Genomic DNA, 288358 nt, shown 5'->3' with positions numbered 1-288358 from the left:
GCTGTGGTGTGTCAGTCACAATAGATGAATAAAGAGAACAAATAACTCACCCAAGGAGGACAGGGCAGCCCAACTGAGCTCAGAACCTGCCCTCTCAGCCAGGAGGCTTTGCTATTTCTAGTTCCTTCCTGGTTTTGTTGCCTGAGGTGGGTGTTTTCAGCTGCTTTCTGCCCAGACCTCTGCTCCCTGAGGCTGTCTGCTAAGTCCCCTCCCCCATCTTGGTCCTCCTTTTCTTCGGGCTTCTGGCAGCTCTATTGCTAATTGCCCTTTCCCCTTGTGTGGCTGGAGGTCTCCTTGTTCCTGCATTTCCTTGAGCTAAAATGGCTGTAATAGCCGATGTCCCTGGAAATAGCGCAGGTGGTGAAGGAGAGCAGGACGGAGTTGGAAAGGGCCCACTGGTGGGGAGCTGGTGCCGGCCACACAGTCAGTTTTGAGCCCCGCCCGTCAGACTTACTTTTCCGTAGATGAGGAGGTGTAAAAATGTGCCTGGCTCGACAGGAAACGTGTTAGACATTTTGAACAAGGTCATTAAAGTATTTCACGCTTTCGGGTGGCAGTGTCATGCTGCATGATGGTGGGCCACAGGTGCAGGCAGCCTCTGATGTACGCACTTGTTACCGATTCCAGGCAGGAGTGTGGCCACACAGCGTGGGAAGGACGAGGTGAGAGGGGGCGGTGCCCCTGCAGCATGGAGATCAGTCTGGTGGGTGCAGGGGTGCAGGTCCCATAAGCTCTAAGCCTTGCTCAGGGTTGGGGACCTGAAATGACCCCATGGCGCGCAGAAAGCCACTGAAGGTTTTAATGTGGAGGGAATGACACGGTCAGGGTTGTGTCTTAGGAAAAGGTCTCTGCAGGATGGAGGAGGGACTGGGCCAGTGGCAAGGCTGGGAGCAAGAAGACTACTTGTTAGAATATGGGTGCTCCGGCTGGGAATGGTGGTTAGACCAGGCCGGTGGCAGTGCGGCTGGGAGGGTGTCTGGAGAGAGATTTGGGAGTTGGTGATTCAGAAGGTGGGAAGTTAAGGACAGGAGAAAAGGAAGACCTGAAGGTTTGGCTTCAGCAGCTGAGTAGATGGTCAGTCATTTATTTGGGTAGGGACGAGGAGGAAGAGGAAGAGGCGGAGGAGGAGGAGCAGAAGGAGGAGAAGAAGGAGGAAGAAGAGGAGATGGTTTCAGTCCTGGGCACCCATGGGGGTTATCTAATAGCACTGGGAACACAGAGCAGGACTCACCAGAGATGCTGGAGTGAAAGTGCACCACCTGGGGGTGATGGGTGGCAGCCGGTGACTTGCGTATCTAAGAGGAGAGAGGCCAGGGCAGAAAGACCACCAGCATCTGGCATTTCATTTGTTCATGTCACAAGTAATGCCACGGCACAGATCTGAGTGCACACCTTTGTCAATTAAATTCTCAGCATAGCTTCCCGAACAGGAATAACTTGATGGGAGGGTGGACATCCCTTGGCTCCTGGTAAGTGTTGCCAAATGGCTTTCAAATCGGCTGCACCAGAGTAGGCATCCCAGCGGAACAGCTCACTGCAGCCGCGTCGCACCGAGAGGGCTCAGCACTGCCGCTAGCTTGATGGACGCTTTCCAGACGCCTTAATAATGAGTTGCAGTTTCTTTTATTGTTTTTCTTAATCTCACTTCTGTTTATATTCTAGTGTTGGGACCCACAGATAGTTCTCTCTCTCTTTTCACAGAAATAGTCACTTTCAACTTGATCTTCATATCCCAGCCGGTTGTACTGCACCTGTGGGCGTCCCAGCTGGCTGTGCTGCACCCATGGGGGTCCCAGCCGGCTGTGCTGCAACTGTGGGTGTCCCAGCTGGCTGTGCTGCACCTGTGGGCATCCCAGCTGGCTGTGCTGCACCTGTGGGCATCCCAGCTGGCTGTGCTGCACCTGTGGGCGTCCCAGCTGGCTGTGCTGCACCTGTGGGCATCCCAGCTGGCTGTGCTGCACCTGTGGGCGTCCCAGCTGGCTGTGCTGCACCTGTGGGCGTCCCAGCTGGCTGTGCTGCACCTGTGGGCGTCCCAGCTGGCTGTGCTGCACCTGTGGGCGTCCCAGCTGGCTGTGCTGCACCTGTGGGCGTCCCAGCTGGCTGTGCTGCACCTGTGGGCGTCCCAGCTGGCTGTGCTGCACCTGTGGGCGTCCCAGCTGGCTGTGCTGCACCTGTGGGCGTCCCAGCTGGCTGTGCTGCACCTGTGGGCGTCACAGCTGGTTGTGCTTTACTTGTGGGTGTCACAGTGGGAAGCAGCTTCTAAACTCAGGAACCTAGGAATGGAATCTGGGGACTGAAGCCCAGACAAGGATCTTGACACTGCATTTCTCTCCCTCCAACCAGTCGAATGTCATGTGGGGAAACGCCTTTAGTTCTCCGGCCCTCAGCTACTCGCACAGGTTTCCTTTCTGTGCTAGAGTGAGGGCCCTTGAATTAGTTAAGCTCCTTACAGAAGTGAAGGACCATCTCTTTTCTAGGCATTCTTTTTATTTTTTTTAAATTTATCTTTATTGTTGAAAGTATTACAGATGTCCCCCTCCGCCTTTTTCCCATTGACCCCCTCCCCTCCCAGGCCTCCACCACACTATTGTCTGTGTCCATGGGCTTTGCATATATGCATATAAGTTCCCCAGTTAATCCCCCCACCCTCCCCTGTCTTCCCTCTGAAATCTGCCAGCCTGTTCCGTGCTTCTGTGTCTCCGGATCTATGTTGTTCATCAGTTTATTTTGTTCATTAGATTCCACACCTGATTGAGCCCATGTGATACTTATTTTTAATGATCTGCTTTGCGTGGATAGGTTTGGCTATGAACCTGCTTCACCTCTAGAGGAAACATTTAAACAAAGTGTTCGTTTTGTGGGTTTGTGACCCCTGAGCCACTTCTCAACTTGCATTCAGTTGGGACCCACTAAAGGCCCTACATGCCTGAGTCCCTCTACCAGAGACTCAGCTCCCAGCTGTCCCTATGGGGGCGGGGAGGGCTGCGGTGGGGGAGAGTTCAGCTCTCTGTGGAGAGAGCCCTCCCAGGCCTGTTTGGCTCCTGGGAGGAGGCTGTAGAGCCCGTCTTGCTCACTGCATTCACTGATGGTTCCCAGCACACTCACCTGCTTCTTTCACCTTCCCCTCTCCCTTGGGGGGTCCGACCAGTGAAAGGAATGCATGTCCGTGGTTGCAGGCAGAAAGGTGCCATTTAGAAGAGAGGCCCTGTTTAACGTAACAGGCCAAGCGGAGCATCCGGAGGGCCCAGGCCAGAACCTGGCCTGCCAATGCCACTCCCGAAACTTTAAGTAGGAATAGTTACTTTACTAGTTCATTTTATTTTATTTTATTAATAGGCTTTCCTTTTAGAGCACCCTGTGTATATGCCCTTGAGGCCCATGCAAGTTGTTATACGTATTAATAGTTTGCTTTTCATTGCTGGGTAGTATTCCATGGTACAGCTGTACTGCAAACTGTTGAGCCATTCACTAGATGAGGGCTTTTGGTTGCTAACAGTTTTTGGTTATTATGAGTCAAACACAAATATTTGTGTTCAGGTTTTTGTGTGGACATGTTTTCATTGCTCTGGGACAGGTGCGGGAGTGGGACTGCTGGGTCATGAGTAAGAGTTGTTAGTTGTTCCGAGTGGCTGCGTCCCACAGCCCTGCCTGAGGCGTCGGTTTCCTTCATCCCCACCGGCGTTCGGCGCCATCTCTTCCCCGCTGTGACGCGGCGGGCAGTGCTGTCGCATCCTCCTGCTACAGTGAGCACCGGTGAGCATCTTCATACGCTTACTTCCAAATGTATCTCTACGTAGCGAAATGTCTCTGTATGCCCTTTCCCCATTAAACTAAAAAAATAACAGAACTTATTCTTTTCAGAGCACATTAAGGGTTATAGCAAAACTAAGTGATAATGGACAGAGGTTTCCCATAGCTCCCCACCCGCCCTTGGGCGCGCCTCCCCCCCACCAGCCTCCCCCATCAGCCTGGGGGATGAACTGCTCCGGCTAATGAGTATCATACAAGGAATTTTCCTGCCCTAAGAACCCTCCCTGCCCCACCTATTCACCCCCTTTCCCCTCAACTACTACTCTTGTAACTGTCTCCACAGTCTTGTCTTTCCAGGAATGTTCTCTAGTAGGAATTATACAGTATGCATCCTCTTTAGATTGGCTTCTTTCACTTAGTGATATGCAAGGAAGTTTCCTCCATGTCTTTTTATGGTTCGATAGTTCATTTCTTCTTAGCACTGAATAATGTTGCCTTTTCTGCATGTACCAAGTTTACTCATCCATTTGCCTACTGCAGGAAACCTTGGTTACTTGCAGGTTTTGGCGATTAGGAATAAAGCTCCCTGGGACATCTGAATGCAGGTTTCTGTGTAGACACACGTTTTCAACTCCCTTGGGTAAATCCCAAGGATTGTAATTGCCGGATCATATGGTGGGAGGATATTTAGTTTTGTAGGAAACCACCAAGCTGTCTTGCAGTGTGGCTGCGCCATGTGGCCTTCCCACCAGCAGTTAATGACAGGTCCCGGCTCCACATCTCTGTCAATGTTTAGCGTCAGTGTTCTGAGCGTTGGCCCTGCAACAGGGGCACATGCTGTCTCCTGCTGCTGTCGCTTGTGCTCCCCTGATGACGTATGACCTCATCTCTTCATGCGCTTCCTTGCCACTTGGATACCTCCTTTGGTGGTGCATCTGTTACAATCATAGTCCTTTATTAAGTTGGGTTGTTTGTTTTCTTATTGTTGATTTTTAAGGGTTCTTTGTATGTTTTGCATGACAATTCTTTATCAGACATGTCTTTTGGAAATATTTTCTACCAGTTTGTGGATTGTCTTCACATTTTCTTCTTTATTTTTTCCTTTTTATTGAATTTATTGGGGTGACACTGGTTAACAAAATTATACAGGCTTCAGGTGCACAATTCCACAACACATCATCTGCACACTCTACTGTGTGTTCATTACCCTAAGTCAGGTCTTTGTCCATCACCATTTACCCCCCTAACCCTCCTCCACCCCAACCCCTCTCTTCGCAGTCACCCCACTGTTGTCAGTGTCTATGACTTTTTCTTTTTTACCTCCCCTTCACCTCCCCTCACTCAACCCTGCCACACCCCAACAGCTGTCAGCCTGCTCTCTATCTATAAATCTGTTTCTATTTTACTTGTTAGTTCATTTTATTCATTAGAATCCATATATCAGTGAAATTGTATGGTACTTGTCAGAAATTCATCAGCATAATGCTCTCCAGGTTCATCTCTGCTGTCCCAAAGGGTTAGATCTCCTTTTATATGGCTGAGTAGTGTTCCATGGTGTAAATGTACCACAGGTTTTTATCCACTCATCTACTGATGGGCACTTGGGCTGCTTCTAAATCTTGGCTATTGTAAGTAACCCTGCAATGAACGCGGAGGTGCATATATTCTTTCAAGTTACTGTTTCAGGATTTTTCAGATAAATTTCCAGAAGTGGAATCATTGGGTCATAAGGCAGTTCTATTTTTAAATTTTTTTGCGGCACCTTCATACTGCTTTCCACGGTGGCTGCACCAGTTCGCATTCCCAGGAAAAGTGCAGCCGGGCTCCCTTTTCTCAACATCCTTGCCAATACTTGTTGTTTGTTGTTTTATTAATAGTGGCCATTCTGACAGGTGTGAGGTGATAGCTCACTGTGGTTTTAATTTGCATTTCTCTGATAATTAGAGCATCTTTTCATATGTCTAAAGGACATTTGTATGTCCTCTTTAGAGAAATGTCTATTCAGGTCCTTCATCCATTCCTTAATTGGATTGTTTGTTATTTTGGTGTTGAGTTATATAAGTTCTTTATAAATTTTGGAAGGTCATGTTGTTTACTGTTCTATTCATAGCACAGAGCTTAAAATATAATAGGTCCTTGATAAGCATTTGTTAAATAAGGGATGGCTGAGGCAAGGGTGTGAGGACAACTTGCCGGATAAGTTCAGGGCCACTGCCCCAGGGCCCACGCCAGGGAGTGGCCCACGCTGGACACTGGGGAGCCTGGGCCCAGGTGGGGCTCCTAGGCCGGGCCAGGCTCGGGGGAAGGGGCTGGGCACTGGAGGCCAACAGAGAGTCCCTGGGAGGCAGGATGCACCACACTGTGGACTCAGGGGAACCTAAGGAGGCTCTGGGATGGGCCATGGGCCTCGGATGGAAAGGCGGCTCTCAGGCAGTAGAGGACCATGGGGGCCTCAGGGAATGAAGTCAGTGCAGAGGACTCCGCCCACGGAGGGTGAGCCCTGGAAAGGCACATGGAGATGCACCCATGGCTGAGGCTCTTCCCGAGCCTCCCTAGGGGAGGGCAGGGCTTACTGTGTGGTGGGACCCGCCCATTCTTCTGCAGTTAATGACCCTGTTTAGTCCACGGTGCAGTGGTACCTCAACCACCAGACTGTTCTACAAACTGGAAGAGAAGCCCAGAGGCATCGCCGTGTGCAGTGAAAGGCTCCCGGTGACAATTTCATAGCCTGAGATGAGCACAGGTGAAGCATTCGGAACAGTGACTGAGCAGCAGGCGCGTAGTAAGTACCTGTTGTCCTAGAGCAGTGGTTCTCAACCTTCCTAATGCTGCGACGCTTTAATACAGTTCCTCATGTTGTGGTGACACCCAACCATAAAATTATTTTCGTTGCTACTTCATAACTGTAATGTTGCTACTGTTATGAATTGTAATGTAAATATCTGATATGCAGGATGTATTTTCATTGTTACAAATTGAACATAATTAAAGCATAGTGATTAATCACAAAACAATATCCTATCTAATAATAGACAAACATGGTAATTGACCGTACCTTCGCTATGCCTCCCATTGGCTAATCAGTGCAATATGCAAATTAACCCAACCAAGATGGCGGCCGGCAGCCACGCAGCTGAAGCAAGCAGGAGGCTTGCTTGCTCCAGTGATGGAGGAAGCCAAGGTTCCCTGCCTGCCGCGGTCCGGCTCTGAGCTCCGAAAGCAATAAAGTTTCAATTATAGAAGCTAAACAAACCCCAGATACCTGCTTTCAGCAGGCGGTGGCCACAGAGCTGGAGCGAGCAGGAGCCCAGCTCTCAGCTCTAGTGACGGAAACAAAGTTTCAGTAATAGAAGGTAAATAAATCCCAGAATAAAAAAAAAGAAAGAAAAAAAGGAGAGGCTGGGAGCTTCAGTCGCCGGCCAGCCTGAAAACGGCCCTCAACCCCTCACCCAGACTGGCCAGGCACCCCAGTGGGGACCCCCACCCTAAAGGGGGTGTGGCCAGCCTGAAAATGGCCCTCAGCCCCTCATCCAGGCTGGCCAGGCACCCCAGCGGGACCCCCACCCTGATCCAGGACACCCTTCAGGGCAAACCAGCCGGCCCCCACCAGAGCACCATGCCTCTATCCTATATAGTAAAAGGGTAATATGCAAACCGACCCTAACACCAGAAAGACTAGGAATGACTGGTCACTATGACACACACTGACCACCAGGGGGCAGACGCTCAATGCAGGAGCTGCCCTCTGGTGGTCAGTGCACTCCCACATGGGGGAGCTCTGCTCAGTCACAAGCCAGTCTGGTGGCTGCCAGTACAGCGGTGGTGGTGGGAGCCTCTCCTGCCACCTCAGCAGTGCTAAAGATGTCCGACTGCAGCTTAGGTCTGCTCCCCCTTGGCAAGTGGACATCCCCCGAGGGCTGCCGGGCTGCCAGAGGGATGTCTGATTGCCAGCTTAGGCCCAATCCTCCGGGGAGCAGGCCTAAACCAGCAGGTGGTCATCCCCCAAGGGGTCCCAGACTGCAAGAAGGCACAGGCCGGGCTGAGGGACCCTCCCCCACCCCCCGAGTGCACAAATTTTTGTGCACTGGGCCTCTAGTGTAATTATATATGTGTTTTCCAATGGTCTTAGGTGACCCCTGTGAAAGGGTCGTTTGACCTCCAAAGGGGTCATGACCCAGAGAGAACCACTGTCCTAGAGGAAGTACCAGTTGGCTGTGAAACGGAATTTTCACTAGGACACAGAGGTAACAATTTTAATGTGAGGGCGGGGGGTTGAGAGAAGTCCCTGGAATGTCCCCAGTACTTTGTCCGCATTGAAGTTGCTAGAGCTACTGGAAAATTCAGAGGCCGGTGGTTCCCAGGCCTCGGTGCCAGCCCACCCCTGGGAGCAGGTCCTGGCACTCAGCTGTGACACTGGGCGTGGGACAGGGGTCTTGTATACAGAACAGTGAAAGGTACACATTTTCTCCTGCAGTAGATCATGCATGTGCTTTGGAACAAGTGGGACAGTTTTGGTTTGTTTTGCTTAATGGGAAGGATAAGGACTACTTTGCTGACACTGACTCCTGGGTGCAAGGTTGCGTTTTCTGTGAAAACTGTTATCCTGACACATCTACAACAAGGGTATGACTGGGGATGGTCAGTTCCACGGATTTCTAGATGTTAAACTCCCGGTCTCCCTATCTCCCCTAGAGGGGGAGAAAACGTCTTGGGCATTTACCTGGTAAGCATTTGTTAGTGAGGTTTCAGGATAATTCTCTTCAGACAAGTTTAACCAGCTGATGAAAGCTGTTGGATTCAATTTTCAAGAAAGGAGGTGAAAATGTGATACGTTCTTTCTTTGGATTTGCTTTAAAATATTTTTATAAGGGCGATACTTGCAATTGTTTTAAGCTTTTATTTGTAAAACTAGAGGCCCAGTGAATGAAATTCATGCATGGGAGGGGCGGGGGGAGTGTCCCTCAGCCCAGCCTGCACCCTCTCCAATCTGGGACCCCTCGGGTGATGTCCGACTGCCAGTTTAGGCCAATCCCACAGGCCTAAACTGGCAGCTGGACACCCCTCTCACAATCCAGGACTGCTGGCTCCTAACTGCTCGCCTGCATGCCTGCCTGATTGCCCCTAACTGCTTCCCTGCTGACCTGATTGACACCTAAATGCTCCCCCGCTGGCCCAATTGCCCTCAACTGCCTTTCCATGCAGTCCTGGTCCCCCCCAACAGCCCTTCTCTGCTGGCCATCTTGTGACAAAGTGGGAGTGGCCATCTTGTGATGATGTGGGGGTGGCCATCCTGTGGCGGCCATCTTGTGATGATGTGGGAGCAGCCATCTTGTGACAATGTGGGCGGCCATCTTGTGACGTGAGGGCGTGAGGGTCAATTTGCATATTACCTCTTTATTATATAGGATAACAGATACAGAGACCCAACAACAAATGTGTTGGGTCATTATAAGGCAAACACCTTTGTAATCATCACGCAGGCCCAGGAATAGGACTTTGCCACCCATTCCAGAAACCCCTCACTACCCTCCATCTCAATCACAGGGCCATTGCTCCCCCAAAAGAGGCTGCTCTCTGGCCATTGCAGTCACCGCTTCCTTTTGTTGCTTATGGTTTTATCCCTCCAAAGTTCATTTCTAGACACTGTTTTTAGTCTTGCTCATTTGAAAAATTGAAATGTCTTTTAATTACACGTTTTCCTCCATCCCTATATTTTCTCATTTTTTTAAAAAAAATTATTGAGATATAGCTCACATACCATAAAATCTACTTTATAAAAGTGTACAACTCAGAAGTTTTTGTATGTTTACAGACTTGCATAACCATCACCACCAATTCCAGAATTTTGCTATCCTCCTCAACAGGAACCCCAGGCACCAGCATCTCCTCCACCCGCCTCAATGAAGAGTTCACATTGTTCTGTGGGTGTCTAATCATAAGGTGCTGTGTCCTTTGGTATTAGGGTCATACTGGCTTCATAGAAGAAGCTGAGGAGTGTCCCCTCCTCATCTAGTTTTTGGAAGACTTGGGAGTGTTGGTGTTTATTCTTCGTTAAATGATCTTTACAACTTCACCAGTGAAGCCACATGGCCCTGAGCCTTCCTTGTGGGAAGGTTTTTGATTAGTAATCAGTCTGTTCACTTGTTCTGTGGGTGCCTAATCAGATTGTCATTCCTTCTTGAGTCACTTGGAGCCATTCGTGTCTTTCTAGGAATTTTCCATTTAATCTATAATTATTTTCTTAAATAAATCTTTATTGCTCAGATTATTACAGTTGTTCCTCTTTTTCCCCCCATAGCTCCCCTCCACCCAGTTCCCACCCCACCCTTTGCCCTTACCCACCCACTGTCCTCATCCATAGTTGTACGATTTTTGTCCAGTCTCTTCCCACACCCCCACACCCCTTTCCCCCTGAGAATTGTCAGTCCATTCCCTTTCTATGCCCCTGATTCTATTATATTCACCAGTTTACTCTGTTCATCAGATTTTTTATTCACTTGATTTTTAGATTCACTTGTTGATAGATATGTATTTGTTGTTCATAATTTTTATCTTTACCTTTTTCTTCTTCCTCTTCTTAAAGAATACCTTTCAGCATTTCATATAATACTGGTTTGGTGGTGATGAACTTCTTTAGCTTTTTCTTATCAGTGAAGCTCTTTATCTGACCTTCAATTCTGAATGATAGCTTTACTGGATAAAGTAATCTTGGTTGTAGGTTCTTGGCATTCATCACTTTGAATATTTCTTGCCACTCCCTTCTGACCTGCAAAGTTTCTGTTGAGAAATCAGCTGACAATCGTATAGGAACTCCCTTGTAGGTAACTGACTTTCTTTCTCTTGCTGCTTTTAAGATTTTCTCTTTGTCTTTTGCCCTTGGCATTTTAATTATGATGTGTCTTGGTGTGGTCCTCTTTGGATTCCTTTTGTTTGGGGTTCTCTGTGCTTCCTGGACTTGTAAGTCTATTTCTTTCACCAGATAGGGGAAGTTTTCTGTCATTATTTCTTCAAATAGGTTTTCAATATCTTGCTCTCTCTCTTCGTCTGGCACCCCTATAATTCAGATGTTGGGACTCTTGAAGTTGTCCCACAGGCTCCTTACACTATCTTGATATTTTTGGATTCTTTTTTCTTTTTGCTTTTCTGGTTGGGTGTTTTTTACTTCTTCGTATTTCAAATCTTTGACTTGATTCTTGGGATCCTCTTGTCTGCTGTTGGATCTCTGTATATTATTCTTTATTTCAGTGAGTGTATGCTTAATTTCCAGTTGGTCCTTTTTCATATCCTCGAGGGTCTCACTAGACTTATTGAGGGTCTTACTAAATTTATCGGCGGTTTCTAGAAAATTCTTGAAAAACCTTATAACTGTGGTTTTGAACTCTATATCCAGTAGTTTGCTTTCCTCCATTTCTGTCATTTGTGACCCGTTTCTTTGTCTCCACATTTTGGCTGCTTCCCTGTGTTGATAGAGTGGCTTTGTGTGCTAGGTGTCCTATAGGGCCCAGTGGCTCAGCCTCCCCAATTACCTGAGGTGGACACTCTTGGTGCACCCCTTTGTGGGCTGTGTACACAGTCTTGTTGTAGCTAAGCCTTGATTGTTGTAGGTATCACTGGGAGGAATTGACCTCCAGGGCAATTGTCTGTGAGAATCAGCTGTGTCTACAGTGGGAGAACTTCTGTACTGACAACACCCTATTGGGCAAGACTTGCTTCAGTGTGGCTTTTGTACTCACTGAGTCTGCCCCCTGAGTGTGTCCCTTATGGATCTGAGGAGTTGTAATCTGTATGGTCCCAATCTGACCACTGGGTACACAGGCCCTTGGATCTCTAAGGAGGTGCTAATTTAGCCTCTTCCTGAGGCTACCCAGCAGGAGCTATGGAGAGATCCACAGGTTCCTCTTCCTTGTTTGGGTTTTGGAGGTGCCCAGATGAGGCCAAGCTGTGAAGCAATGCAAGCTGCTGTGGGGCCTTGGGCCTTCTTTTGGATGTTCTGGGTCTTTCTGACCCAGCTGCAGTTTGTTAGGTAATTTTAGATCTCAAAGGGCCAGTCCATTCATATGCAAAAGCCTCTGCACACAGCTTGGGTGGGGCGGGGTCTCAGGGAATCAACAGGGTGGAGCAAGCAGCTATGGCTGATCCTCAGTCCTGCCCTAAGAGGACCCGCATCTCAGTGTCCCAGTAATCGTTGCAAGCACCTTTGAGAGAAAGCTGCCCTCGAGTTCTGCCTGCTGCCAGACAGTCCAGTTTCTCCTGTATGAGTCTGGGTCCCCAGAGACTCGCCCAGAACTGGAGTCAGGGCCGTCGGGTGCTTGTGCCTCCCTCCTGATTGAAAAAGACATCGGCGTCCTCCGTTGCTAGCCCTTTGCCAGCCCCTTTCCTTGCACGCTCGAGCCTCTGTATCTCTGCACTTTACTTCCTCAGCTCCTCTGAGTCTCAGTGTGCTTTTCTCTTTCCTTCTAGTTGTAGAATTTCCACTCAGCCAACCTTCCTGTGGTTCTGGATGATGTCCGTTTTGTCTTTTAGTTGTATTTTTGAAGTCATTGTGCGAGGCAGCAATTTCAGGTGTTTACCTATGCTGCCATCTTGGTTTCTCCTATAATTATTTTTATTTCTGTGAGATTGGTAGTAATGTCCAGTCTTTCATTATTGATTTTAGTAATTTAAATTTTCTCTATTTTCATCTTGGTCAATCTAGCTAAAGATTTTTCAATTTTATTGATTTTTAAAAATAATCAACTTTTTCTTTGTTCATTTTCTCTATTGTTTTTCTAGTCTGTGTTTAATTCATTTTCACTCCAGGCTTTATTTATTTATTTATTTTTTTGTCCTTTTTGCTTGATTTGGGTTACTTTGCTCTTTTTTGTCTAGTTTCTTAAGGTGGAACATATGGTTACTGATTTGAGGTCTTTCTTATTTTTAAATATAAGCATTTGCACATATAATTTCCTTCCAAGGACTACTTTAGCTGCAACTGGTAAGTTTTGGTATGCCAGATTTTTGTTCTATTATCTCAAAGAATTTTCTAATTTTCCTTGTGTTTTCTTCTTGAGCCACTGATTATTTTGGAGTATCTATTGATATAAAAGCCTAAGTGACTGAACAACTGAATGACCAGTCAACTGGTCACTATGATGTGCACTGACCACCAGGGGACAGATGCTCAATGCACAAGATCGGGCTCCCTCCTGTCTGGATCGGGCCTGTGGGGATTGGGCCGAAACCCACTATCTGACATCCCCTGAGAGGTCCCAGATTGTGAGAGGGCACAGGCCGGGTCGAGGGACCCCCAGTGCACAAATCCATGCACTGGGCCTCTAGTGCTTTATAATTTCCACGTTTGTCAATTTTCCAAATTTTCTCCTCTTATGATTTCTTTTTTTTTTTTTAATGATTTCTGATTTCATTCTATTGTTTGAGTATATAACTTGTATAATTTTGGTCCAGTGGCAGGTTTATAATGCCTCTGGGGTTAGTTGACCTACATTGTTGTTAAATCCTGGCTGGTCTCCTGCACAACTGTTCTATTTCTCCTTTTAGTTCTGTCAGGTTTTGCCTCATGTGCTTTGATGCATGGTTTTCAGGTTCTCATAGATTTACTAGAGGCCTGATGCATGAAAATTCATGCACTGGAGGGGGGGTCCCTCAGCCAAGCCTGCCCCCTCTCACAGTCTGGGAGCCCTCAGGGGTGGGAGGCGACCTGGTGATCAGTGGAAGGCAACGCCCCATCACACCTATGCTTGCCTGTGCCATCTGAGGCTTGCCTGTGCCTCAGGCTGGCCCTAGGTGGCTGCGGTGCTGAGGGGACTGGGAGTCTCTGGAGGCAGGCATGTGGAGCAGCTGGGCCAACCCCCAGGTGGGGCTGAGGGGACTGAGCACCACCATCTGTGGCTGTGGGCACCGCCATCTTTGAAGGCATGACAGTCCATTAGCATATTCCCTCCTTATTGGCTGTGGGTGCCGCCATTTTTGTGACAGCGTGAGGGTCAGTTAGCATATTCCCTCTTTATTAGATAGGATAGTTATTATATATTATAGGTGGGTTGATCTTGTTATCATTGTAAAGTCCAATAGTGAGAATTCTCTGAAAATTGGGGTTTGAAAGACCTGCAACCATGTTTTGACCCTTACAGTGTCTGCTAAGCTTGTTTTATTGTTGCTTTTATGGAGGGAAGATTTTTTAGAGGTTCTGATTCTGGCATTCCCATTACCTCATTCCCCCTTTTCTTTTTATCTATTTATGTTTTATTTATTTTTGTTATTTTTAATAATTTTAATATTTTATTTTTTAATCCTCACCTGAGGATATGTTTTTTACTGATTTTGAGAGAGAAAGAGGGAGAGAGAGAGAGAGAAAGAGAGAGTAGAGAAATGTTTCTCAGACAGAGAAACATTGATGTGAGAGAGATATATCGATTGGCTGCCTCCCATATGTGCCCCTCCTGGGGATTGAACCCACAACCGAGATATGTGCCCTGACTGGGAATTGAACCTGCAATGCTTTGGTGCACAAGACAATGCTCCAGCAATTGAGCTCCCTGGTCAGGGCTCTTAAAAATTTTTTTTTTAACAATCATTCATTTGTTGGAGAATCTGGGCTGTGTGACCTGCAGCTTTCCAGGTTGGATTTTGCAGTGGCACACTCTCTGCATTTCAAAATGTTCTCATGTGAAGCTCACAGCATGGCCGCTGGGTGAAGAGCCCTGGTCTGACGCAGGTTTGGCCCCTTTGTAGGACTTCGGATGGTGCTGTGTCATTCTACGGAGGCACAATGTTTGGACTTTTAGGGTAAATCTACAATGCAGTCAAATTTAATTTCAAGCAGGGAGGCAATGTATATTTTAAATTTTTAAAAAAGGGCAGAAGTTTTGCCCAGCTGGCATGGCTCAGTGGTTGGGCATTGACCTATGAACCAGGAGGTCACGGTTTGATTCCCGGTAGGGCACATGCTCAGGTTTCAGGCTCAATCCCCAGTGGAGGGTGTGCAGGAGGCAGCCAATCAATGATTCTCTCTTATGATTGATGTTTCTATCTCTCTCTCCATCTCCCTTCCTTTCTTAAGTCAATAAAAAATATATTTTTTAGAAGTTTTATTCAGCAAAGGCTAGGTCCTCTTAACTGGCTACTAAATATGAAAATTCAATATGTTGGTTTGTTAAATCTAGATCTTTAGGTCCAAGACCATCTATAACTATAATATCTAATACTATTTCAGTATAGTACATTAACTACCCATGAATGCTGGGTTAGAGTTGACCAGTAATAATCATGAAAGTTAATACTTATGAAGTGCTTATTTTGTTCTAAGTACCATTCCAATCTTTTTTGCGTGTTGTATATATTTTTACTTGCCTCTAGTTGGCCTGTGATAAGTTGCAAGTGTGAGTATACACAGTACATACATTTCCCTTCCTGTTCATGGACTGGAAGTTTATGTCCAACATCTCTAAGTCCCCAAGTTCAGCCTCTTTCTTTTGAAAGTCTGCACAGAAACCTGTGGTGGGCAAAATATTATTTTTCTCCTCAATTGTAGCTCTTCAAGAAGTGAAGAAGCAGGTATGGCAATTGTAACCATTTCACACATATGTGTGCATCCGTGTGCACGCCAGAGGGTGTGTCCACACAGTGCCATCCATGCTCACCTAGTCCAGTGTCACTCCATGGCCCGAGAGTCCATGAACTGAGCAACCCGCCATGTGAGTTTTATTTTTACATGCAGTTGTTCTAATGTATTAGTTCATGCTAATTTATTTTCCAAGGTGGTTGATTGAACCAATTTACATTCTCATCTGCAGTGCATGAGGGTATCACTTTATTTGCCAGCAAGTGGCGCTGGACCTCTTATTTTTCCCATTTAGTAGATGTGAAAATATATCTCATTGTGTTTTTTTTTAATTAAACTTTTAATCTGGAGATAATTATAGATTCACATGCAGTTGTAAGAAATAATACAAAGGATCCATGTACTCTTTACCAAGTTTCCCTCAATGATAACATCTAGCAAAGCTATAGTAAAATATCCCAGCCAGGAGGATGGTGTGGAGGCAAGGCCGGATCTGGTTCTGATTTCCCACCACCTGTACTCACGTGTGGGTGCACGGGAGTGTTAGTTCGAGTAGTTTTATCACACGTGTAGGTTTATGCCTACATCATAAGCTAAGAAGAACAGTTCCATCCCCACAGGACCCCATCTGCTATCTTTATAACCACACCCACTTCCCCTCCATCCTTAAGCTCTGGCAACCACTAATTTGTTCTCTATGTCTATAATTTTTGTCATTTCAAGAATGTTATATGAATGGAATCATACAGTATATAACCATTGAGACTATTTTCCTCAGCATATTTCTCTGGAATTCATCTAAGTTGTATGTGTCTATAGTTCATTCTTTTTAATTGCTAAATAGCATTTTATTTAGTACCTGGTTTGCTTAATCATTTACCTATTGAAGATAATTTGTTTTGCTTCCAGTTTTTGACTATTACAAATAGAGCTGCTACGAACATTCATGTATAGGTTTTTATGTAAACACTAGAGGCTCAGTGCATAAATTTGTGCACAGGTGGGGTCCTGCCGGCCTGACCCCAATTGGCAAATTGGGTCCGGGCCTGTTGGGAGGAGGAGATGGCGGGAGGATGGCCAGCCAGCCTGCCCCAATCGTGGCCAATCAGGGCTGGGCTGGCTGTGGGGAGGGGCTGCAGGCGATTGGCCAGCTGGCCCTGCCCCTGAATGGGGTCGGGGGGGCTGATCAGGGGTCAGTGGCTGGGGTAGGGGCCATGGATGGTTGGCCAGCTGGCCCTGCCCCTGATTGGAGTGTTGGGGGGAGCGATCGGTGGCAGAGCTGACTAGGGGGAGAGGCTGTGGGCTGATTGGGTTGATGGGGGCCCATTGAGGGTGGGGCCAGCTAGGGGAGGGGCTGAGGTGGTTGGCTGGCCAGCCCTGCCCTTGATCAGGGTGGGGGGGCTAATCTGGAGTGGGGCTAGGTGAGGGGAGGGGCTGCAGGAGGTTGGCTGGCTGGTCCCACCCCCTATTGGGATTGGGTGGCAATCAGGGGCGGGTTGGGATGGGCCAGCCGGGGGGAAGGGCCGAGGGGGGTTGGCTAGCTGCCCTGCCATTGATCAGGGTGAGAGAGGTCAATCAGGGGTGGGGCCAGCTGGGGGGAGGGGCTGAGGGAGGTTGGCCGGTGGGCCCCCACCCCCTGATTGGGCAGGTTTGCTGGCTGCAGTGGGCGTCATAGCGACCGGTCATTCTGATCATTATGGTGTTCTGGTCGCTGGCTTTTTATATATAGATGAATTACTATTTCTTTAGGGCAGTGGTTCTCAACCTTCCTAATGCCGCGACCCTTTAATGCAGTTCCTCATGTTGTAGTGACCCCCAACCATAAAATTATTTTCATTGCTGCTTCATAACTGTAATTTTGCTACTGTTATGAATCATAATGTAAATATCTGATATGCAGGATGCATTTTCATTGTTACAAATTGAACATAATTAAAGCACAGCGGTTAATCACAAAAACAATATGTAATTATATATGTGTTTTCCGATGGTCTTAGGTAACCCCTGTGAAAGGGTCGTTCGACCACAAAAGGGGTCGCGACCCACAGGTTCAGAACCGCTGCTTTGGGGTAAATGCGCAAAGTGTGATTGCTGGATTGAATGCTAATTGCATGCTGAGTTTTGTAAGAAACTGCCACAATGCTGTGCAGGTAGCTGCGCCATCGCATGTTCTCATCAGCCAGGCCTGAGGGCCCAGCGTCTTGGCATCCTCCCCTCACTGGTGTCTCAGTTCTTTCTGTTGGTCATTCTGGTAGGTGCGGGGGGGGGGGGGGGGGACATCTTGTCATTCTCTAATGGCTAGTAGTCTTCAACACCTTTTCTCACACTTTTTTATAATTTGCATACTCTCATTGATGCAATATCTGTTCATGTTCTTTGCCCATTTCCTAAATGGATTATTTGTTTTATTATTGATGAGTTTTGAGAGTTTTTAATGTATTCCATTTATGTGTACTTTGTCAGGTATGGGGTTTTCAAATATTTTCTCCCAGTCTATAGCTTTTAACAGTGTCTTTCTCAGAGCAAAAGTTTTTAATTTTGATTAGGTCCAATTTGCCAATTTTTTCTTTTAGAAAGTGTGCTTTCTGTGTCATTTAAGAACAGTTTGCCTAGTCCTAGATCCTGAATTGAGATAATGCTCTGGAGAATGGCGGCTTACATCTGTATTTATACAAAGCAATCAAAGGAAAGGGACGGAGGTGGGTTACATGAAATCCATTGGTGATAGGTTAAGGAGGAGGGATAAAGCAAAGTGAGGAAACCTCTGGGATATGGTAAAAGTGAAATGATGGACATGTGCTTCTCTTACACAGATGGGCCAGGATAGTTTTACATTATTAACAGTTGACAATTAACTTGATAACAATAACAATGAGGGAATGTCCTGGTGCCATTTGTTGTTCCCTGAGGGGTCCAGAAAAAAGGGAAGTTATAAGTTACCCAGTCATTTCACCAATATGTTATCTGAGAGGCAAAAAGACAAATGGGCTCAGTAAAGATCTAAGTTGATCTTTGTCAGGGAAAATACTGGCCTAGGACAGGACTACCCACCATAACCTGTTTGTAGTTAAATATTTAATTTTCAGACCATCTTTTGTGGTTATTTTAGGTTTCTGAGTTTGTACAACTGCCTTGCAAGGCCTTCCCTGAACTCGTCAGGTTAGCATACGGTCCCTTTCGTCTACAAGCTCTTCCCTTGTGTCCAATAAACACACATGCACACACACACACGCATGCATGCAAACAGGCTCCCGCCGAAATACAGCTGTGCGATGATGGGAGGGAAGCCTAGAGCGAGAGGATTCCTTCTGTAGGAATGAAGACTGGTTCTGCTCTACTGTAGAGCTCCCCTATCCCCCCACTGCCCCTGCCTAATTAGTTGCTTTTCCACAATCACCTCTCTGCTCAACCCAGCGTGGGAAGCATTGAGGCAGTAAGGATGTAGTTGAAAGGGCGAGGGCTATGCCCTCCATCTTACCCTGGATCCTCCATGTTGGGGCAGAGGCCATGTGCTCAGAAAAGTGCCTTCTTTCCGAGCCCAGGCCCCTGCTGGCCATGCCCGGGATTTCTTTGAACTAACCAATGACAAACAAGGGATGTGCGCGCCATAGAGATGACCACATCCTGTGTAACAAGACCCGACTTGCACCTGGCCAATTGGCAGGGCCCACAGCCAGCTCCCCTCCCCTCACTATTAAAGCCCTGATTTTCTCACGGGTGGCACTCGGTTTCCAGTCGCTGCGTCGACTGGAGGCCCGGGTCGGGTTAGCTAACTCAATAAAGGACCTTCTGCTTTTGCATCGGACTGGCTCCCTGGCGTGGTTTCTTGGGAATCTTGAATTCTGGGCATAACATTTTGGGGGCTCACCGGGATCCCCAACACCATTGAGGGGACCCCCAGTCCGGAGGGCCTGACTGACTGCGGTAGGTCTTGTTTTGTTTGTGTCGTGTGTTTTGTTTTGTATCTATCCGGTGTGAGCTCACTTCGGAAATCTGTAAATGCCTGTAAATGCCTGTAGTAATGATCTGAGTGGATGCACAGGATCAACAGGCAGGAGGAGCCGGGGGACGCCTCGATCCTCCATCTGAAGGGGTATAGCTTTGCTTCCGCGGAGTTGGAAGGTCTGTAGGAACCCCCTTAATCTGAGACAGGCAGGAGGAGTCGGGGGGCGTCCGATCCTCCATCTGAAGAGGGGAAATTTTGCTTCCGCGGAGTCGGAAGGTCTGTAGGAACCCCTCAATCTGAGAAAAGGCGGGTCGCTCCTGCTGGTTGGCGCGCAGCCATCGTCTAGTTTCGGTTTTTGCTTCCGTGGAGTTGGAAGGCTGTACTTTTTTGGGCCCTTTAGTTGTTTGTGTTTCCGTTTTATTTTGTGGACTTGCTGGATTAATAATTTCAAGGAGATTGGGGGAGGCTTTAGAGCTCCCTCAGGAATGGGGAAGTTGTTAGGAATTGAATGGATTGTTTAAACTCTAAATGAATGTGGAGGGAGGAGGACTGCTCTCACCCCTCCTTTGTGTGGCGGTCGGGCGGCCGCCTGAGTGAGGGTCTGTGGAAACAGGTCACCCTCTCCCCAAGTATTCTAAAATTAAAATCCTTCTTGTAATTGAAAAGCGTTTACAAATTTATAAATGCATCCGGGATTTCTGTGCACATGTAAAGGGAAAAGGCCATTTTAAAAACGAGTGCGCATAGTTTTGAGCTGGACTTGACTTTTTGCTGTGTACAGAATAAAAACCCAAGACTGTTTTGGTCTTAAAAAAGGCGGAGATGAACCTGACAAAGAAATACAGGCAGGTTTCCCAAGGCGATTTAAAGTAGCTTTTGAAATTTCCCACCCTGAGGCAAGTACCACCAGGAAGTTGATAGTCAAGTTTACATGTGAATAGCTATGGTTTTGTTTCTTGACTTCCCCAACAGGAAAATTGTGACCATTTTAGCAGCTATGCCAGGCTTATTGGCTGGAAACTTAAAACTTTTAAGTGCAAATCATCTAAAAGCACTGAAATTTATAATACTGAAATGTTGATCTAAATATGCCTAATATGAGGTCTAAATGATAGAAGTTAATCTGTTAATTGAAAATGCCTTTGCTTATTAATCTGATTGAGAAGAGAGGATTGATTTTGTGACCTCAACTGAAGATTTTTAATACAAAAACCAGTTTAAACTTAATTGATATTAAGATAATTATAAAAAGTATAAACAGCTAATGAGATTTCTGTTTGTCTACAATATAATGTTGGCCATCTACCTTTTAGGGGTTTTGGTTTGCTCTGTCAGAGAACAGTGGACAGCCACAATGTTGAGCTGCCTGACTTGGCAGCCGCCATGTTGGCCGCATGGCCTGCCGCGCGCCTGGGGGCCGCCATCTTGGAACAGCCCCTCCCTCTGACTTAGCCAATCACAAAAGGAGTGTCTGCTCACTGAGGCAGGATGGGATTTCAGGGGTGGAGTTGTAAGGCGGAGTTTTACTGCGGAAATGCGGATGGGGCAAAAAGTGTGCTAGCCTCTCGGATTTATTTAATACTTAATAAATTAGCAATCACGGTCTTAATATAATTTCAGTGGTATGATAGCAGTAGAACCACAGTTATACATAATATCATAAACAAATTAAGAGTAATTGATTCCATGGTCAAGACTAAATCCTATTATGTTAAGAACTGTTTTTAAGTGTTGAAAATGTTTTCCTAAGTTTTACCTAGGTTACCCAAGAAAGATTTTTCTTTTTTCTGTGTCTCTTAAAATGTATTGCTAATCACCTAAGAATTAAGGCTAAGAGTTCTAGCTACCTGGAAAGCATGGCCTTGGTGTGATAGGAGAAAAAGAAAAAAGAAATGTTAAGTGAATAATATACCAGTGAGCTGGGACTGGTTACTAATGATGGATTGTGAGAAGGGCTGAACATGGCCTAATTTCTCCTTCCTTGGTACCCCTGAAACATCAGAGGATCCAATGTGTTTAATCCTCTTGAAGGACATTGAATGGTTCTTTCCTTCCTCTTTAACTTTTAGGGGATTGTATAAATGGATTACTGATGTAGATTATCAAGAATCTCTAAGGGACTTGTCCTGTATCTGGAGGAATGGCTTCTAGATGGTATTCACTGTCTCTGGGACTTCCGGAGGGAAGTCGAAACTCGGACTGGCTAAGGGTTTTAGAAAGATAGAAAAGAAGCATTCCTAGACAGTTTTCTACCGCCTCTGTTCAGGGACTTGTTCTGTATCTTGACACAACTGAAACTGATTTGTTGGTATTTTGTGGTATAAATGTGGCATGCACCTCAAAGTTCTTAATGGGGAATGTATCTAGTTATCATGTCTATTTAGTCTTGATTTCCTTGTTCAATATGAGTACCGTTTCTATCTGGATGAGACATAGGTCAAGAATCCTGTCCTGGGACGTGGGAAAGGGAGGCCCCCACATCTGTTCCTGTCAGGCCCCCATCAGGGGACTTGGGCAGTGTTCCTGTTACCTGCTCAAGATCCCAAGACTGTATTTGTTTATGTAAGTGTGGAAATATATTCTGTGCTAGGTTGGGATTTTGGAATTCTGGGGTAGATTTAAAAGATATTTGTGACTTTTCTAGTCTGATTGGGACATTTAAGGGTGGGGCTCACAGTTCCTCAGGGCAGAGATTCCATGGGCCCTTCCCCCTGCCTGTGCTGAATTAAATAATACAGGCCAGTGTCATTTAGCTTGCTGGTTAAAGGAAAACAATGGACCTTAGAATCTGTAAAGGTGGGCAGGAATGAAGCTGGTCAAATGTACTGAAAGAGTTTGGTACCTGTTGCTGCTAGCAAAGGAGAGGCTGATACCCACTTCTAGCGCACTCCCTTGAAAGAGGCTTGGTTGCTACTTTGCCACAAAGGGAATCGGTAGAAAGACAAAAAAGCAGAGTGCTGTAACTGATAAACAGGGTTACCTAGAAGCCATCAGGACTTTGAAGTTCTCCAAGAGAGGAGGAATCTGACTCAGAGACTGGTGAGGACTGGGTGGCTTTTCTTTAACAATCTCTTTCCTTGAGAGGGTTCCAGAGGGTGCACGAGGACATTTGGCCGCGCCTCCGCGCCATCTACGGGACCAGCCCAACCCCAACTCCTCATCAGCACAGACCAGGAGATTGGGTCTACATCAGAAGGTACTGCTGGGAGACCCTAGAGCCACGTTGGAAGGGTCCCTACACTGTGGTGCTGAAGACCCCCACCGCTCTCAAGGTAGACGGCGTCACGACCTGGGTCCATCCGGAAAGACTTCATCACCAAATGGAGCATCGATCGATCGAGATCAACGCAACCCGCTCAAGCTCGAGCTACGGAGTGCTTGACCTGCCTGATGCCAGTAACATGACTCGCGATTGCTCCTGTCACCAGGAGCCCCCACAATACTGTGCAATACACTTAGATAATGCCTGCATCTTCATGGACATGGCTCCAAAGAGACAAGGACCATTTATAGGATCACATGTTTAGTGGTAGATTTGGCTACCTGAAGCGGCCATGATGCCAATATTATGTTTCATTTATGATATGTTATATTAACCTTTGATTCTTTTGCAGGTTTGAATGTATGTTGGCTGTCCTGGAAGGGAGCTGTGTGGGGTGACCCCCAAAAGTAAAGGGTGTCTAGCTGCCAAGAGGACAAGTGCTGGGCAGGGAAGGGTGCCCATCAGGTTTTGGTCTCTGTTGAGAGACAGCTAACAGTTGACAGCCTGTAATACTGTCTTGCAGGCCTGAGTCACCATGCCCATGTCAGGGGTAGTAAAGCTGGAAAAAGCCTGTTTAGACTAGAAAGTCTGAGGCATGGACCAACAATTACTGTTTTGTTTTAAATCCATGAAAAGAAATTAGCAAGGAAAGTCAGAAAATCTTAGAGTAAATCAGTATGTTTTTCTCCTTATGTAATTCCTCCGAAATCTGGCAATGCTAAGTAAGTACGTTTCTTTGCATAGATTCAGTAAGACTGGCTCCTAATAGTGGTTTTATTAACGGAAAACTTTGACTAGAGTATCATGTTTTAAAGAGCCCTATCTGAGCTCTAAAGACTTGAAGCCGCTAAGAATGCCACGAAGAAAGCCTGGTATCCTGCCTGGGAGCCCTGAAGACAGCTGGCGCTGGAGCGTCAAGCCCATGCCCTACCATCACTGGCGGTTGGTAAGAGTAGAAGGGGAGCAGTAAAGATGCCTCTGCAACCCTGCAGAACCCCCACACACTCTGGGCCGCAACGAGTAGAAGGGCTACTGAGATGGGCCTTAAAGCCTGGAGCATGGGCTCAGGTGGAGTTGCTACAGGTGAGGGATTCACCTAACTCAGCAGATACTGAAGGCAGGCCTGATGGCAGCTGGATGGCTTGGCTTCCTGGCCCTATAGGGCACATTAAGGTTCAACCATGAAATTCCAGCAAAGGTAGTCAGTTACCATTCTTGTTGTGTTTATGCAAACATCAGGACAGTAAATAAATTAATCTTGATTTGGCTTTTTAATAGCCATGGAGGAATTTTAAGAAGAAAAATCCTATTTCAATAGAAGTTGTTAAAGCTAAAATGGTTTCTTTCCCTTCCACCGGACCATTTGTTAAGTGTATAAAATAGTTCAGTTGATAGTTCTGTGTGCTCACTACGGGCCCCTAGCGACGGTGAAATAAAAGTGCAGTCCGTCTCATGATTGAGCCGGAAGTTCCAAGACAAGGGGGGAATGAAAGGGCGAGGGCTATGCCCTCCATCTTACCCTGGATCCTCCATGTTGGGGCAGAGGCCATGTGCTCAGAAAAGTGCCTTCTTCCCGAGCCCAGGCCCCTGCTGGCCACACCCAGGATTTCTTTGAACTAACCAATGACAAGCAAGGGATGTGCGCGCCATAGAGATGACCACATCCTGTGTAACAAGACCCGACTTGTGCCTGGCCAATCGGCAGGGCCCACAGCCAGCTCCCCTCCCCTCACTATTAAAGCCCTGATTTTCTCACGGGTGGCACTCGGTTTCCAGTCGCTGCGTCGACTGGAGGCCCGGGTCGGGTTAGCTAACTCAATAAAGGACCTTCTGCTTTTGCATCGGACTGGCTCCCTGGCGTGGTTTCTTGGGGATCTTGAATTCTGGGCATAACAGTAGTATGCTTTGATATTCTGGAGCCACACACCTCTGACCCAGGACAGTGCTGTTTTAATTCTTCGAGGATTGGCGAGAGTTGGCAATGGGCTAACGAGTTCATTCACCCGTTTTGGAGATGTGTCTTTCTATCTGAGCATGTTTTTCTCTGAGGCTCTGCAGCCATTACAGAGAGATCTAGTTTACAGGGAGCCTAGAGCTGAGGAGGGTCATTTCTGAGAGTCCTAAGGGCTCACATGTATGGAAAAGACACGTGGATCTGAGAAGGCCTCATTCTCCATTCACTCCCCTGGGAATGGCACCTCCCTCCAGCAAAGCAGCCTGGCGCTTCCCTTCGAGTCTGCACCTTTCCAAATACGGCCTCGCTGTTCCTTCTAGTGGCTTTCTCTCTTCAGGCAGGTGCTAGTGACCATTAGAGACAGGACCATCAGGCGGTGCTGGAACCAAATCCAACCTTGCACGTGGCGGCTGGAGAGGAAGAGATCTGGCTCCTGTATCCCAGGCAAGCGGGGGTCCAGTTTCCCAGAGAAGGGAGCCAGCGAGGGGCGCACCTGGCAGAGGCCGCTCTCTGTAGCAGCTCATGCCCAGCCCGCAGGGGCGCCATTCGCATGCTCATTTGTGCAATCATCCATCCATTCACTTAGCCCGTGAATGGGAATTCTCGTATTGATTTATTTCTCACTCGCTGAGAGCCTGTTAGCCAGCCAGCCTCTGATGAGCAGGTCCGGGACGTAGCTCTGCCAGAGGAGGACATCTGGTCGCTCTTGTCCCTGGCTGCGGAGCGGCTCCTGGGGACCCCTGTGAGGGTAAGGGGGTATGTTTGGGACATCATAGTGGCGGGTGTGGGACGCGGGGTGGTGGATATGAAGCTTCCCAAACAAACACATTTCCAGGTGCTGCTTCTTGATCAGCCCGAGAATGACAGTGTTTAGGACCTGCAACCCCCGGCCCCCTTCCTCCACTCCCCACGGAGCTGCACTGGGAGGGCAAGCTGTCTGGGACCCATGGCCCCGGGCAAGTTGGAAGAAAAGCATTGCAGTTTTTCTGAGCACGGTGGCTGGGGAGAGTGGTGGCCTCTTCCACCACTTGGGCATGCGGGCATCACCAGAGACAGGAGGCGGGGCAGCCCCTGCGGGATGCTGTGCAGCTTGTGGCCCATCAGGAGCTGGAACCCACACACTCCTGGTCTAAACAGGGAAGGGTAAGAATGATCCAGCTCCACTAGAACAGTCACTGTAAGGTATGAGGAAACCCTACACAGCCTCCTAGGGCTGAGGGCAGACCCAGTGGGGGAGACACTTTGGGGGAAGTCTGCTTGCCAGGCTGGGACCTGGGTCTGTGCTGCTGTGCCTGGGATAGTTGGCCTGGACAGGCAGGGGCACAGACCATAGCCAATTGGCCTCTGGGTGGCGGTGGGTGCAGGCAAGCTGCAGCTCCGGAGCTGTTGTGGGTGGGAGGCCTGGAGCCGCAGCGTCTGTGTGACTACTTGGCAAGGCCGGCCAGGAGGTGGCAGAGGGACTGGTGTCCTGGGCGATGTTGGTGCAAAGCATCACCAGGTGTCCTCTCACACACACCTCTGACCCTGAGAAACAGCAGTGTCTCTCCAGCGCCCTCTACCGAGAAATCTGCATGTTGCACTCGCTGTAAAGGTGAGATGCTTAAGGGACCCAGCAGGCACTGAAGGATGGATTTTAGTTAAGAGACAAATGGACAACTAGGACAAGCATTGAATTCCCACTCAGAGGTTTGGGGGCTGCAGGCCCGCAGTGGATCGTACCCCATAGGCATGATCACACATGCACAGTCCGGGAGAAGGGTGCCAGCACAGGGAGAGGAAGGGAGGCTGTGCATTTGCATCTAAAGCTCCATCATCTCCCCGAGTCCTCACTCCCTCCGCCCTGCCCTGGAGGTCTGATGCAGGGCTCCGGGACCCCAGAAAACCAGCTGCCTGGCCCCTGGCCTGGCTCCCGGGAAGTCGGGCTTGCCCTCGAGACACTTGGCCACTACGAATTCGGAGGCAGGTTAGTTTCCTGGCCACAGCGGTCGGCATCTCTGTAGCACATGCTGCTGTGCATGCGCGCATCCTGGCCGCATTTGCTCCATTCTGTGTTTGCTGGGGCCAGTCCTCAGCGCATCCCAGCGGGACTGCTGGAAGGCCTCCCCCGGGCACTACCCCGCTGGCCAGCCAGGCAGCGGCCCGGTCTCTACACCCCGCTCTGCCTGGCTTTCAGGCTCTGCGGACTACGTGGTCTGCCCCTGGCCGACCTTGCTTTCTGGGTTTGGAAGTCTTTCTTTCCTTGGCCATGCATCTCACATAGAGGCCGCTCCTTTCAAGGCCCCTGAACTGCTACGGCGACAGAGCAACAGCAAGCAGCCTGATGCCCCTCAGGTAAGGCACATGGTGTCTCCTCTGGGGGAGGCCAGGCCCTGGCCATCCCCAGCTCCCAGCTCCCAGCTCCCAGCTCCCAGCCCCCAGTTCCCAGCTCCCAGCTCCCAGCTCCCAGTTCCCAGCCCCCAGCTCCCAGCTCCCAGCTCCCAGTTCCCAGCCCCCAGCTCCCAGCTCCCAGCTCCCAGTTCCCAGCCCCCAGCTCCCAGCTCCCAGCTCCCAGTTCCCAGCCCCCAGCTCCCAGCTCCCAGTTCCCAGCCCCCAGCCCCCAGCTCCCAGCTCCCAGCTCCCAGCCCCCAGCTCCCAGCTCCCAGTTCCCAGCCCCCAGCTCCCAGCTCCCAGCTCCCAGCTCCCAGCCCCCAGCTCCCAGCTCCCAGCTCCCAGTTCCCAGCCCCCAGCCCCCAGCTCCCAGCTCCCAGCTCCCAGCCCCCAGCTCCCAGCTCCCAGCTCCCAGCCCCCAGCTCCCAGCTCCCAGCTCCCAGCCCCCAGCTCCCAGCTCCCAGCTCAGCTGGAGGAGCTCAGAGGCAGAATGTGTTTAAAGAGTGTTATTCCCAGGCTTTCCTGCCATCAGTTTATTAGCTCTTAGATGAGACTAAGTCAACATCTCTGTGTCTTGATGTCTATATTTGTAAAGTGGGGTTGATGTGACTGAATCCACTCATTTATTACAAATGTTCAAGAAGTGCTGTGCAAGCTGTGGGTGACCGGCCTGCACACTGGAACCACTGCAGCATGTAGCAAACACTAAGAAGGACCCAGCAAGTCCTCAAGGCGGAGCTTATCTAGAGCATGAGTAAAATTGATTTAGCTGTAAGGTTTATTTTGTACTAGAGGCCCAGTGCAAGAAATTCGTGCACTTGGGGGGTGGTGGTTGGGGGGGTGTCCCTCAGCCTGGCCTGTGCCCTCTTGCAGTCCAGGAGCCCTTGGGGGATGTCCGACTGATGGCTTAGGCCTGCAGGGAGTGGGCCTAAGCTGTCATTCGGACATCCTTAGTGTTGCTGCAGAAATGGGAGAGGTTCCCGCCACCACTGCTGTGCTTGCCAGCCCTGAGCCCGGCTTCTGGCTAAATGGTGCTCCCCTTGTGGGAGTGCTGACTACCAGGGGGCAGCTCCTGCATTGAGCGTCTGCCCCCTGGTGGTCAGTGCACATCATTGCAACCAGTTGTTCCACCATTGAGCTGTGATGACCTTTGTCTTGCCCTGGATGCATTTCTGCTTCTGAACAGCCAGAGCTCTCACAGGCATCAGTTTTGATTTAAAAAAGAAGAAAATCTGAGGAGGGCATGATGTGAGGCAGGTGCGCAGCACTGAGCAGGGCACAGTGGGTGTTGAATTGAGGGTTCTGTCCCTTTGTCCTGTCCTTTTGTGGGAAAAGGCAGATCTAGATTCTGCTCTTCTTAGGTGCATTCTGAGGGAGGTGCATTCTGGGATCAGAGAATCAGGCCTTGATGTCTCCCAGGGCTGGCGTCTGGGCCCACATGTCTCCATGTGAGGTCACACAGTGAAAGCATCAGAGTCCCATTGGCAGTGGCCCTGGCTCTGTCACCCACAGGCAGTGCCCAGATTCCATGTCCCTACACCCTTTCCTGTACTGCCAGGATCCCTTGGATGAGTGCCTGGACTCCTGTGTCTATCACAGACGTGGGTGCCTCCCAGATTCCCTCTATTGGGTCTCCTGGGAGATGCTCCACCCACAGCATGCTACCACCTACCCTCTGGACTCGGCTAAGAGGCTGCATCCTGAGCCGCAGAGCTGGTCTCAGCGGCCACTGCAGGGCCTGCTGATGAAACCTGAACATGCATGGAGCTAGTTTTCCACATTGAACCTTCACCAACAGACAGTGAGAGGCGGGCGGGGCTGCGAAGGAGCACGCTCCCTTCCTGCTGCCCTGCTGGACGCTTTGAGCTGGGCAGGTCATGCAGGCCTCCCAGAGGAGCCCTGAGTGCCAGGTGGCTGGCGGGATCGCCCTGCACCTCACATCGGTCTTTGTCTTCCTTTCCCCTTTCTTCCCTTTGCCCTGGGTTACTGCTCCTGAGGGCAATGTCAGCATTTCATCCTTGTCTCAGGCTCTGCTTTCTGCAGCACCTGAGCTAAGACCGATCGTGAGTGCTCCTGGGCCTTCCCTGATGAGGAATAGACAGGACCCCCTGACTGAGTGACTTGTGAAGTCTAGTCACTGCTCAGGGCCTCTTGGAGCTGAGCTGAGCTGGAGAAGAGCTGCCCGCTCCCTCCTGCACATGCTCCTCCAGGCAGGGGGCGAGGGCTCCAACAGTCCCCTTGCTACAGGAGGAGGCCGAGCTAAGACTGGGCCAGTACTGACAGTCAGGCCAGGAAGATGGGGTGTGCTTGAACTGGGGGAGGGTCAGTGTGGGAGGACAGAGTCCTGAATGAACCAAACAGCAATTCTGGTTGGTGGTTTAACTCTCTGGGCTTATGAAACACAACACATGGTAATGTGGCTTAAGGTGGCAGAAGCCACCAGCCCCAAACCCTGTTTATTAGGCCAAGAGGCAGGGTTACCTGGTTGTCTTCTCTCACAGCTTCCCTACCAGTCAGCTCTGTTCTCCACCATTCACCTCAGGTTCCTCTCTTCACCCAGCTTACCTTGGGTCCTGTGTGTGCGCAGAGGGCAGGGTGGGGGGTGGGCAATGAGGACGTTGGTCCCAGGAGATGCTGTGTCCAGAATCCTCCCCAGTCCTGGGCCCCATTCTGAGGTTGGGAGGATGTACCCTGCCTCCTTCTCTCAGCTCTAACCAGCACATTCCCTCACTGCTTGGAGCATTAGTCCCAGGTGCAGGAAGAAGGTGTGGGCAGGTGTCTAACTATAAGTCACTCATGCCACCCTCACCCCATCCCATGCTTGTGGCAGACATCACCAGCTGACCATGGTGCCCTTCCCCAGGACCCAGGACCCTTCAGATCCTCTCCCACCTGCTTCAGGTGGGGTCTACCAGAGGGCTGGGTTTGGGTTTGGGATGAAGTCAGTTGTCATTTGGCCCTAGGCCTTGCCTAGGAAGCTTTAGGCCAGAGCCCCTGGACCCCAGTGAGGTACCGAGGTGGGCGGTGCCAGACGCTGCTCTGGCATCTGTGCTCAGGATCATTTCTCTGGAAATGAGGTGCAGCTTGGGAGCTTCCTGGCAGGTGCTAGTCACACTCATCGGGGGTGTTGGCTGGTGTAAGGGTTTTAAACAAAGTACAGAGCTAATCGGCACATGTGACACTGGACACGTGCCCTTAACCTAGAGGTACCCAAACCCATGCCAAGCCCATTTGTATTTGACTCAGTAGATTGGTCAAGTAACCACACGTTTTACACACCAAGTTTTGTTAATTCAATGTCTCCCTTCCCAGGTCCCAAAAATCACTTCCTTAAAAGAGAGATCTTAGGGGGAATATGCTTTGTCAGTTATACTAGAAGCCTAATAATAATAATAATAATAATAATAATAGGGCACTTATTGAAGACAGTATGATCCAGAAGTGACAAGTCGAGTGGCTCAGGACAGGGACTCTGGTCATTGGCTTTAAGTCTAGGCTTTAGGTCTTACTTGGGCAAGTCCCCTAACTTGCTTTGCTTTAGTTTCCTTCTGTGCAAAACGGGGACAATTAACATACTTACCTCACAGGATTGCGGTGAGAACTAAATACGTCGATGTAAATAAAAGACTTAGAGCAAGTGCTCTCTGCCCAACAATATCAATAATTATTATTGCCATCTCCAGGTACTCTTACTCCTCAGGAGTCCCCGGGCAGAATAATCACTTTAAAGACGAGGAAACTGAGGCCCAGAGGAGTCAGCTGATGCTTTTCACTGAACCACGCTGCTTCTGACAACAAATGATGCTTTGAAATCAGGCTGAGTCCAGTGTGTCCTGTACACATGGCTTTGGCTACAGGAAACAGTGGCTGAAGCTCAGATATGGGTGTTTACTTAATGAGACGCCTGGGGATGGGTCAGCAGCTCAGTGTGTCTTCAGGAGCCCAGGCTGTGTGTTTCCACTCTCTTCTCTGGCTCTCTGTTCTTCTGCTTGTTGCCTCGTGGTCATAAGACGGGGGCGGTGAGTCCATGTATGACACCATCGTCAAGGCAGGAATGCGGAGGAAAGAGTGGGTCAGCCGCTGGTGTTCTATTGTCAGTAAAGCAGAAGGTTTCTCAGAAGCTCTCTAGACTCACCTTTGTCTTTTGTGAGAATTGGGTGTCATGGTCACTATGGCGTTTAGCCACTAGAGCCGGAGCCCACATTTTAAGAGAGTTGCAGGGGGTTGTTGTTTACCCAGTGGAGGTGGAGTTGTTTTTATTGACCTGTGACATGCCGTCTAAGTAAGCCAGTGAGCTTGCTCGGGGGTACACCTGGGCTTCCCCCACTGCCTGCTCCCGGTCAGGTGCTGGCCTAGGACCCTCCCATTCAGACATTTGAGAGCCGTTTACCTGGGGCCTCCTGGGTAAGTCATTCAAAAGTGACCAGTCTGGGGTCTGGATATCAACCCACTTGGGAGGGTTTGCCAGCCACGCTGTAGCCGGGACCTGGCATTCCCTGGGGAAGTGACCCTCAGGGAAGGGTGAGTGGCCATCGGAGTCTGATTCGGCTGCAAAGATATAGGCACGGGGCCCAGATGAGGTTGCTTGAGTTTTTTCAGTTTTAGGTTTTGGCACTTGTGTATTTCTTTACCAAGACCTGGTACTTTTTATTATCAAGAGCCTCTTGTGCCCCCTCTGCTGTGTGGGCAGGAAACGTGGGGACAATTAGTTGGCTTATGCTTTAGGAGGCCATTTCTCACAATCATTATATCGATTCCTGCCTTCCCCCCCCTTTTTTTCTTGAAGTTGTGCTCCCCTACAATGTTTTAAGCACTTAATTTTGCTTTTATATTGTTAATTGTTTTTTATTAAATCAAACAATTAATAAAACATTTTGCTAACCTGGAATTAATATGTTTTATTGAAATCTGACACTGGTGCTGCGTGGTGACGGCTGTTTGAACTTCCACGGACACCTCCTTCCCTCTCCCCAGCGATGTCCTACAGGACTCCTGGTCCAGGCAGCCTGCCAGGAGTTCTCAGCTTAAGGGCGGAGCGTGGAGCAGGCCTGGGCCATCAGCGGGAGGCACTGGGTGAGGGGGAGTGGCAGGGCACCCAGGCCGAGGGGAGGTGCCCGGAGGGAGCAGGGCTGGAGGCAGTGGCGGCTGGTTCCCCTCCCTCCAGAGGGGCTCCAGTGCAGACTCAACAGGAGCTGAAGTCCTGAGCCTTGCCTGATGGAGTTTTCCAGCTGGCATCATTACAGTCAAAAGGCAAATGAGGCTCCACTTATTCCCTCTCAGTCAGCTCAGCTGCTGAAACAAAATACTGTTCACAGGCCTGGACGTCAGATGCTTATTTCTCACAGTTCTGGAGGTGGCGTCCCAGGCCAGGGCCTGACCAGCCCGGGTGGGACCACTTCCTGCCGGCAGCCAGCGGCCTCTCGGTGTGCCCACACACAGCAGAGGGAGCTCTTGTCCTCCCTCTGCTCCTTACATTAAGCCCTCCATGAGGGCCGCCCTCAGGGTCTTTGCTGGGCTCTGGGGGGATGAAGATGAACTAGTTAAGTGTGTGCATTGCAGTGTGGTTCTAATCTAAGGTCCCTCTTAAAAATAGTAATTTACTAATTTACTGAGTTGTCATGATCATCATCAGCAGCAGCAGCAGCCAACCTTTATTAAGAGGCCTTTGTGTACCTGCCACGACCTAGACATTTTCCAATGTTAACTCACCTAAGCATCGAAACAAAATGCACGGTTGATACTCACATTTTCTAGAAGAGACTCATGTGGCAAGAAAGTGGTAAAATCTAAATTTGAGCCCAGGTGCATTTGACTCCAAGGCCAGACCCAGATCCAGGGGGAGGGTGAGTCCCTCTGTCCCTGAGGCTGTGAAATCTTGCCGCTCCGTTGCAGCATTGGTTCTGAAAGGGTCACGGGCCTGCCCTACACCAGTCCCTGTGCACGGAGATGCTATGCACTGATTGGCTGGACTTGAGTGGAGTGGCCACCCTGCAACCAGGGGTAGAGCTTACACTAAGCAAAATGCCTTGCCCTGTGCTGCTGCATTGGGGGCCTTGCCCTGTGCTGCTGCATTGGGGGGCCTTGCCCTGTGCTGCTGCACTGGGGGGCCTTTCCCTGTGCTGCTGCATTGGGGGCCTTTCCCTGTGCTGCTGCACTGGGGGCCTTGGGAGGAGAAGGGCTCTGACAGAGAGGCTCTAAGCCAGGGGCCCAGTGAAGCAGTTGACATCCTTATTGCAGCCTCCGGTCCGATCCAGTGTGTGGCCACGTGGACAGGGGAGGTGGCTTCCAGCCGCTGTGCTAGTCCATCCTTATAGGCTCCACGGAGCAGAATGGGCCGTGTTTTGGAGTCAGACGGAACTGGGTCCCAACCTGCCTGTTTCCGTTAGTCGCTACGTGCGTGACTTTGGGCACGTTATCTCTCTGAGCTTCAGCTTCTCATCTGCAAAATGGAAACAATAGCAGGTCCCTGGAAAGCCCCGTAAAGGCGGCAGTGGTTCTGCATGTATGACCCCCGCATGTAGCAACTGCTATTTGCAAACGTCCTTCGCCCCCGGAGTTAGGAGTGCTCTCTACAAAACCACACAAAGGCCCAGCTTTCAGCCTCGGGATTCGGGTGTGGGATGTAAAACAGACCTTAACTCTGGAGTTGGTGGACACTGTGGGCCAGGTCCCCTGAAGGCAGCTGGGAGCCAGAGTAGACTCAGCCCAGGTCCTTCTGATGGGCTCACTTGTCCCAAAGCTCAGCGGCCCAGACCTGTCTGTGGGTGGCCCATTGGTGCCTCCCTGTGCCTGTCCAGTTTCTGACTAACCTCACCCAGCCCCTACCTTATTGATCTCATCCTCCAGCTCTGTCTCCTCTCCCAGGCCCTGCCCAACCTCAACCTCTCCCACTGCCCTGGGGTCAGAGTCGTTGTGAGAACTTGGATGCTCCCACGTGGCCCCCAAAGGCAGACCTCTTCCCTTGTGTGGTGTGTGGAAAGGCAGAGGGTTACACCAGCATTCATTTGTGCGCCCACTCGCTCATACTGTGTCTATGGGGGCCTGCTCTGTGCCTGGCATCCTCTAAGCCTGTGTCAACCCTGCAGAGCCAGTGCAATTCCCATCTGCAGTTGAGAAACATTCTGCGTGTGAGGGAGGGGAGCTGGTGAGAGCCCCGCGAGGACCCCTTCTCGGCCTGGCTTCCCTGCGCTGCAGCCTCTGTGGTGGGCAGGTCAGAGGGCACTGGGAGACTCAGAGGGAGAGCACCTCCCTGGGAGTGTCAGCGGTGCCTAGACCAGAAGGCTGCCTGTCCAGAGCGCGGCGGGTATTCCCCCGCGGCTGCAGGGGCTGTGGGCTGGCGGCACTGCCCGTGGGCCCAGGAGGACCTAGTGTGCCCTCCTAAGGGGCTTGCATTTTGTTTGATAAATGGTTCTGGTGATTATTTTCAAATAATTTGAAAAAAAAAAAAAAAAAAGAAAATCACTGTAGTGAAAGATTGGGAGCATGGATGAATTCTAAGCAGGGAAGTGACATGATTACATTTGCATTTTAAAAAGAGACAAAGACAATTTGGTATAAAAATAAATCTTGTAAATCACATCATTGCTGCAGAACAGCCTTCCCCTGGGCGCCTCCCCTGCAGCCGTGTCATGTGCGGAGAGGAGCCGGTGTGAACACTGCCAGGCTGCATCCTGCTCTCTCATCCAATGGCCCGTGTCTTCCGCAGCTGCCTGGTGACCATTTGGGACAGCTCTGTGTGACCCTCAGGGCCGGATCCCACTCACTGGCTGGTAAGAATGCTGGGCATCACCTAGAGGTGCCATCGAAGTGGTCACTGCTATCGTGATTCCAGTTTCTGATCTTCCCTCTTAATCAGTGACATAGAAACTCATGCTGCTGCTGGAGCTGTCTCAGTGCACGCGGACGTCTCCTCTTGGACATGTGCCCGCCAATGAGATGCTGGGTTAAAGGTCATAAATGCTTACAAAAAGTTTAATAGTTTTCAGTTCACAGCAATGGAAGGAAGGTACAGAGAGTTCCCAAATACTGCCTATCCCCCTCCCCCAGGCTCCCCGTTTCAGCATCCCCCGCAGAGTGGTACATTTGTTACTCTGATGGGTCTACACAGACACACCATAATCACCCTAAGACCACAGTTTACTGTCGGGTTCCCTGTTGCTGTTGCATGTTCTATGGGCTTGGACAAGTTTATAATGACAGCTATCTAGGGCCACAGGATCCTACAGAGTAGTTTCATGGCCCTAAAAGTCCTCTATGCCCCTCCTATCCGTCCCTCCTCCTCCCACAACCCCTGGTAACCACTGATCTTCTCACGTCTGTATGGTTTTGCCCTTTCCAGAATGCCCTATAGTTGGAGCCCTGCGGTACTTGGCTGCTTTTACTTGCTCATATGCAATTACTGTCCTGCATGTCTTTTCATGGCTGGTGGCTCATTTCCTCCCAGCTGATGGACAGTTTATTCATCCCTCCCCTGAAGGACATCTTTGCTTCAGGTTTTGGCAATTGCGAATAACGTGCTGTACACATCTACATGCAGGTGTCTGTGTGAACAGATGCTGTTACCTCCCGGGGAGCATGATGCTGGATCGTACGGTAAGGGTCTGTTTCGTTTTGTAGAAACCGACACAGTGGTTTGCCCTGCTCGTGCGCTGCAGCCCCAGGTCCGCTGAAGAGCAGCCTTGGTGGGGGCTCACCTGGCACAGGTGGGGTTGTCAGAACCTTGTTCATGGGGCAACTTCTGACCACCTGCTATGGACAGAGTGTCACAGGCAAGAGCTCCCTGTAGGAGGAGGGGACAGTGAGCCGGGAGCACACATGCATAGAAATGCCAGAGGAATAAAAAGAATCAGCGTTTCAGCACCAGGGCTTGCTGTGCCTTGGGGAGTGGTGTGGCGTCATGGCATGTGGGAAGGCTTGGTGACCACATCTTGTTTCTGTCACTTACAAGCGGTGTGACCTTGGCCCCAGTGGGCGACGGCCCTCCTTGGTCATTGTGCTCATCTTGTCAGTGGCAATACTAATGCCGCCCCCGCAGGATCACTGTGAGCGCCAGAAGAGCTGTGAGTGCTGAGGACCCACTGGCATACAGAAGGGCTCACCCACGGGTGTTTCCTCTCTTCTCTCCCTTCTATTCCTGTCATGTGATTGGCCCAGCCTCTAGCATAGAAAAAGGTGTGCCCGGTGGGCACTCTGAAGGGGCATCCTTGCCCTGGGGGCCTCACCTGGGTTTGTTTCTTTTTTATGTTTTTATTGATTTTTAGAGAGAGAGGAAGGGAGAGGGATAGAGAGATAGAGAGATAGAAACATTGACGAGAGAAACAGCACCCATCAGCTGCCTCCTGCACACACTCCTACTGGGGATCGAGCCCACAACCCGGGCATGTGCCCTGACCGGGAATAGAACTGGTGACCTCCTGGTTCCTGGATCGATGCTCAACTGCTGAGCCACACCCGCTGGGCTCTCACTTGGGTTTGACTGCAGCAGACTTCTGTTCCGCCCAGAGTGCCGCAGACGGCGACCTGCCTATGCCCCTTTCCTCAGCATCTTGTTTCCAGCGGGCAGCAGCCAAAGCCGACTTCCACGCTGAAGATTTCATCCCAGCAAGTCTGATCAAGAAGATGACTGCTCACGGGAGCCAGGTCCCAGTCTCAGCGATGTGCCGCCACGCCCCCTGCTGGGGAGAGGTGGCCAGGTTCCTGAGGGTGAGGCCTTGGCTCCCTTGGAAGGGGTGAGAGTGCTCAAGGGCACACAGCAATCCCCTCTAAAGCCACCGCTGAGGGCTCATGTGCTCAGAGCCTTGAGGAGGTACAAGCGAGGCCGGGAGAAGGAAGCTCCAATGCCCCGTGGGGCAAACAGAGGCTCCTGGGAGGAGGTGGCGTTGGAAACGATCCCAAAGGATGGGCAGGATTTAGTGGGCCAGGCTGGGTATGGCAGGGCCTTTCTTCAACCTTAGGTTCATAGTCACTTTTCTGGGAGTGTTTCTCGTAGATGACACGTGGGACAACTGAAGTGCAAGGTTGGGGTGTGAGCCCAAAGCAAAGCCATTGGAAGACCCCAAGTTTGCACTGTGCAGAAAACTGTCCTCAGCACAGCAGATAGTGTGGTCCGTGCATCTGGGCGCCCCTCTGGTCCGCTCTCTCCTCAGTCCTGAGCAACGGGAGCAGCATTTCAGACCCCATGTTGTGGGCACAGAGTCTATAAAGAATAGGCTTTGCTCACTCTGAGACTCATGCCTGCTGGAACCAGGCACTGCGGGCCGTGGAAGTCCACGCGGCCTGCCCCAGGGAGTGCCCAGAGGCCTACACTGCGGTAACTGCCCAGAGACCAATGGCAATAGCGGTTACTCCAGGGAGGAGCGGGTGACTCCTCTGCCCCTGGAGATAGAGCTGGCAGCACGTGGGAGGGTCCCCCAGGCTCCTCCAGGGCAGGGTACGTGGCGGCCTTTAGAGTTGGAAGAGGTTTCAAAAGGAAGCTCCGAAACTTGCACATTTCTCTGTACAAAGTCTCCTGAGAAAGATAGAAATATTCTCTCGTCTTTTGCCTTTGATGGAGACAGGCATCAGGAAGCCAAATGCCGAGGGAGGTCTGGCCTTTCCTTTCTGATGGGTCACTTAGCAGGACTGTTAGTATCACCCAGCATGTGTGACCTGCAGGAGGTCATTTGAGAAGTCCTGCAGAACCCAGCCTTCACGTGCTCCCTGTCAAGAGGGGGTGGCATCCCCTTGGCAGGGGGCAGGTGGGGACTGCCAGAGCCATCAGCACACATCTGGGGGAGAGCGGCCACAGAGCCTGAGCCAGTGGGGAGTCCTGCAGGACCGAGGATCCCTGCCCACCTCTGCTCAGGCCCGGCTTTGTGGCCGGACTCACCGTGTCCCTCCCTGCCCTGGTAGAAGAATGAAAATGATTGGAAAGGAAGCCACCGTCTTATGAGCAAAACCCTGAACAGGCCTGATTTCTTTTGCAGGGATCTTATCAGTTTTAAGGAAGTGGCTTTCCAAGTTCCCTTGGTTGGCTTGATGATACCGTGTATGCCCTTCGGTGCAGAGGCAGGACCCTGAGGGCGGGCAGCCCAGAGCACATGGTGACCCTCCTTGTTGGAGTAAGTGTTAAACAAAGTCCTTCCCCCATGATTGTAAAAACAACCGTTATTCCCGACTATGCCCCCTGTAGATAGCAGTTACTCTGCGGTGTACTGATTCCTCTATGTTCTGGGCATTCACAGGTGTATATGCATATATATTTGAAATTAGGTTTATAAATACCACATATGCAGTTTTCTGTATTTTCATAATCCCATCTTACTAACATTTTGAAACTATTTTAAGTCAACACATTGTGTAACCTAAATTTTTCTCAATACTCTGTTGTTTAGCATATAAATTGCTTTAAACATGGGGCTATTTTAAACAATACTAACGAGATTACTGCTTTTTTTTACATTGGTCGTTAGCTGCACTCTGCTCAGTTCCTTAGGAATAGAAGCTCATGAACAGAATGGCAGGGTGGGGGCTGTGAACATTTTGAACACTTAAACATGCTAAGCCAGCATCTCTGTGCATTTCTCGGTCCCTCGCCTCGGTTGTAAGTGCCAGAGGGCCCTCTGAAGCCCAGATGCTCCGTAAGCCGGCACCGGGTTATTTAGTTACTGCTCCTCGTGGCTCCCTGCTCCATACCGGATGGTGCTGCTGGCCTCTGGCTCCCTGATGACGAATCCTGCCAGTTCATCATCTCGCACGGGGAGGCTTGGCAGCAGTCCGGTTTGAGATGCTGAATAACATACTCTGCCTGGAGGATTCACAGCTACATTAGCATGTCAATCCCAGAACTACCTGCTCAAGGTTAGCTCCAGTGTGTTCCAAGTCCCCCAGCCATGGAGCCATTTCCCACATGACTAGGGGTTCTGATATGCTATTGAAACATCTTTTGTTGTTGAAATCATACTGAACGTATCTTGTATTTTCCTCCACTTACCATTATAACATCTGCATTCGTGGGTCATTGCAAACGCTTTGTAAATATCCTGTGTTAAACTGCCGGGTAATCCCTTTTAAGGCAGTCCTGCCTTTAGGGAGCCACTGAGCTCTGGGTCCTCCCAACCTGATCTTGCAAGTCTACACTGAACATGCTATGAGCAGGCTTGGTACTGATTGTATAGCACATTCTCTTAGGACGGATTCCCAGGGGTGGAGTCACAGGGTCAGAGGATATGAATTAGGAATTTCTTGACAAAAATCTGGAAATAATCCATTTGTTCCAACAGTTTTCAATACAGAGAGTGCTGTGTGGGCCGGGAGCCCCGAGAGTCTGAGTCCAGCCTCGACCTTGCTGCCCCTTTAAGGGAGAAGGGGAGCTAGTGAGATGGTCCTAGGCACATGGAGAGGAAGGGACCTGAGAGGAAGGCCGGGAACAGCACCCCCGGGACCAGAGCGCGGCCACAGACGGTTCCCTTGCAGAGCATGGAGATGTGACTTACATTTTTACGGCTTGAAGATGCCCTTGACCTTACGTATATTCACCATGTTTCCAGACTTTACAGAAATGCTGTGCTTGAGCGGGAAGACTCAGAAGCAAATAGACTCGTATTTTCATTCCTGACTCCCGCTGGGAACCTCGGCAGACTGCTGAACCCTTCTGTGCCCCATTTTTTCAGCTGAAAAGACATAGTACAGCTCTCTCTTACAGGAAATACTTAGATGGTGTTTTACCTTTTTAAGAATTTTGTGGCTCTAAATATTTCAGTGTTCTCTCTCTCTAATTAAAAATAAAATTTATATTAAACAATTAAAAATGTAAGCAAGCCTATTGTTAGGTCGGAGAGAGCCCAGGATCGGATACATGCAGACATGACAAGGTAATGGACTTCCCCTGGAATTTCTCACAGATCAAGGTGCCAGACACAGATACAGGCTTCTTCTCCCTTAATCCACATACCCCTGCCCATCCCCTGCAGCAGAGAATCCCTCAGCTCATGTCTCCGCCCCTCACCCAACCGCAGTATAAAAAAAGCGCCCCCCTCCTTGTTGGCGTGAATCCACGTGCCCTGTCCTGGGGGTACGTGGGTCTTCCGGGGACGCAGAATAAACCTTTTCCTTTCCTTTCTTTTCTAATTCACTGGACTCTATTTCTTGCGCCACCTCCTGAGCCACCTAACCTAACACCTATGAAAGGCATATTTATTGTAATGAAGATGAATTTAATACCTTAGAGTTTTGTTTTATTTTAGAAATATCACATCAGCTACTTTAAAATAATTTACCTACTTGTTTTTGGCTTACTTGTTTTGTCATATCTCAAGCACATGTCTAGTCAGGCCATTGGTTATTTCCACATCAGAGCTCAATAAATATTGTTTGGATGATGGTGACGATGATGATGATGATAACAAGGTCTCTCCAAAGTTAAAAGAAGGAGGCTCAGGGTCCAGAAACAATCATGATTATATGAAGACTGATGGCTCTGCTGGTGGTGGAATTTATCTGTAGAATTTATCTGTAGAGATTACTTATGGAACATGGAACCAAACTGAAATGCGCGGTCTCTTCTGAGCAGGATGCACAGGTGCTTTCTTTCCCGGGTTCTCGTCCAGGTGGATTCCAAGAATGAAGCCACGGACAAACGGTGGTGTGTGGAAAGGTGGACATTTATTGGGAAACAAGCACAGACTCCCCGTAGGGAGGGGGTCCTAAATGGGGTGGCCCACTGAGCCCCTTTTTCCTGAGGTTTATAAGGCGGCAGTTCTTTGGGTCCCAATACTCCCTTCTGATTGGTCCTATAGCAGCTTCAAAGCTCAAGCCCCAGGTGGGCCCCCTCTTTCTCTCCCCTGCAGTGGTAGAATTCCCTGTCCCCTGTGAGCACCTGTCTTCCTCTTTCTCCCTTTTGTCTCTCTACTCCCTGTGGCGTTCCCTGTGTTTTGTGAATGGGTGTCTTCCTCTCCCCTTATCCTGTGGTGCCTTTTGTTCTTTGGGAATGTATGCCTTTTGGCAGCTCCAAGTCCCCAGCCAACTATGCCTCCCCCACCCCCCTGCTGCGCCCCCTAGTTCCTAAAACTCTCTAAACCGGCTTGTTTTACCCCTAAACACGCCTTTCACTTATCAACAGAAGGAGAGAGGAGCCTGAGAGAGGAGCTCTCAAAAGCCATAATTTGCCCCTATTTTTGTGACCCTGCCTGGGCGTGAGAGAGACTGGACAGGACACAGTGTTTCTGCAGGGGCAGGACAGACAGAAACCGGATTTCGCTCCCCAAAACCCTTCTGGGAGGTTGTCAATTACCTGGAGCTAGATGCTGCTGCTAGTCCAGGTGCACCGCCCTCTGATGAGGACGGGAGTGGTCCAGGTGGAGATGCGGGGAGGTGGGGAGCGGCCCACTAGAGACACAACTGAAAGCCTGGCAGGTGCACACACCGGTTCTTAAGGAGGTGGCTGGCCTGATGCAGGCCCAGCTTTGGATGACAGGCCACTGGCAAAATTCAGCTTCCTAACCTGGTAGACTGGTGAACTGAGGACAGACCCTGGGCTGCCACATGGTAAGAAATACCAGTGGTTGGTCATTTTCTCTGCAGATATTCGTGGCTCATCCTGCTTTAATGGTGATGTTAACCATTTGGACCATTGTTTTCTGTACCTGGGCCTTAACTTCTCCATCTGTAAAAGGAAGGGGTTGGACTTGGTGATATTGCAGTTGACTTTGATTGAAGCAATTAAAAAGGAACCCCTTACTGTGAGATTACCCAGAAGAGTCTGCATTCTAAAAATGTGTCCAGAATATTATCATGCTATTTTCATTTTCATAGCAACTGTCTTCCAGGTGTTGTTTTAAAAAAGGAACCCTTGGGTAAAAAAGAAAAAAAGAAAAAAAAGAAAACTGCTATCATATCTGATGTGGAGAGAAACAGTTAAGTAAGAAGATCTGTTTAGCTCAGTGTTTCCTAAACTTGTTTGGCGAGCCTCTTCTTTCCTCCCTTCTCTCTTTTTGAAACATCTATTAAGGTGTTTTCACAGAATGGCTTGAAGCCCTTTGTTTAGACCTGTGTGACTGTCTCTTCTAAACTGGCCTTTTTCTTGCTCCAGGTCACTCGGCAGCTTCCAGAATACGGTGTATTGGTTCACCGAGTTCTCCCAGAGAAGACAAGCTCGGAGGGGAGACGGCCTCGGGGATCTGGGCCAAGGGTCTCATAATATATGAAGTGAAAAACAGTAGCAGAATTGCAACTTTACGATTTCAGTGGAGAGAAATTGGGAAGATTTCAACTTATGTGAGTGCAGCTCAGCTGATAAATGGCCAGTGCTTCATTTTCCTTTGATCTGTTGCCTCTTTAAAGGAGCAATGGGTCACATGATCTCTTGCCCATGTGCGCAGATGCCAGCTGCCCTGTGCTCAGATGCACTGTGGCACAGTGGGAGGGAGTGTACCAGGGGATCTGAGAGTGATCAGGAGGTCCTTTCTTTCTTCCTTTCTTCCTCCCTCCCTCCCTCCCTTCCTCCCTCCCAACAACTATGGGGAAGAAGTACTTGAAATGATAAACCAGTGCTTGGAAACAAATATGCCGTCACGGAAGCACCGATATGTTTGTACTGCGACCATGGGGTGTAAATAAATTCTCCAGGTTTCTGCTGAAAATCCCGAGGGCAGGCTACACATCATCTTGTTTGTTGAGCAGCTAATCCATGAGAAAGTTTACTTGTAGGTGTGATTTCTCATTAAATGATGTTATCAGATGGAAAAGAATTCAAAACACACAGTCAAGACTGTTGTCAGCTTTATGCCAAGAAATGGCATCCGAATCCCATTCTCTGTGGTGTTTAATATGTTAGAGCAGTGATTTCCAACCTTTTTCATCTCATGGCACACATAAATTAATGACTAAAACTCTGCAGCACACCAAAAAATAGGTACAATTTTGATTCATCCACACTGAATGGCTATTGTTGTCATGGCTGTTGTCATTTTTTTATTTGAAAATCTGAGGAAAAAGAGGTCAGTGTGCTGACTAAATAGTCATATTTTGCATATTTTAAAAATTCTTGCAACACACTGGGTAAAAATCGCTGCCCAGAGCATTGACGTCCAAAAGGAGAGTTTTGCTGAGAGTTTATGAAAGAAAGACCGAGGTGTGTGTGTGTGTGTGTGTATGAGAAAATGATTCTTTCTCTCTTTTCAGATTTGTTAAAGAATAGCTCTTAGATTAAAAAAATAACATCTAACAATTTTTTAACACCTGAGTGAACTGAATGTAAAATTGTCAGGACTGTAGGGAAGCATATAAATATGTACTGAAAGCAGATGAGTTGCAGGCAAATATTCCAGCTTGGAAAGTGAGGATAAAATGATCCACTGCTGGAGTTTAGGCATTATTACAATTTGAATATTAAAGAAGAATTCTCAAGGCTAGCAGGACAGCACCTGTAAATATTTGAGAAAATACATTATTTAAAAAATAGCAGACATAATATAGTTCAATTGGATTCAGAATCCATTCACATTAGTGAGGTTCAACATTATGCCTATCAATAAAAGGAAAGATATTAAGAGATTGCTTAATTATCTAAAATTAGGTTAATGGCAAAGCGGAGTTCCTCAGAGAAAATGTGATGACCAGTGATCTGCCTTTGCTAATATCTGATTTGTGTGAATGGGATTCCTTAGAAATGGTGACTCATGAATAAAAGGATCAACAAAAAAGAGGATTGGGAGTTTCAGGGAGCCCTTGGAAGCATAAACCTTACAATTATAAGCTTATCTTTATAGGAGCAACTCAAGGTTCTTATGGAAATATCTAGAATATAGATTTCATTTGGAAGCTACATATAAATTTATATTTAATGTCATCTCTATTACTTTGTATTTTATTATCCTTCTTAGAATTACAAGTTGCAAAAAGTTATGGATTTTTTCCATGAAGCTCCACATAGATAACCCCGTACAGATAATCCTCTGCAGTACATCCTGGTGAGCTGTGCCAAGGTTGTCACTTTGTATGTGGGCCTTGGAGGTATACATGTGGGAAGTGTTTCATGGTGATGGGGCCTGAATTCCTGCTGCATTCTAAGAGCTGCTGGTCTGTTCCCTCACCCGTAGAATAAGGACAATGTTAGGCTGTCCCTCATCGGGAGCCTTAAGGAGGAAGTGAATGAATACCCAGAAAGCACTTAGAACAGAGCATGGCATCTATTTTAAGAATTATGAGGACATATACAGTGCTTTTATCTTTTCTATCACCCTACTAGCTGAGATTTTGTCTGCAACTTCTGGGAGTTTGTACAATGAACACGATGTATATTCAATGGCCTTCAAAATGTGCACTGAGGATCAGTCCTTGCTCAGGGCCAGTTACGTGCACCTGACTCACTTGATATTCTTTTCACCTAGCACACCTTGGCAGGTCACCTGATCAACAAACATTTGATTCATGAATGATGGAAAAATCAAAGGAGGGATTTTTCTTAATCAGAAAGAAAACATTGAGCCGTAGTCAGATGACATGTGCCATACATTTCTTATGCCTAGAACCTTGACATTGAACTGAGGCCCAGCATTAGATTACTCTCTGGGCAGTCATGCTTTAATGGATATGGATGGTCACTATATTAATGTCGGTGTTTGCTTCCTTCAGCGAAAGAAGTTCCCATCACAAGTAGCATCGCTGGGATTCGGCCAAGGCCTATAAACATTGGCTGGGCCTCTGCCCTGCCCAGCATGGCTTTCATGCTCATATGGACGCTCTCTGAGTTGCAACTGGTGAGTAGGCACCATGTTCTCAACCTGGAGAGACTTGGCTTTGAGTGCTGGATATCACATTTGCTGTTGATCTCTAAACATCATTTCTTCTATGGTTATGAAAGGAACAATATGTTGTCCCAAAAGGCAGTACATTCTTTCTTAATTTCTGAACAATATTTCATTGTATATATATAACCACATTTTCCTTTTTCCATTCATCTGTTGATGGACACTTAGTTTGTTTCTATATCTTGGCTATTGTGAGTAAGGCTACAGTGAACATGTGAGTGTAGATATCTCTTCAATAGCCTGTTTTCACTTCCTTCAAGTATATACCCAGAAGTAAAATTGCTGAATCATATGGTAGTTCTATTTATAATTTTTTGAGGAATCTTTATGCTCTTTTCCATGGTGACTCTACCAATTTACATTCCCACCAACAGTGCACAAAGCTCCCTTTTGTCCATATTCTCACAAGTTCTTATTATTTTCTGCCTTTTTGATGATAACCATTCTACCAGGTGTGAGATGGTATCTCATTGTGGTTTTGATTTGCATTTCCCTGATGATTAGTAAAGTTGAGCATGTTTTCATGTACCTGTTGGACATTTGTATGTATTCTTTAGAAAAACTTAAACAATTTTTCTTTGTCTTTTAAAAAATTTCTTGCCGAAACCGGTTTGGCTCGGTGGATGGAGCGTCGGCCTGCAGACTGAGGGGTCCCGGGTTCGATTCCGGTCAAGGGTATGTACCTGGGTTGCACGCATATCCCCAGTAGGAGATGTGCAGGAGGTGGCTGATCGATGTTTCTCTCTCATTGATGTTTCTGGCTCTCTGTCTCTCTCCCTTCCTCTCTGTGGAAAATCAATAAAATATATAAAAGAGAAAAGAAAAACAAAATTTCTTTATATTAGAAACTCTCTACAGACACCATTTTCAATGATTGCATCTTCATCTGATGGCCCCATAGAGTCCTCCAACGCAGCATGTCCACACTTGCCCTCATCCTCCCACACACATTTCCCCACCAGGATCTTTGTCTTGTTCAACTGAGACCACTCATCCACCTTGTAAGAAACTGGGAGGGTCTAAATCTGCACCCTCTCTGCCCACCCATCTGCCACCAAGTGCTGGGAGTCATGACCTCCAAAGACGTCTTGCTCTCAGCCTTCCAAGTGACAAAAGGACCGATCGATCATGTTCCCCCACACTGAACATTTGTCAGCGGCTCTCTGCTAGCTGTAAGGACAAGCCCAGACTTCTTAGACTGGCATGCCAGACTTGGCATTGGCCCAGCCCTGACACAGCCCTCGCTGTGACTCCTTCACTCCGCTTTCTAGCTGCTCTGCTTGCTGCTTGCAGACTGCTGAGCACACAAGGATGGCTCAGGGCTGAGGCCTGTGTGCTCGCATGGCCTCTGCCTGCAGAGCTGTTCTTGCCCTCTCCCAGACTCAGGTCACCACGGTAAGCCCAGTTCTCCAACAATGAGTTCAAGGACAGCCTTTTCTAAAGTTCTGATTGACTGGCCTGTTCTCCCTTACAGGTGTTGCCCACTCCCTCTTTTGTGCAGACTCCATCTTTTCACCTGTTTCTTCTGCCCCTTATATTTGTGGACCTGTCTGCCTCCAGTCTGCAGGGCAGGGACAGTGGCCCACTGCCTGCACAGCTCCAGCATGGAGCAGAGCTATGCAAGTGGGAGGTGGTCATGCAGGGTTTTTTGAATGATTGGATGACTTCTGAGTATGGAAATGTAATCCTTTAATCACTTCCTTATTTTGATTTTAAGTTGCTTTTCATTCTTCAATATTCTAAGTAATATTGCAATAAACATCACTGAAAGACAATTTCTTCTGTACCTTGCAGTACCTTTAAGCGAGGTCTTGGAAGTGTAGTTGTTGGGTACAAAGGCTGGGCATTTTTAAGGCCCTTGCTGTTTCCTGGGTTCCCATGCCCAGTGTCACCCTGCCTGTTGCACTGCATCCTTGCAGAATGGATTTTATCATGTTTACCTTTGTCCATTGATAGGTAAAATGGTTTCTCACTGATAATTTATTTGGCATTTCTTTGATTCTTTAGAAGTTGAATATTTCCCAAATGTTTCTTAGTTGTTCTTAGGTGAATTGTCTCAATGAGCATATTACTTTATAGTTAGTTACACTTGGTTCCCTGGGGAGAGAGAAAAGTCACCATGATTATACTAGTGCATAATTTCATGAGTGCATCACGGAGGCTCTGTCATCTGTCAGCACTGCAGAGCAGGGCCTTGGGCTCTCGCTCTCACAGCTGGTGGCTGTAAAACGCTGCGGCTCTTCTGAGGGCTGCCCAGGATCTGGCCCTGGTTCCCTTTCCATTTTCTTCATGGCCCTTGACCCTGGTGACTCCTGTGCCCTTGAAACACTGTCACCGGCCTGGATCCCAGCACTTGTCATGCAGCCAGTTGGGACATTTGTCAGCTGCTTTCCTGGTGCCACACTCATGCTGTGATCACCGATGGCCAGTGGGCAGAAACCACCCACTCTCCTTGGCAGCCGGTTGGTGCTTTGGAACATTTTGGCATCACTTACTCCCATTCCTGAAGTTATCAACTCTTGGCTCTTTTACCTACCAATCAATTCTTCCTCTGCTGTTTGTCTAGACAATCAAACTCCTAAGCTATAGCCTAGTAATGGTAATATGCTCTCCACCAGCCCCACCAGCCCCGTTCGGTGCTGAGCGGCTGTTGCTAACTGTGTGACATCTGGGCTCCAATTCCCTGACTCTCTGTGGCCTCTGTCCTCCCCAGAGCCCTGAGCTATCGGGCTTGTTGCTGGGGCCAACCCTGCCTGGAGCCCACTGGGGCTCTCCCAGCTACCTTCCATGAGACCCTGCCCCTAGGGGACAGCCCCTTCTTTCTGTAGCCTCAACCTCTATGCAAAGGCTTCCTTCAAACCCACCAAACCTCTCTAGCTGAGACCCCGCCACCACCATCTCTCCCTAGTGTCTCCCTGTGGGCATGAGTATCCATCAGGCTTGGGCCTGTCGGAGGCTGGGCTGTGCACTGTTCTGTCTCTGCATATTCCGCATATCCATTTCCTGGTGGGGGTCAGCCGACTTGAGTGAGAGTTAGCTCTGCCACCCACCAGCCCTGAGCTGGAGGAAATTATGAACTCTCACTGACCTCATGCTTCCTCATCTATAAAATGGGTCTAATATATCTACTCCACAGGGTCATTGTGAGGGTTAAATGGTACAATGCAGACACCGTGCTTGCGCTGTGCCTGGCACATCAGCACAGGTGAGGGGTTCTGTTGAGGTTACCGTTGTGCTATGTACCTGAGCAGGTCCCAGCTCTGGAGTGAGGTGCTATGCAGTTTGTGCAAGAGCTGCAGGTCACACCTGAGTCACTTCTCTTCCTGGGTTCGTCCTGGGTCACTCCATGTGAGTCATGATACCAGTGCCTCATAGGCACAGACAGTTTCCGAACAGCATTTTCTAAAGGCTGCCTGCTTCTGGAGGCAGAGGGCTGGCAATGAGCCAGAGGCCACTGGGGAAGGTGGGGTCTGCCTGAGGAATGAGGGCAAGGACCCCAGTGGAGGCTCTTTCCTTCTGGGCCTTAGCAGGGAGCAGGTGGCCGCAATACAGTCCTTCTCTTACTTTTTTCAAAATACAACTAGGCTTTGTATAAAGGCTAGTGAACTTACAGGTTCTATCTATCAAATCCCAGTTTATTCTGAACAACATGAGTAGTGAAGCGGTGAGAGTCTCCTTCACTGTCTCAGGTTAGGACTTCATTTATTCCATGAGGGCAGAAGGGGTGGCAAAGCTGGGGGCTCAACACATCAGATATGTTTATATATTTTACAAAATCTGACTTTAATTTAGAGATTATTGTATTACCAGGGAACTAAGCTGTGTAGAGTGAAGACTATATTGCACAGGGCAGAGCCTAATTTGGGACCCATTGGTTACAGCAGTGTTTGTGAGGACAGCTCTGTGAAGGCAGCAAGCAGAACGGATGGTGGCAGTGGCGTTTACACAGGGCTCTGCTGGCCCTGTGACATGGCTCCGGGTGCTGCCGGTTCCCACACATCAGACGTTGGGTCAGAGTCCTGTTGGCCACAGGGGGAGGGCGAACATCTCTTCTCACCCTTCCCGTGTCTCCCAGGTTTCTCTCATTAGGGAGACTTGGCATCTCTGGGCCAATAGCAAGAACTCCCCAAGGTCACAGGAGCAAAACCAGCAGGAAAAGAAAACAGAACAGAACGTGGGGCCTGGGAGGAGTTGCTGCCACAGAGCGATGGGGCCAGCGCCATTCTTGTGTTTATGTCTTTTTATCTTTTTCTGCCAAATTTCAGACTATGGTGGGTGTGAGCAAGTGGCCAATTTGAGTCTTGCCCACTGGCCCAGCCTGAGCCTGTCACTTGGATTCAGAAAGTACGCTGGTTGCATCCAGGCAGGAGGACCCTGCAGGAGGCCTGATGGGCACGTCGCTGGACAGCTTCACCGAGGACACTGGCGAGGAGATGGGGGCCACCAGAAATCGGAGGCAGATGGGCTGGACACCCATGTTCCCTGGGCCCAAACCAGCATGCACTCGGTGCTTCAGAGCCACCTGTGCCTAAAGACATTGTTTAAAGGATGTCAGATGTCAAAGGGAAGAATGCATTCACTGGGTAACTATCAAAAGTTCCCTGAAAACTGAGATGGGGAAAGGGTGTGCTCAACACTACAGGGCAGACATCCCGTCTTTCCAGCATGTTGCTCTATCTTTTGGTAGAGAAAGAACTAAGTGACAATACAAAATTGAAGAGGACAAAATAAATAAATTGTAATGAGCCAATTGGGTCTTATCATGAGCTGTTCTAAGCACTTGTATACATCAATGACCCTCACAACCCTCCACAGCAGTTTCCATTGTTCTACTGACTATGTGGGGAAGAAGCAGAATCTGGGATTTGAACCCACACAGCAGCCCTGTTGCTGTTACTCCTAACCTCTGCTCTAGGCACTTTCTCTCTTAATGGATTACTTGTAATTTAATTTGCAAGTAAAAATAATGAGCTTATAAACACAACTTGACATTATAACACCATGATTCATAAATTCAAAAATAGCCTAGAAATTGGATTACACCTACTTGGCAGACTATATAAATAGCGCAGATTCACAGGCAGCACATGACTGGCACAGGTCGCTGAAGGAGCTGTGCTTTTGGATGAGTTACAAGCCTGCTTCAGCAAGAGGGTATGGATGTTGCATTTGAACTTTGACTCTTAAAGTAATTCTTAAAAATTATTGTCTTACATTCTGTTGATGCAAATATGAACCACCATGTACTGCAAACTAAGTCAGTAGTGAAGCAAAACTGTCCATGCGTCTGTCGCTGGTCCCCACGCTACTCCAAGGCCCAGTGGCTGAAAACAAGCCCCGGTTTGCTGCCCTGTCTCATCATTTCCTGGGTTAGAAAACCAAGCATATCCAGGCTGGCTGAGCCTTCCGCTTCATGTGGTGGTGACTGGAGTCTCCTGACTGGAGTTGGCAGGGCTGTCTGGAGGCTTCAGCACAGCTGTGCTCAGGTGCCCGCCCCGTGGTGGGCAGCCTGGGACAGTGAGCTCCCCTCACCCCTCTCCCTCCCCGCAGTCTCAGGCCTTCTCCACGTAGGGCCTCCGGCACAGTAGTCAGGCTCCCACATGGCAGATCAGGGCTCCACGGGCCACTGTGAGGCTACCAGTCTTCTTCAAGGCCAGGGGTGGAGCTGGCACAGCACCCCTCTGCCGTTCTCTTTTGGTCAAGTAGTTGCAGAGCAATGCAGATTCAAGGGTTGCAGGAACACACTGGCCTCTTGATGTAGGAGCGTCAAAAAATTTGTGGCCATTTTTAATCTGTTATTCAAAGTAATAGTACTTTATAGCACTTCATAGTTTAAGAGTCTGAGGAAGCTGCGACTGGCTCAAGGTCATCTTCAGGAGGTGTTGATTGCACAGTATCCTTCCCGAGGATGGTGGGGCTTCTAATGACCTGCCAGTGGGCATGCGCAGTAGGGTCTTTGAGCAGGGCATGGCAGCCAGTCTTCTCAGTAGAAAGCTGGATTAATGTCCTCGTAAACTCTGGTACTACTCTAATTCTAGTTTACAAATGACAGGTTTTCACAACCCTTGCTAACTCACTACAACCTCACATGAAAAGGGGACTCTGGGGCCCTTGGCCCTCTGGAGGGCCCCCAGAGCACAGCCTGAGACAAAGAGCTGGTGCCTGTGGTTTTTGTGCAGATGATTCCAGGAAGTAGGAGTGAGCACAGAGAATGAGGTGGGGAAGGAGGGAAGGTCAAAAATGGGCGGGGACTCAGCGTCATCAAAGTAGTGGTTGTGGGCATCAGGCTTCATTTCAATTAGTGTTCACAGAGGCCTCCGGAATTGTTCAGCTAAAGGACAGAGGGTGGACACTGCTCCCACGCCCTGTGGGCGAAGGTAGTCTGGGAGGTATTAACTCTCCTTTACTTTGGGGCAAGGTGGGAGCAGTGGAGGTGGGGGGCACCCAAGATGTACAAGGAATTCTAGGACAGGAGGACCAAATTTGACACAGGATGTTGTCAGCACGAGCTAAGCCTGAACTCAGTGGAACTGCCCACTGTCACTATGGTCAAAGTCCAGTGGGTCAAGGGCTGACATCCTCCGGCCCCGTTGATCTCTGTGACATGGATAGGACACTCAGCATTTCTGTAGTGGCTGGTATATAGATGGCTTGGCCATGGATCCCCTTCGGACAGAATTCTGGAGTGAGCCCAGTGTTTTGAAATCCATTACCAATACCTGCTCAGCTGTCTACAGCTCCATAATCTTGATCAAATTATTTAACACACCGTGCCTCAGTTTCCTCATTTCTCCAGTGACGATAACCCCTCTGGGTGATTGTGGGAATTAAATGGTGTTCCAAAAGAATGAACATGGGCTGACTTGGCAGTGAGTGTCCTAATATTGGTGCCCTTCTCCTTGTCTCTAGGGGAGAAGGTAGGAACACAGTCCCTCTAAAGGGGGATAGAATGGGGTTAAGGTCTAAGGCAGTGTCATAGCTCCCTTAAGGGTGAAGTTATTTCCAAGCAAGGAGATTCAGGGAGGCATGGGGATGTGACATCAGTAGGATGAGAGGGAGGGAAGATGTGCAGGAACGCCATGAGCTAAGGCTCAAGTAGTCTTGCTAGAAAAATTAGTTGAGCGTCTGCTGTGTGCCTGTCCTGGGCTAGATGCTGAGGAATCATCAGCCCTCAGAACAGACATAGTTCCTGCCCCATGGTGCTCTCAGAAGTGACAAAACAGGGTCTGTGTGGGCAGGTGCAGTTCTTGCTGTTGGTCTGGAGCCCAGAGCATGAGATGGAGTGGTCCAGAGCCAGGACAGGACGGGTGGGACCGCATGCAGGCCTGTACATGGAAGAGGTGGGCTTCATACCCATGGCCATTCCTGAGCAGCTGTTTACTCAGCAACCCATAGAATGGGGGGCAGGGGGGAGAATGGGGGAACATCAATCTGGAGGCCATTAAGGCCCATGAAGTCATTTGGTCTGGCCCTGCCAAGGTTAGGGATGAGTTAATTAAATGTTCGACGAAATAGAGCAGGCTAATTTTTAAGGTGATAATTTTGTATGGCCCACAAAAATGATGTTATAAATATCCAAATGACCCTCGGCAGAAAAAAGGTTCCCCACCCCTGCCTTAGACTAAGGATACCAGGGGGTGCCAATCTGATATACAACCTCCACCCTGCCCTTTTCCACCAAGGAGCTGGCCACCTGCTTCTCATCCCCTTTGCTGTGAAACTCTGGCAAAGGGGTGGCTGCTTGACATCACTGGCTCCCTTTAGAGCAGCACCCCTACCTCCTGCACCCCAACATCCATAAGCATCTATCTATTTGTTGGTTAAAAGTGAACCTCCAGACAGCACAACAGGCCTGTTCCCTCACTCTGGCACCCTGTGGAGGCTTTCGGTAAATGGCTTTTTTAAGGTTTACATTTAAAAATTTACTTTAACTGCAGTAAAACACATGTAACATAAAACGTACCATCTTAACCATTTAAATTTTTTTAATTAAATTTATTAGGGTGATATTGGTTAACAGGAGCATGTAGGCCTCAAGTGTACATTTCTATGATACATTATCTGTATATTGTATTGTGTGTTTCCCACCCAAAGTCACATCTTTCATCACCACATATTTGACCCCTTTACCCATTACTACTTCTCCCCAATCCCTTTCTCCCTGGTAACCACCATACTATTGTCTGTCTATGAGTTGTTGTTTGTTTTGTTTGTTCATTTGTTGCTTTCAGTTTTATATCTCTCATGTGAGTAAAATCATATGGTTCTTGACGTTTTCTGTCTGACTTATTTCACTTATCATGATATTCTCAACAATATTATCCATGTTGTTGCAAATGGCAGTATTTCATCTTTGCTTATGGCTGAGTATTATATATATAACTGGAGGCGTGGTGCACGAAATTTGTGCATGGGAAGGGGGTCCCCTCAGCTGGGCCTGCACCCTCTCCAATCTGGGACCCCTCAGGACCTTTGGCTCCTAACCTGCCTGCCAGCCTGATCCCCCTAACTGCTCTCCCCTGCCTGCCTGATCACCTCTAACCACCTCTGCCATGGCCCCTGTGGTTTTGGGTCTCCAATCTGGCCCCCAGCAGCCCCAGCACCATGATGGCGGGGCTTGGGGCTGCTGGGTCCTGGCCTCCCTGCGTGTTTGTGTCTCTGATCCGGCCCCCAGTAGCCCCAGCACTGAGGTGGTGGGGCTTGGTGCTGCTGGGTGCAAGGCCCCCCTGTGGGTTTGTGTCTCTGATCCAGCCCCCAGCAGCAACAGCACTGCAGTGGCTGGCCTTGGGTCTGCTGGGTGCTGGGGCTGCTGGGTGCCAGTCCTGCGGGTTTGTGTCTCTGATCTTCCCAGCAGCCCCAAGCACCATGGTTGGCGGGGCTTGGGCTTGCTGGGTGCCGGGCTCCCTGCGTGTTTGTGTCTCTGATCAGGCCCCCAGCAGCCCCAGTGCCAGGGTGGTGGGCCTTGTGGCTTCTGGGTGCTGGCCTCCCTGTGTGTTTGTGTCTCTGATCTGGCCCCCAGGATCACCAAGCACTGCCTGGCCGCTATGGCGTCACCAGCTTTGTTGGGTTAATTTGCATACTCATCCTGATTGGCTGGTGGGCGTAGCAGAGTGACGACCAAGTTGAATGTTTCTCTTTTATTAGTGTAGATGAGTGGCCAGATTATTATGACCACCTGACATTTATAGGCAAATTAGCTATAATTTTGCGCTGAAGTTGCTAGAGGGCCAGACCATTATAAATAGGGAAGCAGGTTGTTTACCACGACAGTAGAAGTGATTTTTTTCTGAAGGTATGGGTAAACAACACAATTTAATAGCTTTTGAACGTGGGGTGATTGTTGGCGCTTGGAGCCATGGAGCGAGTACTAGCAAAGCACCCGAAGGCCTGTTCGAACACCTTTGCTGTCTGCAGTTACCAAGATAAAACGTACAGGAACACAAGGATTGGACAGTCGAGCATTGGAAAAAGTCATGTGGTCCAATGAATCACGTTTCCAGTTGCATCATGCAGATGGCAGAGTGAGAATTTGGTGGAAACAGCTTGAAAGCATGCACCCCACGTGCATGAGTACAACCCTTCAAGCTGGTGGGGGCAGTGTTATGGTTTGGGGCATGTTTTTCTGGCATGATTTGGGCCCTTTAATTCATGTGGAACAACGTGTGAATAGCACAACATACCTAAGTATCGTTGCTGATCAAGTTCATCCTATCATGTTGATGGCGTATCCCAATGGAGATGGCTTTTTCCAACAAGACAATGCGCCATGCCACGGTGCTCGTATTGTGCAGGAGTGGTTTCAAGAACATGAGGGAGACTTTACCTTGCTTAGGTGGCCCCCACAATCACCAGATCTCAATCCAATTGAGCATTTGTGGGACGAATTAAAAGAGCCATCAGGCAGCTGGTTCCACAACCATCAAATCTCACAGAACTGGACAGTGCTATCCATCAGGCATGGTGTCAGGTACCCCGCCATCACCTTTCAACATCTCCTGGAGTCGATGCCAAGAAGAATCACTGCAGTATTGAAGGCAAAATGTGGCCCAACAACAGACTGATGGGGTGGTCATAATAATCTGGCCACTCAATATATATATATCCATCCCAACATGCCCCTGTATGGACAACCAGGCACCTCGTTCTTGGCCTCTGGTTGGTCCTCACATGCATGAATTCATGCAACAGGCCTCTAATATATATATATATATATATATATATATATATACACACACATATACACACACACACATATATCTCACATATTCTTTATCCAATTGTCTATTGAAGAACACTTTGGTTGTCTCTGTGTCATGGCCACTATGAATAATGCTGCATGAACATAGGGGTGCATATATCTTTGTGAATAAATGTTTTAAAAATTTTGGGGTAGATATCAAGAAGAGGAATTGTTGGGCCATATAGTCACTTTATTTTTAGTTTTTTTGAGAATCCTCCATACTGTTTCTCATAGTGTTTGTACCAGTTACAGTCGCCAACAGTGTGTGACAGTCACATGGGAGGAAGACAGAGCTTCTCTCAGAGCTGAATGTGTGCAGCAAGCATACTGCTTACTTGGTTAAGACTTGGCATGTTAGAGACTGACAAATAGAGTGGTTTGGTTTTTCAAGATGCTTTTATTCAACGAGAGAGAGAGAGAGAGAGAGAGAGAGAGAGAGAGAGAGAGAGAGAGAGAGAGAGAGAGAGAAATTGCCATAGCAAACAATAATATTATGATGTTTATTTGGGGCAGGTTTGGGGTGTGATGGAGGTAATAGGGGAAGGTTAACATCCCCTTTCCTCCCAGTTGCTTGGGACCACCGCTGCTTTTTGGTTGCATGACACTGTAACTTAACAGGCTGCCTGCAAATCCAGGCTCATGGGTGTCTCTCTCAAAGTCCAGGCTCAGTGTAAGACTTCCCCTTAGTATAGAAATGATTCTCATCATGCCAGCCAGCATTCTCTAGGTGCCCCACCCTTTGAAAACCACACTCTCACTCTTGCACATGAATGCAACGCACCATCACCAGAGGGCTTTCCTGGTCTTGCAGCTGCCTGTGGACCAGAGAGAATGGGAGTTGGCAAAGCTGGACCCGCAGCCATGCGCCTTTCATCCTGTGGTTGGAGCAGACTCAGGGCCTGCACGTGCACTTCCACACAGCAGCCCAGCTCTGTCTGTTGGACTTCCCGACATGTCACAGTTCTTCCCACTGTGTTAGCTCTTCCCCCCACACTTTGCACAGGGATAGGACTAGAAGGAGTAATAAAACTAGCCTTTTTTAAATCAAGAACCATAATGCAGCTGAGCGGGGATCAATTGTGTTGTTCAGGAATGGACTGCTGTGTTAGAGGGTGTCAGTGTGTGGACAACCAGGCACCTCATTCTTGGCCTCTGGTTGGTCCTCACGCTGCAAATTGGCTCTTGACAACCACACAAGGAGGAAGACCAGGCTGACTTTGGTGCAGAGAGAGCCAGATTTCAGTCCCTAGATTCAAGCCACCATCTCAGATTAGAATTTAGACAATGAGTGTTTCACAATGCCTGTGGTTAAATGACCTCTCACCGCAGGTCTGTCACTGGTAGGTAAAACTGCCTCATCACAGCTGAGGTCTCTTACACAGCTTCTCCCACTGGAGGAAGACCTTTCCATGGGGATGCTGGCTGGGTAACTGTGGGCAGAGTCTCGACAGCCATGAATTTCTACTTGGTTAGGCTGCTGTTGGGGCAGGCAGCGTAGACCGGAGGTCAGGGACAAGATAAAACATTCCCTCATGAGTGGCCATCACGGTCTATAATAGATTGAGTTTTAATTACCTGTAGAAGTTCTCCTAGCTTGTATTTCCATTGGGCAGGACACAGGTTATACAGCTCGACTTTTTAATCAGTCATAAGTCCTGTCTTCACTTCTCATGGAGGGAGTAGAAGAAAATGAACAGATGCTTACAACATTGGCAGGAGGGTCAGTGATCTGTGAATGACTGTCCAGAAATAAGGCCTTACAGACAGTGGCCCTCCCATTATCTACTGAGTGCCTCTAGTTTGAATAACTTCAATAAAGTAAGTGAATTCAACATGTGAGTTTGGACACTTCTCTGGGTGCTAATGAGTCTGTATCAAAAGCAGCAAATCTACTTGTATGTTTCTATATCCAGATCTAAAAAAAAATCTAACTTGTATACCTTCCTCCCACATATATTTGTGGAGCAGCTAATATTAACATATTGGCAATCAACATATTTACTGAGGCTCTTCCAGGTACCAAGCTGTAATTTCTCCTCATCTCTCTCTCCATATGTATTTATAACCTCTAAGACTCACCAACCCTATACAGTATCCAATATTATCACTAGTTTAGGTATAAGGAAATTGAGGTCTAGAATAAAGTACCTCCCCCAGGTTTTAACTTTTGATTCTCAACATCATGTTATTTCCTCTGTTCTGTGCCAGATCAAGGGTCAGACATGGGGTAAGTATAAGCCATGGCCCAGCCTTCACCCACAGGGAGCCCACCACATGGTTATTATCAAGTCCCCCAAGAGGACCCGATATTTTGACGTTTGGATCACGCAGTGATTGTCCAGAAGAGGCCAGTGCTATCACCACCACACACTGGTTGTGGGCTCTTGCGAACGCTGCTTAATCTCTCTGACTCTGCCTTTTCATGATTGAACTGGAATAACAACTTCCTGCTGCAAATGATGAGAAACTGGAAAGGGGTGTACGTGTGTGTGTGTGTGTGTGTGTGTGTGTGTGTGTGTGTGTGTGTGTTGCTCATCACACCTGGCACATCAGGAGGGGCTGGCATTATTAACTCTCCGTGGCTCCCATATTTGCACAGTTGTGTCCCAAGGCTCTAAATCGCATCCAGCATCTTCCCTTCCTATATTCTAATGCATCATCCTCACAAGGTACTGACTCACATCATTCCCAGCAGATATAAAGGTCTTTCTGCCATTGGTGAAAACGCTGTGCTCCACACCGAGATGCCACCGAGATGTTAGCTTTTCCAAGCTGTTGACTTCTTTCTTGGCTTGTTTGTGCAGGTGTTGGTGGAAATACCCAAGCTAGGAGAATAGCACAGCCAATTCTGGGGTCTTCTCTCCAGACAGCCTGAGCCCTGGGCACCAGAGCAGTTTTTCATCACACACACAAGACCAGAAGAGAAATATTGAAGAACTAGAAATGGCTGGAACTCAGAGCTTACTGTCCAGGTGGAGGCCTCAGCCATGTGCTCTCCCATTAAAGGTAACTGTACTTGTGGTTCATTCTCTAGATTTTGAAGGAAAGAGAACAGTCTGTGGAGCCCATCAACCCTCGCCTCAAAGTCCCTTTTTGCTCTCTGTTTACTGTGTCAGGTGGAGGGAGGTTATTTAGTTCCTCTGGCCCTCAGCTTTCTCATTTTCAAAAAGGAAATACATACCTGCACTGCATGGTTGTTGAGAAGAATATAAAGGGGAAAGGCAAAGCCTCCAGCACAGTGCCTGGGCCACAGGCTCAGTGTTTCAGCATCCAGTGTCCTCAGTCACAGATGCTTCCGTGTGGTCTGAAGCTGTTAACTGAGTGTGCTGGTTCAGGGGTCTCCTGGGAGGTACAGGCCAAGATCAGCTACCACCTTTGCCCTGCCCAGGTCCATCTGGCATGAGCTACAAAATGTTCTGAAGATGTTTGCTATGTGTGCTGAGCATGGAGGAGCTTAAGAGAGCTCAGGCTGTGAACCAAGGCTGGCTACTGCTAGTGCTGGGTCTGGGGCCACTTAGTGAGAAGTATGGGACACACTGAGGCCAGATGCTGATTGTTTGAGAGATTTTAGGAAAGTTCACAGCTTGAGCCAAGATAGGCTGTTTGTATGGAAAAGCTACTGGGAAGGGCTTGGGTGGGCCCAAAATTTGGGTTAGATGGTGTCTCAGGGAATCACCAGGGCAGGGCTAACAGTGTGAGCCAGATTGTTGGAGACTCAGATATGATGCCCACCTGTCGGCTCTGTGGAGGGAGGGCTCAGCAAAGAAACACTGGTTTCTGCCAGCACTTCTGCCTGAGAGAAAGCTGCCCCTGCAGCCCTCGCCCTGGTGCCAGACAATTCAGTTCCTCCCGTATGTCCCTGTCACCTTTCCAGCATCTGCCCCAATGCTGGAGCTCAGAGCGAGGGAGTCTGAGTAAGTTTGTGTGTAGGCCCTTTAAGAAGAACACCTGGGACTCCAGCTGCCGCCGTGTCACTCAGCCACAATCCCTGCTGGTTTTCATAGCCAGAAGTTATGGGGACTTCTCTTCTTGGCATTGGAACCCTGGGCTGGGGAGCCTGGTGTGGTGGGGCTGGGACCCCTCACTCCTCAGGATGGAACTCCACAGTCAAGATATCCTCCTGATTTATATCCACTACATGTGGGGGTGGGACCAGCCTGTTCCACTCCTTCACCCCTCCTACCTGTCTAGATGTGTCTTCTTCTTTATATCCTTAGTTATAGGGCTTCTATTCAGCTAGATTTCAGGTGGTTCTCAATGATGGCTGTTCTATAGTTTAGTTGTAATTCTGATGTGGTTGTGGCAGGTTCCTAGTACTGTGTTTATCTATGCTACCATCTTGACTGTCAAAACTCCCACGGTCCCTCCCCTTGGACTGAGCGAGACGGCCCTAATCAGCTCTGATGGCCAGCCAGGCTGAGGGACCCCACCTGTGCACGAATTTGTGCACTGGTCCTCTAGTCTCATAAAAGGTTGATGATAAGCCTATGAGATAGTTACTCCTTTTATAGGTGGGGTACCTGAGGCACAGAGAGGAAAGGAACATGCCTATGGTCTCTCAGGGAGTAAATGGCAGAGCTGGGATTTGAATCTGAGAAGGAGACTCCAGAGCAGAAACCTTCACCCTGGGCCATACTTTGGAAGGCTCCTTTTGTAGGAAGTGGGGCATAGAGGGCTTCTGTTGAACTGAGCATTTTTTAGCTTATTTTATCCTGTTTAGTTTCCTATGTGTTAATTGTGTTTTCCAGCATGGTGGACTAACAAGCAGCTAACAAACCAAAGGGGGCAGATAGACAGAAAGCTAGTACTATCTGTGGCCCCATATTCCAGGCACAGTTTAGTAAAAGTCTCTTCCCCACTAGACAGCAGGTTGATATGGGCAGGTCTGTTTGATCACTGACATCTCCCTGGCTACTTGCACAGTGCTTGGCACATAAGTGTTGTTGCATGATTGGACAAATAAATAAACAATCCTACCTGTTATTGTCACAATACCAAGCAAATGCCTGGCATATGGTAGACAATTCTTAACTTCTGTCCAGGATTCATCTGCTGTTAAGTAGAAACCCAGTGCAGCTGCTCTTGCTGGGGATGAGTGGAGGTCCTCCTGAGGTGTTCTTCTGCTCAAGAAGCTGCTGTGATCTGGTATCCAGCATGCCGTCACTTGGCTGGTGTCATACATGAACCTACTGGATGACTTCAGTTCTCATAATGATATTTGCATCTTGAGTAGAGACAGGAGGGGACTTACACTTGTTGAGTCCCTGCTATGTGCTGGGCATCATCTGCTATCCCAGTTAGAAGAGGAGCTCTCATTCCATTTCTGTGGACTGGGAACTAAGAACAGAGGCCAGGGACTGGTCCAGAGTCATGTAGGGAGGAGCTGATAAAGCTGGGAACAAACCACCTGTTGGCCCAACCCTGAAGCTAAAGCCCCTTTTGGTGTGCAATGCTACCAGTTCCTGAGAGGTGAGAGCTAAGAGGGGCCATCTGCTTAGGCAGGGCAACTGACCTCATGCTGTTTTTATTTTTGTTTCTTTGGGGCAGGGTGCCGGTTCTTTTCCTCCATCACTTTCAGAAACCAATGCCAGTGGAATCTACTTTGTGGAACTGGTTAAAGAAGTTGGGTGCTAACTCTGAGGTTATGCTGAGCAAAAGGAGAGGGCAGCAGGGTGGAGCTGGAGAGAAACAAGCCAAAGGTGAGAGGGATAATCCATAGTCATGATAGAACCTGGTGCTCCCAGTCCCAAGCCCAGGATGAAGTTGGGTTGGCAAGACCTCTGTTCAAGATAGATACTTTGCATTTGGTTGGTGAACTCTTTCTGCCGACCCTGGAGGAGAAAGGCGACACCTGGACAGGAATGATGTAACCCCACTGATCTAGGAATCTGTATAGATGTGTGTATGCATACATGAAGTAATTATAAGAAGAAGATAGAGTTGGGTCTTTATCTAGTGACCTGCAAGGATGTTCGGGATCAACTATTAAGTTAAAAAAAGCAAGTTGCAGAATACCATGTAGTTTTGTATCCACAAGCCAAACACAAGCATATAGGACATGCCAGGCACCAGTCAGTGGGTGAGCCAGGTACCAGCCCATCACCCTGTCCACCTATGTTGGTTATTGCTTATGAAGAGACAGTGTGGTACATCAACCAGACTCCGATTTTCCAGCACCTGCCATGGGCCGCTGCTGGGGCTGGGTATGGCTCAGCTCCCCCAAGCAGCTCCTATCTTATGAGCACCTAACCTCACTGCTCACGCATAACATGGGATTGGCAAGCAAGCAAATATATAAGATGGTGTCACATGGAGATGAATAATGGGAGACAGTGGCAGGCAGATGGGGCTCTTTAGTGGTGAGTTTCTCATTGTACTTTCAGGATGGCATTAGCATCACGTGCTATATAGAGGGATCTAAGTGAAATCCATCCTTCCTGGAGGACCAGCTGACAAGGAAGGGCTTATCCTGCAGAGTGAGGCATGGAGCTGTGCTGGGTGCCGGGAGTGCTGCCGCTCCCACTGAGGCTCCAAGCAAATGATGGCTTCAGCAGTCCTGGCTCCCTTGACTGGAAAAGGGATGAGTTAGCCTGGCCCACCACCCGATAGGTTCCTATCACAGCCAGATGTCTATAGGGTCACATTGGGAACCATAAAGTGAGTTAAAAAGGTAGATTTAAAAAGGGGGAGAGATCAACAAAAGGACTTGTATACATGCATATAAGCATAACCAATGTATACAAACACCAGGGGGTGAGGGCATGAGTGGGGGGATGGGGGGTAATGGGGGGATAAGGACACATTTGTAATCTTAATCAATAAAGGAAAAAATAAAAAATAAAATAAACATGCTACTGTTTTGCCTTCATGGGAACAAACAGTGGTCCCTGTGAAGGACAGAGTGCTGGGTGAGGCCCACCTGAGCGTCTGGGAGGTCTCTGCTGAGCCTCCTCTCTGCCCTTCCTCGTGTCCACTCCCTGAAGGAAGGGGATTTACATTGTTCTCCAAAGGCCACAGTGAAGTGAAAAGGGAACTTAGCACCTTACTTCTTCTCCTCTAGAATTCCAGTGTCTCTGGCATCAACCAGGTCTCCCTGACCTTTTTGAAATAAAAATATATATATACATCCTGGAGATAAATATTATTTTAAAAGGGATTTTAAAAACTTTAAAAAACAGTTTGCCAGGGAACTAGGAGAAAGGATGAGGTTGCCCAGAGATGGCTAACCCATCCATCCAAGGATTTCTCTGTCCTGGTCTGCGGGGCGTTCAGAGCTCCTGGCCTGCGGGGCGTTCAGAGCTCCTGGCCTGCAGGGTGTTCAGAGCGGCGCTGGTACTCAGGCTCAGCTGCGCTCCTGCAGGGTGGCTTCCTGCTTCTCGAGGCTGCATGGCTGCACATGGGCAGGGACTCCCAGAGAGTCCTTCCCTTAGCCTCAGGACCCGTGGGCATGGCATCTGTCTCCCCCCAGGTGACAGGCTCCTGCAGGTAGACAGAAAGAGTCTGAGTGGCTTCACCCACAAGCAGGCCGTGCAGTGCCTCAAGGGCTCTGGGCAGGTAAGGGCACCCTCACTCATTCCTGAGAGAGTCCCTTCCTTCCAGAGTTTCTGCACAACATTAGACACTGCAATTTCCCCTGGGTGGGAGGGACAGGTAGGAAGCAAAACAAAACTTCCTTCTTCTCTTGCTTCTTCCTTTAGCACAACTTTTCCACGTGGATGTGAAGGCCAGGAGAAAGTAGACCGATGTCCCAAGCAGAACACTTACTGTCTATAAATAGCCTTGAACAACTTACTTGCCATTTGCCTAGATTCTGGCATGTCACAGCTGGATAGAGCTGATGGAGTGTGGCCACTGCCCCGCCTGGCTCTGGCTGCCTCGCCCTCTGCTCCAGCTCCCACTGACCAGTATTCCACCTGCTCCCAGGCCCTCTCCCTAACCTGCCTTTGCACATGCTGCACCCCACCCAGTTCACACCATTCCCATCCTGCTGTGTGGTTACAAGCCACGTTGTCCTGGGAATCCTGTCATTACAATGAGGTAGGAATTCCAGACCGAGAGCTGGAGGCACTCACCCACTAGGTGCTCTGTATTCTGCGCAGTTCCCAGGTGGCATCTGGGTATTGCCACGTTGTGTTCCACCTTCTGTCCAAGGTGGCAGGCTTTGCTTGCCCCAGGGTCCTAAACTGCAGGGCTAGCATCACTCTCCTGGGAACTGGGGAGCCAGCAGAGACAGAAAGGACTCCTGGGCCCCTTCTGGCAAACGTGGCTTCCTTTCCCAAAGCCATCTCCTGGTGATGGCGATTTACTTATATTGGCAGCCTCAGTTCACATATCTTGGGAACAGAATCATGATTTATTAGGTCTCTGTTCTTTAGACCTTTGCTAATTAACGGGATTACGCAGGCACTGGGCCAGCCTAGCGGTGGTGATGACAGTGGGAACTGTCACTCAGATCTTGGGCTGAGTGCTAAATGATATTGCAGAGGAAGAGTGTTAGTCAGGCCAAGGCCCCTCAATGAAGCTTGGCATTTCTGAAAAGCATCCAGCTGATATCTAGCCACTGGCCCTCAGCCACGCTTTGGGTAATAGGAGTTAGAATGTGTGGGGAAGAGAATGGAAATCGAACCGGAAGGAAGGGGGTCAGGTTGCCATGGGCTTGGTACACCGTGCTAGGGGTGGGACTTTAGCTGATAGGAAACACTGGAGACTCATTATCAGTATGTTTTAAAATAGATTTTAGAGAGAAGCAGAGAGAGAGAGAGGGAGAAAGAGGGAGAGAGAAAGGAAAACATGGGTTTGTTGTTCCATTTATTTCTGCATTCACTGGTTGATTCTTGTATGTGCTCTGATTGGGGATCAAACCTGAAACCTTGGCGTATTAGGACAATGCTCTAGCCAGCTGAGCTATCCAGCCAGGGCTGCATTGGAGATTCTTAACCAAAGTGTTGCCTTTTCAATTTGTGTCTTTGATCAATCCCTGGGTAGCCATGAGGAGGGTGGACCACAGGAGGAGATAGGGACCAGCAAGCCAAGGAGCCGGCCACAGTCCAGCTGGGCTTGGTGGCAGAAGAGGGAATGGACAAGCTCTGAGCGGAAGCTTCTGATGGAGAACATTCAAGATGGGAATTTGGAGGGCAGAGGGGAGAGCGGGACCACTGCAAGCGTGGTCCCTGGGAGATTAGAGGGATGGCTCCACGTTCTGGGGAGCAATTGCACAGGGAGAAATGTTTTAGGCAAAGTGAGGGGGAGGAAGTGAGGGTGGGTGAGAGAATAAGATGAACATGACCTTGAATACCCTAAAATAGAGGCACACACATTGCTTTCAGGAGCATTTGTCCAATATGCAGTGGAAATATGGTTTTGGATTCTATCAAATAGGCTGGCTTGCAGATTTTGATTTGAGATTCAAATGAAGCAGCTACTGAAAGTATCAGAAAATTAAAAAGCATTTTCAGGGTGAAGGGGGAGCCTCCCGGGTGCCATCTGAAGTATAACCGAGTTTGTTCCCTACCCTAGATCGCAAGCCTGGTCTTAGGGAGAAGAAGCCCAGGACTTCACAGCAGTGTCCTTCTGTTAATAGCAGGACGGGAGTTGAATGCACGGCTGTTTCCTTGGCAACAGCCTTGCCTGGCAGGCCTGCAAGCTGTGTCTCAGTGACAGATGGTGAGAGGAGAGAGAATCGAGTGTTACTATTGTCATGTCATCCTGGGTTGCTTTCAAATTGTCGCCTGGAAAGGGGAAGCGGGAAGGCTTCCTCTGGGTTCCCCAAAGATAGTGAGCAGTGGTGGCCGTGCCGTGGCAGCTTTCTGAAGACGATCTAACAAAACCTGTTTCCGGAAGAATAATGCATCGTCCCCAAGTGGTTGCCAGGCATAATTCTGTCCCGAAACCTTCAGTTGTTTCCTGATCAGCTGCTGCTTGAGTATAACATTTGGGGGTGACAGTGAAAGGAAAGGGTCATGCATTTTCTGTCCAAAGCTCCACACTCAAGCCAAGACCTTTGCACCAGGAGCCCGAGGAACGATGAGGCAGGCCAGAGAGAAAGGAGCTCAGAAGCAGCCTTTTGTCAGCAGCCTTTAAAAAGCAGACCCACAGTCAGTGTGCGTGGGCATGGCTGCACATCTGCGGGTGGTCTGCCCCTCTGCACGTCCCTGTGATTTTGTTTCCTGCTGGGAAAAGGTTTATTTCCTGGGATATCATGATCTGGAGCTTACAATTTTCCTTTTTTAAAATATTTTTTATTGACTTCAGAGTGGAAGGGAGAGGAAGAGAGAGATAGAAACATCAATGATGGGAGAGCATCATTTATTGGCTGCCTCCTGCACACCCCACACTGGGGATCAAGCCCTCAACCCAGGCATGTGCCCTTGACCGGAATTGAACCCTGGACCCTTCAGTCCACAGGCCGATGCTCTATCCACAGAGCCAAACTGACTAGTGCCATTTTTGATCCCTTTATAAGGTTTTCTGGAAGGTATAAGACAGGTTGAATGCAGGTAGCCATAGTGAGCGACAGGCTTGGTGGAGGCATACGTGTGCCTGAAACAAGTCTGTCCTCTTTCATTGCTGTTCATAGACTCCAGTGAGGACTTGGGAAACTGACCACGCAATGAGCTGAAGGGGCCAGATGATGGCAAAGGTGAAATTTGTCTCCACACACTTGAACCTAAGAGCTTCTGGGGCTTTTATTCTTGCCCCAAGTCAGAGTTCACAGGTGCTCTGTCCCTCCTCTGACCGGCTGCCAGCTGAGCTAGAGAGAGAAATGAGGGGGTGCTGAGAGGCCCAGTGGCTGCCGGGCCACTCAGGCTCCTGGATTGTGTCCCTCTTGGGTGCCCAGAGGCAGCTGTTTTGTCTTATGATCAGCCCGCATGGTTAAACAAAACAGCAGCTAAAACATTTCCATGGAATTGTCTCCATAGTCTAATTATGCAAAATTTAGTTTCAGGGAAATTAAAAAGTGATTGAGGCTCTAAAGGAGTCCGAGAAGTGTGTGTGATACTAGTTTTAGTAAAGACCACGGGCATACCGTGTCTGTCCCTGAATAGGTCTTTACGGCCAGATTTTGTTGACCATCTGTCTGATAGGATAGCCACTCATCACATGTGGCCATTAAGTACTTGAAATGTGACCAATCCAAATTGATAACACCTACTCACAATTCCTGAGGACTTGGTTTATGAGAGGAGTGTAAAATAGCTCATTAATAATTATTTTGTGTTTATTACAAGGTGAAATGGTAATATTTTTAGATTTATTTAGATATATATCCTATATAATAAAAGCCTAGGTGGCATTGTGCAACATTGTCACAAAATGGCCACTGTGATGTCATCACAAGATGGCTGCCACAAGATGGCTCCCCTCACATCGTTACAAGATGGCCAACACAAGATGGCCGGCAGGGGAGGGCAGTTGGGGGCAACCAGGCCTGCAGGGGAGGGCAGTTGGGGGCAACCAAGCCTGCATGGGAGGGCAGTTGGGGGGGACCAGGCCTGCAGGAGAGGGCAGTTGGGGGCAACCAGGCCTGCATGGGAGGGCAGTTGGGGGCAACCAGGCCTGCAGGAGAGGGCAGTTGGGGGCAACCAGGCCTGCATGGGAGGGCAACTGGGTGCAACCAGGCTGGCAGGGGAGGGCAGTTAGGAGTGACCAGGCCAGCAGGGGAGCAGTGAGGCATCAATCAGGCCAGCAGGGGAGTGGTTAGGAGGCGATCACACGGGCAGAAATGGTTAGAGACAATCAAGCAGGCAGGCAGGTGAGCTGTTAGGAGCCAGTAGTCCCGGATAGTGAGAGGGATGTCCGACTGCTGGTTTAGGTTCAATCCCTGTGAGATTGGGCCTAAACTGGCAGTCAGACATCCCTCAAAGGGTCCCAGATTGGAGAGGGTGCAGGCCAGGCTGAGGGACAACCTCCCTGTGCATGAATTTCATGCACCGGGCCTCTAGTTCATAGATAAAACATATGATTAAGTTTACCTGTTTCATTGTTAAACATGTAGCTATTTGAAAACTTTGACATTACATATGTGGTTTGCATTTGTAGCTCACAGTATATTTCCATTGGACAATACTGATCTACAACATGTATGAGACTCTCATAAAAATTAGCAAAATGAAATCTTTTTATGTAAAACATGGAATCCATCTCCTTGACAGTTTGCCATCTGAGGCTGGTCAATTTATGTGTAATGTGCTGAAGGGCTGACCTCCCACACATCCTACCATACAGGTGTGAAGTTTGAATTCAAACTGAGGAAGACTGCTGGTGGTGTGGGATTCCGTTTTGTGCAGATGGAGAGAGAGCTGCAGCCACCTCAATAATGATCTTGTGAGGAATAAGCGGCTCTTCCCAGGGCAGCAGCTGAGGAGAGCAGCCATCACAGCTGGTGGCATTATCCTGGCTGCAAATGGAAAGCCCACGGACGGCTCCTCTTCCAGGTGGGAGGCCATGAAGGCTGCAGCCTGAGTGCCTGCTGGTGTTGGCCATGCTCTCCCAGGCCCACCCACTGTAAGGGATGCTCTCGGCTCTTGTCAATCAGCCCTGGCGCCTGCACTGTGATCACCTAAAGAGAGCAGTCTGCAGAACATTCTCACATTTAATTTTTCATCTTAGTTTTTAAATATCTGACCTTGACTCAGCCTTGCTTTAATTAGGCTCATAATAAAATGGAGGATAAACCTTGACTTTTGTGTTGTCTAAAGGTGTAACACACTCTGGGAGGTGAGTGTGAGGGCTGAAGGGACTCCAGTGGCTCCCTTTTCTACTCCCCCACTTTTCTACTAAATTTACAGCTTTTGATGCATAGTGTTGCATTGTTTATCCTGTATCATCAAAAATCCTATATAATGAAAGCCTAATATGCTAAGTGTCTGGTTGGCCATTCAACCAATCAAAGTGTAATATGCTAATGATATGTTAAGGATGCTCAACCGCTCACTATGATGTGCACGGACTACCAGGAGGCAGACAACCAGTCAACCAGTTGCTATGATGTACACTGACCACCAGGGGGAAAGATACTCTGACTGGTAGGTGAGCTTGCTGCTGGGGTCCGGCTGATTGGGACTGAGTGAGATGGGCCGGACACTCCCTGGGACCCTGCCCATGGTCCCTCCCTGGCCCTGATCATACACTGGTGGGGTCCCTCGGCCTGGTCTGGGCTCTCTCACAATCCAGTATTCCTTAGAGAATGTTGGAGAGCTGGTTTCTCAGCCCAATCCCACAGGCCAGGCAGAGGGACTCCACTGGTGCATGAATTCATGTACTGGAGCCCTAGTGTAATTTATGAAAGACAGTGAAAAGTGGATGCTTTTCAATGCTTATAGTACAAAATCTCTATGGAATACTGTACATATCAGTCAGGGTCCTGGCAGAAAATTGAGTCATTTGAGGAGAGTTTAATAAAGGTGTGAGCAAGGGAAATAATGGAGCCCTGGGGCTGGGAACCTGGGTGCAGTGATCCACTCCCCCAAGTCCAAAGGGACATGGGAAGGAGCAATTACCATACCCCAGAAGCTGAGAGAGCTGGATGGAGTGAGCTCACTGAAATGAGCTGTGACACGAACTGAGGGACGCAGTCTCCAGTGACTACCCCATGGGGAGGGAGGCAGGCCCACGCACACGCACGCACACACACACACACACACACATGCACTACCCAGCTTCCCTCTCCTCCTACCTTGCAGCCCTAACAGACATGCCCCCAGAGCACAGGGCATGCTGACAAAGCCAGAGGAGGGCCTGGGGTGGGTGAAGAGGGCCCCGGGTAGGTATGGAGGGCGGAGAGTCCCCAGGACAGTGTATGTATGGGTGGGGATGCCTATCTATCGGCTTCGGATCTCAGAAACTGGGGCAATAGCACAGGTGAGAGGTCCGAGGGCCTAGCTGACTGTTGGCTGGTGATGCTGAGAGGGAGGCCTTGGGAGGGAAGGAGGTTGAGACAGCAACAGCCACTTGCTTGAGCCACTGTGTACCTGAAGAGAAGGCATCATCATTGGTGCACTCCCTCGGGGGAACTCAGGCTCTGCCTTGCCTCCGCCCACTCTGGGAAATCAGCCCCAGTGGTCTTCTCCAGTTTTCCGAACTGAGGAGCTTATCCAGGTGGGACGGGAACGGCCCCAGGGCGGTGGTGGAGAGCTCAGAGGAGACCACGGCCATCCAGCCCCTCACCTAGCTGTTTGCTTCCTGTAGGCGGTGCTCCATTTACTGCGAGGGGCCTCTCAGAAGTCACACTCCTGCTTTGCGGACCACTCCGGGGGTCTTGCCTGAGATGGACCAGGGCTGGCAGGCAAGATGTGGTGCCCTTGCCCTCTCCATAGGCCTCACGTCAGGCACCCCGTTTCCTGGCTGGTGCGTTTGAGAAGGCCAGCTTTGCCTTGGGTAGGGTTCGACGCCACCTTCTCACTGGGGCCGGAACATAGCTGGCCCCCAAACCTCCATTGGTTGAAACAAGTTCCTGAGGTCTTATCTCTGCCATTTCCCTCCCCTCCCTGCTTCTGCCTCTCCTGACGTTTGAATCTCCCTGCACATGGTCACATGTGCAGATCTTGGCCATGAATGCGCTAGAGCCAGGCTCCCTGGCAGCCCAGCCTAATTGCGGGGAAACTGGAAACAAGAGGAGTAGATGCGAAACCAGAGTGTCCATGCTGAGGAGTGGAATGGGGAACAGAATGTGCATCCGCCCTCCTAAAGCATGACTTCCACCTGTGGTCCAGGGAAAAGAAAGGCATTGGGATCAGGGAAATTCAGAAGTTTTACCTTGATGCTGTATTAGGTTCTCTAGAGAAACAGAACCATTTAGATGTGTATGTGTGTAGGTATATATGTGTGCCAATAGCAAGTGCACATATATGCATAGAGGAAGGAGGGAGGGAGGGAGAGAGTAGGGAAGGGAGAGGGAAGGGGTGGGAAGGGGAGGAGAGAGGAGTTAGAGAAATTTGAAGGAACTGTCGGGGCTGGCTAGTCTAATTCTGCAGGACATGTGGGCAATCTGGGGGCAGTGTTCATTCTTTCTTGAAGATCTCAGCCTTTTTCTCTTAAAACCTACAACTGATTGATGAGGCCTGAGGGCAATCTGCTTTACTCACAGTCTACTGATTTAAACATTAATCTCACCTGAAAAATACCTTCACAGAAACATCTAGACTAGTGTTTGACCAAATACTGGGTACTGTGGCTTGGTCAAGTTAGCACTTAACATTAACCATCACAGTGCCGCGTGTTGGGTGCCTGGGACATAGACTCCGCAGCAGGGATGTACTGCTCCCGGGAGGATGCGGGAGGCCGGGTGGAGGAGGGGCGGGGAAGGAATGTGGTGCAGCTGCAACAGGGGCCTTGGCTGACCCCACAGAGATGCCTGCAGCTGGGAGGGCCTCTCGGAGCTGTCCTTAAGAGGGGCAAGAGAGCCCGTGCCTTTCATGAGCAGCAACCGGCTCTGGGGCATGGCTGCCCCAAGGGAGGGGCCTGCCTCTGACTTTGGCTGAGGAAGCTCCCTTGAGCGGCAGAAGGCGCTAGCTGAGCGCCATCAGCAGCTGGCACTCCTAGCAGCTGGCGGAGAGGACCTTGGTCCTGGATGGTCTGTGTGGACACCCTGGAATCTCCCGCACCTGCTCTGCACTCGATCACTGCATGGGCCTTGGGCAATTGCCTAACTTCTCTAGGGCCCATGATTCCTCATACAAAACGAGGATTAAAATGATCACTTATCATCATTGAAGGTGACAGTCACTAAAGACAGCAAGCACATGGGACTTGGTGACTCAGATCCTCTTGATGCTCAGACTCCAACAGGTTGTTTGATACTGACTTTGGTGGGAAAAGAGCTATGGAAAGGAAATAAGAAAGTTGCCAATTTAGAAAAAAGCTTAGCGGAAAGCAATTGTATTATACATCTGATGAGGGTGAGAGAGGATCAAGTTTTGCACACACAAAGGTCAGGCCGAGGGGGTTTGTACCATGGGGTTTTGTTGAGATACCTAGGAAGTGCCAGGGGAAAAGTTGTCTTTCTGTCCTTGAGAATAGTTCCCTCCAGGAGAACCCAGTAGAGCGTGGAGGGATGGCTTGGGGTAAGGTATGGTGGGGCATGCTTTCTTTCTCCTGCCTGAGGCCACGTGCAGAGGAATTTTAGTTCATTTGTGTGACTCCAGAGGTCAGATTGAAGATCAAGAAAGGGAACATTGAATTCATAGCTAGACTAAAGTAATTATGAAAAGAGGCAGCTGTAAAACATTTTGAGTAAGGTTATTCCAGGCAGAAAGAATATCAAGTGCAAAGGCTCTGGGACAGGAGTGACCTGGATGTTTGAGGGACAAAAGGCAACAGTTGGTGTCTGGACTGGAGATAATGAAGGGGAGAACGGAAGGAGACGTGTAGAGGCCGTTGGGCCAATTGTAGGTTTTGGAAATGTGCTGAGTCCACACTGTCTGCAATGGACGCCACTGGAGGGGGTGGTGCGAGGATGAGGGTTCAGCAGGAGCCTAGCCTTGTCTGGTCTGTGCTCTAGGAAGACCCCTCAGGTTGCTGGTGGGAATGGACTGCAGGAGGTAAGCCAGCAGTCATTCAGGGAAGATATTACTGTGGCTTGGACTCAGGTTGAAGCCGAATAGTTGGTAAGAAGTAGTGAGGTTTGGAAAAGGTTTGGAGGTAGAGCCCATAGGATTACTTTCCCATTAGATCTCGGTATGAGGAAAGAAAACAAAGTTTGGCTTGAGAAACTGGATGAATGGTGCACACTTTCCAAGACAGGGGTGCTCAGATGGAGCAGTTTACATGAGAAGCAGCAATAGTTGTTGAAAGCACTAAAGGGAAAGGTCTATGGAATAGCCAACTGGACATGTCTATTAGGCAGTTATTTGTGGAGAATTGGCATGAGGTCAGGGCTAGAAAAAGTGGATTTGGGAATTTTCAGCAAACAATACCACTTAAAGCCATGACATGGATGATACCACCTTCGAAAAGATATAGAAAAAGTCAAGAAAAGGGCTGACAAGTAGGCTATGGGCCACTCCATCAGTGAGAGGTCTGGTTCAAAGAAATGAGACAGCAAATGGGACTGAGAGGAGGTGGCCTGGAAGGTGGTAGGAAAGCCAGGTAAAGGATAGAGTTCAGGGTCAACTTGACATTTAACTAGAGTAAATGAGTGAGGGGCCACTTATGTTGACTATTGCTGAGCAGTAGAATGAGATGAGGACAGAGAGTTGTCCTTTAGCTTTAGAAAGAGGTAGTTCAAGAGAGATCCTGATTAGAGCAATTTCAGGTGGGGACTGAATAATGGGGACAGAAACCTGGTTAGTGGGGATGCAAGGGAGAAGGTCCAGAAATAGTGCGTACAGGTACTCACTTGAAGAGCAGAGATTCAAGGTGGCTGGAAGATGAGAAGCAATTTAGAGAACAGAGACTCACCACATTTGCAGATAATTAGTGAGCTGTATGCCCTTCATTGCTAGAAATTCCAACAGAGCAGTCAACAACTGCTCAGACACCAACTAGGCCCAGCACGCCCTCGGCATTTGGAGGGGAGGAAAAATCCAGAGAAGCATAAGATCTGGAGCCACTTTAACCACAGCGTGGGAGCTTTCGGGAAAGCCAGCCTCACCCAGTGGTACCCTGGGGGCTAGAGATGGCAGGCCTGGGGCTCTTTGCAGCTCACAGCTCTGTCCTGCCTCTCTGTGGCCTCTGGAAGCACTGCGGTAAAGAATCCCCCCCTATAGGAATTCCCCCCTATGTGCATCATCATTCCTATGTTAATACGATGCTTCACAATCAACGTTTCTTAAGAAAACAGACCTACATTTTCAATCTGTACTGAAACATTCATTTTAATAGCCCTTTTAAACTTAGTTTTATTTTTGGGCCCATCCACTCCTAGGTATTTCCAGGTTTCAGTCCTGGTCCTGGCCTGATGGATAACATACTATTGCATTCAGTTTGACAGTATTTATTACAGATACCCGAGGTCCACGGAGACCTCTTATGGGCAGAGAGACAGTACAAATACTGAGAAAGGGTGGAGTACTGTGCCTGGGCATGTGAGAGAGAGAAGCATGTGTACAGACAGACAGTAATGAGGAAGGATGGTTTTTGTTGGAACCATGCAAACCCACTGAGATTACATGGCTTGATTTTATTGATCATATTAGAAGACTGACAAGGCAGATCTGTAGGGACTGGTAGGTGACCTGAAGTATGAGGTAGCTGACGTCCTGCATTAGGCACGTGAGATTTGTGACCAACGGGAGCCAGGCATATGTTCCTTGAAAGTATTCAGACACATTTTTTAAAGAATTCTGTGCCAGACTTTGGGAACAAAAACTAATGAGTCTGAAAAGCAGAAGAAGTGGGTAAGCACATTCATCAATGGTATTCTTTTCATTGTCTGAAAATGTACAACACAAGTGTACTCTAGGCTGTAACTGGAATATTTGCCTAAATGATCGAAGAAATAATGTACAGAGATTAATCTAAGGAGAACCATTGATATGATCTTATAGGAAACATACAAGGAACTGTATTTCCCTATACGTGGGGCCTCTCTTGGGTTTTAACGGTGTTACTGCCAGCTAGTTCGGGGTGATGAGACCTTGAGAGCTGGATTAAAAAGAGACTCTGGGTTTAGGTGCAACCCTGGAGTTTGACTGGCCACGTGCCTTTCATCTAACATGGTTATCAGTTAATATTACTACTTTTTTTTCTAATTATTAGTATAGGTGGTCACTGTCCCATTCATTGACTCACAGAAGCTCGGGGTTTTCAGTATAAAAACGATCGAGTCCAACTCCTAGCCCATGCTGGAATCTGCCCTGGACGTCCCTGAAGGAGGGGACTTGCTTTAGCTTAAATATCGCCTGGGGTGCAGGATTCGCTCCTTCTTGAGGTGATCCACTTTATCATCATGTTCCCAAAGTTAGGAACATAGTGGAAATCACACCAAGCCATGTTACCCCTGCGCATCACTGTGGAAGATGCGACGTTCCCCATGGTGTCGGAGCAGGTCAGGTTTTCTCTGGTTGAGCCTCAGATGAGTGTGGTGACTTGCGCTCTGGGCTCTGCAGAATGCGATCTGCGAGTGCTGGCTTGTGGGGAGAAGGTGAAGGTGCGGGAGGTGCACTTTCCACCCACGCTCCCTTCAGGGCTGACTCTCATTGAGTTGGAAGTTGTCACTGCAGAATGTTTAGTTCTCTCTCTCTCTCTCTCTCTCTCTCTCTCTCTCTCTCTCTCTCTCTCTCCCTCCAACCCCCCCAGCACATATGTTTAAGTTCATGCAATTGAAACATGCAGCTTCAGCAACCATCACTTAGTGGAAGAGGTGATGGAAGGCTTCAGAGTCACTTAAGAATGTAAAGTGAGTGCCCTAACTGGTTTGGCTCAGTGGATAGAGTGTCGGCCTGTGGACTGAAGGGTCCCGGGTTTGATTCTAGTCAAGGGCATGTGCCTTGGTTGTGGGCACATACCCAGTGGGGGGTGTGCAGGAGGCAGCTGATCGATGTTTCTCTCTCATTGATGTTTCTGACTCTATCTCTCTCCCTTCTTCTCTGTAAAACAATCAATAAAACATATTTTTTTTAAAAAAGAATGTAAAGTGAGGCCGAGGCCTTGAAATAAACGGAGTGACGGCCTGGCCTCTGGGAGGGAGCACTCTGTCCCTGGAGTAATAAGGAGGCGAAGGGTCTAATGCTGCAGCTGGCATGCAGGTGCGTCATCAGAGCAGCTGGCTGAGCCTCGAATGAGGCTGCCAGGTGAGAGCTGTTGGTCAGACGGGAGGGCTCAGGGGACCCTGTGAGCTGAGGGGAGCTAGTGCGGCAGGTGCCTGGCTAGGGACAGGTGGTCTAACAGCGGAGCAGAGCCCTCAGTAGGCTTGGCTTGGCGCTGCCTTCAGCAGGTTCTTTCCCATACAGGCTCGCAGGGGACCGCCCCTACCACCCGCTCACCCCGATACACACTGTGACCACTCCCAAATCCCGATCTCCAGCTCATGATCATCGTTTGAGCTTCAAGCCCAGCAGTCCACTGCCTTTTCCACTTGCCGTCCTAGAGACCATGCAAATACCAGACTCGCGGGGGTTGGCCCTGAGCTCCCCGCACTAACCAGGGCTGACAGGACGTCGGTGGGGCCTGTCCCTGGAGAACTGGAGAAGGCTCAGCCTCACAGAAAGACACAGGACCTGAGCTTGGCTGTGAGTTTAACCACAGCGATTAGGGCGATTACAAAACTGTGGTATTGCAACCTAGAGATGCCGTCTGCTCATCTGAATTGTCTTCCTGGAAGGGGCCGTGACTTCAGTGAGCGAGTGTCTCAGGAGCCTGTCCAGGGAGCACACACCCTCTACAAGCAAAGGCCTCAAGCGACTGCACTGGCTCGGAGCCTGGCGGGGCGCCTCCTTGGAAGCAGCTCTGAGGAGGGGCTGCATTTGGGTTCCAGGGCCCTGCCAGCTCGTGTGGGGAGGATGGCGGGGCCCGGAGCTCACCCAGGGTCTCCCGGTCCTCCTCTAGGATGTGTCTATAAAAGGCTTCTTTAGTCAGACAGCTGGGGGGGTGGGGTGGGGAGGGCGGGAGTAACTAGGACTAGGTCATTGACTGTACCTGGAAGTCAGCAGAGAGCTCTGGGACCTTGGGCCCCTCAGGCTCCAGGTGGGAGTCCTGCTGCATTATCCCGGGCGCCCTGAGCTGGCTGCGAGCCCTGATGAAGGACTCTGCCTCTTCACCCGCTGGTCACCTGCCCAGACATCTGGCCTTGCTCTGCAGCGATACCACCGTCCTTATTCACTCCCCAAGTCTCCAGGTCTTGCCCTTCCATGAAATGGGCTGTGCCTTGGGGCTCTCACGGGCCCCTTGCTCACCGTTCCCCACACCCATAATCAAACTCCAGGCCACAGCTCCAGGGCAGCCTGGGGGTGTGAGGAAGGGCAGGAGGAAAGGCAGCCGCTCCCTGACTTGTATGGGGTGATGGCCAGCAAGCCGTCTCTGGACACTTGGGCCTCTTGCCCTTGCCTTCCAGGCTGATGCCTCCCTGGCTCTCTCTTCAGGCTGGGCTGGTAGCTGAGCCCCAAATCAAAGCAGTAGAGCAAGCGGTTTGTTAGAAAGGTGGGCGCAGAGTGGTGGCGGCAGTGGACAGTCCCTCACTGCTGTTGCTGATGGACATGCCCGCAGAGCACTGCTGCTGGGGGCCAGGGGGGGGGGGATGCTGGGCAACAGGCTGGCTTTCCCGTTCTTTAACAAACCTCCATGGTTTTCAGCACAATTTCTATACAATTAAGAAACCACATATTCTATACAATCCAGCCAAGTATCTTAAGGTTTAAAACCAATTTTCCCTTGAAGTGCTGAGTGATTTTTAAATGGTTTCCTTTTAAATGAATGTTCCTCTTTAGTCTGTTGCATAGTCGCCTTAGATACACAGGAATGAGTGTATATCTACTCGAAGTGCACATTTATACGCACCCTGCGGCTCTCACGAGCAGAAGTAAGCTCTCCTGACCGCAAAACTGAGGTTGGAGCAGACATTCGACTCTGCTGGGGAGGAAGACGGCCCCGTGGCAGTCGGGGGCTTGTAGCTGTCGGGAGGTGCCAGAGCCGATTTTAAGGGCAAGAGACCTCACACCCCATAATGTAACAAAGCCAGCCCATTGGTTTGGGGGTGGGGAAGGAGGCTGATGAACAAAGAAGAGTGTTTTTAGTGAGAAACTAGATCTGGGTGCATTGTTTTAGATTCTCCTACTCATCATTCCTCACCAGACCTTTGACAGACACTTTCTGAGCACCTTCTCTGCATGTGCAAAATGCTCTGCCGTCTGCAGGGGCTGCTCTTTGCAATGAACAGCAAGCGTGCTGCCTCAGGCAGCCTCTAGGAGCTGCTCTTTCACTGTGTGTCTGTGTCTTTGCTGCCAGACACTGTTCCAGCATTCATCTGCCTCCTGTGTCACACAAGGAGGAAATGTTCTTGTAGTGGCTGCCTCCCAACGGCCACCTCTTCATGCTCAGGAAAGGACCTGATATTCGCACAAAGTGCTTTGCAGGTCACCTGCTCGAGTTGCACCCAACCCTCTGCTTTCTCCTTTTCCACCAAATTCCTCTGTTGAAGTAGTACTTGCAGTCAGTGTAGTAACAGCATCTCCTACTTTCCGAGACCTTGTTTTGTAACAGGAACCATGGAGGGCTGTATCAGAATTATTTAACGTAAGCATCCCAACATCCTATACGTTGCTTGATCTTCCCATTTTTCAGATGAGAAAACTGAGGGTCCAGAGGAGTTAATAAGCTTGGCCGAGGTCTGACTGACTCCCATGTGAAGAGTTACTCCTGGAACTGGGTCATAGCTCTACTTTCAATGCTTTGCCCTTTAGCAATTCCCCATGGTCCCCTGGGATTGGTCGGGGGCTTCCCCTGCACCCATAATGCTTTGTGCTGCCTCTACCATAGCACTCATTACCTGCATTGTGACATTTCCTGCTCACATTCCCATTAAATTGGGGGCTCTTCCAGGGATCATGCCTTACTCAGTTTACCTCATGGTCCCAGAGCAGCTTCTGGTAAGGACTGTTTAAACCCTGGCTGGCTTTCCTGTGATTTGCCATGATGAGAATCCTAAAAAGCAAGGGAAGACAGGGAGAGGCACCTCTGATCAATGCCAGAAGACACTGGGTTTCTGTTTTCTAGTCCTGAACTGGATGGTGCGGCAGCTGACACATGCCATCCACCTGAAGTCCCTTCTCCCTCCGTGAAAGAAGAAGTGAATTTTCCCATCAGCTGTGCGTCCGGAGACTGGCTGCCTGTGGGGAATGTTTGGAGGTGGATTCAGGGAGCTTCCCTTGCCGCAGTTCTGTTCTTGGGGTGCTCTCAGAGTCCTTGCCCCCGGAAGAGTCCCCTGATAGTGAGAGCGAATGGGAGGACGGAGAGGAGCTCACAGACCCAGGTGATGGCGCCCTCAGGTGGGTATCACTTTGGGAAGATGGGGCTGGACCGAGTTCTCCCATGAGGCTCACTGTTTCAGCCACTCTGGCTGCCTGATGGCCTGTGGGCAGCAACGTGCTCCCACCACCGCCCCTCTGGTCAGATGTCACCATGCAGGCGTTTTCACTGAGCACCTACCATGCATGGTCCATGTCCATGACAACCACCCCAAAGGAAAAGGTTATTATTGTTCACATTTTACAGAGGACACACTGGGGACATTCCCAGCATCTTACAGTGAGTAAGTCAGAGTCCCAGTGCCCCCCGGCTCCTACTCTGTGCAGGATGATTCAGTGCTACCCTGCCGCCTCGTGCTCGCTGGTGCGCTGCCTGTGAAGTACTGGCTCCTGCTTCCTCAGCTCCTGCCTGCCTCTGGGTTCGGTATTGAAATTTTCAGAAAGCAAGTCTTGGTCTCATGCAATGTTGTGCTGGGCTGCATATCTGGCGCTTCGGCCAGACAGGTCATGCTGTGCTGTCTATTCCTAAAACACCTAGATAGGAAGGTATTGCTATCAGGCCAGGCCTTGAGATATGGTCTCATGGCCCCTTCCCAGCATGCAGGCCTTCTTTCTCAGAAGGCCCAGAAGTCTCATTCCAAATTTGGGAGACAAAGGACTGGAAAAAGTATAAATAGAGTTTCCTCCATATGGGGGGCCCAGAATTTGAAAGACACATTTTTCTCTGGGCCTCCACAGAATTTAATAATAAAATGTAACTCTTGTAGTCGTCACTGCAGTTCAGCCTCTGCTTCGGCAGGGTGCTGTAACTGTAGTTGCTGGCCAGCTTAATAATAAAGGCTCCTAAATTTAAATTCTGAGTCGGTGGTCTATCTTGCTGTGTGAACTCATAACATTTGGAGGCCCCCAGCGAGATCCCCGGCAGGGGTGAGAGGGACCCCCTATTTAAGGCAGGAGACTCTCCCCCATTTATCGCCGGGCACGCAGCGAGATACCCCACATCCCTGTGGGGAACGACTACCAAGGAGGCTTCCAGTCTCCCTTCCTGGTCCCAGGGAGGTGGAGGAGACTCCACCCAAAACTTTCAATTCGGAAACTGAGCCACCTGGACTCTCGGGAGAGGTAAGGAAGACCGGTCGTTAAACTGGAATTGGGACGTCTCACGGAAGGACCTATACGGAGGGCTGGACACAGCAGTACTCCTGGTCCTGACCCGCGGCCACGACGGTGGCCGGGGTCCCTGGTTTGTGCGGCTTTAGGCTGCACTGTGTTTGTTGTCTGGTGTTTGTTGTCTGGTGTTTGTTGTCTTTGTTCTTTGTTGTCTTTGTCTTTGTCAAAATGGGTTAGGGTCAGTCGCCTTAGTCGACCCCTATCAATCAGGCCCACTCCAAGTGAGTGGAAGGGGAGCTTGATCACCTCCCGGGAAGTCATAGAGTTCCCTTAGGCAATTAGTCAGGAATTGGTTGGATTGCTTAAACTCTGAGTAAACATTTGGTAGAAGTCAAAAACTCGGACTTTCTGGTGTATGAATGTAAGTGTGAGAGTCTGTGTGAAGTGAAAGCTACTTTGTGCTGTCTGGCTGTACACATGAGAGTATTTGTTATCTCTTTCTGTTGTTTGTTTAAAGATAGGGCAAACCCGCTTTAGGGGGAAGAAAGTAGAGAACTTTTAATTGCTTTTCCCTGAGGTATGATTTTGCTGTGTTAGGTTAAAATTTTAGAAGTCTAGGGTTAATTTAAAGGTATAAGGTTGCAACCCAGAGAAGTTTAAACAAAGGCTTGTTAGGTTAAGATTAGTACATTTTCTCATGGCCTGTGTAGGGTGAGGGAGAGGGACTGCTGGCAATGTGGCCCTTCTTGTTGAGCCACCATGGCTCCGCACAGCAAGCTCCTTCTTGATCAAGAAAGCCACGAGAAGCTGGGACTGGGTCACCAGGCTGGGGTCCGATCGTGCTGTTGAGGTCACAGGAGGAGGAAGAACAATGTGAAGCTGGGAGTAGAGTGGGTTGACATCTTGACAGGCTGCTAAAACACCTTCCAGCTGTTAAAGTGCCTCCACATATGTAGTTCTAGTCTTAAAAGAATGCTGAGTGTTCAAGAAACTTCCACATGAGCACACTCTCAGGGTGCACTGAGACGTGCTGGGGCACTGGCTCCCGGATTTGGGCTGTAATTGAAACACACCCGTTCACGCTCATCCTCGGGGCCCAGCACACTCTCGGCACAAATGATGGCACTGGAGGCTTAGAGGACGACGGCAGGCAAGCTGATCACGTGGGTGGGTATTGGAAATTCAAACATGACAAGAGGGTTCGTTCTTCCCTGAAATAGAAAACAAGTGAACAGAGGGGATGACATGGAAGCTCTGAAGACCGCACATGCCATTTATGGGGAAGTCGGACAGCTGACAACGGTGGGAATGAAACATGGATTCACAGAGTGTGCAGCAAGCAGGGAGCGGCTGCCCTGTGGAGGGCAGTCTTGTGGAGAGAGCTCCTCAGGGCTGGGGCTACGGGAAGAGCCAGCACGGCTTTGAGGACTCGGGAGGCACCGTGAGTGCTGGGCGTGTGAAATGCCCAGGAGCTCTCTGTGCCCTGGAGGGAGGCTGTGGAGCACAGAGAGGTGAGAGCGGGGCTTCGAGGCGAGCGGCTCAGGCTCTGAACCTAGCTCCACCCTCACGAGCGGGTGACTTGCAGCAAAATGGCTCTTCAACCATCCAAGACTCAGCTACCGATTGCCAAATGGGGATAACAAATCCCACCGCATGCTCTCATTGCAAGAGTCAGGGGACAATCCGAGCCAGGCATTTGGCACACTGCCTGGCATGTAGTAAGGGCTTAAAAGGTGTTAGCTATTTTTATTATAAATCAAAAAAGAGGAAGAAACATCAGCGAGATGATGCAGCCTTATGAATATCCAATCCTGTTGGATTTTCCCCATGTAGACAAAGGAACTGGCAGTCAGACTTATGCCCTAACATGAGGTGTGGAGTGGGGTGGGGAGAAGTCCTGGTTTATGGAAAGACTGTCAGGGTCTGGGATGGACTGAATAGCCCTCAGCTGTGGACAATGGCTTAGGATGTAATTAGGCTGAGTCTTGTCACCGTCACTCATCCTTTCCTGCAGCTGGAAGGTGGGCGTGCAGGTGGGACTGCTCAAGGCCCGCGGGCTTAGCCTGGGCTCCACGGAGCAGCCCACCGATGCGCTTCAAGGTGTCCATTGACGTCTGCACCTGGAATGTTGATTGTGTAGTTCTTTGGGAAAAAGCGGCTCTTCATATTCTTTAAATTTTCTCAGAGATCTATGACCCAAAAGGCTGAGGACCTACCTCTGTTGTAAATATTTCCACTGTCATCCCAGTGCGGGGAGAAGTCCTGGAGGGCACAGAGGGCTGTGCTTACGGACGGAGCAGTGCATCCTTTGAACCCATATAACGAATTGTTTTCCTTGGTCCTCTCAGACAGGAATAGTGCACAGGGAGTTTCTATCAATGATTTAATTTAACCCTCACATCAATTTTGAATGATATCCTCATTCCTCTTTTATAAATGGGATTTAAAATGTTTATTTAATTATCCCAAGATTGTGCAGCTAGGAGAGGCAGATCCACACTGCATCTCTCTGACTCTACTTTTGGCACATTCTTGCACTTCCCTTGAATGTGTCTTTCGGTGTGAACTTAAGATAACATAGATGCCTTTCCATCACGTGTCACGGGTCCTGCTTTTCCCTTACAGAACATTTCTCTCTAATGAGGCTAAAACAGGCCCTGCTATCCAGTGGGATAGGAGTCAATGCAAATGTTCTGTTTAGAAAAGGCTGCTGGCCCAATGGCAGAGGCCACCCAGGAAGAGCGAGGCATTGTTCAGGCGAGCACAGCCTCCCGAGGGAGAGCCTGAAGTTCCTGTGTGGATGTCTTTTTGACTGTGGCCACATGGAAGAGCCCTCAGATGCCCTTGGTCCAGGGAATGTGCCCACAAGCTCCGCCACCAGGAAAAAGAAGGCGCCTGAGAAGATGACCTGTGATGCAGGGTCTGGCCCAGTTTTTAAGAACTAAGGTTGAAAAGATCATGCCTGTCACTTCCGAGGCTCGTTTGGGTAGTGTCTGTGACCTCTCTTCAGTTCTGGGATGTATGTCATGTGTGTGTGTGTGTGTGTGTGTGTGTGTGTGTACACTTGCACTCATGTCTGGGGGTGGGGACTTCCATCTGTGAAGGATGTTGAGAACCAACTTCCTACATTGAGATAAGCTTGCCCAACCTTGGGACAAGGTGAGGCACTGGTGCCCACTTTCTGGGGCAGATGCAGTGTTCTGGTTTGCACTATCTAGTTCCCCATTAATGGAAGCAGTTTTTGTGGTTTTCAACATGTCCCTAGTTACCGCAAAGGAATTGGCTCAGGGTGTTGGCTCAAAGGCCATGAGAGTCATGTGTTTTGACATCTTTCTGTGTTCTATGCAACTTCCTATGGGTATAAATTCTTTTGAAAGTGTTTTCTTTTGGGATTCAACAACTTGATTCTCAACCTGATTCTAAAGATTATATTAAGGAATTGTAAGATGGGAACATATAACGCAAAAGGAAGAATGGAGAGGTGGATCCAGCATTACCAGGTGTTGGACATACAGCCATGACAAAATCTAAACCAGGTGGGAATAGCAGACGCTCAAAAGAAATAGATCTGGTGGACCCCAGAGTGAGCAGGGGGCACACTTAGCTCTACATGATAGAGACACACGGCAGTCAGCGTCTCTGTGGGGAGGGAGGGCACCTCACAGAGAACAAGGATGGCTGACCCATGATTAGATTCAAAGGTATTTCATCTACTAAAAGTCCGTACAGATAGACTAAATGCACAGGAACACGTCAGTAAAAAGCTGGCAGAAAACAGACTTTCATCATATCAGATCTACAGAGTCATGTGTTTTGATATCTTTTTATTCTGGCTTACAGTAATATATAAATTTAATTCTGGCTTACAGTATACAGTAATATATAAAAAGCATAACAAAAAAGAACTACAAAGTTGAAGATATTAAAATAATGACAAAATTAATGAAAAAATAGCAATGGATTGGAAAATAATTTACATAATTGTGAATAAAGATTGATTTCTATAATGTTTGTAAAGCCCACTATCTATAATAATAAAAGTATAATATGCTAATTAGACTAGACAGCTGAACAACCATCCGGACGTCATTCCGGACATCCTTCTGGATGAAGCTGCGGTGGCGGGGGCCAAGGCAGAGGCAGTTAGGGGTGATAAGGCAGGCAGGCAGAGTGGTTAGGGGTGATGAGGCAAGCAGGTGAGTGGTTAGGGGTGATCAGGCAGCCAGTCAGAGTAGTTAGGGGCGATCAGGCAGACAGGCAGAGTAGTTAGGGGTGATAAGGCAGGTGAGTGGTTAGGGGCAACCAGGCAGGCAGTCAGAGTAGTTAGGGGCGATCAGGCAGACAGGCAGAGTAGTTAGGGGTGATAAGGCAGGCAGAGTGGTTAGGGGCAATCAGGCAAGCAGGCGAGCACTTAGGGGTGATTAGGCAGGCAGGCAGAGGCAGTTAGGGGTGATCAGGCAGGCAGGCAGAGTAGTTAGGGATGACAAGGCAGGCAGAGTGGTTAGGGGCAATCAGGCAAGCAGGTGAGCAGTTAAGGGTGATTAGGCAGGCAGGCAGAGTAGTTAGGGGTGATAAGGCAGGCAAGTGGTTAAGGGTGATCAGGCAGGCAGACAAGTGGTTAGGGGCGATAAGTCAGGCAGGCAGAGTGGTTAGAGGCAATCAATTAGGCAGGCAGGCAAGCAGTTAGGGACCAGCAGTCCCGGATTGCGAGAGGGATATCCAAATGCTGGTATAGGGATGGCTACATGCGGGATCGGGCCTAAACTGGCAGTCGGACATCCCCCGAGGGGTACTGGATTGCAAGAGGATACAGGCCGGGCTGAGGGAATCCCCACCCCCATGCACAAATTTTGTGCACTGAGCCTCTAGTCTATAATAACAAAAGCATAATTTGCAAATCGACCGAATGACCAAACAGCAGAACAACCATCTGGACTACCTTCTGGATGACTGACCATGTTATGACATGCACTGGTGCCAGGCCTGCCAAGGTGGGTGCGATAAAATTGGTTGTGGGGGGCATGCCATCACCCCACAATCACCACGCAGGCCTCCCTCTGCGGGGCAATTGATGGGGGCCTCTGTGATCAATCACCCCAAAGATGGAGGCCCAGGCTGCCCTCTGCAAGGCAGTTGATCACTGAGTCCTGGCCGGGTGGGAAGGGCCTCCTTCTGCTGGGCAATCAATTGCCCCAAAGAGGGAGGCCCAGGCCACCTGGCTGGCAGCTACAGAGGAAGGCCACCTGGCTAGTGATGCTGTGGTGGGTGGGCAGGGCCTCCCTCTACAGGGCAATCAATCTGGGGGTCCCGCAATCAATCACCGCACAGAGGGAGGCCCAGGCCACCAGCTAGTGATGCTGTGGCAGGTGTGCAGGCTGGCCAGTGATTGCCCCACAGAAGGAGGCCCAGGCCGGCCAAGTGATCGTACCCCACGCCTGTCACCCACAGAGGTAGGTGACTGGCTGGTGGGGGAGGGAGGGTAGCGCCGCACAAAGCAGTGCCAACGGTGGGGGCAGGGCCAGCTGCCGGGAGCCAGGGGAAGGAAAGCCCTGATAGGCCCTGATTGCTGGGCAGGCCTCAGGACCCTACCTGAGGGGCCCCAGATTGCGAGAGGGCACAGTTCGGGCTGAGGGACACACCCATTCATGAATTTTGTGCACTGGGCCTCTACTAATTTATAATAGACTAGAGGCCCAGTGCACGAATTTGGGCATGGGTGGCGTCCGGCCAGGCCTGTCAGGAGGAGGAGATGGCAAGAGGCTGGCCAGTCGGCCTGCCCTGATCGGGGCCTGGTCAGGGCTGGGCTGATCAGAGGTGGAGCTGGCTGGGGGGAGGGGCCACGGGCCAATCAGGTTGGTGGTGGCTGATTGGGGGTGGGGCCAGCTGTGGGGAGTGGCTGGAGTCAGTGGGCCAGCCAGCCTGGCCCTGAATGGGATGAGGGGGGCCGATTGGGGGCCAGCTGCCTGGGGGAGGGGCCATGGACTTATCAGGGTGGTGGGGACCCATAGGGGGTGGAGCCGGCTGGGTGGAGGGGCTGCAGGCAGTTGGCCATCCAGCTCTGTCTCTGTTTGGGGTGGAGGGGCCAATCTGGGGTGGGGCTGGTCAGGGGGAGGGGCTGAAGGCCCATCAGGTTGGTGAGGGACCATCATGGGTGGGGCTGGCCTGGGGGAGGGGCTGTGGGCCAATTGGGGTGGGGTGGGCCAATCAAGGGTGGGGCGGGCCCGAGGAGTGGGGAAGGTTCGTGGGGGGTGTTGGCTGGCCAGCCCCATCCCTGATTGGGCTGGGTCGTTGGCTGCAGTGCGCATCATAGTGACCAGTCATTCTGGTCGTTATGGCATTTTGGTTGCTGGATTTTTATATATCCTATCTAATAAAAGAGAAACATGGTGATTAGCCGTAACTTCGCTACACTTCCCATTGGCTAATGGAGGCCGGCAGCCAGGCAGCTGACATGAACATGGAGGCTTGCTTGCTCCAGTGATGGAGGAAACCAGGTTCCCCGCCTGCCGCTGCGGGCCTCTCAGCTGCCCTCTAAGAAACATTGTTACAAATATAGAAGCTAAACAAAACCCCAGAAACCTGCTTTCAGTCAGCCGGGATCTCAGAGCTGGAGTCACAACAAAGTTTCAAATACAGAAGGTAAACAAAGTCCAGAAATCTGCTTTCAGCAGCCGAGGTCTCAGAGCTGGAGCCGAGCCTCAGAGCTAAAGACGGCTCTCAGCAGCAGTGACAGCCATAGAAGGTAAATAAAATCCCAGAAAAAAAAAAGAAAAAAGAAATAAAAGAGAGGTTGGGAGCTTCAGTCACCTGCCAGCCTGAAAACGGCCCTCAGTCCCTCACCCAGACTGGCCAGGCACCCCAGTGGGGACCCCCACCCTGAAGGGGGTGTGACTAGCTGCACACAGCCATCATCCCCTCATCCAGGGTGGCCAGGCACCCAAGCGGGACCCCCACCCTGATCCGGGACCCTTCAGGGCAAACCAGCCGGCCCTCACACATGCACCAGGCCTCTATCCTATATAGTAAAAGGGTAATATGCCTCCCAGCACCGGGATCAGTGGAGCCGCGAGGCCTCCCAGCCTGGGATCAGCTACGAGGCCTCCTGGCACAGGGATCATAGAAGCAGTGAGGTCTCCCAGCACCAGCACCAGGATCAGCGGAGCCGCAAGGCCTCCCAGCACTGGGATCAGCTGAGCAGCGAGGCCTCACTGCCCCGGTATCAAGCGGAGCCATGAGGCCTCCTGGCCTGTGATCAGTGGAGCCACAAGGCCTCCCGAACCCAGGGTCAGTGGAGCCGGGAGGCCTCCTGGCACCGGGATCAGTGGAGCTGCGAGACCTCCCAGCCTGGGATAAGCGGAGCCACGAGGCCTCCCGAACCCGGGATCAGCAGAGCTGTGAGGCCTCCTGGCACCGGAATCAGTGGAGCCGCGACGCCTCACTGCCCCTGTGTCAAGCAGAGCCATGAGGCCTCCCAGCACCGGGATCAGCTGAGCAGAGAGGCCTCACTGCCCTGGTGCCAAGCAGAGCCGCGAGGCCTCCTGGCCCCGGGAGCAGCGTGACAGGGGGCAGCACTCAAACCCCCTGATCGCCCTGCAGCTCTGTGTGTGACAGAGGGCGGGGGACACAACCTCCCTATCCGCCCTGCTCTGTTCGTGACAGGGGAAGGCGCCCCAACCCCCCAATCGGCCCTACCCTGAGCGTGACTTAGGGTGGCATCACAACTTCCTGATCCGCCCTGCTCTGTGCATGGCAGGGGGGATCTCCCCAACCTCCTGATCGGCCCTGCTCTGTGGGTGACAGTGGGGAGCTCCCCAACCCTTTGATCGACCATGCTCTGTGTGTGACAGTGTACGGAGCCCCAACCCCCCTGATGGGCCCTGCTCTGTGCCTGACAAGGGGTGGCGCCGCAATCTCCCCATCGACCCTGCCTTGAGTGTGACAGGGGGCGGCACCCCAACCCCCCAATCGGCCCTACCCTAAGCGTGACTGCGGGTAGTATCGCAACCTCCTGATCCGCCCTGCTCTGTGCATGACAGGGGGCGGCGCCCCAACTCCCCAATCAGCCTTGCTCTGAGCCCGACCAGGGGCTGTGGGGCAGGCAACTAGGGATTGGGCCTGCCCTCTGCCACCCGGGAGCGGGCCTAAGCCAGCAGGTCGTTATCTCCCGAGGGGTCCTAGACTGTGAGCGGGCACAAGTGGGGCTGAGGGACACCCACCCCACCCCCCGCCAGTGCACAAATTTTTGTGCACCGGGCCTCTAGTATCCTATCTAATAAAAGAGAAACATGGTAATTGGCGTATGACCGCTACCCTTCCCATTGGCTAATCAGGGCAATATGCAAATTAACTGCCAGCCAAGATGGCGGCCGGCAGCCAGGCAGCTTGAAACTAACATGAGGCTTGCTTGCTTCAGTGACGGAGGACTCCAACGTTCCCCGCCTGCCTTGCTGGCCTCTGAGCCTGCAGTTTAAGAAACATTGTAACGAATATAGAAGCTAAACAAAACCCCAGAAACCAGCTTTAGTCCGCGGGGCTTCAGCCAGCAGGATTGCAACATTGTAAACAATGGCCAGAAACCATCTTTCAGCAGTGGAGGCCTAAGAGCTGGAGCCAAGCCTCAAAGCTAAAGCTGGCCCAGAATAAAAAAAAGAAAAAAAGAAAAAAGGAGCAGTTGGGAGCTTCAGTCACCCCCAGCCTGAAAACAGCCCTCAGCCCCTCACCCAGACTGGCCAGGCACCCCAGTGGGGACCCCCACCCTGAAGGGTGTGTGACCAGCTGCAAACAGCCATCATCCCCTCACCCAGGCTGGCCAGGCACCCCAGTGGGGACCCCCACCCTGATCCAGGACACCCTTCAGGGCAAACCAGCCGGCCCCAACCCATGCACCAGGCCTCTACCCTATATAGTAAAAGGGTAATATGCCTCCCAGAACCAGGATCAGCGGAGCCGAGAGGCCTCCCAGCACCAGGAACAGTGTGTCAGGGGGCAGCGCCCAAACCTCCTGATTGCCCTATGACTCTGTGTATGACAGGGGGCGGGGCCACAACCTCCCTATCCGCCCTGCTCTGTTCGTGACAGGGGAAGGCGCCCCAACCCCCTGATCGGCCCTGCTCTGTCCCTGATAGGGGGGAGCTCCCCAACCCCCTGATCACCCTGCGGCTCTGTGACAGGGTGCAGCGCCCCAACCCCCAACCCCCACGGGCCCTGCTCTGTGTGTGACGGGGTAGAGCCATAACATCCCCATCGGCCCTGCCCTGAGTGTGAGAGTGGCGGCGCCCCAACTCCCTGATCGGCCCTGCTCTGTGGGTGATAGAGGGTGGCGCCCCAACCCCCTGATGGGCCCTGCTCTGTGCATGATAGGGGACAGTGCCCCAACCCCCTGATTGGCCCTGCTCTGTGAGTGACAGGGGGCTGTGCCCCAACCCCCTGATTGGCCCTGCTCTGTGTGTGACAGGGGGTGGCACTGCAACCTCCCCATCGACACTGCCTTGAGTGTGACAGGGGGCGGTGCCCCAACCCCCCAATTGGCCCTACCCTGAGCGTGACTGAGGGTGGCATCGCAACCTCCCAATCTGCCCTGCTCTGTGCATGACAGGGGGTGGTGCCCCAACTCCCCAATCGGCCCTGCTCTGAGCCCGACCAGGGGCTGCACCTAGGGATTGGGCCTGCCCTCTGCCACCCGGGAGCAGGCCTAAGCCAGCAGGTCGTTATTTCCTGAGGGGTCCCAGACTGTGAGAGGGCAGAGGCCGGGCTGAGGGGACCCCCCCTCCCCCCTGAGTGCACAAATTTTTGTGCACCGGGCCTCTAGTAGTTTAATGAAAGATTTCAATAGGCAAGGTATACAATGAAATACAAATGGTGGATAATCACATATTCCAATCAAATAATGTTAATATATTTATTTTCATTCAACCATATTTGCAAAATTAAAAAAAGTAAAATCCAATTTTGACAAAATTTTGAAGCTGATAGACTCAGAAATATTAAAAGCCATAAATATGCTTATGTCCAATGACTTAACAATGCCATTCCTGCAAATTTATCCCAAAGAAATTTGAAATCAGAAATAAAATCTGTATATTTTAAGATGTTTATTGCAGTGCATTTGGTAAAAACAACAGATTGAAAATGGCTAAAATGCCTTAGAATATGCTAATATTAAAGACAATGATGTCAACATGATAAAAAGAGTAGAAATGGTGATAGAATAAAATGCAGTAATATTAGTGTGATGGGAAAACAAAGAGACAGGGTATAGTAGCATAAAGGAATTTTATGCAGTCAAGAAAACAATAAAATAAATACAAAAAGTGACATCTTAGAAAGGTGTTTGGAATAGTAATGCCAGCTACAGAAAGCATGTACTCACACAGGTGCAGCGAATAGAAGGCACGTGCAGCAGCGAAATCAAAATCACCTAGTGCCTGGGTAATGGAATTATGCGACTGTACTTCATCTTGTTAAACATCCCTTTACTTTTATATATGTATTACTTATGTAATGAAACTTACATTAAAAATAAAGCAAGCAGCAAATAAACCAGAACAAAGGTTTGAAATGGCTGTGCTCTAAACCCTAACTTACGCTCTCTCCTCTGTGAGCTTTTCCTTCTCAGTTCCTTCCAATTGGCTTGTTCTGCTGTCTATGAAAAAGAAGTTTCCAGGCTCTGAAGAGTCCAGTGTGAGAGGCTCCCAGTGTAACTCCCTCAGTGCAGGGTGCTGTCTTCCAGAGTTTGTTGGCCTCATGCCAGGGAGTTGATCAAGCCCACAGAGCAGTGAATGAACAGCATTGCTTGGAACTGTTTGCCCTCTGCTGAACTCGGGCTGCTCAGTTCCTATTTGGAAAAAAAATGGGTGGGTACAGGTTCAAAATGGACCTAGCCTCCCCTTTCCCCAGGCCTTTTCACTCATTTTGAGTCCTAGCTCATAAAGAACTTGTTCATTTGTCTTGTGCAAACTTGATTGCAGTTGCCACTCACTTTGTTTCAGGGCAAATGTCAGAACAGTGCAGTTTCGAGGGATTCATCTCATTGCCTGAAAACTGCTGCTGTGTCTGGCTTCTCCACCGTACATTCTCAAACCCTGCTCACCTGAGAATCAACTCTTGCCAGTTTTAAAAACAATGGGTAAAAGGGGTTCAAATATGGAAACAGATGGAAACTGGACTTTTGATGGTGAGCACACAATAGAATGTACAGATATTGAATTATAATTTTGTATATCTAAAATCTATATAATGTTACTGACCAATGTTATCTCAATTACAAAAATTAATTAAAAAAAGAAAAACAATCAGATTCATGGCATCATCCCTGGGGACTCTGAATCAGCAGGCCTTGGGTAAAACCAGAAATCTGTACTTTGATGAAGGTAAGAAGAGGGTGTGGGCCTGGCCAGGCTTGGGAACCAATGACCCACACACACTTCAAGAATTTGCTTGGCCTTCCCATCCTCCGTCCTGGCCATAAACATTTACTAAGCTTCCATTATGTGCCAGCACACCCTTTGTATAAGGTTGCTCAAACATATGTATGTTTACCACTAAGTTTTAAAGCAAAAGTGGGCTTTTCAATTGAATACTGTAAAGATTAAGTTAGAGGCCTAGTGCAATTCCTATCAAATTCCCAGCAAGGCATTTTGTAAAAAGAGACATGCTTATTCCAAAATTCATTTTATATATTTTATTTTATGTTTTTAACATAATTTACATCATAGAAACAAAACACTATGTCCTGAAATTTATAGGAAAAGGCACAGCCCTAGATTACAAAAATATCTTGAAATCCTATCCAATAAAAGGGTAATATGCAAATTAACTATCACTCTGTCACAAAGATGGTGGTGCCCATAGCCACAAGATGGCGGCGCCCAGTCCCCTCAGCCCTGCTGGAGTCCCCCAGTCCTGGCGGGGGAGGGGCGCAGCTGCTGAGAGCGGGCAGCATGAGCGGCCTGGTGGAATGCTTGCTTCATCGCTGTGGTGATGAAGCAAGCGTCCCGCCCCAGCCGTGGAGGACCTCTGGGCTGTGTGCATGTGCATGGAGCGGCCTCTGGGCCATGGAGAGCCTTTGGGTAGAGGGTGCGGAGCAGCCAGGGCCCGCAGAGATTAGAGAACCATGGGGAGTGGGCCTAAGTCGTCACGGCTCCCTGATTGGAGAGGGCTCCCCTGAGGGCTCCCAGATTGGAGAGGGTGCAGGTCTGGCTGAGGGATCCACCCCCCCATGCAAGAATTTTGTGCACTGGGCCTCTAGTAGTAGAATAAAGTGGGAAGAATCACTGTACCCCATATTGTCTTATTATATAGCAAATGCACTCAAAACATTATAGTATAAGCAGATGGACAGACATATAGATCAATGGGATAGAATAAAAAACAGACCTACACAGATATTTCCTACTGATCTTTGACAAAGGCGCAGAAAAAATTTAATTATTTTAAATTAACAAAAATTTGTCTTTTAACAAATAGTGCTAGAACAATTGGATATCCATAGCAAAAACCAAACAAACAAAAAAGAACATTGACATAAACTTCACATCTTGTACAAAATTGAACTCCAAATGGATCACATATTTAAGGGTCAATGTGAAACTGTAAGATTTTTAGAAAAAATCTTTGGGGTTTAGGGCAAGGCAAAGAGTTCTTAGGCTCAACATCAAAGCATGATCCATTAAAAAAATAAAAGGATAAACAGGTCTTTCCCCATATCCAACAAAGGAACATATAAAGAACTGGAATATATAAAGAACTCTTGAAACTAAATCGTAAAAAACCAAAAAATCCAATTAGAAAATAGGTAATAGGTATTTCACTGTGGATGATAAGCAGATGGCAAATAAGAGTGTGAAAAGATGTTCAACTTCATCAGTTATTAGAGAATTGCAAACTCAAACCTTAATAAGATATCTCTATATATGTATCAGAATGGTCAAATAAAAAAAAATAGCGACAATACCAAATGCTGGTGAGGATGAAGTGGGTCCCTCATTCATTACTGGTGGGAACATAAAATGGTTCAGGCACCCCAGAAAAGGGGTTTGGTGGTTTCTTATAAAAAAAAAGGGAACATGCAATTACCCTAAGACCCAGAAATTAGATATGAGGGTATTTATCTCAGAGAAATGGCAAACATGTTCACACAAAAACCTGTACATAAATGTTCGTAGCAGCTTTATTTGTAGTAGCCAGAAATTGGCAGCAATCTTGATGCCTTCAACCAGATGAATGGTTAAATGAACTGTGGTACATTCATACGAAAAGAAGTGAACTAAAGGGACACACTTGGATGGATGTGTAGAGAATGAGGTTGAAAAAGCCAATTCCACACGTTTGTACAGTATGATTCCATTTGTATGATCTTCTTAAAGTGACAAATTATGGAAATGGAGAGTGGATCTGTGGTTATGATAGGTTCAGGAGGGAGCAGGATGGCAGGGTCGGGTAAGAGGGGAGTGGGTGTGGCTGAAACAGGGCACTGGGAGGGATTCTGGTGTGAGGGACTGTTCTGTGTCTTGACAGTGGTGGTGGATACATAGATCTGTCCAGGTGATAAAATCGCATAGAACTTAATATGCACACACAAACACACACACCCACACACACATGAGTATAAGTAAAACAATAGAAATGGACAAAGGACCTAAACAGACACTTCTCCAAAGTGGACATACAGAAGGCCAAGAGACATATGAAAAAACTAGAGGCCTGGTGCTTGAAAATTCATGCACTGGAGGGGTGGTCCTTCAGCCCGGCCTGCCCTCTCTCACTGTCCGGGAGCCCGCAGGGGCAGGAGACAACCCGGCAATCAGGGGAAGGCGATGCCCCATCATACCTCTGCTGCTGCCACTGCCGGCAGTGCAAGCCTTGGCCGGCCCTGGTTATCTGAACCCCAGGCAGGCCTGGACAGCTGGGCAGCTGCCATCCGAGGCTTGCCTGTGCCTTGGGCCAGCCCTGGGCAGCTGAGGGGCTGTGGGGCCTGGGGGACTCTGGAAGCAGGCGTGTGGAGTGGCTGGGCCTGCCTGGGGGCAGGCCTATCCTTGTTGCACACCTGCCACCCTGGCAGGGTTGAGGGGACTGGACACTGCCATCTTTGAGGGTGGGGCAGTCAATTAGCACATTCCCTCCTGATTGGCTGTGGACACTGCCATCTTTGAGGGTGGGGCAGTAATTAGCATTTTCCCTCTTTATTGGCTGTGGGTGCCACCATCTTTGAGGGTGGGGCAGTCAATTTGCATATTTCCTCCTTATTGGTTGTGGGCACCACCATCTTTGCAATGGCATGAGGGTCAATTAGAATATTCCCTCTTTGATAGGATGCTCAAATTCCCTAATCATCTGAGAGATGCAAATTAAAACGACAATGAGGTATCACCTCACACCTGTCCGAATGGTTATTGTCAACAAGTCAACAAATAACAAGTGCTGGTGAGGATGTGGAGAAAAGGGAACCCTAGTGCACTGCTGGTGGGAATGCAGACTGGTGCAGCCATTATGGAAAACAGTATGGAGTTTCCTCAAAAAATTAAAAATGGAACTCCCATTTGACCCAGTGATCCTACTTTTAAGAATGTATTCCAAGAAACCAGAAACACCAATCAGAAAGGATATATGCCCCTCTATGTTCATAGCAGCAAAATTTCCAATACCTAAGATCCTAAGATATAGAAACAACGCAAGTGTCCATCAGCAGATGAGTGGATGAAAAGCTGTGGTACATCTACACAATGGAATACTATGCAGCTGTAAAAAAGAAAGAACTCTTACCATTTGCAGCAGTATGGACAGACTTGGAGAGTATCATGCTAAGTGAAAGAAGCCAGTCAGAGAAAGAGAAGTATCACATGCTCTCACTCAGATATGGAATCTAATGAACAAAATAAATTGATGAACGAAATAGATCCAGAGGAGTAGAAGCATAGAACAGAGTGCGGAATCTCAGAGGGAAGGTGGGGGAGGGAGGGTGGAGGGTGATTAACCAGGCAACTTATATGCATATGTGGACACAGACTATAGAGTAGTGAAGGCCTTGGAGGGGCGGGTGTGGAGGGGAGGAAGTCAATAGTAAAAACAAACAGATAGGGGACACCTGCATTACTTTCAACAATAAAAGAAAAAAAAAAAAAGAAACAGCAACAAAAAAAGAAACTTGAACAAGAGGGATGGCTTGTCTCAATGGCAATATCCTGGTTGTGATATTGTACTTTAGTTTTGTAAGATATTACTGTTGGGGAAAAGTGGGTAAAGGGTAAAGGGAATCATCTTAATTATTTCTTCTAATTGTGTGATAATCTATAATTATCTCAAAAAAGCTTAATGTAAAGAATGGTCTTCCCCGTCTGCTTTAACTATGGCTACTGATTGGAAGATCCTCAGAATATTGCTTACTAAAGTTCTTAGAAGTCTCCACTTTCACCATAACTTTCTTTTTTTAAAAAAAATATTTTTATTGATGTCAGAAAGAAGAAGGGAGAGAGAGAGAAACATCAATGATGAGAGAGAATCATTGATCGCTGCCTCCTGCACGCCCCCTACTGGGGATCGAGCCCACAACCCGGGCATGTGCCCTGACTAGGAATCAGACTGTGACCTCCTGACTCTTAACCACTGAACCACATTGGCCTGGCCACCATAACTTTCCACACTACACCCAAAGAAAGCATGCTAAGAGGAAAACAAAAACATGTACTATCTCTTTAAATATCCTTTGGTGGCTAATCCCATAGGACATTATTCAAAATTTTTAGACCAGTATGCAAAACACTCCAGGATCTGGTACAACTCAGTTCTCCAAATTTCAGTTCCATCTCCTTGGCCGTCCTCATGGTCTTTCTCATGCGTCATATGGAGCTTGTGGAATATGCTATACTCCCTCCTGTGCTGCTCTGGGCTTGACACACCCACATGGCACACTCGCCCTTCTTTATCCAATTAACAGCTACTCATGCTCTAAAGTCACTGCCTCCAGCAAGCCAGTAGCACTGGGCATCATCCATCCATAGCCTATGAGGGTTTAGAGGGTCTGGAGGCCAGGAATAGAAAAGTTCTCTGAAAAGAGTTGTTGGGACACTATAGCTTTTCCATACCTGTTTCCTCTTTTGGAGGAGGAAAGGAGAGGGAGGGAGAGAGAGATAGAGAGAGAGAGAGAGAGAGAGAGAGAGAGAGAGAGAGAGAGAGAGATATGCTTCCCCTGCCCCTCTGCTTCCATTAGAGCAACTTTAAGAGGGTAATTTGTGAGGCTTGACATGTGCCTCCTGCAATTTGGGGGGAACACAAGGGCTTGGTGTCTGACCCATGCCTGAGCAACCCAAAGGTGAGGCAATGGCTGAAACAACACTCCTGGTGGGAGAGCAAGGAGCAAGAGAACTGGCCCAGGAGTGAACTGCCAACACCCTTGCTAGGGTAGGGATGCACCAGTCCTTTTTATAGCCAAGTGGACCTACAGGCAGGGCCCAGCCTGGAGTAGCTGCAAAATAAGCAGGAGGGATGTGGACCCAAACAGCTCACACAGGCGCTGCCCTGGGGAGAATCACAGAAAAGCACCTCCTGTGGCTGAGGAGCTATGTGGCGTGGCCCTTCCTCCCTTTGAGAGGCCCTCATTGGGACACAAAACCTTTTAGTGTCTTTATTGTGGCACAGACTTTCGTGTCCAGGAGAGAGCCCATATAAGACAGGAGCCTGGGGAGGGCGTTGTGAACAGTGGGCCAGAGGCAGCCTCGCCCAGGCAGAGGAACTGCACTGGGACACATCTCCAGGGGGATTCTTAGGGAAACCACAGATTCGCTCTCAGAACATCGGCCCATTCAAAATAGCTGCCAAGCTCAGAGGGTTAGCTGGGTGCCAGCAGCAGAGATACCAGAAGGGGAGTCTGGAGGGTGTGAAGTGGTGAGAAAAGAGAGACTGACATTCCAGTTTCCCATGCCTGTTTCCAACCCAAAGCAGTCCTGGCTGCAAGGCAGAGAGAACCAAACACCCAGGTCAGAGTCAGAATTTGGCAGTTTGCAGTGCACTTTCTGCCACATCATTGTTTTATGTAGTAAGTAGCTTGAGTGATAGGCATGGGCATTTGCGACTTGACTTCGTGGCAGGCTTGCCTGCCAACGTAGCAGCTCTCCCAGCAAAGCCTAAGGATTATCTCTCCCTGTGGCGTGCGCATGCAGAGCTGTGGACTGGCTCAGCTCTGAAAGTGGGTGAGCAGCCAACTAACGGACCACCCAGTTCATGTATACAAGCGTCTACCATGTCCCAGGCTCAGGTCACAGCAAGGTCAGTGCATGTGCTTCTGCCCTTAAATAAAATAGTTTCCAGGATTTTTATTGGCATTGTAGTCTCCACAGTGGATTTTCATAGTCTCTTATGTGAAGCCCCTCAAAGCTGAGCAGAGAGAGAGAAACACACAGAACATACCCCACAGTTTCTCCACAAATAAACCAGAGGCCCTGGCCAGGTGGCTCAGCTGGCTGGAACATCACCCTGTACACCAAAAAGGTTGTGGGTTCGATTCCTGGTCAGGGCAAACACCTAGGTTGCAGGTTTGATTCCCGGTTGGGGCACATATGGGAGGCAACCAATTGTTTCTCTCTCACATCGATGCCTCTCTCTCTCTTTCTCTATCCCTCCCTCTTTTGCTCTCTCTCTAATATCAATAAACATATCTTTGGGGGAGGATTAAAAAAATAAAATATATAAAAATAAAATGGGCTGCAAAGCTGAGGCCTGTACCGCAGTGAAGCCTGTGGAGATGTATTGTCACCCAAATGATTTGTTTTTCTCTGTCCCTGTTTCTTATCCATAGTTCTCTGCCCTTCTCTGGACCCATGTCAGATTAAAAAACCCTGAACTTGAGCCATGGGCCTTGGAGACTGGGGGCCCTCGAGCATGGGGTCCTCTCTGATTGTGCCCAGAGACCTATGGCTTGGGATGAGGGGTCATTTTGGTAGTAAATTCTCACACTTGACGAGCAAATGGACACTAGCAGAGAGCAGACATTTGCCTGGCCCCCAGGGTCCATCACAGAGGGAGTCTGGATGTCCAGACCAGGGGCGAAGATGAGACAGTGACAGTCTGCAGTCAGTGCAGCCTCTCTGTGCTGGTCACTGCTGCTCCCCAATTTGAGCTTCCCAGGGATCTTCAGTGAGCCCATGGCTGCCGGAAGCCGGTCCATCCTTGCTGCTTGACATAGTGGCTGCAGGGAAGAAACATCTGCACAGCATATGTTTCAAGGGACCTGGCGTATATGGCATACTGTTCTTAATATGTTTGCTCCCCTTCTTAGCACTATGTGTTTTAACCAAGGGCACCTCTCCGAGAAAGGTTGTTTCCCCAGGTGGGGATTTTTCCCTGGAGTTAGGGATTAATAGGACTAAGGAAGGGAATAAATCAGTAAAACCCCTTAACTAAGTGCTAGGCGGGTAGTTAATTACTTTAACTATGAACAATCATGCTTGAGCTACATAATCTTTACTTAGGATATCTCCTTCAGTTACTTCCTTGTAGCTTAACAGAACAATAGAGTAGTGACCTTGGAATGGAGATAACAAACGCCCTAACCTTTGGAATAGAATGGTTAGGATTAAAATCAACTGGTATAAATACAGATGTAACAGGAGAATAAAGGTAGAACATGGCTAGAGAACCTGGCGAGAGAACCTGGCTATGCTGATCATCTGAACGCTGCCTCCATGTTATTCATTCTTCACCGACTCTGTCCACACCTTTGGGAACCCCTGGACCTGCTGGGGCTGGACCCCGGTACAGGGCCACGCAGGACATTCAGAAATGGTATCTGGGGGCAGGGGGCAGCAGAGAGGGCAAAACCAGGAGGCTTCTCAGCCAGGTTAGAAAAGGGACCTGGAGGAAAGGACTGGGAGAGGCAGAGCTGAGGCCTGGGCTGGGACCAGAGTGGGGCCAGGCCTGCACGGAGGACTGAGGGCTGCGGTTGTGCAGTAGAATGTCCTGTGCGATTGAGTCCTGAGCCAAGAGGAAAGGAAGCGTTAGCAATCTGGTCTTCTGGCCTCTGCTTCTTTGTAAAATATGTTTTTACTGATTTCAGAGAGAGGAAGGGAGAGGGAGAGAGAGACAGAAACATCAATGATGAGAATCATCAATGGCTGCCTCCTGCAGTGTGGCCCCCCACCCCCACCCCCCCACCTTGGGGATCAAGCCCACAACCCCAAGCATGTGCCATGACCGGGAATCAAACAGTGACCTCCTGGTCCATAGGTTGACACTCAACCACTGAGCCATGCCGGCCTGGCAGGCTTCTGCTTTTGCAATAACTATCAGATTCAGGAATACATCTGGCCTGATTTGTCAAGGGTATCCAACCTCACCCGCACAGGACAGAGACGTGACTGTGGCGGGTGCCCTGCTTGGAGAAAAACTGAGAGATGGGCACAGTGAGCACAGAGATTGGAGGAGCCACGACTTGGGAACGTGTGGCTCTAACCTCCGGGGCAGGGAAGCAGCACTTAGCGCCAGGCACGGTGCTGGACACCTCACCCCCTGTTTCAGTAAACGCTGGTTACCTGTGTCCCCTTTTTAATAAAGAGAACGTTAGCAGAAGTTGGGAAGTTAACTTGCCCAAGGTCATCAGCTACCCCGCAGCAGAGCAGGGCTCAGTCCAGGCCGGTAGACCCTTGCACTACGGATAACTGGCCGACACAGGGATTTGAAACGGCCTCCAGAGTGGTAGCCACCTGGTGAACGCACTGAACTTTATAGTTCTTTGATTTTTTTCTTTAATAAAAAGTGAAACAGCCACGAAGAATCTTCTGGCGCAGTGGTTTCTGGGAGTACTGTGGGTTAGCAGGACGCTAGGAGGGGAGGAGGAGACTTCAGGGCCCACCCCACCAAATGCTCATTTGCTACCCATTCACCGGGATCCCGATACCGGGCTCGGACATCTCCCGGTCCCACGCCCCCATCCCTGTGGGGACACAGCTGTGTCTGCAACATTCAGATCCCATCATGCTGCTCCGTCTGTGAAGTGGTGACCACCTGCAGTTCTGTAAGACCCACCGAGTACGCCTTTATGCGGAACTCCACGCGGGCACTGGCGCCACTCACGGGAGGGTGCCCGGGGAGGGTGGCTGGGGAGGGTTCATTGGGAGGGTGCCTCGGGAGGGTGGCTGGAGGGGGTTCCTGGGGAGGGTGGCTGGGGAGGGTGCCTGGGGAGGGAGGGCGGGGCCCCAGGTGGAAGGACGCCTCCGCCTCCCGGGACTCAGAGCACGAGGCTGCTCCCTCCAGGCCGGGACAGAGGTGCCTGCAGCTCAGCCCAGTTCAGCTCAAGGACATGGTTCTCTCCTCGGACCCACACTGAATGCCATGGGGTGAGCCAGGCAACCTGGCCAGGCCTTCACCGACACGGCACCGCCAGAGGGCTCTGCTCGGGACCAAACGGAGCGCGGCAGAGTCTGGCTCTGCGTGTCGAGGGATGTCTGCACCTGAATTCCCTCCACTGACCCTCCAGCGGCCACTCTCTACAAACCTGGTAGCCAGGACCTCACCTTTTGGTTCAGACGAGTGACTCCTGCAGTAATCTTCTGCCAAAGCGCCTCAACACCCCACCTGCCCGGCTCCCACACTCCAAGCCGGCCCCGCAGCCTGCCCCCCTGAAGGCCCGCATTGCGCTCAGGACAGGTATGAACACCCCTGGGAAGGAAGAGTGTTCAGTGGTCCAGCCGTGGGCGTTGTAGTGCCCGCGAGGGCCAGCAGGGGGCGCGCTGCGGGCTCTGGCGCGGCCAGGTCAGCGAAGGCCACGGGGGGGGGGGGGGGGGGGGGGAGGCTCTGTGCGCAGGCTCGCGGGCACAGCTCGGATTGGACTGCACCGATCCTGCGGGTTGTGCTCCCGCGAGAACCCAACTGGCTGGGCGTCGTGGAGGCAGGCGGGGCAGTTGGGGCCAGGTGAGCAGAGTTGGCGCGTCAGGTGGGCCGAGGGGAGCCCCACTCCGCGTCAGTAGAGGGCGGAGTCCGGCTACCCAGGGGTCCCGAGTGGGAGCTGCCATTGACGGAGGGGGCTCCCAGACCCCCGGACGCCTTCCTGGGCTGGATTCGGGCGGGCTTAGCCGAGGGGCGGGGTGGGACCGGGCCTGCCCGTGGGGTGTGCAGCGGCCCTGCGACAGCTGTTCTGTGTGCAGGTTGGGACCGGAAACTGGCTGTCCGGTACCGGGAGGCCTGGGCTCTCGCCGAAGAGCATGGAGCTGATGTGACCTGACCGGTAAGAAGCCATAGCCAGGTCTAGGCCGCGGCCTGGCCGGCCGGGGCTGGGCAGTTTTGGAGCCAAAACATTCCCACTACAGGACCGGCTCGAGGGCCGTAGACACAGCGTAATGCGTCAGTTAATTCCACAGCTGTTTGAACACCTTGTATGTGCTGTTCTAGAAGTTGGGAATATTGATGAACAAGATAGTCAAGGTTCCTGATTATTTGGAAGGGATAGAATCAAGAATTACGTTTTCAATATGTTAGGTTTGAGTTGCCTAGTAGGATTTTTCCGACATAAAACATTGAAACAGTATAGGTTGAAAAAATTTTCCAGTGAACTCTTTATACCCACCACCTCCATCCCACCATTAACATTCAGCTACTCTTACTTTTTTCACACATCTATTCTTATCTCCAGCCCTCTCCCATCTGTCAATCATCTGATCGATTTAGTTTTTATTGTGATAAAATATATATAGCAAAATTCACCTAGTAGATACTTAAGTTGAGATGTCACATAAGCCATTGGAAATTTTGAGTTTGAAGTCCTGGGGGAATGTCAGGGCTAGAATTGATCTTTGGAATCATCACCATATACCTGGTATTGAAACTAAGGATGAAACCATCTAGGGCGGTGGAGCATGTGCTCTATCTAGGGAAGCCAAAAACGGGGGAAGGTGATGGTCAACTGGTGAATCCTGTGTAAGATGGCCTTGGCAATTAGGAGGATTTTAATTTAACAAGAACAACTTTGGTGGACTAAAGGGCCTTACAACAAGGGAGATTGTTTTCTTTTTAAGATGGGGAAAAAGAATATGTTTATATGGCAGTGGGCTCAAACTCATAGAGAAGGAAACATGATACATACGAGAGGGTAACATTGCAGGGGGAGCTCCTTGAATACCTGAGAGTGCCTGAGAAATCATAGAGCAGGTGGACAGCTGGCTTTGAAATGAGCAGGAACACATATTTTACACTAACTGGAGGGAGCACCAAGATAACGGGTGCAGATGCAGGTAGTATAGAAGCAAGGTCTGTGAAGGCAGTCATTGGCTGAGAGTAAGGGCAGCAGAAGAGAGGGGAAGAGATGCTGGAACTTGGAGGAGAGAAAAGGGACACAGTCCTTCTGGAGAGTGGGAAAGTGAACTAACCAGGGAAATGGAGTTGGATTGTTAGGCAGTGTTGAGTACCCGTTTGAGATGTGTAGTCATGAATTTAAAGTGAGATTAACCATTGGGGCTTGTGTGGTTTTCTGTGGGAATGTTCCATCCTGGGAGGGTGCTGTGAAGATTAAAAGAGATAATGCATGGGTACCAGTACAGTGAGAAGTATAGGATGAATGTTACATATTTTTGTTTGAATTCTCATTTTTTCTTTAGTTTATATAAATGGGACTGAGGAGGGATGACATTTACAATCTGATGGGATCTTCTGTCACATGTTTTCCAGCCAAACTAGAGACCACTGCAGTTTGCAGCTTCTTGGAGTCTGACTTCTTATTAAGTTGCATTTATATAGCTTGAAAATTGAGGATGTTTGCTAAAAATAAGCAAAATAGAGCTCTCCATTGTCGGACTAATTCATAGTTTGGACTGGATGCACTACAGATTTGTCACAGTGGCAGTGCATAAGTTTTTGTGAAAATCTTTTATTAGGTATTTCATATTGGATCTGATGTACTGGGAGTCTACGGAATCCACAGCTGTAAGATCACTAGGGCGATTTTCATTTTAATAGTTTGTCATTTCTCCCTGACCACTTGGGATGTATTATGATAACTGTACAAATAATGATAGTGGCTGATATTGACAACTTTTAAAAGTGCCAAGCACTGTCTAAGCACATCATATATATAATCTTGGGACCTCGACTCTGTGAGGCGAGTACTATTATTATATCTAAACTTCAGATGCAAAAATAGGTTCAGAGAAGTTAAGTAACTCATCCAAGGTACATATAGCTTGATCTCCATTTTCTGCTGCAGACTTTAATTTTTTGAAAAATGACTGCTTGGCCATCACTTATCTACACTGTGGTGCAGTAAAGGTAATGCTGCCACTTACTAGTTATGTGACTAGGAGCAAATTTAACCTTTGTTTCTTTATCCATGAAATGGGAATAATAATAGTCCTGCCTAAAGGATGACATGACTTAATGCATGTAATAAGCCTTGTTGTTTAAATGCTGCTATTATCATTTGCCTGGTCCTGCAACCATGGTGGTATGTGTGCTGATTGATTGACTTTCTTATAAGTAACTAGTGGCCCAGTGCACGAATTTGTGCACTGGTGGGGTCCAGCTGGCCTGCCCCTGATGGGGTCTGGCAGAGGCAGGCTGGCTGGAGCAAATGGCCCTGGGAGATTTGCCAGGTGGCCCTGCCCCTGATCAGGGAGGGGGGTGATGGGGGCGGGGCTGGGCCAGGCAAGTGGCCACAGGTGTTCTGGTTGTTCTGCCGTTTGGTCTATTTGCATATTACCCTTTTATTATATAGGACTAGAGACCTGGTGCATGAAATTCATGCACTGGGAGGGTGTCCCTCAGCCCAGCCTGCACCCTCTGTAATCCGAGACTGCTGGCTCCCAACCACTCACCTGCCTGCCTGCCTGATTGCCCCTAACCACTTCTGCCTGATCACCCCCTAACCACTCCCCTGCCAGCCTGATCGACGCCTAACTGCTTCCCTGCCAGCCCAATTGCCCCCAACTGCCCTCCCCTGCCAGCCTGGTTGCCTCCAGCTACCCTCCCCTGCTGGTCTGGTCACCCCTAATTGCCCTTCCCTGCTGGCCTGATTGCCCACAACTGCCCTCCCCTGCCAGCCATCTTGTGATTGTGAGTGTTGCCATCTTTGAGGGCGTGGCAGTCAGTTAGCCTATTCCCTCCTTATTGGCTTTCGGTGCCACAATCTTTCGACTGCGTGAGGGTCAATTAGCATATTTCCTCTTTATTAGATAGGATGTGTCCTGTGACTGTGTCTAGAGTGAATTTAAAAATTGCAGGGCATTTGGCTAATGCTCCCAACTCAGGCATCAGCTTTGTTTCCTTTGATTTTATTATCTCTCTGATGGAAGCAAACATAACAATATGCTTATTGGTGCAGTTAACAACTCAGACTTCATTCAGACACATCTGACCAATGATGTTCATTTCATTAGTCTAGGCCAGCCGTGGGCAAACTACGGCCCGCGGGCCGGATCCGGCCCATTTGAAATGAATAAAACTAAAAAAAAGACCGTACCCTTTTATGTAATGATGTTTACTTTGAATTTATATTAGTTCACACAAACACTCCATCCATGCTTTTGTTCCGGCCCTCTGGTCCAGTTTAAGAACCCATTGTGGCCCTCGAGTCAAAAAGTTTGCCCACCCCTGGTCTAGGCATTGGATGTCACTTATAAATAAGGCTTAATGTGATACCATTTTGTGTTTCCCAAATGGGCAGCCTATGGGAGGGATTTTTAGAAAGGCCAATGGACTACACAGCTGGTGCTGGGTACAGCGTATGGTGAATGTTGTCATTGTACTGTATATAAAAGTGTTCTGAAAAGATCTGTAAAATTTAGACTTGCTGTGATGTGTGGCATCAGTTACTGCTTAAAAGTAAGTAGAAAGGCATGGCATGGGAGGCCAGTGAAAACTCGCAAAAAGGAGAGTAAGTGCATGAAATGAAGCAGGGTTCCCAGTGGGTTTGCATCAGAATCACCAGGGAGAGTTTTATGAAGCTTTGCAAAATATAGGCTCTACGTCCACAGATTCTAAATCAGTAAGTCATGACAGGGTTGTGGAATCAATCTACTTTTTAAAAAATATACTTTTGTTGATTTCAGAGAGGAAGGGCAAGGGGGAGAGAAACATGAATGATGAGAGAGAATTATTGGTTGACTGCCTCCTACATGCCCCATACTGGGGATTGAGCCCACAGCCTGGGCATGTGCACTGACCTGGAATTAAACCATGACCTTCTGGTTCATAGGTTGATGCTCAACCACTGAACCATGCAGGCCGGGATCAATCAGCTTTTTAAGAGCGCCCCAAGTGACTCGGATGTGCAGTGAGCATGGTTTATCAGTACAGAGCAACATTTTTCAGCCCTGAAGCTGTTTTAGAATCACTGTTCAATTAGCTTTAAAAAAATAACAGTGATGTTCCAGACTCCCCCCTCCCCACTAGGGATTCTGGTTTACTTGACCTGGATGAGGTTTAAACATTTCATGTTGGCATTTTGAAAAAAAGCTTCTTAGGTAATTCTAACTTGCAGCCAGGTTTGAGAATCATTGGTTTAAATGATTAGCTAGAGTTCCCTCCAGAGTTTAGTCACTCATAGATTTTTTAAAAAAATATATTTTATTGATTTTTTACAGAGAGGAAGGGAGAAGAATAGAGAGTTAGAAACATCAATGAGAGAGAAACATCAATCAGCTGCCTCCTGCACACCTCCCACTGGGGATGTGCCTGCAATCAAGGTACATGCCCTTGACTGGAATCGCACCTGGGACCTTTCAGTCCGCAGGCTGACACTCTATCCACTGAGCCAAACCGGTTCGGGCAGTCACTCATAGATTTAAAATAGAATTAACTTCAGGCAACATATTATCAGAAAAGTGAAAAAAATTAGCATTTCTAAACTTGTCCATGAAAATGTTCAATCTAATAATAAGGTAAACAAGAATGACATGAATTGGTAACTGAATTAGCATTTTTCACACAATAAAGATTTCATCAAGATTACCCTGGAAATGAGATTAACATTTACTGAGAGCTTTATATATAATCTCAGTCTAACAGCAACCAAGACGTGTGCATTATCCTCATTTGTAGATGAGAATTTTAGGGCTGAGGGAAATTAAGTAGCTTGCCCAAGATTTACATCCAGGTGTTTATAGCTCCAAAGCCAAGGTTCCATTTCCTCAGTGCTTCTCAACCTAGACTACACATTTGGATCACCTGGGGAATTTAAATGACTAGTGCTTGGGTTCCATTCTCAGAGATTCTGATTTTATTGGTTTGGTGTGGCCTGAATATGGGATTTTGCGAAGTTCTCTAGTGTGCAGCCCTTGTGGTCTAAATTAGTGGTCGCCAACTGTTGGTACCTGGACCACGGGTGGTTCGTGCGGTCCGAAACGTTGGCAACCACTGGTTTAAGGAAACCAGTGGTCTCCAACGAATGGTCCATAGACCACTGGTAGTCCATGAGGTCTGTAGGGTTGGCGACCACTGATCTAAATTCATTTTCTCTCACACCAGCAGGTTGTTCCTCCTCAGGCTGCTGTGACTGGGCTCCACAGCCCTACACATTTACTTAGCTCAGTGTCCTTTCTTTTTACTCCTTCCTGCTTTTAATGAATATGTATTGAGTGCCCACTTTGTGTGTTGAGGTGACACCGTGGTGACCAGAGACTGAGTCAACAACCTCATTGTACTTATATTGAGGGAGATAGTAAACATGTGATCAGATCCATATGGACTTACATACATAAGTACACTTTAAGCCTTCGGACCTCACGGGCCACCAGTGGTCCGTGGACCACCAGTTGACGACTGGTGTTCCAAAGGTTTCCTTAAACCAGCAGTCGCCAACCTTTCAGACCTCACGGACCACCAGTGATCCGTGGACCAGCAGTTGGCGACCACTGTTTTAAGGCAATTGAAAAGTGTTTTTAAGAAATAAAGCAGGGAAAAAGATCCAAAATGGTGGATGACAGGACGGCAGTGAGAGAGTGTGAGTGAGTGAGAGAGCGAGCGAGCAAAAGGGGATTGTGTGGACATGTGGGGTGTGTGTGTGTGTGTGTGAGTGAGGGACAGTTATATTCTGCAGGTCTGTTGGGGACTGGTGGACCAGGCTCCCTTAGCCTCTACTACTGCTGAAATCTCTCATGGGGCAACCAGCTCTGGCACAGAAACTGTGCCAACTTGGAGGGGAGAGCAGCTGTGTCTGGGAGCCCAGCCGCACCTTTACCCGGGGAGACCTCGGACACAACCCGGGACCCTACAGCAACACTGGCCGTGAACCAGCTGCCTCGGCTGTGAACCCATGAACACCAAGAAACCAACCTCCCTGGCCGCGGGCTCCTAAAATGTTTGTCCAGGGGGAGACAAAATGGTGGCAGAATAGGTGGAGAGGTCCTGTGCCTTCTCATGGAACAGATAGAAACAGCTGAATCAAATAATATCCACCCGGAACTGGTGAATTAAAAACTGCTGGAGAGATAATCCATGGACAGAAAGGTCAGAGGTAGCCTGGAGACCAGTGGGATCGGGGATCTGGGCTGGAGGGAGACATGCACTCAGTTGGGACTACAGTGTCAGAGGGAGATTATGCTGCATGAAGTCTGCGTACATTGGAAACACGTGTAGCGCTCATCTGTGGAAGGGTGTCCACAGGGCTGCTGGCAGCAGGGGACTCTAGGTCTAAGCCCACAGCTGTGAGAGGCTGTGCCCAGAAAGTCAGCCTGAAGTTCTGCACCAGCTGCACAGTGCCTGGTGGGGAGAGAGACGTGGAGTGGCGTGGTTGCTCTGTCTTTATAATTCCCTTGCTTTTACTCGCTAAACCCAGGATCTTTTAATTACAAACACTCACCGAGGCTGCAATGCAGAGGAAGGTGGTTTTGTGGAAGCTGGGGAACAAAATAGGGAGAGGCGATCAGGAAGCCAGCTCTGGAACAGTCCAATCCCTCCAATCCTGAACAGACATTTTTCTCCTGGAGACTAGGCCCCTCCTAGCAGCATAGCCACACCCAGCCTTGAGCTCAGCAGGGAAACAAAGATTCAAAATACCCACAGGGAGCCCTCGGGTTGTGGGGCCATTTGGTCCCAGAAACTAATACAGAAACACTGCCACCTAGAAGCTGTGTCAGAAATATAGAAGCTTGTGTAAATACGACTGAAAACAGGCAGAAAAATGAAGTGGGCAGATTGGTCCTGCCTGACTGAAACCAAGGCTGTGGCATCTGACACAGAAGCAGTGGATTGCTGGGAGCTTCAACATGGTGCTGAATAGCAGGAAGATGAGACGTGGCAGACAGAACAGTGGAGAGGAGTCTTACACCAGCCCCCGTGGGACATTAAGTATTCAGCTGAAGCGAACAAACTTCACTTTTTAAAAAAATCTTTTACATAAGAAATTAAATTGTTTTTCTTTTTTTATTTTTAAAAATTATTATTATTTAGCCTTTTTTTTATTGCTTAAAGTAATACAAAGGGTATTACATATGTGTCCATTTTTCCCCCCCGCCCTAGACAGTCCCCTAGCCTCCCTTATCCCCCAGTGTCTTATGTCCATTGGTGATGTTTACATGCATGCATACAAGTCCTTTGGTTGATCTCTTACCCCCCTACGTCCTGTCCCCCAACCCTCCCCGGCCTTCCCGCTGCAGTTTGACAATCTGTTTGAGGCAGCTCTGCCTCTGTATCTATTATTGCTCAAAAGTTTATAATGGTCTCTATTATCCATGAATGAGTGAGATCATGTGGTATTTTTCCTTCATTGACTGGCTTATTTCACTTAGCATAATGCTCTCCAGTTCCATCCATGCTGTTGCAAATGGTAAGAGTTCCTTCCTTTTTAGAGCAGCATAGTATTCCATCGTGTAGATGTACCACAGTTTTCTAATCCATTCATCCACTGATGGGCACTTAGGCTGTTTACAGATCTTAGCTATGGTGAATTGTGCTGCTATGAACATAGGGGTGCATATATCCTTTCTGATTGGTGTTTTTGGTTTCTTGGGATATATTCCTAGAAGTGGGATCACAGGGTCAAATGGGAGTTCCATTTTCAATTTTTTGAGGAAACTCCATACTGTCTCCCATAGTGGCTGCATTCCCACCAGCAGTGCACAAGTGTTCCTTTTTCTCCACATCCTCTCCAACACTTGTTGTTTGTTGATTTGTTGATGATAGCCAGTCTGACAGGTGTGAGATGGTACCTCATTGTTGTTTTGATTTGCATCTCTCGGATGATTAATGACTTTGAGCATGTTGTCATATGTCTCTTGGCTTTCTGAATGTCCTCTTTTGAAAGGTGTCTATTTAGGTCCTTTGCCCATTTTTTTATTGGATTGTTTATCTTCCTTTTGTTAAGTTGTATGAGTTCCCTATAAATTTTGGAGATTAGGCCCTTATCAGATATGACATTGGCAAATATGTTTTCCCACACAGTGGGTTTTCTCGTTATTTTGTTGATGGTTTCTTTGGCTGTGCAGAAGCTTTTTATTTTGATGTAGTCCCATTTGTTCATTTTCTCTTTAGTTTCAAGTGCCCTAGGAGCTGTATCAGTGAAGAAATTGCTTCGGCATATGTCTGAGATTTTGTTGCCTTTGGATTCTTCTAGAATTTTTATGGTTTCCTGTCGTACATTTAAGTCCTTTATCCATTTTGAGTTTATTTTTGTGTATGGTGTAAGTTGGTGGTCTAGTTTCATTTTCTTGCATATATCTGTCCAATTTTCCCAACACCATTTATTGAAGAGACTATCTTGGCTCCATTGCATGTTCTTGCCTCCTTTGTCAAATATTAATTGAGCATATTGGTTCAGGCCGATTTCTGGGCTCTCTATTCTATTCCATTGATCTATATGCCTATTCTTGTGCCAGTACCAGGCAGTTTTGAGAACAGTGGCTTTGTAATACATCTTGATATCTGGTATTGAGATCCCACCTACTTTGTTCTTTTTCAGGATTGCTGCAGCTATTCGGGGTCTTTTTTTATTCCAGATGAATGTTTGAAGAGTTCGTTCTAGATCTATGAAGTATGCCATTTGTATTTTAATGGGAAGTGCGTTGAATTTATAGATTGCTTTGGGTAGTATGGACATTTTAATGATGTTGATTCTACCAATCCATGAACACGGTATGTTCTTCCATCTGTTTATGTCTTCCTCTATATCTTTTTTCAACATCCTGTAGTTTTCTGAGTAGAGGTCTTTTACCTCTTTAGTTAAGTTTATTCCTAGGTAGCTTAATTTTTTTGGTGCGATGGTAAATGGGATTGTTTTTATAATCTCTCTTTCTGAAAGTTCACTATTGGTGTATAGAAATGCCTCAGATTTCTTGTGGTTAATTTTGTATCCTGCTACATTGCAAAATTCATGTATTAAGTCTAGTAGCTTTTTGATGGAGTCTCTAGGGTTTTGTATGTATAATATCATGTCGTCTGCAAATAAGGACGGTTTTACTTCCTCTTTTCCAATTTGGATGCCTGTTATTTCTTCTTCTTGCCGAATTGCAATGGCTAACACTTCCAGTACTATGTTGAACAGGAGTGGTGAGAGGGGGCATCCCTGTCTTGTTCCTGTTCTTAGGGGAAATGGTGTTAGTTTTTGTCCATTGAGTATGATGTTGGCTGTGGGCCTGTCATATATGGCTTTTATTATGTTGAGGTATGATCCTTCTACTCCCACCTTGCTGAGAGTTTTTATCAGAAATGGGTGTTGGATTTTGTCAAATGCTTTTTCTGCATCAATTGATATGACCATGTGGTTTTTTTCTTTCAATTTGTTTATGTGATGTATCACGTTTATTGATTTGTGGATATTGTACCATCCTTGCATTCCTGGGATAAATCCTACTTGGTCATGGTGTATGATCTTTCTGATGTACTGCTGGATCCGATTTGCTAAGATTTTGTTGAGGATTTTGGCATCTATGTTCATGAGGGATATTGGCCTGTAATTCTCTTTCATTGTGTTGTCTTTACCTGGTTTTGGTATTAGGGTGATGCTGGCTTCATAGAATGAGGTTGGAAGTGTTCCTTCCTCTTGAATTTTTTGTAGTAGTCTGAGGAGGATAGGTTTTAGTTCTTCCTTGAATGTTTGGTAAAACTCCCCTGTGAAGCTGTCTGGTCCTGGGCTTTTGTTTGATGGAAGCTTTTTGATGACTACTTCAATTTCTTCCTTAGTTATTGGCCTGTTGAGATTTTTAGATTCTTCCTGATTGAGTTTTGGAATGTTGTATTTTTCTAGGAATTTGTCCATTTCCTCCAAGTTGTCTAGTTTGTTGGAGTAGAGCTGTCCATAGTATTTTTTAACAATCGTTTGTATTTCTGTGGGGTCTGTTGTTATTTCGCCTCTATCGTTTCTGATTTTATTTGGGTCCTCTCTCTTTGCTTCTTGGTGAGTCTGGTAGAGGTTTGTCAATCTTGTTAATCCTTTCAAAGAACCAGCTCTTGGTTTCATTGATTTTCTGTATTGTTTTTTTGGTCTCTATGTCATTTATTTCTGCTCTAATCTTTATTATCTCCTTCCTTCTGCTCACTCTGGGGTTTTCTCTTTCTAATTCTTTGAGTTGTAGAGTTAGATGATTTACTACCATTTTTTCTTGTTTTTTGAGATAGGCCTGTAGGGCTATAAACTTCCCTCTGAGGACTGCTTTCATTGTGTCCCATAGGTTTTGGATTGTTGTGTTTTCATTGTCATTAGTTTCCAGAATGTTTTGAATTTCTTCTTTGATTTCATTGGTAACCCAATCAATATTTAATAGCATGCTATTCAGCTTCCAGGTGTTTGAGTATTTTGGGTTGTTTTTATTGTAGTTTATTTCTAATATTATGCCATCGTGGTCTGCGAAGATGCTTTTTATGATTTCAATCTTCTTGAATTTGGGGATACTTTGCTTGTGATCCAATATATGGTCTATTTTTGAATATGTCTTATGAGCACATGAGTAGAATGTATATTCCCTGGCTTTGCGGTGAAGTGTTCTGAAGATGTCTATTAAGTCCATCTGATCTAGTGAGTCATTTAGCATTGCTGTATCTTTGCTGATTGTTTGTCTAGAGGACTTATCCAGTGCTGTCAGTGGTGTATTAAAGTCCCCTACTATGACTGTATTGTTGTCGATCTCTCCTTTGTTATCTTCCAGGAGTTTTTTTATGAATTTGGGTGCTCCTGCATTGGGTGCATATATGTTTACCAGGGTTATATCTTCTTGTTGTATTGATCCCTTTAGTATTATGAAGTGGCCTTCCGTATCTCTTGTTATGGCCTTCACTTTGAGGTCTATTTTGTCCGATATAAGTATTGCTACCCCAGCTTTCTTTTCCTTTCCATTTGCCTGAAAGATATTTTTCCATCCCTTCACTTTCAGTCCGTGTGTGTCCGTTCTAATGAGGTGGGTTTCTTGTAGACAGCAGATGTATGGGTCATGTTTTTTTTATCCATTCAGCCACTTGATGTCTTTTGGTTGGAGCATTTAGTCCGTTTACGTTTAAAGTTATTATTGAAAGGTACTTGTTTGTAGCCATTTCTTTTTGTGTGTGGCTGTTTTCTTTCTGAGCTTTTTATTTCTTCTTTTTATACCAGTCCCTTTAGTATTCCTTGCATTGCTGGCTTGGTGGTGATAAACTCCCTTAGCCTTTTTTTGTCTGTGAAGCTTCTTATTTCCCCTTCAAGTTTGAATGATAGCCTTGCTGGATAGAGTATTCTTGGATTCAGTCCTTTGCTTTGCATCACTTTGTAAATTTCCGTCCATTCTTTTCTGGCCTGATGTGTTTCTGTTGAGAAATCATTTGATAATCTAATAGGAGATCCCTTGTATGTAACTTTCCGTCTCTCTCTTGCAGCCTGTAAGATTCTCTCTTTGTCCTGAACATTTGCCATGGTAATTATGATGTGTCTTGGTGTGGGTCTTTTTGGGTTCACCTTGTTTGGGACTCTCTGGGCTTGTGTGACTTTTTTCTTCCCCACCTCAGGGAAGTTTTCTGATATTATTTCTTCGAATAGGTTTTCTAATCCTTGTTCATCTTTCTGTTGTTCTGGCACCCCTATTATTCGTATGTTGTTTCGTTTCATGTTGTCCCAAAGCTCCCTTAGGCTCTCCTCCTGTCTTTTAATTTTTTTCTCCAATTGCATTACATTTTGGGTGTGTTTTGCTTCCTTGTCTTCTAATTCACTAATTCGGTCCTCCGCTTCTCCTAGTCTACTGTTGATACTTTCAATGGTGTTTTTTATTGCAGCTATATCACTCTTCATTTCTTCTTGGGTCTTACTTAAGTTGTTGATTTTTTCATCTGTTTCTTCTTGCTTCTTCCATAGGTAGTTGACTTTTTCATGTTTCTTCTTGCTTCTTGTAGAAGTTGTTGATTTTTTTTCTCCATCTGGTTTATGCACTCTAGGACCCTTATTCTGAATTCTTTTTCTGTCATGTTGCATGCCTCTGTTTTACTTAGCTGCTTTTCTGGAGAGTCCTCCTTCTCTTTCCTTTGGGGGTTTCTTTGTCTACCCATGTTTGATCTCACTGACATATCTAGACGTTGAGTCGTTCAGTGGCTGCTCCCTGGGTGGCAGTGACTCCTTGGTCTGTGGTTGTTCTTCGGGCGGTTCCAGTAGCAGCTGCTCCTCAGTTGGCAGCAGCTCCTCTGGTGGGTGCTATTACAGCTGTGGTGGCTCTTCTGGCTGGTGGGGGGAGGCTTCACGTACAGCTGCTGTACCTCAGCAGAGGGTGTGGTGCTCAGGAGGCTGCTGTTGCTTGGATCTGCTGCATTGATTTAAAGGCACAAAATACAACACAACAAGGTACCACGTACCAGGCACTAAACACAAATATATACACGATATTAATAACCCCAAATAAAGGTGACCACCTGAATTAAGAGAATTAGGGGATAAGGAAGAAGGAAGAGAAAAAGATAAAAGAGAAAAAAGAAAAGAAAAGTAGGGACCAAAAAAAGGAGTGCAAAAATGAAATTGGGAAAAAGGAGGGGGGAAAATAAAAGTGAGAAAAGAAAAGGAAAAAAAAGAGTGAAAAGAGAGAATGAAGTGGAAGAGGGGAGAGACTTTTTATATGAGGAGAATACTCCTATAGAACCGCCACTAATCCCAACAAATTCCAGCAACAGCTCCCTGGAGATGGATGCAAACTAGAAACAACTAATAATATAATGATGAAAATAGAATGGAGGACACTAATCCCAAAATAAAATAAAGAAAAAATAAAATGGCACTTTAAAAAATGGTAAAATGGTAGCAGTAATAATACTGGTTAAAAATAAGAAGGTAGTAATTAAAAGGGTAAAATCAGGTGATGGAAAAAGAAGAAAAAAAAAAAAAAGAAAAAAAAAAGAAAAAAAATTGGTTTCTTAGTTAAAAGGTGAAAAAAGAAAAAAAAAATTGCAGTAGTGAAGGTCCTTCGGTTCTTCTATTCTTCAGTCTGGCTCGCCTTTAGTCCTGCCAGGTATTCAGGAGATTGTTGAGTTTCCCTGTGATACACTGTTCTTCTGTGTTGTAAACCACAGTCCTTATTTTAAAGCAGGTCGTATTTGTTTCCCAGACTGCCTTATTTTGTGTTTAGCAAAGAGTCAGTTTGTGGCTCAGCCTCTGGGTGGCAGTGTTCTGGGGTTGGTCTCTGAGGCTATACGGCTTCTCTATCGCATTTAAAACTGATTTGGAGAGGTCAACTATCCAGAGCTGGTTCCTTAATAGTTACCCGCTCTGTGTTGTTGCTAGGATTGAAAATCCCTCTATAGGCCAGACCCTGTTAACTCCCAGGGACTTATCAGATTATTTTAATCCTTGATCTCGTTCAGGATGGAATCTGGGTGTGGATGTTCTCCTTGCCTGGGGAATGGGGGGAGGAGTCTCACTCTCCGGAGAGAATGGCTGCCCCAGTCCTGGGCTCAGGGGTGTCTCAGCGCTCAATTCGCTGCCACCTCTCCCGGCCCCCCTTCTCTCCTCAGTCTCTCCCCAGATTCCACTCCTCTGCACCCTCTCCCTCTCTTCAGCACAGGTGAGTGTCTGTATCCGAAATATCTTATGAACAGGATTCAGTGAAAATAAACAAACAAACGCCGGCTGCGGAAACAGGGAAGGCTTGGTTTCTATAAGCTCTTCTCTTACCGGCACTGCATGGTCTGGTCAGCTCTTCAGGCTGCCCCCTTTAGGCTCAGTCCTCCGTGATCACAGAACCCAGCTCTCAAATCCCCGGCAACGCCAGGAATCCCGCTTATCTCCTTTCCCCAGTCAGGGGCTGTGCCTGTCCCAAGGGACACGGCTGTTTGCCACGCAGTCTCCCTCCGACCCTCTGGGCTCAGAGGTCTTGCAAACTTTCCTGCCCAAATCCCTGTTTTTTTTTTTTTTTTTTTTTTTTTTTTTTTTTTTTACCTTTCCAGGGGAGTTCTGCCCTTCCCGGCTGCAAACCGTCTCACCAGCTGAGCAATTTCGCCAATTCAGGGTGGGTGTTATTAGTTTCAGCTGCTCACTCCATTTGCTCCGGGACACGACCTGGGTCGCGTCTGCCTATATCGCTGCCATCTTCAGAATGAAAACTCCTGTTTATTATCTCACGGTTTCCATAGATCTGAAAGTCCAGGCACAGTGTAGACCAGTGGGTTTCTCTGCTTATGGTTTCAGGAGGCCAAAGTTCAGGTAGAGCTTTGCTCATTACTAGAGACTCTGATGAAGAAGCTACTTCAAATCTCAAACAGGATGTTGTCAGAATTCAGTTCTTTCCCATGCTTCCCACATGACCCCCTCCTTCTTTAAGCCAGCAGGAGCCTATTTAGCCTTTTTAAACCTTTTTTTGGATTGGTGTTCTACATTTATTTTTTACCATTATTTTACTCTATCTCATTTTTTCATTTATGCCAACCCTTTCTTCCTCACTTCCCCCTTTTTAATCCTGTTTCTCTTCTCCTATTCCTGCTTTAGTTTTTCTCCTTTCTTTTTACTCCTTGTTAAAAATTGATCTTCTTTATCTGCTCTAGTGACATGTTACTATTATAGTAGTCTCTGTTGGCTTACTCATATATCTAATTTCCTCTCCCCTTCTCCAAGTCCATGCACCCTTCTCTTTTCTCTTTGCTAGCCAATTATTTTTCTTGTTGTCATTGCTTGTTTTTTATTACATGCTTTTGTATTTCCTTTCCTCAATTGTTTTCTTCTTCTATTAATAGCTTATTTAGTTTCATTTGCCAACTCAGGCCTATCTGCTCTCCATTCTATTCCCCTCTTCCAAAAATAGGTGAATATATAGATAGGTAGATTAAATAAAGGGGAAAGTTTTTTAAAAATATTTTTATTTTTATATATGTAAATTTTAATATATATATTTTAATTATTATTTTTTCTTTTTTTATTGAGTATTTTGTTTTTTTACTTTTCTTTGTATACACTCATTCTCTTTCTACCGCCTCTATACTGAATCATGGCCATTCCCCCATTCATTCAATTCCTTTACCTTACCTTGTGGAAATAAGTTATGCCTCTTCAGATTCAGCTCCCCTCCTTTTTGTCCTGGGTGTTGGTTGTTTGCATTTTTTGGTTTAGTTGCTGGTTTTGAGGAGTCCCCCCCCCCCATATACGTATATATATTTTTTACCCTTCTTTTTTCTTCTTCTTTTCTCTCTTACTTTTTTTTTCATTTTCTCGATATCATTTTTGTACTGTTTTCTCTCCCCTAATTCTCTTTTCTCTGGTGGTCACCTTTATTTGGGGTTATTAGTGTCGTGAATACATATGTATTTTGTTCCCTCTGTGTCGTGTCTTGTTGAGTTGTATTTTATGCCTTTTGGTCAACGTGGCAGAGAGTGAGCCACATAACCAGATGCCCTAAGAAGAGTGCAAATGGAGGGACAAAGAAATAACCCCCAAGTGAAAGAAAAGGAGGGACCACCAGAAAAAGAAGTAAATGAAATGGAAGCAAGTGATTTGTCAGAAAAAGAATTAAGAGCAGTGGTCATAAGGATGCTGAAAAGGATAGAAGACAAATTCAACAACATGTGTAAGAATCAGAGGAAATGAAGAACCAGGAAGAAATGAAGAATGACATAGCTGCAATAAAGAACACAATAGAAAGGATCAACAGTAGACTAGAAGAAGCTGAGGACCGCATCATTGAGCTAGAAGACAAGTTAGGATAAAACACCCAAGCAGAGCAGCAACTGGAAAAAAAACACATAAAAAACAGGAGGAGAGCCTAAGGGAGCTTTGGGACAACAGGAAATGAAACAACATTCACATAATAGGGGTGCCAGAAGCAGAAGAAACTGAGCAAGGGATAGAAAACCTGTTTGAAGAAATAATGACAGAAAACTTCCTTGATATTGGGAAGAAAAAACTCACACAAGTCCAGGAAGCTCAAAGATTGCCAAACAAGATTAACCCAAAAAGACTGATACCAAGATACATCATAATTAAATTGGCAAACACCAAGGACAAAGGAAGAATCTTAAAAGCTGACAGAGATAGAAAGTTTCCTACATGGGATCTCCCATTAGACTATTGACTGATTTCTCAACAGAAACACACCAGGCAAGAAGGGAATGGAATGAAATATACAAAGTGATGCAAAGCAAGGGACAGAATCCAAGAATACTATACCCAGAAAGGCTGTCATTCAAAATTGAAGGTGAACTCAGGAGCTTCACAGACAAAAAAGGGCTAACAGAGTTTAGTACCACCAAACCAGCCATGCAAGAAATGCTAAAGGGACTGCTTTAAAAGAAGAAATAGGAAGGGAAGTTGGAACACAGGCATAAAGAATAAAAAATGGTGACAAACAAGTACCTACCAATAATAACCTTAAATGTAAATGGATTAAGTGCTCCAATCAAAAGATATAGGGTAGCTGAATGGATAAGAAAACACAACCCATATATTTGCTGTCTATAAGAGACCAACCTGAGAACAAAGGATTCACACAGACTGATAGTGAAGGGATGGAAAAATTTTTTTCAGGCGAATGGAAATGCAAAAACAAAACAAAAACAATCAAAACCCCTAGCATAGCAATACTTATATCTGGCAAATTAGACTTCAAAGTGAAGGCCATAACAAGAGATAAGGAAGGCCACTTCATAATACTAAAGGGAGCAATTACTCTAATTCCAAAACCTGATAAAGACACCACAAAGAAAGAGAATTACTGGCCAATATTCCTGATGAACATAGATACTAAAATTCTCAACAAAATAGTAGCAAATAAAATCCAGCAATACATTGAAAAGATCATATACCATGACCAAGTAGGGTTTATTCCAGGAATGCAAGGCTGGTAAATAGCTGCAATTCAATAAATGTGATACATCACATAAACAAATTGAGAGACAAAAATCACATAATCATGTCAATGCTGAAAAAGCATTTGACAAAATCCAACACCCTTTTTTGATAAAACTCTCAGCAAAGTGGGAATAGAGGGATCATATCTCAACATAATAAAAGCCTTATATGATAAACCTACAGCCAACATCATACTGAATGGGAAAAAATAATTTCCCCTAAGAACAGGAACAAGACTGGGATGTCTGCTTGCACCACTCCTGTTTGATATAGTACTGGAAGTCCTAGCCATAGTGATCAGACAAGAAGAAGAAATAAAAGGCATTCAAATTGGAAAGAAGTAAAATTGTCATTATTCACAGATGACATGATATCGTACATAAGAAACCCTAAAGACTTCACCAAAAAACTATTAGAATTGAATTTGGCATTTGACAGTGTAGTAGAATACATAATGAACACCCATAATCGATGACTTTTTTTATACACCGTTAATGAATTCTCAGAAAGAGAAACGAAACGAAAAATCCCATTTACCATTTTAACAAAAAATTAAGAAACTTAGGAATAAACTTAACCAAGGAGGTAAAAGACTTGTACTTGGAAAGTTAAAGACATTGAAAAAAAAGAGATAGAGAAAGATATAAACAAGTGAAAGAATATACTGTGTTCATGGATCGGTAGCACCAACATCATTAATATGTTTGTATGACCAAAGGCATTCATTCTATAGAGTCAATGCAAACTCTGTTAAAATACCAACAGCATTTTTCACAGATCTAGAACAAATACTCCACAGATTTACTAGTATATGCACTAAACAAAGACCCCTAATTGCTGCAGCAAGCTTGAGAAAGAAGAACAATGTTGGAGCAATAACATTACCAGATATAAAGTTATACTACAAAGCCACCATAATGAAAACAGCCTGGTACTGGCACAAGAACAGGCATATAGATCAGTGCAACAGAACGGAGACCCCAGAAATTGACCCAAGCTCTTATGCTCAATTAATATTTGACTAAGGAGTCAAGAAAAATAAAATGAAGTCAAAACATTCTCTTTAGTAAGTGGTATTGTGAAAATTGGACAGATACATGCAAAAAAATGAAACTAGACCGCCAACTTACACCATACACAAAAAATAAACTTAAATTGGATAAGAGACTTAAATGTAATTCAGTAAACCATAAAATTCTTAGAAGAAACCATAGGCAGCAAAATCTCACATCTCTCATAGCAATATGTTTACAGATACATCTCCTAGGGCAAAAGAAACTAAGGAGAAAATAAACAAATGTGAGTACATCAAAATAAAAAGTTTCTTCCCAGCAAAAGAAACCATCAACAACACAAAAAGGGAGCTCACTGTGTGGGAGAACATATTTAGCAATGATACACCTGATAAAGGTTTAATATCCAATATATATATAGGGAAATCATACAACTTAAGACAGATAATCTAATTAAAAGTTGGCAAAGGACCCAGATAGAGACTTCTCTAAAGTGTACACACAGATGGCTAAGAGACATATGAAAAAATGCCCAGTCACTGATCATCAGAGAGATGCAAGCAGATAGGTGTCACACCTGTCAGAATGGCTACCATCAACAAATGGCAAGTGCTGGTGAAGATATGGAGAAAAGGGAACCCTAGTGCACTGCTGTTGGGAATGCAGACTGGTGCAGACACTGTGAAAAACAGTATGGAGTTTCCTCGAAAAATTATATATATAAAATGGCCATTTGACCCAGGAATATATCTTCTAGGAATATATCCTAAGAAACCAGAAATACCATCAGAAAGAATGTATGCACCCCTGTGTTCATAGCAGCACAATTTACAATAGCGAAGACCTGGAAATAGCCCAAGTGTCCATCAGTACATGAGGGGATAAAAAAGCGGTGGTTCATTTATACCATGGAATATTAGGCAGCAGAAAAAAAAAAAGATCCCTTACCCTTTGAGACAGCATGGAGGCACCTGAAGAGTATTATGCTAAGCGAAATGAGCCAGTCAGAGAAAGAGAAGTATCACATGATCTCACTCATGTGGAATCTAATGAACAAAATAAACTGATGAACAAAATAGATCCAGAGGAATAGAAGCATAGAAGAGACCGTGGAATATCAGAAGCTAGGTGGGGGAAGGTGGGTGTGTGGGGAGTGATCAACCAAAGAACTTGTATGCATATATGTATAACCGATGGACACAGATAATAGGGTGGTGAAGGCCTGGGATGAGTTCAGGCTGGGCTAGAAGTTGTCACTGGGGGGACAAAGGGAACATATGTTATACTTTCAACAATAAAGATAAAAAAATTAAAGTAGGGTAATGAGTAGAATAAATGTAACTGCATTGCATGAGAGTTCCAATTGTTCCATTACCTCACCAGAACAGCTGTGTATTATTTGTGTTTCATTTTAGCCGGTACATAGTGGTATCTCATTTTTTATTGACCAGTGGTGTTGAGTATTTTCTCATATGTTACTCTTTGCATTTCTTTGGTGAAGTATCTGTTCAAATTTTTGCCCATTTAAAAAACTTGGGTTGCCCTGGCTGGTTTGGCTCACTGCATAGAGCATCGGCCTGGGTACTGAAGGGTCCCGGGTTCAATTCCAGTCAAGTGCATGTACCTTGGTTGCAGGCACATCCCGGTGTGGGGTGTGCAGGAGGCAGCTGATCGATGCTTCTCTGTCATCGATGTTTCTGACTTTCTATCCCTCTTCATTCCTCTCTGTAAAAAAATCAATAAAATATATTAAAAAAAAACAACAAAAAAACACCACCCAAAAACTTGAGTTGTCTTCTTTTTTAGTTACAAAGATCTTCATATGTTTGGATACAAGTCTATTTTTAGATACTGTGGTTCATCTTTGTATTTTCTGTTTTTAATATTTATTAATATTTAGAGAGAGGAAAGGAGATGGAGAGAGCAACATTGATTTGATGCCTAGTGAGATTGAGCTGGAAACCTGGGAATCAAACCTTGCCACCTTTCGGTGCACAGGACAAGACCCAACTCACGGAGCCACACCAGCCAGGGCTGTCTTTGTATTTTCTTAATGGTATCATTTAAAGAGCAGAAACTTTTAATTCTAATTATCAGTTTTTTTTCTTTGTGGTTTGTGCTCTTAGTGTAGCGGTTCTCAACCTATGGGTTGCGACCCCTTTGGGGGTCGAACGACCCTTTCACAGGGGTCGCCTAAGACCATCGGAAAACACATATAATTACATATGTTTTTGTGATTAATCACTATGCTTTAATTATGTTCAATTTGTAACAATGAAAATGCATCCTGCATATCAGATATTTACATTACGTTTCATAACAGTAGCAAAATTACAGTTACGAAGTAGCAACGAAAATAATTTTATGCTTGGAGGTCACCACAACATGAGGAACTGTCTTAAAGGGTCGTGGCATTAGGAAGGTTGAGAACCACTGTCTTAGTGTCTACAAAAATGTATTCTCACAGTTCTGGAAGCTTAAAGTCTGCAATCAAGGTGTCAGCAGGGCCATGCTCTCTCTCTGAAGGCTCCAGGGGAGGATCCTTCTGAATTTATTCAGGTGACATGGATTGATAAAATTTATGGGTTTCTAATGTGCAATTCTGTAATACATCATCTGTACATTATATTTGTGTTCACTGTCCAAGGTCAAGTCTCCTTTCATCACCATTTATCTCCCATTGCTATCTGCCTCAAGCCCCCTTATTCTCTTATAATTAACATACTGTTGTTTGTGTCTATGAGTGTTTTTTCTTAATCCCGTCACCTATTTCACCCAGCCCCTCCCTTCTCTCAGCTCGCATTCTGTTCTCTATATTTATGGTCTGTTTCTATTTTGTTTGTTTATTTTGTTCATTAGATTCCACATATAAGTGAAAAGATATAGTATTTGTCTTTCTCTGACTGGCTTAATGCACTTAGAATAATTTCTATCCTCTAGGAGTAATCTATGCTGTTGCAAAAGGTAAGATTTATTTTTTTAAGACAGAGTAGTGTTCCATTTTGTAAATGTACCACAGCTTTATTTCAAATTTTAATCTTTATTGTTGAAAGTATTACATATGTTCCCCTTTCTCCCCACTAACCCCCTCTAGCCCACCGTCACCTCCTGCCCCAGGCTTTCATCACTTAATTGTCCGTATCCATGGGTTATGCATAGATATACAAGGTCTTTGGTTGATTACCTCCCACCGACCCATCCTCTCCCGCCTCCCCTCTGAGATCCCGCACTCTGTTCTATCCTTCTATGCCTCTGGATCTGTTTTGTTCATCAGTTTATTTTGTTTATTAGATTCCACATATGAGTGAGATCAGGTGGTACTTGTCTTTCTCTGACTGACTTATTTCACTTAGCATGATACTCTCCAGGTCCCTCCATGCTGTCTCCAAGGGTAAGAGATTGTTCTTTTTTGCTGCTGCATAGTACAGTGGGGCCTTGACTTACGAGTTTAATTCGTTCCAAGACCGAGACCGAGCTCATTAAGGAGCTCGTTAACTCAAATTACTCTGTCAACTTAATGCAAAAAATTGGCCGAGAGACAGCTGGTATCTCAAAGAACTCGTTAGTTGGGGCACTCGTAAGTCAAGACCCCACTGTATTCCATGGTGTAAATGTACCACAGTTTTTTTATCCGCTCATCTACTGATGGGCACTTGGGCTATTTCTAGATCTTAGCTATTGTAAATTGTGGTGCTATGAACATAGGGGTGCATACATTCTTTTTGTTTGGTGTTTCTGGTTTCTTAGGATATATTCCTAGAAGTGGGATCACTAGGTCAAATGGCAGTTTCATAGTTTTTTGGGAAAATTCCATACCGTTTTTCACAGTGTCTGTACCAGTCTGCATTCCCACCAGCAGTATACTAGGGTTCCCTTTTCTCCACATCCTCGCACTTGTCATTTGCTGATTTGTTGATGGAAGCCATTCTGACAGGTGTGAGGTCATATCTCAGTTGTGGGGAAGCATGAGACTTGGTTGGAAAGTTTGTAAGGAGGACATTCCAAGAAAAGGGAAGTGTGCGGAAGGCCACCCACCTGTTCATTGGAATTCTGACTTAGGGGAGTGCTGAAGAAGGTGCCCTTCCTTGACCTTTCCAAACAAGTCTGTGCATGTGCAGACCCCCCGGTGTTTACTGGAATCCTTATGCTTAATCTTTGGGTGTCCTTGCTTAAAGGATACTACAAACACATGTGTCCTCCCAATATTTTTTACCCTACTGATTGTATCTAAAAGAGAAGCTTTATCTCAAACTGCTGCTACAATAAAAGCCTAATGAGGCAGGCAATTGAGGCTGTTTGGTTCCTTTAGCCAGGCAGTACCTTAGCCCTCTTTCACAGCAAAAGTTGTGTTGGAGTAATCCATTCTTCCGTTGCTCAGGGTCGGCTTGCCAGCCCCAACACTCAGTGTCGTTTTAATTTGCATCTCTGATGATAGTAACTTTGAGCATTTTTTCATATGTCTCTTGACCATCTGTATGTCCTCTTTGGAGAAGTGTCTATTTAGGTCGCTTGCCCTTTTTTAAATTGGATTGTTTGTCTTCCTTTTGTTAAGTTGTATGAGTTCACTATATATTTTGGATATTAAACCTTTATCAGATGTATCATTGGCAAATAGGTTCTCCCATATAGTGGACTCCCTTTTCATTTTGTTGATGGTTTCTTTTGCTGTGCAGGAGCTTTTTATTTTGATGTGGTCCCATTTGTTTATTTTCTACTTAGTGTTCTTTACCCTACAGTGTTTGGCAAACTGCAGCTTGTGAGCCACATGTGGCTCTTTGGCCCCTTGAGTGTGGCTCTTCCACAAAATACCACGTGCAGGAGCGCATGTACAGTGCAATTGAAACTTCGTGGCTCATGCACAGAAGTCAGTATTTTGTGGAAGAGCCACATTCAAGGGGCCAAAGAGCCGCATGTGGCTCGCGAGCTGCAGTTTGCCGACCACTGCCCTAGGAGATGTATCTGTAAACATATTGCTATGAGAGATGTGTGAGATCTTGCTGCCTATGGTTTCTTCTAGGATTTTTATAGTTTACCGAATTACATTTAAGTCTTTTATTCAATTTAAGTTTATTTTTGTGTATGGTGTAAGTTGGTGGTCTAGTTTCATTATTTTGCATGTATCTGTCCAATTTTCACAACACCATTTATTGAAGAGACTGTCTTGACTCCATTATATGTTCTTGCCTCCTTTGTCAAATATTGGTTGAGCATAATGGCCTTACTCAATTTCTGGGGTCTCTGTTCTATTGCATTGATCTATATGCCTGTTCTTGTGACAGTACCAAGCTGTTTTCATTATGGTGGCTTTGTAGTATAACTTGATATCTGGTGTTATGATTTCTCCAACTTTGTTCTTCTTTTCCAATCTTGCTGCAGCTATTAGGGGCCTTTTTTTAGTCCATATAAATTTTTGGAGTATTTTTTCTAGATCTGTAAAATATGCTGTTGGTATTTTAATAGGATTTGCATTGAATCTGCAGATTGCCTTGGGTAGTATGAACATATTAATTATGTTGATTCTACCAGTCCATGAACACAGTATATTCTTCCACTTGTTTATACCTTCCTCTGTCTCTTTTTTCAATGTCTTTAGATTTCCAAGTACCAGTCTTTTACCTCTTTGGTTAAGTTTATTCCTAAGTTTTTATTTTTTTGTTGCAATGATAAATGAGATTATTCATTTAGTTTCTCTTTCTGAGAATTCATTATTGGTGTATAAAAAAGACATCAATTTTTGGGTGTTGATTTTGTGTTCTGCTGCATTGCCAAATTTATTTATTAAATCTAGTAGTTTTTTGGTGGAGTCTTTAGGGTTTTTTATGTACAATATCATGTCATCTGTGAATAATGAGAATTCTACTTCCTTTTTCTTTCCAATTTGAATGCCTTTTATTTCTTCTTGTGTGATTGCTATGGCTAGAACTTCCAGTACTATGTTGGATAAGAGTGGTGAAAGTGGTATCCGTATCTTGTTCCTGTTCTTAGGAGAGATGGATTTAGTTTTTGCCTGTTGAGTATGATGTTGGCTGTAGGTTTGTCACATATGGCATTTATTATGTTGAGATATGCTCCCTCTATTCCCACTTTGCTGTGAGTTTTTATCAAAAATGGGTGTTGGATTTTGCCGAATGCTTTTTCTGCATCTATTGATATAATCATGTGGTTTTTGTCTTTCAGTTTGTTTAGGTGATATATCACGTTTCTTGATTTGCGAATATTGTACTAGCTTTTCATCTCTGGAATAAATCCCACTTGGTCATGGTGTATGATCTTTTTAACATATTTCTGGATTTGCTAATATTTTGTTGAGTATTTTAGCATCTATGTTCAGGTATCCTGGCCTGTAATTGTCTTTCTTTGTAGTCTCTTTATCTGGTTTTGGAATTAGAGTAATACTGGCCTCATAAAAAGAGCTTGGAATGTTCCTTCCTCTTGGATGTTGTGGAATAGTTTGAGGAGTAGAGGTGTCAGTTCTTCTTTGAGTGTTTGGTAAAACTCCCCTGTGAAGCCATCCAGACCAGGCTTTTGCTTACTAGGAATTTTGATTACTGCTTCTATTTCCTCAGTTATTGGCCTGTTCAGATTTCTGATTCTTCTTGTTTCAATTTTGGGAGATTGTATTTTTCTAGGAGTTTGTCCATTTCATCCACATTGTCCAGCTTGTTGGCATATAGTTGTTCATAGTATTTTCTTACAGTCCTTTATTTTTGTACCACAGCTTTTAATCCACTCATCTATTGATGGGCACTTAGGCTGCTTCCATATCTTGGTTTTTATAAAAAACACTGCAATGAACATAGGGTAAATATAGTCTTTCAAATCAGTGTTTCAGACTTATTCAGGTTTAGTCCCATAAATGCAATTGCTGAGTCACAATACAGCTCCATTTTTTAATATTTTTGAGGAATCTCCATACTGTTTTCCATAGTGGCTGTATAAATCTGCATTCCCACCAATAGTGCACTAGGGTTCCCTTCCTGCACATTCTGGCCAACTTATTTGTTGATTTATTAATAACTAGAGGCCCGGTGCACAAAAATTTGTGCATTGGGGGGGGGGTCCCTCAACCCGGCCTGTGCCCTCTCGCAGTCTGGGACCCCTCGGGAGATAACGACCTGCTGGCTTAGGCCTGCTCCCGGGTGGCAGAGGGCAGGCCTAATCCCTAGGTGCAGCCACTGGTCAGGCTCAGAGCAGGGCCGATTGGGGAGTTGGGGCCCCACCCCCTGTCATGCACAGAGCAGGGCGGATTGGGAGGTTGCGATGCCACCCTCAGTCACGGTCAGGGTAGGGCCGATTGGGGGGTTGGGGCACTGCCCCCTGTCACACTCAAGGCAGGGTCGATGGGGAGGTTGCGGCGCCACCCCCTGTCACACACAGAGCAGGGCCAATCAGGGGGTTGGGGCACTGCCCCCTGTCACGCACAGAGCAGGGCTGATCAGGGGGTTGGGGAGCTCCCCCCTGTCACGCACAGAGCAGGGCCCATCAGGGGGTTGGGGAGCTCCCCCCAGTCACTCACAGAGCAGGGCCCATCAGGGGGTTGGGGAGCTCCCCCCTGTCACTCACAGAGTAGGGCCAATAGGGGAGTTGGGGCACCGCCCCCTGTCACACACAGAGCAGGGCCAATCAGGGGGTTGGGACGCCGCCCTCTATCACCCACAGAGCAGGGCTGATCAGGGGGTTGGGGCGCTGCCACTGTCACACTCAGGGCAGGGCCGATGGGGAGGTTATGGTTCTACCCCGTCACACACAGAGCAGGGCCCGTGGGGTGGGGTGGTTGGGGCACCGCACCCTGTCACACACAGCGCTGCAGGGAGAACAGGGGGTTGGGGAGCTCCTCCCTATTAGTCACAGAGCTGGGCCGATCAGGGGGTTGGGGCGCCTTCCCCTGTCAGGAACAGAGCAGGGCTGATAGGGAGGTTGTGGCAATGCCCCCTGTCACACACAGAGCCGCAGGGCGATCAGGGTATTTGGGCGCTGCAACCTGTCACGCTGATCCCGGTGCCTGGAGGCCTCGCGGCTCCGCTGATCCCGGTGCTGGGAAGCATATTACCCTTTTACTATATAGGATAGAGGCCTGGTGCATGGGTAGGGCTGGCTGGTTTTCCCTGAAGGGTGTCCTGGATCAAGGTGGGGGTCCCCACTGGGGTGCCTGGCCAGCCTGGATGAGGGGGTGATGGCTGTTTGCAGCTGGTCACACACCCTTCAGGGTGGGGGTCCCCACTGGGGTGCCTGGCCAGCCTGGGTGAGGGGATGATGACTGTTTGCAGCTGGTCACACACCCTTCAGAGTGGGGGTCCCCACTGGGGTGCCTGGCCAGTCTGGGTGAGGGGCTGAGGGCTGTTTTCAGGCTGGGACTAAAGCTCCCAACTGCTCCTTTTTTCTTTCTTTTTTTTTTATTCTGGGCCAGCTTTAGCTCTGGCTCCAGCTCTGAGGCCTCTGCTGCTGAAAGAAGGTATCTGGTTTGTTTCAGTTCTATAATTGAAACAATGTATAACTCCAGCTCTGAGATCCCAGGCTCGCTGAAAGCAGGTTTCTGGGGTTTTGTTTAGCTTCTATATTTGTTGCAATGTTTCTTAAACTGCAAGCTCAGAGGCTGGCAAGGCAGGCGGGGAACGATGGAGTCCTCCGTCACTGAAGCAAGCAAGCCTCATGTTAGTTTCAAGCTGCCTGGCTGCCGGTCGCCATCTTGACTGGCAGTTAATTTGCATATCTCGCTGATTAGCCAATGGGAAGGGTAGCGGTCGTATGCCAATTACCATGTTTCTCTTTTATTAGATAGGATAGCTATTCTGACAGGTATGAGGTGATACCTCATTGTTGTTATAATTTGCATTTCTCTGATGATTAGTGACTTTGAGCATATTTTCATCTGTTTATTGGTCATCTGTATGTCCTCTTTGGAGAAATTTCTATTCAGGTCCTTTGCTCATTTAAAATATATATATATATTTTTATTGATGTCAGAGAAGAAGGGAGAAGGATAGAGAGATAGAAACATCAGTGATGAGAGAAAATCATTGATTGGCTGCCTTCTGCGTGCCCCACACTGGGGATTGAGCCTGCAACCAGGCATGTGCCCTGACCGGGAATCGAACCATGTTCTGGTTCATAGGTCCGCACTCAACCACTGAACCATGCTGCTAGGCCTGTGCCCATTTTTTAATTGGATTATTTGTTATTTTGGTGTTGAGTTTTATATGGTATTTATTAACTTTGGATATTAATCCTTTATCCAGTGTATCATAGACTAATATATTCTCCCATTCAGTGGGTTTTCTTTTCATATTGTTGATTGTTTCCTTAATATATTTTCTGACATATCTCCTCAAGCAAGGGAAACAAAAGAAGAAATAAACAAGTGGGACTACATCAAACTTTTGCCTCTGTATCTTTTGGTAGTTGCTGGCAATTCTTGGCAGCACACTTTAATTGGTTGAGGCAATTAAAACCAGAACAATCTGGCCTCCAGCCCCCCAAGGCTATATCCTTACCATGTGCAAAATACCTTCACTTCATCTTAACTTCTCCAGGAAACTTGAGCATTTCCATCACCAACTGAGTTTAAAATCTCAAAATATTATCAACTCAGGATGTCCCAAATCTCATCTCCTAATTCACCTAAATCAGATAAGTGTGAACCTGAGTACTGTCTATCTTGGGGCAAAATTTGTCTCCCTCTGTTTTTGCTGAAATCTAGAAAACAACTTATCTGCTTTCATAATAGAAGGGTGGTACAGGCAGAGGATAGACATTCCCAATCCAGAAGGGAGAATGTGGAAGGAAAAGTGTGTTACAGGTCCCATGAAGTCCAAAACACAGCAGGGAACATTTCATTAAGTTTCAAGGCCTGACAGTACTTTTCTGGGTCAGTCCACCCTCTGGGCTGCTGGCAGGTGATGCCCTCAGTGAGGGTGAGCCTGGCCTCAGACCGTGCTCTGGTCAGAAGCATTCTTCGGGTAGTCTGTTTCCTGTGTCTAATACCAAAAGTATGGCAGTCTGCCTTCATTTCATCCTGACTCTGTTTCCTTCAGTCCACGCTAGCAGTGTTTCTGCTGAGAAGGCTGACTGGATCCAGGAGTCACAACCTTATCTCTTTGTTGAAAGTTTGTCCAGCCACATCTTTAGTCATGTTTCCAGAGCCTGATATATTGGGTAGTGTGGATGAACAAAGGTGCTTTATTAAATCTAACTTCACAGGGTAATCTGATCATGAATTCATAACTGTGAAGGTCCTGGCATGTAATTATGCCCAGGCATACAAATTCTTAGTAAAAGGTTTATCTTTGCCTTAAGTAAGCCCTGTCCATTATTCTTGTGCATAGGGTAACACACCTGTGAAATACCTCTTTTTCAGACCCCTCAGAGATCATACACGATGTTAGGTAACCTGTAATCCGGTTCCCACCTTGCTTTCTCCCACTTTCTACCTTAATTCCAAATGCATAAAGAAACTGCAAAACTGGTATTCTCCAGAGCATTTGAGATCTTGCTTTCTGGGTGTATCCTAAGTTTGGCTTGAATACAATCTTATAATAATTCTTTACAAGTTTGGATGCTTCTTAGGTTGACAATAAATTGAGAATTTTCCAATTGATGGAAATCATCAAATTGATGATTTTCCAAATCATCAAGTGCTGGATCCTTTTGCTAACAATTTCTTCCTCATTTTTTCCTTTTCATCTGCATTTTACTCTAAACAGCAAGGAGAAACCATGGCTGCATCTCTCCACTTGGCTTAAAAATTGCTTCAGCTAAATATCCAAGTTTATTGCTTATGAGTTTTACCTTCCACACAATAATAGAACCTGGCTCAGGCAACTTTCTGCCACTTTGTCACAAGGATTTCTTGTTTTCAGTGTCCTCTAATATGTTCATGGTTTCCTGGTAAGGCCTCACCAGAAGAACTTTTAAGGTTAATATTTACAGCAGTGTTGTGTTCTTGACTAAATATGTATTTTTTAAGACTAGATGCTTTTTCTACAATTCCCCTATTTTCTTTCTGACCCCTCACGAGAATCCCCTTTAACATCATATTTCTACTAACAGCCTTTTCATGGCAATCTAGGCTCCTCTGTCATATTTAAATTGGGTTGTTTTCTTACCATTGTGCTTTGTTTTTCCTTTTAAGCTCCCCAGTTTGTGACACTTTGTTGTGATAGTCCTTGGTACCAATACAGTTATCCTCTATTAGTTTTATAGTTTTGTCTTTTACATTTAGGCCTGAGTTAATTTATGTGAAAGTATAAGGTCTATGTCTAGATTTATTTATTTATTTTTACATATGGAAATCCAATTATTTCAGTACCATTTGTGGAAAAGAATATTCTTTCTCCATTGAATTGTCTTTGCTCCTTTGTCAAAGATCAGTTGACTATATCTGTGTGGGTCTATGTGTGGGCTCTTTATTATGTTCCATTGATCTATTTATCCATTCTTTCATCAGTACCATGTTGTATCATAGGACATCTTGAAATTCTTAGTGTTAGTGTTCTGACTTTGTTTTTCCTCAGTAGTGTGTTGGTTGGGCCTTTTGCCTTTCCAGATACACTTTAGAATGAGTTTGTTGATAACCACAAAATAACTTGCTGGGATTTTGGAAGGGATTACATTGACTATAAATAACACGGGGAAGAATTGAAATCTTAACAATATTGAATTTTTCTATACATATACATGAAATACCCCATATATTTATTTAGATCTCAGCTTCCTTTCATCAGTTTTTTAGAGTTCCTCATATATATCCTGTACATATTTTGTTATATTTCATTTTGTGGAGAAGTAAATGTAATGCTAATGTGTTTTCATTTCCAGTTCCAATTGTTCATTGGTGGTATATTGGAAAGGAATTGGCATTTGTCTGTTAACTTTGTATCATGCAATCTTACTGTAATTGCTTATTAGTTCTAGGAGTTCTTTGTAGTAATTGTTGATTCTTTGGGATTTTCTTCAGAGACAATCATGTCATCTAAGAAGAAATAACAGTTTTATTTTTTCCTTCCAATTTGTATACTCTTTATTTCTTTTTCTTGTGTTATTGCTTTAGCTGGAACTTCCTATATGATCTTGAATAGGAGTGGTGAGAGAGGATATCTTTTGCCTTGTTCTCTATCATAGAGGTATCTAATTTCTCAACATTAAGTTACCTGTAGATTTTTATTTTATTATATTATTTTTTTAATTAAATATTTATTGTTCAGATTATTACATTTGTTCCTCTCCCCCCACCCCATAACTCCTCCACCCAGTTCCCACCCCACCCTCTATCCTCACTCCCCACCCACTGTCCTCATCCATAGGTGCACTATTTTGGTCCAGTCTCTTCCTGCACCTCCCACACCCCTATCCCCCCCAAGAATAGTCAGTCCATTCCCTTTCTGTGTCCCTGATTCTATTATAATCACCAGTTCATTTTGTTCATCAGATTATTTATTCACTTGATTTTTTTTTAAAAATATATTTTATTGAGTTTTTACAGAGAGGAAAGGAGAGAGATAGAGAGTTAGAAACATCGATGAGAGAGAAACATCGACCAGCCGCCTCCTGCACACTCCCCACTGGGGATGTGCCCACAACCCAGGTACATGCCCTTGACCGGAATCGAACCTGGGACCCTTCAGTCCGCAGGCCGACGCTCTATCCACTGAGCCAAACCGGTTTCGGCTTCACTTGATTCTTAGATTCACTTGTTGATAGATGTATATTTGTTGTTCATAATTTGTATCTTTACCTTTTTCTTCTTCTTCCTCTTCTTAAAGGATACCTTTCAGCATTTCATATAATCCTGGTTTGGTGGTGATGAACTCCTTTAGCTTTTCCTTATCTGTGAAGCTCTTTATCTGACTTTCAATTCTGAATGATAGCTTCTTTGGATAAAGTAATCTTGGTTGTAGGTTTTTGGCATTCATCACTTTGAATATTTCTTGCCACTCCCTTCTGGCTTGCAAAGTTTCTGTTGAGAAATCAGCTGACAGTCGTATGGGTATTCCCTTGTAGGTAACTGAGTTTCTTTCTCTTGCTGCTTTTAAGATTCTCTCTTTGTCTTTTGCTCTTGGCATTTTAATTATGATGTGTCTTGGTGTGGTCCTCTTTGGATTCCTTTTGTTTGGGGTTCTCTGCGCTTCCTGGACTTGTAAGTCTATTTCTTTCAGCAGGTAGGGGAAGTTTTCTGTCATTATTTCTTCAAATAGGTTTTCAATATCTTGCTCCCTCACTTCTTCTGGCACCCCTATAATTCAGATGTTGGTACGCTTGAAGCTGTCCCAGAGGCTCCTTACACTATCTTCGTATTTTCGGATTCTTTTTTCATTTTGCTTTTCTGGTTGGGTGTTTTTTGCTTCTTCGCATTTCAAATCTTTGACTTGATTCTTGCGCTCCTCTGGCTTGCTGTTGGGAGTCTGTATAATATTCTTTATTTCAGTCAGTGTATGCTTAATTTCTAGTTGGTTCTTTATCACAACATCGAGGGTCTCATTAGATTTCTTGAGGATCTCACTATATTTATCGGTGGTCTCACCAGTCTTTTTGAGGGCCTTACTAACTTTATCGGTGGCTTCGAGACAGTTCTTGAGAGACCTTAAAAGTGTCGTTTTGAACTCTATATCCTCCATTTCTGTCAGTTGTGTCCTGTTCTTTGTCTCTGCATTTTTTATGCTTTCTTGGTGTACCCCCTTGTGATCTTTGTGCACAGTCTTGTTGTAGTTAAGCTTTGATTGTTGTAGGTAATACTGGGGGTGATTTGACCTCCAGGCCATCTGGCTGTGTCAAGTTGCCTGTAGATTTTTAAAATACATGTTCTTTAGTAAGTTGAGGAAGTTCTCCTCTTTAGTACTAGTTTTCTAAAAATCATGAATAGAATTTGAATTTTGTTAAATGCTTTTCTGAATATGTTGATATAATATTTTTATTCTTTAGTCTGTTTTGTTGCATACATTAGTTGATTTTCAAATGTTGAGCCAACTTTTCATACCTGGTATAAGTTCCATTGGTCATAGTGTATAATTCTTTTTATACATTATTGGATTCAATTTGCTAATATTTTTGTTGAGTTTTGTATCTGTGTTCATGAATGATGTTGGCTTATGGTTTTTCTTTCTTCTAATGTCTTTATTGGATTTTGTAGTTAAAACAGTGTTGGCTTAATAGAATGAGTGAGCAAGTACTCCCTCTGGTTCTATTTTCTGGAAGAGATTTGAGAGAATTGGTATAGTTCTTTACCCATTAAATGTTTGGTAGATTCACTGGTGAAAACTTCTGGGTCTTGTGCTTTCACATTGGAAGGTTATTAATTATTGATTCCATTTGTTTTTTGTTTTTAAATATATTTTATTGATTTTTTACAGAGAGGAAGGGAGAAGGATAGAAGGATAGAGAGTTAGAACCATCGATGAGAGAGAAACATCCATCAGCTGCCTCCTGCACACCCCCCACTGGTGATGTGCCCGCAACCAAGGCACATGCCCTAGACCGGAATCAAGCCTGGGACCCTTCAGTCTGCAGGCTGACGCTCTATCCACCGAGCCAAACCGGCCAGGGCATGAGTGCTACTTTTTTTAAAAAAATAATTAAATCTTTATTGTTCAGATTATTACAGTTGTTTCTTTTTTCCCCCCATAGCTCCCGTCCACCCAGTTCCCACCCTGCCCTGTGCCCTTACCCCTCCACCCCCCACTGTCCTCATCCATAGGTGAAAAACCTTAAAAGTGTGGTTTTGAACTCTATATCCAATAGTTTGCTGTCCTCCATTTCTGTAACTTGTGTCCTCTTTCTTTGTCTCCGCATTTTGGCTGCTTCCCTGTGTTGATAGAGTGGCTTTCTGTGCTAGATGTCCTATAGGGCCCAGTGGCTCAGCCTCCCCAATTACCTGAGGTGGACACTCTTGGTGCACCCCCTTGTGGGCTTTGTGCACAGTCTTGTTGTAGTTAAGCCTTGATTGTTGTAGGTATCACTGGGAGGAATTGACCTCCAGGCCAATTGGCTGTGAGAATCAGCTGTGTCTGCAGTGGGAGAACTTCTGTGCTGGAGACACCCATCTGGAGCAAGACTTGCTTCAGTGGGGCTTTGGTGCTCACTGAGTCTGCCCCCTGAATGTGTTCTTTATGGATCCGAGGAGCTGCAATCTGGATGGTCCCACTCTGACCACCAGGCACACTGGCTCCTGGATTTCTAAGGAGGTGCTAATCTAGCGTCTGCCTGAGGCTATCCATCAGGAGCCAGGTGTGAAGCAATTCAAGTTGCCTGGGGCCTTGGGCCAGCTGCAATTTGTTAGGTAATTTTCAGATTGCAAAGGGCCAGGCCTTTCATTTGGAACAGCCTCCATGTGTGGCTTGCAGCTTGGGTGGGGTGGGGTCCCAGGAGATGAACAGGGCAGAGCAAGCAGCTATGGCTGCCCTCAGAGGCCCTGCTTCTCAGTGTCCCAGCAATCACTGCAAGCACCTCTGAGAGAAAGCCGCCCTCAAGTTCCCACCGATGCCAGACAGTCCAGTTTCTCCCATATGAGTCTGGGTCCCCAGAGACTCGCTCAGAACTGGAGCTCAGAGCTTGAGACTCCCTCCTGATTGAAAAAGACAACCGTATCCTCAGCCACCAACCCTCTCCGCATGTGCCTCCGTACCTCTGCACTTGCGCACTGCACCTCCCCTGAGTCTCGGTATGCTTTTCTCTTTCCTTCTAGTTGTAGAATTTCCACTCAGCCAGCCTTCCTGTGGTTTTGGATGATGTCCGTTCTGTCTTTTAGTTGTATTCTTGAAGTGGTTGTGCGAGGCAGCAATCTCCGGTGTATACCTATGCCGCCATCTTGGTTTTCCCTCTGATTCCGTTTCTTTAATAGACATTGGCCCATTCAGATGATTTACTTTTCCTTTTTGAGAGTATTGGTAGTTTCCATTTTATAAGGAACTGGTCTTTTAAATTTGTCAAAGTTTTGGGACATCATAAAATTCCTTTATTATCCTTTTAATGTCCATGACATCAGTAGTAATGTTCCCTCTTTCATTTCTGTTATTAATAATTTGTGCTTCTCACTTTTATTCTTGGCTATAGGTTTATCAGTTTTATTAGTTTTTTACAAAGAACCAGATTTTGGTTTTGATTTTTTCTCTATTGATTTTCTGTTCAATTTCATTTATTTCTGCTCTAATTTTTATTATTTATTTTATTTGCTTGTTTTAGGCATACTTTGCTCTTCTTTCTTTAATATTCTGAGGTGGAAGCTTAGTTGTTAATTTTATCTTTGTTTTCTAATATATGCATTCAGTGATACAAATTTCTTTCTAAGAACTGCTTTTGCTGCCTCTCATGAGTTTTGATGTTTTTCCATTTTCATTTAGTTTAAAATATTTTAAAATTTCTCTTGAGACTTCTTTGATCTATATGTTATTTAATTTCCAGTGAGCTCTTTCTTATGCCTAGTTTAATTTCACTGTGGTATGAGAGCATACTTTGTATATGAGTTATAATCTTTTAAATTTGTTAAATTATGTTTTATGTTCAAAGATGTAGCCTCTAAACTCTTCTAGCCTCTACCCATCACCCAGTTCCGAAGCTGCTTCTACATTAAGTAGATGTCACAGCAGCATCCCCACTTCTCAGTACCAGTTTTTGCCTTAGTCATTTTGGGTAACTATAACAAATGCCATAAACTGAGTAGCTGAAACAATAGACATTTATATCTTTGACTTCTGGAGGCTAGAAGTCTAAGATTAGGTGCTTGGGCAGGTTTTGGTGAGGGCTCTCTTCTAAGTTATGTACGGCATCTCATTGTATCCTCACATGGTGGAAAGAGGGCTAGCTAACTCTCTAGCCTCTTCTTATAAGGGCACTAGCCTCACATATGAATGCTTCACCCTAATGACCTGATTACCTCCCATATACTCTACCTCCAAATACCGTCACTTTATAATTAGGGTTTTAATATATGAATTATGGAGGGACACACACATTCAGTTCTTTGCAGAAGGAAAGCAGATGCAAACTTCCTCTCTTAGTGGAGTCACACAGGAAGCCCTTAGTTTCCCCCAGCAACAAGTTGTGGCAGCTTGTGGGAAATGTCTACCAGGGAGCACACTGCAGGTAGGAATTTAAGGTCATTTTTAAAGGTTAGTCATGGAGGCACCCATGAAGGACGTCCCTGACATTCCAGACACCCAGAAGGAAAGCAGGTGCTAGCATACACTACATCATTTGTATAATTGAGGCACTCGGAGTCACTCTCACTCTTTAGGGGAAGTTTTTCCAGGCAGGTTTCTAGATGCCATTCAAGGCTAGCCTTGTAGATAGGCCTTTCTGAGCATAGCAGACTCAGGACTGTTTCAACAGCTCTTGTTGGCACACAAATGTAATGTGCTCTTGATTAATATGATCTCAGTTATGGAAATGGTTCAGCTCTACCTTATAAATAAGTAGTTCTTTGGGTAATGCAAGTGTACTGATTAAAGCTACAGGAACTATTTTGAAATAAGAATTATAATGTAATTATTGGTTTACTTCCAAAGGAGAGAGAGGAAGGTATGAGGGAAGGAAAAAAAAAGGAGGAACAGACAGATAGAAGGACCTGAAGTTCAGGGGGTTTGAGAGAATTTGCCAAAGCAAGTTATGCCATCAATGAAATAAACCCTAGAAGATTGTTCACTTTGGCACCTAAGTAGCAGAAGTATCCAGGTACTGAAGTAATTTTTTAAAAATTTCAATTACACTTAACATAAAATATTAGATTAGTTTCAGGTGTACAATATAGCAATTAGACATTTATATAGCTTATGAAGCGATTACCCCAACTATTCTAGTACCCATCAGACACCATACATAGTTATTAAATATTATTGACTATATTCTCTATGTGGTATTTTACATCCATGTGAGTATTTTTTATAACTGGTAATTTGTACTTCTTAATCCTTTTTCATCCAGTACCCATCCCGCTCTTCCCCTCTTCTCTGGCAATCATCACTTTGTTCTCTGTATCTATGAGTCTGTTTTATTTACTTTGTTTTATTTTATTCTTTTATTATTTTTTTTCAAATATATTTTATTGATTTTTTACAGAGAGGAAGGGAGAGAGATAGAGAGTTAGAAACATCGATGGGAGAGAAACATCGATCAGCTGCCTCCTGCACATCTCCCACTGGGGATGTGCCCGCAACCCAGGTACATGCCCTTGACCGGAATCGAACCTGGGACCCCTCAGTCCGCAGGCCGACGCTCTATCCACTGAGCCAAACCGGTTTCGGTTATTTACTTTGTTTTAAAGGGTGTCCCAAAATTCACGCAAGATTTGAATTTTACGCCATTTACAGTTAATGGTGCTCGCTATCGTGACATGATAACCCAGTTTTTTGTGCCTAAATTGCAAGACATGGATGTGGAGGACATGTGGTTTCAACAAGATGGTGCCACATGCCATACAGCCTGAGAAACAATTCAATTACTGCATGAGTCATTTTCTGGTTGTGTAATTTCCCGTTTTGGTGATCAGAATTGGCTGCCCAGATCATGTGATTTAATGCTGTTGGACTTTTTTCTTTGGGGTTTTTTGAAGTCTAAGGTTTATGCCAACAAGCCCACAACCACCCACGCCTTGAAGGAGGAAATTGAGCGCTATATCAATGAAATTCAGCCACATTTATGCAAAACGGTCATGGAAGATTTCAACAAAAGAGTGCGTATGTGCCAGCAAAGCCGTGGAGGCCATTTACCCGATATGCTATTCCATACATAACCCTATACTGTGTACTTTATGAATCAATAAAAGATTTACAATTTTTAATTATAAACCTGTGTTTTCTATCAAAATTAGTTCTTGCATGAATTTTGGGACACCCTTTATAAGTGAAATGATATGGTCTTTGTTTGACTTATTTAATTTAGCATAATACCATCTAGGCCAGCGGTTCTCAACTTGTGGGTCGCAACCCCTTTGGCAGTCGAATGACCCTTTCACAGGGGTCGCCTAAGACCATCCTGCATATCAGATATTTACATTATGATTCATAACAGTAGCAACATTACAGTTACGAAATAGCAACAAAAATAATTTTATGGTTGGGTCACAACATGAGGAACTGTATTTAAAGGGCCAGAAGGTTGAGAACCACTGAATTCTAGGCCCATCCATGTTGTTGCAAATGGCAAGATTTCCTTCCTTTTCATGGCTGAATAGTATTCCATTGTATTTATGTACCACAACTTCTTTATCCATTCGTCTAACAATGGACAGTCAGATTTCTTCCATATCTGAGTTATTGTAAATAATGCTGCAGTGAACATAGGGGTGCATATAAATTTTAGAATTAGTGTTTTATGTTTCTGTGGATGAATACCCAGAAGTAGAATTGCTGGGTTTTAGGTAGTTCTATTATTAATTTTTTGAAGAAAATCTATCCTGTTTTCCCTAGTGGCTGTACTAATTTTCAGTCCCACCAACAATGCACAAAGGTTCCCTTTTCTACACATCCTTGCCAATGCTTGTTGTTTGTTGATTGATTGATAATTGCCATTCTGACAGGAGGTTTCAATTTGCATTTCTCTGATGATTAGTGACATTGAGCATTTTTTCATATGTCTGTTGGCTATGTGTATGTCCGTTTTGGAGAAATGTCCATTCTGGCCATCTGCCCATTTTTTAAATTCAGTTGTTTGTTTTCTTGCTGTTAAATTGCATATATTTTTTTATACATACATTTTCAATATTGACTCCTTGTCATTGATGAATGTCTTCTCCCAATATGTAAGTTGTATTTTTATTCTGTTGATGTTTTCCTTTGCTTTGCAAAAAATGTTTTAATTTAATGTAGTTGCACTTGCTTATTCTTTTTTTGTTTGTTTCCTTTGCCTGAGGAGATATATCAGAAAAAATATTATTTAGTATAATATCAGAAAGTTTAGTGCCTATGCTTTCTTCTAGGAGTTTTAGTGTTTTAGGTCTTATCTTTGGTGTTTAATCCATTTTGAGTTTATGGTGAAAAAAGGTAATCTAGTTTCATTTTTTTCCCATGTATCTATCTAGCTTTCCCAGCAACATTTATTGAATAGACTGTCTTTATCCCATCATGTATTCTTGCCTCCTTTGTCATTGATTAATTGACTATATATATGTGGGTTTATGTCTGGGCTCTCTGTTCTGTTCCATTGATCTGTATGTCTGTTTTTATGCCAGTTCCATGCCATTTTGATTACTGTAGGCTTGTAGTATTGCATAATACCATGATACATTTAACTTTGTTCTTCTTTTTAAAGATTGCTTTAGATAATGTGGGTCTTTTTCATTCCATATAAAAGTTAGAATTATTCTATTTCTGTGGAAAATTGCCATGATATCTTGATAGGGGTTGCATTGAATCTTTAGGTTTTATTGGGTAGTGTGGACATTTTAACAGTGTTAATTCTTCCTATCTATGAGCATGGCATATGCTTCCATTTATTTGTACCTTCTTCAATTTCTTTCTTAAATGTCTTATAAGTTTTTGAGTACAGGTATTTTACCTTATTGATTACATTTATTCAAAGGTTTAAAATTTTTTTGATGCAATTATAAATGTGATTGTTTTCTTAGTTTCCCTTTCTGATAGTCATTAATGGTGAACAAACTGTAACTGATTTCTGGATATTTATTTTTTATCCTGCTACATGACTGAATTCATTGATCAATTTCAGTACTCTTTTGGTGGAATCGTTAGGATTCTCTATGTACAGTATCATGTTTCCTGCAAATAATGAGTTTTACTTCTTCCTTTCCAATTTGGATGCCTTTTATTTCTCTTCTTATCTGGTTGCTGTGGCTAGGACTTCCAGTAGTATGTTGAATAAGAGTGATAAAAGCAGACATTTCTATTCTTTTCCTCATCTTAAGGGAAACACTTTTAGTTTTTGCCCATTGAGTATTATGTTGGCTGTTAGTTTGTCCTTTATTATGCTGAGGTATGTTCCCTCTATTCCCACTTTGAGAGTTTTTATAATAAATGAATGCTGGATTTTATAAAATTCTTTTTCTGTATCTATTGATAGGAACATATGATTTTTATCCTACATTTTGTTTATGTGGTATATCAGGTTTATTGATTTGCGGATATTACACTAGCCTTGTATCCCTGGAGTAAATCCCGCTTGGTCATGGTGTATGATTATTTAATGTATTGCTGGATTAGGTTTGCTAATATTTTGTTGAGGATTTTAGCATCTATGTTCATCAGGGATATTGGCCTATAATTTTCTTTCTTTGTACTGTCTTCATCTGGTTTGGGAGTTAGGATAATGCTGGCCTCGTAAAATGAGCTGCTCTTGAAATTTTTGGAATAGTTTGAGAAAAAACAGGTGTTAGTTCTTCTTTGAATATTTGGTAAAATTCGCCTTTGAAGCTATTTGGTCCAGGACTTTTGTCTGTTGGGAGTTCATTTTTAATTTCTGCTTCAATTTCATTCATTGTAATATGTATATTCAGAATTCCTGATTCTTCCTGATTCAGTTTTGGAAGACTGTATGTTTCTAGGAATTTATCCATTTTGTCTAGGTTGTTCAATTTGTTGGCATGTAGTTGTTCATAATATTTTCTTATAATCCTTTGTCCTTCTGTGGTGTTCATGGTTACTTCTCCTCTTTCATTTATTTGAGTCTTTGTTTCTTTTTCTCCTGATAAGTCTGATTAAAGGTTTGTCAATATTGTTTATCTTTTAAAAGAACCAGCTCTTAGTTTCATTGTTCTTTGTATTGTTTTTTTTTTTCTTCTTAGACTCTATCTCATGTATTTGTTCTCTGACTTTTATTATTTCCTTTCTTCTACTTACTTTGGGCTTTGTTTTTCTTTTTCAAGTTTATTTGAGCTTTTTCTTGTTTCTTATGTAGGCCTGTATGCTGTGAATTTCCCTCTTGGGACTGCTTTCTCTTTGTCCCATATATTTTGAGTTGTTGGTTGTCATTTTTATTTGCTTCAAGGTATCTTTTGATTTCTTCCTTGATCTTATTTTAACTTATTTATTGTTCAGTAACTTGTTATTTAGCCTCCATGTCTCTGTGTTGTTGTTGTTGTTGTTTTCCATTGTTTTTTCTTGTGATTAATTTCTAGTTTTATACCATTATGGTCAGAGAAAATGGTTGATATAATTTCAGTCTTCTGAAATATTTTGAGATTTGTTTGTGTCCTAACATGTGGTCTATCCTAGAAAATGTTCCATGTGCACTTGAAACAAATGTATATTGTGCTGCTTTGGGGTGAAATGCTGTGAAATATCAATTAGATCTCATCTAGTGTGTCATCTAAGACCACTGTTTCCTTGTTCATTTTCTGTCTGGAAGTTCTATCCATTGATGTCACTGGTGTGTTAAAATTCTCTACCTTTACTGTTAGTCAGTCTCTCCCCTTATTTTCTTTAAGATTTGCTTTACATATTTAGGTTCTTCTATGCTGGGTGCATACATGTTTATAAGCGTTATATCCTACTAGGGGCCCAGTGCATGAAATTCATGCAGGGGGGTAGATCCCTCAGCCCAACCTGCACCCCCTCCAATCTGGGAGTTTCTGTCTGTCTTTGCAATCATATGAGCAAATTGTCTGAGACCCCAACCCAGTTTGGTTTGGTGCTCACAGAATAATAGAGGTCTTTCTTTTTTCTTTGCTCAATTGGTAGAGATTTCCTAGAAGTTGCAGGATATCTTCCTTTTAATTTTTCCTCGACACTCTGACTTTACTTATGTCTCTCACCTTTGCTTTCCCTCCATCCCCCACCCGCAACAGTAACTTGCTCCAGGCTCACTTTGCTCAGGTGTCTAGAAGACCCCACAATGCATCTGCCACCAGAACTATGATTCCCAGCATTTCTGGTGCTCTCTGCGATCTGGGCTTCTGCTTCCAGTCCAGGGGCTGCTACCAGAATTCCCTGTGCTCCCACGCTCTTGGTTTCTGCTTCTGGTCCAGGGGCTGCAGAAACCAAAAGGACTGGGAACTCCAGCTACCCCCACTCCGGGCTAACAGGACCGGACACTCCAGTGGCGTCCCTGGGACCCTGGCCGCTCGGCGCCAGGGTTCATGCATGCTGGCCACAGGCTTAGAGTGGGCGGGGTCCCAGGGATGACTGCCAGGGATGCCTGCCACGTCGCCCTGGCTACACCGTGGATGGGTGAGCATTCCACCCTGCCCCCAGCCACTTGGCACCTGCACGCATGCGTGCTGCCCACAGGCCCGCCATCTTTGTTGGGTTAATTTGCATACTCTCTCCTGATTGGCTGTGGGAATCATGGAAGGATAGTCAATTTATATTTTTGTCTATTATTAGTATAGACTAGAGGCCTGGTACACAAAAATTTGTGCACTTGGGGGGGGGAGGGACGGGTCCCTCAGCCTGGCCTATGCCCTCTCGCAGTCTGGGACCCGTCGGGAGATAACGACCTGCTGGCTTAGGCCTGCTCCCGGATGGCAGAGGGCAGGCCCAATCCCTAGGTGCAGCCTCAGGTCGGGCTCAGAGCAGGGCCGATTGGGGAGTTGGGGCACCACCCCCTGTCATGCACAGAGCAGGGCGGATTGGGAGGTTGCGATGCCACCCTCAGTCACGCTCAGGGTAGGGCCAATTGGGGTTTGGGGCACTGCCCCTGTCACACTCAAGGCAGGGTCGATGGGGAGGTTGCGGCACCATCCCCTGTCACGCACAGAGCAGGGCCAATCAGGGGATTGGGGCGCTGCCCCCTGTCACGCACAGAGCAGGGCCGATCAGGGGGTTGGGGAGCTCCCCCCTGTCACGCACAGAGCAGGGTCGATCAGGGGGTTGGGGATCTCCCCCCTGTCACGCACAGAGCAGGGCCCATCGGGGTTGAGGAGCTCCCCCCTGTCACTCACAGAGTAGGGCCGATAGGGGAGTTGGGGCACCGCTCCTTGTCACACACAGAGCAGGGCCGATCAGGGGGTTGGGGCGCTGCGCTCTATCACCCACAGAGCAGGGCCGATCAGGGGGTTGGGGCGCCCCCACTGTCACACTCAGGGCAGGGCCGATGGGGAGGTTATGGCTCTACCCTGTCACACACAGAGCAGGGCCCGTGGGGGGTGATGGGGTTGGGGCGCCGCACCCCGTCACACACAGAGCATGGCCCGTGGGGTGGGGGGGTTGGGGCGCCGCAACCTGTCACACACAGAGCCGCAGGGAGAACAGGGGGTTGGGGAGCTCCTCCCTATCAGGCACAGAGCAGGGCTGATCAGGGGGTTGGGGCGCCTTCCCCTGTCAGGAACAGAGCAGGGCCGATAGGGAGGTTGTGGCAATGCCCCCTGTCACACACAGAGCCGCAGGGCGATCAGGGGTTTTGGGCGCTGCAAGGCAGGCGAGGAACGTTGGAGTCCTCCGTCACTGAAGCAAGCAAGCCTCATGTTAGTTTCAAGCTGCCTGGCTGCCGGCTGCCATCTTGGCTGGCAGTTAATTTGCATAGCTCACTGATTAGCCAATGGGAAGGGTAGCGGTTGTATGCCAATTACCATGTTTCTTTTTTATTAGATAAGATTGTTGGGTTGCTCCCTTTATCATTATGTAGTGTCCTTTGTTTTAAAGTCTATTTTTGCATTCCAGTTGTATGAAATCTCTTTTCTATCCATTACTTTGTGTGTATCTTTCATTTTGAGGTGGGCCTCTTGTAGACAGCATATAAATGGGTCTTGATTTCTTATCCATGCAACAACCATATGTCTTTTGATTGGAGCATAAACCTTTTACATTTAAAATGATTATTGATAGGTAAGTATTATTGCCATTTTATTCTTTTAACTATGTTCCTTTTTGTAATGTTTTTCTTAAAAAGGAGCATTTAGCATTTCTTGTAATACTGATTTCTTGATAAACGAACTCCTTTAACTTTATCTTGTCTGGGAAGCTCTTTATTTGTTCTTCAAATTTAAATGATAGCCTTGCTGGGAAGAGTAGTCTAGGTTGTAGGTGTTTGCTTTTCATCACTTTGAATATTTCATGCCAATCCTTTCTTGCCTGAAATGTTTCTGTTGAGAAACCAGCTGACAGTCTTATGGGAGCTCCCTTTATGTGTGTGGCTCAGTGGTTGAACATTGACCTATGAACCAGGAGGTCATAGCTCGATTCCCTCTCAGGACATGTGCCTGGGCTGTGAACTCAATCCCTTGTAGGTGTATGTGAGGTGGCTGATCAGTGATTCTCTCTCACCATTGATATTTCTCTCTCCCTCTCATTCCTCTCTGAAATCAATAAAAAATATTATAAAAGATTCTCTCTTTGTCTTTTATCTTTGCCATTTTAATTATGATGTGTCTTGGTTTGGGCTTCTTTGCATTCATTTTATTTGTGACTTTCTGTGCTTCATGGACTTTCGTATCATTTTCTTTCACCAGGTCAGCAAAGTTTTCAGTGATTGTTTCTTCAAATAGGTTATTGATTTCTTACTCTGTCTCTTCTCCTTTTAGTACCCTTATGATGAAGATGTTGTTATGCTTCATGGTGTACCAAAGACCCCTAATATTATCCTAATTTTTAAAAAATTCTTTTTTTCTTTTTGCTGCTTTGATTGGGTATTTTCTGCTACCTTTTCCAAATGGCTTATTTCTTCTAGTGTATTCTTCATTTCAGATATTGTAGTCTTCATTCCTGATGGGTTATTATCTTTTGCTCTAGTTGTCACTAAGATTTTCGAGCATCCTTATAACCCTTGTTTTGAACTCTGAATCTGATAAATTGCTTGCCTCCATTTCATTTACCTCTTTTTCTGGAGGTTTCTCCTATTCTTTCATTTGGGACATGTTTCTTTGTCTCTCCATTTTGGCTGCCTCTTTATATTTGTTTCTATGTATTAGGTAGATCTGCTATGACTTCCAGTCTTAGTAGGATGGCCTTATGTAATAGGTGTCCTAGGGGACCCAGTGGCACAGTCTCCTTGATCACCTGAGCTGGTGCTCCAGGACTGTCCCTTATTTGGGTTTTGTGGGCTTCCTGTTGTGATTGAGCCTTGTGATTTTTATTGGCCAGTTCGTACCTGGTATTGAACCTCAGACCTGCTTACTCTGAGGATCAATCGTCATGTCAGTGTACAAGCTGCTGTTCGGGTGCTGACCACATGAAGCAGAATTTGCTTTAGCAGCATCTGGTGCCTGCTGAGATCTCTCTTTGTATATGCTGCTTGTGAAGCTAATTAGATCCTGCTCTGATGTTATCTTAAGTTGGCCACTGGATTTTTTGGTGTTGGGCCCTTGGGAGGGAGTCTGATGCAGGCCAATGTCAGCCACTGCCTGTTTGGAGTGGCTACAAAGTGATCCCCAGTTTTTTCCTGCCTCTGCTGTGCCTAGGTCTGCACAGGAAGGATCAAGCTGTGCACCAAGGTCAGCTTTTACCATCCGTGGTTGTGGACAGGTCAGCAAAAGTCCCAGGCACCCTAAGATACACCTCTGCCTGCCTCTGCCTGTTGGCTGCTTGTTAGACTCAGTCAGTGAAGGATTCTCTGGCAATACTCAAGTTGTGTGGTAGGTTCTCAGTGAGTCACCAGGTATGGGTGACTGGTCTTTACCAGATTGATATAGGTTCAAACTCAGGGCCAGTGCTGTGTCTGAGGCCACTCAGCAAATGTCCCAGGGTATATCAATTCTAACTGCCTTTTTTTTTTATGGTGGGGCGGGGTCTCAAGGAGTTATCAGAGTTTATCTGGCCCAGCCAGACCAAGATTTGGCTATGTGAAAGTAGGGCTCTGCACCAGTTGTGTGTGTGTACAAAGGAAAAAAGCCCGTCTTAGAGCCACTCAACTCGGTCTGTCCCGAATGCTGTCAGGAGCCAGGTCTCAGCAGGTTGAGGCTAATGGGAGTTGGGAGAATGGGACTAATGGATCTTTTGTGAATAGGAGATGCCAGTCAGCCTTGAGGGATGGTGCCCCCTTGAGGGGGCGTGTAACTTCGAACCTGCCACACAACTCAGTCTGTCCCTGATTCTGCCACAAGGAGTTGGGAGAGAGGGGCCACTGGGAGCCCAGAGAGTGGGGCTAGCAGATCCCCTGTGATGGAGAGCACCAGTCAGGTTCAGGGTAAAGTGGTGGGAATGGCCACGCCCGAAAACCACACTGAAACCTTCTGAGTCTGCCCAAACCTCTGCATGCCAGCAAGGTAGCTGACTCTGCAGGGCACAAGCTCTGTAGAGTGGGGCTACAGGGAGTCCAGAAGAGTTACTGCTTTCCCTCAGGCTACTGCCATATGGAGGCAAATGCTCCATCCACCTAAGATGGTGTTTACAGTGTGGGATAGAGACTCTACGTGGGGATCTTGGTTCCTGTCCCTTCAGCTCTCTCCCCGGAGCCACAAACCCCAGTCTTTGCTCTCATGACTGTAGTCCACTCCACCCTCCCTCCATCAGAGGGATAGAGAGCCAGAAACATCGATGAGAGAGAAACATCGATCAGCTGCCTCCTGCACACCCCCCACTGGGGATATGCCCGCAACCAAGGTACATGCCCTTGACTGGAATCGAACCTGGATCCCTTCAGTCCCCAGGCCGATGCTCTATCCACTGAGCCAAACCGGTCAGGGCGGGTTCCAATGTTTTTAATACAAACAGGTTAGTAAGGACCCATGAAGGGCGACAGTCATTTTTTTAAATTTCTATGATTGGAGGGTGTCAGAGCCAGCTGGAGCCTTGCACAAGCTTTGGCGCTCTGAATGGCTCTGAGTCCTTGTGTTCTCAACTCTTCCAAACTACGCCAGGGAGGTCCTTCTCGAACCCTCCCTACTGTACTAACTGCTGGGACCTTAGTCCAACAAGTGTCAGAGACACAGGTCAGTTCTCGGTGGCAGGGCAGATGGAGAAGCCATGAGAGGTTGTGGGTGTAAGAATGAGTCTTTATTGTATAAGCCAGTGGCCATATAGCCATCAGACAAGACAGTTCTTCACAGCAGAGTCCATACAGGCAGGCAGCTGGCACCAGCTGGTTAACGTGTACATCTTTCCCACAAAGCAACATTAGTCTCTGTACCCACAGCTATTATCTGAGCACCCCGCACGCTGCCTCTAAACTCACCGCCTTACATCGTAGCGGTATCTCAGCTCTCTGGCTCAGCAGCTTCTTCTGTCTCTCCTTCCCAGCACACTGGCTGGTTAACATGGCGGCTATATCTGAGCTCCCTTTGAGATCTTAGCTTTACATCATAGCAGTTCCAGCTCTCAGCTCCATCTGAGCTCTCTAGCCTCTCTTCTTCACACACTTGCTCTGACCAGCTGCTTTCTCTGCCCTCTCTCTATGGTCAGTAACCTGTATATTACTCCAGAGGCAAAGAAGGCTAGTTGCCAACAGTGACATCAGTCATTTGGGTTACAGAAGTGTACTGTGTGTCCTTGCGCCCGCTTATGGTATCTTGGCCTTGGGCACCTTGATTAGGCTCATGCCAAAACGGCCTTGAACATCCTGGTGTATGAATAACAAGACCTCTGTGCTCTCATTGGCATGGTTTCCACAGAGGGTAACAACCATTTTTAATGTTTAAACATTCATCAGAAATTTGATTTTAAAAATTTCTTTTACATAATTATTTCTATACTAGAGGCCCATGCCAGGAGCCGGTCCATCCTTGCTGTTTCAAGGGACCTGGCATATATGGCATACTGCTCTTAATATGTTTGCTCACCTTCTTGGCTCTATGTGTTTTAACCAAGGTCTCTGAGAAAGGTTGTTTCCCCAGGTAGGGATTTTCCCCTGAAGTTAGGGAGGGAATAAAACCTCTTAACTAGTGCCAGGTGGGTAATTAATCACTTTAACTATGAACAGTTATGCTTAAGCTACATAATCTTTACTCCCTGGAATGGAGATAAGAAACGCCCTAACCTTTGTAATAGAGATTGATAGGATTGAATCAACTGGTAAAAATACAGATGTAATAAGACAGCAAGACACAGAACTTAGAATACAGAGCTTAGAACACAGAACTAAGAAGACAGAACCTACAGACAGAAGAACTTCGCTGGAGAGAACATGGCAAAAGATCCTGGACTGAACCTGACTACAGAAATTGGCAAGAGAACCTGACTAGAACCTGGTGACTGAACCTGGCTGGAGAACCTGGACAGAACCTGGCTGGAGAACCTAGCGAGGGAACATGGCTACAGAACCTGGCTGGGGAACCTAGCAAGAGAACATGGACACAGAACCTGGCTGGAGATCCTAACCAGAACCTCACTGGAGATCCTGACCAGAACGTGGCTAGAGAACCTTGCTATGATGATCATCTGAACGCCCTCTCCGTGTCATTCCTTCTTCACTAACTCCGTCCACACCTTTGGGGACCCCTGGACCCGCTGGGGTTGGACCCTGGCAGGCCCAGTGCATGAATTTGTGCACAGGTGGGGTCTGGCTGGCCCACCCTGATGGGGGCTATTGGGCTGGGCTGGCGGGGGAGGGGTCATGGGTGGTTGACCAACTGATCCTGCCCCTGATCAGAGTGGGCAATTGGGGGCTGGCCTGGCCTGGGGGAGGGGCCCCTGGAGGTTGTGGGAGGGGCGCAGTCGGGGCCCTGATCGGGCTGGTTGGCTGCTGCAGTGCGCCTCATAGCGACCCAGCTTTCCAGTTGTTTCGGTCGTTCCATCGTTCTGGTTGCTTGGCTTTTATATATATAGATATTTTACTTTAGTCTTATTGAAATAGATGACCTTTTTATGGCTTTTTAAAAATCAATTTTACTGAGGTATAATTATATACAAGAACCAAAATCTTGTGAATAAAGACAGCTTTACTTTATCTTTCCCAATCTGAATACCTTTATTTCTTTTTCTTGCCTGATTGTGCTGGCTGGAACTGCCAGTGGCTATTGAAGTACCACTTTAGCACTTTATTTCTCCCCTCTTCACAGCCCCCAACCCTTACACACACACACACACACACACACACACACACACACACACACACACACTACAGAGAATGATTAACAAAGTATGATCAAAAATGAAATTTTCTAATGATAACTTTACTTTCTTGGTTTTCTTTATAATTCGAAAAAAACAGCAACATTATTTTTTTTTTTTTAAAACTGTATTACCCTCTATCCCCATGCTTTTCAGAGTAACTCTCCACCAGTGCTTCCCCTATACTTTGTTTTTTATGATGATTTCTGGACTCATCTCATTGGACCATAAGCATCTTGGGGGCAAATACTGTAACTTTTTCATTTTTGGATCTTTAGTGACTAGCACATTTTAGACACTAAAGAAATGTTTGATGATTTAACTAATGAGGCAGACCTCAGAGCTATTGTGATTTCAGTTTCAGACCACCACAATAAAGCAAGTATCTTACTAAAGCCAGTTACAAGCATTTTTTGGTTTCCCAGTACGTATACTATACTGTAGTTTATTGTTTACAAGAGCATTATTTCTAAATGTAAATATATATATGTGTGTGTATATATATATATATATATATATATATATATATGCCATAATTAAAAATACTTTATTGCTAAAAAATGCATTACCTAAACCTATTAGAAAAATGGTGACGTAGGGTTGCCACAAACCTCCAGTATGTAAAAAAAAAAAAAATGCAACTAACTGTGAAGCACAATAAAGCTAAGTGCAATAAAAAGAGGTATCTCTGTAATTCCATGAAAATATGTATCACTAAGCAATCTGCATAATCATGTCAAGAATTCTGGAAAATGGCAGTCGATAGTGGAACCTGAAAAAGTGTTCCTCTTTTGTGATACAACATTGAGGATGGAAGAATAAAGCTCCAACATGGGACAAAGTGTTTGATTTATCTCAAACTCTCTTAAAACTAAAGTAGATGCCAGTAAAGACCCTTTTTTTCATGTGGATACAAGATGCCAAAATATAGAATTTTAACCTGAGGCTACCCTCAAATCTTTTAAAAATTCTATCATGTCCCACTCTCTGAGACCTAGACTGGCCTGGAGAGAAGGGAATAAGAGAAATTCCAAATACGCAGGACTGAGTAATTTTGCTGCCCGACCTGAAGCCACCTCAGGGATAAGAGTTCCCTCCTGTGAAATCTGTGTTTCCTGTGATCAAATTCCAAGTATGAGCTTCTTGGACTATTATTATTTAGCATATTTTATACTTTTTTGAAATTGTTATTAGCTTAGTTTTTTATAATGTAACTAGGGGCCCAGTGCACGAAACTCGTGCACTGGGTGTGTGTGAGGGGGAGTGTCCCTCAGCCCAGCCTGCCCCCTCTCACATACTGGGAGTCCTCAGGCGTTGACCCCCATCACCCTCCAATCGCAAGATCGGCCCCTTGCCCAGGCCTGACGCCTCCGCCAGAGGTGTCAGGCTTGGACAGGGCACCCCCATCTCCCCCCGATCACTGGCTCTGGTCCCCGCCCAGGCCTGAGGCCTCTGGCCCAGGAATCATGCCTGGGCAGGGGACCCCCATCTCCCTCTGATCGCTTGCTCCACCCCCCGCCCAAGCCTGACGCCTCTGACCCAGGCTTCAGGCCTGGGCAAGGGGACCATCATATCCCCCCAATCCCCGGCTCCACCCCCCGCCCAGGCCTGATGCCTCGGCCAGAGGAGTTGACCCTCATCACCCTCCGATCACCAATCACCGGATCGGCCCTTTGACCAGGCCTGAGGCCTCTGGCAGAGGTGTCAGGCCTGGGCAGGGGACCCCCAGCTCCCCGCGGTTGCAGGCTCCGCCCCTGCCCAGGCCTAACGCCTCTGGCTGAGGCGTCCGGCCTGGGCAGCGGGGACCCGCAGCTGCAGCGGCCCCGTGATCATGGGCTTCACTTTAGGCCCAGGCAAGGGACCCCTAGCTCCCGGGACTGCCAGCTTTGACCGTGCCCAGCTCCCATCGCTGGCTCCACCCCTGCTTCCCGCTATCACTGGCCAGGGCGGAAAAGGCACCTGATTCTCCGATCATGGCTGGGGGGCAGGGCAAAGGCGGCCCAGGGGCTCTTAGCTCCCCCCTGGGTTTCCGATCACTGTCAGTGGCAGGGGGCTTCTTCCTGCTTTCCCTTTCGCCTCCCTGCATTGTGCCTACATATGCAAATTAACCGCCATCTTGTTGGCAGTTAACTGCCAATCTTAGTTGGCAGTTAATTTGCATATAGCCCTGATTAGCCAATGAAAAGGGTAGCGAGCGTCGTATGCCAATTACCATTTTTCTCTTTTATTAGTGTAGATGCTTTTTCTAATTATAAAGAAAACCTATATTTATGTAGAAAGGAAATTTACCATTAGGGTGGTTAATATCTGACAGGACAATAAATTATAATCTTTAGTGTTTTCTGTCACATAGAAATTATTTGTATTACTACTGAACAAAAATCTAAGGTAACATGTAATTGACTAAGTCTAGGACTCTTAACAGTAAGCAGTGATTTGAACAAAGTACAATAATACATAAGTAACTATGTGTTATCTACATCTACATATATAAAAGCCTAATATGCTAAGTGTCTGACCGTTTGACTGATAGCTATCACACACACTGACCACCAGGGGGCAGATGCTCAATGCACAGGCATGGAAACATGGAACAGACTGATGAATCTCAGAGGGAAGGGGGAAGTAAGAAGGGTGGGAAGAGATTAACCAAAGATCTTATATGCATACTAGAGGCCCGGTGCGTGGATTTGTCCACTGGTGGGGTCCCTTGGCCTGACCAGCACCCTCTTGCAATCCGGGACCCCTAGCGGGATGTCAGAGAGCCAGTTTCGGCCTGATCCCCACAGGCCAGGCCAAGGGATCCCACAAATCTGTGCACCGGGCCTGTAGTAATTAAATAATCCTTAAGAGGGCCTGTTTACACAATGTCCTCATGTAGCAGAGAGGACATGCCACCTATCTCTTTGCCTTACTTCCATGTTTTAAATAACCTTTCTTAACATCCTATATCTGAAAGTTTTAAAATACATATGTTTTAAAACATTAATTTTTAAATTCAGATTATAGCAATCCGATTTCATTTGGAGGTAGCTAATTGAAAGGTCACTGGACAAAATATACTCTAGGCTTTAACCAAAGCAGGGAATGCAACATGATTTCACAGGTCTATATGGGAAGGATTAGCAGAGAAACAAAGCTTGTCCTATGTGAGGACTTTTTTTAGCTTGAACATGAACTCCTTGAAGACAGACACACTCTGTGGTTAATTCTTGTATCCATTCATACTGTATTCCTAAGCATCTATGTCAGCATAGTAGGGCATTAAGAGAACTAAGCCACTGAGCGACAGTGACCGAATAAATGAGCAATATGCCGAGGCTGTGAAAACATCAGTGGTCTAAGAAAATCCTTTGCATTGTGTGTTTGACCAGGTGAACAACTGTGTGCTGGCCTCAGGATACTAGTTAGACCTTCTGCTGAATCTCAGGACATAAGAAGCCTTTATCCATCTTATCTGCACACAGGGACATGTCTTCACCCAGAAAGGCTACAGCAGAACCCGGTAGGTTCTCATGCAGCACACACTTTGGGAATGTGGGGACCAGAGGAACTAGAGTAGTGCTTCCCAGACTGTAAAAATGCGCGGAAACATGCACATTGGTTAATTGTTAACCTGCGGATTTGTTAACCTGGGATTCTGATTCACTGCGTCTGTGGTGGGGCCTACGAGTCTGAATTTGTAAAAAGGCTATATACTTAGAGCAGCAAGGATTAGGCTCGTGTTTTATTTTCTCTTTACAAATAACCTTTCTTTTCTGATTATAAATATATTTACTGTGGAGAATTAGGGAAGTCCAAAGAACACAGAACCACAAAGAAGAAAGCTCTTGGTACATAATACTAATGCAGTTTTAATTAGATGCCAGCTCTTTCCCAGCGGACTCATATTGCCATTGTCTAACCTCAGCCAGGAGTAGCTTGCTTTCATTTTTCAACCTCTCTTATCTTTCTTCACTCCTTCTGTTCAGCTCAGCTCCTGTTCTACCTCCTGCTCTGCCCTCCTTGTTGTCAGCATTGCTCACTGCAGGTTTCAGCTCATGCTGTGCATGGGGCTGCTCCCTGGCCCTGCAGCTCCAACTCCAGAGTCCTCTCATCCTGTTTCCACTCTGGAGGCAGCTTGCTTTCTAATTGTGATATTACTGGTCCATAGCACGTATGTTGTTTTCAGTTTTTTCTTTCTGTTATTGACATTACTATTGACAATTTATTCATATTAATAGATTTTATTCTTTGGTTGAATTCTTTAGGATAAATTCTCAGGATTGAGTTTCTTGAGCTAGTGAGTCTGAATTTTGTATTACTTTTGCTATCTATCGCCATATTATTTTCTAGAAGAGGTTAAGCATGTTATCAGCAGGTTACCAGTTATATTGTAACCTCACCACACTTGGTATTATCACAGCAAGAAGAAATGTTCCTAATTTATTTGTTATGAAATGATGCCTTGAGCTTCCTTAATTTACATTTCTCTGATAACTGTCCATGATTATTTATTTTCTTTTGTGTAACCAGAATTCCAAAAATTGATTTAGAGACAGAGAGGGAGAGAGAGAGGGCTGGAGAGCGAGAGAGGGGGGAGGGAGGGAGGAGGGGAGGGAGAAAAGGAGGGGGGGGGAGAGAGAGAGAGAGAGAGAGAGAGCGAGCGAGAGAGAGAGATATCAATTCGTTGTTCCACTTATTTATGTATTCATTGGTTGTTTCTTGTATATGGCCTGACAGGATTGAACCTGCAACCTTGGCATATTGGAACAGTGCTCTAACCGACTGAGCTACCTGGTCAGGGCTGTGTAATCAGATTTTTAAAAAATTCTGTTTGATCCTTTTTTTTCTTTTAAATTTACTTGTGCAGTAACAAGTTCTATCAGTTAATTATCTTCTGACTTCTCAAGGGTCTGATGAAATTCTAAAGTTTACTGGAGTCTTTTAAAATATAATTTTGACTTGACTTCTTTTCTATTTTATGTTCTTAATACTCCGCTACTTCATTTCAGCTTCCTTGGCAAAGTAAGAATAGTTGAGGCACCTATTTACTTGAGACATTTGCAAATCAGTAGGCAAGTGGCCACAATGGGTGGATTTCCTTAAAAGAAATTACAGTGAAAGTAGCGATTCTTATATTTTATTAGCAAAACATTTTAGATTCTAAATATTTTTTTAATATTCAAAAAGTGCTACTTATGTTATGGTAGTTTATAGGTCTGTTCTTTATTGCTATTTAGTTAGGTTTCTTTGATCAAGAAAAGAGAATGCTTTATAAAATTGAAAAGTTAATATATAGGTGAATTTAAAGTCCAACATAAGAGAGAAAGACAGACAAAAACAGAGAGAGAGAAAACCAAATTACTTTAAGTTAATTAAAATCTTTAGCTACAGACACAGTCCCTAAATCACTAAAGCATTTAGTTTTTATAGAATTCCAGGTGGAATTCTCTTTTCTGGGCTCCCATAAGTCTTTATTTCTTTATTGGAATGCTTATTCATTGTCTCATACTTATTTTTATATTCCCCTATTGAAGTACAAACTCTTTGAGGTTTAAGGTAGTCTTTTTCTTATTTGCTTAAGGAAGATGTTTGTATATTGTAGATGTTTAATAACTGTTTGTTGAGTTGACCATTATCTCAGAGCTGCTCTCAGTGGTAGAAGAAAGCAGAGAACAGCAAAAATACTTACTAATCTGTAGTTTCTACAATATACCGTGCTTTGAGAAAGAACAGATTAGCAATTTTGTTTTACAACAGATTTTATTACCAAACAAATAGTCCGTGAGCCCTTAGTAAAAAAATGAAGTGATCTTTAAGAACAGAGTGCTTTTCACTCAGAATAAGACAGGTTGGCCCAGCCTCTAACTAGTCTAGAGCAGCCTTGGATTAAGAGGAAACCCCTCTTTCTGATGTGTAGGTACTCTTCTTCCTGGCCATGCTAAGTAAGATCAGGATGACCCACACCATCAGACCACAGGGGATTCTTTGCTTGGGGCACCTGGTGGCCCTAAAATTTCCCTGGAACCCTATTGAAAGGACAAACAAATAGATGCTTGCTGAAATCAGAAATGATCCTTTTATGATCAATTCACTAGTTTAACTAGTTTGCTAGCCACTTAGATGTCCCATTGACAAAGTCTTTGTGAACATTCTCAGCCTTCTTTATGCTTCAGGCTCCTTTAAAATTGAACCACGATGACCTGAAATTTCTGGTGATTTTATTGCATCAAGTCCAATATTCAGAATTGTACAGAACTATCTAGGACCTGAGCTAGTTGGCCCAGGGTTATGCTTCTTTGTCAGTCCCTGCATATCCTAGAGGAGAACAGAGTTCTCATTGTAGTAAGTGTTAATGTTAAAACAGATGACTAGGTTCTGGTTCTTTGTGCTAGTTTGTCTTTAGTTTCTCTAGTTAACCCCACTTTTTCTTAAGAGATGTTTCTTTCGGACCTTTCCATGCATGTGTCTGAGAGAGGACCATGTTTAAATCTTGCACTTTTTAAGGCCCTCTAAGTTCATTTGTACCTACTAATAAGCCAGATGGGGTACTTAAAGGAATCACTGGGAAGTACTTCAGATGCTGTGCTCTGTATGTGTAAAATGACAGGCTACATGGTGCCCAAATACTGTACTAATACCCAACAGATATTTCAGTCATAGTTGTTATATCCTTCACTCCTAGTTCTGTACTTTCTCTATAGCCGTCGTCACTCTGGCTTTGGCCAGGAATCTCAATTCACAAAAATATATAGGAAGCAACACCAGGAGCTGCTACTAGACTTCAGTGGATACACTATTGCATGCCAGCAGAAACCATTCCATAGGCCACTGAGACACATTCAACCCCCATGAACTCTCTATCACCTTACACTTTAAGAAACTTGAAAGCTGCATTCTAGTTCTTCCTGAGTCACTGAAGTTATAAGGTTACCCCCTTTCTATTATCATTATTTCCATTCACATTCTTCCTGTCTTCCACTGTTCCTTACATTCTCTTGTGACGATATGCAGCCCATGGGGCATTGGCATGCAGCCAGGACTTTTAGGATATGCTCCACAAATAGACCATATGACAGGCCTGCTCCGAGCCCTAACCAGGAGAAAGGCTGGACATCAGAGCAGCTTATAGGAAGCTGAGGCTCAAATAGACTTTCCTAGGGATAGGGTCTCAGCTGGGCGATGAAGAGACATCCTTGCCTTACTTCAAGACCAGGGAATCTAGGCATAAATATAATGGGGAAATAGGTGTTTAAAAGCCTGGTGCTTTTACTTATTTTATTTATTATTTTATTTTTGAATCCTCACCAGAGGATATATTTTTATTTATTTATTGAGAGAGAGAGAGAGAGAGAGAGGGAGAGAGAGAGAGAAATATGGATCAGTTGCCTCCCATATGCAACCTGACCAGGGACAGAACCCACAATCTAGGTATGTGCCCTGACTGGGAATTGAACACGCAACCTTTTTGGTGTAAGGATGACACTCCAACTGATTGCGCCACCTGGCTGAGGTGAAGGCCTGGTATTTTTAGACTTTCATATCTGTAGCCCCTAAGCCACACATGAACACACATAAAGTGGGGTCTGACGTCTTTTCATTTTTCAGGGACCCCATTAATTCATGGCATTTTCCCCTTTATATTTCATTCTTCAGACTGATTCTTAGCACCCCTTCTCCAGCTTTGACCTTTTCTATTCCTTCTTTGATTCTGGTTTGGACTCTTCTGGCCAAGTGATTATCATGATTTTGAAAACTATACCTTGTTCATTCTAGTGTACCAATCTAGAATCAATGATGGAAGGCCACATGCCCACCACCATAACAGAAAAGCTTTTCCCATTGCCCAGCACCTTGCATTTGTTCAAGCCTGGGGAAAGTACTCTTGTTGTTAGAGAAACATATAATAAAATTCATCAGACAATGAAAATTCATTAAAAAATTCATTATTTGCCGAAACCGGTTTGGCTCAGTGGATAGAGCATCGGCCTGCGGACTGAAAGGTCCCGGGTTTGATTCCGGTCAAGGGCATGTACCTGGGTTGCGGGCACTTCCCCAGTGGGGATGTGCAGGAGTCAGCCGATCGATGTTTCTCTCTCATCGATGTTTCTAACTTTCTATCTCTCTCCCTTCCTCTCTGTAAAAAATCAATAACATATATTTTTTAAAAAATTCATTATTTTATAGACATTTATCTCATGAATGTTCTGGTCTGGACACTGTATTTGATAGGTTAGAAATAGAGAAGTAGATAAAGCATGGTCTCTTTAAGGAGACCAATATACTGAGGAAGTTTGTGTGCAGGTAAATCATAATATAAACAGTAATGCTATAATATAACCATGTGGGAAAATGGCTGTAGTAAAGTAATCTCAGCAGAAATCCTACTGGAACGACAGTGAAGGGGTGAAAAGATGTAAACCTACAGAGCATTTTAGGAGAGGAAGTAACAGCAGAGGAAAGGGCTTACCATTTCAGACTATGGGAATCAGGTGGACAGTGACTTTAGCAGGGCAAAGGAGTGGGGAGGGGAAGCGGTCAATGAGAAACTACCAGATTTTCACGTTAGAACTATGAAATACTCAGGAATTAAAGCAGTGGTTCTCAACCTGTGGGTCGCGACCCCTTTGGCAGTCGAACGACCTTTTCACAGAAGTCGCCTAGGACCATCCTGCATATCAGATATTTACATTATGATTCATAACAGTAGCAACATTACAGTTATGAAGTAGCAATGAAAATAATTTTATGGTTGGGTCACAACATGAGGAACTGTATTTAAAGGGCCAGAAGGTTGAGAACCACTGAATTAAAGGAAAGTGGAGCTGACACAGAGACAAGATGGCGGCGGTATAGGCAGACGCGTCCCAAGGCTTGTCCAGGAGCAAATAGAATGAGCAGCTGAAACAGATACCATCCATCCCAGTATTGGCAAAGTATACTCAGCTGGTGAGACAGTTTGCAGCCGGGAAGGGCAGAGTTCCCCTGGAAAGGTAAAAACCAGGGACCTGGACAAGAAAGTTTGCCAGATCTCTGAGCCCAGAGGGTCAGAGGGAGACCGGGCGACACCCAGCCGCGTCCCTTGGGACAGGGACAGCCCCTGACTGGGGAAAGGAAATCTACAAGACTGTTGGCGCCTGAGGATTTGAGATCTGGGTTCCATAATTACGGAAGACTGAGACCAGAGGGGGCAGCCTAAGGGCTGACCAGACCATGCAGTGCCGGTAAGAGAGGAGCTTACAGAGACTCGGTCTTCCTCGTTTCTGCGGATGGCATTTGTTTGTTTTCACTGAACCCTGTTTATAGGACATTTCGGATACAGACACTCACCTGTGCTGAGGAGCAAGAGAAGGTGCGGACAAGTGGAATCTGGGAAGAGGCTGGGGAGAGAAGGGGATCCAGGAGAGGTGGCAGCAAATTGAGTGCTGAGTCATGCCTGAGCCCAGGACTTGGGCAGCCATTTTCTCCTGAGGCTATAACTTCCCCCTCCAGCCCCCAGGCAAGGAATTCAGCCACATCCAGATTCCATCCTGAATGGTATGAAGGATTAAACAAATCTGATTAGGCCCTGGGAGTTAACAGGGTCTGGTCTATAGAGGGACCTTCAGTCCCAACAACAGAAAAAAAAAAGTCACAGACACTCCAGAAAACTGGGATCTTAAGCCAGCCAAAGGAATGACATTTCAATTTTTCATTTTTATTTTATTATTATTATTTTATTAGCTCTTTTTTTTTCGCTTTTTTCTTTGTTTCCCTTTTTCTGTTTGTTGCTATTTTTTTGCATTTTTCTTTGTTCTCCTTTTTTGTTTGTTGCTTTACTTTCTACTTTTTTTCACATTATTTCTTCATCATTCAATTTTATTTTATTTTTACTTGTTATTTTTTATTTTTATACCATTTTTAAAATTTTTTAAATTAAATGTTTATTGTTCAGATTATTACAGTTGTTCCTCTTTTATTCCCCCCATAACTCCCCTCCACCCAGTTCCCACCCCACCCTCCTCCTTCACTCCCCACCCACTGTGTCATCCATAGGTGCACGATTTTTGTCCAGTCGCTTCCCACATCCCTCTCACCCCTTTCCCCCCCAAGAATAGTCAGTCCACTCCCTTTCTATGCCCCTGATTCTATTATAATCACCAGTTCATTCTGTTCATCAGATTATTCACTTGATTTTCAGATTCACTTGTTGATAGATGTGTATTTGTTGTTCATAATTTGTATCTTTACCTTTTTCTTCTTCTTCCTCTTCTTAAAGGATACCTTTCAGCATTTCATATAATACTGGTTTGGTGGTGATGAAGTCCTTTAGCTTTTTCTTATCTATGAAGCTCTTTATCTGACTTTCAATTCTGAATGATAGCTTTGCTGGATAAAGTAATCTTGGTTGTAGATTCTTGGCATTCATCACTTTGAATATTTCTTGCCACTCCCTTCTGGCCTGCAAAGTTTCTGTTGAGAAGTCAGCTGACAGTTGTATGGGTACTCCCTTGTAGGTAACTGACTGTCTTTCTCTTGCTGCTTTTAAAATTCTCTCTTTGTCTTTTGCTTTTGGCATTTTAATAATGATGTGTCTTGGTGTGGTCCTCTTTGGATTCCTGTTGTTTGGGGTTCTGCGCTTCCTGGACTTGTAAGTCTATTTCTTTCAGCAGGTAGGGGAAGTTTTCTGTCATTATTTCTTCAAATAGGTTTTAAATATCTTGCTCTCTTCTTCTGGCACCCCTATAATTCAGATGTTGGTAGGCTTGAAGCTGTCCCAGAGGCTCCTTACACTATCTTCATATTTTTGGATTCGTTTTTCATTTTGCTTTTCCAGTTGGGTGTTTTTTGCTTCTTCGTATTTCAAATTGTTGACTTGATTCTTGTGATCCTCTAGTCTGCTGTTGGGAGTCTGTATAATATTCTTTATTTCAGTCAGTGTATGCTTAATTTCTAGTTGGTCCTTTATCACAACCTCGAGGGTCTCATTAGATTTCTTGTAGGTCTCATTAAGTTTATCGGCAGTTTCTAGAAAATTCTTGAAAAACCTTAAAAGTGTGGTTTTGAACTCTATATCCAGTAGTTTGCTTTCCTCCATTTCTGTCATTTGTGTTCTTTTTCTTTGTCTCCACATTTTTTTATGCTTCCCTGTGTTGATAAAGTGGTTTTCTGTGCTAAGTGTCCTCTAGGGCCCAGTGGTTCAGCCTCCCCAATTACCTGAGGAGGACACTCTTGGTGCACCCCCTTGTGGGCTTTGTGCACAGTCTTGTTGTAGTTAAGCCTTGATTGTTGTAGGTATCACTGGGAGGAATTGACCTCCAGGCCAATTGGCTGTGAGAATCAGCTGTGTCTGCAGTGGGAGAACTTCTGTGCTGGAGACACCCCTCCGGGGCAAGACTTGCTTCAGTGGGGCTTTGGTGTTCACTGAGTCTGCCCCCTGAGTGTGTCCTTTATAGTTCCATGGAGCTACAAACTCTATTTTTATGCCATTTTTTAAATCAATTTTTTTGTAAATATATTATTTTGTTCCCTTTCTGTCTCTTCTTATCCACTCATCCCTTTTCTACCTCCTCTGTACTGAAGTGAGGTCCTACCCATATTTATCCAATTCTTAACCTTATTTCTTGTATAACAGCTCAGCCTCTACAGATTATGCCCCACCCTCTTTACTGGGTGTTTGGTGTTTGTATTTGTTTGGTTTATCTATTGGTTCTGTGGTGTTTTCTCCATATATATGTGTGTGTGTGTGTGTGTGTGTGTGTGTGTGTGTGTATATATATATATATATGTATATATATATATTCATTTTTATTTTCTCTATCTTTTTTTTTTCTTTTCTCTCTTGCTCTCTCTCTTAGATATCATTTGTACTCTCTTTTCTCTACCCTAATTCTCTTTTCTCAGGTGGTCACTTATATTGGGGTTATCGGTGTCGTGAGTACATTCATGCTTTGTTCCCCTTGAGTCATGTCTTGTTAAGGTGAATTTTATCCTTTCTGGCTAAAGTGCTAGAGAGCAAGCCACATAACCAGACACCTGGAGAGGAGGAGCAGCAATGCATGCAGCTCACTCCTGTCCAAAGAGCAGCAGCCGTGCAAGCAGCCCACCCCCATCCGAGGAGCAGCAGACTTGCAATCAGCCTATCCAAGACCAAGGAGCAGTAGCACTACAAGCAGCCCACCACATCAGAGGAACAAGAGCAGTGGGCAGCCAGCCCCCATCCAAGGATCAGCAGCCACGTGAGCAGTCCGTCCCAGTTCAAGGAGTAGCAGCTGCGTGTGTAGCCCGCCCCCATCCAAGGAACAGTAGCCTTGTGATCAGCACACCCTCTGTCTGAGGAACAGCAGCTGTGTGAGAAGCCGCCCCCCACCAGCCAGAGGAGCCACCAGGGCTGTGAACAGCACCCACCAGAGGAGCTGCTGCCAACTGAGGAGCAACTGCTACCACAACCGCCCAAGGAGCAACCGCAGCCTGAGGAGCCACAGCCACCCAAGTAGCAGCCCCTGAATGACTCAACATCTAGATCTGTCGGTGAGATCAAACATGGGTAGACAAAGAAACCCCCAAAGGAAAGAAAAGGAGGACTCACCAGAAAAGCAGCTAAGTGGAACAGAGACATGCAACATGTCAGAAAAAGAATTCAGATTGAGGGTCCTAGAGTGCATAAACCGGATGGAGGAAAAAATCAACAGCTTATGCAAGAATCAAGAAGAAACAGATGAAAAAATCAACAGCTTATGTAAGAAACAAGAAGAAATGAAGAGTGATATAGCTGCAATAAAAAACACCATTGAAAGTTTCAATAGTAGAGTAGGAGAAGCGGAGGACCGAATTAGTGAATTGGAAGACAGGGAAACAAACCACACCCAAACTGAACTGCAACTGGAGAAAAAATTAAAAGACAGGAGGAGAGCCTAAGGGAGCTATGGGACAACATGAAACAAAACAACATAAGAATAATAGGGGTGCCGGAACAATAGAAAGAGGAACAAGCGTTAGAAAACCTATTGGAAGAAATAATATCAGAAAACTTCCCTGAGGTGGGGAAGAAAAAGTCACACAAACACAGAGAGTCCCAAACAAGGTGAACCCGAAAAGACCCATGCCAAGACACATTAATAATTACCATGGCAAATGTTCAGGACAAAGAGAGAATCTTAAAGGGTGCAAGAGAGAGACGGAAAGATACAAGGCATCTCCCATTAGATTATCAAATGATTTCTCAACAGAAACACATCAGGCCAGAAAAGAATGGACGGAAATTTACAAAGTGATGCAAAGCAAAGGACTGAATCCAAGAATACTCTATCCAGCAAGGCTATCATTCAAACTTGAAGGGGAAATAAGAAGCTTCACAGACAAAAAAAGGCTAAGGGAGTTTATCACCACCAAGCCAGCAATGCAAGAAATGCTAAAGGGACTGGTGTAAAAAGAAGAAATAAAAAGCTCAGAAAGAAAACAGCCACACAAAAAAAGAAATGGCTACAAACAAGTACCTTTCAATAATAACTTTAAATGTAAACGGACTAAATGCTCCAACCAAAAGACATCGAGTGGCTGAATGAAAAAACATGACCCATACATCTGCTGTCTACAAGAGACCCACCTTATTAGAAGGGACTCACACAGACTGAAAGTGAAGGGATGGAAAAATATCTTTCAGGCAAATGGAAATAAAAAAAAAGCAGGGGTAGCAATACTTATATCAGAAAAAATAGACATCAAAGTGAAGGCCATAACAAGAGATAAGGAAGGCCTTCATAATACTAAAGGGATCGATATAACAAGAAGATATAACCCTGATTAACATATATGCGCCCAATGCAGGAGCACCAAAATACATAAAAAAAACTCCTGGAAGATAACAAGGGAGAGATCGACAACAATACAATCATAGTAAGGGACTTTAATACACCACTGACATCACTGGATAAATACTCTAGACAAACAATCAGCAAAGAAACAGCAATCCTAAATGACTCACTTGATCAGATGGAATTAATTGACATCTTCAGAACATTTCACCCTAAACCCACAGAATATACATTCTTCTCAAGTGCACATGGGTCATTTTCAAAGATAAACCATATATTGGGTCACAGGCAAAGTCTCTTCAAATTCAAGAAGATTAAAATCATACCAAGCATCTTCTCAGACCATGAGGACATAATATTAGAAATAAACTACAATAAAAACAACCCAAAATACTCAAACACTTGGAAGCTGAATAGCATGTTATTAAATATTGATTGGGTTACCAATGAGATCAAAGAAGAAATTAAAAACATCCTGGAAACTAATGACAACGAAAACAGAACAATCCAAAACCTATGGGACACAATGAAAGCAGTCCTGAGAAGGAAGTTTATAGCTCTACAGGCCTATCTCAAAAAACAAGAAAAAATGGTAGTAAATCATCTAACTCTACATCTCAAAGAATTAGAAAGAGAGCAACAAGAAAACCCCAGAGTGAGCAGAAGGAAGGAGATAATAAAGATGAGAGCAGAAATAAATGACATAGAGACCAAAAAAAAATACAGAAAATCAATGAAACCAAGAGCTGGTTCTTTGAAAGGATAAACAAGATTGACAAATCTCTAGGCAGGCTCACCAAGAAGCAAAGAGAGGACCCAAATAAACAAAATCAGAAATGATAGAGGCGAAATAACAACAGACCCCACAGAAATACAAATGGTTGTTAAAAAATACTATGGACAGCTCTACTCCAACAAACTAGACAACCCGGAGGAAATGGACAAATTCCTAGAAAAATACAACATTCCAAAACTCAATCAAATCAGGAAGAATCTAAAAATCTCAACAGGCCAATAACTATGGAAGAAATTGAAGCAGTCATCAAAAAGCTTCCAGCAAACAAAAGCCCAGGACCAGACAGCTTCACAGGGGAGTTTTACCAAACATTCAAGGAAGAACTAAAACCTATCCTCCCCAGAATACTACAAAAAATTCAAGAGGAAGGAACACTTCCAACCTCATTCTATGAAGCCAGCATCACCCTAATACCAAAACCAGGGAAAGACAACACAATGAAAGAGAATTATAGGCCAATATCCCTCATGAACATAGATGCCAAAATCCTCAACAAAATCTTAGCAAATCGGATCTAGCAATACATCAGAAAGATCATACACCATGACCAAGTAGGATTTATCCCAGGAATGCAAGGATGGTACAATATCCACAAATCAATAAACGTGATACATCACATAAACAAATTGAAAGAAAAAAACCACATGGTCATATCAATTGATGCAGAAAAAGCATTTGACAAAATCCAACACCCATTTCTGATAAAAACTCTCAGCAAGGTGGGAGTAGAAGGATCATACCTCAACATAATAAAAGCCATATATGACAGGCCCACTGCCAACATCATACTCAATGGACAAAAACTAACACAATTTCCCCTAAAAACAGGAACAAGACAGGGATGCCCACTCTCACCACTCCTGTTCGACAAAGTATTGGAAGTATTAGCCATTGCAATTAGACAAGAAGAAATAAAAGGCATCCAAATTGGAAAAGAGGAAGTAAAACCGTCCTTATTTGCAGACGACATGATATTATACATACAAAACCCTAGAGACTCTATCAAAAAATTATTAGACTTAATACATGAATTTGGCAATGTAGCAGGATACAAAATTAACCACAAGAAATCCGAGGCATTTCTATACACCAATAGTGAACTTTCAGAAAGAGAGACTAAAAAAATAATCCCATTTACCATCACACCAAAAAAATTAAGCTACATAGGAATAAACTTAACTAAAGAGGTAAAAGACCTCTACTCAGAAAACTACAGGACGTTGAAAAAAGAGATAGAGGAAGACATAAACTGATGGAAGAACATACGATGTTCTTGGATTGGTAGAATCAACATCATTAAAATGCCCATACTACCCAAAGCAATCTATAAATTCAATGCACTTCCCGCTAAAATACCAATGGCATATTTCACAGACCTAGAACGAACTCTCCAAAAATTCATCTGGAATAAAAAAAGACCCCGAATAGCTGCATCAATCCTGAGAAAGAAGAACAAAGTAGGTGGGATCTCAATGCCAGATATGAAGCTGTATTACAAAGCCACTGTTCTCAAAACTGCCCGGTACTGGCACAAGAACAGATATAAAGATCAAGGGAATAGAATAGAGAGCCCAGAAATAGACCTGAACCAATATGCTCAATTAATATTTGACAAAGGAGGTGAGAACATACAATGGAGTCAAGACAGTCTCTTCAATAAATGGTGTTGGGAAAATTGGACAGATACATGCAAAAAAATTAAACTAGAAGACCAGCTTACACCATACACAAAAATAAACTCAAAATGAATAAAGGACTTAAATGTAAGATGGAAAACCATAAAAATACTAGAGGAATCCAAAGTCAACAAAATCTCAGACATATGCCAAAGCAATTTTTTCACTGATATAGCTCCAAGGGCTTTGGAAACTTAAGAGAAAATAAACAAATGGGACTACATCAAAATAAAAAGCTTCTGCACAGCAAAAGATACCATCAACAAAACAACAAGAAAGCCCACTGAATGGGAGAACATATTTGCCAATGTTATCACCGAAAAGGGTTTAATCTCCAAAATTTATAGGGAACTCATACAACTTAACAAAAGGAAGATAAACAATCCAATTAAAAAAAATGGGCAAAGGACCTAAATGGACACTTTTCAAAACAGGACATTCAGAAAGCCATGGGACATATGAAACCTTGCTCAAAGTCACTAATAACCCAAGAAATGCAAATGAAAACAACAATGAGGTACCATCTCACACCCGTCAGAATGGCTGTCATCAACAAATCAACAAACGACAAGTGCTGGAGAGGATGTGGAGAAAAAGGAACACTTGTGCACTTCTGGTGGGAATGCAGACTGGTGCAGCCACTATGGGAGACAGTATGGAGTTTCCTCAAAAATTTAAAAGTGGAACTCCCATTTGACCCTGTGATCCCACTTCTAGGAATTTATCCCAAGAAATCAGAAACACCAATCAGAAAGGATATATGCACCCATATGTTCATAGCAGCACAATTCACCATAGCTAATATCTGGAAACAGCCTAAGTGCCCATTAGCAGATGAATGGATTAGAAAACTGTGGTACATCTACAGGATGAAATACTATGTTGCCATAGAAAAGGTGTTCTTACCATTTGCGACAGCATGGATGGAACTGGAGAGCATTATGCTAAGTGAAATAAGCCAGTCAGAGAAAGAAAAATACCACATGATCTCACTCATTTATTGGATAATTAAGACCATTATAAACTGATGAGCAAAAATAGATACAGAGGCAGAGCAACATCGAACAGACTGTCAAACTACAGCGGGAAGGCTGGGGAGGGTTGGGGGTGGGGGAGGTAAGAGATCAACCGAAGGACTTGTATGTATGCATACGAGCATAACCAATGGACACAAGACACTGAGAGGCATGGGTGGCTAGGGGAGGGTCAAGGGGAGAAAAAAAAAGGAGACATATATAATACTCTTTGTAATACTTTAAGCAATAAAACAATTTAAAAAAAAAAAAGAATAAGGTAGCACATAGGAAGCACTCCAAAAAAAATAAATAAGTAAAGGAAAGTGGAGCTAAGAGTAGGAGGATTGTTTAAAGTCTATTAGCATTTTTAGACTCTTAGATCCCTTCTCTCAGCCCGTGCAGCAGGATAACTGTTCTAACTTTATTTAACAGTAGGTGGTAGGCTTGATCTATAGAGAGGTGAAGGTGGAGGAGTTCTTTTGGGTTGAACATTGGCTGAGCTAAGAGTAGGAGTGGGATGCTAGACTGAAAATAGGGAAGTCATTGAAAGTCTGACTCCTCCTGCCTCCTTTCACCTCAACTATCTTCTTTCTGCCACTCAATTCTCAGATTTATACTCCACAGACAGGAATCTATCTATCTATCTATCTATCTATCTATCTATCTATCTATCTATCTATCTATCATCTATCTATCATTATCATCTATCTCCATATCTTTCTCTCTCCCTGTCAATTATCATATATAAGGACTAATACTAGTCAAGGAGTCACATACACACAGTCCTTATTCAATTTCTTAATATGTCAGGGTTATGCATGAATCTATCACCAGAGTTCACCAAATACCTAACAAAAGTCTTTGTGTGATCCAAATAAACAGGAAAAAATGAATTCAGAGGCAGCAGGTAGAAAACAAACAAATAAGTAAATGTGATTAATATTCTGAAAGAACTAAGAAATGATATTGCCTCAAGAAACACAAACAATGTTTTAAACAAGAAACATTCAATACTTATATACATATATGCATAGCTCATGGACAGGTAATAGTGCAGAGAAGGCCTAGGGAGGGGACAGGAGCCTGGTGGAGGGGATCAATAGGGGGCATAAGGGGGCAACTGTAATACTTTCAAATATTGATATGCGTTTTTTTTTTTAAAAAAACCCGCCAAAATGTCATTTATCTCTAAAAAAGTTCAATAAGACACAGAACCTAGAGACAGAACCTATCGAGAGAACATGGCAAAAGATCCTGGACAGAACCTGGCTACAGAACTTGGCTGGAGAACCTAGTTAGAGAACCGAATCAGAACTTGGCTGGAGATCCTAACCAGAAACTTGGCTAGAGATCCTGGCTAGGCTGCTGATCAACTGAACGCTGTCTCCATGTCATTCCTTCTTCGCCTACTCCATCTACACCTTTGGGGACCCCTGGACCTGCTGGGGTTGGACCCCAGCAGTTTGATTCTAGTCAGGGCACATGCCTGGGTTGTAGGCTCAATCCCCATTGGGGGCCCTACAGGTGCAGGAGGTAGCTGATCAATGATTCTCATCATTGATGTTTTTGTCTATCTCCTTCTCCTTTCCTCATTGAAATCAATAAAAAATATTTTTTAAAAAATAAAATAAAAAAGTTCAATGAACAAAAGGAGCTCTTAGGAATTTAGCAAATATTTTCAAAAATAAAATCACAGTTCAAGATAAAGTTAGAAATATCTTTCAGAAAATGTAATAAAACAATGAAAAGATAGAAAATAGATAAAAGATAAGATTAGGGGATGAATCCAAGACAGCCTGAATTTAACTAATAGGAATTTAGGAAAAAAATGAAAATGAGGAGTTATTCAAGATTAAAGAAAAATTTCCAGACCGAAGGACATGAGTTTCTAGATTGAGAGTAAGTTCACATGCACAGCAAAATGAAAGAAAAAAAAAGAAACCACATCAAGACTGCTGTTACCTTGTTTTTCTGACTGGAAGTCAGTGGGGTGTTACACTCCCTGACTATGACTGTATTACTGTCAATCTCTCCCTTTATGTTTGTCAATATTCGCCAGTACATTTAAGTGCTTCTACATAAGGTGTATAAATGTTTATAAGGGTTATGTCCTCTTGTTGGATTGATCTGTTTATCATTACGTAATGTCCTTCTTTATCTCTTATATAATCTTTGATTTAAAATCTATTTTGCTTGATATAAGTATTGCTACCTCAGTTTTCTTTTCATTTCCTTTTGCATGACTTTTTTTTCCCATCCTTTTCAGTCTCTGTGTGTTTTGTGATTTGATGAGGGTGTCTTGTAGACAAAATGTGTATGTGACTTATTTTCTTATGCATTCATCTATCTAATGTCTTTGATTGGATTATTTAATTTATTTGCATTTATAGTGATTATTGATAGGTATATATAATTATTTCCATTTTTGAATTCATATTTATGTTCTTTTCTTCCCTTTTTAAAGAAATCTATGACATTTCTTGTAATACTAGTTTGATGGTGATGAACTTTTTTCACTTTTTCTTTTCTGGGAAGTCTTTATCTCTCCTTCAATTATAAATGACTAGAGGCCCAGTGCACAAAAATTTGTGCACTTTGGGGGGGGGGGTCCCTCAGCCTGACCTATGCCGTCTTGCAGTTTGAGACCCCTCGGAGGATGTCCATCTGCTGGCTTAGGCCCGCACCCTGGGGGATCGGACCCAAGCTGGCAGTCAGACATCTCTCTGGCAGCCCAGCAGCCCTCGAGGGATGTCCACTTACCAGCAGGGAGCAGACCTAAGCTGCAGTCGGACATCCTTAGCGCTGCTGAGGAGGCGGGAGAGGCTCCTGCCACCACCACTGTGCTGGCAGCCATCAGCCTGCTTGTGGCTGAGCAGAGCTCCCCCTGTGGGAGCACACTGACCACCAGGGGACAGCTCCTGCATTGAGCATCTGCCTCCTGGTGGTCAGTGTATGTCATAGTGACCAGTCATTCTCAGTTGTTCTGCTGTTAGGGTCAATTTGCATATTACCCTTTTATTATATAGGATAGGATGGCCTTGTTGAGTAGTATAGTCCTGGTTGTAGGTCTTTGCTTCTCATCATGTTGAATATTTCTTGTCATTTCCTCTGGCATGCAAAATTTGTGTTGAGAAATGAGCTGACAGTCATATGGGTGCTCCTGGGTAGGTAATTAAATGCTTTTCTCTTGCTGCTTTTAAGATTCTCTCTCTGTCTTTAACCTTTACCATTTTAATTATGATGTGTCTTGGTGTAGGCCTCTTTGGGTTCATTTTGTTCTGGACTATCTGTGCTTTCTGGACATCTATGTCTATTTTCTTTTCCAAGTTAGGGAACTTTTCAGTCATAAAAAATAAAGTTCTCAATTCCTTGTTCTCTTTCTTCTTTTTCTGGTACTGCTATGATTAAATGTTGTCACAATTATGTTGTCCCAGAGATCCCTTATACTGTTTTCCTTTTTATTTTTTTCTTTATTGATTAAGGTATTACATATGTGTCCTTATCCCCCTATTACTCTCTCACCACCCCCACTCATGCCCTCACCCCTCTGGTGTCTATGTCCATTGGTTAGGCTTATATGCATGCTTACAAGTCCTTTGGTTGATCTCTCTGCCTACCTCCACCTCCCCTACCTTCCTTCTGAGGTTTGACGGCCTGATCAATGATACTCTGACTCTGGATCTGTTTTTGTTCATCAGTTCATGTTGTTCATTGTATTCCACAAATGAGTGAAATCATGTGATATTTATTTTTCTCTGACTGGCTTATTTTACTTAGCATAATGCTCTCCAGTTCCATCCATGCTGTTGCAAATAGTAAGAGTTCCTTCTATATTTTTACCGCAGCATAGTATTCCATTGTGTAGATATACCAGTTTTTTTAATCCACTCATCTGCTGATGGGTACTTAGGCTGTTTCTAAATCTTAGCTATTGTAAATTGTGCTGCTATGAACATAGGGGGTGCATATATCCTTTCTGATTGGTGTTTCTGGTTTCTTGGGATATATTCCTAGAAGTGGGATCACTGGGTCAAATGGGAGTTCCATTTTTAGTTTTTTGAGGAAACTTCATACTGTTCTCCACAGTGGCTGCACCAGTCTGCATTCCCACCAGCTGTGCACCAGGGTTCCTTTTTCTCCACATCCTCGCCAGCACTTGTCATTTGTTGATGACAGCCATTTTGACAGGTGTGAGATGGTACCGCATTGTTGTTTTGATTTGCATCTCTCAGAGGATTAGTGTCCTTGAGTATATTTTCTTTTGTCTCTCAGCTTTCCTTATGTCCTCTTTCTAAAAGTACCTATTTAGATCTATTGCCCATTTTTTGATTGCGTTGTTTATCTTCCTTTTGTTAAGTTGTGTGAGTTCTCTGTAAATGTTGGAAATTAAACCCTTATCAGTAATAACATTGGCTAATATGTTCTCCTATGCAGTGGGCTTTCTTGTTGTTTTGTTGATGGTTTCTTTTTGCTGATCAGAAGCTTTTTATTTTGATGTAGTTCTGTTTGTTTATTTTTTCCTTAGTTTCCATTGCCGTTGGAGCTGTATCAGTGAAGATGCTGTTTTGGCATATGTCTGAGATTTTGCTGCCTTTGGATTCCTCTAATATTTTTATGGTTTCCTGTCTCATGTTTAAGTCCATTATCCATTTTGAGTTTATTTTTGTGTATGGTGTAAGTTGGTGGTCTAGTTTCATTTTTGCATATATCTGTCCAATTTTCCCAACACCAGTTATTGAAGAGACTATCTTGACTCCATTGTATGTTCTTCCTTCCTTTGTCAAATATTAATTGAGCATATTGGTTCAGGTTGATTTCTGGGCTCTCTATTATATTCCATTGATCTGTATGTCTGTACTTGTGCCAGTACCAGGCAGTTTTGAGAAGAGTGGCTTTGTAATACAGCTTGTTATCTGGCATTGTGATCCCTTCTGCTTTGTTCTTTTTTCTCAGGATTGCTGAAGCTATTTGGGGTCTTTTTTTTTATTCCAGATGAATTTTTGGAGAGTTTGTTCTTGGTCTGTGAAATATGCCATTGGTATTTTAATGGGGAGTGCATTGAATCTATAGATTGCTTTGGGTAGTATGGACATTTTAATGATGTTGATTCTACCAAATCCACGAACACAGTATGTTCTTCCATCTGTTTATGCCTTCCTCTATCTCTTTTTTAATTGTCCTGCAGTTTTCTGGGTACAGGTCTTTTACCTTCTTAGTTAAGTTTATTCCTAGGTATCTTAATTTTTTTGGTGGGATGGTAAATGGGATTGTTTTTTAATTCTCTCTTTCTATAAGTTCACTATTGGTGTGTAAAAATACCATGGATTTTTTGGCCTTAATTTTGCATCTTGCTGCATTGTGAAATTCATTTATTAAGTCTAATAATTTTTTGATGGAGTCTTTAGGGTTTTCTATGTACAGTATCTTGTCATCTTCGAATACTGACAGTTTTACGTTTTCTTTTCCAATTTGGAGACCTTTTATTTTTTCTTCTTGTCTACTTGCTATGGCTAGCATTTCCAGAACTATGTTGAACAGGAGTGGTGAAGGTGGGCATCCCCGTCTCGTTCCTGTTCTTAGGTAGAATGGTTTTAGTTTTGCCCATTGCGTATGATGTTGGCTGTAGATTTGTCATATAAGGCTTTTGTTATGTTGAGGTATAATCCCTCTATTCCCATTTTGCTGAGAGTTTTTTTTTTTTTTATCAAGAAAGGGTGTTGGATTTTGTCAAATGCTTTTTCTGCATCAATTGATATGACTGTGCAATTTTTATCTCTCAATTTGTTTATGTGATGTATCAAGTTTATTGGTTTGCAGATATTGTACCATCCTTGCATCCCTGGGATAAATCCTATTTGGTCATAGTTTATGATCTTTCTGATGTACTGCTGGATCCGATTTGCTAGAATTTTGTTGAGGATTTTGGCATCTATGTTCCTGAGGGATATTGGCCTGTAATTCTCTTTCATTGTGTTGTTTTTATCTGGTTTTGGTTTTAGTGTAATTCTGGCTTCATCGAATGAGCTTGGAAGTGTTCCTTCCTCTTGAATTTTTTAGGATAATTCTGAGGAGGATGGGTTTTAGTTCTTCCTTGAAACTACCCTGGGAAGCCGTCTTGCCCCAGGCTTTTATTTGCTGGAAGCTTTTTGATGACTGCTTTAATTTCCTCCATAGTTGTTGGTCTATTGAGATTTTTAGATTCTCCCTGATTGAGTTTTGGAAGGTTGTATTTTCCTAGGAATATATCCATTTCCTCTAGGTTGTATAGTTTGTTGGAATAGAGTTGTTCATAGTATTTTATGACAATCCTTTGTATTTCTGTGTGGTCTGTTGTTATTTTGCCTCTTTCATTTTTGATTTTGTTTATTTGGGGTCCTCTTTCTTTGCTTCTTAGTGAGCCTGGCTAGAGGTTCATCAATCTTGTTTATCCTTTTAAAGAACCAGCTTTTGGTTTCATTGATCTTTTGTGTTGTTTTTTTGGTCTCTGTATGTCATTTATTTCTGCTCTGATTTTTATTATCTCATTCCTTCTGCTCACTCTGGGGTTTTCTTGTTGCTCTCTTTCTAATTCTTTGAGTTTAGAGTTAGATGATTTATTACCATTTTTTTTTTTTTTTGAGGTAGGCTTGTATAGCTATAAACTTCCCTCTCAGGACTGCTTTCACTGTGTCCCATAGATTTTGGGTTGTTGTGTTTTCATTGTCATTTGTTTCCTGGATGTTTTTAATTTCTTCTTTGATCTCTTTGGTAATCCAACCATTGTTTAATACAGGGGTGGGCAAACTTTTTGACTTGAGGGCCACAATGGGTTCTTAAACTGGACCAGAGGGCCAGAACAAAAGCATGGATGGAGTGTTTGTGTGAACTAATATAAATTCAAAGTAAACATCATTACATAAAAGGGTACGGTCTTTTTTTTTTTTTTAGTTTCATTCATTTCAAACGGGCCGGATCCTTCCCATGGGCCGTAGTTTGCCCACGGCTGGTTTAATAGCATGCTATTCAGCTTCCAGTTGTTTGAATTTTTTGGATTGTTTAGTTTATTTCTAATATTATACCATTTTGGTCTTACAAGATGCTTGATATGATTTCAGTCTTCCTGAATTTGGAGAGACTTTGTCTGTGACCCAATATGTTGTCTATCTTTGAAAATGTTCCATGTGGACTTGAGAAGAATGTATATTCCATGGCTTGGGGGTGAATTGTTATGAAGATGTCAATTAAGTCCATCTGCTCTAGTTTGTCATTTAGGATTGCTATTTCTTTGCTGATTTTTTGTCCTCAGGATTTATCCAGTGATTTCAGTGGGGTATTAAAGTCCCTTACTGTGATCGTATTGTTGATTTCTCCCTTGATATCTTCCAGGATTTTTTAATGTATTTGGGTTCTCCTGCATTGGGTGCATATATACTTACTGGGGTTATATCCTCTTGTTATTCCTTAGTATTATAATCCCTTAGTATTAATAATCCCTTAGTATTATTAAGTGGCCTTCATTATCTCTTGTTATGGCCTTCACTTTGAGGTGTATTTTGTCAGATGTAAGTATTGCTACCCCAGCTTTTTTTTCATTTCTATTTGCCTGAGATATATTTTTTCATCCCTTCACTTTCAGTCTGTGAGACTCCCTTGTTCTGAGGGAGGTGGGCCTCTTGTAGACAGCATATATATGGGTCATGTTTTTTTTTTTTTTTTTTTTTAATCCATTCAGCCACTCGATGTCTTTTGATTGGAGCATTTAGTCAGTTTATATTTAAAGTTATTATTGATAGGTACCTGTTTGTAGCCATTTTTATTCTTTGTGTGTCGGAGTCCAGCCCCAGCAGGTCCAGGGGTTCCCAAATGTGTGGATTGAGTCATCGAAGAAGGAATGACACGGACACAGCGTTCAGTTGATTAGCAGCCTAGCCATGTTATCCAGCCAGGTTCTAGCCAGGATCTCCAGCCAGGTTCTGTCTTTTACTGTCTTGTTACATCTGTATTTATACCAGTTGATTTTAATCCTATCAATTTCTATTCCAAAGGTTAGTGTGTTTCTTATCTCCATTCCAGGGAGTAAAGATTATATAGCTTAAGCATAATTGTTTGTAGTTAAAGTGATTAACTACCCGCCTGGCACTTAGTTAAGGGGTTTTATTCCCTCCCTAACTTCAGGGAAAAATCCCTACCTGGGGAAATAACCTTTCACGGAGAGGTGACCTTGTAGGGGAGCAAATATATTAAGAACAGTATGCCATATACACCAGGTCTCTTGAAACATATGCTGTGCAGATGTTTCTTCCCTGCAGCGACTGTGTCAAGAAGCAAGGATGTACCGGCTTCTGGCATTTGTGCCTGTGTTTCTTCTTCCCTTTTTATTAATTTTTTTTACACCAGTCCCTTTAGCATTTCTTGCATTGCTGGCTTGGTAGTGATAAAGTCCCTTAGCCTATTTTTTATCTGTGAAGCTCCTTATTTCCTCTTCAATTTTGAATGGTAGCCTTGCTTGATAGAGTATTCTTGGATTTGGTCTCTTTCTTTGCATCACTTTGTAAATTTCCTTCTATTCCTTTCTAGCCTGATGTATTTCTGTTGAAAAATCATTTGATAATCTAATGGGAGATCCCTTGTATGTAACTTTCTGTCTCTCTCTTGCAGCCTTTAAGATTCTCTCTTTGTCCTGAACGTTTGCCATTGTAACTATGATGTGTCTTGGTGTGGATCTTTTACAGTTCATCTTGTTTGGGACTCTCTGTGCTTGTGTGAATTTTTTCTTCCCCACATCAGGGCAGTTTTCTGACATTATTTCTTCAAATAGGTTTTCTAACCCTTATTCCTCTTCCTGTCATTCTGGAACCCTTATTAATTGTATGTTGCTTTGTTTCATATTGTCCCAAAGCTCCCTTAGGCTCTCCTCCTGTATTTTAATTTTTTTCTCCAATTGCAGTTCAGTTTGGGTGTGTTTTGCTTCCCTGTTTTCTAATTCACTAATTTGGTCCTCCACTTCTCCTAGTCTACTGTTGAAACTTTACATGTTTTTTTTTTTATGGCACTTATATTACTCTTTATTTCTTCTTGGTTCTTACATAAGGTGTTGATTTTTTCATCCATCTGGTTTATGACCTGTATGACCCTTATTCTGAATTGTTTTTCTGAAATATCACATGCCTCCATTTCACTTAGCAGCTTTTCTGGTGATTTTTCCTTTTCTTTCCTTTGGGGTTTTCTTTGTCTCCCAATTTTTGTTCTCACTGAAGGTTCTAGGTGTTGAGTCATGCAGGGGCTTCTCCTTGGGCAGTTGTGGCAGTGACTGCTCCTCAGCTGGTGGTGGCTCCTCTGGCGGGCACTATTCCCAGCAGAGGTGGCTCCTCTGGCTGGCAGGGGTAGGTTGCTTACATGGCTGCGGCTCCTTGGATGGAGGCGGGCTGCTCATGGGGCTGCTCCTCCTTGGATGGGGGAGGGCTGCTCTTCCTCATATGGGGCGGGCTGCTTGTGGGGCTGCTCGCGGGGGCTGCTGCTACTAGGACAGGGGTGAGCTGCTCGTGTTGCTGCTGCTCCTCAGAAGGGGGTGGGCTGCTTGCATGGCTGCTGCTCCTTGGATGGGTGTGGGCTACTTGTGAGGCTGATGCTCCTCAGTTGGTGGTGGGCTGTGTGTTAGTCTACTGCTCCTCGAATGGCAGTCAGGCTGCTCACACAGCTGCTGCTCCTAGGATGGGGGCAGGCAGCTTGTGCAGCTGCTGCTGCTCCTATGGGGGTAGGCCATGTGAGGCTGCCACTCCTCGGGTGGGGTTGGCTGCTCGTGGGGCTGCTGCTCCTTGCATGTGGGTGCGCTGGTCATGTGGCTGCTGCTTGTGAGGTCACGGTGCCCTGGGCTAAAGAATTGGGCCAGCCAGAGGGGAGCATGCTTTTGAACTCACAGGAGCCTGCACCCAGGGTGGCTGGAGTCTCAGTGACCATGGGACCTCAGTTGAGGCAGCAGGTCCCTGGCAGGGGTGGCTTTAGAGTCCTGGGTGTTTTTTGAGGGCACCTTGGGTGGAGGTGAGGCTCGGATCCAAGTCACAGCAACCCTCCCCTTCAAAGAGGCACGGCCTCTACTGAAGAGCTGGCCGCTTCAGGACTATTTGCATTGGTAGCAGAGGCTGCCTGATTAGGCAAGCCCAGTCAAACTGCCCCCAAAGATCCTGTGGGATCTAACTGTGACACACACACACGCGCACACACACACACACACACACACACACACACCACGTCCACACACTCCTCTTTTGCTCCCTCACTTACTCATACTCTTACCCTCACTGCTGCCTTCTTCCTGCCTCTGTAGTTGGGCCTGGAGTGTTATTGACCCATTCGTGGATGGAGTCTCCTCTCCGGGTGTCTGGTTATGTGGCTCGCTCGCTCTACCACATTGACCAAACAGGATAAAATTCATATGGACAAGACACGACATCAAGGGAACAAAACACAAATGTACTCATGATACTGATAACCCCAATATAAGTGACCACCAGAGAAAAGAGAATTAGGGGAGAGAAAAGAGAGTACAAATGATATAGAAGGGAGAAAAAATGGTATAAGAGAAAAGAAAAAGAAGAAAAAGGAATAAAAAGGGAAAAATATATATGGAGAGAAAGCACCAGAGAACAAACAGATAAACCAAAATATACAAACACCAGATACCCAGTAAAGAGGGTGAGGACAGAATCTTATATACAGAAAGTAAGGTTAAGGAATTGGATGAATATGGGGAGGACCTCAGTTCAGTATAGAGGAAGTAGAAAGGATCAGTGGATAAGAAGAAAGAGATAGAGAAGAAAAACATAATAAAAATAGAAAAAAATTAATTAAAAAATAGGATAAAATAAAAAAATTAGAATGATGAAAAATAATGCAAAAAGAAATAGAAAATAAACAAATGAAAAAAGAAAAATAAAGAAAAAAGATATCAAAATAATCTATATAGATAAAAAGCTAGCGACTGGAACCCTGTAATGACCAGAATGACCGGTCGCTATGACACCCACTGCAGCCAACCTCCTGCAGTCCCTCCCCCAGCTGCCCCTGCCCCTGATTGGCCTCTCGCACCTTGATTGAGTGCAGGGTGGCTGTCCCTGTCCCTGATTGCTCCCCCACTCCAATGGGGCGGGGCTGGCTGGCCAACCTCCTTCAGCCCCTCTTCCTGCCTGGCCACATCCCAGATCAGCCCCCCACCCCGATCAGGGTCAGGGCCGGCCGGCCAACCACCTATGGCCCCTCCCCCAGGCCTCTGGCCCCTTATCGGCCCCACCGCCCCATTCAGGGGCAGGGCCAGCCAGCCCACAGCCCTTCCCCATGGCTGACCCCACCCAAAATCGGCCCCCTCAATCAGGGTTGGAGCCCACTGGCCAATCACCTGTGGCCCCTCCCCCCAGCCTGCCCAGCCCTGATCACCCTGATCGGGTTGGGCTGGCCAGCCAACCTTGCACCATGTCCTCCTCCCTCCGATAGGCCAGATCCTGATTGGGGCCAGGTGGACCAGCCCCCACCTGTGCACAAATTCATGCACTGGGCCTCTAGTAATAAAATAAAATAAGATAAATGAAAATGAAAAAGTGAAGTGTTGTTCCTTTGGCTAGTTTAAGATCCCATTCTTCTGTACTGTCTGCTGCTTTTCAGTTTCCTGTTGCTGGGACCGAAGGCCTTTCTTTAGGCCAGTCCCTGAGGGCTACCAGGGACTTTTCAGATTTTTTTTTTTTTTGTATCCTTTTTGCCACTTAGGGTGTAGTCTGGGTGTGGCTGTATTGGTTACCTGGAGACTGCAGGGAGGGGCTATCTCTTCAGGAGAAAATGACTGCCTGGGTCCCGCACATCAGGTATGACTCAGCACCATTCTCACAGCCACCTCTCCTTGACTCTCTCCTTTCTACAAGTCTGCACCTTCACCTGTACCTCAGCCGCGGGTGAGTGTCTGTATTTGAAAGGTCTTATGAACTAGGTTCAGTGAACAATAAGCAAAGACCAAAAAGAGGGGAAAGAGCTGAGCCACTGGGAGTCCCTCTCCCTCTGACACAACACGGCCTGGGCATCAATCCAGGCCTGAACCCTTTGGGTTCAGTCTTTCATGGCTGTGGACCTAGATCTAGAACCTTCCTTTCTACAGTCAGATGCTATGCCTGTCTCAAGGGATGTGGTCTCGGTGCTGTGTGGTTTCCCTCTGACCCTCTGGGCTCAGAGGTCTTGCAGTTCTCTCCATCCCAGATCCCTGATTTTACCGTTCTCCGGGCATCCTCTGCCCTTCCCGGCTGCGAATTTTCTCACCAACTGTGTCTACTTCGCCAATTCGGGGTGGATGTTACTCAGTTTAGTTGCTCATTCTATCTGCTCTGTGACAAGGCTCAGGACACGTCCGTCTATTCCGCCGCCATTTTGTCTCTCCTGTTCTCCTTTTAAAATTTATTCTTTTTGCTGTTTTGAGTGGGTGTTTTCTGCTACCCTGTCTTCGAAATCACTAATTTGATTTTTTGCTTCTACTAATTAATTCCTTCTAGTGTATTCTTCATTTTTCACTTGTTCTTTTTTATGTTTTCTATTTAGTTTTATATTTAGTACCTGTTTATTGAAGTTCTCACTACATTTTTTGAGCATTCTTATAAACAGTGTTTTGAACACTGTATCTGATAGATTGCTTGCCTCTATTTTGTTTAGTTCTTTTTTCTGGCGTTTTCTTCTGTTCTTTCATTTGGGATGTGTGCGTTTTTCTCTTCATTTTGGCTGCCTCTTTCTGTTTGTTTCTATGAATTAGGTAGATCTTCTATGTTTCTCCATCTTGGAAGGTTGCCTTATGTAGAAGGTATCTTGTGGGGCTCAATGGTGCACTCTCCCTGATCACCTGAGTAATGTGTTTCAGGAGTGTCCCTTGTATGAGTTGTACTGTCGGCCGCTTCTGTTGTTAGTATATCAGTGGGTGTGGTTGACTGTTAGGCTGACAGGCTATAAGTATTGGACATGACCACAATGTACAAGCTGCTGTGCAGAGGCTGATCCCATAGGATTTCCTCTAACAGGTTCTAGTGCAGCGGCTCTCAACCTGTGGGTCGCGACCCCTTTGGTGGTCGAACGACCCTTTCACAGGGGTCGCCTAAGACCATCCTGCATATCAGATATTTACATTATGATTCATAACAGCAGCAACATTACAGTTATGAAGTAGCAACGAAAATAATTTTATGGTTGGGTCACAACATGAGGAACTGTATTTAAAGGCCCAGAAGGTTGAGAACCACTGCTCTAGTGCCTACTGAGTTCACCCTTTGTGTGTGCTACTTGTGGAGCTAATCTGGTGATGCTCTGTTGTGATCTGAAACCAACCACCAGGTTTATTAGTTGTGTTCTCTTGGGAAGAAATCTAGTTCAGGTGAAGGTCAGTCACTGCCTGTGTCCTGCCTAGGGTTTCCTGGTAGCAGCTACAAAGTGATCTGTGGTGGTAACTGCCTGTCCTGGGCCTGAAGGTGCATGGGAGAGGCTATGCTATCAACCAAGGCTGGCTTGTAGTATGGACATTTTAATGATGTCCTGGGAAAGCTCAGCAAAAGGGCACCCTGGGATGCCTGCCAACTGCCTATAAAGCTTAGCCCCAGCAATAGCTTCTGGTGGTATGTGAATTGAGTGAGATGGGATGTCTCAGGGAGTCACCAGGGTAGTTTGAATGGTGTTCACCATGTAAATGCAGATTAAAATTTGAATGTGTTTGGGGAGGGCTCAATACTGGAAAATGGTGCCTGACTGCAGGCCACGTGGGAGGGGGACTCAATATAGGGATAATGGTAGCTGCCCCTCCAGACCTTGCCTTGAAGCCACACAACTCAGCTTTTCCCTGTAAATTTACAGTGCCCCTTGAGCTTCTGTTTCTCCTCTAGAGCCCAGGGTGAGCACCTGCAAGTGAGTGAGCTTGTGCATAGGCCCTTTAAGAGGACACTTGGGTTTCTAGCAGCCTTCTTTTACATGAGGTTGGATGGAATCCCTGCTGATTTTCATATTCAGATGTTGTGGGGACTCCTCTTCCTGGCACTGGTGCCCTTGGCTGGAGAGCTCATCATTGAGTTGGGACCCCTCTCTCCTCCTGGAACCTCTGCAGCTGATACATCTCCCCTGATTCTTAATCATCACATGTAAGTGTGGGGCCAGCCTGTTTTGAATCTCCACCCCTCCTACCAATTCTTAGTTATAGGACTTCTGTTTAGCCAGTTTTAATGGTTCTCCACGTTGATTGATCTATAATTTATTTTTAATTTTGATGTGGTTATGGGAGGAGGCAAGCATAGTGTCTACCTACTTCATCATCTTGACTGGAACTCAGTTTACACTGCCTTTAACCTATTTCTCTAAACCCTCATGAGAGTGAATTTTATCCATTTTATTTTAGAAGAGTCATAACCTAGCATTTTATTATTTATTTACTTATTATTTATTCTTGACACTGTTACAGGTGTCCTCCATTTTCCCCCCTTTACCCACCCAGCCCTCATCACCCCCTCCCCTGACCTTCACCACACTGTTATCTATGGTCGTGGGCTATGCATATATGTTTTTTGACTGATCTCTTCACCTTCTTTCATCCAGTTCCCCTATCCCCCACCCCTCTAACTACTGTCAGTTTGTTCTATGTTTCCATGCCTCTGATTCTGTTTTGTTTATCAGTGTATTTTGTTGAGTAGATTTCACATATAAGTGAAATCATATGGTATTTATCTTGTTGTGACTGGCTTATTTAGTTTAGCATAATAATCTCCAGGTCTCTCTATGCTGTCACAAAAGATTGATTTCCTTCTTTTTATCACCATGCAGTATTTCAATGTGTAAATGTACTATAGCTTTTTTTAAATCTACTCATCTCTAATGGGCACTTGGGCTGTTTCCAGGTCTTGGTTATTGTAAATAATGTTGTTATGAGCATAGGGGTGTATATGTTCTTTCTGATTGGTATTTTGGATCCTTAGAATATATTCTAAGAATTGGATCATTGGTCAAAAGGCAGTTCCACTTTTAATGTTTTGAGAAAACCTCATACTGTTTTCAACAGTGGCTGCACCATTATGCATTTCCACCAATAGTGCATGAGCGTTCATTATTCTCCACATTTTTGCCAGTTCTTGTTTGTTAATTTATCGATAGTAGCCATTCTGAGAGGTCTAAGGTGGTATTTAATTGTGACTTTAATTTGCGTTTCTCTGATGCTTAGTGACATCCACATTTTCCTCTGTCATCTGTATGTCCTCTTCAGAGAAGTGACTATTCACGTCCTTTGCCCATTTTTAATTGGATTGTTTGTGTTCTGGGTGTTGAGTTGTTTAAGTTCTTGATATATTTTGGAAATTAACTCCTTTTCAGATGTATCATTGGCAGATATGTTATTCCATACAGTGGGTTTCCTTTTCATTTTTTGGATAGGTTCCTGTGCTGTGCAGAAGCTTTTTAGTTTGATGTAATCCCATTTGTTTATATTTTCCTTTGTTTCTCTTTCCCTAGGAGATATATCAGCAAAAAATATTGCTATGAGAGATGTCTGAGATTTTACTGCCTATGATTTCTTCCAGGATTTTTTATGGTTTTGCAACTTGTATTTAATAGTCTTTTATCCATTTTGAGTTTATTCTTGTGTGTGATGTAAGTTGGTGGTCTAGTTCTATTTTTGTGCATGTATCAGTCTAATTTTACCAACATCTTTTATTGAAGAGATTATATTTTATCCATTGTGTGCTCTTGCCTCCTTTGTCAAATATTAATTGACCATAGAGAAGGGGTTGATTTCTGGATTCTATGTTCTGTTCCATTGATCTATATGCCTGTTCTTATGTCAGTACCAGACTGTTTTGATTGCAATGGTCTTGTAGTATAGTGTGATATCCAGTATTATGATCCCTCCAATTTTATTCTTTCTCAAGATTGCTGAGGCTGTTTGGGGTGTTTTGGTTCCATATAAATTTTTGGAATATTTGTTCTAGATCTGTAAAATATGCCATTGGTATTTTAATAGGAATTGTGTTGAATCTATGGATTGCTTTGTGTAGTATGGACATTTTAATGATGTTAATTCTTCCAATCCATGAACATGGTATATGCTTCCATTTATTTGTATCTCCCTCAATTTCTTTTTTTAAATGTCCTATAGTTTTCTAAGTATAAGTCTTTTACCTACTTGGTAAAATTTATTTCTAGATACCTTGCTTTTTTGTTACTGTTGCAATAGTGGTTCAGATTGTTTTCTCAGTTACTCTTTGTGATAGTTTATTATTGGTGTGTAAAAATGCCATCAATTTCTGAACATTAATTTTGTAACCTGCTACTTTGCCAAATTCATTTATTACATTCTGTCATTTTTTGGTGGAGGCATTAGGGTTCTCTATTTGCAATATTACATCATCTGTGAATAATGACAGCTTTACTTCATCCATTCCAATTTGAATGCCTTTTATTTCTTCTTGTCTGATTGGTGTGACTATGACTTTCAGAACTATGTTTAATAGGAGTGGTGATGCCCTGACTGGTTTTGCCCAGTGGTTAGATCATCGGCCTGCAGACTGAAGGTTCCCAGGTTCGATTCCGGTCAAGGGCATGTACTTTGGTTGCGGGCACATCCCCAGTGCGAGGCATGCAGGAGGTAGCTGATCAATGTTTCTCTGTCATTGATGTTTCTAACGCTCTCTCTCCCTTTCTCTCTGTAAAAAATCAATAAAATATATTTTAAAAAAAGAATGGTGAAAGTGGGCAACCCTTTCTTGTTTTTGTTCTTAAGATAAATGTTTTTAGTGTCTGTCCATTGAGTATGATGTTGGCTTTGGTCTGTCATATATAGCCTATATTATGTTGAGATATGTTCCCTTTGTTCCCATTTTTCTGAGAGCTTTTATCAAAAACTAGGGGCCTGGTGCACGAAATTCGTGCACTGGGTGTGTGTGTGGGGGGGAGTGTCCCTCAGCCCAGCCTGCCCCCTCTCACATACTGGGAGCCCTCAGGCGTTGACCCCCATCACCCTCCAATCGCAGGATCGTCCCCTTGTACAGGCCTGACGCCTCTGACAGAGGCGTCAGGCCTGGGCAGTGGACCCTCATTTTCCCCCATCACTGGTTCTGCCCCCAGCCCAGGCCTGATGCCTCTGGCCCAGGCATCAGGCCTGGGCAGGGGACCCCCAGACCCCTCCGATTGCTGGCTCTGCCCCTTGCCCAGGCCTGATGCCTCGGCCAGAGGCATAGACCCCCATCACCCTCCGATCGCCTGATCGGCCCCTTGCCCAGGCCTGACGCCTCTGCCAGACGTGTCAGGCTTGGACAGGGGACCCCCATCTTCCCCCGATCACTGGCTCTGACCCCCGCCCAGGCCTGAGGTCTCTGGCCCAGGAATCATGCCTGGGCAGGGGACCCCCATCTCCCTCTGATCGCTTGCTCCACCCCCCGCCCAAGCCTGACGCCTCTGACCCAGGCTTCAGGCCTGGGCAAGGGGACCATCATATCCCCCCAATCCCCGGCTCCGCCCCCCACCCAGGCCTGATGCCTTGGCCAGAGGAGTTGACCCTCATCACCCTCCGATCACCAATCACCGGATCGACCCCTTGACCAGGCCTGAGGCCTCCGGCAGAGGTGTCAGGCCTGGGCAGGGAACCCCCAGCTCCCCGCGTTGCAGGCTCCGCCCCTGCTCAGGCCTAACGCCTCTGGCCTAGGCGTCCGGCTCGGGCAGCGGGACCCGCAGCTGCAGCGGCCCCGCGATCGTGGGCTTCGCTTTAGGCCCAGGCAAGGGACCCCTAGCTCCTGGGACTGCCAGCTTTGACCGTGCCCAGCTCCCATCGCTGGCTCCACCCCTACTTCCCGCTATCACTGGCCAGGGCGGAAAAGGCACCTGATTCTCCGATCATGGCTGGGGGGCAGGGCAAAGGCGGCCCCAGGGGCTCTTAGTTCCCCCCTGGGTTTCCGATCACTGTCAGTGGCAGGGGGCTTCTTCCTGCTTTCCCTTTCGCCTCCCTGCATTGTGCCTACATATGCAAATTAACCGCCATCTTGTTGGCAGTTAATTTGCATATAGCCCTGATTAGCCAATGAAAAGGGTAGCGCCGTACGCCAATTACCATTTTTCTCTTTTATTAGTGTAGATGGGTGCTGGATTTTGTTGAATGCTTTTTCTGCATCTATTGATATGATCATGTGATTTTTGTCTTTCATTTTGTTTATGTGCTGTATCACAATTAATTTGTGGATATTGTACTAAGCTTGCATCCCTGGAATAAATCCCAGTAATAATGTTGTATGTTCTTTTTAGTGTATTGATGGATCTGATTTGCTAATATTTTGTTGAGGATTTTTTTTTAATTTTTTTTTATTGCTTAAAGTATTACAAAGAGTATTACATATGTCTCCTTTTTTCTCCCCCGCCCTTGACAATCCCCTGGCCTCCCCTACCCCCCGTGTCTTATGTCCATTGGTTATGCTTATATGCATGCATACAAGTCCTTTGGTTGATCTCTTACCCACCCGCCTCCTGCCCTCCCACCCTCCCCGGCCTTCCTGCTGTAGTTTGACAGTCTGTTCGAGGCAGCTCTGCCTCTGTATCTATTTTTGTTCATAAGTTTATAATGGTCTTTATTATCCAGAAATGAGTGAGATCATGTGGTATTTTTCCTTCATTGACTGGCTTATTTCACTTAGCATAATGCTCTCCAGTTCCATCCATGCTGTTGCAAATGGTAAGAGTTCCTTCTTTTTTACAGCAGCATAGTATTCCATCGTGTAGATGTACCACAGTTTTCTAATCCATTCATCTACAGATGGGCACTTAGGCTGTTTCCAGATCTTAGCTATGGTGAATTGTGCTGCTATGAACATAGGGGTGCATATATCCTTTCTGATTGGTGTTTCTGGTTTCTTGGGATATATTCCTAGAAGTGGGATCACAGGGTCAAATGGGAGTTCCATTTGTAGTTTTTTGAGGAAACTCCATACTGTCTTCCATAGTGGCTACACCAGTCTGCATTCCCATCATCAGTGCACAAGTGTTCCTTTTTCTCCACATCCTCTCCAGCACTTGTCATTTGTTGATTTGTTGATGATAGCCATTCTGACAGGTGTGAGATGTACCTCATTGTTGTTTTGTTTGTTGAGGATTTTAACATCTATGTTCATCAGTGATACTGGCCTGTAATTCTCTTTCTTTGTAGTGTCTTTATCTGATTTGGGAATTAGGATAATGCTGGCCTCATAAAAAGAGCTTGAGAATCTTGACTTTTCTGGAATAGTTTGAGAAGAGTAAGTGTTAATTCTTCTTTGAATGTTTGGTAAAACTTTCCTATAAATCCATCTGGTTCTAGACTTTTGTTCATTGGCAATTTTTTGATTACTGACTCAATTTCATTAGTTGTTATTAGCTTACTTAGGTTTTCTGATTCTTCCTGATTCAGTTTTGGGATATTGTATGTTTTTAGGGATTTGTCCATTTCATCTACATTGTCCAGCTTGTTGGCATATAGTTGCTCATTTTTCATATAGTTTCTTACAGTTCTGTATATTTCTGTGGTGTCAGTTGTTATATTGCCTCTTTCATTTCTGATTTTATTTATTTGGGTCCTCTTTGTTTTTTTGTTTTGTTTTTGTTTTGTTTTGTTTTGTTTAGTCTGGCTACAGGTTTATTAATCTTGTTTATCATTGTTTGTCATTGAAGTTGTGTATTGTTTTCTTTTAAATCTCTGTCATTCATTTTAATTCTGATCTTTATTATTTCATTCCTTCTACTTACTCTGGGCTTTCCTTGTTCTCTTTCTAATTATTTAAGTGGTAGGGTTAGATAGTTTATTAGAAATTTTTCTTGTTTTTTTTTTTGAGGTAGGCCTGTAAGCGTTATAAACTTACCTCTCAGGACTTTTTTCGCTGTGTTCCATAGATTGTAGGTTGTTGTGTGTTGATTTTCATTTGTTTTCAGGAAGCTTTTTATTTCTTCCTTGTTCTCATTAGTAACCCATTCATTGTTGAATAACATCCTATTTAGTCTTCATGTGTTTGAATATTTTTGAGTGTTTTTATTATAGTGGATTTCTAGTTTCATGCCATTTTGATCTAAGAAGTTACCTGATATCATTTTAATCTTCTTAACTTGTAGGGACTTAGTTTGTGTCCTAACATGTGGTCTGTCTTTGAGAATGACTCATGTGCACTTGAGAAGAATGTATATTCTGTAGCTTTAGGGTGAAATGTTCTAGTAAATGTCAATTTTTTCCTCTGATCTAGGGTGTCATTTAAGTTCTCTTTTTCCTTGTTGATTTTTTCAGTTGCTGCTTGTGGGAGCCTGGCCAGCCCTCTCGTGCCTCTGTACTTCCTACCAGTCTTGATGTGGCTTCCTTTTTATGTCCTTGGTTATAAGGGTCCTATACAACTAGTCTTTAGTTGGTTAGTCAAGATGATTTTTCTGTATTTTAGTTGTAAATTCAGTTTGGTCCTGAGAGAATGTCAGTCTTACTCTGCCATCATCTTGGAATCTCACATTGTGGTTTTAATTTTGATTTCTGTATTAAATTGTGAAGTTGAGCACTTTTTAATATGAGTATTAGGTACTTGGATGTCCTCCCTTATCTGTTATTTTATGTTTTTTTTTTAAATTTTTTTCAAATATTTTTTCTATTGAGTCGTCTGATTTTCATTGTAGAAGCTTTTTTATATCCTTTATATGAGTCTACCTGTATTATAGCATATATATATTGCAAATGTCTTTTTTCATTCTTAGGTTTGCCTTTTTTACTTTACTTTCTTAATAACAGCTTTTTAAAAATTTTAATTTTTTTATTGTTGATACTATTGCAGATGTCACTCCTATCCCCCTCTATTTGGTCACCTCAACCCCAACCTTCTTCCCTACTTTCCTTCTTCCCTCACCACACTATTATCTGTGTCTATGGGCTATGTATATATGTTCTTTCTTAATTTTAATCGAGTTCAGTTTTTCAATATTTTCTTTTATGGCTAAAATTTATTTTAGAAATATTTATTTTTTCAGGGTCATTAAGATAGTCTCATATCTTTTCTAAAACTTTATTATTGCCCTAACCGGTTTGGTTCAGTGGATAGAGCGTTGGCCTGCAGACTTAAGGGTCCCGGGTTCAAGGGCATATACCCTGGTTGCGGGCACATCCCCAGTGGGGGGTGTGCAGGAGGCAGCTGATTGATGTTTCTCTCACATCGATGTTTTTAACTCTCTATCTCTCTCCCTTCCTCTCTGTAAAAAAATTAATAAAATATATAATAAATAAATAAATAAATAAATAAATAAATAAATAAATAAATAAAACTTTTAAAATTTAGATCAATGGTCCTTCTGAAATTGAGTTTTGACCATGAGTATCTAATTGAACCAACAAGAAGTACTGAAAGACTATTTTTAAATATGTTCATGACAAGTACTGATATTCTTTTCTTCTAATATTTTATCTTTTTGTTAGCAAGGTAATTATGGCATTTAAAATCTTTTGAGAAGTATTCTCTCTTTTATTTCATGGAATCATTTGTTTAGATTTGGCATAATTTCTAGGTTGTAATTTTAATGATGTGTAGGATGTGTGCATGGTTGCAAACTATCTCCCCACAGAATGCTTATTAATTTCCAGAGAGAATAAAATACAACATAAAATAATTTTATAGGAGAGGAATTGAACAATACCTTGAATAAGTGGTCAAAATTAACATCACCAACAGGTTGAGATAGATAGTGTAAACTTTTAGATGTGAAACCCTGAGAAAGGAATATCACCTATGCAGTATTATAGTTGAGAATGAATAATCTGAATTTAAATTCAAACTGAAATAAGGAGCTTTCTATTAAAAACAAACAAACAAACAAACAAACAAACAAACAAAAAACAGTGGGACAGAGGAACAATATTCTATTAAAATGCTGATGTCCAAAAAATTATTTTTGAAGAAATTTATTTCTCTGAATTGTTAATGTTATTAGTATAATGTTAATAACATTTTCTTATTATCCTTTTAAGGTCTTTTGGATCTGTAGTGATGCCTCCTCTTTTATTTCCCAGGCAATGCAAACCAAAGTACCTTTTAATTCCATTTTCTTCACCAAATTCCTCTAATTTGTATGCCATCTATACATCCTTTTTAAGAGTCTCATGCTCTACTGACTGAGCTAGCCGGGCGCGGTATATACATCCTTTTTAAATTCCATATATTTGATGTTATAATTATTGTTCACTGTCAAAATTGAAGTAGCTTGACCTACATATTTACCATTTTTGCTTTCTGTTTATGTCTTTTGACATCTTTGCTCTTTCATGTGAGATTTTTTGTTGTTGTTCTGCTTGAAAATACTTCAGTATTTTCTTTAGTTTAGGTCTGCTGCTTTTGAGGTGTCTCAGATTTGAATATATATAACCTTTGTACTTGTAGAATATATTCCGTTGGCATAAAATTCTAATTTGGCAGCTATTTTATTTCAGCAGTTTCTAATGGTTTCATTGCTATTGAAAAGTCAGCTTCAGTCTAATTATTGCTTCTTTAAAGATAATTGGTCTTTTTCAGGGGAAATATCTCAGTCTTTACCTGTTCACATGTTATTTCTGTCTTGTCTCTCTCCTGAGACTCAAGTTTTATCTATGTTGGACCTTCTTACTATGTTTTCTATTTCTTCCCCTCTCTTATTTGTTTTCCATTTTTTTGTCATTCCATGTTCCTTCTGACTTTCCAGTTACTTTTTTTTTCAGCTGTATGCAGTTTGCTATTGAATACACCATTGATGTCTTAGTTTCAGTTGTTAATTTTAAAATATTATCCTTAATATTGGGTTCCTTTTCAAAAACAGAAGTTTTTTCATTTAGTTCCTAAAGATTTCAATTTGTCTTTTATGCCTTAACCATAGGACTTTTAGAGTCTTTAATTGTTAATGTCAGTATCTGGAACTCCTTTGTCTGTTTCTATTATCTGTTAGTTCTCTGGCTTCAGTGTTGAGAATATATTGGATTGATGGATAGTAAGAGTGGAAATAGGCTTAAGAGGCTGTGGCAGTAATCAAAACTAATAGTGGTAGCTTGGACAATGGTACTGGCACTGGACAATGAAAGGGGCCAGAACAGCAAGGTTGATGATGAACACACTTCAGAGACAAGTGAGAGATATATGTAAAAGATTATTAAGTTCTCAAACTGCATAACTACATATTGGTGGCATTATCTTTCACTGAAGAAAGAATTGAAAAGGTTCAATTTTTGTTAGTGGGGATGGGTAATTGTTTAGGAAATATTATGAAAGTTATTAGCTCAAATTTGGTTATAATAAAGTTGAGATAATTGTGAGAGATCTAAGGGGAGGTATGTAGTAAGAAGTTTTCTTGCAAGAAATAGTTGACGTGTGTCAGAGATCTGCATTTATGATTTATATGTGTATACATATATTTGAAGACTTGGGTATGGATTACGTTATCTGGGGAAATATTGTACATGTTGAGGAGAGAATAATTCTTAGAATTAAAACATTTTTATTTTTTTAAATTTTGTTTTATTGCTTAAAGTATTACAAAGAGTAGTACATATGTCTTCATTCCTCCCCCCCCCCCCCCCCGACCTTCCCCTGGCCTTCCCTAACCCCCAGTATCTTGTGTTATGCTTATATGCATGGATACAAGTCCTTCGGTTGATATCTTACCTCCCTGCACAACCCTTTCCAGCCTTCCCGCTGTAGTTTGACAGTCTGTTCGATGCTACAGAGGCAGAGAATTAAAACATTTAATATTTAGGTAGAGGTAGAAGATCTGGCAAAGGTGATAAGAATGAATATGGGATGATAGGAGAAAAAAGGAGTGGTGTTCCCTGGAAGCCAAGATGAGACTTTCAATAGGGAGGTGGTGATCAACAACCCGACATGCTTTGGAGAGTCAAACCTTGGTTCTTGAACATCTCCCTTCTCGAACAATTTGGTTCTCCACCAGGTTGTTCACAGAACAACTGTCTCAGTTGTTGGACAAAACTTTGGTTCTCGACCTTACATACTGATACTGTATCTATATCATCAGTCATGAGTCTCTCAGGAGAAAAAGAAGCAAATGCTCATGTATGAGTCAGTTTACCACTAAACCTTGCATTGTTAACATCTCAGGAAATTTGTGCTATGAATATTTTCATGGTTTTTTCTTTTTTTTTGCTTTTGTTGCTTCTTCTTATTAAATACATACAGTAAGTAAATATGGGTCCTATGAAGGTTATTGATAGCAGCAATGAGAAGAGGAAAGTTGTGAGAACAATGATAGAGCTTAAAAATAAATAATTGCTAAGTATGATAGAGGTGCATCTGTGTCTGATCTGGCTACTGAGTATGGCATGGTGAAATTCATGATTAGCACAATTTTAAAACATAATGAGGAATCAGGATGTGATATTGCTAAGGGTGTGAAAGTCCTCACTAAACAACAATTACAGGCAATTGAGAAAAGATAAAATGGAATCATTTGGGGGTTTGGAATGGTTAATTCAATTTACATTATTTCTAATTGGAAAAATGATTTTTTTTTAAGGAACAGCTTCTAGAGCATCCTCTGGAACAAATTAAGTTAGAGAACCAATCTTCCACTGTATAAGGAAAGTAAGACATTTAAAAAATCCAGTTGGATTTAGTGACACTGAAATCATTGGTAACTTTGGAGAGAAACATAAACATTTTATTGCTGGGTTTTAGCCAGAATCCAGATTTGAGTGGGGTGAAGAGTAAAGTGGGAGGTGATCAAAAGAAGACAGTAAACAGTGGAGACAACTCTTTCAAGAAATTCTTCTAAGAAGAGAGAAATGGGTGATATCTGGAGCAGGTTGTGAGGATGAAGGAATATTTTCTAAAATGACTGAGACCTATTATGTAAGAGGGAGAAGTTGAATAGATGAGAAAGAGAAAGGGCATGGTAGAGCTAGGGATCTAAAGCCTAAATAGAAGGAATGGCTCCTTGTTACCACACTATGAAAAGAACATCAGGTATGCAGAAGTGGTGGATTGGTCTGTTATACAGCAAGAAGACAAGAGAATTCTACCTGATGGCTTTAATTATTCTGTGCAGTGCAGGCCAGTCATCAGCCTAGTGAGAGTGAGACGCAGATGGAAATGTTAGAGGTTTATGAGAATAGGGAAGAATTGATATAAACTTCAGAAGGTGTAGGACAGTAATTGAAAAAAACCAAATCCACTAAACCACATTCACAGACCATTAGAAGTTGATGTATATTGGTCAGGACTAGGTACAGTTGTGAATAGCCAAAAAACTAAAACATCAACGGCTTTAAAAGCTGTCAGTTTATTTATCACCTATGTAAAAGTCTGAGGTAGACAGTCCAGGCCTAGAATCATGGCTCTGCTCCAAGACGTTTTTATTGTTTGTTTTTTATTGCATTTATTTGACATATAACATTGAGTAAATTTAGGGTATACAGCATTTTAATTTGAGATCAATGTACCAAATCACTACAACATGATTACCATTGTAGTGATATTTAGCACCTCTATCACATTACATAATTATTCTTTCTTTTTAGTGGTTAGAATAATTAAGGTCTAGTAGTGTCTTAGCAAGTTTGATGATTATAGTATAATATTGTTGTCTGTATTTATCATACTGTGCATAAGATCTCTATGGCTTGTTTACTACTTGTTGCAAGTTTGTACCCTTAAACAATATCTTTCGTATTCCCCCAAGAAGTTTTAGGACTCAGACTACTTCTAGTTTTCCACTAAACAACCTCAAAATGTTGTCCCCATGGTTCAAATGAGGCAGTAGCCGTTTACAATTTCAAGAAACATGATAGAAGCAGAGGACAAGAAGGATTGAAGAGGATAAAAGGTTCTTTTAAGGAATCTTCCTGGAAATTGATATATGATATTTCTACTTCTATTCCATTAGCCAGATATTAGTCACATGGCCTTGCATTAAGTGCAAGGAAGGCTGGGAATATTTGCTTTATTCTAGATAGCCATGTGCAGCCTAAGTAAAACTCTGAATAGAATGATATATTGGGATAACAAATTGTTCCTGCCAAAGTGATTATTAATTTTGAATGAATTTATTTTGTCCTGTAAATTTTTGCTTGGTACAAGGTACAAGAAAAGTAGGTTGATAAATTCATTCAGTATTGAGGTTTGGCCAAGTGAGTAATGAAAAGAAGCAAGGTAATGAATTTGTTTCAGGTTAAAGCAAACAAATAAACACCAAGACCAAGGAAACAAACACTGACTCCTTAGAAATAAAAATAAAATAAAATAAAATGAAATTCTCCCATGTAACAAGTAGGTAGGTAAAGTACCCTAAACAATTTTGAAAATAGTGAAAATAAGAATCCTACGTATGTGATATAGTTTAAGTGATACTCAGTGGTAAATCTGTATTCTTAAATGCTTTTACTAATAAATAAGAAAGAAAATAAATGAACTAACTGTACCCCTTATTGTTAACATTTTTTTTCATATTTTATTTGAACTTCACCATCCCTTTCCCCTCCTCCCCCCGCCCCCGGCATATATGTTCTCTTTCTGTTTCAGAATCCAGTCCAGGATATTACATTGCATTTAGTTTGTATGTCTTCCCTGTCTCTTCTGGTCTGTGACAGTTCTCAGTCTCTCCTTGTTTTTCTTGACCTTGACAGGCTGAGGAGAAGTGTCTAGGTATTCTATAGAATGGCTCGCAATCTAGGTTTGATGTTTTTCTTACTATTAGCCTGGAGTTATGGGTTTGGGGAGGAATATCACAGAAGTGAAGTGCCCTCTGGTCATATGTTAAGGGGCCTATGATAATATTATCCTTCATTAGTTGGTTAAGGTGGTGTTTGCCAGTGTTTGTTTTTCTGCTGTAAACTTATTTTGCTTCCCTTTCCTTACTCCTGTCTTTGGAAGTGAGTCACTAAGTATAGTTCACTCTCATGTGGAGAAGGGAGGCAAAATTAAGCTCTACCTCCTAGAAGATGAAATATATATACACTATTTGGGATTATTCTATAAAGAATATTTCTCTCTTCTCCCTACTTATTTATTTATCCAATGATTTGTGTGGACTTACGTATATTTATCTTATACATTGTATTGTAATTTAGTTGTTATGTTATTTACTTGATAACATAAAGGAACCTTCCTGGAAGCTGATATATGATATTTCTACTTCTATCCCATTGGCCAGAGATTAGTCACATGGCCATTCTTAAGTGCAAGGAAAGCTGGGAATATTTTCTTTACTCTAGATAGCCATGTGCACAGCTTAAATAAAACTCTGAAGAGAATGACACATTGGGATAACAAGTTGTGCCTGCCAAAGTGATTATTAATTTTGAATGAATTTATTTTGTCCTGTCAATTTTTGCTTGGGGACAAGGTACAAGAAAAGAAGGTTGATGAATTCATTTAATGTTGGGAGCTCTTTAAGATTGACTCCTTTGACATACCCCATCCTTTTGTATTTTTCAGCACTACATTACTTAATTGCATTACAAGATACTCCAGGCTTATGTTGCATTTTCCCTGTCCCAGCCCTATATTCAGCCATTTCTCTAAAGGGCTTTGCTTTCTTTTATTGGAGAACTAGTGGCATAGTGCATGAAATTTGTGCACAAGAGGGGGGTGTCCCTCAGCCCGGCCTGCACCCTCTCCAATCTGGGACCCCTTGGGGGATGTCCGACTGCCAGGTTAGGCCTGATCCCTGGGCCTAAACTGGCAGTCAGACATCCCTCTCACAATCTGGGACCACTAGCTCCTAACTGCTTGCCTGCCTGCCTGATTGCCCCTTTCTACTTCTGCCTGCCAGCCTGATTGCCCCGTAACCGCTCCCCTGCCATCCTGATTGATGCCTAACTGCTCCTCTGCTGGCCCAATTGCCCCCAACTGCCCTCCTCTGCCAGGCTGATCATCCACAACTGCCCTCCCCTGCCGGTCCTATCGCCCACAGCTGCCCTCCCCTGCCGCGCCCCACCTCCTCTGCCAGGACCCGCCTCCTCCATGCCATGTGGAGCTGTGGGACCCCCAGGCCTCACCTCGTGGAGTGGCCGCTGGGCCCGGCCCCCGCTGTGCATGTGGCCATCTTGTGGCAGCCATCTTGTGATGACATCATGTGCGAGGGCCACCTAGGCTTTTATTAGTATATACTAGAGGCCCGGTGCACAGTGCACTCGGGGGGGAGGGGGGGTTCCTCAGCCCAGCCTGTGCCCTCTCGCAGTCTGGGACCCCTCGGGAGATAACGACCTGCTGGCTTAGGCCTGCTCCCGGGTGGCAGAGGGCAGGCCCAATCCCTAGGTGCAGCCCTTGGTCGGGCTCAGAGCAGGGCTGATTGGGGAGTTGAGGCACCACCCCCTGTCATGCACAGAGCAGGGCGGATTGGGAGGTTGCGATGCCACCCTCAGTCACGCTCAGGGTAGGGCCGATTGGGGGGTTGGGGCACCGCCCCCTGTCACACTCAAGGCAGGGTAAATGGGGAGGTTGCGGCGCCACCCCCTGTCACGCACAGAGCAGGGCCAATCAGGGGTTTGGGGTGCTGCCCCGTGTCACTCACAGAGCAGGGCCCATCAGGGAGGTTGGGGCTCTGTACCCTGTCACGCACAGAGCAGGGTCGATCAGGGGGTTGGGGAGCTCCCCCCTGTCATGCACAGAGCAGGGCCCATCAGGAGGTTGGGGAGCTCCCCCCTGTCACAGAGTAGGGCCGATAGGGGAATTGGGGCACTGCCCCTGTCACACACAGAGCAGGGCAGATCAGGGGGTTGGGGTGCCGCCACTGTCCCACTCGGGCAGGGCCAATGGGGAGGTTATGGCTCTACCCTATCACACACAGAGCAGGGCCAATCAGGGGGTTGGGGCACTGAACCCTGTCACACACAGAGCGCTGGGTGATCAGGGGGTTGCAGAGCTCCCCCCTATCAGGCACAGAACAGGGCTGATCAGGGGGTTGGGGTGCCTTCCCCTATCAGGAACAGAGCAGGGCAGATAGGGAGGTTGTGGCCCCACTCCCTGTCACACACAGAGCTGCAGGGTGATCAGGGGGTTTGGGCACTGCCCCCTGTCATGCTGATCCCGGTGCCGGGAGGCCTCGTGGCTCCGCTGATCCCGGTGCTGGGAGTCATATTACCCTTTTACTATATAGAATAGAGGCCTGGTGCACGGGTGGGGGCCAGCCGGTTTGCCCTTAAGGGTGTCCTGGATCAGGGTGGGGGTCCCGCTTAGGTGCCTGGCTAGCCTGGATGAGGGGATGATGGCTGTTTGCAGCTGGTCATATATACCCTTCAGGGTGGGTGTCCCCACTGGGTGCCTGGCCAGTCTGGGTGAGGGGCTGAGGGCTGTTTTCAGGCTGGCGGGTGACTGAAGCTCCCAACGGCTCCTTTCTTTCTTTCTTTTTTTTTATTCTGGGCCAGCTTTAGCTCTGAGGTTTGGCTCCAGCTCTTAGACCTCGGCTGCTGAAAGCAGGTATCTGGTTTGTTTGGGTTCTATATTCGAAACACTGTTTCAACTCCAGCTCTGAGATCCCGGTGGGCTGATAGCAGGTTTCTGGGGTTTTGTTTAGCTTCTATATTTGTAACAATGTTTCAAACTGCAAGCTCAGAGGCCGGCAGCGGCAGGTGGGTAACGTTGGAGTCCTCTGTCACTGAAGCAAGCAAGCCTCATGTTCGCTTCAAGCTTCCTGGCTGCCGGACGCCATCTTGGCTGGCAGTTAATTTGAATATCGCCCTGATTAGCCAATGGGAAGGGTAGCGGAGGTATGGCTAATTACCATGTTTCTCTTTTATTAGATAGGATAGTATTTAGAAACTAAGATCTGGGTATTGGGCATGTTTTTGCTATTATAATTTCATTGTTCCTAGGCTTTGGATATTTCTTTTTAATATGTTGAAAAGTAATCACATAGTTTAATGGAATAAATATTTCTTGAAAATCATGTAAGAAGATAACGAATTCTGGAAACTAACAGAAGTAACCAGTACATTAAATGCTGAACCTGTGTCAAGCACTCTACTGAATGAATGCTTCATGCCCAGGCTGACCGGCAGGTCCTGAGTGATGGATGAATGATTACTCTGATACACATCTGTGAAAGAGAGGCTAAGGGGCTGTTTTGCTTTAGGAACAAATAGCGCTGTTCACCTGCCTCCTTAGGCTTTTACTGGAACAACAGCTTGAACTAAAATTAACCTCTAGATACAATCAGCAGGGTAAGTATTGCTTGAGAAAGCACCTGCATCTGTAGTGTCTTTCAAACAAGGACCTTTTGAAGTCTAAACATAAAGATTTTAGTAAAACACCTGGGGGCTCAGACTTATTTGGAAAAGTCAAGGCAGAGTCTGCTGCCTTCAGCAAGGTCCCCCAGAAGCCTCTGACTTTTCAGAGAATCCTCCTTACAGACATTACAACCAAGTCCCATGCTTCCCCACAGCTTTACCTTTAATACCCCATTTAATAGTAACATCCTTGTGTCATAGGCACTGTTAGTATTTCTGTTCTATAGATGATGAAAGTGAGACATAGAGAGATTAGGGAACTTAACCAACACGATGCCACACATAAATGACAGAACTGCAATCAAAGAGGTGAAATGAAAGTATGAAATTACAGTATGACCACTGGAAATGATTATGTCTAAAAACCAAGAGAAAGGTTCAGAAAAATTGTTTGAGTTGATCAAACAGTAAATTTTGAGGAGACTGAATTTATCCTTCATGCTTTTTGTGTACTAAGATGTATTTGCGTAACTTCAAATTACAGATACTTTCTCCTATTTATTTTTACAGTTTTCTAGCTTGCCGGGAGCCGGTCCATGCTTGCTGTTTCAAGGGACCTGGCATATATGGCATACTGTTCTTAATATGTTTGCTCACCTTCTTGGCACTATGTGTTTTAACCAAGGTCTCTGAGAAAGGTTGTTTCCCCAGGTAGGGATTTTCCCCTGAAGTTAGGGAGGGAATAAAACCTCTTAACTAAGTGCCAGGTGGGTAATTAATCACTTTAACTATGAACAATCATGCTTAAGCTACATAATCTTTACTCCCTGGAATGGAGATAAGAAACGCCCTAACCTTTGGAATAGAGATTGATAGGACTGGAATCAACTGGTATAAATACAGATGTAACAAGTCAGAACTTAGAAGACAAAACCTACACACAGAACTTAGAAGACAGAACCTACACAGACAGAAGAACTTCGCTGGAGAGAACATGGCAAAAGATCCTGGACTGAACCTGACTACAGAAATTGGCAAGAGAACCTGACTAGAACCTGGTGACTGAACCTGGCTGGAGAACCTGGACAGAACCTGGCTGGAGAACCTAGCGAGGGAACATGGCTACAGAACCTGGCTGGGGAACCTAGCAAGAGAACATGGACACAGAACCTGGCTGGAGATCCTAAGCAGAACCTCTCTGGAGATCCAGACCAGAACTTGGCTGGAGATCCTGGCTGGAGATCCTGGCTAGGCTGCTGATCAACTGAACACTGTCTCCGTGTCCTTCCTTCTTCACCGACTCCGTCTACGCCTTTGGGGACCCCTGGACCCGCTGGGGTTGGACCCCAGCACTAGCTTTGGCTATTACATTTAGATCTGTGATTTATTTTGTTTCTTTTCTTAATGGTGTGAATATAACAATTGTGGTTCTTTTTATTTCATGTGGATATCCAGTTATTCTAGCATTACCTTTCAAACATCTGTATTTTCTCCATTAAAAAATCTAGGCATCTTTTCTAAAATCAATTGAATAAATATGTGTAGAATTATATCTGGAAAAATTATTCTGTTCCATTGATCTATTCTTATTCCAGTGTCATAGCATCTTGATTAATATAACTCTGTAATAAGTCTAGAACTCAAGTGGTATAAGCCCCCAGTGTTATTTTTTTACAAAATTGTTGTTGGTATTATAGGCCCTTTTGCAGTTCATATACATTTTAGAACTAGCTTATCTGTTTCTAAAAAAAAAAAAAAAAAAAAAAAAAATCCTGAAGGAATTTTGATTAAGATGACATTGAATCTATAGATCAATGTGAGGAGATTTGATGTTCTAACAATACTAGAGGCCCTGTGCATGGATTCATGCACCAGTGGGGTCGCTAGGACTGGCCTGCACCCTCTTGCAATCCGGGACTCCTTGGGGGGATGTAGGAGAGCTGGTTTCAGCACGATCCCTGCAGGCCAGGCTGAGGGACCCCACCCGTGCACAAATCGGTGTACCGGGCCTCTAGTATGCATATAAGATCTTTGGTTAGTCTCTTCCTGTCCTTCCCTTCTCTCCTCCCCGCTTCTCTCTGAGATTCATCAGTCTGTTCCATATTTCCATGCCTGTGGTTTCTGCTCCTGCATTGAGTGTCTGCCCCTGGTGGTCAGTGCACATCATAGTTACCGATCAGCCGGTCGAATGGTCGGTCAGTCACTTAGGCTTTTATATATATAGATTAAGCCTTCCAATATAAAGACAATATGTAACTCTCCCTTTATTTAGATATTTCTTGTTTATTCAGGTTTTTATTTTTTAATTTTTAAAATTAAAATTTTTCTTTAATTTATTTTTCTTCAACACCATTTATTCCCCTCATGACCTCTTCCATCTCTTCACAATCACCACAATAATCCTTTCTAATTTTCAGTGTTAGGTTTTTTGCATTATTAAATTTTTTAATTTTAATTTAGATTATAGGTTTATTTACAAGTATTTAGACTTTTTGCATTATTAAATTTTAATTTTAGATTTTTCCCTGCTAACATACAGTAATACAATGAAGAGTTTTATACTTTTTTCTTTAGCAATAATTTTTTCTTTTCATTCTTGCTTCACATTACTGGCTAATACTATCTTAGTGAAATGTTGGAAAAATGTGGTAAGAGCAGACATGTTTAACTTGTTCCAGACCTTTGGGGGAATACTTCAGCTTTTAATTCTTAAATATGTTGTTAGTCATAGGTTTCATGCAGATGTCCTTTATCTACAGGAGAGGATTCCCTTTAGTTTGTGAGGTTTTTGTGTTTTTTTAATGGGAATTGCATTTTCTCATTTTTACATCTGTTGAAGATGATCATATATATATATACATATATATATGTGTATATATATATATATATATATATATATATATATTTAAGTATAGTATTATATTGAATAACACTGATTAACCTTCAAGTCTTAACCAACTTTACATTCTTGGATGAGCCCTATTTGGTCATGATGTACTGTCATTTTCATATATTTATGGATTTGGTTTGCTGACAATTTTAAAGGATTTTTGCATGTTTATCCATGAGAGGATGTTGATCTGTAGTTTTCTTCTAGTATGTTTGATACTGTATCAAAATAGTTGTTAGGAATGGAAATATGTTCTCCCAAAATTCATATGAAGTGCTGATCTCAATGTGACTACCTTTAAAGAGGTTATTAAGGATAAGTAACTTCTTAACAGCAGGGACATAATGTAATAGGACTAGTGTCCTTATAAGAAGAGGAAAAGACATGGTGGGTGTGCATGCACAAGGGAAAGGCCACATGAGAAGCAACCATCTAAAAGCCAACACAGGGGAGTTTTACCAAACATTCAAAGAACTGAAACCTATCCTCCTCAGACTATTCGAAAAAATACAAGAGGAAGGCACACTTCCAAGCTCTTTCTTTTAGGACAGCATTCCCCTAATCCCAAAACAGATAAAGACATTACAAAGAAAGAGAATTACAGGCCAATATCCATGATGAACATAGATGCTAACATCCTCGACAAAATTCTAGAAAATCGGGCCCTGACTGGTTTGGCTCAGTGGATAGAGCGTCGGCCTGCGGACTGAAGGGTCCCAGGTTCGATTCCGGTCAAGGGCATGTACCTTGGTTGTGGGCACATCCCCAGTTGGGGGTGTGCAGGAGGCAGCTGATCGATGTTTCTCTCTCATCGATGTTTCTAACTCTCTATCCCTCTCCCTTCCTCTCTGTAAAAAATCAATAAAATATATTTAAAAAAAAATTCTAGCAAATTGGACCCAGCATTACATTAGAAAGATCATACACCACAACCAAGTGAGATTTATTCTGAGGATGCAATATCCACAAATCAATAAATGTCATATATCACATAAACAAATTGAGAAACAAAAATCACATAATCATACCAATTGATGCAGAAAAAGCATTTGACAAAATCCAACATCCTTTCTTGATAAAAACTCTCAGCAAAGTGGGAATAGAGGGATCATACCTCAACATAATAAAAGCCTTATATGATAAACATACAGCCAACATCATACTCAATGGGCAAAAACTAAAACAATTTGCCCTAACAATCAGAACAAGTCAGGATACCCACTTTTACTACTCCTATTCGACATAGTACTGGGAGTGCTAGCCATAGTGATCAGACAAGAAGAAGAAATAAAAGGCATCTAAATTGGAAAAGAAGAAGTAAAACTGTTGGTTTCACAGATGACATGATATTGTACATAGGAAACCCTAAAGACTCCATAAAAAACTAAACTAGACTTAATAAATGAATTTGGCAATGCAGAAGGTTACAAAATTAACACCAAGAAATCTATGGTCTTTTTATACACCAATAATGAACTCACAGAAAAAGTAACTATAAAAACAATCCCATTTACTATTGCAACAAAAAACATTAAGATACCTAGGGATAAACTTAACTAAGGACGTAAAAAGACCTGTACTTGGAAAATTACAGGACATTGAAAAAAGAGATAGAAGAAGACATAAACAAATGGAAGAATATACTGTGTTCATGGATTGGTAGAATCAACATCATTAAAATATCCATACTGCCCAAGGCAATCTATAGATTCAATGTAATCCCAATTAAAATACCAATGGCATATTTCACAGACCAAGAACAAACTCTCAAAAATTCATATGGAGACCCCAAATAGCCACAGCCATTGGAGAAAGAAAAACAAAGTTGAAGGGATCACAATACCAGATATCAAGCTGTATTACAAAGTCACTGTTCTCAAAACTGCCTGGTACTGGCACAAGAACAGACATATAGACCAATGGAACAGAACAGAGAAACCAGAAATTGACCCAAGCCATTATGCTCAATATTTGACAAAGGAGGCAAGAGCATACAATGGAGTCAAGATAGTCTCTTCAATAAATGGTGCTGGGAAAATTGGACAGATACATGCAAAAAAAACAACAACAAACAAAAAAATGAAACTAGACCACCAATTACACCATACACAAAAATAAACTCAAAATGGATAAAGGACTTAAACCTAAGATGGGAAACCATAAAAATCTTAGAGGAATTCATAGGCAGCAAAATAGCAGACATATGTTGTTGCAATATCTTTACCAATACACATCCCAGGGCAATAGAAACTAAGGGGAAAATAAACAAATGGGATTACATCAAAATAAAAAGCTTCTGCACAGCAAAAGAAATCATCAACAAAACAATAAGAGAGCCCAGTGCATGGGAGAACATATTTGCCAATATTATCACCGATAAGGGTTTAATCTCCAACATTTACAGGGAACTCATACAACTTAACAAAAGGAAGATAAACAATCCAGCCAAAAAATGGGCAAAGGACCTAAATAGACACTTTTTGAAAGTAGACATACAGAAAGCCAAGAGACATATGAAAACATGCTCAAAGTCACTAATCATCCAAGAGATACAAATTAAAATGACAATGAGGTACCATCTCACACCTGTCAGAATGGCTACATCAACAAATCAACAAACAACAAGTGCTGGCTAGGAAGTGGAGAAAGAGGAACCCTCGTGCACTGCTGGTGGAATGCAGACTGGTGCAGCCACCGTGGAAAACGGTATGGAGTTTCCTCAAAAAATTACAAATGGAACTCCCATTTGACCCAGTGATCCCACTTCTAGGAATATATCCCAAGAAAACAGAAACACCAATCAGAAAGGATATATGCACCCCTTTGTTCATAACAGTGCAATTTACAATAGCTAAGATTTAGAAACAGCCTAAGTGCCCATCAGCAGATGAGTGGATTAAAAAACAGTGGTACATCTACACAATACTACCTGCTATAAAAAAGAAAGAACTCTAACAATTAGCATCAGCATGGGTGGACCTAGAGAGTATTATGCTGAGCGAAATAAGCCAGTAGGAGAAAGATAAATATCATATGATCTCACTCATTTGTGGAATATAATAAACAACATAAACTGGTGAATAAAAATAGATCCAGAGACACAGAAGTATCAAGCAGACTGTCAAACCTCAGAGGGAAAAAAGAGGGTGGGAGGGTGGTGGTAAAAGATCAACCAAAGGACTTGTATGCATGCATATATGCATAACCAATGGACTCAGACACTAGCAGGGTGAGGGCCTGTGCTGGGAGTTGGGAGTGTCCAGGGAGAGGTCAGTGGTGGAAAAAGGAGACATTTGCAATACTTTAAATGATAAAGAATTTAAATTTAAAAAAAAAATAAGTAAAAGCCAAGGATAAGTTCCTCAGGAGAAACCAAACCTCCCGGCACCTTGATCTTGCATTTCCAACCTTCAGAACCGTAGTCTTTCATTGACATTTCTTAATATATATATTTATAAAAATGTATATGTTATAATAGTTTATAATTCCTATTTGATTTCCTTTTAAACACATGCAAGAATGTACTTTTTAGTGTTCAAAGTATTTACTATATTTTTATTGATTTTGTAATATGCTGTTACAACATTTCTAAATTATAATATTTAAGGCTGCCATCATATGGGAAACAGTAGTCTGTAAGATCAGAGAAAAATCTCTCTCTGGGCTTCTATCTGGAAGATTCTGTGCAGAAGAATTAACAGGGTAATTGGCAACACTCTTGTAATACAACCAGCAATGGGTTTTGTAGGGATGACTCATATTGTGTTTTTCAATAAAGACTATAACAACTTTCTATATACATTTACATATTGCTAATTTATTCATTAATAATAATACAAAACATTATTTAAGTATGTGAGACGTATGTAACATTTTTTATCTAAGAAGTAGACTCTGAAACAGAATTCTTCAATAGATTATAATGCATACTTTTTGTAGGGTGTATATATTTAGGACTTACCTAAAGAATACGTTCTTGAATAATATAGAAGTAGGAACAAAGGGACTCCTCAAAAATAAATTTCCTGAGGATAATCCTAGAAGAAGGGTCATGTTTGCTATGTTAGTTTTTCAAAGCAGGGAGAAAAGTGATTATAACCTAGGAGTTAAAGATGAAATAAATCTAAAATAGGAAAGGTAGTTGTAAATTCCCTTCACCCAGCTTGACTTTTCTCATTCAGACTCAGTCTTCCTTTCTGTGTAACCCTTTGCATTTGATCAATTTTTTCCTTCTCTTTGTTCAGGAAAAGGTCAGCAGGAAGGTGCCTCTACCACAGAAGACCTGAATTCCTGGATGCATTTGCCCTCATCCAGTCAGGAAACGGCACATAGATCAGTGACTAATGAGGTAAAACTAGAAAAAGAGGCACCTCTGATAATTAATTGTGGCTGGTACCCCAAATCACTGACTAAGCTCGCTAAGAAATGGGTTTAAAAGAGTGGGACTTTTTCAAACTCTAAAGAAAACTCTTTTAGATGCTGTCCTGGAAATTTTAATTATTTGGGTATCTATTTCATTTTGTTAGTAACAGATACAAAATAAATTTCACATAAAATTTGAAGCAATTTTAAATATATTGATGATGAAATTTTAATTGATAGAGAAAGTGTGGCACAGTGTCTCCAATCTATGGTGGTAAAAAATCTGGGGCAAAAACTCTCACCTTGATATATTACCTTCCTTGTGGAGATACCACCAGGTTTAGAGTAAAAATAGGAAAATTTTCATCTTGTGGGTGCCTTGCAATTTTCTCTTACCTCACTCATCTACTGGAGCTTTAGGACTTCCATCATGGTGCGGTCCTCATAGTCACTTCTTGTAAATTCCAGCATGAATAGAGATAAAAATCAGTATTAAGAATAAGCACTGCTTCCCTTACTTTCCAATTGGCTTCCACCTCCACTCAGGGATGACAGTTGTGCTGCTTCTTTGAAAAACAATTTCGAAGATTGGTAGATTTTTGTGTGACATGTCAGGTGGCCTTATCAATGGCACCAGTGCATCTCTCACCAGCAGTGTCTGACTCTTAGTGTGCTGCTGGGCTGTCAGCCCACTGTTGATACTTTTCTCTGATCTGAATGGCAATTTGGAAGTGAATAATTTCACAGAATATCCTGAGTAGATCCTTTGTATAACTGCAATCTACAGCTGAGTATATTTTATTCATTCATTCATTCATTCATTCATTCATTCTTTTTACTTATCTAAAGTGAGTTTTGATATACTTTAAAGTTTCATTTTAGAAAAGAGATCTTAGTACACTTCTGCATGGCTTTCAGAGTATGTTGGGAAAATCAGCTGATTTTTTTAAAATCAGAATTTATTTGCTTTTTTAATATTTCACAAAAAATGAAATAGCCACTTGATGGCCTTTCAATTGTGATGATGTTCCTAGGAATTGTATAGATGTGTAGATGTTAAATTTGGAAGGTAGACTAAGATTTTTTATTTATTTTAGAGTGAAGAAACTAAGTCCTAGAGAGAACTGAAATGATTCATCTGTGACATACAGCTCTTCATTATGGAGAAAAGCCTAGAAACCAGGCTACTATCTTATAGAATTATCTTGTTTTCATAAAATCCTTGGCATATGCAGTGCAGAAAAGCTAACTCAGCCTGCTCAGAAACATTTGTCTAGTCTAGCCTTTTCTCTAATTTGACATTAATTTGATTTGGTGAACAATTTATGAGAAGATCTGGCATCTTGTGCCTTCTTGACATTGTTATTAGCCAAGTCACATGTCATTCATCAGACGTATTAGAGTCCTAATGAGCCTTCAGTCTGAACTGCAGCCATCTAGAGCAGTTTGCTTCTTTGATAAATGTACTCAAGTTGATTTGAAGCATGACTTGAAATAAGTCTCGGGTTTAAATTGTGCTAGCACTTCTTACTCAGGTAATGTCACTTTCTTTGAGTAAATGAGTTGTATGCAAATGCCTTTTTAAATGTGCTGTGCTAGAGATAGGAGGGATCCTGTTGATGTGATAGCAACCACCTCACTTATCCTCTATCTCATCGCATTCACAATCTCCACATTTCTGTTTTAATTATTCAGAAATTAATTTTTAGGGATTTGTTTTATGAACTATTAATAAACTAGTTTTCAGGACTAAGTTAACTCTATAGAACTCATGTAATTTATTAGTCACCCATATAGTTTAATGAAAAGAAATCTTTGGGAAACATTTTTCCTTGATATTTTAAAGTAAAATGAAGAAAATACACAAAACAACACTAAGAAAAGAGAGCTGTTGTAACTATAGTAATAGCAGACAAAGAGACAAAAGCAAAAAGCATTAGGCATTACGAGGTCACTATGTAATACTGGAAGGGTTAGTTCACAAGGAAGATATAAAACTCTAAATTTATAAACACCTAATTACAGCTTCAGGATATATAAATTAATATTTAACAGAACTACAAGGAGAAATAATTAATAACTTTACTAGGATAGTAGACCATTTAAAAATATATCCTATCAGTAGATTAGACAATTAGTTAAGAGTGTAGAAATTACCAAAAAACAATTAGCAAGCTAGGTATAATAAACATAAATAGAACTAGTTTTTAAAATTAAAGAACACACATTCTTTTTAAGCATACAAAATTTATCAGATATCAAATCAAAATATCTCTCAGCAAATGTCAAATAATCTTATAGTACTGACTGTGGTCTCTGACATAAAGAAACTCAGTAAGAAGTCAACCACAAAAGGGTAAAATGTACATTTAAAATTTAAAAAGACATACTTCTAAACTCATGGGTCAAAGAAGAAATTACAAAGGATTTATAAAATGTTTAGACTGGAATAAATACAAAATTATAAGAAAACTTGTTTGCTCATTCATTATGCAGTGGTTAGCAAATATAATGGTATAATCTATATCATTACATTTACAATGGCACCAGCTAGTAAGTACATAGGAGTAAATATAAGGGAAGTTGAGAATTGCTGTTGAGAATGTCATAAAATATTATAATAGCTATATCATATAATGGATAATAAGACTTAATACAATAAAGATAACAGGTATCCTCAATTTAAACAATAATTTCATAATTTCAAAGCTTGTGTTGTGTGTTTGTTTGTGTGCATGTGATTTGATTGGCTGATTTAAAAACTTGGAAAAACATAAGACCAAGATTAGGTAAGACAGTATTAAGTAAGAAAGGAAAAGTGTGTATATGGTAGGAATGCTGGGTAGTTGTTTATATCTTTCCATTAATGTGCTTAGTTTTAAAATCTCTTTTGTTGGGTTCATGTTCTGGAATGATGGTTGTATATATGCCCACAAGAGGTATTCCAGGACTAGGAAGTTTTATGGAATCAATCAAAACACATACACCTGCAAGAGGGGAAAAGATTAATATGTTTTACAAAAATAAAAGTCACCAAATAACACTTCAAAAAGATGAAAAGACAGAACACAGGCTGTGGCTGGATATGCTGCTTGAGAAATAGAGAGACATGAGGTGAGGGTGGGAAATTAGGCAGCGTCCGTACCAGGGAAGGCTGCCCGGGAAGCTGGGCCTGCTCCTTCTGCTCAGGATGCTTCTTTGCGTTGCCCTTCCTAGTATTTTTTAGGTACATGGCTATTGTGTATCACCATACTCTGTCACTGCATTAACACTTATCACCAGCTGTAATTTTACATGCTTGCTGGTGTATTTCCTCTCTCCCCATGGGAATACGTAGCTCCACGGGGCAGGACACAAGCCTCTGTTGTTCAGTGTTTCATCAGGAGCATTTAGAACAGTGTATTCACATCATAGGCCCCCAGAAAAGAATCGTCAAATGAATAGATTAATTGAAACAGAATTGAGAGCCAAAATATTGATTACTGAATCTTAATTTTAATGACGTTTCCCCTTCCATTATATTCAGTTCTGTTTACTGGTGGGCTAGGTACTGTACCGGAGACTGCGAATGCTACAAGTGGCCTAAGGGCCATCAGGCAGTACTAACTCTCATGGCAGAGACATGCTTAGAATTACTGTATTAGATTACGCAAGTTCTAAAATAAAGATAAATACATTGTTGGGAATTTTATATTTACAATAAACTCAACACTCATTGTAAGAATTTCTGGGCTGAAGTCATAATCTTTTTTTTATTTTTTTTTTAAAGAAAAATGAAGCTTAACCCTGGCTAGTGTGGCTCAGTTGGTTGAGCATTAGCCCGTGCACCCAGAGGTTGCTGGTTTAATTCTTCATCAGGGCACTTGCCCAGGTTGTGGGCAGTGTTGTTCAGGAGGCAGCCAATTGATGTTTCTCTCTCCTTGTTTCTCTCTCTCCCCCTCTGTCTCTCTTTCTAAAAAATCAATGAAAAAATGCTATTTAAAAAGAAAGAAAAGAAATATGAACTTATTTTTTACTTACTTTGGAAAATAACTTGGGTGATTCAATAAAAATCACTTGTATATGCATAGTACTCTATAGTCTGTCTTGACAGATTGGAAAATATTTACTAGGGAGAGACACATTTCAAGTGATTTTCTAGGAGTAAAAATCATGTGATTATGGTTTGATTCTGTTATTTAAGATCTTATTTTTAAAACTATTAAAAAAATTTAAATTATAATTGACATACAATATTAAAATAGTTTTCAGGTGTACAACATAGTGATTAGACATTTATATACCTCACAAAGTGATCACCATGGTGTCACCATCTGACACCATGCATAGTTATTACTATACTAGAGGCCCAGTGCACAAAAATTTGTGCACTCGGGGGTTGTCCCTCAGCCCAGCCTGCGCCCATTCACAGTCCAGGACCCCTTGGGGGATGTCCACCTGTCAACTCAGGCCCACTTCCTAGGGGATCAGGCCTAAGCTTGCAGTCAGACATCCTTCTAGTAGCCAGGGAGCCCTTGGGGATATCCGACTAAAGGCTTAGGCCCCCAAGGGATCAGGTCTTAACCGTTAGTTGGACATTCTTAGTGCTGCCACGGAGGTGGGAGAGGCTCCTGGCACCACCACTGCGCTGGCCAGCCATGAGCCAGCTTCTGGCTGAGTGGCACTCCCCATATGGAAGTGCACTGACCACCAGGAGGCAGCTCCTGCATTGAGCACCTGCCCCCTGGTGGCAGTGCGCATCATAGCAACCGGTCATTCTGCTGTTCAGTCAATGTGCATATTAGCCTTTTATTATTAGTAGTAGTAGTAGCCCGGTGCACAAAATTCGTGCACTGGGGTGGGCGGTGGGGGAAGGGGCCCCTCAGTCTGGCCTTCACCCTCTCCAATCTGAGACCCCTCAGGGAATGTCCAACTACCTGTTTGTGCCCACACTTTTAACAGATAACAGCTCCATTGTTGTTTCTTTCTTATGCTTAAAACCATTGGAATTAGTAGGTATTCAAAGTGTGTATACATTTTGGAGGGACACCCTGTATATCTCTAGTCAGTGGTGAAAGAAACCAACAGCAGATTTGGAACCCCCAGACAGGGAACCTCGCTCACTCCCCACGTCTCCCCACTTCACTTTCCACCTTCGTGGGCAGCAGGAGAATCAATGTTTTCTTGCATTAATTCAGAAAAGGACGGCTTGTCACCCGCTGCCCGGCAGGAGTGTGCTACGCCCCAAGCAAGCAAGGCTCAGTCAGGGCAGCCTTCGCTCATGGGTGCTGGCACCCAAAGTGCACATTCCTTCTCTACAGTTGCCCCGACTATCCCACTGTTTCACTGAGAGGACGGAACTCCTCTCCGCCTCTGGGTTCTTGATCTTGAACACTGACCGAAGGCACCTCAGCGAGGGCCACCTGCGCCCACCAGGTGTGTCTGTCTGCACCTGCTCCTGCGTCAGCACCTGCATTAACCCCCCAGAGGTGATCTCATAGCTGCACTGGCCTCCGTGGGAACAGGGCATCACCACTCCGCCCTCTCACTGTCATCTCACAGGTGCCCACCCTCAGCACCCAGAACACCCAGACACTCTCCAAAGGATGTGAGCGCATCAGAGGGAATGTGTGCATATCCTGTGGGGGTGTTAGGCATGCTGGGTTGATGGAAGTGCGGTGGAGAGGCGGGGGGAACTTGTGCACGTCTTGGTTTGCAACTGTTGCAGGCGCGGGAGGGTGACAGTGTGCTGGGGGATGTTCGCATGCCAGGGGGGATGTGCACACCGGAGGCCTCTGGCTTTGCAGATCCACAAACTCCCGTGGTGTGGCCAGGAGGACATCAGTCTGGCCCGCCATGGTGGCTGTCCCTGTGATCCTGCACCTTCTGGGCCAGGAGGCGGATCTTGCACAGCCACTCCTGGGTGCTGAGGGCCTGCAGGTGCTACTTCAGCTCAGCCTGCAGGCTCCGCTTGGTGCACTCACAGCTGTCACCACCACCATGTGGGGAGTACAGGCCGCCCTCCGCCAGCCTGCCTCCCCTGTCCAGAGGCTCTCTGCACTGAGCACCTGCCCAGAGTGACTGGGGCTGGGCGGAAACCAGGCGTCCTGCCCTGCCCAACCCCGGCCGATCTGCCCCTGTGTGAGCCGTTGCCCCTCCAGGAAGGGTCACGGATCTGGTCCCGGGACCGCGGACAGTCTCAAGCGCTGCCCCCCACCCGGCAGGGTCACAGATCCGTGTCTTGGTTCCATGGACAGCCTCAAGCACTGCCCCCCACCCGGCAGGGTCATGGATCCGGGTCCCGGGACCACAGATAGTCTCAAGAGCTGCCCCTCACCCAGCAGGGTCACAGATCCGTGTCTTGGTCCCGTGGACAGCCTCAAGCGCTGCCCCCCGCCCGCCAGGTCATGGATCTGGGTCCCAGACCGCGGACAGCCTCAAGTACTGCCCCCCACCCAGCAGGGTCACGGATCAGGGTCCCACACCGTGGACAGCCTCAAGCACTGCCCCCCGCCCAGCAGGGTCACAGATCTGGGTCCTGGACCGTGGACAGCTTTTCCCACTGCCGCCTGCCTTCAGTATGCAAATTAGCCGCCATCTTGTTGCTTCAGGGTGGGGGTCCCCACTGGGGTGCCTGGCCAGTCTGGGTGAGGGGATGATGGCTGTTTTCAGGCTGGCGGGCAACTGAGGCTCCCAACCACTCCTTTTTTTCTTTTTCCTTTTTTATTCTAGAATTTATTTACCTTCTATGGCCGTCACTGGAGCTGAGAGCCGGTTTTAGCTCTGAGGCCCAGCTGCAGCTCTGAGACCTCGGCTGCTGAAAGCAGGGATCTGGGTTTGTTTGGGTTCTATAATTGTAACACTGTTGCGATCCTGCTGGCTGAAGCCCTGCTGGCTGAAAGCAGGTTTCTGGGGAATGTTTATCTTCTATATTTGCAACAATGTTTCTTAGAGTTGCAGCTCAGAGGCCGGCAGCAGCAGGCGGGGAACCTTGGCTTCCTCCGTCACTGGAGCAAGCAAGCCTCCTGTTCACTTCAGTGCCTGGCTGCCAGCCGCCATCTTGGTTGGCAGTTAATTTGCATATTGCCCTGATTAGCCAATGGGAAGGGTAGCGAAGTTACGGCTAATTACCATGTTTCCCTTTTATTATATAGGATATAGGATGTCCCTATTTCCCCCCTTTTTCCCCCTCTACCCAGCTCTTGCCCCCCACTTCTCTCTGGCCAACACCATATGGGTTGTGCATATATTTTCTTTGGCTAATCCCTTCTTTAAATTCACTTCTTTAAATTTGTATTTTAAGATAAGTGCTTATAACTGCACTATTATATATTTTCTATTATATCATTTAGAATTAAGATATTTTTTAATTGAACCCTTGTAAATTTTAGCGCAATTTATTAAATTATGCTAGAAGCAATTAGGAGATTTTTCATGTAATGCAGATACATTTCAATTAATATTTTATTTTTAAATTTTTAATATTTTAATTTGAAATAATCTCATACATCTAAAAAAACTATAAAATATTACAGCATATTATATGTACCCTTCACCCAATTTCTTAGGTGTTAATAATTTAAACATAACCATTATACAACTAACAGAATTTGGAATATATTTTTCTTATAATCTCTTTAATGTTACTTAATCCATTTACTTTGTTTTTGTTAATCTTCACCCAAGGATATTTTTCCATTGAATTTTAGAGAGAGTGAAGGGAAAGGGAGAGACACATTGATTGGTTGCCTCCTGCACATGCTTTGATAGGGACTGGGGATCAAGCCAGCAACTGAGGTACATGCCCTTGACTGGAATTGAACCTGGGACCCTTCAGTCCACGGGCTAATGCTCTATCCACTGAGCAAAACAGGCTGCAGCTTAATTCATTTACTTTTAATCTATATGTGTCTTTATATTTAAAGTGGGTTTTGTTTTTGATTCACCCTCATAATCTGTCCTTTAATTGCTGCATTTATGCCACTGACTTTTAGCAGCTTACTGCTAAAAGTAAAGAGTGCTTACTGATAGAGTAACTACCATATCAGGCAGCTTCTGGATCTTCTGGGTCCCGCCCTGCCTTGCCTTTTTTTCTTCTTTTTTTCTAAGACATTTCAATTTATTTAAAAGAAGCCAATATACAGGATATAAAGGGTATGATATTTACAACAGTACAATAAATAGGTTGGTTTCCCGATAGGATCAGTAGTCTTTTAGTGAGTATTAACCCCTTTCCCCTTGATGCTTGACCTAGCTGGCAGACAAACAGCAACAGTGGGGTGGGATGGGACTGCAGGATAGAAAGTCTCCCTGAAGGGATTAAAAATCACGTAGGTGCTAAAATGTCCACGAAGGGGTCTTCAGGGTGAGGGGTGCCTCTGCCTCATTCCTTTGAGGGCTTGGCAGCAGGAATGCTGAGGGATTTGCCCCAAACTAACACACAGCCCACCCTGAGCCTGTAAATCTTTCACCCATGGAATATTCCCTTCCTGAGAGAATCAGCCCTAATCCCTCAGCCAGTGACTGGAGGAGCTGCCCAGGCTGTGGGCACAGCCAGGAATGTGGACATTTCATGGCCTTTCCACTCCAACTCCAGCTGCCTAACAACTCTACACTGCTCCCCTCGCCCACCTCCCCCATCACTCCATCAGGACACTGTGCACAGGAGGGGACACTGGTTTTCCCATGCACATTGGGAACTTGCTGTTTCTGTTTTCTGGAGTAAAAAGGTTCCTGTGGGTCGGGTAAGGTCTCTGCTTGGCAGGAAGTTCTGAAACAGAGCCACTGACCACACCCACCTCCTCTGGGCATGGAGCAGCTCCGGCCCTCAGAGCTCATCTCTCCAGCAGAACTGAAGGGAAGACCGTGTGTACCCTTCTGTCCCTCACCCTTCACATGCCCAGAACCATCAGTGTCACACTTCCTAATTCCTATCACTGTATTTCATTAGTTCCATACTGTTTTACTAATCATGAATCTAAACAGATTGGTTCAAAAGGATATCCTTCTATTTTTCAAGTAGCTGGGGCTTCTGGGGGAAGGCCTTGCCTTGCAGCCTGGACCCGCTGATGAGCAGATCCCAGGCCCCAAGGCAAGACTGACTGCAGGGGCTTCTGGGGGTGGGCCTTGCCTTGCTGCCTGGACCCGCTGATGGGTGGATCCTGGGCACCAAGACAAGACCTGCTGCTGGGGGTGGGCCTTGCCTTGCAGCCAGGACCCGCTAATGGGCGGTTCCCGGGCCTCAAGGCAAGACCTGCTGCTGGGGGCGGGCCTTGCCTTGCAGTGCCCACCTGCTGATGGGCGGTTCCCAGGTTGCAAGGCAAGACTGGCTGCTGAGGCTTCTGGGGGCGGTCCCCACTGGGGTGCCTGGCCAGTCTGGGTGAGGGGCTGAGGGCTGTTTTTGAGCTGCCCGCACCCCCTTTAGGGTGGGGGTCCCCACTGGGGTGTCTGGCCAGTCTGAGTGAGGGGCTGATGGCTGTTTTTAGGCTGCCTGCACCCCCTTTAGGGTGGGGGTCCCCACTGGGGTGCCTTGCCAGCCTGGATGAGGGGCTGAGGGCTGTTTTCAGGCTGGCGGGTGACTGAAGCTCCCAACCTCTCCTTTTTTTCTTTTTTTTTTTTATTTTGGGATTTATTTACCTTCTATGGCTGTCACGAGCTGAGAGCTGGCTTTAGCTCTGAGGCCGGCTCCAGCTTGAGGCCTCGGCTGCTAAAAGCAGGTTATCTGGGCTTTGTTTAGCTTCTATAATTGAAACTCTGTTGCTATCACTGGCACTCTAAGCTCTGAGCCCACTGACGGCTGAAAGCAGCTAGCTGGACTTTGTTTAGCTTCTATAATTCCAACATTGTTGCATCCGGAGCTTAGAGCTGGGCTGCCGCAGGCCGGGAATGTTGGCTTCCTCCGTCACTGGAGCAAGCAAGCCTCCTGTTCACTTCAGTGCCGGCCGCCATCTTGGTTGGCAGTTAATTTGCATATCCTGCTGATTAGCCAATGGGAAGCATTCGGAGGTATGGTCAATTTGTATCTTTCTCTTTTATTAGTGTAGATTACTGACTGTATATCCTGTGCTATACTTTTCATTCCTGACTGTTCGTATAAAAATCAATTTGTACTTCTTGTTGTATTTTAAGAAGCTACAGAAGTCATATTTTGAAACTACATGTTTTTGAAATCTTAGCCATAATTTTGTATTCTTTCTTATTCCTATAGGTTTTTGCAAATCAAATTAACTTAGATAACGTACTATTCTCTTTTTCGGATTACAAACATAGTGATTTCGTGGATCTTTTTCAAGAATCTACAGAAAGGTATGACTAATGAGCTTATTTAGTTTTCTGTTTATGCCTGTTAATAGCTATAACTCCTCTGAGTGGAGATAATGAATCATGGCTCTCAAATGTTTGGTATATTTCAAGATATAGCTCTTTGTAATAAGTACAAGCTGATTTGGCTAGAAATAGAATGTATTTACGATCTCATAAATATGGTATTAACACAAGAAAAAGATATGCCTACAGAATTTCATTTTTGTCATCTCAGCAATTCCACGGTTCCCAAGCTTTTGTAAATGTGTCTGGAGCTCCTGAGGGGCCACTGTACTTGAGGTAACGTAAAGCTTGGGGCACAGTGACATTTTATTAGAAATTATGGCTGGTTCTATAAAGAAAATAATATGCTAGAAACAATGGGACTCAGCTTGGTGAATTTTTTGTACTTTGTATGAAAAAAATTAAAGAATCAAGAGAAAAATAAATTTACATCAAGAAAAACAAAGAAACACTGGTAGCAGCTCTTATGCTCATAAAATGTTCAGATTTAGGTGTTATGTGAAAAACCATACCAAATAAGGAAACATTTTATTGAGTCATACTTCCATAGAGATTGCTAAGTACTATTACCTATAGTTACTGGGATAATACTATAATAATGTGTACAGTATAAATCTTTTATGTTCAACTTTCAGAAGTACATTAAATGAAAAAGCTATATTCTAGTAGCATGTCCTAAGCAGTAGGTACTAATCCTATCTAATAAAAGAGAAACATGGTAATTGGCGTATGACCACTACCCTTCCCATTGGCTAATCAGCGAGGTATGCAAATTAACTGCCAGCCAAGATGGTGGCCGGCAGCCAGGCAGCTTGAAACTTACATGAGGCTTGCTTGCTTCAGTGACGGAGGACTCCAATGTTCCCTGCCTGCGCTGCCGGCCTCTGAGCTGGCAGTTTGAAACATAGTTACAAAAATAGAAGCTAAACAAAACCCCAGAAACCAGCTTTCAGCTAGCTGGGATCTCAGACCTGGAGTTGATACAGAGTTTCAATTGTAGAACCTAAACAAACCAGATACCTGCTTTCAGGAGCAGAGGCCAAAGAGCTGGAGCCTCAGAGCTAAAGCTGACTCAGAATAAAAAAGAAAAAGAAAAAAAGGAGCAGTTGGGAGCTTCAGTCAGCCTGAAAACAGCCCTCAGCCCCTCACCCAGACTGGCCAGGCACCCCAGTGGGGACCCCTACCCTGAAGGGTGTGTGACCAGCTGCAAACAGCCATCATCCCCTCATCCAGGCTGGCCAGGCACCCCAGTGGGGACCCCCACCCTGATCCAAGACACCCTTCAGGGCAAACCAGCCAGCCCCCACCCATGCACCAGGCCTCTATTCTATATAGTAAAAGGGTAATATGTCTCCCAGCACCGGGATCAGCGGAGCCGCGAGGTCTCCCAGCACCAGGTTCAGCATGACAGGGGGCAGCGCCCAAACCTCCTGATCGCCCTGTGGCTCTGTGTGTGACAGGGGGCGGGGCCACAACCTCCCTATCCGCCCTGCTCTGTTCCTGATAGGGGAAGGCGCCCCAACCCCCTGATCGGCCCTGCTCTGTGCCTGATAAGGGGGGAGCTCCCCAACCTCCTGATCGCCCTGCGACTCTGTGTGTGACAGGGTGCGGCGCCCCAACCCCCCCACCCCATTGGGCCCTGCTCTGTGTGTGACAGGGTAGAGCCATAACCTCCCCATCAGCCCTGCCCTGAGTGTGAGAGTGGCGGCGCTCCAACCCCCTGATCGGCCCTGCTCTGTGGGTGATAGAGGGCAGCACCCCAATCCCCTGATCTGCCCTGCTCTGTGCGTGACAGGGGGGAGCTCCCCAACCCCCTGATCAGCCCTGCTCTATACGTGATGGGGGTGGCGCCACAACCTCCCCATCGACCCTGCCTTGAGTGTGACAGGGGGCGGTGCCCCAACCCCCCAATCGGCCTTACCCTGAGCGTGACTGAGGGTGGCATTGCAATCTCCTAATCCGCCCTGCTCTGTGCATGACAGGGGGCGGCGCCCCAATTCCCAAATCGGCCCTGCTCTGAGCCTGTCCAGGGGCTGCACCTAGGGATTAGGCCTGCCCTCTGCCACCCGGGAGCAGGCCTAAGCCAGCAGGTCGTTATCTCCCGAGGGGTCCCAGACTGTGAGAGGGCACAGGCCGGGCTGACGCCTCTAGTCCTATAATAAATGCCTAATATGCTAAGTGTCCGTCTGGTCTTCTATTCAACCAATCAAAGCGTAATATGTTAAGGCTGCTCAACCGCTCGCTATGATGTGCAATGACAACCAGGGGCAGACAGTTGATCAGTTGACAAGTCAGTATGTTGTGCACTGACCACCAAGGGGCAGATGCTTCAACCAGTATGTTAACTCACTGCTGGGATCCAGCCGATTGGGACTGAGCATGATGGGACAGACGTGCACTGGACCCCTCCCATGGTCCCTCCCTGGCTGGCCAACCTCCTGCGCCCCTCCCCGACTCCAGTTGTGCACCGATGGGATCCCTCGGCCTGGTCTGCACCCTCTCGCAATCTGGGACCCCTGGGGGGATGTTAGCCAGTTTTGGCCTGATCCTGCAGGCCAGGCTGAGGGACCCCATTGGTGCATGAATTTCATGCACCAGGCCTCTAGTGTAGGATATATAGTAATGAAAAATGTAAACTGATGAACAAAAATAGATCCAGAGACATAGAAGCATTGACAGACTGTCAAACCTCAGAGGGAATGCCTCAGAGGGGAGGGTGGGTGGTTGGGAAGAGATCAACTAATGAACTTGTATGCATATATGCATAACCAGTGGACATAGACAATAGGGGGATGGAGACCTGGGCTATGGGGTGTGGGCAGGCTGGAAGAAGTCAATGGGGGAAAACGGACATATGCAATACCTTCAATGATATAGAATAAAAAGATAAATAACTTAATTTTTTTAAAAAAAGAGGAGACAGGGACCACATTGCCAACATGCTAAAGTTATGTGTCCAGGAAGGAGCCTTTGTTTATTCTGAAGTTGGTAGACAGGTATAATTAAATTTTAGTGGGAATTTTTTTCTGGACATTAAAGATTAGACTCAGAAGTCAAATAATAGGAGGCTTCTGTTAAGTGGGTTGTGAGTGTAAGTACAGCAGGAGCCAAGCAGGTAGCACAAGAGAAGAAACTGAGTCACAGTGAGAAGTTGGGAAGCAAATGGAAATGAGTGTGGATTTATATTTGCAAAGTCTGTTAGAAATAGAGCAGTAGTTAGATTGAGATAGAACCTTTGAAGGGTTTTCTATCTTTACAATGAGGGTGAATCAAGTATCCTTATAATATTAAAGAATTTGTAGGTAGGGAGAGATTTTATATATATAAAACACACACACACACACACACACACACACACACACACACACACATATATGTGAAATTTTAGAAAAACGTCTCATGAGACAGAAGGCATTGTACTTGAGAATGTGGAAGGATAACTTTTGAACAGGAAGAAAGGAAGGAGTAATGAAGAATGTTGATGCATCTAAGTACACATTTTAAAAGTAAGTTGAAAGAGTTCTGGTTTTCTGGCCTGCATTTTCTAGAAGTGGCTGCATTTTTACTACAGCAGAGGGTTAAGATCAGAACTACATGCAGGTGGTAGTTCAGGATTAGCTGCAGTGGAGGAATGGTAGAGAAAACCAGTGATATACCAGTGTTTTCCAAAGGGCTCTCTGTTGATATGAGAAAGCTGAGTGGCCCTCGTGCTGTCCTCCCACAGCCTAGGGAAAGGAGGAAAGCAGGTGGGAGGTGATAGATCCGAGGCAGCTGGTTTGCAAGCCAGGTAAAAGTTGGAGGAGATGGAATTTGTGATCAGACATTGGGATTTTGGCATTCTCTTTGGAAGTGGGCCAGCTCCAGGCGCTGACAATGGAATTAGGTGGTGGAACAGAAATGTCGGTGAATGTCAATTAATAACTACTGTAGATTATCAGAGATTCTTAAATGCATAAGTTCTTTGATACCATGAACAAATATGTGCATTTATTTTCTAGTGAGAATGAACATGGTATGTGGACAGCCGATGACGACTACCTCAGAGACAAGTGGATCAGCGATGATGAGCTTGCAGGGCCGTCGCACGCTGTACCCCCGACTGGGCATGGTATGACTGCACCCTGTTCTGTTGCAGGTTCTTGAGCAGGCTGGTTTCAGCGCCGTGCACAAAGGCTTTTCTAACACAAATGCAGGAGAGAGCTAGGCAGACCTTTTAAAATGGGAAAACATATTTTGGGGGATTTTCTTGCTGCACACTCCACATTCATAAGGGCGAATTTCTATTCTTCCTTTAAATATTTTAATATATAAAACATGACATTAAAATGAGCTATTTTCTTAAACTAGCAATTATAGATTTGTATAGACTTGAATATGACCTTCCTCATCCACCTAATGTTAATTTGTTGCATAGTATGTACTTTGTAAATAAAATAATAATTTTGGATTACACATAATCACATATTGTGGAGAATAAAGAAAATATAAGTACGTATAATAAAATAACAATACTGAAGAATATTCCAAGTGTTTTCTTTATATATATATATATATATATATATATATATATATATATATATATTTAAATATATATTAAGTATCAGAATTTACTTTTTTTCTCTGCTGAATACCATTCCACTCCATGACTACACCAGTTTTATTAGCCATTCACCAGTTGAAGGACATTTGGGTTGATTTCAGGTTTTGGCAATTATGGATAAAAGCACTACAACATTCACATTCTGTTGGGCTCAGTGACACCACCAGTTTTACTGGTGCCATTACCTTGTGGAAAATGGCATGCCAGAGTGTTTACCTCAGTGGTTCTCAACCTTCTGGCCCTTTAAATACAGTTTCTCATGTTGTGACCCAACCATAAAATTATTTTCGTTGCTACGTCAGAACTGTAATGTTGCTACTGTTATGAATCGTAATGTAAATATCTGATATGCAGGATGGTCTTAGGCGACCCCTGTGAAAGGGTCATTCAACCACCAAAGGGGTCGCGACCCACAGATCGCGACCCGCTGGTTTACCTTAATGTCTGTTCTACCCTTTACTTTAGGTCTCCCCATTGTACCTGCACCTAAGAGAAGGTTCCTATCTAGGATCTGGTCCACTCCTTAGCAATAGAGTGCTCTTATTGTAATTCTGTTGCATGCACATTTGGTTGGAGATGGGATTGGCATTCTCTGTTGTCCTTGTTCAGCCTTATCAGGGCATTCCTGGCATGCTGCCTTCTCAGTTATTCTGCCCTTTCTTCAGGTTTGGGGGAGGTGTTACTGTCTGAGTCCAAGATGCTTTCCTACCTTCTCTAACCCCAATGTAGGGGGTCAACCTGTGCTTTGAGGGTAATAGGGTTTGCTGCCTTTTTCCCATTGTCTTATGCTTTGGATCCCTAGGGACTATAGGGGGAAAGTACTTGGGTAGGGCTTTATGCCTTTCCAGCAGAAGTGGCTGCTCCACTGTACAAGCTTGCACCGGAGAGAGGATTTATTGAGTTCTTTGCCTTATCTCCAGGTTTTCTCCTGAGCTTCTGATGAGGTCATTACATGCATTATCTTTTGGTTTTCCCCTTTTCTTATTTTTATTAATTTATGTACACCTGTCTTTGTCCTATAAAGAAGTTAATTTTAACTATATACCATATTTATTGCAGTGTTTGATTAATTCTTAGTTCTATAATCATGTGCTTTTGACATCTAATTTATTTTTTACCTCATTCTCTTGTTTCATCTCATTTTGTCCTGTTATTTAAAACTGGAGGCCCGGTGCATGAAATTCGTGCATGGGAGGGGGGTGTCCCTTAGCCCGGCCTGCACCCTCTCCAATCTGGGACCCCTCGGGGGATGTCCGACTGCCGAGTTAGGCCCAATCCCTGCAGGACGTCCCGGCAGTTGGACATCCCTCTCACAATCTGGGACTGCTGGCTCCTATTCACTCACCTACCTGCCTGTCTGATTGCCCCCTAACCACTACCCTGCTGGCCTGATTGTTGCCTAACTGCTTCCCTGCCAGCCTGATCACTCACAACTGCCCTCCCCTGCAGGCCTGGTTTTCCCCAACTGCCCTCCCCTGCCAACCCAATCACCCCCAACTGTCCTCTCCTGTTGGCTTGTTCACTCATAACTGCTTTCACCTGCTAGCCTGATCGCCCACGACTGCCCTCTCCTGCCGGCCATCTTGTGGCAGTCATCTTGTGACAACATGAGGGTGGTTATCTTGTGACTACGTGAGGGCAGCCATCTTGCTCAAGGGTGTCGTGCGAGGGTGTGATGCCACCTAGGCTTTTATTATATAGGATAATTAACATTCTTATTATTTCTTCCTAAGATGGTAGAGCTACCATTTAGCTTATGTTCCATTCAGGGTGAATTGAAAAGTTTTGCATACCATATTGCATTACTCATTTTTCCTCACATCTCATATTTTATTTTCATCTTGTTCACTAACATGTATAGCTCTACATTTATTTGATTTTTATAATTGAGCATGAATGAATTCTTCTAGACTCTCATTCCATAAAACTTGAAACTAAAATCTATCTTTATAAACTATATGATGAGAGTTGGATTTTGCTTGAGGACAGTGACAAGTGTGTAAAGGGTTAAAGAAAGGATGTGGTTGGATTGTTGTGTGGCATATATTGTAGATCAGTCTACACAACATCGCCTACACCTTCCTCCTAGTGTACCTCACTGTATGGTTCAGGCAGAAAAACTAAAAATGACATTTCTCAGACATCCTGGTAGCGAGGCTTTGACCAGTCATATGCACTTAGCTGAGACTGAAATGTGTGGAGCAGCATCCATGCTGCTGGCGCACAGCATAGCAGGCAAGGCATTCCCAGTGGTGTGACTTTCTAATTCCTCCACGGTTGCTCAGGTAGTGCCATCAGGAGCCAGTGGTTAGAGCTGTGATGTCCAGCTTCCTCAGATTCCTCATTCTGGCAAAGGTGGCACTTTTCTTGGCAGACCATTCTGCTGTGTTATTTTTGAATCATAATGGGGGAAGCACCTGCTCGTTGAATCCACCCAATGAGGTTGTCAGCACCAACTAGTAGATAACATATCTTTCTGTAATGATTGCCATTATCTATAGCTGAAACCGAACTTATACACCTTGTTGGAATTTTTGGACCGGCTACAATAAAAAGAAACCAAATTCAAAATGACATTAACAATAAACAAATACGTTTTCTCCTATAATGGAGGCCAAAGATAGAAAATATGCCAGGTTCATTGTGAGCTGCTCAGTGAGCTCATCCAGAACATAGGTTCTTCATGTGTCTTTTTTATCGTATTTGCTATACTCCGCTCATTCCTTTTATGGCCACAGTAGGCCTTATGCTTATGTGCGTGTGCCTGGGCAGGGAATGGAGGCGGGACAGAGGCTTGATTCTCTTGCCTGTAAGGCCTGAATAAACTTCTCCTTGCTTCTCATTGGTGCAAATCACCTACCTATTGCTGATTATTCACTGGCAAAGGAATTATTGTGGAATGATTAAAAATGGCTTTAATTAATTACCAGGGTGGAATCAGTGTCGGGGAGTCAACAGCTGTGTCAGTTGAAGTAATTCCATCTTTTCTGTCCTTTCTCCTCTGCCTTCACACAGCTTCTCCCCAGCAAGGCTCTAAGTATTTTTCTTAGATACTCAAGGGTGATCAAATGGCTTCTGCTCTTGTGGGCATTCCATCTCCCTTTCTGGGCTTCCTAGACCTCTCACACTAAGACTGGAGTATTTGTGAAAAATTTTAGGATTTCTGTGGATGTCTCTCCCAACCAACAGTCCCTCACTCTTACCTCTCCAGAAAGCTTTTAAGTGTAGGAGTGTTCCAAGACAAGATGAGATCCCAAGGCTGTGCAGACTTTAGAAACTTCCACCTTTTATATTTATGCCCATTGTTCTGCTTAATTGCTTCTTGTATATTTTTTCTGGCATTAACTTAATTTTAGTTCATAATATTTGGCTTTGCATAGATTTTGAGAATGGTTTCACTTGAGCATTTTACTTCACAATTCTGAAATTTTAAAAATATTCTTTTAATACTTCTAGATTTATTACATTTTGGTTAATGATCTGTATAATTTCAGATATGTGAAATCTAGACTGTCAACATGACCTAAAAGGTTATCATTTAAAAAGAGATTCCACATGTACTATTAAATAGAAAGTATTCTCTTCTGTTATAAGTGTATAACTATTTAATACCTGTCAATTATGTGTATTTATAATATATCTATTTTTTAGTTTTATTGATTATACCATATATTATTCTTGTATGTGTGTGCGTATGTGTGTGTACACACATGTCTGTGCACTCGATCCATTTTAATAAGAAGTGTGTTGGACTCCACATCCTCTAATCTCAGACTCCAGGGACTTCCAAACACTTGGCCACAGGGAGGGGACAGGTCTCTGTTTCTCCCACCCAGGTCTTGTACATGCTTGCCTGGAATAACTGTCGGTACAGACACCCAGTTCACATTATAAATCAGAACACTTCTAGGTCTGCTGCATCTGTTATATTTATTGCACTTACAGTTTTCTCCAAGAGCAGTGGGTTTGGTGTAATTTCAAGGTATATAGTCATGATTTTTTCAAAACAAGGATACTTTCTTTCAAATAGACTCTTCACCTCTGAAAATATAAACTCCCATTAATCCTTAAGTGGATGTGTATTTACTTAATAGAAAACAACAACAATAAAATCTCCTTTCACATACATACACGTAAGTTACAAGTATGAATTTCTCTCTTCCTTAGGTATACAGATTATTTCTGAAAGGGACTTAGCTCAGTTGGCTCTGATTCGGCCATTAAAATTCAGTTTTCACGAGCAATCAGACATCAAGAATGATTTTCAAATACTTCAGAAAAGGATAGAAGAACAAGAAATCATTCAGGAGTACATGGTAAATATTTTGGTCTTAACAAAGGTCTATATGTGATTTATTTCTCACATCACTGCCAGGGGTTTTCTTTTCTTTTTCTTTTTCTTTCTTTTTTTAAAAAGATTGAGCACATTGTTTTTGTCTTTAAATATTAAATTTATTTTTGAAGTCACAGGAGTACAGGGTAAAAAGTCAAACAGCATATAAGGTTATGAAATGGATAAAGTCTCCCTCTTGTTCTTCCCTCACTTTTTGGGTCCCCTTTCCACTAGTGAAGCTTCTCATACAGACTTCCAGAAAAATTGTTAGCTTGTACTTTACTTACTGTTTTCCCTTCTTTTCCTTTAAAAATAATTTTTCCATAGAAGATATGATTCCCAAATATAATGTCAGCACATACAGCCCCAGCTCATTCTTTTGTGTGCATGGTGGTTACTTACCTGAATAAAGACCTTTTCTTCGGAGAGTCACCTGGGGTGGATAGCTGCTAGGTCAGTATCGTCTTGGCTGTTGTGAACAGCATCCACCCCTTCACATGCCTGTACATACATGTGTGTGTTCCTTAGAACAAACTCCTAGCAAGCAACCAGTATTAAATGCTACTAGATTTTTGGATCATTGCTCATTTCTTAAATGACAAATGATTTCTTACTGATGATCTAATTGACATTTATTTGAGACCACAGGAATAGCTCTATGTATTTTTTAAGCCTTTCATATTTATTTTTAGTGAACTGCTAGTTCCAATTCTTTGTCCAGTGTTCTGTTTATTCCTTTACTTATCCATTAATAAGCTTACCAATAATGAAGAATTGATCCCTTTTGTATGTGTGATAGTTGGTAAATTTTCCACTTTGTTGTTATGTTACACACATGTGTGCACATACACATTGACTAAGAAAAGACAGGTATTTTTAGTGGTCAAATATGGCAAGCCTTTCTTTTTGGACTTCAGGGATTTCTGTGTCTTTTAAGAATTCCCCTTTTACTTTAGGATCATAATAATTATTTCATGATTATTTTCTAATAATTTGATGATTTTTCAAATCTAAATCTTTGATCCAGCTAGAATTTTATTAATTAGAAGGTATTGTGTAGGCACCCAGCATTATATAGCTATCCAGGTGTCTCAGGATTGTGTGGAAACTTCTCTTCAGTGATATAAAATGCCACCTTTAGCGTATACTGAAGCCCCACATGCACTTTAATTTATTCTTGGACTTTTTCCAGTGATTTGTCTATTCATATACTGGTATCCAACTCTTTTATTTATTTATTTTTATTTTTTCCATCGCTATGTATCCTCTCTATGCCCTCTTCCAGCTCCACCCCTAAAGCCCTGCAATCACCACACTATTTTGTCTATATCCGTGAGTTGTCCACTCCTTTAATTAGCGTGACTAGATAGTGTTTTTACCATCTATTAAGACTAGCCTTTTTCCTCATTGCTCTTATTTTACAAAATTGCTCTGGTTCTTCCTACAGATTTTTTTCTAGGTAATTTTAAAATTGGTTTGCAAAAAAGATTAAAAAGATAATCTGATTATATTATCCTACTGCTTAACACCTTCACTGTGCCTCATTACCCATGGCAGGAGTTGCCAACACCTATTTAAGGACTGGTGGTGCCAAGTTGGCCACCCAGGAGTTACTGAAAAGCTTTGAAAAGTATAGGTTTTATCCACCAATATTCTAATAGAAAACGACTAGCTATATCTTGATTTCTTTTGTAATGAAACAAGGCCTTCCAGGTAGTTTCAGTTTCCCATTGGGCTACATCATGTGTTCTGTGATCATGTTGGGTACTACCTACTATTTCCTTGAGAGGACATGTATACCTCAATTTTGTTATTCTTGTCCTCCTACCTGGAATGATAGCCAGTCACCTCTGTTCTTTTCTTACACATACACACGCACAGACCTTCATGTGAGTAACTTCTAATGACTTTGGAAGGCTCAGTTCAAGTACTCATTACTTTATAGAGCTTTCCTTTCATACCCTTCAGGTATGATCTAGTGCTGTCATTTATTCCAGTGTTGATATACATGTTCACGTGTGCACCCCTCTAGCCCCATATCTTCAGATAAAGTCTAGTGCTATCAGTCAAATTGGTGTCTTTGTACTTGTTCGCATGTCTGCCCTCCAATCGAATACCTTCAGGTAGAGTCCAGTGGTCTCATTCATACTGGTGTATTTGTACATGTTGTATGTCTTACCAACCAACCCCATACCTTCAGGTAATGTCTGGTGCTGTCAGTCATACTGGTGTCTTTGTACATGTTCACATGTCTGCCACTTAAACTTCTCCTGTAACTCATGTAGGATGAAGCCATATTCACATTCAGATTCATCTTTGTATTCTAAAGTTTAGAACAGTACAAATATATTCTAAATGTCCAATAAACGTTTGTTAGATTTATACTTGGTAAATAAATTATTTTGATAGGAAGAATTCTCTAATTAGTGTCCCAGCTGTAATTTCTTTGTGGGGCAAGTAGTAAATTGTGAGACTATTTATATTTTTTGTTTATATGCTTATATATTTTTGTTGCTGTTATTTTTGTCTATGAAATGATAGATTTTGGGTAGATCCTAAGAAGTGATTATTCTATATTTCCTTTTTTTAAAGGAAAATTAAAAGTTATTGAAGTTCTAACAAAAGAAGAATCTCTAAGGGTTTAACATTTCCTTATCAAGCCACTTGTTTATTGATATCTGAAGTTTGAGTTATTTCATATAGTACTTTTAAAAGGGGGTTTGATTTTTCCATTATTCATACAACACATTAATATCAGGTCATGTCATATAGAGTGTTAAGGATCATGAACAGTAGACAAAGGCAGATGTTTTTTGTTATAGCAAATACATGACTTATATTTCTTACCTCCAAAGGCTTTGGACAATAAGAATATGCATTATGAGTTCAACTGTGGGAATGAACTATGCAACAGAGACAAAAACAGATATCGAGACATCCTTCCATGTGAGCTAAAAATGCTTTTGATTATTTTCCTGTTTACATTTGGGAAAAAATAAAAAGTGGTTTGTATGGCTTTTAGGCATTTTGATCTGTGGCCATAATGAGGAGTGAGCAGTCGGTGGCCTGGGTATATGTTTTGGATATGCAAGAACATGGTAAAGTTCAAGTCTTTCAATCCAGGTACTTCTTTCAGCCACAGCCACAGGGTTATTCACAGAAGTCCTTCAACCTCTTCTGATGCCTTTATTGTTATTTTTCAGGACATGAACCAGCTAAAACATAGTCTAATAGTTTAAGACATCTGTCACTTATAGTACAAGAAGCCCTGACCAGCTCCCTAGCCATTTTGTTCAGACACACAAATAAATGGTGCTGTTTACAGTCTTAGTCCTGGACAATAAAGTTGCCAATAGGAGGCTGCCCTTTGTCTCCAAAGGGCCCTACACATTGCTTCCCTTTGCTGAGTGAATGTAGTGCCACTTCCCTCCCCACCCAGCTGGTTCCTCATAGGATTTATCTGTCTCAGGCCATGCAAAGAGAAGAAAAACACACAGAGGCCAGCTCATTCTATGCCTTACATTCCTTTAAAAGTCAATAGTTTGTTTGTTTTTTTAAATATATTTTATTGATTTTTTACAGAGAGGAAGGGAGAGGGACAGAGAGTTAGAAACATCAATGAGAGAGAAACATCGATCAGCTGCCTCCTGCACAACCCTCACTGGGGATGTGCCCACAACCACAGTACATGCCCTTGACTGGAATCGAACCTGGGACCCTTCAGTCCGCAGGCCGACGCTCTATCCACTGAGCCAAAGAGGCTAGGGCAAAAGTCAATAGTTTTTAAATTAAATTACCATATTTCCTTTCAATTTGATCTTCCTTTATTATATATTTCTTATTTAATGCAACCACCAAGCTGTCAGACCAGAAAATTCCAAGTCACCTGCAATATCCAAAAGTAGTCACAGCACTCTTTTGATTCTACCTGGTTAATACCTCTAGAATCCTCTCCCATCTCTGCTGCTGGCTTCCAGTGAGCCCGCTGCATCCCAGCTGGTCTTCTCTGCACTGCCCCCACTCCCTCTATTCACAGTAACTCCAGAAATGGTTTTTCTGAAATGCAGATCAGAACAGGAAAAACTCTCCTTTTTAAGACCGCTTGGCCTCTCTGTTCCTGTCATGGCAGAGTTCTTTAACATGGCGTACTTGTCACCTCTCTAGCCTCAGCTTTCCCATGGAACTTCTTCTGGTTTCTGGAATTCATCATTCTCCTTCTCTTGTCTCCAGGCCTCTGCACCTGCGGTTCTTGTAAGAACCATCTATCCTTCTTTGCTGAGGTAATTCCTGCAGTCTTTCAGAGCTAGCCCGGCCAGACCTTCCTTGTTTTCCTCAAAGCTAGGTTTGGTATTTTCCAAAAGTCTCTACCATCTTGTGACTACCCTCCCCCACTTACCAAACTGTGATTTAATTAACTATTTATGTTCTTGTTTCTGTCACTAGACCTGAGGTGTTTATTATAAAAATCAGAGTAGAACACAGCAGCTGCCACCTTGAATAAATATCTTCATGTTTAGTTGATTCATTCAGATCTCAAATAACTTTATGATTATAAAAGTAATAACCTTCCCAAGTTAGTAAAAATAATTTAATCTATCTTCTATAAGGATAGTGCGGAATGCATTGATGACAATTTCTGAAATCAGGATGATGAACCATTATTAGACAGTTTAAGAGATAATGCCAACAATTTGGTGTTACTCTAAGAAGTTAGAGGTTCAGTGTTATAATTTCTGCCCTAATCCAAGCACACTGAGTGCACGCAGGCCTAAATAAGCCTCTGGAGCTCAGCAGAAACTCATCATGGGATAGGGGTACATTTAACATTTGATCTGGCTGAACTTTTATTCTGGGTACAAGACGAGTGACAACTAAAGAGACGCAAAGATATGAAATAGTGAAGTGAAATGATTAAAACTAAGGAAAATTATTTACAAGTTTTTTACTTTTTCTGAAAAGGAAATAAGGTGTTATTCGTTCAAGTTCTATTTTGAAGTTCACTGATTTATCTATCTCTTACCACAGTGTAACTTAATTTAAAATAAACTCACTTAACCCTTTGCGGTCGTATTAAATTTGGACATGGGTGTCGTACTGGTCAGAATTAATTTCCATTGGAAGAGCAGTGATACATAACATGCAAGATTATGAAGGATAAACAAGATTTATTAATTCTTTTTTGAACATTAGATGTATGTTTAGACAATAATGTGTTTCAATAACATGTTTTTATGTAAAAATTATATTTTATATTTCTTCATTGTGTGGTATCTTTGAAAGCAGTCTCCAATATGCAGTCCTGGTTTTCGACTACATGTATCGCAAAAATAATTAGTTTGGTGCCTTCCGCCCTTAATCTTTCTGTTCGAACATAAAGAGCAATCTTTACTTTTCACACCTTCACAGTGCCGCAATATATGCAGTTTCCCATTAAGCCTTTCATCTTTATCTGAGGCCGATGGTCTTCCTGCCAAAATAAAACTCTTCATCGTTACTTTCAGATTCGCAATACACTTCTTTCGGTAACTTTCTTTTTGCCATTTTGGAGTATTATTTTGAAATATCTTAACAAGTGAGAATGCCTAATTACAGTTAAACGTAATTTGTAAAGCTTTATTTGAAATTCTGCGAAGTATCTCCGAAGCTTGTCGATTTCTTCACTCTCAAAAGGCGACTGACTCGCCACGGCGTTTCGCATGGTGAGTGTGGAACGACTGCGTTTGTTTATATTGAGTTTCGATATCTCCGATTTGTCGGGGGAATGTTTTGGTTCGTGACAAGATCTCTTAGACACTTAAGAGCTTTCAGAGAAATTATGAACTGATACATGAATGAATAGAGTTAAGATTCATACGGTTCCTTGCTGTGGTGGCTGAGAGCAGACATACGACCGAAACGGTAAAAAAACTTTGGTGGCTAGGAGTAGACAAACGACTGCAAAGGGTTAAGTGACTGTTAGGGTTGCCTAAGAAGGAATGCACAAGGCCAAAAGGGGTGAAGAGTTACGACTATATTAGGTCATCTGGAAAACCAGATGGGCTGAGCCCCCAAATGGTGCCAGCACCCAGGGTTGGGGAGTAAGAGATTGTAAAGAACTCAAGGTGGGCTTCTGCTTGGCAGAGCATTCTCTGAGCAGGCCTGGATCCTAGGAAGGTCTGGAGGGGAAGGCTAAGGTCTTAGTGAAATGGAATGCGGTCTATGCGAAAGGGAATGTCCCTTGTGAAGTGGCCTAAAGGTCAGTTCCCAAGGGATATTGATTCATTTATTTGATCAGACCTAACAGTGACAATCATACAAAGTTTCTTTGATTCTTCACCATAATTTTTTGGAAGTAACAGAAAAGGTCCATGAAGAATTACATGAAGAAAGCCAAAGAAATAACATCTTCCTTTCTCTTCAAATGCTGAGACCACTAAATGGGGACTCATGCATCCTGGGACACTGCAAGTGAAGACAGTCCTCACTTTGCATGGCTCCAAGATGCACAAATTTCAGTTACTGTTTCTCATTAGGTAACAGCCACTCCTCAGAAGCATGATTCAAATTTCAGTAGTGTCACTATATTAATCATGAATAATTTCCTAAGGTGTAAACTTCACTTCTACCTCTCCTGTCCACAGATCACTATGTGAGCACAGATGCACATCCTGATCAGTGACCAATCATGTCACTTCTTTTATGATAAAAATTTTTTTTATTGATTTTTAGAAAGAGAGGCAGGGGGAGAGAGAGAGAGAGAGAAAGAGAGAGAGAGAGAGAGAGAGAGAGAGAGAGAGAGAGAGAGAGAGAGAGGTATTGGTGTGTGAGAGAGAGAGGCATCAGTATGAGAGAGACATTGATCGGTGGCCTCCCGTACAGGCCATGACTGGGGATCCAATCCGAAACCTTAGGCATGTGTCCTGACAAGGAATCAAACCCACAACCTTTTGGTGAATGGGATGGTGCTCCAACCAACTGAGCCATCAGGCCAGGACTCACGTCACTCCTTTTAAACATGTCAGTAGTGGCTCACTGTGTGCTGGTCACTCAGCTCATGCACCGACAGCAAAGCAGGTGGTTGTGTTGCCTCCTCATCTTTCAGTGATAAACCAACATAACATTTTACTGGATGTGGATAATCAAAAGATGACATTGACCAACAAAGATGACACAGGCAGGAAAAGGAAAAGTGGTAATTCTGGCAATAAAATTCTAATAGAACAGCGATAGTTACAGAAGAAATGGCTGACCAGGAAAAGGCTGACGTGGCCACTACTGAAGACAGCCCAGATATGAAGCCAGAGGAACTGGTCTAGAGGAGTTCATTGGCATAATGAGGAAAGTGTGACAGGAGAGATGGGCGTGATGCTGGCAAACAGCTCCACATTAAAGGTGCTCTCGGTGCTGCTCCACAGCAGCGTTAAGTGCAGAGGATGAAGTGGGGATGTGATCTGCCTGGGACGCAGCGTGGCAGGTCACAAGGGGTAGGGATGCTCAGTCAGCTTTTCGTTATGTGACAAAAAGAAGAGGCAAACACTGTTCAAATTACTCTTGATAAGTTTTTTTTTTTTTTTTTTTTTTTTTTTTACAAAATAATTGCTCTGATTTTCAGTCTTCCTAATGTTTTAAATTCCGGTGTTCTAAATAATTATTACTGCTGTTTTTCCACTTCCCTTACATTTATAACCAACAGTAAAAGGGTTTCTAATGTCAACATTCAGAAGGCAGTCATAATTTGTACCCTTGGTTATTAGCATTTTCTTGCACAGCTTCAGCTTGCAGTCACTTATGTTCCTGAAAAGTGAGAATGGCCTGATCATGTTGTCCAGGGATCTTCATGTGTAAAGACAATATCTTGCATTTCTGTAGCACTTTACAAGTTATGAAGCACTTTAAAAATGCATAATCTAGCCCTAACCGGTTTGGCTTAGTGGATAGAGAGCGTCGGCCTGCAGTCTGAAGGGTCCAGGGTTCGATTCCGGTCAAGGGCATGTACCTTGGATGCGGGCACATCCCCAATAGGGGGTGTGCAGGAGGCAGCTAATCAATGTTTCTCTCTCATTGATGTTTCTAACTCTCTATCCCTCTCCCTTCCTCTCTGTAAAAAATCAATAAAATATATTTTTAAAAATACATAATCTATGTAAAATTCCTCTAAAGTAGAATAGTCAGATATTGCTATTCTTATTTTATGGATGAGGGAATAAGCTCTGAGGTTAAAAGATATTTTAAAGGCTAATAAAAGAGGGGTGTGTGTACCACAAGTCAGGTTCTCTGACTCCTGGCCTACTGAGAACTAACTAATGATGATGGTGACTTAGATTTCTATGAGTTTTCCACTTTTCAGAGATGTTTACATGTTTCATCAAATGTTTTTCTACAGTTGCATGAGGAGGAGGGAGCCAGTGTCTTTCAACAAATAGTTCTGGACAATTGCATATTCTTATACAAAAAAAGGAACTATGACCCTACCTTTTATAAAAATTAATTCAAAATAGACTATTGGCCTGAAGATAAGAGTTAAAACCATAAAACTTCTAAAGGAAACCGAACAGAAAAATTTAGTGTCCTTGGGTTTGGCAGAGTTTTTCTAAATAGGGCACAGAAACCTTAAACTATAAAAGAAAAAAACAAATTGGACTTTATCAAATGAAAACAAAAAGCTCTCCAAAGCACACTGTTATAAAAATTAAAGGGTTTGTAACAGACTTGGAGAAAAATACATTCTCAACATTCATTTGACGAAGGACTTGCATTTATATATATAAAAATTCCTACACCTGATGAGAGGACAAGTATCCCAATAATAAATGAGCAAACTATTTGAGCAATCACTTCACCAAAGAAAGTATACAAGTGACAAATATGTGAAAAGATGCTCAACATTGTTAGTCATTAAGAAAATACAAATTAAAACTCTAGTAATATATTACCCCTCATTACAGAAGAGTTTAACAATTTCTTATAAAGTTAACCATCTACCTACCATATGACTTAGCAGTTCTACTCCTGTGTATTAAGAGAAAGAGAAACATATGTCTGCATAAAGACTTTTTTTTTTTTTGCAGAGTACAGGTAATTGTTCTAATTACCTGCTGGAGGCTAAAGCAAACAGCAATTAGCACAAAAGTGCAAAAGAGACATTGGAAGGCCAACAAGTCTGCCCTGCTGTGATTGCAATGGCTCAAGTCAATTTCCTGAGCTGATAATCTTTACATTGTATACCAAACTTTACCTTTGATTGCCTGTATGCATTGCTAAAGAGCAAATGTGTATTCAAAGTGAATGAAAGCAAATGGACCAGACTTGGTGAGCCTCTTCATGAAAGAGGTTTCTACCTGGCCTCCTATGCCTTCCAAAATTCACATTTCTTGTATAGCGTATTCATTGTGTCATTGACCCTCCTGCAAGTCACCCTGAACCCGCTGCACAGGTCACGGCAAGTGGTGCCTAGAACAGGGACTTGAGGAGAAGGTTCGCCAGAGTGAAAAAGAAGTGGAAGTGGAAGTCAGCCGAATGCACAAGCCTGTGCCAGCTTCAGAGTCATGACCATAGTGGACAGGGACATTTCTGAAATCAGCCAGGTTATAATGGGGAAATATTCGAGTAAAACACAAAACATTATTGTAGACTTTATCTCTGGGAACAAGTAGATAGGAATTTAAGGAGAAATCAGGCTCAAGGAAAATGAGAACTGCCCATTATCCTGGAAACATTAGCCTTGTTTCCCAAACCCAGCCTGTATATAATGGACCACACTCCAAGGTTGACTCCCTTGTCACCTTTAACTATGGGCTCTTGTTTGAGCTGTATATTGCCCACTGCATATTGAGGATCAAAAACCTACAGAATGGCAGGAGGATTTGCCATCACCCCCTCCTCCTCCCAAAGTAGAGCCTGTAAAACTGTAATACCTAAGGCCCCCAATCCTCTGCCTCCAGTGTGGGAAGGCTCATCAACTAGAGAAAATGGGGCTAACAGTCCATTTAAAAAAGGGACTCCTTAATGCTTTGTCTGAAAATTACCACATGACGCCTTGGGACTGGCAGATTTTAGCTAAAATGACTTTAGACTCCAGTCAGTGCTATGGGGAGCAGAATATGATAAGATCTGTAAACAACGGGCTGTTTGTGGGTGTTCACTGGGACCCCACCTGCGAGCCCTCTGGGCCACATTCTGGCTGTAAATCCGGGCAATGTAAAACATCTGAAAGATCCATGAAATGAACTCTAATTTATTAAGTCTTGCCTATGGGTTATGCATGCTTGTGAGTATCATATATAAGAGTGTCTGTTGATTGTTGTTTTATCTGTCTTTGTTGTTTGGTTTAATTTGTTTATTGTTAGTCCATTCAAAAAAATATTTCAAAAAAGATATAAATTAGTAAGAAATTTTAGAGACTGTCTCAGAACTATTCTGAAGTTAATAAATGCCTACACTCCATTTTCACCCCTGTAGGAAGCATGCCTCTAATTTATCTTCATAGAAAAGAAACTGAATTTCCCCAGAGCAAACAGAATGTGGGAATGGAGAGAGAGAATATCAGCAGTACATGTGGCTGGTAACACAGGTCCTAGGAAAATTCCCCTAGCTTAGACAAAGGGAGGTAAAGATAGCTAAAAAAGGTCCCAGCCCATTAATTACTAGGTCTCTTGCCTCTTGCCTTTATTGTGATAAAATGGGCTCCCGCTCTCAGGAGCATTCTTAAAAGTCTCATTTTTGCCATGTTTTTGTTTCCTGGTCTGTCATTTGAAATTTAGATAAGTGAGCCATTTCTCTCAATTTGGGGATGCAACTGGGACTTCTATACCCATGAAGAGAAAAAGGATAGCTTAAGAGAAGGCCTGCCCCACCTGATTTTGGGTGGCCTCTTGGCCTAAGCCCCATCTCTTCATGGATGCTATAGAATAGGCTCCAGACTGTTTTTCTTTGGAAGCTAGTGAAATGACACAAGGAAAATATACAGGCTGGGTTTGGGCAACAAGGCTAATGTTTCCATGATAATGGACACTTCTTGAATAATAATGGACCACATTCCAAGGTTGACTCCCAGGTCCCAGGGGCACTCCTATTTCCCTGTTTTTTTGTGTGTGTGTTTTTTTATAAAGAAAAATAAAATAAAATAGTACTTTAACATTAAAACCATTGAAAGCCAGTGAGTTATCTCTGTTACAGAATTTGCCAAGGAAAATGCCTTGGGTAATAATAATTGGCTTTAAGATCTCAAATTGGTTAAGGCAATATATATATATATATATATATATATATATATATATATATATATATATATATATGGCTAAAATAAAGGGTATATGTTAAATCTTTTTCAGTGGTAATTTTATATGTCTAAACAAAGTTTTCTAAAGTCTTTGATAACTTAAAACTTTGGACTTTGCTGAATAAATAATAAAAATTATTAAATATATAGGTATTTTGAAGTGACAGGATACTGAAACATTAATTAATCTGAATTTGCCTCATATGGAGAATCCAGAGGATGGATTAAATCTATTAATTGAATATGTCTTGTATTTTATTTGAAATATCTCTTAAAATATGAATATATTACTAATCTGAGAAATGCTAAGTATTTAACTTACCACCAAAAATTTGAGGCTTCTAAAAGTTAAAAGTTCAAATTATGTTGGGAGAATTTATATGGTTTTGATAATAGAATGCATAAAGTATAGAAATTCATTTTTGAGGAAAATAATTCTTGCATTTTCTCTGGAAAAATTAGTAGTTCAAAATATATTATAGTCTTTATGTGTCTGTGTGTCTGTGTACTATGTATGGTAAAATTTCAACCTAGGATATAATTTTTTATTGGCCTGATTAAAAAATGAGAATTCTATGGTCCAAACCAAATTTTTAATATTAATTTAAATTTCAAGACTTTAACCAAGAGATAGCTTTGGGACATTTCAAGGGCCCTGGAATAATTCAAGGATTTATTCTCTCTTCTTAAAAGAAATATTTTTGAACTAAAGTAGGCCGATCTAATACACTTGAAATCAAGTGGGAAGCTTTGTCAAATAAAAATTAATAACTGTGTTCTCTTTCTATACATGTATTTTAAATGTTATAAAGGTTTCAGCCTCTAAGCTTGGCAGGAAACCAGAATATTCAGCAATGGAATTTCAAAACAGGAGCATACATAATGCCTCAGACCCCTTCCCAGCTGGTCTTCAGATTGGTTGGGGGTGGGGTGGCATCTGTACTTCATGTATCAAATATATAAGTTTGCTTACTTTGCTTTTTCAATAAAGGTGCATACTTTAATTACTTATTAATAAGTTAGCTTTTCACAATATAATCAAAGTCTCATATAAACTCATTTCTATGAGAAGCCAATATTTTATGAGCAATTGGTTCCAAAGTAAAATTTGCATATATATGCATATATATGCAAATAAACATTATCCAAAAAGAATGCTGTTTAAAGTAAATTTAAGCTTAAAAAAAGGAGAAATTTAAAAATCTCCTCCACTACTATTTTCATAGTAAACTGCAAGTTATTATTCAAGCATTAAATCTCACCATTAATTAGACCTATAAGTAAAAAGAAAGTTACTCTTTCTTGAGATGTATGCATTGCAGTATTGGCCAGCATGTCTCTCTCCTGCTAGTTTTTCTGGAAGGCAGCCAAGTTGGTTGTTCTGTTTGAAAGAAAGTAAAAGTCTTTACTGTAGCAATTTATGGCAAGCCCACAGGAAAAGCAGACTTTAGCAATGTTTACCTAATTAGGAAAGAAATTGCCTAAATAGGGCTTAAAGATTGCTCCGGAAAAGATACAGAGAGAAATTCCCTTCAAAAATCTAGGAAACATATTTGAAAACCAGTGTATTAGGCCTTAACAGGTAGGAATACAAAAAGATTGCCTTAAGACCTTAAATGGCTTTTAGAAATTATTATGGGACATTAATTGGTTAAGACATTATCTAAAAAATCTCTACGGGAGAAATGACAAATTTATTCAATATGCTTAGGGGATCCTGAGGAAGCTTTTATTAAACGAATGCAGAGATGACAGAATCATTTTCTGATTTCATGGTTCGCCTCACTCGAACAGTGAGACAGCAAATACAGCATAAAACAGCAGTTTGCAACCATCTAGAAAATCTAGATGCCAAGCAGTTTGAGGTCATCTAATAAATCCTATCTTTCCCAAACCAAGGACACTTAAGAGTAAATGCTTTGCATTTTGCTTCCCTAAACAGAGGGTAAATAGCTTATGTCAATGTACTCAGGAAGACTAATAGCAGAAATCCAACTAGTTCATTTGCTGTCCACACGCAAGGACAAATGAAGTTAGAAAATAAACCTTATTTCAGACTGATTTAAATTGGCAAGTTGAAATAAGTGGATATTCAGGGGGAACTTAGTTGTCACCTACTAAAAAACAAATTACTACAGTTTTATATTATACCACTATTATTATACCAAAAAATACTAGGCAGGAACCTATTCCTGGAGCATTAACTGTTGTTTTTACTAACAGTTCCTCTAATGGCAAAGCTACTTATCATATAGTAAATTCAGACCAAGTCATTCAGACTAGTCACACTTCTGTACAAAGGATTGAGTTAGAAGCTATCAATGCTGCATTGCAGGATTTCCAGGAGCCTCTCAATATTATTTCTGATTCTGCCTAAGCTACTGGCCTGGTAAACAGAATTGAGACTGCTCAATTAAAATGGCTCAGTGACCAAAGTCTATTTATACTATTTAAACAGGTACAGCAAATTGTACAGCAAAGACAATATCCCTTTTATATTACTCATATCAGGACTCATATATCCTGTCTGGTCCTTTAACAAAAGGAAATGCATATGCCAATCAATTAATTGTTTTGTTACAAGAAGCCACAGAATCTTACCAGCTTTTACATCAGCCTGCCAAAATGTTATCTAAACAATTCTGAATCAGTCAACATCAGGCTAAACAGAAATCAAGGAATGTCCCACCTTGTATGTTACATCTGCCTCAAGGGCCTAATACAGGAATTAACTCTCAAGGATTGATATGGGACCATATCTGGCAAATGGATGTAACATATTATACTCCTTTTGGATGCCTTGGGGCATTGCATGTCTCTGTAAATATCTTTTCAAAAGTCCTTTGGGCCAATGCATCTACAGGGAAACAGTGAAACAGGTCATTAATCACTGCCTAGCTGCTTTTGCTATCATGGGAATTCCAAAAATTATTAAAACTGATAATGGACCTGCATAAAAAAGCTGTAATTTCCAACAGTTTTGTACAAAATGGAAAATTCAACACATTATGGGAATACCATACAATTCCCAGGGACAGGCAATTATAGAATGCCAACATCAGTGGCTAAAATCTCAACTTGAAAAACAAAAAAGGGGGGATATTAGAGAAATTTCCTGTAAGTAGACTATACCATGCCTTAATTACCTTAAATTTTTTCACTTGTACTGCTGATGGCAAGACACCAATGGAGCTACACTGGTGTCATAATGAGCCAAAGGAAGAAGGCTTGGTCAAATGGAAGGATCCTGAGTCTGGTTTATTATTTATTTTTTTTAAATTAAATCTTTATTGTTCAGATTATTACAGTTGTTCCTCTTTTTCCCCCCATAGCTCCCCTCCACCCGTTTCCCACCCCACCCTCCGCCCTCATCCCCCCCCCCCAGCCCCGTCCTCATCCATAGGTGCACGATTTTTGTTCAGTCTCTTCCTGCATCCCCCACACACCTTTCCCCCCCCAAGAATAGTCTGTCCACTCCCTTTCTATGCCCCTGATTCTATTATAATCACCAGTTTATTCTGTTCATCAGATTATTTATTCACTTGATTTTTTAGATTTACTTGTTGATAGATGTGTATTTGTTGTCCATAGTTTGTATCTTTACCATTTTCTTCTTCTTCCTCTTCTTAAAGGATACCTTTCAGCATTTCATATAATACTGGTTTAGTGGTGATGAACTCCTTTAGCTTTTTCTTATCTGTGAAGCTCTTTAACTGACCTTCAATTCTGAATGATAGCTTTGCTGGATAAAGTAATCTTGGTTGTAGGTTCTTGGTATTCATCACTTTGAATATTTCTTGCCACTCCCTTCTGGCCTGCAAAGTTTCTGTTCAGAAGTCAGCTGACAGTCGTATGGGTACTCCCTTGTAGGTAACTGAGTTTCTTTCTCTTGCTGCTTTTAAGATTCTCTCTTTGTCTTTTGCTCTCGGCATTTTAATTATGATGTGTCTTGGTGTGGTCCTCTTTGGATTCCTTTTGTTTGGGGTTTTCTGCGCTTCCTGGACTTGTAAGTCTATTTCTTTCAGCAGGTAGGGGAAGTTTTCTGTCATTATTTCTTCAAATAGGTTTTCAATATCTTGCTCTCTCACTTCTTCTGGCACCCCTATAATTCGGATGTTGGTATGCTTAAAGCTGTCCCAGAGGCTCCTTACACTATCTTCATATTTTTGGATTCTTTTTTCATTTTGCTTTTCCAGTTGGGTGTTTTTTGCTTCTTCGTATTTCAAATCTTTGACTTGATTCTTGCGATCCTCTACTCTGCTGTTGGGGGTTTATATAATATTCTTTATTTCAGTCAGTGTATGCTTAATTTCTAGTTGGTCCTTTATCACAACATCGAGGGTCTCATTAGATTTCTTGAGGGTCTCATTAAGTTTATCAGCGGTTTCTAGAAAATTCTTGAAAAACCTTAAAAGTGTAGTTTTGAACTCTATATCCAGTAGTTTGCTTTCCTCCATTTTTGTCATTTGTGTCCTGTTTCTTTGTCTCGATAGAGTGGCTTTCTGTGTTAGGTGTCCTATAGGGCCCAGTGGCTCAGCCTCCCCAATTTCCTGAGGTAGACACTCTTGGTGCACCCCCTTGTGGGCTTTGTGCACAGTCTTGTTGTAGTTAAGCCTTGATTGTTGTAGGTAACTCTGGGAGGGATTGACCTCCAGGCCAATTGGCTGTGAGAATTGGCTGTGAGAATCAGCTCTGTCTGCAGTGGGAGAACTTCTGTGCTGGAGACACCCCTCCGGGGCAAGACTTGCTTCAATGGGGCTTTGGTGCTCACGGAGTCTGCCCCCTGAGTGTGTCCTTTATGAATCAGAGGAGCTGCAATCTGGATGGTCCCACTCTGACCACCGGGCACACTGGCTCCTGGATCTCTAAGGAGGTGCTAATCTAGCCTCTGCCTGAGGCTATCCAGCAGGAGTCAGTTGTGATGCAATGCAAGTTGCCTGGGGCCTTGGGCCAGCTGCAGTTTGTTAGGTAATTATCAGATTGCAAAGGGCCAGGCTTTTCATATGCAAAAGCCTTGTGGCTTGGGCGGGGCGGGGTCCCAGGGGATCAACAGGGCAGAGCGAGCAGTTATGGCTGCTCTCAGCCCTGCCCTCAGAGGCCCTGCTTCTCAGTGTCCTGGCAATCACTGCAAGCACCCCTAAGAGAAAGCTGCCCTCGAGTTCCGCCTCATGCCAGACAGCCCAGTTTCTCCGGTATGAGTCTGGGTCCTCAGAGACTCTCCTGGAACTGGAGCTCAGAGCTTGAGACTCCCTCCCAATTGAAAAAGACAACCATGTTCAAGCCGCCAACCTTCTCTGCATGCGCCTCTGTACCTCTGTATTTTACTCCGCACTTCCTCTGAGTCTTGGTATGCTTTTCTCTTTCCTTCTAGTTGTAGAATTTCCACTCAGCCAGCCTTCCTGTGGTTCTGGATGATGTCCGTTCCGTCTTTTAGTTGTATTTTTGAAGTGGTTGTGCGAGGCAGCAATCTCCAGTGTTTACCTATGCTGCCATCTTGGTTTCTCCCTGAGTCTGGTTTATAGAAAGGTCCTGACCCTTTATTAACCTTTGGTCAAGAATATGCTTGTGTATTTCCAGAAAACTCCTCCAAGCCCATGTGCATTCCTGAAAGGAACATCAAACTTGAATTCACAGGAGGAATTGACCAAACTAATGCGGACCTTGCACCTGGAGCAGGGTGGGCAACCTTTTTGTGAGTGCGTGCCAAAACCAGCAAAATCTCTGACTCAAAATTCTTCTGCGTGCCAACCCTAATTTTTTGAGAACATGTTACACCTACTTGATAACTCTTAAGGTGTATGTATGTGAAGAACCTTGAAGAAATAATAAAATTCATTCGAGCAACAAAAAAACAGTATATGATGATGAAAAATACATTTATTTTATAATGTATACATGTACACTGATAGTCCAACAGAAAACTTTATGACTCTGTTTCATATTATCAGTGGGACTTTTGCTGCTGCATCGCTGATGACAGAGATTTTACATCAGGTTTATATTTCGTGACCTTCAGAGATATGCACGAGCTACTACTTTCATCTGTTAGGCTACTCCTATTAGGAGACTTAACAAAATTCATTACTGAGAACAATGATTCACAAGCGTATGTGGATGAAAACATGGAGAGTAACGCTGTTGCAAATTTTTTTAAACAGAAAAAATTTTCTGGAATGGCATTCCAAGTCCTCAATAGTTTGTTTTCGACACTTCTCTCTGGTACTCCTGTCTCTAATTGCGTTTTTGCAATATTTTCCAAGTCAACTCTAAGGTCAATAAATTTCTGCTTCCAAATTGAGCTACTCTGAAATTCTATCAACTGCATTTCAAAGTCTGCCATATCTATCCATGAAAACATTTGTAAGTTTAGTTCCTCCAGTTTCATGCTGTCTGGAAACCTCATGAATTTTGCTGTCTCTTCCAGTTCTCTGAATTTCACAAATCTTGAGAAGAAGTGCTCAATAGTTGACTCGATGATGTTTCAAAACAGCTTTTGAAGGCTTTGACAGTCTGTTCTGTCATCTTTTGGGAGGTCTTTGATGTGCCTCACGAGGTTTGGGAAATATCTAAATCTCTCACCATCCACATCCCTCTTAAAGACTTCCAGTTTTTTGTTCAAATGCCTTTATGTAACCAAACATAACATCAAGTGTCTTGCCAGTTCCTTGTAATTTAACATTTAAGTCATTCAAATGTTCACAAAAATTGTAAATGGAAGATTATAAGAGAGGGTTTTGTGTGCCAGCAAAAGTTACTGGCGTGCCATGTTTGGAATGCGTGCCAGGGGTTGCCCACCCCTGACCTGGAGCCTCAACCTGTACTTGTGGCTGCAGACAGATGACTACTCCCAGCAGCCCCAGGCAAACTTACAGACTAGTTCCTTAGATGCCTGGCAGCAATTTAAAAAAGACATGAAAGAATTCAGTCCTTTTTGTTGGATCTCCCTACATTTGTCTCTTAGCATAACCACTATTGTATGTTAATTTCTAGTCTGCAGATGCAGAATGAAGAGTCTTAAAAACAAAAAACAAAACAAAATTCTAACCCTACCCAGGGCATACGCTTTTCAAGATTAATTAAGAAAACAAAAAGGGGGAAACGCCGGTGGCTAAAGCAAACAGCAATTAGCATAAAAGTGCAAAAGAGACATTGGAAAGCCAATGTCTCTTTTTGTGAATATCAGCACAAGTCTGCTCTGTTCTGATTGCAGTGGTTCAAGGCAATTTCCTGACATGGTAATCTACATTGCATACCAAACTTTACCTTTACCTTAGCCTGTATGCATTGCTAAAGGGCAAATGTGTATTCAAAGTGAATAAAAGCAGATGGACTGGACTTGGTGAGACTCTTCATGCCTTCCAAAATTCATATTTCTTGTATAGCGTATTCATTGTGTTGTCGGCCATCCTAAACCTGTTGCACAGGTCGTGGCAGTTACCATTTATAAAATCATTAAGTTGCTTCAACATTGTAATTGCTAATACAGAAGTTTCTGGGATGATGAAATTGTTCTGGTGGCAATTACACGTATGTGTTAAAATTGTTACAACTTCATACACAGGTCAATTTTACTGTATATTAATTTTAAAAAATTTTAAAAGAAAAAAGTAGTCTTATTAATTTAGTATTATCACTTAAGGAAAAAGACAAGGTGACATTCCTACTACTTTTTTTCCCAGGTATCTTACAGAATATCTTATAGAATATAACAGAAGGAATGGATTACTTTCACTTTTTTGAAGTAACTTCCAGTTACATTTACCAAATGGAGTAACTAGTACCTACTTCATAGATTGAGGATAAAATGAGAGAAAATTACGTGTGAAAGTACATGTACCAAGGCACTCAGTATATGCTTACAATATAGATAACATTAAGAGAAAAAAAATCAACCTTGCTCTCCCATGAAAGAATAAACCATGGAAGCCCTGAGGGCTACTGGAGGGACGTTTTCAAACATGAAAACTTTATACCACTCTTTTTACATGATAAATACCATGTTAAATCTTTAATAAAATTTCATTAAAAATTATGTCATATTACATGCCATGATTAGCTTTCTAAAAACAAGTTTGCTTTCTGTATACAAATCAGTGTCAATGAAATAAAAAAATAAAACTATAGTAGGCAAATAACTTTATTAACCTGTTTCAAACTTTATTCCCAAACTTCTTCAGCTTAATTAGCTGTAAAGAATGATTTATGTATAAACTAAAACTGAAAAGAGCTGTAAATGTCCAGGGACACTGGGCTAAACAATATTAGAGATCTAGATTTTATCAGATCCATAAACAAATTTGAAAAAGTAGTCATAATATAAAATAGCAGCTCCCAGAAACTTCTTCAAGTTTATCTTCTTTTGAGTTGACTCAATTCAGTTTGCTTCATTCTTGGAAGCCTCATCACATCCTCACAAGATCTGGAACTTCATCATCATCATCATCCTCTCCAGTAGCAAGCAGTGCTTTTCCACCCACAGATTAATTGGGCAGAACTTCATCCAGTCTCCTTACACCAGCCAGACTGTCTGTCCAAGCTGGTTTAAGATGCTGGGTAGCATTTCTGTCAGCTGCTTTGTCTCAGCATGGCCTGTCATGGTTTGTGAACATATTTACCTCTTCAATACCAGAGATACTGTTTACCCCTGACTTCTTTAAGGGGAACTGAAGTTTTTTTTATCATCTGCTGTAGCTGTTCTGTGAACCACCACCTTCTTTCTACGTACCGTTCCTTTCCCACCCATGCGCAGTTGTGCCTGTAGTTGGTGAGTTTCTCTTGGTTCATGATAGTTTCTTTCATCTTGTTGGAGAGGAAACAGGGCCACTCGGGGGGCTAGGGCTGACACTCAGGAGGTGTTGGGCAGACCAGCTTGAGAATAAGCACACACATGGGTCGCAGGATGGCAGCATCAGCAATGTCTGCATAAAGACTTGCATACAAATGCTCACAACAGTTTTATTTGCTATAGCCCCAAACTAAAAACAACTCAGTGTGGATAAAATAAATGTGGTATGCCCACACAATGGAATTACTACTCAGCAATAAAAAATAGCAAACTAATGATGCATTCAACAACATACAGTAATGTTGTATGCATTCAAAATAATTATCTGGAGTGAAAAACCCAATCAAAGGAGTATATACTGTACATTATAGGCTGAATTGAGTTCCTCCAAAATTTGTATGTTAAAGTCCTAACCCCCAGGACCTCAGAATGTGAGTGTACTTGGAGATAAGGCCTTTAAAGAGGTAATTAAGTTAAAATGAGGCTCTGGGATTTTGAAGCAAAGCCCTAACAATCTGTTTATAACTACTTTCATATATATATATATATATTTCCGCCTAATATGCAAATTATCCCCTCGGGAGTTCAATTGGGAGACTGGAAGTTTAGTCACTCACTATGATGTGCGCTGACGGGGGCGGGGCGGGGGAGGGCGGCATGGAACAAAGGAAGGCCCTGGCCAGCCCTGGCCAGCAGCCAGGGAAGGGAGGCCCCAACTGGCAGCCGGGAGGCCCCAACTGGCAGCCAGAAGGCCCCAATCAGCCCTGATCACTGGCCAGCAACCAGGCCTAGGGACCCTCCTCATACATGAATCTCATGCATGGGGCCTCTAATATATATATATATATATATATATATATATATATATATATATATATGCACACACATACACATACATATACATACACACACACACACATAATGCGTGTGTGTGTGTGTGTGTGTGTGTACTAGAGGACTAGAGGTCTGGCGCACTAAATTCGTGCATGGGTAGGGTCCCTAGGCCTAGCTGGCAATCAGGGCCAATCTCTGGGGCAACCGGCAGGGAAATCGGGGGGCCCCAATGGCATCTGCCTTGGCCCACCTGGCACCATCTGCTCACCAGCCCTGCGCCCCTACCACCGCTGGTCGCCTCCCTCTGAGGGGCAACCGGCGGGGTTATCAGGGGACCCCCGCTGGCACCCACCTTGGTTGGCCTGGGGCCTGTGGGCTGGGTGCAGCTCCTGCATTGAGCATCTGCCCTCTGGTGGTCAGCATGTGTCATAGCAACCAGTCATTCTGCTGTTTGGTCGATTTGCATATTAGGCTTTTATTATATAGGCTATGTATATATGTGTATATATCTTAATGTTGCCAGTATTACAGATGTCCCCCAGTTTTCCCACCTTCTTTGCCTCCCTCCACCAAGACCCTATCCCATTCCAGGCCTCCACTACACTATTGTCTGTGTACCTGAGTTCTTTAGTTAATTTCTTACTGTCTTCCCCCTCCCTCCCCTCTAAGATATGTCAGTCTCTTCTATGCTTCTATGCCTCTGGACCGATTTTATTCATCAGTTTATTATGTTCATTAGATTCTACAAGTAAGTGAGATCATGTGATATTTGTCTTTCTCTGACTGGCTTATTTCACTCAGCATAATACTCTCCAAGTCTCTCCATTCTATTCAACAGGAACCCATACAGTGGGTTCTCTTTTCATTTTGATGCTGGTTTCCTTTGCTATACACAAGCTTTATAGTTTAATGTAGTCACATTTGTTTATTTCCCTCTTTGTTTCTCTTGACCTAGAAGATGTATCAGTGAAAATTCTGCTACATGAGATGTCTGAAATTTTGCTGCCTATGTTTTCTTCTAGGATTTTTATGGTTTCCCAACTTACATTTAAGTATCTTACCTGTTTTGGGTTTATTCTTGTGTATGGTGTAAGTTGGTGGTCTAGTTTCATTATTTTGTCTGTACTTGTCCAGTTTCACTAACACCATTTATTGAAGAGACTGTCTTTTTTCTATTGTATGTTCTTGCTTCCTTTGCCAAATATTAATTGAGCATAATGATGTGGGTTGATTTCTGGGGTTTCTATTCTGTTCCGTTGATCTATATGCCTATTCTTGTGCCAGTACTAGACTGTTTTGACTACAATTGCTTTGTAGTATAACTTGAGATCTCGTATTATGATCCCTCCAACTTTGTTCTTTCTCAAGATTGCTGTGTCTATTTGGGTCTTTTTTAGTACCATATACATTTTTGGAATATTTTTTCTAGATCTGTGAAATATGCCATTGGCATTTTAATAGGAATTGTGCTGAATTGATAGATTGCTTTGAGTATTAAGTACATTTTAATAATGTTAATTCTTCCAATCCATGAGCATGGTATATTCTTCCAATTGTTTATATCTTCCTCTATCTCTTTTTTTTCAATGTTCTGTAGTTTTCTGAAGGTCTTTTATCGCCTTGGTTAATTTTATTCCAAGGTATCTTATTTTTTTGTTGTTGTGATGGTAAATTTTTATTTATTTAGTTAGTTTTCCTTTTTGAGATCTTATTTTTGGTGTATGGAAATGCCATCAATTTCTGGATGTTGATTTATATCCTGCTACTTTACCTAATTCATTTATTAATTCTAGTAGAATTTTGGTGGAGTCTAGGCTTTTCTATATACAATATCTTGTCATTTGTGAATAATCATAGTTTTATTTCCTCCCTTCCAATATTTTTTAATCTTTTTTTCTTGTCTAATAACTGTGGCTAGGACTTGCAGTATTATATTAAATAAGAGTAGTGAAAGTAGACATTCCTGTCTTGTTTCTGTTCTTAATGGAAACGCTTTTAGTTTTTACCCACTGAGTATGATGTTGGCTGTAGGTTCTTCATATATGGCCTATATTATCTTAAGGTATGATCCCTGTAATCCCACTTTCCTGATATTATTTTTATAAACAAAAGATTTTGTCGAATGCTTTTTCTGTGTCTATTGATATGATCATCTGATTTTCGTCTTTCATTTTGCTTATTGGTTGCGAATATTGTATCAGCCTTGCATACCTGGACTAAATTCCTCTTGGCCATGTTGTATGATATTTTTAATATATTACTGGATCCAATTTGCTAATACTTTGTTCAGGATTTTAGCATCTATGTTCATAGGGATAGTTGCCTATAATTCTCTTTCTTTGTAATATCTGTATCTGGTTTAGGAATTAGGATAATGTTGGCCTTGTAAAATGAGCTTGGAAGAAGTCTTCCTTCCTCTTGAAATTTTTTGAATAGTTTGAGGAGGATAGGCATTAGTTTTTCTTTGAATATTTGGTAAAAGTAGCCTGTGAAGCCATCCATTCCAGGACTTTTGTTTGCTGGGAGATTTTTTATTGCTGCTTCATTTTCATTAGTTGTTATCTGCCTATTCAAGTTTTCTGATTCTTCCTGATTAAGTTTTGGAACATTATATTTTTCTAGGAATTTGTCCATTTTGTCCAGGTCCAGTTTGTTGGCATATAGTTGTTCATAGTATTTTCTTACAATCCTTTCTATTTAGATTGCATCAGTTGTTATTTTGTTTCTGATTTTATTATTTGTTTGTTTGTTTGTTTGTTTGTTTATTTATTTATGAGTCTGGGTAAAGCTTTATCACTCTTGTTTATCTTTTCAAAGAACTACCTCTTGGTTTCATTGATCTTTTGTATTGTTTATTTAATCTCTATGGTTTTTATTTTTGGTCTAATCTTTATTATTTCCTTCCTTCTACTTTCCCTGGGCTTTTCACATTATTCTCTTTCTGATTCTTTCCATAGTAGTATTAGATTTTTTGAGCTTTTCCTTGTTTTTTGAAGTAGGCTTGTAATGCTCTGAACTTCCCTCTCAGGACTGCTCTCACTGTGCCTCATAGATTTTGGATTGTTGTGTGTTCCTTTTTATTCATTTCCAGGAAGTTTTTTATTTTTTCCTTAATCTCATTAGTAATCCATTCATTATTTAATAGCATGCTATTTAACTTCCATGTGTTTGAATGCTTTTGAGGTTTTTTTTATTGTAGTTGATTTCTAGTTTCATGCCACTGTGATCTGAGAAGATGTTTGATGGATTTCAGTCTTCTTTAATTTGTTAAGGGTTATTTTGTGTCTTAGCATATGATCTATCTTTGACAATGTTCCATATGTATTTGAAAAGAACGCATATTTTGATGCTTTTGGATGAAATGTCCTATAAATATCTACTGTTTTGATTACTGTAGCTTTGTAGTATAGTTATAAGTCAGGGACTGTGATACCTCAGGCTTTCTCCCCTCCCCCTCTTAGGATTGCTTTGCCTATTTGGGTTCCATGTAAATGTGAGGATTTTTTTTTAAATTTTATTTTCTTGTTTAAAGTATTACAAATAGTAGTACATATGTCTCCTTTGTTTCCCCCATTGACCTTCCCCTGCCCCCCCCCCTACCCCTCGGCACATGTCCTTATCCCACCCCCCCAGTGTCTTTTGTCCATTGGTTATGCTTATATGCATGCATATAAGTCCTTCGATTAATCTCTTACCCTCCCCCCCCAACACTCCCCAGCCTTGACAATCTGTTCAATGCTTCTCTGCCTGGCTTATTTCACTTAGCATAATGCTCTCCAGTTCCATCCATGCTGCTGCAAATGGTAAGAATTCCTTCTTCTTTATAGCAGCATAGTATTCCATTGTGTAGATGTACCATAGTTTTCTAATCCACTCATCTGCTGATGGGCATTTAGGCTGTTTCCAAATCTTAGCTATGGTGAATTGTGCCACTATGAACATAGGGGTGCATATATCCTTTCTGATTGGTGTTTCTGTTTTCTTGTGATATATTCCTAAAAGTGGTATTACTAGGTCAAATGGCAGTTCCATTTTTGAGGAAACGCCATATTGTTTTCGACAATGGCTGCACCAGTCTGCATTCCCACCAGCAGTGCATGAGTGTTCCTTTTTCACCGCATCATCTCCAGCACTTGTCATTTGTTGATTTGTTGATGATAGCTATACTGACAGGTATGAGGTAGTACCTCATTGTTGTTTTGATTTGCATCTCTGGGATGATCAGTGACTTTGAGCATGTTTTCACGTGTCTCTTGGCCTTCTGAATGTCCCTTTTTCAAAAAGTTTCTATTTAGGTCCTTTTCCCATTTTTTGATTGGGTTGTTTATCTTCCTTTTGTTAAGGTGTATGGGTTCCCTATAAATGTTGGAAATTAAACCCTTATCGGAGATAACATTGGCAAATGTGCTTTCCCATGCAGTGGGCTTTCTTGTTGTTTTGTTGATGGTTTCTTTTGCTGTGCAGAAGCTTTTTAGTTTGATGTAGTTCCATTTGTTTATTTTCTCCTTAGTCTCTCTTGCCCTAGGATCTGTGTCTGTAAAGATATTGCTATGACATATGTCTGAAATTTTGCTGCCTATGGAGTCTTGTAGGGTTTTTATGGTTTCCTGTCTTACATTCAAGTCCTTTAGCCATTTTGAGTTTGTTTTTGTGTATGGTGTAAGTTGGTGGTCTAGTTTCATTTTTTTTGCATGTATCTGACCAAATTTCCCAGCTCCATTTATTAAAGAGGCTGTTTTGACTCCATTGTATGCTATTGCCTCCTTTGTCAAATATTAATTGAGTATAATGGCTTCGGTCAATTTCTGGGTCCTCTGTTCTGTTCCATTGGTCTATATGTCTGTTCTTGTGCCAGTACCAGGCAGTTTTGAGAACAGTGGTTTTGTAATACAGCTTGATATCTGGTATTGAGATCCCACCTACTTTGTTCTTCATTCTCAGGACAGCTGCAGCTATTTGGGCTCTTTTTTTTTTATACCAGATGAATTTTTGGAGTGTTGGTTCTAGATATTTGAAATATGCCGTTGGTATTTTAATGGGGATTGCATTGAATTTGTAGATTGCTTTGGGTAGTATGGACATTTTAATGATGTTGATTCTACCAATCCATGAACACGGTATGTTCTTCCATCTGTTTATGTCTTCCTCTATCTCTTTTTTCAACGTCCTGTAGTTTTCTGAGTAGAGGTCTTTTACGTCCTTGGTTAAGTTTATTCCTAGGTAGCTTAATTTTTTTGGTGCAATAGTAAATGGGATTGATTTTTTAGTCTCTCTTTCTGTGAGTTCACTATTGGTGTATAAAAAGGCCATAGATTTTTGGGAGTTAATTTTGTATCCTGCTACATTGCCAAATTCATTTACTAGGTCTAGTAGTTTTTTGATGGACTCTTTGGGGTTTTGTATGTATAGTATCATGTCATCTGCAAGTAAGGACAGTTTTACTTCCTCTTTTCCAATTTGGATGCCTTTTATTTCTTCTTGTTTAATTGCAATGGCTAATACTTCCAATACTTTGTCTAACAGGAGTGGTGAGAGTGGGCATCCCTGTCTTGTTCCTGTTTTTAGGGGAAATGGTGTTAGTTTTTGTCCATTGAGTATGATGTTGGCTGTGGGCCTGCCATATATGGCTTTTATTATGTTGAGGTATGATCCTTCTACTCCCATCTTGCTGAGAGTTTTTATCAGAAATGGGTGTTGGATTTTGTCAAATGCTTTTTCTGCATCAATTGATATGACCATGCGGTTTTTTTCTTTCAATTTGTTTATGTGATGTATCACGTTTATTGATTTGCGTATATTGTACCATCCTTGCATCCCTGGGATAAATCCTACTTGGTCATGGTGTATGATCTTTCTGATGTACTGGTGGATCTGATTTGCTAAGGTTTTGTTGAGGATTTTGGCATCTATGTTCATGAGGGATATTGGCCTGTAATTCTCCTTCATTGTGTTGTCTTTCCCTGGTTTTGGTATTAGGGTGATGTTGGCTTCATAGAATGAGCTTGGAAGTGTTCCTTCCTCTTGAATTTTTTGTAGTAGTCTGAGGAGGATAGGGTTTAGTTCTTCCTTGAATGTTTGGTAAAACTCCCCTGTGAAGCTGTCTGGTCCTGGGCTTTTGTTTGCTGGAAGCTTTTTGATGACTGCTTCAATTTTTTCCATAGTTATTGGCCTGTTGAGATTTTTAGATTCTTCCTGATTTGATTGAGTTTTGGAATGTTGTATTTTTCTAGGAATTTGTCCATTTCCTCCAGGTTGTCTAGTTTGTTGGAGTAGAGCTGTCCATAGTATTTTTTAACAATCATTTGTATTTCTGTGAGGTCTGTTATTTTGCCTCTATCGTTTCTGATTTTGTTTATTTGGGTCCTCTCTCTTTGCTTCTTGGTGAGCCTGGCTAGAGGTTCATCAATCTTGTTTATCCTTCCAAGGAACCAACTCTTGGTTTTGTTGATCTTCTGTATTGATTTTTTAGTCTGTTTCATTTATCTCCACTCTGATCTTTATTATTTCCTTCCTTCTCTTTTGCTCGGCTTTTCTTGTTGCTCTCTTTCTAACTCTTTGAGTTGTAGGGTTAGACAATTTATTACCATTCTTTCCTGATTTTTGAGGTAGGCCTGTAGAGCTATGAACTTCCCTCTCAAGACATCTGTCACTGTGTCCCATAGATTTTGGATTGTTGTGTTTTCATTGTCGTTTGTTGCCATGATGCTTTTTATTGCTTCTTTGATCTCTCTGGTAAACCAGTCATTGTTTAATAGCATGCTATTTAGCCTCCAGGTGTTTGATTTTTTTATTGTTTTTATTGTAGTTGATTTCTAATTTTATGCCATTGTGATCTGAGAAGATGCTTGATATGATTTCTATCTTCTTGAATTTGAAGAGACTTTGCCTGTGACCCAATATATGGTTTATCTTTGAAAATGACCCATGTGCACTTGAGAAGAATTTATATTCTGTGGCTTTAGTGTGAAATGTTCTGAAGATGTCAATTAATCCCGTTTGATCTAGTGAGTCATTTAGGATTGATATTTCTTTGCTGAGTTTTTGTTTAGAGGATTTGTCCAATGGTGATAGTGGGGTATTAAAGTCCCCTACTATTACTGTGTTGCTGTCAATCTCTCCCTTGATATCCTCCAGAAGCTTTTCATGTATTTGGGTCCTCCTGTATTGGGTGCATATATGTTTACCAGAGTCATTTATTCTTGTTGGATTGCTCCGTTTATTATTATGAAGTGGCCTTCCTTATCTCTTGTTATGTCCTTCACCTTGAGATCTAATTTGTCAGATATAAGTATTGCTACCCCAGCTTTTATTTTCATTTCCATTCGCTTGAAAAACCCTTTTCCATCCTTTCACCATCAGTCTTTGTGAGTCCTTTGGTCTGAGGTGGATTTCCTGTAGACAGCAGATATGTGGGTCATGTTTTCTTATCCACTCAGCTACCCTTTGTCTTTTGATTGGGGCATTTAATCTATTTACATTTAAAGTTATTATTGATAGGTACTTGTTTGTCGCCATTTTTATTCTTTACGCCTGTGTTCCTTCTCCACTTCCTATTTCTTCTTTTTACAGCAGACCCTTTAGCATTTCTTCCATTGCTGGTTTGGTGGTAATAAACTCTCGTAGTCCTTTTTTGTCTGTGAAGCTCCTGATTTCACCCTCAGTTTTGATTGATAGCCTTGCTGGGTACAGTATTCTTGGATTCAGACCCTTCCTTTGCATGACTTTGTATATTACATTCCATTCCCTTCTGGCCTGATGTGTTTCTGTTGAGAAATCAGTCGCTAGTCTGATGGGGAATCCTTTGTAGGTAATTTTCTGTCTCTCTCTGGCTGGTTTTAAGATTCTTACTTTGTCATTGGTGTTTGCCAATTTAATTATAATGTGCCTTGGCATTGGCCTTTTGGGGTTCATTTTGTTTGGGACTCTGTGAGCTTCTTGGATTTGTGTGTTTTTTCTTCCCTATATTAGGGAAGTTTTCTGTCATTATTTCTTCAAACAGGTTTTCTATTCCCTGCTCAGTTTCCTCTTCTTCTGGTACCCCTGTTATGCAGATGTTGTTTCATTTTATGTTGTTCCAAAATTCCCTTAGGCTCTCCTCCTGTTTTTTACTTTTTTTTTCTAGATGCTGCTCCGCTTTGGTATTTTTTCCTACCTTACCTTCTAGCTCACTGATGTGGTCCTCTGCTTCTTCTAATCTACTGTTGATGCTTTCTATTGAGTTCCTTATAGCAGCAATGCCATTTTTCATTTCTTCTTGGTTCTTCCTCATTTCCTCTTGATTTTTACACATATTGTTGAATTTGTCTTCCATTCTTTTCAGTTACCTTTTGACCATTTCTCCAAATTCTTTCTCTGACATATTGCTTGTCTCCATTTCATTTACTGCCTTTTCTGGTGATGCCTCCTTTTCTTTCATATGTGGGCTGTTTCTTTGTCTCTCCATGATCTCTCTTCTCTGGGTGTCTGGTTTTGTAGTTCTCTCTCTCCTGTGTTTATTTAAAGGCACAAAATACAACACAACAAGGCACAATGCACAAGGCACTGAACAAAGTGTATTCATGATATGAATAACCCCAAATAAAGGTAACCATCAGAGAAAAGAGAATTAGGGGATAAGAAAATAATGGAGTGTAAAAATGATATTGGGCAAAGAAAAAAAAGTAAGAGAAAATAAAGAGAGTAAAAACGAAGGAGGGAAAACTATTTATATGGGGAAAATACTCTTATAGGACAACCACTAATCCCAAAAAATGCAAAGAACAAACACCCAGAGTTGAATGAAAACTACAAACAACAACTAATAGCAAGTGAGGAGAAGAAAAACAGAAGCAAAAAATAAACAGAAACAAAAACAACAAAAGAAGAGAAACAATTTCACAAACAAGCACAAAAGAGAACCAATCTAATCAACAATCAAGCAAACAATAGGACAGAGAGAAAGCAAGCAAAATAAAACAAAATAAAATACAAAAACCTATAACAAAAAACCAAAACAAAACAATAACAATAACAACAGCAGCAAAAACAAAAAAGGGAATAGAGAAAAAAGAAAAAACAATTGTGAAGAAAAAGGAGAGAGAGGTGTGTATGGACTTAGTGAAGGGGATCGGAAATTAGATATATAAGTAGGATGATTTTTTTTTAACAGGGTAAAAAGAAAGAATAGGTAAAATATAAAGCAGGAATAGGGTAAGAGAAACTGAACAACAAAATGGGGAAAGTGAGGAAGAGAGTGTTGGCATAAAGGTAATATTGAGATAGAGTAAAATAATACTAAAGGAAAAATGAAAATAGAATGTAGAACACTATTTCCAAATTAAAATAAAGAGAAAATAAAATACTTTTTTTTTAAAAAAAAGGTAAAATAGTGATAGTAATAATACTGATTAAAAGTAAAAATATAATAATTAAAAAGGTAAAATCAAGTCAGGAAAAAAGAAAAAAATTAGTTTCTTAAGTAAAAAATGAAAAAATAAAAATGTGTAGTAGTGAAAGTCATTCACTTCCTTTACTGTACTGTTTGTCATGCCTGTTTCCTGTAAGTGGTCAGGACAGTATTGAAGTTCCCTGTGTTCCACTGATCCTCTTATTGTAAGCCACAGTCCTGATTTTCAAGCTGGCTGTGTTTCTGTGTTTCTTAGATTCCTTTGTGCGCAAACTCACGACTTTTACCCTCTGGGACTGTGCACTTTTTCCCCCTGGCACTAAGCAGCCAGGTTACTGGTAAAATTTCAGGGTGCTTTTTTGCACCCAGTCCTGCTATGGGTTGATTTTTAGAGTTCCCTTGTGCCAGCAGCCCTGAAGATTCCCTTCCACATTTGAGGATCACGCTAGCCCCAAAGGCCACGGGTTTTTGTGGGCACAGACTTCCCCAAACCTAGATCCAGTTCGCACATTTCTCTCTCCTTCCTGGATCGCAGACCTCACCTTTTCCTATGTGAAATCTGACCTTTCTGAGAAGGTGGAGAGCTCCTCCGAGTCAGCATCCGTGCTGCTGGAGATCCGGTGTTCCTGGGTTCGCAGCTGTTCCCTGGGTGTTTTTGTAGATTCCCAGGATGTATAGGTTTTCGATAACAACCACGCTCCCCTTTAAGATGGTGCAGTCTCCACAGCAGAGCTGGCCGCTCCGGGAGAGATTTCAGCAGCAGTGGAGGCTGCCAGGTCAGGGGAACCCCAACAGTCCCTTGGAGTATAGCTGTCCCTTACCCACAAATATACACTCCTCGTATGTCCACATGCTCTCCTTTTGTTCTCTCATTCACACTATCTTGTAGTCTGCCTTCCCAATGGCAGCCATCTTCCAAAAAAAAATTTAAATGTGAGGATTTTTTTGTTTTATTTTTGTGGAAAATACCGTTCAGATTTGGATGGAGATTGAATTAAATCTGTATATTATTTTAGATAATATGGCCATTTAAAAATGTTAATTCTTTGAATTCATGAATGTGAACTATCTTTTCAATTTTGTGTCTTCCTCAATTTTCCCCCACAATGTCTTGTAGTTTTGAGTGTACCAGTTTTTTGCTTCCTTTTTAAAGTGTAATCCTAGGTATTGTATTCTTTCTGTTGCAATTGTAATTGGGATTGTTTTCCCATTAGTTGCTCTTTCTGATATTTTGTTGTTAGTATATAGGAATGTAATGGATTTTGTAATGATATTAACTTTGTATCCTGCAACTTTACTATATTTTTTATTGTTTTTAATATTTTGGAGGAGTCTTTAGGGTTTTCTATACAGAGAATCATGCTATCTTCAAAGAGTGACAGTTTTAGTCATTCATTCCCAATTTTGCTGTCTTTTATTATTTTATTTTATTTTTTGCCTGGTTGTTTATGGCCAGGACTTACAGAACTATGTTGAATAACACTGGTGAGAGTAGACACCCTTGTCTTGTTCCTGATCATAGTGAAAAAGCTTTCAGTTTTTCATCATTTAGCTGAGGGGTTGTCTTAATGGCCTTTTTTATGTTGAAGTAGTTTCCTTCTATACTCATTTTATTGAGTCTTTTAATTATAAATGGATGTTGTATCTTGCCAAATGCTTTTTCTGCACCTATTGATATTCTCCTATCATTGTTACCCATTATTTTGTTAATGTGGTGTACCACAATGATTAATTTGTGTATATTGAGCCATCCTTGCATCCTGGAATGAAGCCCATTAGATCGTGATGTATGATCCTTTAATGTATTATTGTACTTAGTTTGCAACTATATGTTTAGGATTTTCATATCTATGTTGATCAGATATGTTGGCATTTAATTTTCTTTTTGTTGTCCTTGCCTGGTTTGGTATCAGGGTAATGTTGGCCTTATAAAATGAGTTAGGAATTGTTCCCGCGTCTTCAATTTTTTAGAAGAGTTTGAGGATAGGTATTAAATTTTCTGTGAATATTTGGTATGATTTACCAGTGAAGCCATCTGGCCTTGGACTTTTATTTTAGGGGAGATTTATTTTTTAAAAAATTTCCTTATTGATTAAGGTATTACATATGTGTCCTTATCCCCCCCCCCCAACCCCCCCCCCCCCCCCCATCCTCACCCTCCTGTTGTCTGTGTCCATTGGTTAGGCTTATATGCATGCATACAAGTCCTTTGGTTGATCTCTCCCCCTTACCTCTCCCCTCCCCTACCTTCCCTCTGAAGTTTCACAGTCTGATCGATGCTTCTCTGTCTCTGGATCAGTTTATGTTCATTATATTCCATAAATGAGTGAGATCATGTGATATTTATCTTTCTCTGACTGGCTTATTTCACTTAGCATAACTTATTATTGCTTCAATTTAGGTTTTTCAATTCTTTATGGTTCAGTCTAGGAAGCTTATATATTTACTAGTATATTTATAAGAATTTGTCCATTTCTATGAAGTTATCAAATTTCGTGGTATATAGACTTTCATAGTATTCTTATATAAATCTTTGTATTTCTGTAGTGTCAATGATAATATTTTCCCTTTTATTTGTGATTTTATTTATTTGAGTCTTCTTTTTTCCTTCTCATAAGTCTAGCCAGAGGTTTGTCAATTTTGTTAATCTTTTCAAAGAATCAGCTCTGTTTTATTATTTTTTCATTGTATTTTTTTGTTTTCTATTTCATTTATTTCTGCTCTAATTTATGTTATTTTTTCCTTCTACTGATTTTGTGCTTTGTTTTTCTCTTGCTCTTTAAAGTGTAATGTTAGGTTATTTATTTGAGATTTTTCTTGTTCTTGGGTTAGGCCTGTAATACTATAAACTTCCCTCTTAGTACTGTTTTGCTGCATCCCCAAAATTTTTGTCTGTATTATTTTCATTTTCATTTATTTCTATGTATGTTTTGATCTCTTATTTTATCTTTGATCCAATAGTTTTTCAGTAGCATGCTGTTTAATTTCCACAAATTTGTAGTTTTTCCACCTCCTTCCCCCTCCTCCCCCCCACCTTTCTTCTTATAATTTCCAGTTTCATACCATTGTGGTGAGAAAATATGTTTGGTGTGATTTCAATCTTTTAAAATTTATTGAGGTCAGTTTTGTGCCTCAACATATGCTCTATCCTTGAGATGGTTTTGTATGCACTTGAGAAGAATGTATATTCTGTCATTTGTGGATGCAAAGTTCTAATAATATTGATTATATTCACAGTAGTAGCCCAGTGCACAAAATTTTTGCACATTAAAAGGGAATTAATTGCCCTAACCAGTTTGGCTCAGTGGATAGAGTGTTGGCCTGCGGACTCAAGGGTCCCAGGTTCAATTCTGGTCAAGGGCATGTACCTTGGTTGCGGGCACATTCCCAGTGGGGAGTGTGCAGGAGGCAGCTGATCGATGTTTCTCTCTCATCGATGTTTCTAACTCTCTATCCCTCTCCCTTCTTCTCTGTAAAAAAATCAACAAAATATATTTTTTTAAAAAGGGAATTAATTAGCAGAGATATTTTAATGTTGCTATTTGCCCTTTCTCTATAATAGAAGTGTGAGAGATGAAAGGAAATTAGTAAAATGTATATGAAAATCATATATAAATTTATTAATAAATAAACAGTAACAAAAGGATATAACAACAACAGAGGCATGATATAAAAACAACAAAAACATGATATGAAGACAACAGAAACATGATATGAAAACAACAGTGATGCAAACAATGACTGATAAAGTGATTAAACTTATTCTAATATCTCCCTGTACACCACATTAAGAGTGAAAAAACTTTCAGAGTTCTTGACTAATTTCCCTTGTGATGAAGTACTTAGAACTTTAACTGTACATCACATACTTTTCAAACTCGAGAGAAAGCAACATATAACTGATCATGTGCAAAAACGGGTTCAGGTAGGAACATGCCTACTCTGTCTAGAGTTTGTCCTTGTGATTTATTAATAGACATCACAAATGCTGGCATCACGGGAAACCATCGTCAGATCAATTTAAATGGGAAGCCAGTGTCAGATGGGGACAAATTAATTCTTGGAATCAGAACAGCTTCTCCCTCTGCAGATCCTGTAAACATCTTGGTCACGCCCTTACTTTGCCTGGTAGCATCTGCTATAAACTAAAGGCATGGCTGTGGGTGTGGTCGCTGTCTCTCAGAGAAGCAGCATCCCACCGAGACCCGGCTTTCATTCTCTTGTCTGTCTTTTCTAAGCCTTTCAGCCGCCCCACTCAGGTGTGCTGGTGCGCACACTTTAGAAAGATCTGCCTCCAAGCTCCCAGGGCGGGTTCCTGCCTCAGACTCCGCCCTTACAGGAAACAGCTTGGGGGAGGGCGCAGCTGTTGCCAAGACAATCCCTGTAGGACTGTGACAAACACCACCCATGGTTTTTTTATAAGTAGATGGTCTAATGTGTCATCAGATACATACACACACACACACACACACATACACACACACACACTAGAGGCCCAGTGCACGAAATTCGTGCATGGGAGGGGGGTCCCTCAGCCTGGCCTGCACCCTCTCCAATCTGGGACCCCCTCAGGGGATCTCCGGCAGTCAGACATCCCTCTCTCAATCCAGGACTGCTGGCTCCTAATCGCTCACCTGCCTGCCAGCTCGCTCCTAACCACTCACCTGCCTGCCTGATCACCCCTAATTGCCTCTGCTTGCTGGCCTGATTTCTCCCTAATTGGTCCCCTGCTGACCTGGTCGCCCCCTAACTGCCCCCCTGGCAGCCTGGTCACCCCCTAACTGTCCGGAAGGAAGTCAGATGTCCGGAAGATGTCTGGTCAACCTGTTCTGGTCTAATTAGCATATTACCCATTTATTATTTCAGAGAGGAAGGGAGAGGGAGAGAGAGAAACATCAATGATGAGAGAGAATCATCGATAGACTGCCTACTGCACACCCCTCCATCCCCACTGGGGATCGAGACACAACCCGGGCATGTGCCCACACCAGGAATCAAACTGTGACCTTCTGGTTCATAGGTCAAAGCTCAACCACTGAGCCATGCAGGCCAGGCTCTAATGTGTCATTTGAAGTTGATATTTTCTTATTAATTTTCTCCTTGAATGGTTGATTCGTTGTTGTAAATGAGGCATTTAGGTTCCCTACTATGATTTTTGTCAATTTCTCCATTTAGGTCTGATAGTAATTGCTGTATATATTTTGGTGCTCCCAGGTTTTGTGTGTGTGTGTGCACGCGCGCGTGTGTGTGTATTCTATATAATAAAAGGGTAATATCTAAATTGACCTTAACAGCAGTATGACTGGGAACAACTGGTCACTATGACACACACTGACCACCAGGGGGCAGACGCTGAATGCAGGAGCTGCCCCCTGGTGGTCAGTGCGCTCCCACAGGGGGAGCTCTGCTCAGCCACAAGCCAGGCTGACGGCTGCCAGCACTGCAGTGGTGGTGGGAGCCTCTCCCTCCTCCTCAGCAGCACTAAGGATGTCCAACTGCAGCTGAAGCCTGCTCCCTACTGGCAAGTGAACATCCCCTGAGGGCTGCCAGACTGCAAGAGGGCACAGGCTGGGCTGAGGGACCACCCCGAGTGCACAAATTTTTGTGCACCAGGCCTCTAGTGTATATATGTGTGTGCGCATGTGTGTGTGTGTGTGTGTGTGTGTGTGTGTGTGTATAAATATCTGAGTGTTATGTCTTCTCTGGATGCCATTTGCTTAGAGTACCATATTCCACCTCTTCATTTTAGTCTGTGTTTATCTTTGGAGCTGAGATGGATCTCCTGTAGGCAGCAAGTCGGGTCTTGTTTTTTAATCTATCCTGCTGCTCTATGCCTCTTGATTCATGAGTTCAGTCCGTTTTCTTATTTATTTATTTATTTATTTATTTATTTATTTATTTATTATTATTAGTTAAGGTATTACAAATGTGTCCTCATCCCCCCCCATTAACCCCCAACCTCCCCCCCCACACAAACTCATGCTCCCATCCCCCTGTTGTCCATGTCCATTGGTATGGCTTATATACATGTATACAAGTCCTTCGGTTGATCTCTTCCCCTTACCCCCGCCCTCCCCTACTTTCCTTCTGGGGATTGATAGCCTGATCGCTGTTTCTCAGTCTTTGGGTCTGTCCCTTTTCATCAGTCTATGTTGTTCTCTATAATCCACAAATGAGTGAGATCATGTGGTATTTATCTTTCTCTGACTGGCTTATTTCACTTAGCATAATGCTCTCCAGTTCCATCCATGCTGTTGCAAAAGGCAAGAGTTCCTTTTTTTTTACCGCAGCATAGTATTCCATTGTGTATATGTACCACAGTTTTCTAATCCACTCATCTGCTGATGGGCACTTAGGCTGTTTCCAAATCTTAGCTATGGTGAATTGTGCTGCTATGAACATAGGGGTGCATATATCCTTTCTGATTGGTGTTTCTGGTTTCTTGGGATATATTCCTAGTAGTGGGATCACTGGGTCAAATGGGAGTTCCATTTTTAGTCTTCTGAGGTAGCTCCATACTGTTCTCCACAGTGGCTGCACCAGTCTGCATTCCCACCAGCAGTGCAGAAGGGTTCCTTTTTCTCCACATCCTCTCCAACACTTATTGTTTGTTGATTTGTTGATGATAGCCATTCTGACAGGTGTGAGATGATAACGCATTGTCGTTTTGATTTGCATCTCTCGTATAATTAGTGACTTTGAGCAGGTTTTCATATGTCTTTCGGCCTTCTGTATGTCCTCTTTCGAAAAGTGTCTATCTAGGTCCGTTGCCCATTTTTTTATTGGATTGTTTATCTTCCTTTTGTTAAGTTTCATGAGATCCCTGTAAATGTTGGAAATTAAACCTTTATCGGTGGTATCATTGGCAAATATGTTCTCCCATGTAGTGGGTCTTCTTGTTGTTTTGTTGATGGTTTCCTTTGCTGTGCAAAAGCTTTTTATTTTGATGTAGTCCCATTTGTTTATTTTCTCTTTAGTTTCCATTGCCCTAGGAGCATTATCAGAGAAGAAATTTCTTCGGCATATGTTTGCGATTTCTCTGCCTGTGGATTCCTCTAGTATTTTTATGGTTTCCCATCTTACGTTTAAGTCTTTTATCCATTTTGAGTTTATTTTTGTGTATGGTGTGAGTTGGTGATCTAGTTTCATCCTTTTGCATGTATCTGTCCAATTTTCCCAACACCATTTATTGAAAAGACTGTCTTGACTCCATTGTATGCTCTTGCCTCCTTTGTCGAATATCAATTGGGCATAGTGGTTTGGGTTGATTTCTGGGGTCTCTATTCTATTCCATTGATCTATATGTCTGTTCTTGTGCCAGTACCAAGCTGTTTTAAGAACAGTGGCTTTGTAATACAGTTTGATATCTGGTATTGAGATCCCACCTACTTTGTTCTTTCTCAGGATTGCTGCAGCTATTCGGGGTCTTTTTTTATTCCAGATGAATTTTTGGAACGTTCGTTCTAGATCTGTGAAATATGCTGTTGGTAATTTAATGGGGATTGCATTGAATCTATAAATTGCTTTGGGTAGTATGGACATTTTGATGATGTTGATTCTACCAATCCATGAACACGGTATATTCTTCCATCTGTTTATGTCTTCCTCTATCTCTTTTTTCAGTGTCCTGTAGTTTTCAGCATATAAGTCTTTTACCTCCTTAGTTAAGTTTATTCCTAGGTATTTTAATTTTTTTGGTGCAATGGTAAATGGGATTGCTTCTGTAGTTTCACTTTCTGTAAGTTCACTATTGGTGTAAAGAAATGCCATGTATTTCTTAGCATTAATTTTGTATCCTGCTACATTGCCGAATTCATTTATTAAGTCTAATAATTTTTTGATGGAGTCTTTAGGGTTCTGTATGTACAGTATCATGTCATCTGCAAATAAGGACAGTTTTACTTCTTCTTTTCCAATCTGGATGCCTTTTATTTCTTCTTCGTGTCTGATCGCAATGGCTAGTACTTCCAGTACTATGTTGAACAGGAGTGGTGAGAGGGGGCATCTCTGTCTTGTTCCTGTTTTTAGGGGGAATGGTTTTAGTTTTTGCCCATTGATTATGATGTTGGCTGTGGGTTTGTCATATATGGCTTTTATTATGTTGAGGTATGATCCCTCAATTCCTATCTTGCTGAGAGTTTTTATCAAGAAAGGGTGTTGGATTTTGTCAAATGCTTTTTCCGCATCAATTGATATGACTATGTGGTTTTTCTCTCTCAATTTGTTTATGTGATGTATCACATTTATTGATTTGCGGATATTGTACCATCCTTGCATCCCTGGGATAAATCCTACTTGGTCATAGTGTATGATCTTTTTGATGTACTGCTGGATCCGATTTGCTAGGATTTTGTTGAGGATTTTGGCATCTATGTTCATGAGGGATATTGGTCTGTAATTCTCTTTCATTGTATTGTCTTTATCTGGTTTTGGGATTAGGGTGATGTTGGCTTCATAGAATGAGCTGGGAAGTGTTCCTTCCTCTTGGATCTTTTGACATAGTCTGAGGAGGATAGGTTTTAGGTCTTCCTTGAATGTTTGGTAAAACTCCCCTGTGAAGCCATCTGGCCCCGGGCTTTTGTTTGCTGGAAGCTTTTTGATTACTGCTTCGATTTCCTCCATAGTTATTGGCCTATTGAGATTTTTAGATTCTTCCTGGTTAAGTTTTGGAAGGTTGCATTTATCTAGGAATATGTCCATTTCCTCCAGGTTGTCTAGTGTGTTGGAGTAGAGTTGTTCATAGTATTTTCTAACAACCCTTTGTATTTCTATGGGGTCTGTTGTTATTTCTCCTCTTTCATTTCTGATTTTGTTTATTTGGGTCCTCTCTCTTTGTTTCTTGGTGAGCCTGGCAAGAGGTGTATCAATCTTGTTTATCCTTTCAAAGAACCAGCTCTTGGTTTTGTTGATCTTTTGTATTGTTTTTTTGGTCTCTATGTCGTTTATCTCCGCTCTGATCTTTGTTATTTCCTTCCTTCTGCTTACAGTGGGCTTTTTTTGTTGCTCCCTTTCTAATTCTTCGAGTTGTAGAGTTAGGTCATTTATTCTCATTGTTTCTTGTTTCTTGCAGTAGGCTTGTAGAGCTATGAACTTCCCTCTCAAGACTGCTTTTTCTGTGTCCCATAGGTTTTGGATTGTTGTGTTTTCATTGTCATTTGTTGCCATGATGTTTTTTATTTCTTCTTTGATCTCACTGGTGACCCAGTCGTTGTTTAATAGCATGCTATTTAGTCTCCATGTGTTTGATTTTTTTGGATTGTTTTTGTTGTAGTTGATTTCCAGTTTTATGCCTTTGTGGTCTGAGAAGATACTTGATATGATTTCAATTTTCTTGAATTTGAAGAGACTTTGTCTGTGACCCAATATATGGTCTATCTTTGAAGATGACAAATGTGCACCTGAGGAGAATGTATATTCTGTGGCTTTGGGGTGAAATGTTCTGAAGATGTCAATTAATTCCATCTGATCTAGTGAGTCATTTAGGATTGATGTTTCTTTGCTGAGTTTCTGTTTAGAGGATTTGTCCAGTGGAGATAATGGGGTGTTAAGGTCCCCTACTATGATTGTATTGCTGTCAATCTCTCCCTTGATCTTCTCCAGAAGATTTCTTACGTATTTGGGTGCTCCTATATTGGGTGCATATATATTTACCAGAGTTATTTCTTCTTGGTGGACTGCTCCCTTTAGTATTATGAAGTGGCCTTCTTGGTCTCTTTTTATTTCCTTCACTTTGAGATCTAATTTGTCAGATATAAGTATTGCTACCCCGGCTTTTTTTTCGCTTCCATTGGCCTGAAAAATCTTTTTCCATCCCTTCACCATCAGTCTGTGTGCGTCTTTTTTTCTGAGGTGGGTTTCCTGTAGACAGCAGATATATGGGTCATGTTTTCTTATCCACTCATTTACCCTATGCCTTTTGACTGGGGAATTTAATCCATTTACATTTAAAGTTATTATTGATAGAAACTTATTAGTCGCCATTTTTGTTCTTTACCGCTGCGTTCCTTCTTTGTTTCCTGTTTTTTTCTATTTACAGCAGACCCTTTAGCATTTCTTGCATTGCTGGTTTGGTTGTAATAAACTCCCGTAGACCATTTTTGTCTGTGAAGCTCCTGATTTGACCCTCAATTTTGATTGATAGCCTCGCTGGGTATAGTATTCTTGGATTCAGACCCTTCCTTTGCATGACTTTGTATATTTCATTCCATTCCCTTCTTGCCTTATGTGTTTCTGTTGAGAAATCGGCCGCTAGTCTGATGGGGGATCCTTTGTAGGTAACTTTCTGTCTCTCTCTGGCTGCTTTTAAGATTCTTGCTTTGTCGTTGGTGTTTGCCAATTTAATTATTATGTGCCTTGGTGTAGGTCTTTTCGGGTTCATTTTGTTTGGGACTCTGTGAGCTTCTTGGATTTGTGTGAGTTTTTTCCTCCCTATATCAGGGAAATTTTCTGTTACTATTTTTTCAAACAGGTTTTCTATTCCTTGCTCAGTTTCCTCTCCTTCTGGCACCCCTATTATTTGGATGTTGTTTCGTTTAGCATTGTCCCAGAGTTCTCTTAGGCTCTCCTCCTGCTTTTTAATTTTTTTTTCTAGAAGCTGTTCTGTTTGGGTATTTTTTTCTACCTTGTCTTCTAGCTCGCTGATGCGGTCCTCTGCTTCTTCTAGTCTACTGTTGATGCTTTCTATTGAGTTCTTTATGGCAGTGATGTCGTTTTTCATTTCTTCTTGGTTTCTCTTCATTTCCTCTTGGTTCTTCTTCATTTTCTCTTGGTTCCTACACATATTGTTGAATTGGTCTTCCATTCTTTTCATCCACCTTATGGCCATTACTCTGAATTCTTTCTCTGACAGGTTGCTTGCCTCCATTGCCTCCATTTCGTTTACTTCCTTTTCTGATGATGCCTGTTTTTCTTTCATATTTGGGTTGGTTCTTTGTTTCACCATGATTTCTCTTCTCAAGGTGTTTGGTTATGTAGTTCTCTCTCTGCTGCGCTGATTCAAAGGCACAAAATACAACACAACAAGGCACAACGTACAAGGCACCGAACTAAATGCATTCACGATATTAATAACCCCAAATAAAGGTGACCCCCCGAGCGAAGAGAATTAGGGGATAAAGAAGAAAAAAGAGAAAAAGATTAAAGAGAAAAATAATAATAAAAAAAAAGGAGTGCCGAAATGAGATTGGGAAAAGGGAGAAAAAAAACAAAACCAAAAATACAAAAAAAAAAAAGTAAGAGAATGAAATAGAGGTGGGGAAGAGGCTATTTGTATGGGGAGAGCGAGGGATTGGAAATTAGATATATAAGTAGGGTGAAATTTAGACAGTGGGTAGAAAGAAGGAATAGGTAAAATCCAAAGCAGGAATAGGGTAAGAGAAACAGGACAACAAAAGGGGAAAAGTGAGGAAGAGAGTTTTGGCTTAAGGGTAAATGTGAGCTAGAGAGAAATGATGCTAAAGGAACGATGAAAATAGTGTGTATAACACTAATCCCAAAATAAAATAAAGAAAAATAAAAAAAATAATAAAAAATAAAATGACACTTGAAAAAATGGTAAAAGGATAGCAATAATACTGGTTAAAAAAAATGTAGTAATTAAAAAGGTTAAATCAAGTGATGAAAAAAAATAAAAAATAAAATAGGTTCTTAATGAAGTGGTGAAAAAAGAATTAAAAAAAATATATATAAAAATATTCGGAAGTGAAGGTGCTTCAGATCTTCCACTCTTCTTTTTGGCACGCCTCAGTCCTGCCAGGCATTCAGGGGAGTGTTGAACTTCCCTGCGATACACTGTCCCTCCGTGCAGTAAACCACAGACCTGATTTTAAGGCAGCTTGTATTTGTTTACCAGACTGCCTTTATTTGTGATCGCAGAAGAGACAGTTCGTGGCTCTGCCTCTGGGTGGCAGTGTGTCTGGATTGACCTCCGAGGCTATAAGTCCTCTCTATCAGTAGGGTTTTGTTTTTTTGTTTTTTTCCTCTATGGTATTTGGAACTGATTCGGGAAAGACCACTGCCCAGAGCTGGTTCCTTGCTACTGCCCGCTGTTTCCCAGGCTCCCCAAAAAGTACTTTCCCCTACAGGCTCTGCGAATGACCCCAACTGGGGAATCCCATGCACTGGGTTTAATAATCAAATGCACGGATCTAAGGGGAACTGTAACAAGAGCCTGATAGTTGTGCGAATTCGCAAGCCTCCACCTTCCAGGTCTGCGCAGTCTCCGCACGCCCCTGGCACCAAGCAGCCAGCAGATTGGCAAAGTCCAAGGCTGCTCCTTTACATCCAGTCCAGCTATGGGCTCATTTTTCGCGTTCCCTTCTGCCAGAAGCCCTGTGGGGCCCCTTCCCCACTCGCGGGTCACGCTGGTCCCAACGGCTGCAGACTCTGTGGGGCGCAGATTCTGCCCCGCGCGCGCGAGCTCGGTCCTCCCTCCAACCCGAACTGCAAACCGCACCTTTAGTGGATGTCCAACCTTTCCGTGAGAAGAAGCAGTGCTTGTCTGAGTTCAGGCAGTCACGCTGCTTGCGATCCCTTGTTTCCAGGTTAGTAGCTGGTCTCTGGATGCCGGCAACAACCACCCAAGATGGCGCAGTCTCCGCTGCTTAGCTGGCGCACCACGAGAGGCTTCAGCCGCAGTCTCCAACCGTCCTTTTTTTCCTGGGGGTTCTCGGTCTTTCCTAGCTGCAGACAGTCTCTCAGCTGAAAATCCTCTGCCTATTCGGGCTGCATGTTACCCGTTTCAGCTGCTCACCCTTATCTGCTCCAGGACAAGGCACAGGACACGTCCGTTTATACCGCCGCCATTTTCCCCCCCCTGTCAGTCCATTTTCATTTAGGGTGTAATGATATATGAAGACTTGCTAGAACCATTTTTTATTTTTTTCTTATTGCTCTCTGTCTCCATTGTTTCTTTGCCTTGTGTTTCTGTCTGCCTTTTTTAGTTTTGTTAGTTCATTTATAATTTTTTCTCTTTTATGTTTTTGGTTAATCCTCACCTGAGGATATTTTTCCATTGATTTTTTTTTTTTTTTTTTGAGAGAGAAAATGGAAGGAAGGTGGAGAGGGAGAGAGGAAAAAAAACATTGATGTGAGAGAAACACATTGGCTGGTTGCCTCCTGCAAGTGCCCCAACTGGGTCTGGGGATCAAGCCTGCAACCAAGGTACTTGCCCTTGACAAGAATCAAACCCAAGACCCTTCAGTCCACAGGCTGACACTACTGAGAAAAACTGAAAAACTGGCTAGGGCTGGGTTTTTTTTTTTTTTATATTATCTGTCTCACCTACAGATTTTTTGTTTTGTGGTTACCATTAACTTATGTGAAAAATTCTTCATACTTACACTAGTCCTTTTTCTTCTGATTGTATCTCATCTTTATTCACTTATCAAGTTCAGTCTTTTTTTTTCCTTCCCTTTTCTATTTTTGTTGTCATAAAGTATGGCTTTTTATGCCGTGCATTTGTTTAGAAATTTCAGAAGTTATACTTTTTTTAAAAAAAATTATTATCCCTCTTTAACCTTCATGCTATCGTTAAGTATTTAATACTCTATTCTGAAAAATTTTGCATTTTCCTGCTTCTGTCAGCAGAAAGTTTTGTATACTTTTGTCTTTTTCTTTCAAGCAAAGAGCTCCTATCAATATTTCTTGTAATGCAGGTATTGTGGCAATAAAAATCCCTCAGCTCTTATTTTATGGGGAAATTTTTATTTCTCCTTCATATCAAAAGGATAACTTTGCTGGATATATTATTTTTGGATGGTGATTTTCCTCTTTCAATAGTTTGAATATTTAATTCCACTCTCTCCTGGATTGTAAATTTTTTTTCTGTAATGGGGTTTCCTTTGTAGGTTACAGTCTCCCTCTCACCCCCTGGCTGCTTTGAAATTTTTTTCTTTATCATTAACTTTTGATATTTTTTATATGATGTGTCTTGAAAAAAGTCTTTTGTATTGAGAAAAATAGGTTTTCTGTTAGCTTTTTGGATTCAAGAATCCATCTCTTCCCTTTGGTTTGGGAAGTTCTTATTGACTATTTGTTTGTATGACTATTTAACTCTGTTCCCTACTCCCTCTCTTCTGGTATACCCTTATGCTTATGTTGCTCTTTGTAATGGAGTAAGATTGTTCTCATAGGTAGAGTTCCTTTATTATTTTATAAACCCTTAGTTCACTTTCTTTATCCGCCTGGGTCATATCCAAGTTCCTACTTTTAAAAAGTTACTGCTTAGTTTACTATTAAATAGAATGCTAGAATCATATTGGGAGGACTCAGTTATTTTAGGAATGAATCGAGACAATAAGGGATGAAATCCTGCCCAGAGAGGACAAATGAAACTTGTGTAAGATTTGAAAGTACTAGTACTATTTACAGTATTTCTCATGTTGTCTTCCTACGGGATAAAACAGAGCATCTCTCAAAAGTCCTTCATGTTTCTGTTCCACTGGTTCTTGAAAAGTCTGTCCTGGAGCTGGAAACAGTTCCTACTTGATCTTGCAAATGCAGGAGGACCCAGCACATCTAATTCTAGAAAGAAGAGCCGTGATTGATCTTTGAATTCACTAATTCTCTTTTCCACCTGGGTTGCTGTTTCAAATGTTCTTCAATATGTTCCTCATCTTATTTATTGAGTTTTCAGCTCCAGAATTTTTGTTTGGTTCCTTCTATACTTACAATCTCTTTGGTAAAATACTGCATTTGTTCATTAGTTTTCTTCCTGAGTTCAATGAACTTTTCTCTAAGTTCTGTTTTTATCTCATCGAGCATCTTCATAACTGCAATCTTAAACTTTGTCATTTTAGTCACAGTTTTCTAGGAGTTTGAGTTTGGTTTCTTGAGACTTTTCTTTCTGTGCTTCCGTGTTACCTTGCTTGTTCATGTTATTTGATGGATTGTTTCTCTGCGTGGACAATCGAGGTAGTGGCCCATTTTCTTCATTAGATATTCTTTTGCTGTCAGTAATTCAGCAGGTTAATATATAGGGTACTTTGTTTTGTTTTCCAGTAGATAGTGTTAGCACATATTTTGTTTTCTCTTACCTGCACTATTTGAGCCTCACTTCTAAGGTAAATGCTGTGTATCCAGTGGGAAAGTAGGTGTTCCTTGTGTCACCAGTTCACCTTAGTTATAGGGCACTACCACCATGATGGGAGTTTGTGGTAGGAGGTGGAAAAGGGGTTTATGAGCTCTCACTAATGGTGCTGGCCAGGCTGTGTTTTTGAAGGCATCTTTTCTGCCTCTATTGAGCTCTGCCAAGATGAGTAGGGTGGAGGTGGGGGTGGGGGTGCGGGGTGAGTTCATTATTTTACAGCCTCATTGAACTATTTAAGGCATCTCAGTTTTCTCTATCTGGCTCTGCTAGGGTGGTAAGGTTGAACTCCTGCAGGTCCACCCTCCTGCCAGCAGTCGCCATGGGCACAATGCCCTGTCCAGGTCTTCTCAGCTTTCTTTATTGGGCTCTGTCAGGATGGGTTAGGCAATATAAGCATGTGTGGCTCCACCCCTCTTCCAGTAGTGGCTATCATAGTTGCTCTTGTTTGAAGCTTCCCAGCCATCTCTGCAAGGGGTCTGCTGTAACGGGGAGAGAGAAAAGGTGATGCCTTTTCTTGGGAGACCACTGCTTCTGTCTCTCTTACACTCCAGGCTCTAGTGTGAGTCCTGCATCCAGTCCTCCACTATTGCCCTCACTGGAGCCTCAGTGCGTGCTGGGCTGCATCTGCAGCAACCTCCCCTTCCTTCCCTGTCCACCCCTCCTGCTCATTCAAATCTTCCCACCTTCAGATGTTCTGACAGGTGGCTTTCAGGTCAGGTAGCTTTGTGTGTTGAGCAGGGGGTCCTTTGTTGAGTTATAATTGTCTAACTTGTAATTTTAAGAAGAGAATAAAGGAGTCTTCTCACTCCACCATGATGCTGACATCACCCTCGGAGTTATTGTGGTTTTTATCTAAAAGCAGCTTTTATTATTCTTATCTCACTTCTGAAAATTAAAAAAATGCTTTTTTATCATAAAGTAGTACATATTTTCTATAAAAATCCTATATAATAAAAGGGTAATATGCAAAAAGACCAAATGGCAGAACTGAACAACCAATCAAAGTGTGATATGCTAATGATATGCTAAGGTGCTCAACTGCTTCTATGATGTGCACTGACCACCAGGGGGCAGACAGTCAACTGGTTGACCAGTCGCTATGATGTGCACTGATCACCAGGAGGCAGATGCTCTGACTGGTAGGTTAGCTTACTGCTGGGCTCCGGCTGATTGGGACTGAGCAAGATGGGCCAGATATGCCCTGGAGCCCTCCCGAGGCCCCTCCCCGGGAGATTGTGCACCGGTGGGGTCCCTCAACCTGGCCTGCACCCTCTCACAATCTGGGACCTTTTGGGGGATGTCGGAGAGCCAGTTGTTTGTCTTGTTGGTGTTGACTTGTATAAGTTCTTTATATATAAACAAATCGGAGTTTTTAAGTCATTCTTCTCTTTTAGAAAGGAGGACATTTGCTCTGATTTCTCAGAACAGTCTCCTTTGTGAAGTACTGTATATTTTTATATACCTAGTGATTATTTTTCCAATTTATTCATATTTAGAAGGGATGGTTTATGCTTACTGTGTTGGAATTTGAGAAGGATTCTGTTGGAAATTGTGTAAGCCCCTTGCCAATTATTTTGTCATAGTATATTTGTTAAATAAGCAGTCCCCATGACCTGGGGTCATAGGAACAGACTGCTGGTGTGATGGCTCCTGGCTGGGCGGGCAGGCTCCTCCTTTGTTGAGGGTTTCATTCTCTTCTCGAGGAGCCATGGGAGACCCAGAGCTCCAGGTGTCACTGTAACTCCACTCCTGGGCTGGTGGAGTTTGTTAGTGAGTCAAGTCACTGCTTTTCCCTCTCATATTTGTAATACTTCATGTCAGATGAGTTCCATGTTGCTTGGAACAAATCCCCTTCATAGCATCCGTTTCCCATAATTCCTCTGCTTTGATTAGAAATTGCCGCTTCACCAATGAAACCGAGGATCGACATTCAGATGGCTGGCTGCATGTTTGTGGCATTGATAGAAATCTGTTATGCTAGTGTTTGTATTTGATCAACTACCTCAGTTCTCAGTTGTTATTGCCGAATTTTCCCCTGGCTCTGCTGTTTTGGGCTTCCAGGTTCCCCAGATTTCTGGAAATGCTCTCCACTTGCTCCCTCCGAGGGCTCCTCCTTGGCTGTGTTCAGTTGCAGACTAGTAGGTCCCTCTTTTGACCTAATCCTACCTGTGCCCGCGTAACAGAAATCCCTCAGTATCTGGATACTGGTGGCATCCTTCTCTGTTTAGTAGAAAATGATTTAAAATTAAAAAACTTCCCTAATTGTATATTTCTTAGGTCATGCCAGTAAGTTTTGGGGAGGGAAGAATTTAAATATATGGACTCAAATGTATGCCATCTTCTCTTTTGGTCCAAGAGATCAATGAATTTATCTGCATTAAGTGCTTTCAGGAAGTCTGAGTGTATTGTGTCTTCTGCTTTTCCTTATCTACCAGATGTTTCTGTTTTGTAATAGATGATTCAACACGTGTTCCTCTTGGAGAAAACAAGGACTACATTAATGCTAGTTATATTAGGATAACCAATTCTGGAGAAGAGTATTTCTATATTGCTACCCAAGGGCCACTGCCAACTACCACAGATGACTTTTGGCAAATGATTTTGGAAAATAACTCTAATGTTATTGTCATGATAACCAGAGAGATAGAAGCTGGAGTTCCCAAATGCCATCGCTACTGGCCCATTTCTACGAAGAAGCCTTTGGAGCTGAAACACTGTCGCGTCTTCCTGGAGGACTACCAGATACTTCCGTATTTCACCATTCGAATATTTCAAGTTGTGAGGAAGTCTGTAAGTTTTTAAAAATCAGTATCAGATACATATTTCATTATATAAGTATGCATGTCAGGATGAGAAGTTAGGCATAGGGTAGCGTATAGACCAGGATACTTTTTAAATAACTTAGTTTTACTTCTCTCTGGCATTAGAAACTAAGACCTCACCACTTCCACTTGTGCTTAATCAAACTCTGGCTGGCGAGAGGAAGGGATGGAAGGGGGGAATGGAGTGAGAGAGTGAGTATTGGAAGTTGCCTAATCCTGGGATGTACTTGGGCTGCTTCTGCCAAGTGTGACAGATGTGTATTGAGTCTTTAAGGTATGTTAGTTATGTGAAGGCATGTTAGGAATGTGTCAGGCACCCTTACAGAGTGGTGGAGAGTTTGGTGTGCTCAGTGGTAATGTTGCGATCCATGTGGAGGGTTTGGGAGCTTTGGAGGGAAGTACTTAGCATTACTTGTGGTTTTGGGAAGGTTTGTTGGAGGCAGTGGCATCTGAATTGAGAATTACCCAAATGAGAAAGATGGAAAGAGGGCGTAGATTATCAAGATATAAAATGGAACACGGTATATATAAAGAAATATAAGTAGTTAAATGTTTCTGGAACATAAAATTGCAGTGCCAGGAAGTAATGAGAGATGAGATGAGGTTATAGAAAGTAAGCAGGGGCAAACCAGAACATGAAATTTCTTGGATTTTAGTGAAGGAGCCAAACTTTATTATGAAGATAATTGAGAGACATTGAAGAATTTTAGTAAGAAAGTGCCATTGTCATCTAGGGAAGTTGGCATTGAGATGGAAAGCAGAGACTTTGGTGTTTTTTAGATAAAATTGGCAGACTTATATGTGACTTATGACTTTTGACTTATAAGTGACAGAAAGAGTGGTCAAAAGTATGCTATGTAATATGGTAGCCACATGTGGCTATTTAAGTTTAAGTTATTTAAACTTACATAAAATAACAAATTTATTTTTCACCTGCAGCAGTCCCATGTTACCAGAGGCTACCATATTGGACAGCACAGATATAGAACATCTGCGTCATAGAAAGTTTTGTTGGGAAGTGTTGTCTGGAGTAATTCACAGATTTCTTGCTCTGATAGACTCAGAAAATAGAAAAGCAGTGATTTATAGGAGGAAGTGATGAGTTAACTTCTCTAAGTGGATTTGATTAGCAAGTACTGATACGTGTGTTCCACAGGAATGAATGGGATGGGAGTTAAACAGGAAGCTTGAAAAAACGGGATGATATTTGGAGTCATCACCAAAGAAGTTGACTTGATTAGAGCACAATGACTAGGAAAAGGGTTTCTGGAGGTGCTGAGGTTGGAACCTATACATTTTTAATTGCAATAAAATAGGCAACTATGTGATTATTTTCTCCCCGATAGCCAGACTATGGGATTTCTGTTCACTGGTTATGGGACTGGCCCAGGGTAATCTGGCAAGATTCAAATGATAAAGGGAGTTGACAGTTTGTAAGAGAATGATTCTGATAATTAGTCATGAAGTCTTAATTTAAGGAGATGAATGGAATCGGGCCAGTCAACTAGGAGTACGTGGAGGACACAAGGGACAGGAGAGTGCATTTGGTTGCATTGAAGTGACGCACAAATGAGGTGCTAGCATATAGGCTTCTGGTCAGACAGTGGCGGTGGATTTTAAGAACTGGAAGCTTTTTGATCCCTGACATTGCAGGTGGTGCTCCTCACTGTGAGGACCAGGAGGAAGGAGTCTCTCCTCTGCAAGAGAGAAGTAAAGGTGCTGTGATTCAGAATGTTGGTGGCCCTGTGGGGACCCTGACTGTGCCCTGGATGGTGTCAGAACCTGTGGTAGGGAGAAGGTCAGGATGTTCTGTGAATGTAGCAGATGAAGCAGGAGGTCTAGCTAGTGGGTTATAACAATGAAGAGATGAAGCTAGGAGGTATGAAGCTCAAAAGGAAGAGAGTTTTGTTTTTTTCAAGGAGAAGGAATAGTGAATTGGAAACGGGAGTCGGCAGCAAGCAGTATGTAACCTAGTCTCTGTGCTCTGTGATACCTAGGGCCTCGATCAGAGCGCCAGAGACAGTGACGTGCCTGTGGGAGGCAAGGCAAGGCAAGGAAATGGAAGAAACATTTAGGGAGGTGACTAGGGTTTCTAAGATATTATTGTGGGATGGTGGCCCTGAGTGCAAAGGGAGAAGTTGAGAGAGAAAGGAGTAGGGAAGGATGGGAGAGACAGATTTGCGAATGAGGAGGGTATGAGCCCAGAGTGAGGAGCAGGATGTCAGGAATAACAACGGCTGACATGGATGCAGAACTTGCTGGCTGTGTGCTGGGCACCATGCTTGTTCTGTATACCTGGGGACTCGCCTGATCCCTCATTCCCTTGATACCTGTTGATTCCATCCTGTTAACCAAGTAGCATGTCAGGGGCTGGGGATATAAAGAGACACAGTCTCAAGTCTTAGAGTACTTGCAGGCTAGCATGGGAGGAAGACACCAGCCCTAACCGGTTTGGCTCAGTGGATAGAGCGTTGGCCTATGGACTGAAGGGTCCCGGGTTCGATTCCAGTCAAGGGCATGTTGCGGGCACATCCCCAGTGGGTGATGTGCAGGAGGCAGCTGATCGATGTTTCTCACTCATCGATGTTTCCACTTCTCTATTCCTCTCCCTTCCTCTCTGTAGAAAATCAATAAAATATATTTTTTAAAAGAGATACCAGCCACATCAGTTCCAAATGGGGTGTGATGCCTGCCGCGGCAGGAGAGGGCAGCATGCTTGGAGAATGTAGGCCAGGCAGGAGGCACAGATGCATGGTCTGTCTGCATGGATTCAAGTTCTGGGATCCACTTACGGAGTTTTGGCAAGGGAGGCCAGGACGGTGGCCTTTGGGCTGAGGTCCACAAGCCTCAGACCCATGTGGTTCTGTTTGGAGAACCTGCATCAGCGGCCTGTCTTCATGGCACTGGGTCAGTCAGGAAAACAACTCTCCATGGTCAACAGCAGCAGGAGAGATTTAGTCCTTGAAATATGTGATAGGGTGAGAGTTACCCTAAAACTCATGCCTTCGCAGGATTTTCAAGGATTGTTTTCATCACTGACTTTTAGGTGCTGATGATTCAAACTTGAGCTTTCTATTTGGAACTTAGGAAAACTGGTGCACTAGGGCAGCAGGAGAGGAGTGAGAACCCACCCTGAGTGTTCCCCATGGGTCCCCAGTGAAATTAAATGAGGGCGCACCCTGGAAGAGGGTGATCCCTTTGGAAGGGATGATTGGAAAACTCAAAGTGCTTAATCTGTCAGTCTTGAGGAGTTTCATGACCCCACATCCAGGGGCTCAGCACAGGTCATCAACCACCCTGTCCTCATTGGCAGAGGGCATTGGTGCTCCCGGTCAAGCAACTTGATAGCACATATCTGTTTTAATTAAACTTAATGATATTTAAGCTAAGAAAGAGTGCTATTCTATATTATTCATAACATGTTGGGCCATCTTTGAATTCCTGTTTTTTTCTGCAGCCTCATGGTGCAGAAGAAAGATAGTAGACTTGGATTCAGGAGGCCTACTTGGTAGTCTCAGCTCTGGACCTGTGAGCCTTCTGACCTATTTTGCATCTCTCAGTCACGCTAATCCTGACTTCTTTATCTCTAAAATGAGGGCAAATAGTGCCACCTCCAAACACTGATGTGAGGATTAAAAGCGATAATGCACAGTACCTGGAACAGAACAAGTGCCCAATTCATGTTTCCTGTTGGTATTCATGTTTATTATTGTAGTACCTATAGCCATTATTATTATTATAATTATTATTTCTGGTATATTAGAAATTAAAATGATATCTTTAATATAAGAGGTTGACATATCTGTCTTCTCTATCTCTCCCCTTCTTCTCTCTCCCTCTCCTACACCCTTTCCCTCTCTTTCCCTTTCTCAACAGACAAGAACTAGGCACTTTATAAAACAGTTGCAGTTCACCAACTGGCCAGACCACGGCACTCCTGCGCCACCAGAGTGTTTCATACAGTATGTCCGCTATGTGAGGAGCAGCCACCTGACAGGACCCATCGTGGTTCACTGCAGCGCAGGCGTGGGCCGGACCGGGGTGTTCATCTGTATGGATGTGGTGTTCTGCGCCATTGAAAAGAACTTTGCAGTAAGTGTGGGAATTAAGTAGATAAACCCATATCAGTAAAACTCTACTTTCAACAGTCTTCCAACAGCTGTTGTTTAGTTAGTTATTAAGAGCAACTTAGTTACTAGGAGCAACTTAGTAAAGAGACATGAGCTTTGGGAACCTGCTCCTTAACTGCTGCAGGTTCCTGGAGGTGGTGAGGACTGAAGTACATAATGAAACGAATGGCCTCGAACATAGTACCTACACACTGAGTGTGAGTTCGTCTTCCTTCCTCTGCCTTCCACCCCCAGGGGCCTCTTCCCGGCCTTGTTGGAGAAGATTGGTGGCATGTGCCTGTTTTGAATGTACAGAACGACATGCATGTAGGACATTGAAAACAACGCAGACTTCAGAGCGATTGAGAGGCTCGGAGTGTGACTGCCAGTTTTGCCACATACTGTAGACTTTTGGCGACTTTGTGCAAATTGTTCATCCTCTCTGCAACCCAGTTTGCTCATATATAAAATATGGATAACAATATTGTTGGATTTGAGTTATTCATTAGCAATTCTTTACTTTCCTCTTAATTTAGACATGTGGTGATTATACTATTGCCTTTATTATTGGTTACGCTGATGGGGGAATGTGACTTTAGATCTGTGGCCAAACAGGCTACTTGCTGAGCGTTCTGTGCTGCAGCAGTGAGGGTGGGCGTGCGTGCACTGAGCAGGCGGGGCTCTGACCACAGTCAAGCCCAGGAGTGTGACCCTGTGGCTTAGTCCAGGCAGACAGGCTGTGGGCGTGCCTGGCAGACAGCGCTGCAGTCAGGCTGTTGTCGGAACAGGCCTCAGACTCTCCTCCTCAGACTCTGGGCAGTTGTACTCGACAGTGACAGCAGATGCCGCTTGGGCCCTGGACCTCAGGGTGCATGATGTGGGAGGACAGGAAAATGGCCTCTCCGGTCACTCCTGAAGGAGGGGCAAGCAATTTTCCATCTTTTCAGAATCTTGAGCCCCGTATCTCCTAGCATTTCACTGTTTCCGATTGAGTTCCTATTGAGGCTGCCCCTTCCCTGAACTAGTCCCTGTGGGAGATGCTGGTTAGTGTAGGCCAGTCAGGGCTGCTCCAGGCCTTAACGGTTGAGAAGAGGAGAGGAATGATTTTCCAGAGTAAACTTAGGGCTTTATCACATAGAAAGAATATAAACTGGCTGGACCCCAAAAAGACAAATGTTCTAAAAAATGCTAAGTGTGTCTGATGTTACCTTTTGTCCTGTTAGCAGAAAATGCATTAGTATAATTTTTCTTTTATATATTTTTCATCATAATTTCTTAAGTAGTTTGTTTATATTTACCTTTATTTTATATCCCTTGTAGAAAATGTAAAACTGTAAATATTCTATTTCATAACCCTAAGGAGCACTGTCTTTTTCCCACATTGTACCTTCTTTAGATCCTAAATGTGTTTTATAATGTCATCTGTTTAATTGACAGTGTGTATAAATGATGCATTTTACAATCATGAATGCCTTAGATTTGATGAAATATAGTGGTTCAAAAATAAGAAATACACTATTTTTTCCTTATTGGTTTTCCATAAAGCCTTGAGCTGTCACATATTCGTACTGATGCCCCTCTCTACTCTTCAGAAATGCTTTCCACCAGAGCTCTGGGAGGTGTAGCCTTGGACCAGCATCAGTCTGTGGATGTTTGATATCTGCAGAAATTTCTTTATAGGATTGAGAGGAAGCTTTTAGAAGCACTCAGGGCAGTTTGGTGCATTGCTATATGGTCTAGAACCGTGGTTGACAAACTGTGGTTCGTGAGCCACATGCGGCTCTTTGGCCCCTTGAGTGTGGCTCTTTCTAAGCCTTAGGAGTACCCTAATTAAGTTAATAACAATGTACCTACCTATATAGTTTAAGTTTAAAAAATTTGGCTCTCAGAAGAAATTTCAATCGTTGTACTGTTGATATTTGGCTCTGTTGACTAATGAGTTTGCCGACCACTGGGAAGGATGAGCAGCGTGCTGGTCGCGTTAGCAGCTGCAGACCATGTGCGTGCTGGGAATTCGCATGGGGAGGCTTACATGTTGCAAGCTGCATACAGCCACATGTGGCTGGACAAGTGTGACCTCTGACATTTAGGATTAACGTACTATAATGTTAAAGGATATGAACATCTGAGAATATGTAACCATCTATTTCTTTTCATTAATTGTTATTTGTAGAGCAATTTTCATAGTTAATCAAGCCTGCTTACAATCCCTGAAACTCTGGAGACACTTAGGTTGCTCTGAGTTCAGACATTCTGCACACAGCTTTCCCTCGCACACCTGCAGCAGTAGCAGCCGCTCACGGGCAGTCACCAGCTATCACATAGAAAAGTGAGTAGTCCAAATTTTTACTGCATCACTAAGCACACAGTTTAGATCATCCAGCAGGTGTTTTTTTTTTTTTAATTTTATTTTTTTTATTGAAACTGTCTTGATGAAGCAGTGTGCTGATTTGCCTTCTGGCATAAATTCCTTAATCTGTGTCACTACCTTCGACTATTTTATGGTCATTGCAGCTCTACTACCAGAACATAATCCTTCACAAAACTTACACTCTGAGCAACAGTTGTTGACGATGTTGTACGTTGCATTTTTATACAGTGTAGAGCTGTATAATTGTGTTTGTCAGCAATCAAACTGAGAAAAGAGACTTCTTCTTTCATGTCTCATCATGTTCAAATCACACATATACTGAAAGAATTACTGTGTAAGCAATATCTATGTGTTTATTAAGTTACAGTGGTAAATAATTTGCTACTTCTGTTTCATGAATTAGTACCACTTCCATCATTAATCAGTCCCTGATCTTGTTAAGCTGTGGTGTCATTAGAAAATGGTACTTTAACTTTTCTGCCACATACAGTGGTAGGCAAAAGTAGGTTAATACTAATAAATAATAATACGGTGATTAATAAATAATAACACACATGTGGTTTTAGCAATTCACAATGAATAATGGCTGTAAAACTCCTTAAAGTATGTAAGGAATTATAATTCCAGGTAAAATTACTATGAGCTTTTTTGGCCTTTGTTTCTCTGCATCACTTCCCTGATCCTCATGTGGTCAGTCACTGAAGCTCCATTCAGAAAGCTGTGCTTTCCCTGACAGCCCAGTCCAGAAGCTTGTTCTGCCATCAGTAAACTTAGGTTAAATAAATACAAATTCATTTTCACAATTAATCTAACCTTAAATTATAAATTTTAAAAACCCCACAGGATTTCATGCTGTTGGTGCCAAGTGTAAGTACTCATCAGCCTAGGTCCCAAAGAAGTTTTTTTCTGCTGTGTTCTCAAAGTTCTATAGTTTTATGTTTTACATTTAAGTCCATAATCTATTTGGGGTTAATTTTTTGTATAAGGTGGAGGTTTAGATCGAGGTTGACTTTCTTTCTTTCTTTTTATTGTTGCCCTATAGATGTTCAATTATTCTAGCACTAGAGGCCTGGTGCATGAAATTTGTGCATGGGTGGAGTCCCTGGGCGTGGCTGGCAATCAGGGCTGATTGGAGAATGGCTGATTGAGGCCTGCAGGCCGGGGTGGGGGGAGGAGGAGGGAGGGACTGCGGGAGGTTGGCCAGGTGACCAGGGGGGAGGGACTGCGGGAGGTTGGCTAGCTGCAGGAGGTTGGCTGTGGGAGCACACTGACCACCAGGGGGAAGTTCCTGCATTGAGTGTCTGTCCCCTGGTGGTCAGTGCGCAGCATAGCAACTGGTCAACTGGTCATTCCAGTCGTTTCGGTTGTTTGGTTGTAATGGATATATATATATATATATACTAATAAAAGAGAAACATGGTAATTGGTGTACGACCGCTACCCTTTTCATTGGCTAACCAGCAAGATATGCAAATTAACTGTCAGCCAAGATGGCAGCCGGCAGCCAGGCAGCTTGAAACTAACATGAGGCTTGCTTGCCTCAGTGACGGAGGAGGATCGTTGGAGGAAACCAACGTTCCCCGCCTGCGGCTGCAGGCCTCTGAGCCGGCAGTTTAAGAAACATTATAACAAATACCGCCGGACTTCAGCAAGCAGATTCGCAACATTGTATGCAAAGGCCAGAAACCTACTTTCAGCAGCAGAGGCCTAAGAGCTGGAGCCAAGCCTCAAGCTAAAGCTAGCCCAGAAAAAAAAAAAAGGAAAAAAGGAGCGTTTGGGAGTTCAGTCACCCCCAGCCCTCAGCCCCTCACCCAGACTGGCCAGGCACCCCAGTGGGGACCCCTACCCTGAAGGGTGTGTGACCAGCTGCAAACAGCCATCATCCCCTCGCCCAGGCTGGCCAGGCACCCCAGTAGGGACCCCCACCCTGATCCAGGACACCCTTCAGGGCAAACCAGCCAGCCCCACCCATGCACCAGGCCTCTACCTTATATAGTAAAAGGGTAATATGCCTCCCAGCACCGGGATCAGCGGAGCCGCGAGGCCTCCTAGCACCGGGATCAGCATGACAGGGGGCAGCGTCCAAACACCCTGATCGGCCTTGCTCTGTGTGTGACAGGGTGCGGCACCCCAACCCCCCTGCCCCCCTCAGGCCCTGCTCTGTGTGTGATGGGGTAGAGCCATAACCTCCCCATCGGCCCTGCCCTGAGTGTGAGAGTGGCGGCGCCCCAACCCCCTGATCGGCCCTGCTCTGTGGGTGATAGAGGGCGGCGCCCCAACCCACTGATCCGCCCTGCTCTGTGTGTGACAGGGGACGGTGCCCCAACTCCCCTATCGGACCTACTCTGTGAGTGACAGGGGGGAGCTCCTCAACCCCCTGATGGGCCCTGCTCTGTGCATGACAGGGTATGGAGCCCCAACCCCCCGGATTGGCCCTGCTCTGTGCGTGACAGGGGGTCGCGCCACAACCTCCCCATCGACCCTGCCTTGAGTGTGACGGGGTGGTGCCCCAACCCCCCAATTGGCCCTTCTCTGAGCCCGACCAGGGGCTACACCTAGGGATTGGGCCTGCCCTCTGCCACCCGGGAGCAGGCCTAAGCCAGCAGGTCGTTATCTCCCGAGGGGTCCCAGACTGCTAGAGGGCACAGGCCGAGCTGAGGGACCCCCCCTTCCCCCCAAGTGCACAAATTTTTGTGCACCGGGCCTCTAGTGTATATGTATATAAAAAACAGTATACCGATTCTGGAAAATAATGCTATAGTTTCTTTAAAACTTTAAACTAAACTTAACCACATAACCCCAACAATAGCACTCTTGGTTAATTATCCCAGGGAAATGAAAACTCATATTCACACAAAAAGCTGTACACAAATGTTCACTGCAGATTTATTCATAACAGCCCCAAACTGGAAACAACCTGGATGTCCTTCAGCAAGTTGATGGTTAAAAACCTGGTACATTTCCAGACCCTAGAATACTATTTAGCAACAAGAAGGAAAGATCTGTTAATATGAAAAACAATTTTGATGAATCAACTAAGATGCATGAAAAAAGTCCTTTTCAAAAGGTTAGATATTTCATTATTCCATTCATATAATCCTTTTGAAGCAAACTACAGAGATGGAGAACAGATTCCCTGGTTGCCAAGGGTGAGGGGTTGTGGTAGATGGTAGTTATAACAGATAGCATAAGGAAATCTGGTGGTGTAATGGTCAGGGCTCTTGATTGTGGTTGCAGTTACATGAATTTTTATATGTGATAATGTTGCACAGAACCAAAAATACACAAACACACACTCACAAATGATCGCATATAAAACTGGCAAAATCTGAATAAGCTTTGTGGGTTGTACCAATGTCAGTTTTCTGCTTCTGATGTTATACTGCCACTATCTTGGATGTTATAATTTGGGGAAACTGGGTGAAGGATACACAGGATTTCTTGATACGTATTTTTGGCAACCTACTTTGCATATATAATTATTTCAATATAAAAATTTTAAGGCTAAATTAGATTTAAAATTATTATAAAAATGACATGTTATAAAGGTAAAGGAATGCTTATATTCTCTGATTTTTACATACTTTTGGGTTATGGTTGAGAAATCTTAAAATTTTCAGGTGTCAACATGGTCTTACAGCACATGGCTGGTCCTCAGCTTGCACCAAATGTGACTTCAGGAAAATTGAGCAGCGCCTTAGCTGGTCTGTGCACTGTTCCGCTGATGACACCTCTTAGCCTGTGCCAGTGGCAGACTGCCCTAAGAGTTTTTAAAACGTACTGCTCATTTCTGGACTGATCGCATTGTGGCCCAGCAACAGCCCTTTGCAGGCTGCCCCAGGCAGCGACTACTCTGGGCAGAGCAGCTCTCCATGCACACGTGTAGAATCTGGCGTCGGGCCGGCTGTTGCTCAGGGTCTCCGTTTGAGTCAAGAGGACTTTCTTTATGAGAAACAGCTGTGCTATTCTTGTGGCCAGAACAAGTCTTCTATGCATCAGACTTTACTAGAGTTATAGTGCCGCTTTAAGGTCTCTCTTTGGAGAACAGAAAGTATACACGGGAAAATTTGTTGTTATTTCTTTTGGAGAGCATTTCTTGTTATTTGATTGCTTCCTGCTTTTTCCTGGATACAAGTGTTGCTTATCCATTAGACTAGGTTAAAATAGTGCAATTTCTTATGACTGAAAATGAGACCTTTCTGGTTAAATCTTGGCATCTTTTTTACTAGAAAGCAGTTTGAGTACTCATTTGGCAATTGTGGGTTTATGTTTCGCTCTATATGGATAACGTAGAATTACTGTCATCCTGTTGCAGTTCAACATCAAAGATATCGTGGCCCAAATGAGAGCACAACGTTATGGCATGGTTCAAACAAAGGTAAGCTCTCATGTCATAATTCTAATTGGAAGAATAATGAATATAGAGATTCACTGTATAGATTATTACAATTTATAGAGCTCTTTTCACCTACATGAGCTCACTGAGTTCTCACTTTTGAGGTAGACATTACTGATGCAGACCTTCAAGTTCAGAACAATGCAGTCTTTTCCATGAAGTAACTTCATTCTGATAGCGAACGGAAGAGCTGAGAATGAGGCCAAGTCTCCCCGTGTCCACACGCAAGCTTCGTTAGAGAAACATGTCTCCATGAATTTGCATAAATTTATGGATAGCAATTCTGGGATATTTACTTGCCATTAAAATATTAATCTCATTAGTCATGATAGTCATAAAACTATCATTTCATTCACAGGTTAATTATTAGTCATTTTGGGGGGTTAAGAGAATATGGATAATGAAAATAGGTACCCCCGAATCTTCAGGCTGACCTGTTTTTAGGCCAACATTGAGTAATATGGAGCATTTTATTTGAACTATTGTTGTCTGAGAGACTGGAGGCTATATCTAAAAAAAGTTTAAAATGTGATTCATCCAAGGAAAACATAAGCAGAATGAGTTTGAGAGTTAGTTTCCCCTCTATTCAGTTAAGCCCTTAGTTCTAGACCAAGAACTATATTGTGATCATTTATGTTTCTGATATTTTAAAAAATATATTTATGTATAGAAGTTCTTAGTTAAATGTGTGCTCTTTAGGAACTTTTTCTGTGGCTGAAAATTACAAATGTGTTCTCTGAAAGTGGATATTGGTATTCAGTTACTTAACGGTCTGTTGTTTATATGTCTACAGGAGCAGTATTGGTTTTGTTATAAAATTGTGCTTGAAGTTCTTCGGAAGCTTGCGACTTTGGATTTAGAAAGACTGAAGTTGCATCACACTTGACATACCAGGTGGCCTGGAGCTTCCTCAGACAGAGCATGACAGGTTGTGCTGAAGGAAGGGCTCTGCTGTGTGCACAGTGTGCTCTCTTGGTGTATCATTTGATTTCCTTTCTGACAACTCCTGAAGGCAGCATTCTTTGGTTTGGGGTGAATAGTGTCTACCCACTGATTTTACTTAGATAATATCAAAATACCCTCCCACATTTTCCAATGAAATAAAAGTTTCTTAAAACAACTGCAGCCTATTTGGTTGAAGGGATTACAGAGCCCAATAAAGGACTTAAACTATATTCATTACGATTTTATCTGGAAAGATAGCTAAAGGGAGCTGAGGATTTCCCAGACCTTAGGAAGCCCTGATTCTGGGAGGACCTAGAACCAGTAAACTGACTAATTACAGGCATTTTCAAGACAGATATTTATCCATGGTTATTAGCTAGAATCTATACTATTAGCTGGCATTTGAATAACTCAGTTCACTGAAGATTCCTATTAGGATGGTTTAATGTGTTATGCAAATTGGACTCCATTTTTCTGTACCTCCAAGTCCCATGGAGCCCCAGGGAGCTCAGAGGACCAGCTGCCCTTCTAGAACCACTAGACAAAGACCTGTTGGTGTGGGGAGCTTTTTGTGGGTGGGCAGACTTCCTTCCTCCACCACATGAGCACACTGAGGAACAGTCCAAAACTAAAATAGCTGTTTATAGAGAAGGTCCAAGAGGAAACTTTTGCCTGGCTTGAGTTCTTTCCTATCCCACCCTAACACTTAACATATTACTCAGTCTGCTTTGTTGAAAGCAAATATTACATTCTACTTGGTTTTTAGTTTTTGCCCTTTAGCTAACTAATAGACTTTGATATAAGCATTATTATGTAATTTTGAATCTCTTATGCCAGATGTATTTTTCAAACTAAGATCTAGGAGAGTTATTTTTTCTTCAGAGTTCTATTAAATCATTTATTTTTATTCCCCCCCCCCCCCACCTCTGCTGTAACATTTAGAAACTGGCTTTGGGAACCAAATTTTGGAAAACCAAATTCATAAAATGAAAACTTCCATATTCTGTTTTTGAAAAGATTGTGGCCATTATTACATTCATCTTATTATAGGACTTTGCCTCATACAATTACAGTGATAATTTTATCAAAGAATTTTAGTGACCAGTTAGATTTTATCTTAAGCTATAAAGCACTTGAATATACATCTTTGTAAAGTGTAATTCAGTAAAGATCAGAATATTCTATGTATTATATTAAGAAAATTTCTAATATTAAGCTGTAGATCTTGAATTTTTAAGAGGCTTATATTGTTCCCTTGGCTGAATGAATACTTGAATTGGATGAATTAAAATGATCATTCTCATTTTAAAAATAATTAATTATATGCCAGAAATCTATTTTCTACTAAGTCAAATAGATGATTCTACCTATTTACATTGTTCATATAAATAGTCTATGCTAAACATTAATTTTGATGATTGGCCTTTAATATTTCTATTCCTAATCTATCTCTCTGTTTTTATAAAATAATAGACAACAATATTCCTGAGGATTTCATGCTATCTAAATGGAAATATTTACTATGTATTGTCTCTTGCATTTTTATTACTTGTGCCTTATAATATTCTTGTAAAGAAAAACTCAATTTTTGACTTTTTTTAAAAAATATATTTTATTGATTTCTTACAGAGAGGAAGGGAGAGAGATAGAGAGTTAGAAACATCGATCAGCTGCCTCCTGCACACCTCCTGGGGATGTGCCCGCAACCCAGGTACATGCCCTTGACCGGAATCGAACCTGGGACCTTTCAGTCTGCAGGCCGACGCTCTATCCACTGAGCCAAACCGGTTTTGGCGACTTGTTTTTCTTTAATGTGTGCCTTATATTTTTATAGCTGGACTAATTTTTCATTTGTCAGGGAAGTTAAATAAGTAAATATGAGAAGACGGATTGTATTTGTTTTGATTTTATTTTTGGGAAGTGAATTTCAAATTGAAAACTTTTGACTAATTGAAATACTAAGTTTCATAAAACAACAAATCAATTTTTGCCTATGATATGAATATGAAACTCTCATTGACATCTTTGTGAGTATATGAATGCTTATTTGGGAAAAATTAAAAAATATTTAAATATAATCATATATGCATTTATTACCTTTCAACTTTAAATACATATTTAAAAAGTTTTATGTGCTTGATGGACTTACGTGTTAGACCAAATCTTCTCAGATATAAACATTGTAGGCTTTTTTTTCATATAAGTCTTAGTAATTTATTTTTCTTTTTCCCACCATGTATTATTTATTCATTCTGGTTTTCTCTTTTCTCCTTCCATTCTTTCTTCCTTTCTCCCTCTGCACCTTCCTTCCTTTTAAAAAATCTTTATTGTTGAGATTATTGCAGATGTCTCTGGCCTCTCCTCCCCATTGCCTCCCTCCGCCAGGATCCTACCCCACCTCAGGCCTTCACCACCCTATTGTCTATTTCCCTGGGTTATGCACATAAGTTATTTACTTAATCTCTTTCCACCTTCCTTAACCCTTGCTTTCTGAGTTTCTTCAGTCTGTTCCATGATTCATGCCTCTGATTCTATTTTATTCATTAGTTTATTTTTTCATTAGAAGAATCCTTGTTCATTTATTTTGGTTTTTAGACTCAATTGTTGATAGATATGTATTGTCATTTTATTGTTCATATTATTTATCTTTTCCTTCTTCTTAAAGAAGATCCTTTAACATTTCTTGTAATGCTGGTTTACTGGTGATACACACCTTAGCTTTTTCTTGTCTGGGAAGCTCTTTATCTGAACTTCAATTCTAAATGATAGCTTTGCTGGGTAGAGTAATCTTTATTGTAGATCCTTGCTTTTCATCACTTTGAATATTTCTTGTCACTCTTTTCTGGCCTGCAAAGTTTCTTTTGAGAAATTAGCTGACAGTAGTTACCTACCTCTGTTGTAAGTAACTAACTGCTTTTCTCTTCCTGCTTTTAAAATTTTCTCTTGGTCTTTAACCCTTAGCATTTTAATTACGATGTGTCTTGGATGAGCTCCTTTGGGGCCATCTTGTTTGGGACTCTCTGTGCTTTGTGGATTTGTATGTCTAAAATTTAGGGGAAGTTTTCTGTCATTATTTTTTCAAATAGGTTTTCAATTTCTTCCTCCTGTTCACAACCCTGAAGGAAACAGGAACCTGAGTGTCACAAACACAAAGCCCAAGATTCTACTGAGCCTGAAGGAGCCCTAGATGGGCATGCAGCAGGCTGGCCACAATTTTAGCCTGGTGAGACCCCGGGCAGAGGACCCAGCCAGCCGTGCCTGGATCCTGACTCAGGAAACTGTGAGATGAGACATTTCTATTGTTTTAATCCACTAACCTTGTGGCATTTTGTTACATTGCACTTAAGTATAAAAGACCAATTACCAACTACCAAAAACACTTAAATTTTTTTTTATTGGATTATATCATTCTTACCCATTTTTAAATAATTATATTAATGAGGTAGATATAATCATTTGCATATTATAATTTATCCCTTTTAACTCTTTTACATGTATATATTTATTAAAAAAACATTATATAAATCTATATATATATATTTTTATATATAAATATAAATATAAAATACCATTATGTCAGTAATTCTCTAAGCATTGATATCTCAAACATGTTTTCTAGTAGATTCCCTTGGAAGGCTTCTTGGAAATAGTTTTCTCTGACCTCTTGCATGTTGAAATTCATCTGCACCCTCTGTACATCATGATACGTTTTACTAGATATTAAATACTTGAATCATATTTTCTTTCCTTGAAAATCTTGAATATATTACTCCTATTTTCTGTCATAAAGTGTTATTGTAAAAAAGCATGATAATAACCTGATTTTATTTTCTTCACACTCTTTGTATAGATGCCAAAGGATATTTTTCTTTTCAAACTTCACTAATTTTACTAAAAATAAATTCTTGGTATTGCCTTTGCGGGTAGTTCAGTTGATTGGAATATCATTCTCAGGAATATTGAGAAAGAAGAGCAAAGTTGTAGATAACATGCTACTGATAACAGACTATATTACAAGCCTATGGGAATCAAAACAGTACTGGCATAAGAACAGGCACATAGAACAATGGAACAGAGCAAAGACCCCACAAATCAAACCACATCATTATGGTCAATTAATATTTGACAAAGGAGCCAAGACATATGAAGTAAAGACAGTCTCTTCAATATATGATGTCGGGGAAATTGGACCGGTACATGCAAAAAAATGAAACTAGATCACCAACTTACATCACACATAATAATAAACTCAAAATGGATAAAAGACTTAAATGTTAAGTTGCAAAAACATAAAAATCCTAGAAAAAACAGGCAGTAAAATATCAGACATCTCGCATAGCAGTATTTTTTGCCAGTATATTTCCTAGGCCAAGGAAACAAAAAATAAACAAATGGGACTATGTCAAACTAAAAAGCTCTGCACAGCAAAAGAAACCATCAACAAAATGAAAAGAAATCCACCATATAGGAGAACATATTTGCCAATGATACATCTAAAAAGGGGCAAATTTCCAAGATATATAAAGAACTTATACAACTCAACAAAAGGTAGACAGTCCAATAAAAAGTAGGCAAAGGACCTGAATAGAAACATTTGGTTGGCCAATAGATATATGAAAAAATTGCTCACGTCACTAATCAATCAGAGAGATGCAAATTAAAACTACAATGAGGTATCACCCCACACCTGCCAGAAGGCTACCACCAATAAATCAACAAACAAGTGCTAGTGAGGATGTGGAGAAAGCGGTACCCTTGTACACTTTTAGTGGAAATGCTGACTGTTGCAGCCACTGTGGAAAACAGTAAGGAAAACCTCAAAAAATTAAAAATGGAACTGCCTTTTGATCCAGTGATCCCATTTCTGGGAATATATCCAAAACACCAATCAGAGAGAATATATGCACCCCTATGTTCATTGCAGCATTATTTACAAGAGCCAAGATATAGAAACAGCTCAAGTAGCCATCACTAGACACAGTGGAATACTATGCAGCAGTAAAAAAGATGATCTCTTACCCTTTGCAACAGCATGGATGGAGAGTATTAAGCTAAGTGAAATAAACCAGTCAGAGAAAGACAAATACCATATGATCTCACTTTTATGTAGAATCTAATGAACATAATAAACTGATGAACAAAATAGATCCAGAGGCATGCATACATGGAACAAACTAACAGCTGTCAGAGGGGAGGTGGGCATGGGGACTGGATGAAAAAAGGTGAAGGGATTAGCCAAGAAACTTATATACATAACATATACACAGACTACATGTGTGATGGACAGGGGGAAGAGGGTGGCAAGGGCTGGATGGAGATGGGGAAATTGAGGGGAGGAAATGGGGACATCTGTAATAGTGTCTACAATAAAAATACAGTTAAAATTTTTTATTAAAATATTGATATAAAATACATTATAACACTGGCATATTGGTCAAGAGGGATATAAATGTTTTTAAAATATTCTAAGGTCCTTGAATTACTTAAGAAAAGGGTAAATTTATCAATATTAGGTTTTAATAACCTTAAAATGCTTCTTATAATTTCTATTATAGCTGTTCAAAGAACAGTAAAAGAGTGTATAATTTCCACAAAGAGAAGGTAACACATGGGCAGGACAGTAAAGAAAAAGAAACATAAGGAAAGGTACAAATTAAAAGCACATAAAAAGAAAATTGAAGCCCCAAAATATCAGTAATTACAATACATTGTAAGTGGATCAGGTGCTCAAGGTAAATGAAGAATATCAAGAAATCTAAAACAAAAATACAAGAAGGTTGAATATGAAAGAGTCTAAAAATGGATTCCAAAGCTAGCCTAAAGAAAGCTGGTGTGGTATATTACTTTTAGACAAAATGGAATTCAGGCTAAAAGCATCATTAGAGAAGTCCCCTGGAAATATATGACCAGTCTAAATTTGTGTCCACCCAATAAGACTTTAAAATATTTAAGGCATATATACAAATAAAAGAAGCATATAAATAACAATTGAAAAATGTAAAGAAACAAGTACAAAGTAATAGTTGGGGATTTTAACCTATCTCTTTTAGTTATTAACAGAAAGCTCTGACAAAAATCTGTGAGCACAGGGAGAGACAGCCATCCACAAGCCAAGGAGAGAGGCCTCAGAAACCAACCCTGCCGACACCTTGATCTTTGACTTTTGGCTCCAGATATGTGAGAAAATAAGTTTGTTGTTTAAGCCAAATAAAGTAAAATATTAAATAAATAAATAAATAAATAAATAAATAAATAAATAAGTAAGTAAGTAAGTAAATAAATAAATAAATAAATAAATAAAATAATGAGACTACAGGAGAACAACATGTGCCAATTGACCAAAGGGCACATATAGAACACTGCACACACTGCAGAGGGATACTGCAGAGTGTCTCTTTCCAGCTCTCCTGAGACACACCAAAATGCCCACACACTCCAGAATGCCCCCACACACCGAAATGCTCATACTTGGGGCCATAAACAAATTTAAAATTATGTCAAAAATCCTATCTAATAAAAGACAAAAAGGGTAA

At 43.7% G+C, this 288358-nt stretch overlaps 2 protein-coding genes and 1 pseudogene across 4 annotated transcripts; 2 read left to right on the top strand and 1 right to left on the bottom strand.

The window, feature by feature from the left end:
- Positions 1-62251: 62251 nt before the first annotated feature.
- FRMPD2 (FERM and PDZ domain containing 2) lies at positions 62252-80984 on the top strand. Its single transcript, XM_036355903.1, is given in 10 exon segments — positions 62252-62449; positions 64405-64528; positions 67091-67157; positions 67159-67286; positions 67289-67299; positions 69053-69077; positions 69080-69109; positions 69112-69211; positions 77674-77784; positions 80888-80984. Coding segments are annotated over 10 exon segments (891 nt in total).
- Positions 80985-99738: 18754 nt separating this feature from the next.
- On the top strand, positions 99739-283465 carry PTPN20 (protein tyrosine phosphatase non-receptor type 20). Of its 3 annotated transcripts, XM_036356049.1 has the most exons (12): positions 99742-99771; positions 100005-100084; positions 151304-151434; positions 202478-202581; positions 212782-212879; positions 216899-217008; positions 221668-221816; positions 224689-224779; positions 269638-269972; positions 273881-274096; positions 280800-280862; positions 281674-283465. In XM_036356049.1, exons 3-12 carry the CDS (start codon positions 151401-151403, stop codon positions 281764-281766), a joined length of 1293 nt encoding a protein of 430 aa, XP_036211942.1. In that variant the 5' UTR covers positions 99742-99771; positions 100005-100084; positions 151304-151400; the 3' UTR covers positions 281767-283465. The 3 variants fall into 3 exon arrangements, with proteins under 3 accessions (XP_036211940.1, XP_036211942.1, XP_036211941.1); XM_036356047.1 differs by lacking the exons at positions 151304-151434; positions 212782-212879; positions 221668-221816; positions 224689-224779 and having other exon boundaries at positions 99739-99771; XM_036356048.1 differs by lacking the exons at positions 99742-99771; positions 100005-100084; positions 212782-212879; positions 221668-221816; positions 224689-224779 and having other exon boundaries at positions 151399-151434.
- LOC118679381 lies at positions 241465-241889 on the bottom strand (annotated as a pseudogene).
- Positions 283466-288358: the final 4893 nt, after the last annotated feature.

This window comes from Myotis myotis, unplaced genomic scaffold (assembly GCF_014108235.1).
Source record: "Myotis myotis isolate mMyoMyo1 unplaced genomic scaffold, mMyoMyo1.p scaffold_m19_p_24, whole genome shotgun sequence".
In the NCBI taxonomy this organism is placed as follows: domain Eukaryota; kingdom Metazoa; phylum Chordata; class Mammalia; order Chiroptera; family Vespertilionidae; genus Myotis; species Myotis myotis.
Note: the sequence above shows the minus strand (reverse complement) of the source record. Positions and strands in the feature narration are given on the sequence as shown.

Excerpts from the sequence above, each read along its gene's own strand:
- PTPN20 (XM_036356049.1), top strand. The coding sequence starts at position 151,401 with ATGTCTTCACCCAGAAAGGCTACAGCAGAACCCG. Across the intron at positions 274,097-280,799 it reads CCATTGAAAAGAACTTTGCA|TTCAACATCAAAGATATCGT; the intron begins GTAAGTGTGGGA and ends ATCCTGTTGCAG. Across the intron at positions 280,863-281,673 it reads ATGGCATGGTTCAAACAAAG|GAGCAGTATTGGTTTTGTTA; the intron begins GTAAGCTCTCAT and ends ATATGTCTACAG.